Source organism: Manis pentadactyla, chromosome 4, assembly GCF_030020395.1.
Source record: "Manis pentadactyla isolate mManPen7 chromosome 4, mManPen7.hap1, whole genome shotgun sequence".
Taxonomy (NCBI): domain Eukaryota; kingdom Metazoa; phylum Chordata; class Mammalia; order Pholidota; family Manidae; genus Manis; species Manis pentadactyla.
This window is the reverse complement of record NC_080022.1, coordinates 73,928,444-74,216,801: the sequence shown is the minus strand read 5'-3', so window position 1 is coordinate 74,216,801 and position 288,358 is coordinate 73,928,444. Positions and strand designations below refer to the sequence as shown.

General features: G+C 38.0%; 2 protein-coding genes and 1 pseudogene across 4 annotated transcripts; 2 read left to right on the top strand and 1 right to left on the bottom strand.

Annotated features, from left to right (window-relative positions):
- Positions 1–63,176: 63,176 nt before the first annotated feature.
- Positions 63,177–229,871, bottom strand: HS2ST1 (heparan sulfate 2-O-sulfotransferase 1). 3 transcript variants are annotated; one of them, XM_036890156.2, is made up of 7 exons: positions 229,369–229,871; positions 96,885–97,123; positions 88,738–88,823; positions 79,573–79,711; positions 71,679–71,776; positions 69,333–69,490; positions 63,177–68,375 (listed from the first exon to the last, which is right to left on the bottom strand). In XM_036890156.2, the coding sequence occupies exons 1-7, from the start codon at positions 229,490–229,492 to the stop codon at positions 68,146–68,148; spliced, it is 1,074 nt and encodes a 357-aa protein (XP_036746051.1). In that variant the 5' UTR covers positions 229,493–229,871; the 3' UTR covers positions 63,177–68,145. The 3 variants fall into 3 exon arrangements, with proteins under 3 accessions (XP_036746051.1, XP_036746052.1, XP_057356378.1); XM_036890157.2 differs by having other exon boundaries at positions 63,177–68,372; positions 229,369–229,867; XM_057500395.1 differs by lacking the exon at positions 63,177–68,375 and adding an exon at positions 68,962–68,998.
- A 505-nt stretch (positions 229,872–230,376) lies between these two features.
- On the top strand, positions 230,377–275,206 carry SELENOF (selenoprotein F). Its single transcript, XM_036890159.2, has 5 exons — positions 230,377–230,531; positions 238,031–238,198; positions 260,414–260,477; positions 271,537–271,586; positions 274,338–275,206. Exons 1-5 carry the CDS (start codon positions 230,445–230,447, stop codon positions 274,467–274,469), a joined length of 501 nt encoding a protein of 166 aa, XP_036746054.2. The 5' UTR covers positions 230,377–230,444; the 3' UTR covers positions 274,470–275,206.
- A 12,581-nt stretch (positions 275,207–287,787) lies between these two features.
- LOC118914851 (S-adenosylmethionine decarboxylase proenzyme-like) overlaps positions 287,788–288,358 on the top strand; it is a 1,814-nt pseudogene continuing 1,243 nt past the window's right edge.

Sequence of the window (288,358 nt, the reverse complement as noted above, 5' to 3'; positions counted from 1 at the left end):
CCTGAGACCACCCTTTAACCCCTTCCAGATGCTGCTCTGTCATCCTGGGGCACTACTGTCTGCTTCAGTGGGAAGAGGTATAGAGGAACTGAGGCAGAAATAGAAACTCTTCCTTTGCTTTACTCCATGTGCAAGTGAGTGGCACAGGCTAGTAATAGAATCCCCCTTTGCTCTAAGTATGGACCATACTTCCTCCCAAACAGCTTTTAGCTGCTCCACCTGCCTAAGTTACTGCACATATTCCCTGGGGCCTCAGGAGAGATGCCCCCAAGAGACTGGAAAGGCAGACTGAAGATTACTTAGTGGAAATCAAACTACTCAATTTTGCCAGTTGAAGGGCATATGAATGATCTACCTTCATACAGTTATATTTACTGACTTATTAAGCCATTATTTAAGTGTTCCATAACTTAAAAAACTTCCTTACTTTGAAAAATGGTAAGAATTTCCAGTTAAAGACAATCACTATAATCCCAACACCCACTCTGCTCCTGATTAGCCCTGTAATTAAATTACCAATTAACAAGAACTGAGAAAACTCTTCACTGGATAAAGTAAAATGTCCTTAATTATGCTGTTGTATCCTCAATGAACAGAAGAAGAAATATATATACACACACAATCACACACGAGAAATTAAATATACATGCACCCATCTATAAATGTCATCTTTTCATAGACCTTTCCACACTAGAGCTTCACACTCAAGCTGCACACCAAAGTTGTGAATCTCCTTGGTTTTTTTAAGAGCACAGGTTGAGAGAAGAGGGACAAAGCAAGACAACTTTATTGGCTTAAAGTTGCCTCAGGAAAATAATGATACTGATCAGATTTATAGGACTTTATTCAAAAGGGAAAAATTATTCAAGCTACTTCCAAATGAGAGCAATATAATTTTTTTTTTTAAAAAAGCACATATGTTGTAATGTTACCATCTGAAGAGCTAACTTTTACCCCACTTTCTTCACACAAAGGCAGTCAGGATGGTCGGTAAGATATAAGGCTGATTTAGCAGAGTCCATGAGTATTATGCCTTAGTGGGATTCAAGGGCTGGGCTCCAGAAAGCTTCATGTGGCTTTCTCATTTCCCTGATACACAGTACTCACAAGAGAGGGAATAAAAACTACTCTGAACAAGAAGGAAAGAAAACTTTCTTTTTCTTTCTGTAGTTATGTCTTACAAAATTAACCATTTTTTCCTTAGGGTGCAGAATCACTAGTGTGTTAATTAAGTTCTCAACTGCACATACTAAGTCAGGAAATAACAACAAAAAGCTTCTTGCTGCAAAACTGAATGCTGGAGTTGCCCGTGGCATATAATGAAGTTATACACTGCCCTACTGTTCAAGCATTCCAAATCCTGAACCTGCCAAGTAAATCACTCCTTAATTATTGGGGAGTTTAATTCATTCCCCCAACTCCCCATTGCCTCCCCACTGCCCACTGTCTCTCCCAAGTGGTCCCACATATTTGTGCATTTCAGTGTATCACTTCTTAAGTCTTGAAGCTAAATTTTGTGTTGTGTACTTCAATCAGGGGGAAGGAATTTAGCACAAACGTTCCTAACGAAATTCTAGTAGGGCAATGAAACTCAGTGTGGAAATTCTTTTCTCAAAGAGGACATGGGTTTGGGAAAGTTCTTACTGAGCAGCAATTTTCCATGCACTAAAACTGAACTCCTGTCACTGCTACTATAAGAATAGTAAGAGCCACATTTGTAAATATCCCATGTATACCCATGCATTTATAACTTTGAATGAATCTAGAAATGGAATCCTAAAATATACTGGGCCCTTGCTACTTTAAGGTGTATGCATACCATGACAAAGTACAAATTATTGTCCTTCTTCCTTAAAAAGAAAACAAAACAAAACAGCTTCTGGCTATGTTTTGGCATTTTGCTCATGAAAACTCTGAAAAACCCAAAAAGAATGTAGAAGAACAATGCATCCCTAGTTTGTAGGTGAAGCTCAGACACAGTTTCTAGTGGGCAGCACTTTCCTCTTCTCAGTTCTTAGAAATGATGGAGGATTGTGGCTTCCATTTTACAAATGAGGAACCTGAAACTATCAGCAGCTTCCATAAACAGTCACAGAAAATGATGGGCTGTCAGGCTACACCCGAAGATAAGAGCAAAACCAAGATCTAAACCTCCAAACCTGATCATCCTGACTCAGAGATGCTTTAAACCTACGAGAGCATTTCAAACAGAGTTTGTTCAAGTTTCAGAAAGTCAGCCTCTCATCACATGGAAGAGATGGTACAGCTCCGAAAGCATACGATGTTTCTGTTTTTGGCTGACGAAGCTGCACCCTATATCACACGGCTCTGCGGCAGGACCTCTTCCCACTAAACACACTCGCTTCCCATGTGAGCTGCCATATGTCTTACCCTTCAGAGGAAGTTGGGTGTGAATCCATTTTTATTTTAGCAAGGACTCTGATTCTGTTCGTCATTAATCTTCCCCCTTTGTCTCAACCCTCATCTCTTGCCAAGTGACTTTTCAAGTACTCACTGAACTTATTTTAAAGGACAAAGCATTTCTATACTGACTCTGAGAAGAAATGCCATGGGCAGGAAGAAAATGGTTGGAGGACTTTTTTTGTTTAATGAAGGATTTGTGGACAGGCTTTCACATTTTGGTAAATGCCTTTCACTAAAGGGAACCCATTAAAGAAACTCAGTGAAATTTGCTCTAGTGGTCTCCAAGTAGACCCCAGTACAGTAATTCTCAAACTTGAGCATCCTTATAGAATCTTGGGCCCCATCCCTCTCCAGCCCAGTAATTCCTAAGCCCAGGAAACTGTATTTTTGAAAGCCCTCCAGATAACCCTGATGTAGATGGTCCCCAGACCACACCTTGAAAAACACTGACCCAGTGGATGTTTATCCACATCTCAAAGATAATTTGCAGCCTTGGCTCAGGCAGGGCCTGGCTTCAGGATATTGGAATGTTAAGAGGTCAGGGCCAAAGGGCTTGGGCTGAGACAAGGGGCCTGAGATGTCAAAGGTCACCGGCCCACTTCTTTGCTGAGTCGAAGAGTAACTTAGGTTTTCTTGTTTCCCTGAGTTCCAAACTCACCCATTAGCAAAATAAAGAACAGCCTGTTCACATTCTTCCTGTGAATCTTCCCTGGGTTCCTTAGGAGCAAAAGGCCTGTGTTCTCCCAGGAGTTGGCTTTGCTTTTTGTATAGCTGTTTTCTTCTTCCACTCAACCATTAGTACTGAGCCTATACAAAGTGGTTTTCTTGTTCTGAATCTCATTTTTCATGTGTACCATAACTAATCTGGACTTTGAAAATCAAAATGGGAAGCATTTTGTGATCTGAATGTGATTTTCTTTTTTCAATAAGTGGAGCTTTTAGCATTTAGTTTTACTTAACAACCTAAGACATGAATCCACAAGGCTCACTATTTCTGCCCCATTCAATTCACACCACAGAGAGGAATTCACATAACCTGGCTTTAATTTTTTTCATAAAATAATCAATTCTACGTTTAAAAACACGTTAAGATGTTTTATTTCTTAATCAGCTAATTTGAGTGGGAAACAAAGATGCCTTTTATTCACATTTTCTTTGAGTCGTGTTACTGTAGTAAAAGTTCCCCACAAGATTTGGCCTTCGCTCACAAGTTTCACGGCTGCCAATTAGTTTCCAGAGTCTCTATTTTACAAAAATGCTTCTCACTTTTTAAAAATGTAATTGAATGTCTGTTCATCACAGAGTTTCTTGTGTTCAAGCCCAGGGTGTTAAACATTTTTCTGGTTGACTTGGGTCAGCTTTGAAAAATTTCAGACAGTGAAACTTGAGAAGGGACTGTATACTATAGTGTGTTCCTCACATCCTGTTAAGTATTAAGTGGATATTTAAATGGACTTGTTATACCTTGAGTCCGCCTTAAAGTGAACCATATAGTTCATAAGACTATTAATTAAAAAGAGGATTGCATGGGATGAACATGTATTTTCATAATCATTCACACTGGCCCAGAGCTGCCCTTGAATTTTCAGACTAATTAAAGTAACACATTGAACTGCAAAGGGTGGATGGCCGCATTTCTGTGTAGATGCTAGCTAGCACTGTTGAAAGTAGAATGGTGAATTTTTCTTTTTTAAAGGAAGGCAAAGCAGTGGGAGAAGAAAGAATCCGCCTCAGTAGACCTGACTCCATTCCTTTCATGGCTCCCTATTTGTTCCACTCCTGGATCAAGTTTTTAATTTAACAAGACTGCATTTGGGGGGAGTTGTCAACCCCATCTGTTTAGGGCCAGAGTGTGCCCCACCTGGTGGTGCAACTGATTTTTGAATTAGCTGAGCTTTATTTCAGTACAATAGAGTGATTGTTTAGTTGCTTTTAAGCACTAGGATTCTTGGAATCTGATGGGCAAAAAAATAAATCAGACTGCAGCGTGCAGCAATCTGGGCTGCTAATTGCATTTGACCCATTATCCTCCACCGCCATGGTCCAAACTTTGATATGGCTGACTTTGGAGTCTGAAATGGAAATGGAAGCACTGCTGTAGCAGGTTATCATATTGTGAAAAGTCTGTCCCTGATACACTCTCTGAGGCCTGGAAAAGAGAAGAAACCAATATGAGATATTATCCCAGGATGGTGCCACTACTGGCGTTTGGGACAGACAGGCAGATGCAGCCCTGGGCCCCTTCTTTTTGCACACCAGCAGGGCAGGGAGCCGGGCTGCCCAAGAGAGCCGCAGCAGAGCCGCCAAGTGGCCCTGTGTTCATCACACCCTAAGGGACAGGGCCGAAGGGGACTGCTCCACCTGCCTCCCGCACCCCACCCTTAGAAAGCACATTGCATTGGCCCACAGTTAACAACTCTTCCTCTGTCCCTCCCACTTTATCCTCACCACAGTGGCTGTGCCTTGCCACCCGGAAAGCCTCTTTGAAAATAGCACAGCGTTCATGAAGCTTCTCTCTCTTTACAAAGAAAAGTGCCTCTGCTCCTGGGAAGCTCATCCAAAAGCAATAGCTTGCCACTCCCCAGACTGGGTCTAAGTCAGGGTGTGTGCTCACCGCCAGTTTCGCACGCCTGGAACCTGAACCGCAGCTCTGTCCCTGAGCGAGACCCTGCAGTGACTTTAAAATCAGGGCAGGGCCAGTGCTTCTGAGGGATAGCATTGGGCTCTGAGAGGAGAGAAGGGAGAAGAATGGGGAGGGCCAGTGGGGGAAAGGGTGATTTCCAAGTCAGGGGGGGTGCTCTGGAGACTCAGAGATCATTGCAGCTGGGAAGAGGAATTGGACCCCAGCCCAGCTCTCCAGGCTGGACGGAAAACTGGTCCTGGAAAGGAAGGGAGTGGAGGGCGCCTGGGAGCAAGGCTGCTGACATCAAAGAAGCACCTGAGCAATGCTGAGTCTGTGGTAGCACAGAGAGCTGCACCGAGGCTTCATTCCATGCAACAGCCAGGTTCAAGCCCCAGCTTTGCCACCTACTAGCTGAGTGGCCTTGGCCAAGGGACATAACCCTTCCACCTCAGTTCGCCACATATCCAATGCGGCAGTAATAAATAAACTATGCAATAGTATTGCCATGAGGAATTCAGTGTAAAGACTGGTATATAGGAAGTGTTTTTGATAAGTTCCAAGCAATATGATCATTAGAACCAAGGTCAGGCCTCACCTCATTTGCTGAGGAAATCTCAGGGTCTCTCCAGGAAGAACACAAGTTCAATCTACAGCGTCAACTCAGCACACTTCTAAGGAGGCCTGGCTTCTAGCAGGCTGCATTCCTGGCTTGACAGAGCTTACTTACCCACCCCCCAGGAATGAGACAGAGGCAGCCTTACCTGTAAAAGAACAGAGGCGCTGGCATACCAGGCTCCTCAAAGCCCCACTGGCCTTCTTCCGGTGCAGCCTTGCAGAGCTCTCCACACTGCCTCTGCTCAGCACCTCTGCTTGGGGCCCAGGCAACCTCCAGACCAGGTTGGAGAGGGTTCCTGGGAGAGAGACTGGGAGTCCAACCTAATCTTGCTATTTTCTGGATATAACCCTAGTTACTTTTCTCAGTGGGAAATCAAATGGTGCTTTTCTGAGAATTTAATTATAGCTCCTGCGTGTAGTAAAGGCGTGTAAGGCTCCAGACCTCGGCAGTACCTCAAGAGTCATCCCACCCATGTTCTCAGCTCCAAGATAGAGAGATGTACTATGTTTGGGGCCAGGTCTATGCTGCACCTGGATCCCTATGTTTGCCAGCAAATAGAAGCACATGGAGTTATTAATTAGCATTTATGAGCTCATTAGCATTCATAAGTAATGTCAACACAAGATGATGAACTAAGCTGGATTGTTTGGGAAGAGGTGACAAGGGAGAAAACTTCTCTCTCTACTTGGATTCATATGAATGTTACTTCCCGAGAATCAACCCCCACCTAGAAGTCAGCAGAAATAAACACAAATAAACAGAGCAAGACAGCAAATTCCCGGTATATGAGGGTGGCCTTTTCAGAGTTTCTGGTTCCCATTACTAATCTACTTCATATTGAATGGATTTGAGACTCAGTTTAAAGAAAACATACAGTAGCGATATTACCATCCAGCGTGGCCATATGTGATTCTTTTTCATGAAACTTTCAAGCTGAAGGGAAACACAGAGATCATTGCATCATCCCAGCATGCTTCAGGTAAGGAAACCCAAGTCCCAGTGTTGAGCTCAGAGCTGGGTCTAGACACTACATATCTCTACCTCTTTTTCTGTAACTCAAAAATGGATGACATGGATCTAGCAGATTTGGGGCTAAGAAGTCCATCTGGATCCAGTGTTAATGCTTTGCTGAAACTGTCCTCTCCACCAGGAAGGTATGCTTCTTTCATCCTAATGTGTTTTGGGAGCCAAGTAGCATAGCCTTCCCCTCTTGGTCAGTATTTCAGTCCAGCTCAACAAGAATCAATGTCAGCTAATGGCTGTGCTTCAGTTGCTTATAAGCAGGGCAACCAAGTGAATCGCTGTAGGAACCTCTCCCCACACCCCAGCTTCTAATAGAAACAGGATGGAAATTATACTGTGCTTAAAGAATACAATTTACTAGAGACTGAAAGGGATTTTTGCAGGGGAGAGAGCAGCCACTGGGTGAAGGAGGGAACAGAGACATGGTTAGAAATCTAGAGACAGCTAGAGGACTTTCAACTCTCAATTCTTCCAGCCATTTGGAAATCTGACCATTTTTATGCAGAGCTACAACATTTGAATTACATTTAAGAGCAGTTTTAATAGACTGAAGAGGAGCCATTTTTCAAAGCTTCTCCCATGCTCTATTTATACCAGGTGTGTGTGTTGCTCACAAAAAGCTACTCACGAAAGGATGATCGGTCCCACAGTTTTGGTTACCTTTTGTTTTTGTCTTATACAGGCTTAGCCACAGTAGACTTCTATCTAATTTCTAAAGAGTAATCTGTATATCTCTGATTTCAAACCTGATTTTCAGTAGCAGACCATCACAGTCATTCAGTTCTGAGTCTCTGTGTGTGGGATATAGGTTGATACCTTGGGCGATGTTGGAACAAATTAGGCATTAGATCTAGGTGGACTAGATGGGAAATGAGGGAAGACCAAGTGCTAACCCAGGATACAAGCTATTCAGTTCTTAAAGGTTTTTGTGGATTCCTAATTTGAAACAGCTGGCCCAAGTGGCACATCCTGGTGACATAATTTTTCAATAATACCACGCTTCTGCAAACAACCAGCATTCCTGTGCTGGGAGACTGGCTATAGCTCTTAATCTCAGTGCTGATTATTCCAATCCATCATCCTGTGTTCTGTGCGGTCAGCCAAAGGCAGCCTCTATCTCATATTTGAGTTCATCTGCATAGAACATTGGATTCTACCTGCAATTCAGTGCTGCCTTTTAACTTGGTCAGCAGCTTCTTGCCAGTGTTGTTTCCTTATACACGATGGTCTTTCTTGCCTTTTTTTCCTTCTTCAGCTGTCAGGTCGTCACTGGATACAATATTGTCTGATAACTAGAGCTCTTTGCCTTCTATAAGCTCCCTTGGGATGCTGACATCTTGGGTTTTGTGACTAGGATTGGGGGTTAGTCTCATGTGTATTCTCTGTCTTCAGAATGATCATCAGTGAGTTTTACTGACTCAGCTGAGCCACCCACGCCAGACAAGCCCTTTCCAAGCATCAACAAGGTGCAGGAGCTTCTGGATGGCTGTCTCGAAGAACCAGGATTCTCCTGGAGTTCTGGGCCATAATCAATACCAACTCCCTGCTATGGCTTTGGGCATTGCTATTTTAAATCATTTGGGAAAATGGGGCAATTTTCCACAATATAGGAAAGGTAAAAAGGCATCAGCAACTCCAATGTTACAGACCTTACCAACAATGAGTGGCCTCCAGGATATCTTTCTAGCAGCCAGACTTGCTAGTATCTGCCACAGCTGAGATCTGCTGTTGGCGTAGCATGTAAGGGTATCATGGACAGTGACCAAAAAAAAAAAAACCTCAAGCAGCTGCATTTCAGGAAACTATTAGAAGCAGCTACAAGCAGGAGACTGAAGAGAAAAGATGGAGTACACATTAGAACCCATTCCCCATTGAAACCCTGTCGATAGCTCCACAGTATCCATGGGATAAAGTTGATTTGATACCCTTCAAAATAAAATGTAAGAACCTTCATTTTTTTACTCCTGCTTTCCCTGATCTTGTCTTCTGTGTCCAGCCACATCTAGCCATGCAATTTTTCACCCTGGATCTTTGTTCTGCCTAGAATATCCTTCTGCATCCTGATCTTCCCTTTCTTACTCTAGAAGACTAAGTAAGCTCAGACATCAACTCCTCCTGGCAGCTTTGCATTATTCATTATTGTCCTTCCCCTCTGACCACCAAATAAGATAAGGCATCTTTCCTCTGGGTCCATCTCTACCACTCCGTTCACCATAGTATTTATAATAGTTTGGTTAAGAATGTGTCCTCCACCCAACTATGTGTTTCTTAAGGGCAAAAGTTCTGTCTTATTTCCCTTATTCATTTTTTATTTCCTGTACCAGGAACAAAGCCTAAGACATGGAAATGTAATAAATGTTTAATGGATGAACAATAGGCCTCAAATATTGTGAAACAGCTAAAGAGAGGCTGCCATCCAACAGCCTAACCTGGTGTATCAGAAATGGAAGCACTAATTTTGAGCCAAACAGTCAAGCAACCTGAAAGACAAAGACCGTGAGCCCCTACAAGTGGTAGTATCTACCCCCTTCAGCACCAGCCCTGCACACACAGTCCCTGCTACTGTAGCTAAGGCAGACTGTATCTGCAGCTGGGCCGGGATCTGTCACTGTTCCATCTACCCCCAGAGATGGGGTCTTCATTACAAGTGGCTAGCAGGTGACCAAGCTCCGGGATACCTTCTCAGCTTCATCTTTCTCAGACCACTCTGGTACCAACTCTTTGGGCTGGATTTTCTGAGAATCAAACTTTAAATCAAAGATTTATGTGCAAAAAAATTTCTTAGTGTGTGCTCTTGGGCATCATCGTTTGTAGAAGGGAGTGCAAAGCAAAGGAAAGAAGATTGGGTCAAAGGGGAAGTTGGGCTACAACATAGCCACAACAAAGGCCTCAGTCAATCTCATGGGCAGCTCTGAAGCTGGTTTGCACTAGGAGTTTTAGGAGTTGTCGAAGTTGGAGTGAGGTAGACCTTTATACCCCCTGAAAACAAGTCTTTGGATGCAGGGGTGTGACACAGAGTGAAGAGGTTAGCTTAAGCAGAAGCAATTAGCTGCCAGGGCTGACAGTCAGCAGCACTCCCAACAGCAAGTCCTTCAGTGCTGAGGGGCATCTGAGTGGTAGACCATAGTGACTACTACAGATCCTCGTTCTGCGTCTTATTAACTGCAGGCCCTTGGATAAATCAGTCACAGCTCTCTGGGCCTTAGTTTCCTGGTCTGTAAAACAGAAATGATAATAATGCCTATGTCATAGGATTGTCATAAGGATTAAAGGAGGTAATAGTGTGATTCACCTTAATACAGAGCCTGGCACTTAATAAGCATGGTAACTTCTCACAGCTATGAGGAGCTTAGGGTTTGGGGGAAGCCAAGACTAAACTATAGGCTACAACTGAAGAAGTTGCTAAGCTGCAGGCAGTAGAAGCTTAGAAGAGGCGAAGATCAAGGAAAACAAAGAACAGTTTCAAAGAGGAGATGTCAATGATACATAGAGCTTAGAAAGGTGCAACAGGAAGAGACAGCTTCCAGGTAAGATATTAACAAGAACAAAGGCCCAAGAAAGGCATTTGCAGGGTGACAAGGAAGTCATCCTGGCTGCTACTGTGCTTCCTGCCCAGAAGGAGGCTAGGTGGAGTGTGGGTTATGGAAACTTAGAAATCCAGACAGAAACAACTGCTCGGAACACCCCAACAGACCATAGTTCAGTTGAGCTCTGAAGTGGTATAAGGGGCATTGCTGAGGAATAAAGTATCTTGGCAGGAGAGGGAGAAGGAGGATGGAGGGAGGGAAGGACAGGTGAGACACACATTAAGGAGAGAGACATGCCCAGGAGATGGGCGGAGAACAAATTGGGATTAAAAGCCAATCCAGAGAGTGAAAGAGAAAATCAGAAATGAAGAAGAAATGTAGACTAGAGCTTGAAGAAATGATGGTCTTTTGATTTCAAAAGCTCTAATTCTAAGAATTAATGTTATGGGAAAAAGTAATAATAATAATAATTTAGGGCTAGGCCAGCTGTGTTACTTCCTTGAAAAATAATACAAATACACTTATTACACTTATTAAGAAGCCCAGTGTTTGCTATCTTATAAATAGTTCTGAATTATTGTCCCTTCCCAAAAGCTTACTCTCTCCAACAAGTGCAGTATGATACCATCTGCCTGACAAAAGAGTTTAAATGTCACTAATTTCATAAGAAAATGCAATTGGCTATTTAGGACCCTAGTTTATTATGATGATATTTAATAATTTGTACTTACATGGCATTTAGGGTCAATGTCATGTAAATTGAGTTATAATGCCAAAATTGAGTTATAAATGTTAACTCACTAACTTACACAATAACTTGTTAGAAAGACAGGAAACATGGCACTCCCCTTTTTCAGATCCATTCATTCAACAACCATTTATTGGGTTCCTACATGCTAGACATTTTAATGATGCAGAGATGTGGCTATGTGGAGATGGGTTCATGCTGTTTGACTGCCTGCTCCCCCAGCAGAATAAGGAGCCTTCCAAGAACAGGGACCATGAATTTTCCTCTCTGAAGTCCTAAGGCCCAACACTGCACCTGGAATAGGGGAGTCATTCCATGAATGTATGTAATTTTTTAAAAATTAAATACATGGAATGAGCTATAAGTCTATGCTACTGTTATTAAAAACATAAACCTAGAAACTCTTGACCTCTAAGCCATTGCTAGCCACTGGACCTTACTTCCTGTAGAAACTCCTCATCTAACACTCTCCTGCTCTTTTAGATAGTAAAAATTCACTCATTCTGTGAACATTGAAATACGCAATTTCTGTAGCCCTTTGCACTTACTGGAGACAATATCAAGGCTAAGGCTGGGCCCCACACTAAGCTTTGCTTTGTTCAAAGATTTTGGCTTTTATGAAGATTATTATACTTAACAGCAAAAGAGAATTCTGATTCTAGAAACCACTCCAAGTTAATATTCTATTGTTAGTCTGGGTTGGGTGTGGGAAAGTTCCATTTGGCAGTACTGACTAATAATGAGGTCCTGACTGATATCAAATGGCCAGCAGAAAAAAGGAATAAATTGGACTCTGGACTTCTCTCTGACTCAGGCCTCAGGTTCTCACCGTGTCTGGGAGACCACACTTCAGGTAGATTCTTTGTAGGTGTCTGCTCATTTAATCCCCTCTCACAAGGTCCAAAACAAACCTACCGTGCATGCACCATACCCAAATCCTGGTGAATGGGAGAAAGAGATAAAGTCACAAGTTCATGCCCAAACCTTGCCCCTTCTCCCCCTCCAGCACCCCAATGTGGATACTTTTTAGGAAACTAGATTACTAATATCAGGAAGGTATCTTCTGTTCTCAGAAGTAAGGCAATGGTGTCGCCTGGCCCAGATCATGAAAGCAGAATGTCTCCAAGCCTGAGGAGCGAACTGGCACCAAAAGGTCCAGGTGTTCCACCCCAGGCCTGGAGCTATTGCCCTGGGGACGTCACAGCAGAAAGTCCATTTTCACAAACGTGAGAATTCAGGCCCCGGACACTCACTAGGCCAGAACAAACCCTATATAAGTTGCTGGCCATTTCAAAAGCACAGGTTACCATTTCTCTTTACATTATGTTCCCTAATTCTGCTCGGTGAATGTCATGTAAACCTACTGCTAGCTACAGACCTCCAAATTGTTATATGTCAACGGTGCCATCTGAAGAGGGCCAGAGAAGCCCAAAGAGGGTTTGGCTTCCTTCATTCTTTGAAAAATATATCCTATATCATTTGAATGAAATTTACAGGTGAAAAAAAAAAATCTCAGAGTTTCTTTCTTCTGCTTTTCAGGGGACGACAGTGGCACAGTCTGTCTATGGCTGAGCCCACAGTTGTACATGAAAGTTAATATTTCCAGGGCCCTGTGTGGGCTACCTTTCCCAGGATTCATGTTCGCAATGGGAAACTGAAATAGCGCATGAGAGTTACCCTAAGTAGATTTAAATAATTAAATTCAAAAATTCTCAAACCACTTGCTGTTTCAAATTTATTTCTTTAATAACAACTCAGACTCAGCAACAGACTGGATTAAGATTTCATTTATTCGAAATTTAAGGTATATCCAGCCTTGGGTGTTGTTTTTGAGTATTTAAGGGGAAATTTGTGCATGGTAAAAAGTGAAGAGACTGCAGCATTAGAAATTCATTTCCTCTATTAGAAGCAGGGCCACGCCTGCACTCTGCAGCTGTTCAAGGAGGCGGTGCCAGTGGGCTGGAGGGTGCACCGCGGGAGCAGACGACTCTTTGTTTCCCCATGAGGGGAGAGCTGGACAGCCCCACACCCTGAACAAGAACTATTTCCTCGGTGGCGCCAGGCAATTGGGCCAGATCATCTGGGGTGGTTTCCATGTGGCAAAGGAAAGCATCCTCTGGGAACTGCAGGGCAACTTCCAAGGATCCATTTTCATCCATGACCTCAAATCATGTCTTTTACCAGAGCCCAAAGATGGGAGGCCACCGCGGCCTGAGCGGAGTTCACTAACCTCTGAAATAACCCATCCAGATACCTTCCACAAAGCGGAGAGCAGCTCCGAAAACAGGTGTTACATTGCAGGTAACAGCCCCACGGTACTTACTATTCATGCTAACAGTTTTACAAACAAGTGAGTTTCTTATACATTCATCGCCACCCCCAGGCATTCATATTCTTTTTAAGTACAGAAACCTTAATTAGATTTTGACCACAGACCCGGATTTGACTTACCCTGACAGGGTTTCCATTAGTGTAATCTGTAGGGGAATTCACTGTTTTAACATCTGTGTGCCTGAGGCCTATCTCACATTTACTGCAAAACTCTGAAAAGCCTCCCTTGTACGGCTGTATGTTTCCTCATGCTCCCAATTTCACAGAAGTCATTTCAGCACCAAACGGTAATTAGCAAAGGGATGGGCCTCAGCTGACATGAATGCAATTTATTGTTTTCCACCAGGCCCTGAACCAAGCAAACAAAGAACACAGTCTAGCTGTCTGGCATTTTATTAACTTGTATTGTGCAGTGCACCTTACTGGAGGGAGATCTTCAAGAGAAATTCAGCAGTTTGTGTGTGGCAACATGCAGACTTTGGAAGAATATTAATTTCAGTTCAATTAGGCAAGTTTTGTGGTACCTCAGCCTGTAATAGGGGACAGCCACTTTTATAATTATCTTCCATATTAACTTTATCATCACCAGATTTTTGCATAAATGCAACCTTTCATCTTTAAAATGCCAACACTTCTTCAATTTTGGCAACCGTACAGCACTGCTAATTATTTGCTCATTATGTGTGGTTAACTGATGAATCATTAATAAATGAATGAATGGCTAATATATTTTTATGGTAATTGGAGATATAACTGATTGCAGACTTCCTTAGCTTCTCAAAACAGCACTGAATGAGCAGTGGCTGCCTAATTGTTTACAGATGCTATTCATGCCCTCACCCAGTGTTTCCCACAGTTGTGGTTTATCACTGGCATATTCTCATCAGTCCAGGGTGGCAGCTTGCCGAGGCCTAGTCTCTTTAGAGGGAGTGGGCAGCACGACCATGCTTCCTCTCTTGTGTCTCTGTCACCTCATTTGTTTTCAGCTTAGCTGACACGCAACCGTGTATGGGCCTCATGGCCATTTGCTACCAATTCGAAGACTCCTCCCAGACATGATTTGCCTACACATTGGCAGAGCCACAGCTAGAGTGCTGCTGCGGTTACCCTTAGTCAAAAACATATAAAGAATCAGATGCTGTCAAGCAAACACTCCTGCCATCCAGTTGCCACTTGTCTCACCTGGCACACCCGAAGGAACAGTGGCCGATGGCCACCCAGCCTGGTGTCTCTGTGGTCAAGGCGCTAAAGGAGACCCTTTGCAAAGTTTGGGTAGAAGCCTGGAGTTCAGTTTGCACAGAAGTCCAGAAAATAGAATCAACCAAGCATCCTGAACTCCACTCACTGACTCACCATTCTGCAGCTGGTTAATGGGCTTGAAGATAACCACTGCATTACAAAAATTACATCTGTCACCCTGCAAATCAGTCACCACCTCTAAGTTAAAAACAAAGAGTCCGTCATTGTTGACGATTCTTGTGAAAATGAAAGACAGAACCCTGGCCAAGTAAGGCTTGTTTAGCTTCCTACAAACAGACGGAAGATCAAGTTAAAAATGCAAAGGAGATTACCAATTCTTAATTATAATTATTTAACCAGGTGGGTAGTTTCTCCTAATGAACATTTCCATGAAAACAGAATAACTAATGACAGTCTTAAAGAAGCCTTTGTCTTTCCATGTACTAATGATCACATTTATAAATATGCAGCAAGGCCCCCGTGTACATTGCTAATGATAAGTAATTAAGTACCAGGCGTGGGAAGCCAGTGAAAAGGGTCATGTTAATGCAGGAGAGGAAATTAAAAATGCAATAAAATAAGTTGCCTAGAAAAGATTAAATAAACTTCTGCTTCTCCTCCTTCCAGAAGGAAAAGAATGGTTTCCCCATTCTCTCAGTAAAGCCCTGTCAAGCCATTCAACAGCTGGGTATAAAGTCAGAGAGTACACGTGATCAGCCTGTTCTCTGCCCCATCCTCATTTCACCCTGTTGGTTTGCAGACAGAAGGCGTGGCTTCCATGGGCACTTAGGGATGTTGGGTGAGAAGAAGGACCACTAGAAAAAGAAAACAGTTGGTCTGCAAGGATGGATTCTCCGCCACTGGGAAATTAAACTGGATTTTTTTTGTTATTGCTGACGCACCATTATTTGTTTATTAAACCATGTGGGCTAACCTGGAGTTTTTCTCATTTTCTAGATGAAAAAGAGAGGACAAGATGGGTGCCTTTTCCAATACAGCAAAATAACTTCTGTCTCTCTTCATACTGCCTACTTCCCCACCAGACTGCAAGCTCCTGGAAGGTGACACCACGATTCTGAGTTGCTGGACACTGCATCCTTCATATCGAGCACTGCCCCAGATACAGTGAGTACTTCACAAATGCTGGTTCCGTAAGTGAAGAGGTGAATGTTCCAAACAGATCATCTCTAAGCCAAGTAGCAGCTCATCAGAGCCCTTTAACATCACTCCCAGTCCTGCTATCCAAACACTTGGTCCCAGTCAAAAGTCATGAGGCATTTCACTCTCCTTCAGGTCCTGAAAAAGGCACGAGTTCTTCAATGTGCCATCACCAAAAGGAAGAGAAAAGTCAGGCTTTAACAAAAAATCTGTCTTTGAAAAAAATTATACAGTTGGCTGTAAGGCTCCCATGTGGGGAATGAATAGGAATCCCAGCATGTCCATTAAGCATTAAAGACACATAGAATGAATAAGTGGCCTTCTTGGCGAAAGAAAAGGGACTTGTATTTGGATCTCCAGAACTCTTAACGAAGGTCAATTTTTATGCTTTTTTTAAAGTATCTTATGAAGCTCTTAAACCACTGAAGATTTTTTCTTTCAAACATTACAAACTCATTGATCTCAAATCTCTCAAGGCTTCCACCATTCCCTAACTCTTCTGGACCGTTAATCCGTCAGTGAGGGGAATCTCATTTTCTGCGGCTGCAGTCTATGGGTTGTCAAGAAGACAAGCCTGATCTGAAGAAAACAGCCGCAACAAACAAAAACTAAACCTTGGTTAGGTATTTTGCATAGTTTTTCCCTTTCGTTGAATGTCTTTCTCTCCTCTTTTCCCTTAAACAAGTCCTAAGAAACAAGTCATCAGGCAGAAAGATCCAAGGCTTGGATCTTTCTGCCTTGTTTTAATATACCTTCTGAATGTAAATGAATCATTTCCTTTTACGTAAAATCTTCAGCAAGGCCACACTTCTTTTGGTGTAAGAGTGTTGTCATCGGGAAGCCTGCCTGACTCTCAAAAAGGCAGCTCAGTACCTGAAGCCCAGCAAAGTGTGTGCGGGCCACGGTTTGCCTTACAAACAAGGGCTGCCCAGGGGGCCTCCAGGGAGGCCGGCGGGGCTCCCGGACACCTTACGTGCACCTTCCAGCAACTTCCCAGGCAGGCCTTTGGTTTCTTGGGGCGTGTCCGACTTCCCTCCGGAGAAAGCTCGCCGGCGCAGAGGCACTCTGCGAGCTTAGCCTGACCCCCAGTGGCCGGCCCTGTCATCGGCCCCGCGCCCGTTCCCACTCCGCACCGCCCCTAGGTTACCTAGATCCCAGGGCCGAGGCACCCTTCGCTTTAATTGACAATTAAAACCAACTTCAGTTCTCACAAGAAATCAACAGAGTGAAATTTCGCAACTGCCAAGTTTCACAATTCAATTCCCTTGAAGCAAAACCAACAGTTTCCCTGAGGTTTTACTCTGCACCTCTCCATTTGTTGTTTAACTTCCCCCTCAGGTTTCTCTTCCCACACACAGTTTTATTTTAGAGTCAGTCATGGAAACCGTCTCATGGTGCTTCTGGGGGTCCCGCTAGGTGCCCGGCCTGGGGGTTGAGTCAGCCCTGGCGCGAACCCCCGCCTGGAAACAGCGCGTCCGGGACCTGCCGGAGGTCAGCCGCTGAAAATCAAACCTGAAATAAGGCTTCTCTGGCCGTGAATAGAAAGAATGGGGTCAGCAAACACGTCTGACCCTGGTGGCAGGGTTACCGGGTTTAGCAAGCGAAAATACAGGGCACCATGGGACATAGGTATACTGAAAAATGCTCTGCTCTGCCTAGTAACTACCCTCCGTGAAGAAGGAGAGTTCTGCTTTACGGTTTTACAGATCAACTTCTGACCCAAGTCTTGGGTAGTCCAGGGGGCCTGGGTGCCCCCTAGGAGTTAGGAGGATATTGTTTTTAAACGATAAGAAAACAGAAAGAACCCAGTTTCTGGTGGCCTCTCTGGAGGCTCAGGCCTCCTTAGGCTCTGGGCCACCTCTCAGACTAGCACCTCTCCTCTGCCCCCTCCCTCTGCTCCAGAGCAGAGGCAGGCCCCTGTCCTGAAGCGGCCCTTTCCCACAGTCAGCCTTCTGGAATCTGCCAAGGGTGTCTTTGCCCACAGATGTGGAAACAAAAGTCACAACCAAGGTAACTGTTTTCCGGGGGTGATAGAATAAACTGCAGCTGCGTCTTCCATGGATGGAAGTGAATACATTCTGACCTGTGGTTTGTGCCCATGAAATGTAAAAAAGTTTAAAAAAAAAAAAAGAAAGAAAAAGTTTTGCATTACTGTTATCTTCCTTTAAAAAAATATGAAGACTATAGCCTTGGGAATACTGTACATATCTGTTACCGACAACTCTGAAACCACCTCAGCAAACTTGTCAGTTAAACCAAATGTTAAATGGAAAATATTTGGCGGGATTTAAAATTAGACCCGCACACATTACTTACAGATGTCTCCATGAAAAACACTTGAAACTGAACCACACCAAGTAATAAACCCCACAATGGTGTATTTTTTATACCCCGAGTTAATATTTATTATATAAGTAGCCATATGAAGAAGGTATTGCATACTGCTTAAATTAAATAGGGAGGAATGAAATCAGCAGTATCCCTTTACAGCATATGGCCCAGCAAATCAAATTACAAAGCTTTCCACATCTCATTAACTGCAATGAGTACAGTGAGTTTTCTAATAAGTCACATCTTTTTCATGTGAGTGGTGAGCAGTGACTTATTGTAAGAACTCACAGGATGACCCTTGTGCTGAAATTAAGAACTAATCTAAAATGGGCAGGGTCATCTGGTCAACACTGATCATAACATTTCCTCATTATTGTTTTAGTTGGCATTGAAGCATATGTTTTCCTGGTGCCCCAGCTGAAAAATGCCTTTGATAATTTCACTGACAGCAAATAACCCACACACTGCCATTTAATGAGTTCGGCAAGATTAGCTGACAATAAAGAATATAGTATAAATGTTTTTATTAGAACTGATTTATTTTTTAGCTGCAAAGAAAAAAAAGTCACATAGAAATGCTGAACTGACTTCTCCCCTCCTGATAGCTCTGGCAGAGATGCAGGTGAAAGGCAGGAGGCGCTTGGAGCCCAGGGTTGGCCACAACAGTGCCTTTGGACTGCAAATGGTGAAAGGCAAATACCAGCTGGAACCCACCCTCAGATGTTGGGTTCCTCCTTTGCACAACAAGGGGAAAAATACTTGTACAATTGCTCATCATGTGGCCTTTGGTTGAGATGAATTACCAATTTACAACCTCTTGTGTTTGGAGAGAAGCAAACTGTGCTCTTTTGAGGCCAGAATCAGGAACCGAAAATCGTTCAAGCCTTCTTGTTTATAAGGCCAGAGTGAGGTCAAAAGTCCGTTTCCCTCTGCTCAAAGCCCTTTCAATGACGAGTTTCTTGCCATCTGCACTAATAAATATGGTCTGGTGTGTGTGTAACCATACACTGAGGAGATGGGAAGAGTGAAAGGTTTTTAAATGGTTGCAAATTGCTCTCCTGCTGAGATAACAGCAGGTTGCATGTGAGCCTCAGTTGTTACACATTAAGAATGGGCATTTGGCTTCTTTTCACACAGCTGTGAGAGAAGGGGTAGGTTTCTACTGGAGAGGAAAGGGGTCTGTATTCTTAGGGAGACAGGCTTTGCTAGTGGCATCTTGCCCAGAAGCTCTTTCTTCACAGCTCCAACCGTGGAGACTAGGGACAGGATAAGCAGACCTTTGTGCTGGGGGCAGAGGCATCACTGGGACTGGGGGGTGCGGGGCAGCCCTGAGACTGAGGCCATAAATCCCAAAGCTTGGCCAAGTCCAAAGGAATCAAAAATGGAGGCAAGGCCAGATGATGTAGGCCAGCGTGGAAGAAAGTTATCCTTGAAGTCAGGGAGAGTTGCTGGGAGGGTCTAGAGGCCTAAGAGTGGCCCTTAGGCACAAGTGGTCTTGGGGAAATCTGACCATGCAAATAAACTGCATTAGGAAGGTCATGGTGGTGAGCAGGGCCCAGCAGTGAGTATAGCATAGGAAAAGCACCTTCGGGCTAACTGAGACTCAGAGGTTTCCTCCCTGACAGACAGAAAGCTTTCTGTTTTCAGCAAAATGTAATATGCAACTGTGGGAGCTTCAAAGAGACTGCCCAGTGAACTGTGGACAAGTCATGGGAACAGAAGAGCAGCCACTGGAGGAGTGCCTGGTGCAGCAGAAAGCACACTCTAGTGATGTTAAGGAGCATGAGAAGACCCTTCAGTCTGAACACTTCCAAATACAGCCTGCAACGGACTGCTGCCCCCTGCCCCCCAGATGGGACTGTGGAGCCCAAGTCAGCTACTCCTCCTCTCAGATGATGGAAACATGCAGGGAACGTGCCTAGGAAGCTAGGGAGACTCTGAGGCCTCTGGTCAAAGGAGGAGATGGAGAGAGAGAACTGAAACCAAACAGGGTCAGCCACTGAGCCCAGGCTGACGGTGGGACCAGGTCTGGAAGACAGAGGCCAGAAAGGCACTGAAGAGGGGAGACTCATAAGAAGCACCTCTGGCTGAGCCCATGGGAGGAGAAGGAGCTGGTAAGGGTGCCAAACCTTCAGGAAGACCCAAGACAAAATGCTGGGGGTGGGGGATTAAATACAATCCCTAGTATTAATACATCTCACCCAATTCCTGATGAGAAGGAATTAGTAGTTACCACCCAAAGCAAGTGTTCAGGAAAATTGTACATGGCTCCCCTGTAGTGTTCTTGGTCTCCAAAACATAACCCCTATTAGAGCCTTCATCATCTAATTTCATCCTTCAGCTGTAATTGAACCTGCCAAGCCTTCAGTTACACAGACCCTGGCTACGCGACTGGAACCTAGACAAGGACAATCCTGAGTATTGCTAGGTAACAATAACAAACTAATTTGCCCTTCATTACTATGCTGCGAAGAAAGCAACTTAGCCATAGCTAAGAAGTAAAGGAGCCGATCTCAGACCTAAGTCTGTGGATTCCAAGCCCAACATAATTTTTATTAAGCAAGTAGCTTTAATGTACTATTCAGATAACACAAAAATGCTCTGGCAGTCTGAGGAAATATCAGTGTTCTACTTCTAAGAGAATGTATTCAGGGGGTGAGGAAGTCCTCCTTTTCCTCAAAGAAAAAAGAGGCCCCCTTCTGAACCTCCCTCAGACTCTGTCTGTATCTAAAGTGTGTGTGATGGGCCTTCTGCCTTTACTCCTCACTGGTACAGACAGAGCAGTGTTGCCAAGTTGAGATTCTTAAGACAAATGACGTCTAAGAAACCCCACACCCCACCCCATGCCCTCACCCCCGGTAGCCACTTACTGACCGTGTTTGGAATCGGAGCCATGGTTGCTTCTGCAGCAAAAAAAGAACGTGAGGAAAAAAGTCATGTACAGACTTGAACAACAGACAAAAGGGCCATAATAAATGAGCCAGCACAGCTTTTAAAGCAGCCTCAGCCAGGAGCAGCTAGCCCAAAGGCACGGGAGCCACCAGGTGGTGCCCTCCACATGCACCTTTGCCTGCCTTACCCCATTTCTATTTTCCATCTCCACACTTGATGATGCTCAGGATACAGTCACTGTTTAAAAAGGAAACAGGAAGCTTTTCCTTATCTCTGCATTCTTGCCCCCAACTCTAACGGGTGACCATACACCAAAAGGGGTCTTGTTGAAGAAATACAGGCTCCAGATGAAATGTTAAAGATCGGCTGTGCATGTAGATTATAAAAATTGTGCTCCCTGCAGGAGGCTTTGCAGCCTTGTGCTCTGCAGTGGTTTCCGCATCTATTTACCCAAAGCAGCCAAGCATGGTGCAGAGAACCCAAGGCATACTTATGCAGATAATTGCCGTAAGGCATGAGTTTTATGTTGTTGAGTAAGAAAAAGGTGTAAACCTAAGAAAACACACCTCCTGCTCTTCCTCCTCTTCTTGGTCAAACCTCCCATTTGGCCCTCCACCATTTCCTGCAGCCCTCCTTCATTCTAGCCAACAAGGGCTTCTGACAGTCCACCCATTTTCCTTCGTGTCACCTCCAAGCTCCTGCCTAAGATACCCCACACCGCTGGGAGCATCCCCTTCCTATTTCCTGTGCTGCTTTCCAGTCTTCCTTTGAAGTTTCTCTCACAGACTCTAGGAAGACTTCCAGGTAGTATAGTCCCAAATCCACAGATCTCCAAAGCTCATGACTTGTACTTTATTTACATATCAAAAAATTCAGCAATCATTTACAAGTTAAGAGTCATACAATCTTAAGGACCCTAAAATCACAGAATTTGTCAGTTTTCAAGCATTTCAAACATTTCTGTAGCTCCTGACAAGTTTCATCTGCAAAATGAAGGTTCTGGGCCTTCATTTCTAAAGTTCTACAACTCTGCAGCTTGCTTAAAGTCACACCGCTAGAGTGCACTAAAAACTGGGCTGGAGGTGCGGCTTCCTCCCTTCTTAAGGCCACACTCTTCATTTCATCACACTGTGTGTGCACTACAAGCATGAGCCCCTCCTTGCTTCCACTCCTGTTAGAATGTTAACCAGTGCGAGACCAGGGATATCTTTTATACCCTGAAATACTTAATACAGTATTAGCTACAGAACTATATCTTAATTGCAAACACTCTCTGTATCCATCTCTGTGTCCACCCACCACCCACAACCAACCACCACTCCCTCCCTTTATATTTTGCAGATGGCAGATACCTGATAAATGCCTTTGGACGATTCAGTGAGTGCAGGACCTCCCATTTTGGGTTATCTCAGTGAGTACTACTCACCAGTTGATTGAAACAGGACTCCTAATTTCCAGGCTAGGTTTATCCTCTAGATGTGTCCTCCAACCGTCTGGGCTCCACCATTAAATAGCTGTGTCACAATGAGCAATTACACAAACTAGCTGCACCCTCATTTCCTCTCTGTAAAATGGGGATAAAATAGGATTTACCTCACAGGATTACTGTCAGGATTAAATGAGAGGATCTGTAAGCAGCACTGAGAATAGTGCTTAGCAGTACACAGCAAAATGTTCAATAACTGTTAGCTATTGTTACTTTATATGTCATCTGGCCTACTCCTCATCACACATCACTGTGATTTCTTATTTAATTTGTTGACTTCCCAGAAAGGCTGTTAAGTTAGTCTGTCTTGATTTTATCCCCAGCATGGTGGTCTGGCAGGTGGTAGGCAGTTAATAAATGTCTGGATGTATCCGGACAAGGATGGGGAGACCTTAAGGCTGACACAAGTTTCCTCAACCTTTGGACACAATAAGTGAGCGTTTTGACTCATGCTCCTACTGTTAAAGGAGCAGATGGTGGGAGCTCCTGCAGAGTTAAGAGCACAGATGGCAAACCCAGAAAGAATGGATTTGAATCCTGGTTCCACCACTTACTAGAAGGTGAACTTACTTAACTTCTATGCCTCTATTTCCTCATCTGTAAAATGGTGGTAATAATAATAATAATAACCGAACCTAGCACAGAGGGTTTCTGTGGGGATTAAATGAGTTGATGTCTGAAAAGTCCTTAGCATTATGTTGTGGAAGTCCTTGGCTGCTGTCTCCATCATCATCACCGTCACTTGTGAGGCCATGACACAAAGGAGAGCTGGGAGTGAAAACAGACTATGTCATTGTGCTTGTAGGAAAGTGTTTTCCTGCAAATACAGAGAATCTATAGGACAGCTAAAAGGTTGTACTCAGAATACAAGGATGCTGCGCCGTGACAATTTAGCTGTAATTAATATGCTGCTGGAATATTTTAGGTTCATACAACCAAGGCCACAGTTGAGGGTAGGGAGTTATGAGAGGAGGGTTTTCAGAAGAGTGTCTGATTTGCAAACGGCAAACACTGCCTTGCCCACCAGCTCCCACCACAAGTCTTGCTCTCCAGTTAGGTGGAGACACATCTGTGGCCCAGCACCACTCCTCACATCCTGCTGTGGCTGGAACCTCTCGTTCTCTCCCTGCCAGCTCCTCCCAACATGGGTTTCCTCATCACACTCCAGTTCAAGGACCCTCCAGAAACCGAGGGCAGCCTTCTCTTCCTCACTGCTCTGTCTCCAAAGCTGTGGGGCCTCAGAAAAGCCCAGGTGCGCAGACAACAACTGCCCCTTCACTGGGTCTTACTGTGCACTGGACCCCAGGTCACCAGGGATATCCAAGGGGCAGAAACCAGGCCTCTCCCAGCTTTCCCACTCGTCCACTGCAGGACACAGGGGAGCAGCTCACCCACTGAGCAAGGCAGGGGACAGGACTCTGCTCTGGGAAGATGTGGGACACTCCGTTGCTCCAGGAAACTTCAAGAAAAGGAATCTTAGGTCTCAGAGCAATTAAAGAGCAGGAGTGGGATTAGAGGAAGGAATGCAGAGAGCTTTGCACTTTCTGTTTTTCACTCTATTTCACCACAATGGCTTCCCCTACCCCTGCAGCCCAAAGCAGGAAGGTGATTTGAAGCTCACCACATTTAGCCACAGACTGACTTTTAAATTACTCATGATTAGCCACCTCACCACTATCTACCTACCTCAAGATTAGATGCTGCCTCTAATTTTACCATTCTCTTATAAGGGACTGAAGTCAAAATCTCTTCATGAATTATTCCATCAGTTATGAATATGCACTGTGGTTTACGTGGTTATCATAGAATTCTTTATTCCAGTGTTTGCTTAATCTACCTACCTAGTTTATCATGTACATGAGCTTTTATATTGCAAACCCTATGTTAGGTCCAGCAAGAAAATCACAACAGACCCTGTCACCTGTCATGGTTCGATTACAACCCAATGCCTTATCTGTTGCATCTATTGCATATCATGACCTTTTGATGTTTCATACCCAACTCCCACCCTTACTCATACACACAAACTAAAATGAGTCTCTGAAGATACATCACAAATGGATCAGATTTGCTCAAGAATTCATGACAAATTCATTGTTCTTACATAACGCTTTTATTAAAAACGGATGTGCCTATTTAAGTAATTTTAACAAGATGTTAATAAATAAATATTATTTCCTTGGGATGGCCAGACTATTACATCATGTTTGCAACATGAATGCAGGCACAGGTGCCTGGTTGCTGACAGAAGTTACAGAGCTTGATATCAGAAAGGATCTCAGAAAGGATCCGGAGCACAGAAAAAGCTTCACTCAAGTCATTGACCTGACCCTGGTGGGCAGATTTCATCTGTGCAACAGACAATTTAAAAAAGTTTTTTTAAGGGGATGATGCCCCTCTTTAAATTGGCCATGCAGTTATATACAAACTGAAGTCAAAATTCATTGCAGCCTTCCCATGAGCTGCTCCTGCTCTTGGAGCAAGAGGCAGGGCAAGGGCAGAGATACGCGTGCCGGAATGTGCCAGGCTGTGGTGGAGCTCCTCTGGAATACAAGACAGGCACAAACCTCTTTAGCCGGTTGGAGTCCAAGGTAAGCTGCTTCACAAACACTCAGCCAATAATAAAATGTTTTGAAAAGCACTTAAGCTTAATGGGTTGAGGTGTTAACTCGTGGAAGCTTCTGTTACTATGGAGAAGGCCTGTGTAAGAACAGAGCAATGCCACAGGGCTGGAAAGGGAAGGCCATCGGGAGGAGGCACGCCTCACACAGCAAACAGCAAACACGCAACAAGGAGGCCCCCTGTGCATGATGGGCAGCCACACCTGGCTCCATGTGAGTGTTGGGTGCCCCAGGGAGCCCAGTTAGTGCCAGGATGGTGCTCGCACCTCTTGGTGCCTCTCAGTTCCTATCAGGCTCCTTGACTACATACCAATCCTTGTAGAACCAACCCCTATACTTATCTTCCAACCCTTTTTTGGCCATTAGCTCAGAAGCCAAGGACCATGCTGAGATAACCTGGGGTATGGAGGTGGGTTTGTGCCTATGGTATCACAGGTTGTCATAATACATTCCCCCAGAGTCTCTGACACAGGCCAGGCCACAGACGCATCATCAGGCCCAGGAAGTCCTTCCACAAGAATTATGATTTTAGTTCTCCACAACTACTCACTCGGTGGTTAGTCTTTTTATAATGTTTCCAATCAAATAAAGCATTGACTTCAAAAGGATTTCAGCCTCAAACTTGCTGTAATTGCATCATCCCCTGAATGCTCATGTTCTAGCACTCCTGCCATCTGGCAGAGATTCTAGTTCAGGGGCTGTGCACTAAGGGAGAAGCTGGTTCATCCCAACACCATTTACACATACCTTCCTGACAGGCTTCTAGGGTACAAGACATTGGGAGGGGCTGAGTCACCAGTCAGCTAAGTACCTTTCTGACCCACACTGTTGAGTCATCTGAACAGTATTCAGAACCGTTGCTGTTGGCTCAGCAACAATTTATACTTTGAAACTTATCCTTCATCAGGAGTATCAAGTCTCCTAGCCCTAGATTTATAACATTCTTTGAAATGGATAATATATTTTTGTAATGAAAGAACCAAACAACACCATTATTCACCTACGGAACGGACAGACCTCTGCCAACCCAGGGGGAGATGATGAGCCTAGGGTTTGGTTTGGCTAATGACACACAGCTTTAGGATAGGGGTGGTCGAAAGGATACTTTACTCCTGTCCCTGTAGTTATGATTGTTCTGTTGCAGCTACTCAAACTTGAATTCATTAGAAACTGGGACAAGAAACAAAGAGAAAAATAAATGATGGTTTCCACCAGCCCTTAAAGCCCTATGGGAATCTCTGATTAAATCTGGCACCTGGGCTCTGCTAGAATGTGCCTCCATGAGAGTGAAGGCCTTGTCAGGCTTGTTTACCAATGTATCTCCAGCACCTAGATGAGCACCTGGCACACTGTGGTCCTTTAATAAGTATTTGCTCAGTGAAGTGATGAATGAATGAGTGAATGAACAAACAAGGCCAGAGCCATCCTGAGCAGCAGACAGGCCAAAAGTCAGAGTGGATAGAATATGTAATTGAAATCCAATGCCTTGGATTGGATCCTAAACCTTCTGACTGGATGAACTTGGGTAAATTCCCTCACTTCTCTGTGCTATTTCTCCACCATAAAATGGAAGTAACAAAAATATTTATTCCACAGGACTGTTCTGTGAACTGTATGATAAATTTGTGTGAAAGCATAGTGTTGCAGAAAGTACTGGTTGCCCACACTCAAAATCTGGAAGTTACCGTATATTTCTCTGGCCCACTCACCCCCATTCTCTCCTACTTAATCTCTCTCATCTCTACTTCCTCTGTTCCCATCACCACTGCCTTAGCTGCAGTTCTCATGACTCATCCCCAGATAGCTCTAGTCCCTTCCTAATGAACTGCCTGCTTTGAGCCTGGTTTCCCTACAGCCCCCTGCTGCCAATGAGCTTCAAATGTTAGTGGCCACTGCAGCTGCCCAGGGCCCCATGCTCAGGAGGGCTCCATACTTGAGGTTTAATGCTCTGTGGTTGCCATCTTGAATTTTCTAATTATTTAGTGTTTTGGAAGTGACATGGGACAATGGGCCATGGGCTGGGGGCTCAGGTCTTGGCTCATATGTGCCATGCCTTCTGCTACTGCCCACCTCCTGAGATGGGTTCTCAGCCACCCACTTACCCATGCCAAAGGCTCTGCTCTGTCCCTTCCCCCTAACCTATCCCAGTGACCATTGTCAGCCCCACCACCAGCAGGGGCCTGAACACAGACCTGGGGAGGGCCAGGGTTGGACAAGCATGTTTCACAGTGTCTATGGGTGGGCTTGATGGAAGCTATGTCCACCCCAGGTTGACATTTTCGAGTGTGGGCAACCAGTGCATTTGACAGGCAACTTGGTGCAAGCTAGCCTTGCAGCTACCTTGGAACCAGATACCTAATGCATCCTGACACAGACACTGCAATACTCTTAGGGGCCACCTATCTGCAAAATTTCGGGGCACCTGGCCGCTGGGTAGTGAAGATTCCTGGCTCCACTTTCCCACTGCTAGCTGCGGCACAGCCCATAGTCCAGCAGCTACTGGGAGCTATTAGTCCAGCAGCCAGTGGGTCACATATTTCCTAAGCCACAGAGTAGGACCCCAGGCTCTTCTGGGGGGTCTGTACTTGCCCCAGAGTATCCCTGCGCCTAGGAGAGATGGCACTAAATAACAAATAAAAATAAACAACATGACAGATCTGATACAGGGTTGACATCCAAAATATATAAAGAGCTCACGCACCTCAACAAACAAAAAGCAAATAATACAATTTAAAAATGGGCAGAGGAGCTGAACAGACAGTTCTCCAAAGAAGAAATTCATGTGCCAACAGACACATGAAAAGATGCTCCACATCCCTAGTCATCAGAGAAATGCAAATTAAAACCACAATGAGATATCACCTCACACCAGTAAGGATCGCCACCATCCAAAAGACAAACAACAACAAATGCTGGTGAGGATGTGGAGAAAGGGGAACCCTCCTACACAGCTGGTGGGAATGTAAATTAGTTCAACCATGGAAAGCAATATGGAGGTTCCTCAAAAAACTCAAAATAGACATACCATTTGACCCAGGAATTCCACTTCTAGGAATTTACCCTGAGAATGCCGCAGCCCAGTTTGAAAAAGACAGATGCACCCCTATGTTTATCGCAGCACTCTTTATAATAGCCAAGAAATGGAAGCAACCTAAGTGTCCATCAGGAGATGAATGAATAAAGAAGCTGTGGTACATATACACAATGGAATATTATTCAGCTATAAAAAGAAAACAAATCCTACCATTTGCAACAACTTGGATGGAGCTAGAGGGTATTATGCTCAGTGAAATAAGCCAGGCAGAGAAAGGCAAGTACCAAATGATTTCACTCATATGTGGAGTAAAAGAACAAAGAAAAACTGAAGGAACACAACAGCTGCAGAATCACAGAACCCAAGAATGGACTAACAGTTACCAAAGGGAAAGGAACTATGGAGGATGAGTGGGAAGGGAGGGATAATGGTGGGGAAAAAGAAAGGGGGCATTACGATTAGCATGTATAATATAGGGGGGGCATGGGGAGGGCTGCACAACACAGTGAAGACAAGTAGTGATTCTACAGCACCTTACTACGCTGATGGACAGTGACTGTAATGGGGTGGAGGGGGGGACTTGGTGAAGGGGGGAGCCTAGTAAACATAATGTTCTTCATGTAATTGTAGATTAATGATAATAAATAAATAAATAAATAAATAACCAACATGACAGATTGAGAGACTGCCAAATAAAGGAAAAAGCTCTATATTTTAGTAGCTGTTCAAGGTACAGTTTTTGAATAGGAGGCCCCACTTTTCATTTTGCACTGGGCCTCAATAGCTGGTCCCGGCTCCCAATATGACTCTTCTAGAGCTTGCCCCTGACATGTCACTCACCTGTGAGACTCTCTCAGCTTTCCCACCATCTGAAACCTCAAGTTGTCAAAGCTTCCTGGCTAGGCCCCCAGACCTTTCCTCACTTGGCACCCATGGATTTCCTCAGCCCTATCCCCTTCCACTAGCCCACCCTCACCCTTCTCCTTGGCTGTCCTGAAATATGAGCAGCTTCCTGAAAGCACCTTGTTGCTTCGTGTCCCTTGTCCTCATTAGCCTTCCCCTACCCCCACTTTTATCTGCCCATGTCCACTTGAGCCTCGCTTCCTTCCATGGCCATCTCCAATTGCCTCCCACCCCAAGGCTGAGCTGGGTGCCCCTCCACTGTGTTCTTCCCTCAGGAGAATCCTGTCAGGGCCCTCACCACTCTGTCCTGCAAGCACTATGCTCCTATGTGGCTTCTCCACCAGACTTGTGCAACCCAGTCCTGGTCACAGGGACCATGTCTTATGTGACCTTCAATTTCCAGCACCAAGCATAGTGTCTGGCACTTTTTGGGGGAACTGGATTCTATATGAAGGCAGACATCCTGTCTCCCTCTGCCTATTCCCTTCACTGCCTGCATGGTGAGATGATCTGAATAAAACAGATTGGTCACATCAGCCACTTTCTCCTGAGAGAGGGGCCTCTTCAGGAACAAAGATGGGAAGGCACCACTTGAAGCTTATTTTCTGGGCCTCCCGCCACCTGACCATGCTGTTTTCCATGATCCCTTGGGTTGCAGCCCTTGCTTATCACCAAATCTCAGCCACAGAGACTGGAGATAGAAAACATGGGACACATTTTCTTAAGAGAATGCATCATTTTTTTCTCTTCAGCAAGTTCATAAAGCTCTAACAACTCAACCCCAGTCAGTACTCGGCCTTTCCCTCCATCACTTCTCTGTGGAGATCAGTGCCCCTTAGAACAGAATTCGTGATCTTGGACCCAGAATCTCAGCATAAGCTGTCTGACCCTCTGGTCCTCACCTTACAGCTGCAGGAGGCCAAGCAGCTGCCCCTGATTCCAACCTCAAGCCCAGGCTTCTTCCACTGCTCCATCTGGGTGCTCGGGAACTGGGAGTATGGTTCACTGGCTTTTCCTTTAACCCTTTACCCATCTCTGTTTGAAGACGCAAAGTTCTGGGTTTCTCTTTCCCAGGATCTCTAGACACGATGTTAGCCCATCAGTGGTCTAATAACTCAACACCTACCAGCCAATACTGACTGAACACATGCAGGAATCTGCCATTCTATCTCGTCATTGCTCACCAGGGCTTTTTTTTCCCCTGAATGTCCATCAGGTGCTTTCGTGAATATTGGAAAGGGCATGGATGAGACTATTGATAGCCCGCACTGATGGGACAATACAGTTCACTTCACTAGAGCTTGGGGGAGCTGACAGTGAGGAAATGGTGCTTGTTGACATGCAATACTGACACAGCAGCCACCCAAACCACACTCACTCTCTCTCTAAACCTGCTGTCCATTTGCTTTTGGGGGCAGTATAATTTCTGCCACCACGATTTCATGAGCAATCCCCTCCTTATTCCACCACCATTAATGGATTCGTTAAGAAGCTAGCAGGTTTCTGTTCCAGGCAGAGAGCAATCTGCAAATCAGCTTTCCAACTAGAATGGAAATGGATGCTCTTATTATACACATCCCCTGTCACCTTGCTAACAGCCCTCAGATTTCAGAAATGTCATTAAATATTCCTTTTGAGAAACACATGAACTCCACAGTGTGGCCGGCCTCCCTCCTCCCCACCCTCCACCCGCCACACCGTTCATCCTTCAGGCACACTCTCAACTTACAGAAATGTGGCCAGGAGAGAGTCAGACTATTTAGTGTGGTGCAATACAGCCTGCTCAACTTTTGCATAGCAATTCAGCAAACACAGTTTTAAGCATTCAATTCTACTTCTACAGCTTCTTAAAATTCCCTGCAATATAATTATACTGATGGGAATGCAGAAAGATAATTGCTTTTAGAGGAAAGTTTCTCCTTTGTTCCATGTTCATCTGGCTTCCAGAAATGGAACAAGAGCCCTTGAACAGCAGAAATACACATCCATGTGTCTCTACTTATCATTTATTTACAAAGATAGACCTTGACAAATGTAATTTGTTCAATAAAATTAAAAGGATGCACGATAATTCACTTAGACAAAGAGACTTGAAAGGGGACGTCATCGGCAGCAGCGCCGTCCATCATTCCAAATGATCAGCTGACTCTGAAGAAGTGGCAGGTGTCCCCCTTTTGGAATGCAGCATTGAAATAGTATTTAGAAGGGGGAAAAAAGAAAGAGCTAGGAATTGGAGCAATTCTTTATTCAGGCAATAATTATACAAATTAGATCTATGAAAGCCAGAGAATGACTGTGCCTTGAACCCTGTCTGTGTGCATAGAACAATGGGGAAATTAATAATTAAATCTATTACATACGCTCATAATTCAATACAAAAGATACCTCAGTAGTTCAAACACTCCTGTATTTTCATTTGAATAAGGCTTTCACACATTCTCCTCATTATATATGTATTATATTTTAAATTTAACAGCTTATTTTGTTGCCTTTATGTTTGAATTAATAAGGGCACACTTTAATGCACTAATGGGGAAATGCATTAGCTGGCTTTGCAGACATAACTTTGAAAAATCTCCAGTTTCCCAAGGGTGAAATCAATTTGTCCCATAACATGTTGTCTCACAGACACATCTGGAATCTTTGGAAGAATAGCTCCCCTCTATAAGCTTCTGATTTGGGCCTCTGTATCTGAAAGAGGACCCCCAGGATAGAAAACTTGGCTAAATAGAACAGACCCATCAAGATCTTTTTCTGGATTTTGCAACCTCTCAGCCAGCTAACATGGTTTCAGTGCCTGGCCCATGTTATTTTTTCCAGAGAGCAAAAATCATTTTCCTATGAAAAAGTAAAGGTTTATTTTGAATTCAATAATTCATTTTCTCGCTTTTTGCCTTCTCACTCCCTCTCTCCCTCTGGTTCCCTTCATAGCCCTATTTTTAACTCTTCATAGCAAGAATTTTTTCCTGAGCCAGAGAGAATGGCAACAGAATGGAAGTCAGAGAAGAAACAAGAGAAAGGAAAGTATACCTTATGGTGGGTAATGGTGGCGGCCCCCACATTTGCTGAGGTGCCAATGAACAGCTCCAGACTTAATGAGGTTTGGGATTGGAAGAAATATGGAGCTGGACCGCTAAAATCCAAGAGGGGAAAATGAGTTCACAGAAATGAGGACCCCAATTCCCTAGAAACCAGAGTGAACCATTAGGTTGAATGCTAAGGATATAAGCAATGGAAGAAAAGTCCACCCCTTTGCAACCCAGAAAAGAGACAAAGAAGTCAGTTGCTGAGAGAGAGGAAGAGAGGAAGCCTAACCAAATGTTTGTATTTTGGTGCAAAGTGGCTGCCAACACAGCCAGGGCGGCCCAGGCGTGTGGAGGAGTTTACCGCGGCTGCCACTGCGGGATGACAAGGAGTTTTGTGCCTTCGGAGGAGCGCCAAGTCCAGTGATGTTAATTGTATTGCAGATTTCTGGTATCATTAGCAATTCTTAAAATTACATTTGCCCTGCTTAAGTTCTCCCTTTCCAGCTTGGTAGATGGCGGGGGCCGGTCTCTGAAGGGGATATAGGTTACAGAGAAATTCAATTGGGCGCGTTGGGCTCAGGTATGCAGGTGGAGGCTGGCCGGCAGGGATTCACAGACCAGGAAAAATGCTTATTTGTCTTATTTTAAATGCCGATTGCCGGGAGAATAAACAAAACCCACAGCTAAATGGGCCTTAAAGGAACGCTGAGAATTTGGGAAAGAAGGAAAGCCTTACCAGACAACAGCTGGAACTAGCCCTGTGGGTCCCATGGCGACAAGCACCATCCAGACACCCGGAGTGATGGAGTAACTCGCATTTGAAATAGTTGGTGCAGAAATAACCACTTCACTCCTCTCTTTTTGTTTGTTTGTATTTAAAACAAATGAATAAAATCCAGATGAATCGGTGTTTTTGCTTTGTTTGTTTGTTTCCTTGAAGAGAACATATTTGCTCATTAGGAAAGCTCACAGCCAGCTCCGAAAACAAAAGCCTGAAGCCCCTGTCTCCTTTGGCAATGATGCTTCCCCCCAACATTCCCCAGCTCCACCACCGAGTACTGTTAGGGCGGGTAAGGGACGTCCCCAGAGGAGCATAGGTGGCTGCTGGCCTGCTACACTGAGGCAGGGCAGCTGGGGCTTCCACTGTAAAGCCACTGAGAAACCGCCAACGCTGCTCCCTCACAGGGTGGCCTCTACTCTGAATCTGGCAGAAGAAACAGAGTCAACTTCTGGACATCTTTCCCAACAATTTATACCAGGTAATTAAATTGCTAAATATATATCTATATAAATACACACACACACACACACACACACACACACACTTAGAAATATATATATATATATATATATATATATATATATATATATATATATAAACACAAACATAGAAGGTATCTATAGCTTTTAATTGGGCTGTCTTTTAAAAATAATTATGCCAGTTTTAATGAAATACTGTTTAAGGCTGCTGGCAAGCAAAGGAGCCATCCTTTGCAGAGCATTAATAAACAGAGTCATTCGCACTAGAGGATGGCTAGCTGTATCAGTCAATTTCTGGTATTTATTAATAAACGAGCTCAGTTCTCTGCTAAAGGCTGAGGACCACAAGGTTGGGAGCATCGAGTCAAGAGCAGGGAGCGCAGGGCTTTCCTGTCCACTTCCACAGACCGTTCTCAGAGCTTCAGTGTGGTTCACAGTCCTGAAACAGAAGAAGGGTTTGCCTCCTCCCAGGCAGGACCACATCAGGAACCCAAGTCCATTTGCTCTGCTTGTGGATTGACAAGGTGACTGGCCACTGGGGCTGATGGGACCTTCAGAGCTCGCTTTATCATCTGTGAGTGTGCTGGGCCAGGCTGGGGAATGAAGTAGACAGGTGATCAAAGTTTTCCTTTGTGGATCCCAGTTTCCTCATCTACAGAGTGAAAGATATGAGCTTGTCAACCCCCATAGCATCAATAAGATAAAAACAGGATTATTCAAATGTGAAGTGCTGACAGTGTTAATAAACTCTTAAAACGAGGGTAGTCCACTTTAATACACTGTAATATGTCAATCATATCTCAATACAACAGGGGAAAACTGGGTAGCCATTCTCTCACAACATATGACATCTCTACAGGACAACAGTAGGCATTTAGGTCAGACTTCCCTTATATTTTTGGTAGAAAGAGGTATTTAGAAGCAAAGGAATGTCTGGTTCGGTTTTTTAGTCACAAGGATGATTTACACAGTCTCATACTGGGAAATCTTTACAAGCTCTATTGATGCTTACCAAAGGCAAAGAGACAGACTAGCCACCACATGCAGGTCCAATCCAGTGAGATGGCACAGCCATACCTGGTGTCCCAGAACATTTCTTGAAAGGAAGAGTCCCATATGAAATCTCCACTGTGCTCTGTTCTCCTAACCCCAAACACGGTGAGAATAGCAGGTGCTTCTGGATCTCTGTAAAACCAGTCTGGGAAAGACTAGAGCAGCAGCTTGAATATGACCATGCTAACAACGGTCACATACCAGCCTTCCTTTTTTGTTATTAGCCTATGCTACTCATAAACATATAGCTCCTAATCCCACCACAACCCTCTGAGGTAGGTGGTAGTGTTCCTACAGAACCGGACCCTGAGGCTCGAGACGTTAAGCAGTTTACCCACAGTCCCAGGGCTCTCAGATGGCAGAGGCAGGGTCCGGACTGACCACAGGCTGCAAACACGGGCACCCTGGTTCCTGTACCCCTCCCAGTCCTGCCTCTTCTTCTTCTACCAACTCTTTAAGTTCTGTACAGGGTCTCTTTGGCCTCACAGCTGAGGTTACTGTAGTTGAAATTTCCATCAACTTCAGGCCTGCACTCCTTGGACATTGTACTTAGGGAAAAAAAGGCACTTTCTGGGCAGAAAAAGAAAGTGCTGTTGTTCACACATCATTTCCAGATCTGCCAGCCCTGGTAAACCAGAAAAAATACCTGACGTGTACCCTGAGCACTAAGAAGGAGGCAGAGACCAGATTTGGGAAAGGGCGAGCGGCGGAAGCCTTGGGGTGGGGAGGCACCAAGCTGGGCCTGCCGGGTCAAGGCCGCGAGGCCCTGGGGGAAGAAGAGGGCGGCCAGGGCGCGCAGCCACACGAGAACCCAGAGGCCGAGAAGCCAGGTGTCTGGATGGGGCAGAGGAAACCGGCCGGAGTAAAGGGTGGTACAGACGGGGACGTGAGGGCACAGCGGTTGGCTCTGGGGTGGACACACGTAATTGCGATCTGAGAGGCAATGGGGAATCTCTGCAGGACACCAAACAGGAGACGGAGAAGTGGCTCGCCGGCCCGCCTCCAGGGGGCGCCCGGGCGGCAGGGCCGGAGGAAAAGGCTGCGCGGGACACGCGGCTGAAGAGCATCGTGACGACGCCGCAGGCCCTTAAATGCCTTCCGCTCCAGCGCTCCCGTCCCCACGGCACCCGCTCTAAGCCAACTCGGAGGCGCCCACCTTGCAGGCACGTGCACCACGTTCTGCAGCCTTTTAAAAACAGAAAAGTAGGGAGGTATGTTAGCGCATACCTCAAAGCAAATGAATCGTTAATACCACGGGGGCGGGGGGCAGCGACTGATGAGGAACCAACACGCTTAGTCTTTTGGGGTTTAAAAGGCTGGACTGGAGAATCCTAACACCGAATGGGGCCCGACTCCCATCGCCGAGCAGGAACTGGCCCCGGAGAGGAGCGGTGCTTTTGATGCGAGGATACGGTGGCGAGAGGCGGCCAGCGGCGACCCTGACCCTGCGTGGAAAGCCCGAGAATTCCGCCCCGCCCCGGCGAGTCCTCCGAATCCTACCCGTCCTCCCTGGCTGCGACCGCACCTCGCATGCGAGGATGTTCCTGTGGCGCCACCTAGTGTCCCAGGCGCAGATAACGTCCTGGCGAGGGCTTCAAGGACAGGCTGAGACCAGTCCTGGGACCACAGACTCAGGCCTGGACCTTGGAATGGCCTGGCATGCTGTGGACCAGTAGCACCCTTCGGCTGGGCAAAAAGCCTTCCAAGACCCTTATTCCTGCTGCCACCAAACCTAAATAGAAAATTCGCCAGAATGAGTGGAATAAATGACGCTTGCTCCATTTCAATGAGACATCCATGAGGTGATGTCTGGTTTTTCCTAAATACAATGGCAAGTCGCTTATTAATTCAGCCAGAAAAAATATAGATGTTGTCATCATATAAACATGAGTCCAGAGCAGTACTGAACCTTAGACCATCTGGACGGGCCTCATCTGAGAAACACTGGACTAGAACTTTGGGTGGGACAAAAAAAAATCTTTACTCTTTTTACTTAATGGCAAATTGATGACATCCACAGAAGATTCTGCAGTGTAATGGAAAGACTAGAGATTTGGGAGCCAGGACAGTGGGGTCTAGCATTGGTTATGCACCCCATTATCTGTGAGAACTTGACCAGGAGCTGTTTTTTCTTCTCACAACAATTCTGTGAGGGTGGGATTATTATCTCCACATGATAGATGAGGAAACAGGTGCTCCAGGAGGATACCCAAGGTCAGACAGTAGGTCAGTGTCAAAGCCAAGCTTCCAACCCACGTCTGCCCACCTCTAAAGAACATGTTCCCTTCACGGGCTATTGAGTCCCTCGGTGCTTTGGCTTCTTCAATGCCACGTGGCCACTTGGCCCCTTCCAGATACAGCGAAGTCTGATCTGAGGCCTCTTTGGTCCCTTAAAACCCATGTTAGTGCTCACAAACCATGTGGCGATAACAAAAGGGCCTTTTAAAAGGATTTATGCACCTATAAAAACCACTGGATTTTTATTTTCAGCTATGGGCAAAAGAACACCAAAACAGACGTGTTGGAACATCAAACCTCTTTTAAAATTTAAGACGGTGGGGAAAGGAGAAAATCTGATGGGACGGGGGTGGAGTGACAACTTACAGAAGCATGGCAGAAACCAGACCCGTAGGGCACTGCTTATCTCTTGAACCACTGGCCTCCCAGGGGATAATTGCCTGCTGATAATTGTTTAGACTTGATAAATACATGAAATCAGGCAGCCAACAGTTTATCTGGCTACCAGTTCAGATCGGGACAGAACTAGATTAAAGAGTCAGGCACATTTGCAATAACCTAAAAGATAAACCCTTCCTATCTGAGGCAGTTTATCTGCCTCAAGGACCACGCTGTCCAGTAACTGCCACCTCCCAAAGAAGGAAGGGAGAGACACACCAAAGGGCTCTGAATTGGCCTTGAAACCTCTCTTCCTGCTAAGCTTCACAGGTCACCAGCTCGAGCACCATGGGGTGATTCTCTGCCCCTGTCTGGAAAGCGTGGGGAGGTATTTTGGCAAGTGGGAGCTGGGCGATTAGACTCCAAGACCAAGGTCCCCTGACTTCAGGGTCAATGCTGTCCTCATGGGCTCCTTCTCTGCCTCAGAGGGGCCAGCCGAAGGAACTTCAAACGTCTGCGGAAAAGATAAGACCAGGAACTGCAGTCAGATCTTGAACCCTGCTGGGCCACACACCCACCATGTGACCACAGGCAAGTCAGAACTTCTCTGGATCTCAGTTTCCTCAGCTCTAAACTCAGGGCATGAAGCTAAATAATCTCTAAGACTCCACTGAACCATTTCACGGACCTGAATCAAACCAACAGGCAGCCTTTTCAGGTTTCAGAGAGGCCGCAGGTTTCACTGTAGCACGATTGCCCTCACTTACACCCTTCCCTGTTCCCTTCCCGACCTCAGACGGCTCTCGTCCCCAGGCACCCCGCCTCACATTCCCTGGTCACACCCCTCCACCCTCAGACACCTGCTGACCCTTAGCTGCTGGGAGCCCTGAAAGAGCATTGCCTCACAGACCACCCTCACTGGGAGGGGCCAGGACACTCTCCCTGAGTCGGGGACACACTTATTTTCCATCTGTTATCAAGAAATGAGGCCATTTATTGTCGTTCCCTCCTCCCACTTTACGCTCGCACCAGCAGACCGCGGGCTTCCATAGTATTCTGCTGGGGGACAGTAGGAGTCTTCCTCAAACAAGATCGCTTGGGGCCAGATCCCGAGCCGGTCCCCTCCCTGCCCCCACCCCCGCCCCCACCCCAGCGCCCCTCTGGAGCAGGGCCTCCCTTTAGGAGGGCGATGGGCTCGGCAGGGCGGCAACCGGAAGTCCTCTTCAACTGCCCTAAAGGCCTGGAAGACACCATCTCTCTCCTTTTTTGTTTAAAACCCTTCCGGGGACTCTTGAGGTCCCATAATTGACCTATATTCCAGGAAAGAATTTTTAAAAGAAAATAATAAAGCATTGTTTCTCCAAGAGCCATTTCTCCCTCAAGGAACTCAAAGTAAACCAAGAATCTTGTTCCTTATTTTCCCTTTGGTTGTAGAAGAGTGCAAGGAAAGAAAATACTGCCTTTTTCTAGAAAGAGAAGCCCAGAAATTTGAGATAGTTCCTTTGTGCTGACTAAATGGTCTACTTTCAGAGCTCGCTCCCCCACTGAGCTGGCCTCACAATAAGCATTTATTAGATGCTGGTTAATTAAGTGTATGCAGGGTTCTGATGGACTTACTCATAGACTGGGTTACAGAACTAGATGCCAGCAAAGGCCAGCCATTCCAGCTCCATCCTTCAGACCAGCGCACAGCCCTCCACTTCCCTCTTTGCCTAGCCTCACCCCAGAGCAACTGGAAGGAAGCTGAGATACACCCTCTCTGGAAGCCGCTCTCTGGAACCCCAGCCAGCGTGCTGTCCCTGGGTGCCCCTGTTCTCCGCCTTCCCTCCAGCCATGATTCATGGTAGGTATTAGGGAGGAAACTGCCTCCTTCAGTTCTTTCTACCATTTCTCTTATCTTTACAGTGTTCTTATTAAGCAGTATCTTCAAACTTATTTATGTGTTGTCATGCTACAAAGCCGTGTTTGTCAATATGCCACTTCCCATGAGCACTGACTTCAATATAAATAAAAGTCAAATAAATGCCACATTGTCTCCATGCAGAATCTTCTCTAGGCAGGACTGGAAGTCTGGATATCCCCAGAGAGAGGTGGTGAACCCCTAAAGAGGATCAGACCATGGCAGCTTTTGCTTAGGGGGCAGTCGAGCCCTCCTATCTCTCCACGTCTGGAGTGATTCATCCGGCAGGCCAGCCTGCTGCTGGAGCACAACCTTAATGTACTCTTAGAAACCAAGTCTGAAGTGGAGATACCAAATCATGGGGGGCTGGCTGCCCATTGCCAAAGAGCCAAACCATTACCCTTCACTTCATGTTTTTGTTAGTTCCTTCTGGAGTGTTGTAAAAGGCACAGAGATCTTGTCTTTTGTCCCTGTTGTCATGCTGACAAAGAGTGGGAAGGAGGAAGTGGGGAAGGGGAGGAACCTGGCCTTGGAGCAGGAGGGCCAAGCACTGTGCCAGGAACTTGTTCGGCCTAAGCCCTCTAGGACTCGCCAGGGGGGAAGGGGAAAGGGCTCGCCTCTTGCTTCGTGTTTTAGTAAATACCCACGTTTGAAAATGCCTTCGCCTGCCTCCACCTGTGGTGGAGAGCCCAGGATCCTCTTCTCTGAGAGCATCTCTTCTTCTTCCAGCTTTGATCATACAATCCCCTTTGCCTGTAGTGCCTTCTCACTCTCTGCCCCCTCGTTCCCCACCTGCTTCTGCTTTGCAAGACAGCATCCTCAAGAAGGCTGCCCTTGTGCTGTATTATGTCCACTGTGTTGTAATTCCCTGCTTGTTTACCTGCCTCACAAGGCACTGTAAGCTCTTTGAAGACAGGGTCTCATTCATTTTTGCATCTCCACACCTGTTGGTTGAATTCTAGGCCACCACTTGCCCAGACAACTCCTCTGTATTCTAAGAAAAGAATGCCCCTTCTGGAAGAATGCAGGCTCCTCCCTCCTACACACCTAGTACATCAACTATCGGTCTCCAAGCAATGCTTGACCAGCATATGACTTCCTTGTTCAGGTATGAAAAAGACGCCCCTTCCTCCTGGTGGACACAGTCCTACAACAAGGAGCAAGGCTCAGCAAGGGGTATGTGAGCTGAATTTCTGTGCCCACTTGCCGTTGCCTCCAGGCATCATGCCAGTTGTATTTGGTGGCTCTGGCTGAGTCAGTCACTCAGTCATGAGCATAGTGACCCACTTCTCCTGACCTCTGGCTCAGCTTCCAAGATACCAGGCTGCCTTTGTACTCTGCTTCCTCCCATTCCCCACCTAACCACAGCTGCTTAAGGAGCCTATAGCCTGTGTGTCTCCAGAGTCACAATGGCCCCTGACACCCTGACACAGAACCCGGGAGAGAGGCGGAAGAGCTCCTATTTCTTCCAGGCCCAGCACCAGCCTCCATTCCAGGATGGCCCAAGGGCTTGTTTGCATGGCTGGTTTGGACCCTTTGACACATGAAAATGCTCAACTAGTTTTATATGTGTTGCTCATCGTTAAACTTCCCCTTCAGGGTTTCTCGCCACCTTTGGCTTGTATCTCAATCTGGAGCAAATTTAAGCGAAGGTTTAGGCCTCTGTGTTTGCTTGGTTTAATTAATAATTCATAATAAAAATTTAATCAAAGCATAAGCTTTTGTGGAAGGTTATAAAACACTTTTATTTGCCCTGGAGATCAGAATGACCACTTTCTAAATCTGTGAAATGACTTTTTTTCCCCAAATGAGGAAATTTTACTCTCAACTGTAAATTTCAGCTGTTTGCCATATGTAACCACAGAGAATCTGTTTATTGACTTAGTATATTAGAAGTAGTTAGGCAGGAAGAAAAATAAACCCAAACTCCAGACAGGAGAAAGTGTGGGGAAGGAATAGAGCTGGAGTTAGGGTCTAGCAAAACTCTAGCCTCAGAGAATAGCAAGGAGAGAAATGACTGAACCCACCTCCCAAAGGAGAGGACGCGGATAGTAACCAGATGGGCAGGCAAAGAAATCGACGGGATGGTAATCACAAGCCAGCAGCATCTTTGCAGAAATAAGCTAGAATGCAACTGGAGAAATGGAGCAGAAAGGATCTCAGACATTGAAAGGGCTTCCCAGGGAGGTAGGGCACCCTGCTTGTGAAATTCTGTACACAGGACAGGTTTCCCCCACCTGGACTAGCAGAAAGGAGTTCTTGCCTACTGGCAGGGAGAGGGTCTAGGCAGGCATAACTCCAGCCCCCATCCAGGGACATAGCCAAATGCTAGGAGAGCAACCTGAAGATACAGATTCCTCAGCATCCACTTTAAATGCCTCTTAGAGCTCTGCAAGTGACTGATTTGCAGCCAGGCTTGGAAACCAGTGGTCCGGATGACCTTCCAGGATCAGCATTCACTCTCTTCAATGTTAACAAACTGGGTCAAGAGGAGAAGACAAAGCTGGTGGAGAAGAGCTGAGCACCATCTGTGAATTCAGAGGATAATGTATTAATAATAGGTGGTTCTCTGTAAGACTTGCTGTAGTAAAACACATTATTATGTGTGTGGTTACCCCTTATTCTGACAATGATCCAGAAAGAAGGGGGTTACAGGGGAGGAGATGGAGTTGCAGAGAGGTGAAGTCACCGGTCCAAAGCCACACTGCTCGTGAGTGATAAGCAGAGGTTTAGGGGTCTCCTGGCTGCAGGCACCATCCTCAACACTCAGAGTGTGTGTGGACTCATCCTACTTGGAGCCTGCTGGAGCCCCCCGCCCTTGAAGTTAGACGAGCTGTGATGCGGGACCTGGAGGGTGATTGAGGTGGTGAGGGAGAAGACCTGCAGGACGTGGCTGGCACTGGTTCCGGCCTGTGGGGACAGCCAGAATGAGCAACAAGAAAGGGACTCCACAGGGTCACTGACAGTTCTCTCAGGTGAAAAAAATAACTCCGAGAAAAATAATACAGATCCTGCTTACCAAGCTTGAAGTAAGAAGTCTGGGCCTCTCCTGATTCAACCCATTATCCCTCACACCCACCCCCAGCCTCAGGCCCAGTCTTAACCCCCAGACTTCCTGTGCACCCCAGTCAGAGTAACTATCCCATACGGGCATGAAAAGCACTTTGGAGAGAAAATGCTAAGTGGGCTCCCTAAAGAACCTAGGTCTTGCAAGAGTTGGTACATCTGGTTAAAAGACCTACCTTCTAGGCCATGGCTGAAGTGCTTTGGCCTCAGAGTGGAGAGAATAAGAGATGAGCAGGGTTCTGACAGCTCCCTGAGCCTAGGGCATGACATGCGGCCAGCAGCAAGGACGGGCCCAGTCACTGGGTGAGTATCATGCCAGCTTGCAGATACCTTCTCCCCGAGTGCAAAGCCCAGTTCCCTAAGTCCCTCCATCACCCACTTGTTGATATTTTTAAATGTATATTCTTCCTTGTTGCACAGAGGACTGGAGACACCCTACAGAAATGTCCAGATGACCGACTATAGGTAGACTAGAAATAAAAATAACACACAAGCCTATAGAAAATGGAATAAAAGGTGCAGATGCAACAAAAATTTCAACCAAATATGCTTATTTGGGGTCAGGCATATGTCAGGCTTTCTTTCCTCACTGCCACAACCAAACAGAAAGGGGGAGGGGAAGGTCCCTGAGGAGGCAGACTCGTAACACAGAAGTGGAATGCTGCCTGCAGGCCTGAGCTGCAGGGGCCAGAGGGGGCTCATGCCTAAGGGTGCAGGATTTAGTTTGGGAAGATGGAAAGAGCTCAGGAGGTGGACGGAGCTGATGGTTGCACAACATGGTAAAGATACCTAATGTCACTGAACCACACATCTCAAAATGGCTAAGATAGTACATTTTTTGTTATGTGTATTGTACCACAATTTAAAAATTTCGTAAGATACAAATGAAAAAAAAGCAAACAAAAAAACACAAGCTGGCCCTCAGGAGAAACTGAACTACTGATGCTAAAATCAGAAAGAAGTTTCTTCTTAGAGCACCAGCGGCAGGAGACTTGGTGAGGCTGCAGATTAGGGATTCACAACCTGCTCACAGCAGATGCATTTCCCAGCCCTCCGTGCAGGTGGATGGCTTGGCACCAAAATGCTGCTCAGTGGAACCATGCCATGGGAGGGCGTGTATCACGTGGTCTAGGTGAGCCCACGATGGATCAGGGAGGCAGCACAAGCATCTGCTCACATGGCTGTGGGCAGCAGCTGCCTGTGCCCCCGCTTGGCCCCTATATGGGGGCCTGAAGAGGCACTGCCAGTTTGGGCTTCACGTATTGCCATTTGACCACCCACCAGAGTGAACACTGATGTGGGGCAGGAGTCCCCGAGTTCTCCAGGCTTCAAGGTTAAATGCTCCTCCAACTCAGCCCTCATGCCAGGAGACTTCAGGAATGCCAATTTCAGTGTGTCCATCCCATTCCAGGCGCTTCTGAGAAACGCCGAGGAACGTGTCCATGTGCCACGGGTCAGGCCTATTTGTCACTTGTCCACTGTTCCACTCCCTTGAGTCTCCTTGAGCTCCTGCCGGTGGCTTGTTCCCCCGTAGCATAGACACAGGCCCCTCTCCTACTCCCCCAGAACATAATCAAGACCAACCGATAATCCTGATCGAGATTTTCTGGAAGTGTAACGATAGCAGAAGGGAATTACAAAACAGAAACAAAAAGCTTCAACCATGGAGACATGGAGGCTGAGATATTTTTGTCCTTAGTTCCTACCTTGCCCCACATTTTGGGGGGCCAGCCAGCCTACTTTCCTCCAGTTAAGTGCTTTTTACTAGAAGCTAGGTTGCCCAGTACCTTTCCGGGTCCAACAAGAAATGGAAACATCTCAGGCTGGCTTTCAAGTCAATGCAATAATAACCTCAGAGATGCCATTCTGCATACACAGAAGACATCCCGCCTCATTATTTTACAGTTACCTAGCTCCTCCTGTCTCAAATAGCTACATTCCAAATAGGCTTTACTTGAACATGACCGAATTCCCAATAAAGTGCTTCCTCCAAAATAAAGTGCCATTTCCCTCAACCATGAATCATAAAGTTGCAGTGAGTATGTCTCCATTTCTAGCTATCTTGTTTCCAGAACTGTGGGGCACCATCCAAGGTCCAAGCCCGCTGTGATCCCACCCCGCTGCAGCAGAGCGGAAGCGGACCAGGCTTCCGCCCAGCATACTCCTTCTGGCAATAGGTGAGATTTCTTTAAAAGGTTACAGTTTGCTAATTTTTGGACTAATTTGCAAAGCAAATGCAGGCTATCTAAAATCAAGGTTCAGTGATGTGGGGCACTGGCTGAGGATTTCTTTTGTTTGTTTTGCTTTAAAACCACAGTTGTTCTACCAGATTGTTATCCCTGATCTAGCAAGAGGGATCATTTATTTATTCACTGTGTGAAGCTTATTCTGCTCCTCCTGATGAAGCTTGGGCGAATGCCTCCTGATGGAAGGGACCATCAAGGTAGGGTGGCTGCCTGCTGGCAGCTGAGTTCCAGTGCCATTTAGGGACAAGGCCAGCCCATAAAGTTGGCCTAGCCTGGGGGGCTGGTCTCCATCTCCAGCTGGGGTCTCTGGGCACTGATTCCTCTTGATGAAATGTGGCAGTGTAGAGTATCTGGTCAATTCCAAAGCCCCATGCAACTCCTCAGATCTTTATTTCAGACTCAATCCAAATCTGATCTGAATGTACGGGACAGGGGTGGAGAAGGGGGTGCTGTGTTCAATTTAGTTTACTCTTGGCAAAACAGATCTTCCCGAGTCTCAGGGGAGAAAAAAGCAGCTTAGACAGATGTAAACAGACTCTGGAGGCCCTTTGGACATCAAATAACACTAGCAAAACAATGTTTAGATGAGTTAAGTGTAAATCAATCAGAAACATATGGACTCCATTTCCCTGAAAATACACAGGGGTTTACAAATTACAGGCACAGGGGTTTGGCAAAATGCAATTCAGGTTTTGCCAAAGCTAAAATGTTTGGAGAAGATTTAAAGAAAGTAGATCGACCCCAAATGCCTTCAACTCTGCCCATCCCTGACACTGATAATATCCCACACAACCACAAGCATTTAAGTGCATGGGTTTTAAGAGATTTATATGTTGAATAAACTTAACTACTCACAACAAGCTGAGAGTCTTTTCCAGACAAACATTCACAGAGAGCTTAAGCTGCCAAGTGGCTGCACTCAGAAAAGGGAGGAGACGTCTACCTTTTGAGTTGTGCCAAGAGATATACCTACACGTTTAAAGTTGCAACAAGATGGCATATTCTAAGCTTTGAAGTGTGTAATCACACAGTCGTGGAGCCCAGGCTCCACTCTTCCCCAGCAGGGGTCTGTCCTTGCAGGACTCGTGGTGTGGGTCTGTCTGTGATGTGTGGGGACGATACACTGATAAATTCACAAGTGTCTCTGTTGCACGGTGACTCTGCACATGTGGCAGTGGGCCACGAGGCATTTTGGTCTCAAAGGCAGGTTGTCTCAGCGACCCTAGGATACCCAAGACCTAAATGTTTAAGTTCTGAGACTCCATAGTGAAGACATAAAAGATTCGGGGACCTCAAATGGACATGAGATCAAGTGCCCAGCCTGGCTTAGAGACCATGAGAGCAGAAGGAAAATACAAAGAGTCTGAGTGGGGCCCGTGAGAAAGCCCTGCCTCTGCTTCTGCCTCCCTCACCACACTGCCCCTTGTAGGAGGGAGGGGATGAGGCAATGACCGAAGAGTCTGGGGGTCAAAGAACGAGGAACACCTCTGCCCTTCTTTCCTGTGCCGCAAGGGCAGCAAATCCACAGAGGAAGTGGGCCCCAGCAGGGGTGGGTGGGAGCCGCAGAGCAGAAATGACTCCAGCATGCCCAGATGGAAAGGCTGCAAGAGCTGCACAGGGTTTCCACAGCCCAGGAGCAGTGTGGGAGAATCCCCTCCAAGCTCCCCTCGGAAGGGGCGTGGAAATGGTTAGGGACGTCCCACATGGACAGGCCTCGCTATGCGAGAGTGGCCGCAAACCTACGTGGGTCAGTGACCAAGGGTGGATGGGATGATACCTCTGGGATGCTGGCAGGACAGAGTCCCCCTCTCTTCACCACCACCTCTACCTTCCACGCCTCTAGGGCAGTAATGAGCCTTCCAGAATGGGACACGATCTCCAGGCATAGACAGACCATCCAGGGGAAACTCAAACTGTCAGCCATCACACAGAATGGGGATTTGACACGGCAACAACCTCTATTTAGAAAAAAATAATTGTTCCTGCACACTTGGCCTGTGGTCTGAGAGCCTTGCCTCCTCCTCACGTGTGGGAGGTTGCAGAGTGTTCAGGGATAGCATGTTCTTTACCTGTTCTGGACAAACCCAACCTCGAGGAGGCAAAGCTTCCCCTCACCTCATTCCATGCCAAGGAAGGGAGGAAACCTGACCTGAGTCTTCTGGGGTGAGCTGTAGTGGTGGGAGGGGTGGAGAGCCTCCAGATTTCAGCTGGAGAAACAAAGGGGTCATGAATGGAACTGAAGAGTGAACAATTCCTTTTCATTTTCTCTCCTCACGGAACCTCAAACCTCACTGGGACTGATGTAGGGAAGCAAGTTGGAAGATAGCCTCCCTCTGGGCTCTGCTCGCTAGAGGAGGTCTGGAAGCCCCAGGGGACACTCCACATTAGAGCAGGTGTGGAGGGAGGCTTAGGCAGGGATGAACTCGTCTCGCTGAGAAACTGGGCCTCTCTTGTTTTGTCATTTCCTGGGGCTGGAATCTTCTTCCTGCCTTCACAGGCCTTAGAATATAAGGCTGGGCAGGGGCGCAGGACCAAGAGGCAAGAAAGCCAGGCAGCTGCCTCCAGAAGGGAAAATGGTGCCTGGCATTTCACTGAACAGGGCAGTAGCTTGGTTTCTTGGCAGAGAAAATGCAAATAATGGCAATAAAAATTACCGAGGATATACATTTTTTTCTCACTTAAAAAATTCTTGCTCTTACAGTGGGCTCTCTGAAATGGGGTTTTGATAGTTCTGCATGTTAGCGGGTGACAGTAGGGACAAACTGGTCACTGGACAGAAAAACAGCTTCCTCTGTCCCTCAGGGAAGAAGCTGGAGCTTGCCTTGGGGCAGAGGCTTTCTGCCTCCAGGGCTTCCCTTTAACGACTCTCTGGGCCACATGGATACCTAGGGCCCCCTCTGGTCCTGACCTTGGCGATGCTTTCCACGTGCAAAGAATGTAGTTTAGAATAGGGTGTTAGGAGCATGAAGTCTTTGTTACTTAATAATTTTGGCACAGGCACATAATAAGAAACTACTTAAGAAAAACAATTTTGTAGTAAATGGAAGGGGGAAAAGGTTTGATTGGGGCTTGAACTTGAAAAATAAAATTCAAAATTATGAAAATAAGTTTTAAAAAACTTACGATGCAATTTAAATTATAATCACAAATATACATTAATTCTTACTGAACAAAAAAAATGATTCATTTATCTGGAAACATTTTTCAAAATATTTTTGCAAGAGCACTAAATCCTTTCTTCGGTTTATATCTTGCTTTTACAGTCAATCACACAAAGAGACTTTCTTACAAAAGTATGCAAGAGCTTTATGAATTTTCCCAAATGACTCTCATGATTGTTTGATACGTATATTTTTCTCTTTGAACTACGTCAGTTGTCACTCTCTCTGCCCATCTTTTGTTTTTCCCATCATTACCTGGCCTACCTCCAGCATGCCCTTATTTTTAATAGCTTGCTATGACTTAGGCAATTCTCCAACTTCTTTCTCCTTCATGCCATGAAACCCTCCATCTTTTGCGAGATTTGAAATTGACTTTGAAATAGCTTTGCATAGCTCACATTGTCCTAGCGACGTTTATAACACCCCAGTCCTCAGGAGACTGGTCCAAGAAAGGCTTCATTAGGTGGACGGGACAGAGTAGATGGTGGATGTTCATGAGCAAATTTTTTTTGTGTCATTAAGACTTTCGTTTCCACATGCAACCTTGTAACTATGGGACTCCAAAAATGAATTATTTGGAAAACCTCTATAATTCTGCTTATTAAAATGGGAAGAAGCAGCACATCCCGACAGGAAGGGTGGTTGTCTTATGAGCTTTTTATTTTTTAACTCTCCCTTTTCCTCTATCCTTTCCCTCTCAGCCTCTTCGAGGAGGACATCCAGCAACTTTAGCCTCTAGTCTAGGCCATAAATTTGAGTTCAGGATAATTCCCAGAGGTTTGCATGAGGACCATGCAGAGGAGGAGGCTGAGGGTCAACTCCTTAGTTAGAAACTGTTCATTTGCCTGGGTTTCCATGGAGCCAAAAATACAAAATTGTGAGGATAATGAGAGTAATAATATAATCAGTGTCTTTACAAAGTAAGAAATAAAGGGTGTCCTCAGAAAATACTTCTGTTCCACCCTCACTGCCCATTCAAGCCGACCTTGAGGGCTAGTGTTCCCCCTGCCACCCTGCGAGATCTCAGGTCACCCTAGAACCTATCCTTTCCTCTGAGATAATTACATTTTCTGGTTACTTCTAGTCACAGGGACAGTCAGTTCTGGAACTAACACATCCAGTTCCACATAATAATGGAAAACGCCCACTCACTTCTCCCGTCCTGCAGGCGGAAGGCTCCAGGGGTAAAGGCTGGAAGCAGAGAGGAGGCGAGTTGGCTTTGCAGTGTCTGGGACAGACATTTCCACCCCGCCCCAGCCCTCAGGAGGCAAGCTGTCCAGGGCTCTTTGAGAGTGAATGAGGAGGGGAGGAGGGGCACAGGATGGCCTCTGGGTTGGGCGCGGCTGCCTCTGGCCCCAGTCCAGGGTGATTCTGTAAATTCTTGTCCAAGAAGACCCACTTTTGAGAGTGAGAGTAGGTGTGCTTTATAATTACAGCAGGACAACCAATACCAACCAGGACTGCCCTGGGCACACAGAACATGTAGTCACCCTGTTTGAAGCTGACTTTTTCCAGCTCTGCTTGGACCTTCCAGCCCAGGTTCTGTCATCTAAGTTCTGCTAACCCAGGGGGTGCGTCCTCATCTGCCCAGAGGCTTACACCCCACCTAAACCGTGGATTTTGCAGACCATTCCTCCACAGATTCCCTTCTGGGGAATAATCGGGGTCCAGGGGGTGCTGTTGAGGTTTTGGTGTGGCATGAAAACCAAAGAAAGTAGTGGGAGTCGACATGGAGGGTGCTCAAAGAGGCCGCTTTATTCTGCATAAAGCTGCACTTCTTATACTGCTATAGTGCTAATTCACGGTTGTGTAAGTGTTGAAGACATGCACGTGTGTGGCCTTCATGGCCAGGTGCCTGGCCTTCAGGGCCCTTATCTAGCTCCTTACTGATGGGTACAACATGCTGTTTTTTCAGGTTTCTCAAGGCCAGATATATCCAGCTCCATACAAGACCAGACATATTTGGGATAAAGCAGTGGACACCTGTCCTCATAGAACAGTAGGAGAAGTGGATGGGGAATGGCCTTCCCTACAGGAACGTCCTTCCAGAGGGTCCTCTGAGATTTGGAAGGCAATCCCAGGCCACCCTCCCATGGGGCCCCTCAGGGTCACTCCCCTGCCCTCAAAGGAGAGGGGTGTCACAGAACACAAACATTTCTTTAAAGAAGTTTTCTATCCAGTATCTGCCACTCCTGTTCATCTTCTGATCATCAGTTCATCATTGGAAAACCAATTCTGGGCTGCCTGCACTGCACATCCTGCTTTTGTGGACAGCACCTCCCAATGAAAAATGGAAGAAATTGTACTCACTCTCTTAAGGACTTCAGCTGAAACCACAACAGAAGGGGTCCATTTGGCTATCCTTTCATAACAACAGAAATAATGATAACAACAGAGCATGTCCCCCCTTCCTGGTGCCATAAAACAGTGGCTGTGCTAAGGGCTAAACATGTCATCTCACTGAACCCTCACAGCAACCTGGTACTGTTATTATCTATATCTGAGAGATGAAGAAATTGAGGTTTGGGGAAGTTAGTTTGCTGCAAATCACCGTGGGTAAAGAGCAGAGATTCACACTCATATTTCTGTCACCATGGAAGATTTTGATATTGAGAACTGTGACTCTGTCAGGAGATTACTCATGATGACTGTTGAGGCCAATTAATTTTGCCCTCTGCCTCAAGGTATGGAACCAGCTGAGGAATCAAAACATCAGCTCAGGTGCTGGGAAAAGCTGGGTTTGGGAGTGTAACTGAACTCACAAGCAAACAAGGTTCTTGCTCTTTCTTCTCTGAGTTGACCTTGCTCCCCCCCAAACCACCCAACACACACACACCAGTCAGATGCCCGCTGTAGGACTGGAACCTGCCCGGCTGCCGTTGCCACGGGGCAGCAGGCATAGAATCCAGAGCTTGCAGCCCTCTCCGGGGCCAGGCTGAGCTCAACAGCAGGACGGGGCTCCAGCCATCCTCTGATAGAATCCACGTTCCGGACAACAGGCCAGTCAGCCACATCCACCTGTTCTGGGGGGACAAAGGGAGAGCCGAGGGCCATGAGGAGTTCCGCGATGGCTGCTGTGCTGGCACCGGGGTTCTGCTCAGAAAGGAAGATGCTGATGTTAGAGGGGGTCCTGGAGCACCGCCCCTCTGGGGGAGGGAGAGCCCTGGAACTGTTCGTGTATGAGCCGTTGGCTTTGAGGGGCTGGTCCAGGACTGAAAGACAGGAGTCATCCTCAGCAAAGGAAATTCTAGGTCTTTTCCTGGTTTGGGCAGCACTGAGAATGGTTCAAGGGCCAGCCCACAGTGTTCTATTTGCCTCTGCATCTCACCTCTTGCTTAGAATGTAGTACCAGGCATCGGAACTAAAATCCAGGTGTTATCAGAACTGGATTCTCATCTCGAATCCGTTTTCTCACCTTTTTCATCTTCTGAGGGGGCTCGTGTTCTTTGGCTCACGGCACCTTCCATCCTCAAAGCTGGCAGTGATGGCATTGCCGTGCCTGACGCTGACTCTTCTTCCCCTCCCACCTTCTAAGGGCCCTGTGAGGACGGTGGGCCCACCTGGATGATCCAGGATGATCTCTCTATTTTAAGGTCAGTCGATAAGGTGACTTAGTTCTATCTGCCACCCTCACTCTCTGAACATTTTCACAGGTTCTGGGGATTAAGACATGGACATCTCTGGGAAGAATTTGTGCTGTTCTGATTAGCATACTTCCTCAACGCTGCCAAGCACTGGCGCCCGCGCGCGCGCGCACACACACACACCTAAATGCTATCAAAGAGGAAATTTGAACAATGAGCTCACTCATACCTAGTGCTTTCTGCATCAATTATATATGGTCCCTCTCCTAAATAAGGCTGGCTTTACTTTTGCAGACATCAGAGATTCGCTGCTTGCTGATTTTTAATCTTATATTAAAGTTGGAAATGCTTTAACCCAATTAGGAACAGCATGGTGCATTCAGATGTGATCTCAAGCCAGCCATTGATTTATTTCAGTGGGGCGTCCGCTGAGCAGAGCCCTTTAATGCCCGCCCCACCCCCGCAAGCGTGCTCAGGAGTGCTCAGCCTGGCCTCCCCACAACATCTGCACGTACTCGGAGCTGCGTCCCAGCAGTGTAAGTGTTAAATGCGTGATTAAAGATCATGAGAAGAAAGAAATATTTCATATTTTTAAAACCTCACAGTTATCAATCTTTATTATAAAAAACATATGTGCCTCCCCTTCTGTAGTAGCCGTGTTCCTGAGTGTATGTAAATCAAATTCGTTATAAATTGAGTCATATTTTCAATGCACCAGGGGAGCCGGCTATTTAAAAGGATCCTGCTGTGAATCTTTTTGTCAAGCCAAGAGGCTGTTTGTGATGCTAATTTTCACCCCTTACTTTGTCTGTTTTGTAGGTGATTTTCAAAAAATCCCCCAAATTCACAAACCAAAGCAAGGCACACCTGTATCTGATATTTCATGGGTATCTTTTTCATAAGAGCTCAAAATGCTGTCAGGTGGATTGTCTCATTTATCCTCCTAAGATTCTTCCTGAAGGAGTTTGGGGCAGTCATTACATCCTCAGAGGACGTGTAACTGTCTCCCAGGCAGCCACTGCGCTGCAGGGGGCGCCATGAGAGGCGAGGCATGCTCAGCTGAGAACTGTTTATTTTCCAATCAACAATAGGCCCTGTCCTGAGAGCAGGGCTTGGGGAGGTTTTCTTTAGAGCCCCGAATGTTCTGTTTTTGCTACTCTTTGTCACCACTGTCCAGAGAGAGAAACTGAGGAACAGAGAAATTCAGTGTTTACAAATGTTTTCGGTGTTTACTGAATGCCCACTATGCACAAGACGTGGGGCTGGGGTTGGGGGAGGGGGTAAATGTCAAGATGGCTGGCACAACCCTGACCTAGAGCTTGGCACCTGGTAGGGGAGATGGACACTGGACGATACGAAGAATGCAACATGAGGAAACACTGACATCTTCAGCTCACGCAGTTTTCTTTTCCCAAGGATTTTATAGGTATGACTTCATCCAATCCTCACGATGCTGTAAGGCTAGCTTTGGTTTTACTTTTTGTAGCATGAAGATGCTTTGAGGTTAGTGATTTTCCCAAAGTCAAATGACAGGTAAGTGACAGAGCCAAGACTTAAATTCAAGTCAGTCTCATTCCGAGCACATGTGCCTCATACGTCATTATCATTGAACATAGGCACAAGCAATGGGCTTTGTAGGTATAGTGGCAGAAACAATAGATTCTGACTCTCAGGATCAAGGAAACAGCCGGAGAGATGCTGTTTGGACCAGGCCTTGAGTGTGAGAAGGATTTCCATAGAGAACTAAAAAAAAAAATGGGCAAAGGCATGAAGGTATGTATAAGTGGTCTGGTGTGCCCTGCTTATGACAGCTGCAGTGGTAAACAAGGCCACATGGGAGTTAGGGACACACCCTAGAAGGTCTTGAATGCTTCATCAAAGGAGCTGAACCTCCTTCCCAAAGTGCTTGGTGGGAAGCCACTGAGACTTTCTGAGGAAGGAAGCAAATTCTCTCTGGAGGACAATTCTGTCATCAATGTGAAGAATGAGTTTGAGCCAGAAGATCGAATCTTGATACTTAAAAGTTAACCTGGAGTCTCTCCTCCAACAGAAAGAAAACCAAACCTTGTGGACACTACTGAACTGCTGAGAAGGGGCAGTCAGAACTGAAGCTATGCTGCCTGACTCCAAGTCTTCCTCCTTCCTTCTTATCAAGCAAAATGGCTGGACCTTTGAATAAAAGAAAAAGCGACAAGGTGGGTCCTGGCTAAAGCCACCACTAGCTTGTGAGCCTGCTCTCTGCACCCAGCAGTGCCAGGCACAGGATGGGCTGTGGGCTGTATTTCTCTTCACCCTGAGATCTTCACGGGTGCTAGGGATGGGGAGATGTGTGGCCAGAATCTAGCTCTTGCCTTTTAAGCTGACTCAATCCTTCAGGGCATTGCTGTAAGTCATCCTTTTGTCTGTCCCAAACCATGCAACAGTGAGCTAGGCTCTGCAAGCACCTCTGGGGGTGTAAGAGGCAAATGTAATCATACTGAACTTTATCTCCTCTTCTAAGACACAAGCTTATTCAAATCACCTAAATGCAGTTCCAAGGTCTTGGAGCTGCAAAGCCAGAGAAAGAGAACATGGTGAAAGCTGGTGGGGTCTGAGGCAGTAAGAAGTCGTCCATACCCATCTACCAGAGGTGATAAATCTTCATATCCACCTTTCGAAGCAACTATGAAGGCCATGAAGGAGGAGTAGAATTGGGATAAGGTGTATATTTCCCCTGTTTATTTTTTGGCCTTCAGCATAATTCTTGTTATTTGTTAAAGACCACGGGGCTCTTGGAAGAGGGAAATTTGAGTATGAAAGCCATTATAATTGCACAGCCATTAGCAGGAGTGGGTTTGGCATGAGGCCGGGGCCACCCAGACTCCAGAGGCCTAAGTGACTGAATGGGAGGCTCAGTCTGACTCTGATGGGTCTGATCTGTCAGCCAGGGAGGTGCTGGGAAACCGCCCCTAAACACAGAGGGAATGTTGGGGAGGTGAGTCATACAGGGGATAGGGAGAGGCAGTAACAGGGTATAACCAGATGCAGCGGTTTCTGGAGGGTTCAGAGCAGGTGCCACTTATAAGGCAAAATTTCTGGAGGTGGGAAGTCCTTCTACTGACTTGCCACTGTGCTGTGCCAGCCCTCCCTGCTCAAGGATGCCGGACTCCCACAGGCAGAGGTTTTAATCTTTTGGCTTCAGGCCTTGTATACACTGTAAATTTTCAGTTCTGCCCTCCTACCCTGGAAATGTTAGACTGACTAGTCATGGGTATATCCAAACCCCTCTTTGTGGAAAGGCCTTGGGTATGTAAAGAGAAAGGGTGTGAACAGTGAGCCAGAGAGGGCAATGAGGTGATGGCTGGGAGCAGGCAGGGACACTGGGAGACAACTAGACCTTGCTGGGTCCCCACATTGACCCAGGCCATGTCTGCTCCACACAGTGCCTGGAAGGAGGTTTAGCACCCTCCTCCTCCCTAGAGCAGCCTGGACAACTTCCTGCTGTTGTGGCTGTTGGACAAAGGCGAGGTTTGCACCTCGGGACCCTGCTAGAAACAGAGATCCCCAGGAGAATTCATAAGATGCCCAGGATGGCCCAGGAAACGAAGGACTTGGACATGGCTGGCACTCACTCCCAGGCACATGGAAAAACAGATGCAAGGCTCCCACAGCGCTTTCCCAGATATTGTATGTGGGATCTTGCCACTCCCTTGACAGTGGCTAACCATTTACTGACCCCAGGATGACACATGAAGTAAGAAATACAGACTGGGAGGACCCATTTCAGAATATGAGATGGCCTGAGCATGACCCTGCCAACTCCCAGGTGTAGGCTTTCCCGTTGGAGGCCTTTGCTGAGTTACAACCACAGCAGTAGCCCGCAGATGAGCACCAGAGCTCCAGGCTCCCACTTTTCCTGTTGCCAAGCCCTGTGGGGCTGTAGGAAAGAAGCTGAAATACACATGTGATGAGACTTTCAAAACAAACCCCCTCCCCTGCCTGTTAACTGTCAGAGCCTATGTCACAGTGGTTAACAGCTGGAATTTTGCAGTTGGACCTGGATTTGAATCCTCCCTCCACCACTTCCTGTGTAATTGAGGGAAGGTATCTGGACCTCTGAGAGCCTCATTTTCCTCATCTGTAAAGTGGGGGTAATAGCACCTCCTTCAGAACATAAGAGGATGAAATGGGGTAACAAGTGCCAGGCACCTTATTAGTATAGTGCCAGCATGAAGGAAGTGCTCTGTGCACAGGCAACAGTTTTCTTCAGAATTAATGTGTTGAGAATGCATGGGACCAGAAGTCTCAGGCTGCTCCTTTGCTGATCTCTAGAGTCTGTGGAAGGAAGACCTTGCCATGTAGGAAGAGGATGAATTCTGGAAGCTCTTTGAGCTGTGGAATAAGCCTTGGTTTGGATCCCTGCTTCAAGGAGAAAAATATGCAGATGAAATTCATGAGAAATCGGTGGGCACTTTTGTGTAAGCCACATACCTGGAAGAGTCTATGAATCTCTGCTGGGAAAGTACTGCCAATGAGGATAACACCAGGGATTTCCACATTGTCCTGACCCCCTAGTTCCACAGACACTGCAAGGCAGGGAGCAAGGAGTCCCCTTGCCACAGAGTCTCTCTCAGTAAGTTATCAGGAGTGAACTCGAAGACCTGGCCTAGAAAGGCCCAGGCTAAATGGGCTTTCTCTGGGAGCCGTTGTGGACCTTCGGCTATATTCCTGGATTTCCTGGCCTCGGGCATCGGTCCCTTCCCAGTGTTCAGCTCAGTCCAAGGCAGAAACTCATTAGTGGGGCAGAACTTGTGCCTTACTCCAAAACAACACACCCAGAGACCTTTTCTTCTTACTGACCTCTGCCATCTCCCCCAGAGGGTGTTTCAGAGAGGAATTCACCAAAATGGAAAATCTAAGACAGGCTTTAGAGAGGAGCCCAGCTGTAGTAAACAGAAGTAGCTGGAGCCAGACAGACCTGGGTTCAAATCCTGCCTCACAATTTACTTCTTATGAGAGGCCTTAGACATGTCACTTCACCTGGCTGAGCCTGTCATCTCATCAGTAGACCACTGCTCTGGTCCTGTGTTCTGGAACTTCATTCTGTGTCAGAAGCACCTGGAAGGCTTGTTAACACACAGATTGCTGCCCCTACTGAAGTCTGGGGCTGAAGAATTTGCCTTTCAACAAGCTCCCCAGCAATATTGATGCTATCAGTCCAGACTCACCTTGCTCCCTCAGAGACAGGACATAGCGGGGAGGACATCGAGTTTGGTGGGGCAGGGATCATGAGGCTTAGCCCATCTTCCTTTTACTAGCTCTGCTAGTGTCTGCAGTTGTAAAATGAGGACAGTGATGTCCATGACTCAGGTGAGTATGTAATGAGAAGATAAATATGAAAGTGCCTTGCAAAGTATAACATTCTACACAACTGTAAAGGGTTAAATACGAGTCCACTGTTAAAGTTCATAGTGCATAGAGAGGTCTGCAGTGCAGTTCCTGGCACATAGTGGGGTTCAGTAAATATTAACTCAATAGAAAAAAATCCAATAACTAAAAAATAGCCACTGACTCCATGCCAGAGATTTTGGTCTCTATCATACATTTTTTAAAAAATGGTAATACAGTTACAACTCATGAAATCCATATTCCAGTTGTGGGTGGCAGAGACCTCCTTCTTGGCTTCTGATCCAATTCATTATTCAAATCCTTTTACCAGAGTGCTCCATTGCTTAATGTGGAGCCCACTGTGGATCTTGATAAGAGAAAAAGCCTGGGCTCTGTTTTCACTGTGCTCTTGGCCACCCTCAGGCTTCCAGTATAACTTTCTCATAAAATGAATAGTGTTGGCTCCCAGAGAGACCAATCTAATCTCATCTTGTCCACTCAGAAGATCCGTATCGAACATTACAGACTGTCTGACTGCAGGAAGGAGAATCTAATTCCATCTGGATTTGGATCAGTGTTTGAATGATCAAGTAGGGAGCCATTACCATGGCAGAAACAGAGAAGCAAAACATAACTGGCTCGCTTTTTAAACATTGTTCTTGTCTAAGGTTTTATTCGAAAAGCCATGAGACAAAGACAGAAACAGAGCACGAGTGAGAAAGAGTAAGAAGGGAGTTTAAAGTCCAAACTTCCTTTAAAACACATTATGAATGAATCAATATCCTACATTTTCACTGTTTATGGGCAGGACAGTCTGATCAGATAACCATGCTATGCCAAGAGACCTAATTACCAATCCTTTGAAGAATTTAAATTATTTTTAAAGGAAAAAAAGATAAGTCTTTGGTTACTCTTGGTTGAATAAAATGTCACTAATTTCCAGTCAGCTATTTTCAGAAAGGCTCTGCCCACTGCAAATGAAGTTACTGGTGAGCTCCGTTACCCAGAAAAGTACTTTAGGCAGTCAGTTTTGAGAGATGCTTGAAGACATCAGTTTCTAGCATATAAAACTTTAAAAACTCTCTATGTTGTGTTTTACATCTTAACCTGGCTGTGTGAAGGGGGCACCCAGAGTCAGTAAAATGGATACCAATTAAATGTTATTGCCACACTAAATACATCTCTAGAGGTGCTACATGAAATAACCCCGATTTAGGTCGAAATGGTTCACATTTGTTAAAGAAAACCAAAGTTCTGGAGCCAGATCGCTTGGGGACTAACTCTACCTTTGCCAGGTTTTAACTCAGTGAAAGCTTTCATTTGGTACCTTAAGAAGGCACAATCTGTTTAAAAATCACAAATTGGTGTTAAAGTGCCAGAGTTTCTTTAACATCGTTTCTACTAAGAGATTGAATTATTTAAATGGGAAGGAAGAGAGAAAGAAAACAGTGATTTTAGAATCCCAGGACAATCACTCTTAGATCTGCCTGACTCCCAGCCTCTCAGGACTGCCTGTCTAGAGGACTGTCCAGGGAGAGGAATTTCTTAACATTCTTACAGGTCAAAATACTTGTCATTATGTCGCCTTGTTGATGGGGAGGGTGGGGCATGTGGGAGTATTTAGTGACAAAACTTGGACAGAGGGTCAGTTACTGCACTACTCAGTGCTCGTCCTGTTCTTTTTCCAGCATCACTGAGAGGCTAACAGCTCTAGTAATCTGGTTGCCTAGACCTTTACTGAAAATGAAAATTGATCCAATTATGTTTTCTCTATTTCCCCGTGCACTCCCTCAGTGCTAATGATGTGAAACATTTCCAGGCATGACTCAACTTTGAAGCTTCAGCTTTGGGGCCATCACAGAGATGAGGTAGACGGCTGAAGCGGATTGGTTGTTTCACTAGATCAACCAACCATCAAACCACCGGGCAGTAGGGAAAGTTTTGGGGGAGTTCTTTGCCAAACCCAGGTCACAAAATCTGAATGAGCAAAAAGAGGCATGGGAGGCAAACATTTGATAGTGAGACACTGAATTCTGTCTTTGTGATCCAGGGTTCTTCAGGCAAACACTAGCCTGTTTTATAAGCTTTCACTTGGAAAATAACCATCATTGCATAACTGGAGCACAGACACCGGATGTTGAACATTTGTACAGATGCAGTGCTTGGCAAACCTAAATATTGCCTCCATTCTCCAGTTACTGATTACATTCCATCTCTCACCTAATGTTGGGGTCTGGCTCCGAGATCCATCTACTTCTCCTCAACCTCATCACCACTTCTCTTGGTAACTTGAGGAACCTCTCAGTTTTCATCTTCCCAGCTCTCAGCTTGAGAGCTCATTCTTACATGACTGCAACCGTCTTTCAGAAACTGGGTCTAGTTCCTCCTCTGCTTACCCCACCTGTGGGTAAAATTGTGACATTTCCAGAATATCTTGCATGGCTTTAGTGCATTTGCATATCCTCAGTGATGGAGAGAAATTCATCTCTGTATCAATGGGTAATTACCTGGGCAACCGGGGGTGTGTCTGAACCTGGGAGGTTAAGGGGAGGGGGCTGGCTTGCTGGCTTCTTCCAGAGCAGAGGAGAGAGATGGCCCTGGACTGCGGTTTGTAAGTGAGGGGAAGGGTTGTTTTTGCTTCTGCTGGAGCAGGAAAGAGAGAAGGCCCAGGACTGCAGTTTGTAAGCAATAAACGGATTTTAAACTTTATTTTTCCCTTTGACTGATTTTGGTCATGATGATGCCAGGCAGGGTTCTTGTTTGCGGAGTCGAAGAATGAACTTAGCAAACAGTCAAGGTAGGAGAGCCAAGGGGAGGCTTTTATTTAGAGATAAAGTGAAAGGAAAGAGCTCCTGGCTCACACTAGGAGGGGACAAGAGAGCCCAGAGTGGTGCGTAGTCTAGGGGATTTTAGGCAGTTGAGGACTTTTAGGAATTGAGGGCTTAGGGTGTGGACTTGTACCACCTGCCCTGCCCTCAAGGTGGGCTGGGTTGTTGTCTGTTTGCTAGGGCTGTTTACAGTGAAGTCACGGGTTATGGTGAGATACCCTTGCGGAACATCCAAAACATTCCAGGCCAAGTTGCTCCTGGCCTTTTGACCTTTACACTGAAGATGTCTATATTCCTAGTCTAGTATCTTTACTCTAGAGAATTAGTGTGACCTTGACTTTGCATAATGCTGAACACAGTTTCAGTAGGGACTTTACATTGTTACATTGCTTTGACTGTAAATATCTTGCCTTGTTTTTTCTGGAGGCCCTCACCCTACTTTGTCTAAGTCCATGGTCCCTGTCTCATTTAGAGGTATTTTGCTCTGGGATTTCCTCTCCCCAGATTTACACCATCCCCCCCCCATCACCAACAGGTTAAAATAGAACCTACCTACCTACCATTAGGATTCAAGACTGAAAAATGTAAAAAACTCAGTAAGCCCCAGGAGGGACACAGCCCTTCGGTATAAATGAAGGCATATACCCATTTTCTATACCCAACTTTTCTAAGTTGGGCCCACATGGATAACATTGATTCTACATGGATTTCAAGAACTAGTTTATAAGGAATTCTCCATTTATAAGATTGGGACTAGGTGTATTGCTTTGTTTTTCTTACTGTTTAAAATGACTTTGGAAGTGAAGTAGAGGATCACATCTGAATGTCAACAATTCCTCTCATCAGTAAATCCTTATCATTGTAATCTGAGTCCAATTAGGTGTCTAGAGAAGTGGGAAGAGAGATTCATTTGTCATGAAATTAAGCCTATCACATGGAGGTTGACATTTGAGAGCAAACTAGTAGGTACTGGGTGTTTATAACTTAATTACTGGGCCAGGTTGGTACCTCTACTGTTTCAAGGTTAGAACTAAGGATGAAGCTGTTAAGTATGTAAAATTAGAAGGTCCAGGGGTGTTTATGAATCCTTAACAACGAAAGAGGTGTTTTATTCATAAGGCAAGAGATTTTTGCACAGTGCTTTGTTTTTCTCCTGTACTTCCTCTCAATAAACAGAAACTATGCCTCTTTTGTTCCTCTTCAATATTCCTTCAAGCCTGGCACAGGTTTGAGTGAGTGGATATATGCTTCAACCCTATGTCCAAACAGCTGATTCAGTTTTTTCTATTCATCATAGAAGATAATGTTAGCACTTATTTAGTGATACGTAGCAGATACTAAGTTAAATTTACACATACATTCTCACTAAATCCTCAAACTGTTGTTAGTATTATCCCCACTTTACAATGAGGAAACTCAGCCATCGGGAGGTTCATTTGTTCAAGATCACATAGCTAGTAAGTAGTGGCACTCCAGAGCCCATATCCTGACTACCACACACACTGCTTCCTCTTCATGACCCACCACAGATGTCCCTATGCCTCGCGATCACATCTTCCAAGACTGTCAGCTGTCCAGCTATGTGAGTCTCCAGAGGCAGTATGTATGTGGTGAAGGGCTGTAGGTGGAAAGGGAGGCAAGTACCGAATTGTATGAGGATGACAGATCAAATGAAGTTTCAGACCTCAGCTTTCAAGGTGAAAAGCAAGGATATCAAGTTTTTCAAGAGTATGGTGATCTCACCAAGCTGGTCATCTGGCTTTGAATACTTAGGGATTATCTGTTCAGGAATTCAAAATCATTGTTTTCAAAACCAAAAATAATCCATTGCAGTGACTTTATTCTTTCATAGAATGAAGCAGATGAAAAGCAAAAAAACAAAAACCCAAACAACAAAAATCTTACATTTTTATTGTTGTCTCTCACAAGTCTGAAGTACTAAATATGTCATCTATAAGTCCATTATACCTTAAATAGGCCCTTAACATATTTTTTAACTTTCTTGTCTGTTTAGTCTCATGCTACTAAAAGAAATGTGGCAAACCACTAAGAGAATAGTGGCTTTATAACATTTTTCCTTGTTTGCATCACTGGTTGTTCCTGAAGTAGGAAGGGGAAAAACTTGCATTTTAAGTCAATTTCATTGTCGGCACTATTATTTATTTTGTTGCATGGTGCCTGTGCTTTGTGCTAACAAAGGTGAGACAAGGTGTAATGAATACAAGGTAAAATAACAGGGGGCCGGGGGTCCTTCAGGGAAAAAAAAAGTGGGCAATGATTTGGAATTTATATCTCTGCTTGTTACTAGTGGAAGAAAATCCAGAAAGTTCAACTACTGCTTTAAAAAATAGCTAGTGATCATAAAGAAGTCCAGCAAAAAATATGCAGGGCCAGGCAACAATCATTGCACACTGAATTTATTTTTCAGATAACCTAAAAAACTGAATTCTAGTATGAACCACTACAAATCTTAGGCAAGTATCTTTTTTTCTTACAGAGTATGAAAAGTTTCCTTTCTGTTCTGAGTGTGCAAATCATTTGACTCCAGCTATCCTGAGTTTTATATGTGTGTTACTTGGCAGTCCACATGGCTCAAGTATGGTAATGTGGGCACAGGCACTTCTGGAATAAGCAAATCCAGTCTCCTTTAGAACAATCAGCGCTTACTACCTTTTCTCATATGAAATTTGTAGATGGGAATAGCAGGTAGCAGAACCAAGAGTATCTATGCTTTAGGCACACAAGTAAGGAGGCATTAGTTTCAGGAAAAAGGAAAAATCAGTGGCATTCAGAAGTATTTTGAAAAACATCTTCTATAAAGTGACAAAAGTAGTATTCTTCAGGGTCAGAAGGGCTGGTCAGCCTCCAAACAATATTCCAAGAGCATAAAAAAGCCATCGGCTCTCCTCACTGCAGCCACACTGCCAAACGCAGTCCCTCTGACTCCTGAATTCATTTTTCTCTGTTCTGCCCCTGTAAATATTCAGGGACAAAATGATTCAGACCAAATTCCCTACTTAGAAAATTTGTCAATGAATTGGTATTTTCAAACCAATATCATATGAAAAGAATCAACTACTCTTGAGAACAAGTCAGAGGCTGGGAATTGAAAACTATGTAGCTGAGAGTTTCTCCTGTAAGGGTGGAAAAAACGTGATCATTAGAAACGGTATTCTGTGGGCATGTTTCAACTGGGTAAAAAATGTTAACTTTCTTTCAAGTATCCTCTTATAATAAGTTGACAGCCCTTTTGAGACAGGGACCGTGGGTGTAGTCAGAGTAGGGTGAGGGCCTCCAGGAAAAGCAGGGCAGAGTATTTAGAGTCAGAGCAATGTAACAATGGGCAAAGAAGTCCCTGCTGAAACTCTGTTAAGCATTATGCAAAGTCAAGGTCACACTGATTCTCTAGGGAAAGATACCAGACTAAGAATATAGACATCTTCAGTGAGATCAGTTAAAGGTCAAAAGGCCAGGAGCAACTTGGCCTGGAATGTTTGAGTGTTCTGCAAGGGTATCTCAGCATAACCCGTGACTTCACTGTAAAGATCCCTAGCAGGCAAGACAAAAGCCCAGCCCACCTTGAGGACAGGGCAGGTGATGCAAGTCCACACCCCTGTTTTTTTTCATGTTCTCGAAAAATCCTCAGCTGCCTATAAAACCCCCTAGACAACGCACCACTAGGGGCTCTCTTGTCCCCTCCTGGTGTGAGCCAGGAGCTCTGTCCTCTCACTGTATCTCTCAATAAAAGCCTCTGCCCTGACTCTCCTACCTTGACTGTTTGCTAAATTCATTCTTCGACTTCGCAGACAAGAACCCCGGTATCACTTTCCTTATTTCCTCTTTTATTGAGTGTATATTCCAGGTATAACTTGTACATTTTCTACCTGAAATTTCTATAACAATGAAGAACTATAAAGCAAAGAGCAGCAGAGGCACGTCAGTCTGCAGCTCACAAACAAGCCAGAAAACTTTTGCAGACCAGCGACGATGCACGCCTCTCCGGTGGCAGCGGTATCTGGGGGTTAAGCTGATGACACCCAACACTGAGTCCTCTTGGAGAATGTCTGCAAGTATCGAGGCTACAGGAGAAAATATTAAAACAGGACACCAAACCATTTTTCCCCTTCCCACTGAGTGTTTATTTTATAGCTTTTGCATCAGGTAATCAACCAAAACACTTCCAACAACAGAAAGCTGGCAGAATGTTAAGGAAAAGGAGTGATTCTCTCTCCAACAGATGTGACAAAATGGTTTTAAGTTGGAAACAGTGTTGCATAAATGAATCCGCTGAAGCGGGTGGAGGGGGAGGAGAGAAGAGAGAAAATGGAGATGGAGGAAGGAGGGAGCATCCTCCAACACGGATTGTGAGGAAAGAAAGGCACTGTTTAGCTGTGTATTTAAAAATAAAAGTCAAGATATACAATCCATGTTTCTCAAAATTAGAGCCAACACTGCTTTAGAGACGCTCACATACCTGACCCTCAAGAGGAAGCTGTGGAAGCTAAAAAGCCAGACAGCACCAGTGTGTCTAAACGACAGGCTTACCAGGGATGTGTTTTAAAGACATCATCACCATCAGGGTCCTTTTATAAATAGTACTGCAAAGGTCACAAAGTTGCATGAACTTAAATTACAGGATAAATCCGACTGATCACCTATTTCAATCTCTAAAATTCCCACTCCAGGAAATCGTTAAGTCGACTCTGCTCCAGAAGAGCTGAACTGGCAGTGTGTTTGTTGCAACAGGAGCAAGGTTGCCTGAACAGCCATTCAGCTGGCGTCATTCAGCAACGCTGCATTGGGTAAATGGATGCAAAAATTAACAATCGCCCTGCTTTCTCTCAAAGTAAATAGCACTAATTTATGAAGAGGCAACATTTCAAATTGTAAAGTAGAAGCACCTGGACCTCTTAAAGACAAAATTCATAAAATGCTACAGTACAGAGTGCTTTTCATAATAAAGGATTCCAGGACCATAGGTGTGTTTGAGAATGATCAATGGGAAAACTGAGATAGATAAATGGCTTACACAGATGTTCTCTATGTAGAATGTGAATATAAATTAAAAAACCAACTATGTATTTGAGAACCAGCCTTTGAGTTCTCTAGTGCTTCTAGAATTTTTATTTCATTTTATTAGAAAAAGAGAGAATCATCGTCTACAAACTATTTTCTTTCTAACTAAGCAAATACAATGAGCAAATCATCTGCAATATCAAAATACTGTTTGTAAATCACTGGTGGCACGAACAATTTCAAGAATTTCCATTAGGACATATATTGAGAAAGAACAAACAGATTTCAAATTCTGGCATTAACTGAATTTTAAGAATAAGAAATAAAATTTAAAGCAAAAAAGACAACAAGTTTAAGTTCTCTGATTTTCAATAATTTAAATCCAATCATCAGGAATACAGAAGCACCCAATATGTTAAAAGTTGCACAATTGCATATGGATGATAGAAAAGTAATCCCCGTGCAATACTCTAAGTGTTGCTATCAGATATATTTAAGTGATATTTTACAGATTAAAGCTGGGTAAAATCAAAATACATCCTCCCCATTACATTTTAAAACAGTCACAATAATTTAACAACAGTTGCCATTTCACAGGAATTAGAAAATAGGAGTTGATACAAGTTGAACAAAAAGTACTTTTTCCTCTTTTTGGAAATAAACATATATAGATACACACACACGTAACATTATCTTTTAAAATTCAAAGTGGTTAATTTGTTTTTGTATTATAAAAAAAAAATCTCCCTATGATCAAAATACTGAAAAAGCACAAAGGCTGAAAAAAGAAAACCACATTTGCCACTTTAAAAAAATACACTATTGTCTCAGTGGTTCCATTTATTTGATTATAAAGTTAGGTATTACAAGGACTCTGTGCTTGTCAGATTCCTAGGACTGTATTGAACCAGATGGAATTAAATCTAACCCACTCTCAGTCTCCTGGAAGGAGACTACTAACCCACCCTAAAATAGAATAAATGACCCTATTCTGAACTGTTAAACTAGGAAAGAAAACATGCCCACCTGGAAAGAATCAAGTCATAAAAGTGTATGACTCTGTGGGGGAGACCTCCTGAATTAGAAAGCTATTCTTTGGATATAAGTTAGGAGCTTTTGGAAGTATATAAACTCTTCTAGGCAACAAGAATACAGATTCAAAAATGATTTCTCCATAATGATCTGTTATAGAGATTGGTAAACTACAACCCATGGTCCATATCTGGCATGCCACCTGTTTTGTATAATAAAGTTTAATTGGAACATAGCCATGTTCACTCATTTATGTACTGTCTATGCTCCTTTTGGGTTAAAACAGCAGGGTTGAGTAGTTGTGACAGAAACACTATGGTCGGCAAAGCTTAAAATATTTACTCTGGATCTTTTTAGAAAAAGCTTTCTGACCCCTATCTAGTGCATGTATTACTTTAGTTATCTGAATGAGTTAATGCACCTCAAGATTTTAGCATGTACTCCAAGAATAACCTGCATACTGGGGTTCCTCAGCAGATAAACATCAAATGCTCCACCATGAAGTGGTGCTTTACTTTTGGGCAAGGAAATAATTTGTGTATATTTTCAACAAATACATGTAAAAGCTAATAAATACATACACACACAAAAAAAAGCCCAGTAGGAAAGGTATGCCTATCAATGTTCTCAGATTTTTCCTATTATAGGGGAGAAAGGGTCTAAAATGATTTTCTGTCAACTTTCTGTAGCTTTAAATGTATTTTTAAATGTTTTTTGATAAGTAGTTGTGGGGAAATGGAAGTTCCTCTGGCCAGGATCCTCACCTCACCCTAAATTACTTAATGATGTAACTGGCCTGTTGATAGTCTACTGCTTCCACACCCATAGGCAATAAACTGTTACTGACTGAGTCACTATATAAAGAGCTCTGCCCAGTGCTCTGGGTGGAGGCAGAGAAGAAGGAGGATTACACACGTAATTCTAGTGCTCCACATATGGCAGGGAGAATAAAGCCTGGTATAAAATCCATTTATCCCAAGAACGTTCCATTGTCATTCCTCAGTCTCACTGAATCCACAGTGAACTTGCCCTGGGCTGAAACCCTCAGGCAAGACAGTAGTGCTCCCTCCTCACCTCCCAAACAGTTAATAACCTTTAAAGCAACCTGCCTACAATGCTTACATAGTTTGGTGAGGCCTTGTTCAGGAATATTTATTTAAACATATTAAAGATTAGTCTTTTAGAAAATGTTTCTACAATTCTCTGTTACTCCAAGGGGAGGAAGGTAAAGAATGCACAAGGAAATTAAACTCTGCAAAATATACCTAAAAAAACAGATATATAAAATAGTTACCATTTCTGAATGGTAATGTAAAATCAAAACAGAAAAATCTTCCCAATTTCAAGAGCACATTTTTGCCCTGCCCTGAGTCAGTAATGAAGTCTTTTTCAAACAGGGACCCTCCTGAACTCAAGCAGCTGCTCATGAATCTTTAAGAGTTCACAGGTGCTTCGTATTTGAATTGCTGTTGAAACAGGGAGGATAAAACACCGAGAAGACATTTATAAAACAAATTTATATCAATCAATATTAACTTTTTTCAACTGGTTTATAAGTGGACTTCTCCCTTTCTTTGTTAAAAAATTAATGGTATGAAACTATATTTAAAGATGTTTCCATAATACCTTACATTTATATAGTGTGTTTTCAAAGTGCTTTCACATGCCATCTCATTTAATCCTCACAACATCCCTGTGAGGTAGGTACAGCAGGTATAGTATCCCCATTTCAAGATGAGGAAATTGAGGCAAAGAGAGGGTAAGTGACTTGCCCAAGGTCACACAGCTGATAAGTGGCAGAGCCAGGACCAGAAATCAAGTTTTCTGACTCCTTGTCCAGTACTCTTTCCATTATAATTACTGCCCCCAGTTATGAAAAGTGTACTGTATATCAAAATTGAAAGGTTACTGAAGTTCACTTCAGTGATGTCTTAACAGTAAAGTTAAACAAGAAATACAAGACCGGTAGATCTGATGGTTTTACTTGACATAATAAAATTGGTGCAAAACCACTTTTTTCTAATTGCTTACAACCTTTTGGTCCAAATACATAAAATATGCAATATTTACAGCATTTTCTTTTTCTTTTTTTGTAAATGCAATGCTTTAAAACACATTATAAAGCACCTTAGTAAAAATAGTCTACAAGTAAAAGTACAGAAGAAGTAGGAAAATCCTACCCATACCACAGCTCACTCCGTATTACCACAGGTGTAATATGGAGTCAATGATATCTCAGTTTACAGCTTTACAAATAACACAGGGAGAAACACATATTAAACTTATTTTTTTGATATTAATGTGTGGAAGCTTTAATTAATAATTTAGGCAATGTCAACATTCTTTGAAGTATCTCCCCAATCTTAGATATTGGGAAGACGGGAATGAGAAATACTGCTTTGATTCTTTTTACAGTATTAGTAATGGTTTAAATTTGGTTTTTAACACTAATGATTTTTTTTTAAAGAATATTAAAATGACTTACATAAAGATGTGCAATTCCAACTACAGGAGAAACACTCTTAGCAAACATGATCAAACATTCCAATAAATTTCATGAGATGTGATCTGAAAAAAACAAAACACACACAACCCAACAGGTAATAACACTATTCAGTAAAGGTGTATAACCTAAACCTCCAGGTAAAGGTAGAAGTAGTATAAGTGGATTCATCTTCATTCATGGTTACCTGAAGAAATGCTTTATCAAAAACAGTATAACTTTTTCTGAAATTGTATTTAGCCTTTGATTGGACCTCCTATGTGTTTATTTTAGGTGATATCTAGGTTCCAGGCAGGAGGTTGTAACTCCCACCAAAATTTAACTAGATAAAAAAAAAAAGGCTGTAACTTAAACTTTTTAGATTTCTGACACAGCCAGTATCTACCTCCTTGACATTATTGTCAGTTTCCTTACCTGGCTCAATACAAATTGTCTTATACACCTATCAGCGATCCAAGGTGCAGAGCTAAGAACCTAGGTGTAGAGAGGGCCAAAGGTTTAGTTCAAGAATCTAATAGTCACACCTTGTACTCAGTTCGATTTCGGGTAAATCTTTTCATAGAAAAAGTTTTGTGCGAGGATGTAGAGGTCTCCATCTTTTTCTCGTACAGCATGGGCTCTGATGAATTGGAACTGCTCTAGTGCAAATTCATAGAACTCATTCTCCATTTTCCAAATGTCAGATTGCTGTAGTTTTGCAATGGTTTGTTTAGTGGGGAGTTTCTTCTCTGTGGTTTTCCTAAGATGAGATTTCTTTCCTACTTACAAAGGAAAAAAAGAAAAGGTAAATAATTCTGAGGACACGCCAAGGACCAATGCCTACTTGAAGAGATGACGTAAGTTAATGTGACACACTGAAGGACAACTGACATGACTGTTTTGCATTAATATCATTCAGGCAAAATGGTGCCTTAATCATACCAGAACTATCATTGATTTCTTTATAATGTAAATCCTTGACCTGTTAAAGACTTAACGAGATGCCAAATAATGCCAAGTAAGGATGGCCACTCAGTAAAGTGTACTCTGTCACATTCCATGTGGTATTCTCAGATCCTTGGTTCTGACTAGTTTATTTTTTGAAATACAAAATATGTTCAACTTTAATACTAATTTCTCATAATTTATATTCTCTTCTAACTATGTGTTAGAAGGTAGGACATATGCATACTCTAGGAAAAGAGATCCTATGATTGTGTCTTACCAAAGAGCAGAAAAAAGAAATCAGATTTAGACTGGACAAGCACGGTCACTCTGAGGTGTGTAATGCTGTCCGGGCCGCTGCAGCACCCTTTTAGGAGTACTAGACATAGCACATGATGATCATTATTAATGTGCTCAGGCTCACCTTCTCACCCGCTATTCTCAATGGCATTAGGCAGATCTAAGGATGGAATACAGAGTCATATGTTTGGTATCCAGCATTACAAAGTATTATACATTTCTAAGACTGGTTCTGTAGTTAGTATCCTTCCAGTATTCCTACAGTGCTCGCTAATGATCATCTAATGCTTATTCATTCAAAAAAATATTTAATCAATGCCCTCTGTGTGGGGGACATTGTTCTGTGTTAAAAATGGTGAGGAAAAGCAGACAATATACCTGCCTTTCTGGAGCTGTTTCTGTTGCTTTACTCAAAAAGCTTCCAATCAAACCTATTTCTCAAGTTTCAAACAAAGCTACGGATGGCTCTGAAAAGGACCCCGTCCTTTACATACCTGTGCGATAGAGTTCTGTAGCACCCCTGAAGAACCGGGGCAAAGCTGCCTCCAATAACATGATGAAATCTTCAAGCTCTTCAGTAACTCCCACCAGAAAGTATTCATTAATTAGGTTATACTTGGCCTGATCCATAGCCCACCTGCTTCCCACATTCCTGAAACCAAAGGAATTAAAACATAGTTGTAAAATCTGCTAAGTAATTTTGATGCCTTTGACACTGTATATTATGGAGAAAATAGATAAGCACATATCCATACAAAGCCTTAATGCCTTTTTATTAGTAGCCATTGGGAGGCACACCTGTTTTTAATTTCCTTTGCCTCTACAAGTTTCTGCTCAACTATGCAATGCTAAGTAGGACTTTACTCGGGGGTACTTTTCAGTTTGAGGGCAGTTAAAAAAACACAGACATATAAAACATATATTCCTCCCATTGGATCTAGTGCGAGAGCATAATTTTTTTTAACTACTCTAAACTTTGTTCATTTTAAGAGCTCTCTAGTAATAAGGTGTGGATAAAGTGAAGGTTCCTGTGGCCAGGATTCTCACCTGGCCCTGTTTGGCTTGCTCACTACACACGTGTGGGCAATACGTTGTTGTTGACTCTATATAAAGAGCTCTGCACAGGGCTCTGAGCTGCTGCATGGTTGCAAGGCTGCAGGAGAGCAGACACTGGAGTGGTGGCAGTGCCAGGACAGAGAGGCCCAGAGGCAGAGACCCACTTGCTGCATGCAGACTTGCTCTTAGTGGATAGGGTTCTAGGGATTGACCTGCCATGGTGGGAATACAGTTGGGTATAAACCCTTTCATCCCAAGAACATCCCACTGTCATTTTTTGGTCTCACTGAATCCATAGTGGACTTGTCTGGGGCTGAAACCCACTGGCAAGACATAAGGTCTAAGCAGTTTGTGTGTAGTGCTTAATTTAATTTGTGACCTTAGGTTTTTCTGAAATTTCTGAGGAATAGAAATAAATGGCTCTGTTAAGAGTGTTTTATTTTTATCTTTCACACTGTCAGCAAAATGGCCGTTAATAGAGATTTGGCCCTAAATAAACTACACTTTTGGGTTCTTTTTAGCACTGACATTCCCTAATCCTAATTCCAGCTCTGCCTTTGAGCTGGTGACTTCAACATTTTTTGTTTTCTCAGCCATTAAAAAGCAGGGGGTCGGGCAGAGAAGGGAGGAGTCAATCAGTTGATTTTCAAGTTCTCTCCCAGTTTTCTATTAATCTATGAAACATACTGAAGATGTTCAATTAAAATCTCCTCAATAACGCCTAATAAAGCAATACTTTTTATTGTTCTGAGGCCAAGGTTGGCAAACATTGTCTATAAGGGGCTAGAGAGTAAGTATCTTAGGCTCTGGTGGCCATATGGTCTTGGTCACAATTACTTAATTCTGCTCTTGAAACATTGTATCTTTGAAAACAGCCATAGACAATAAGTAAATAAATGGATGCAGCTGTGTTCCAATAAAACTTTATTTAAAAACAGGTGATGGGCCAAATTTGGTCTCCAGGTTGTAAACTGTTAATTCCTGTTCTAAGAAGATGATTAAAAATTAAGAAGACATACTTGCTATGCTTCCAATTATTCTTATGCTATTGTTATGTTTTGATATAGTCTGAGTAGGACCTTAAAGTAATCCAATAACATATCTCAAATTATGAAGATCAAAGGGCATTTGTTGTATTTCTCATTATGGTTTCACAGGAGATACTAACTTTGAATGTGTTCTTGCATTTTTCTACTCTTCCCATTAATATGATTGATTAGAACATATAAATATGTACATTATTTTTAAAAACAAACTCAGCACATTCTGGGGAAATACACTCCTTGATTAAAGATAAAATATCTTTATTTTCCACCTCACAATTATTAGCAGACTACACCACAATTATAACCTTGGCTTTCTCTCAAAGTCAAATCAGCTTAACAGTAAAACCAGGTGAATAAATTTACCCACTAAACCTTCTCTTGATCTAAAATGAATAGCTAAAACAATAAGCTTAGGAGAAAATGAAGTTCATGAAATGACCCTTGATCTCTAATTAACAGCCCTGCTGGAATACAGCAAAATATGTCTAAGATCAAAAACAAACAAAAATTAAAAAACCAGCATCTGAGAAAACACTGTAAGGATAATATGTGAAGATTCTTCTCAATGCACTTAAAGGTAACTGGAAAACTAGATATTACTTAATTGTATGTTATTTTTAGTCTAATCTTTCATTAATTTCCTCATACCTAGCCCTTGACTAATACATTCACACGTGTGAAATACAGATTAGAGAGATAATAAGGAATTATCAATTTAAGCTAACTTCATCTCCCTACCAGCACTCTGAGCTGTGGCCACAGAAGAATGGGATTTGAAGCCAGAGCTTCTCTGGAGCACAGTCTGAACCGCCCTCAGCTACACATTCATCAAAGGTCTGGAACAAAAAGAAAGCAGCACATGTGAGCCATAAACCAAGTCTCCCCTATCAAATATCTTAATGTGATAAATCATTAAATAAATGGGCAGCTGTGGGTACAATGAGACAGTGGATTAAAGGGATAGGCACATTATGAAAACAGACTTGAGATACTGAGGAAAGCTTTTAAACATGGATTTTTCTCATGTTTTTATTTTATGCCAATGTTTATAAAAGTTCTTTTGCTACATGAATAGAAATTCCCCCCACCCAACTAATAAATTGTCCTTGAAAGTAAGTACTGGTTTATATTGAATTTATGTATCTGTATCTTCTACCCCTTAGTAAAGGATATTAAGAAACAAGGTTAAAGATACTATTTGTAAAATAATCATTTGAATATAAGAAGTAGGAGTACACATAAGTCCCTTCTCCTTTTCTCATTAAAACGTAAAACACATTTAAAAATCACTGTACAAAGCAGAAATGACCTCAGATACTCTTGATCAGCATGCTCTCCTCTCCAAATGCATCTGACTGAATTAAAAGGAAAGAGACTCACAGGTTATGTACCTAAAGTCAGTCAACTTCACTTTCTTGAATACTTAATATCTTAATGTCACAGGCCCTCTAACAGCAGCATTACCTATTGTAAATGACACTGAGACACTAGAGAACAAACCAGGGAGCTTTGGTTGTTGCAGAGACACCTACAAACACCGCCTGTTATTCCCGAGAAGGGCAAGTAGGAAAGAGAAGAAAGAAAGAGCACTTGTTCTGAGTTAAGGCTCCCGAGTTTCGAGACCAGGACAGACCAGGTCATACAAATACACACACATATACACATACATATCTTCACCTAAAGAATTTGCTTCATTTTTTGGGGGTGTTCATGGTCTTTCTCAACTACAGTGAACATTTACTGGAGGGGTCATGCAGTACACATCTGTGCCCTCCACTGCACGCAATACACTGCTATGCAAATCATTTGCACAATCAGTATTTGTAAAAGGTTGGGAAGACAGTACTTTGAGGATTTACATGAGTACAAAAGGCACGGTTCTAGTGGAGATGAAGAAAAACTTTCTCATGAAGCATTTTGACAGTCCCTTAGAGTTCTCTCAAATTCTTAACATCTCTCTCCCTCTCTCTCTACATATGTGAATGTGTATATATAAATAAATAGAATAAATACATACAAATAAATAAATATTTTAAGTGAAAGCATCTCAGTTTACACTGAAGACTTAATAAAGCCCATTTCAATGGCCATTATATTATTTCTGAATTTTACTAGATGGTCTGACAGATATGCTGGCCTAAGTCACTTTCTATAAAGTAGTTTTATTATCACTTATGCCAATTTGCAGCTGATAAAAATAAAATAACCTATACATCTATCTCTACCATGTCCCAATTTCCAAGAAATCTTTGGCTCAATGAACCAAGTGATCGTTTATCAGAAGGTTTGACTCCATGCCTATCCAATTTCAAACAGATCCTGGATCATAGTATGGTGCCTCTGAAGCTCAGAAGAGGTACTATGCTTCTTTGCACCTCTATCTGATGAGAGAACACAAGATAAAAAAGAAATTAATTACTAAGGTGATTGTGGGTGAAATCATAATCTTTACCACCATTTCGTGTACATACGTGTGTGTGTGTGTGTGTGTGTGTATGTGTGTAAAATTAAAAAGATTTTGCTTAAATATAAGAAACCAGGATGTTAAAAGAGGTTATAGTCTTAAAAGTTTCCACAGTTACTACGTGGACAACTTTGGGAATTTCAATATTCACTACTGGAATTAGAACTGATTAATAAACAAGGATGCTATTTCAAACAAGGATGCAGGATGCAGGATGGCTATTTTACCCCAAATTCTCTAGTTAGCCAACTCCTAGTCCCTGTGCTCCTGAAGTATTTTAGTATTTCAAGCAAAGAAAGTCTGTAGATAATCCTCAAGTACAGTTTTGGCCAGTAGCTTTAAATCTGCTAGCCACATGGTAGTATTAAGAGTCACCTCCAAAATTCATTCCTCCCTTCTTCCACAGTCATAGTGTTTTGGCTTCACTTGCAGTTAGGTATGGCTACGTGGCTAAGTTCTTGCCAGCAAACTGAAGGCAGAAGTAATGTGACCAAGTTCTGGTCACTTGGTTGGTTAAAAGGAAACTGCTTGCCCTCCACTTTCCTGCCTCCCACAGCCTGGAAGGCAGACGTAGTGTGACCAAATTCAACCAAGCACTAAGGACAGCCCCCTGAAGAACGGCAGAGTAACAGTACGGAAGGAAACAAAGTCCCTGAATGACAATGTGCAGCAGAGCTGCTCTAAGAGTCAGGGCCCTTATCTTTAGGCTTTTATGTATGATATAGAAATAATCTTATGCAAACTATTGAGTTTCTTTGTTTTAGAAGTTTAGCATCTACTATAATTCACCTACCTAATGTTTTATTAGACAATGTAAAAAGAAAAATAGTTTGCGTTTTGTCTCCTGTTTGGTTCCTTTTTAACATTTGGGGAAGTGTTTCACTCCTGTCAACTATAAGAAAAAGCCAAAGATAGCCAGTAGCAAGGAAGATGTGGAGGAAAAAAACAAAAAGAAACTATGAATAATCAAAACTTGACAAACATGTATGACTGTGCTAGATCTTAGCATATACGAGAAATTCTCTCATTTTTATATAAATATTTGATGAATAAAGTAAACCAAGTATTCTTTAGTGAGAGAAACCACATTAAGACAATTCAGTACCACTTTTACTACATACAACTTGATGAATCAGTACATTTAAGTCTTAAGATTAACTACTGCAGTGAATCCAATAGTGACATCAACACATGGGTTTCTCTACTTATACCATAGAAGATGACTGTTACTCAAAGGCCTAGTCACCAAAATTTTCTGTTTATTTGCTAACTTTTTTTAGCCATCTCCTAAACATTTTGGTCTCACAGTTTATAAATAGGATTTTCTATAAGTAAATATTTTTTCTCATAAAAACCCAAGTCCTTAAAATAAAAGGCAACACAAACAAATGAAATGAAAGTTCCAGACTGTTCCTCTCCCACAAAACCCAGTTCAGCACACCACAGAAACAAAATTATGATTAGCTTTTTCATTTGAAAACCATCTAATGCTGAGATAGGACAATTCTTTGTGAACTACATACAAATGTTTTTAAAAGCACAGAATTATCATAATAGTCATTAGGCTATTTAGATTATAGTTTAAATATTTAACTCCTAAAATTGAAGGTTAAAAAATTAAACAAAATTTGGTGCTCATTGAGTTGTGATGGCAATTATATTTACATTCAAATCCTCTTCTGCAAATGATCTTACTTCATGTATCATATAGAAAACTGAAGCTAAGAGTGAGCTCCCTTGACTTCCTGCTTATATAAAAGCTTATCTATATCTGTAGCCCCCTAACTGCCCTCATCTTCAAAGAGGTATTTCCTTATATCTTTGAATACCATTCTTACCCCATTAGGAGAATCTGCTCCATCAATTTTTCTCCAGTTTCTTCTATCATCACTCCTTGTTCTCTTCAATGTTAATAATGCCCAAGTGTGTATCATCTTAACCATAAAAGCCAAACTTTTATCTGAAAAGTAATCTTTCCTCTCAGTCTTAACCTCATCCCTCTGTATCTCCTCAGCTCTTTGGATTCCACTTTAACTCCTTTCTCTGACATCCCTAATGACCTCTCCATTGATGAATCTAAGGTATACTTTTAAGTCTTCAATTCACTAGCTTCTTTGCAATTGCAATTATTTTCCCATCCATTTCAAGAACATGCCAGGTCTTCTACTCTGACCTCAGTCTCCTCTGCCTAGTCCTTGAATGTTGGCATTCCCCAGAACTACATATCTGCAACCTTTCCTTTTCTTCTTTTTTTATTTGGTCCTCTCTTCATATTCTGTAAATCTTTCAAGTGCAATTTCATTCAATCCCTTGTTTCAACTCCCACCTGATGCTGATGACTCCCAAATCTATGATTAGTTCACATCTATTTCTTAAGATAAAAACACAATCTCTAGGGGATACCTCCACCTACTTATACATGACTAAAAATAGTATTTAATTTGAACTTATCACCTTTCTTCAACTTTATTACAAGTGATTCTTCCTTTTATTTTTTTCTCTTTTGGTGAAAGGAACTAACTATGGTCCAATCAGAAATCTGAGAAGAAGACAAGTCAAGGCTGACTCTTGGTTGCACATTTTACTGAGAGAAAACTAGTTATCAAACCTTTAAAATATGAACTGCAATAATATTATACAGCTTTCCTGTGCTGTTTTTAACATATAAAATATTTCCTAAGCAAACAAGTTCTCAAATGCCTCGGTGTCAAGTTTTAGTGTAGTATTAAAGAATATCCACAGTTTTCTAAAAGGCTACTAAAATCCTCCCTTTTGCATTTATATATCTGTGTAAAGCTGGATTTTCTTTATACACTTCAACCAAAAGAATATATTAAGCAGACTGATTCAACAGCATATATGAAAATCCAGTTATCTACATTAATCCAGATATTTTAAAAAATTATAAAACAAAATGCCACTCTTTATATTTTCTGTGAGAACGGTTATTTGCATTGAAATATATCATTTATGTCACCATATGAAGAGTTTCCTACTGTTATTGTTAATTAATATTTTGAAATGTCTCAGTAAATTGGTAAATTTATTGATATTGGCAAATATCAGTAGATAGAACCCACAAAAATAAAAACTCTGGGGGGGCGTTCCTCAATAATTAAGAGTAAAAGGAGTTCTTAGACTAAAAAGTTTGAGAACCACTGATTTATCCATATAGTTCTTCAATGCTAACCTCTGGATTATTTAATATCCCTGCTTTCCAGGTACTAGGCAGAGATTAAGTAAAACTCTAGTTATAAAATAGGAAAAATAGAGTATTTGAAATCCCCCAAACAAATCTTGTGCTCCTCACGAGATCAACTGAAAGCTATCATAGGTATACATATGCATAAATGTGTTTGAAATCACTGTGTAACCAGAAAGCAGTTTAGATTACAGAGTACTGCCGTTTAAAGCATAATAGTTGCCGTGAGTACTGAACTGAATATTGTCTAATATGCTTCAACATATCACTTGAGGTGTAAACAATATACAATTTCATGGAAGTGAAGCCATTGCCAGTATTTCCAACCTTTGCCTTTGCAAGGTACCTCCTACATCATCATAGCCACCCTTTAGTTCCCCATTATCTTCAAATACCCTGCCATTTTCAAAAATATTACATTCCATGCACATATCCCCCTTACAAATGTTTATTAATGAAAACGTTTGCCAGTTAAAGATATTAAGGAGTTACTAAACATCATTTAATTCATTAGATCCCAGAATGTTACCAAATTTGTGTCATGAGAAACAAGCCAAATTATTTAAAATGTGTGTTTCAATATGTTTTAAGACTGAGAAGGTCCATTTTGCCTATTTAAACCAAGGGAGGATTTGTAGATGGCCCTGTTCTCATGAGAACTAAGGTAATACAATAGTATTTTGCTGATTTTACTAATATTACATCTAAATATATAGGTGTATTAATATATATTTTGTAATGATAACGAAAAACAAAAAACAACCCCTAATACCATTTGGATGCAGAATGGTTAAATCTCCAGGCTTGAGAGAGCATATCTACCTAAAACTTTCAAAAATGAAATGTAAGTAATATTAAAATATTTGCCTGTATTTTTTTGTGAGGACTGAATAAACACCTTTGAAATATCTCTCACATTAAAAAATGTTGAGTAATAATTTACTTTCTCTCTGTTCTTTGAAAAGGGCATAGAGGGATTAAGACTGTGAGCCCTGGGATTAATGTGCTTGGGTTTAAATTCCAACTCTACCATTCACTGGCAGTGTAACACCGGGCAAGGTACTCTCTGTGCCTCAGTTTCCATATCTGTAAAATGGAGACAATAACAGCAACTACTCCACAGAATTGTTGTACAGGCTACCTGAGAAAATAGATGTATTATATATAACTTAAAACAGTGCTTCATACACAATAAGATGTGAGCTATTGTTATTATATTATCATTAGGTATTATTATTATTAGGTAATTCTATAAACTACACAGGCTAGCAACCACAAGCCTATGGCATCCAGAGCTGACAGTGACAAATGGTGAATGTACGAATCTACATGACTGCAAATCTTTTCCCTACCAACATTAATAGTCCTTTGGCCAAAGGGATGGATACTAAACTTTATTGAGTAAGAGCTAGTGTAAAAGATAGGGCTAAAAAAGGAAGGGAAGGAAGGATGAGAAAGGAAGAAAGAGAGAAAGAAAGAGAGAGGAGATGAAGGAAAGAAGGAAGGAAGAGAAAGAAGTTAAGCACTGAAGTGAATTTAGAAATAACTATCAAAATATTCTAAAGTACTAGGTCACCACATAGTTACACTACTGGATTTTATAAAATTTGGCAGAATCTCCATAATAACAGCACATACATTTTTAGAAGATTAAATAATGCTAAGAGATCAGTGGGCACAAAAAAGAAAAAAAGGTTTGGTCAGTTATTTGTATTTGGATCAGTACATTCTGCCTAACACTCTGAAATTAGAGAAGGAAATAGCAGTATCTAGAAAACACAAAAAAGTAAATAAAAGAAAAACCATTGCTTCCTCATGTGACACAGAAGGCAAAAATCAATTGTTGGATGTTAATTATTATAATATATCAATTATCTAGCATCACTACTATGTAACACTTCAAGTTTACCAGGTGTGTAATTAGTTCGTTCATCCACTTGCTAGGTGCTTACAGATTTGCTAAACAGTGGGGCAAGAAAGATGAGTGAAATATAGTCCCTGTTTCAGAAAGTTCATATCCTTTTGGACAAGAGATATGTGTAAACAAATAATTCAAATATCACAAAATAAATGCTTAAAAAATGGAGATTGAATGGAGTGCTCTGGGAACTTTGAAAGGACATGACCAAGGGCCTGGGGGCACCAGAAAATACTTTATAGAAAAGGTAACATTTGAACTGAATCTTGAAGGAGGACAGTGTTTTACAGAGTGAAGGAGAAACATTCTAAACACAGGGAACGAAATGTGTGCAGAAAGTAGATGAAGCAGTAAGAAGTTTGGAGGACAGTGACGTGTCATGTGGCTAGAGCACTGGGTGCCTGAGGGAAAATGAAGCAGGAGAGGTAGGTCTCAGATTATGTCAGATTGTGACTTCTGTACTGTGGGCAATCCTGCCAGCAATGAGGTCCCAGTAAAGGTGTCCCACCAGAGAAGTGACACATCGTTACAGTTTCTCAGAAAAACAACTCTGGTGCTTATCTGGAGGATGCACTTAAATTGAAAGCAGCCCAAAGCTGAACCTGCTAAGAACGAACTCTGTTAAGCTATTATTCTTGTTTTACCTGAAAAAATACTGACGTCAGCAAAAGTGTCCCTAAACTGAGATCACAAATTAATATCAACTGCCATCATCAAGACTAAGAGAAACAAAGTAAGTACACAAATATATATTAATGAATAATTACAATGGTCTCAAAGAAAATTGTTAATAGGACTATGAAAAAACAAATATTCAGCCCTGAAACAGAAGTAAAATATTTTTTAAATAATAAAAAATTATATATACTCCAAAATATCAACCATAAAAATAGTTTTACTTATGCTTCTTTATAGTTTTGGGTTCTTTTCAAATTTCCCACAATAAGCAAGTAGTACATTTATAATCAGTAATAAATTTTAGAAGCATACAGTTTATTGCAGCTCATAAACAATCATCTGTATAAAAATCTTAACAGTAAAATAGTACCTTCTTGTCTCCTTGTTTTCGTCTTCTTAATCCTGGTCTATAATCATCTCCAAATCTCAGAAAATAATAGTAGGAAACTAGCCGCTCAATAGGATCCCTTATAACATTAATGTAAATTGGTTTCTTCTTCACACCAAATCTAAAATAGAACAAAATTTCAAAGGTGAAATTGACATTATCATTCTGTTTAGGGGTTTCCTGAAATTATAAATTTGAGGTACTAATTCCTTATGGGAGAATTTAAATAGAATATGTGGAGATTACAAAACATCTTATGATTATGTTACAACAAAGTAAACAAGAAGTAAGAATTTAAAAATTACAGATGATGATAAAGTGCAGAAAATAAAGCTGAAAACTGAATTTAAAATTATTTAAAATTTTACTGGCAAGAATTACATAAAAAATTTTAATTTTATGTAGCAATGATTTCTCATTTCTGGTCTACCAAACTAGATAAACATCAATGGATTCAGTGTGAGCATTTGAGTATACCTTCTACTAATGCTAATTTTAAAGAAAAGACAGATGTGAAAGACATTAAGTTTTCAGCATTATCTCCACAGGGAATGATAAGAGTTGAAGGAACACAGAGGCTTTTATTTTAGCAACTCTTGCAGACTCTAGAATTGAGCAACTGGCTCCCTGTTCTCATATCCTCACTTGTCTCAGTCTTGAAACCTTCGTGTTACCTCGACTCTCCACACTCCTTTATTCTTCACTTAGTACAGCTACCAAGTCCTTCTGATTTTTTTCTTTTATAGGCTTTCTCTCAGATTTGACCTGTCCTCATCATTTCCTTTCTCTTCACCACTGCCTTCTTCCTAGGCTTCATGCTTAGATTACTGCAATAACCTAGTTGATTTTCTTGCATTCAGTCTCTCTCCCTTTCAATCTACCTTCCATACCAATTCTCAACTGATATTCCTGAAACAACTTCTATTAGATCACCTTCTTAGGAATCTGAAATACCTCTATTGTTTATGTTGACATCAAACCTAATCTCCTTCGCCTGATTGTTAATGTCTGCTTGCCTTGTCCTAGGTACCACCTTATTGATCTAACTTTATTTTCAACTCTCCTCAAATAAGAAACCATTTATCTTCTACAGTTAGGTCTACCTCTTCCACCCCATATACTTAATCCTATTTCTACTTACATGTCTTTGGTCATTCTGTCTTCCTTAACTAGAATGCCATGCTCATTTTTCTATCCTTTCTTTCTATTACATTAATTCATTAAAAAATTATTTTTTGTGTACCCAATATATGCTAGGTACTATACTAATAATAGGAATACAGCAGTGAAAAGAAATGCAAACCTCCTTGTCCTTTTGGAGCTTACATCTTATTTGGAGGAGACAGGATATAAATAAATAAGTAAATAGGCCAGATGGTAAAAAGTACTAGGGAGAAAAATGATGCAGTGAAAGGGAACAGGGAGTGCCAGGAGACATGGGGAAAATATAATTCAAAGTAAGGTTGTTCAGGAAGCCTTCACTAGTATTATGTGATGAGCATGGAGCCATGTAGATATCTGGGCAAAGTGTCCCAGGAACATGAGACTTTCAAATAGAAAAGGCTGAAGCAAAGATGTGGCACATATACACAATGGAATATTATTCAGCCATAAGAAGAAAACAAATCCTACCATTTGCAACAACATGGATGGAGCTAGAGGGTATTATACACAGTGAAATAAGCCAGGCAGAGAAAGACAAGTAGCAAATGATTTCCCTCATTTGTGGAGTATAAGAACAAAGGAAAACTGAAGGAACAAAACAGCAGCAGAATCACAGAACCCAAGAATGGACTAACAGTTACCAAAGGGAAAGGGACTGGGGAGGATGGGTGGGAAGGGAGGGATAAGGGTGGGGAAAAAGAAAGGGGACATTACGATTAGCATGTATAATGTGGAGGAGGGGGCATGGGGAGGGCTGTACAACAGAGAAGACAAGTAGTGATTCTACAACATCTTACCACGCTGATGGACAGTGACTGTAATGGGGTTTGTGGGGGGGACTTGGTGAAGGGGGGAGCCTAGTAAACATAATGTTCTTCATGTAATTGCAGATTAATGATACCAAAAGAAAAAAAGGAAAAAAAAGAAAAAAAAGGAAAAGGCTAAAGCAGCTAAGTGCCAGGTGTTCTTGAGAAATAGCAAGGTCAATCTGGCTCTGGCAGAATCAGAAAGAGGATAATACCAGGAAATGAGCAAAGAGTTGGGCATGGAGTGGAGAACTGCAGACCACTAAAGGCATCAGGAGGGTGGCCTGACACAATACAGCAATGTCACGATACAGGACCAAATGTATAGTGTGGTGACTACAGTTAAGAGTACTGTATTGTATACATGAAAGTTGCTGTGAGAGTAGATATTAAATGTTTTCACCATAACAACAGCAATAACAAGAACATGGTAATTATGTGAAGGATATGTTAACTTGCCTCACTGTGGTAAACATTTCACAATGTATATGTGTACCAAATCACTACATTGTACACCTTAAACTTACAGGATGTTGTATATCAATCCTATCTCAATAAAGCCCAGTGCCTGCTGTTTTGGAAGAAACCCTAGAGGGGCAATAATGACATCTTGTGAAGTCCAGAAAGTCTTCTTGATGACTCAGTGTACAGTGCTGTGTGACTTTAACACCTGCATCTAGGAGCTATTGCTATCAGGCAACTCTACTCTTAATGTATCCTATCAGCATTTTCTCTTGTAACTGTTTTCTCCGTAGTAGCACTACAAGCCACTTCTGGGTAGGCACAGTACTTTACACTTCTTTTATATATTTCATAGGGCTTAGTATACATAAATACTTGCTTACTGATTAGTACTATTTTGAAAATCAGAAAAATATTGGCAATCTCTCTTAAAATGGGAATCACAATGAGAAATGAGAGTGAAACCTAAGTTGTATAACTCTGAATAAGAGACAGTGAAATTGCTTCTTCTTTTATATCCACTCTTGATACATACACTCATCCGTCTATAGAGACCCTCAATTTAGCTCATAGTTTATAACTTAAAACTTAACAAGCTATTAGCTCATAACTTAAATTTCTCCTTCTTAAAATCATCTTCCAGAGGCACTAAAAAGCATATAGTGAAATTAATCAATTTCACATTTTCCCCTTCTGCCTATTACAATCAATATCATACACACAGTAGGCATAAGTGTTTTACATTAAATTCTTAAGGAAATGAGTAGTGGAGACTTCAGTAAAGAAAAAGCAAGGTGCCCACATAATTCAGTTCTTCTAGCCTCTGAATAGTTGAAAATTAATAGAACACGAAGTTCCTAACTTACAAATTTTCTATACAAACTACTTTGTGTGTAGAAAAGAATCAGCTTTCTTGAATTCTAGTCCTTCTTTCAACACTAAGTAACTCTAAGTCACTAAAACTACAGAGAATCCTTGTAACATCTTACTATGCTGATGGACAGTGACCACACTGGAGTGGGTGAGGACTTGATAATACATGGAAGGTTGAACCACCATGCTGTGTATCTGAAACCAACATAAGGTTATATATCAATGATACTTTTAAAAAAAACAACTAGAGAATCCTTTTGTAAACCATTATTATAATAATCAAGTTGTGAGTTGGCTGATCAGAACTTCGGATGCATTTTTCATCAAACAGTCAAATATTGTAAAAGTATTGTTGCAAATAGATAGCACTGTCACATTAGGCGATGGAGCAGAAGCTCCATGAGTGCAGGGACTATTTCTTTCTTGTTCGTGGCTTTATCACTATAATTCATCATGTAAAAGGAAGCTACAAGGAAGGGAAAACACCGGACCATGGGTAATTCCATTCTTAAGGCTGTGGGATTCCCTGGGATTTCCCTTTATCATCTCCATTATTAGCCATTGACCACCCTGAGCCTGTTCCCTTCAGAATTACCTTCTTCCAGAAGAACATCTCCCACCAATGCTTCCTCTTTTCCCCTTTTTCCTAGTCCCTAACATGAGGAACAGACAGCAATTCTTACCAAGTGGCAGTGAAAGGGGGATTTGGCACTTTACAAAACTCTTCTTGCTGTCCAGGAAATGACTTTCTGGGGCATGACTTGGGGTGACATTCACATGTATGAAGTTTGATTTTAATGAGGTGTCATGTGTGAACTCATCTGAAAACAGATAATCATTATTTGTAAGCTAGGGTATGGTTATATAGACATGGAGGAAAGGGACTGAAACAATAGGCATGATAAAAATAGCATCTGGACTATTCATCTCAGCTGGTTAGGAAACAAGCATCCTTTTAAGCTTGTAAGTTTTGTCAACCAGGTCATTTTGTACAGGGGGACAGATTATTTCCTATGGTTGCAGACTACACCTTTATACCTGGCCTGTCATCTGAGCTCTTCCTCAGGAGGGCTCAGGTGGAAAAGTAGAAAACCCATCTTCACACCAGGGAAATAAACAATTCTTGGCCAGTTAGAATATGATCTTTCTAGGAAAATAAGAGCATATTTGGTAGAATGGTATCTGTGGTATTATCTAGGATCAAAGGGAAAAAATATAATTTGAGCAGTAGGTTGGTAGGAAGACAGATTAGGGATCTTATTCTTGCCATATGTCACACAACAAAAGCAAGGAAAACAAATGAAGCTCATTTCCTTACAACTATACTCTACATAGTGAGGATGTATGACTGAATATCAAGAATAGTTAAAGGAACATGTGCATATTCAGAACACTTGAAGGGAACATTGTCAACTGGCCAGACAAAGCCTACATAGAAGATACGAAGCTGAAAGTGGGCTGAAGAGTCTTTAGGAAGCATTTTACTCTGAGATTTCTGCTTCGTACTAGATTTAACATCTCTAGTTGGGCAGCAGTCTGCTGGAGACACTGACATCTTTTGTATATTTATTCTGGACTGTCTTCGCCCTAAACTTACAAATTCTAGTGGCAAGTTCTCATTGTCTTATTTCAAATAGTGAATGACCTTTGGTATTTATTGGTCCCATTGATAATTTCATGTGAGTAATTTTTAAAAAGGGCATTCATCTACTATGCATCTATTAGCATGGCCAAATTGGAAAAAAAAAGCTCTACCAATGCCAAATCCTGGGGAGGATACACAGCAACTGGAACTCTCATACACTGCTGGTGAGATTGCAAAATAATACAGACAAGCTGGGTGGGGAAACAGTTTGGCAGTGTCTTACGAAGTCGCCATACAACCCATTTCTAGGTTTTACCCAAGAGAAATGAAGACATATGTCTAAACAAAACCTGTATGAAAATATTTTGGCAGCTTTACTCATAATTACTGAAAGTTCAATACAACCCCAAGTATCCAGAAGCTGGTGAATGGACAAACTGTGGTGCATCCATACAATGGTACACTACATAGTAAGATGCTAACCATTGATACAAGCATGAGCTTTGGTGAATGTCAAAAGCATTATGCTAAATGAAAGAAGCCTGACTAAAAAGACTTGGTAACTGATTAGATGCATGTAATGAAGAAAAGTATTGTCCAAGACAACTCTATAGTTTCCTGCTCAGATGTCTTAAGTAAAAATGGGTAAACGTCCCCAAACCGAAAGATGGCAGCAAAGACACAGTCGAGCACTGCCTTATTAAGAGTTGGGCATAAGGGGCCAGTAAGCTTCAGACAGGGAATAGAAGAAAACACCAGTAAGACAACATGAGAACTGAAAGAAGACAGAAATTTAAAAAAACATAATACTGCTCTGTGTGAGACACAGAACTAAGTGCTTTACACTCTCATATTTAATCTTCATAATTACCCATGAAGTAGTTTCTTTAATTATCCAAAGTTTACATATGGAGACACTGAAGATCTGAAGTGATCTTATCAGCAGAGAAAGCAGAGCTGATAAGGAACTAAGGGGTATTTACTGCAGATCTGTCTGGCTTCAGAGATTGCTCCATAGCAGTCTACAGATCAGTGCAGCAGAAAGCTAGTAGGTAGTCAATGAAAAGGCCACTCTAGCACACTCCTGTAATGACTGAAATAATTAGGAAAATGTTTCTACAGTGTTATGCCATATTTGTTGAGAGCTGCAGAAAATGGTGCAAACTTCAACCAGTTCAGTAGAGAAGTACAAGATAAAAGGAAAAACCACACGTGAAGTTATATACTAGGCCTAAAATATCATCACTTTATTACTCTTTAGGATACTTCAGACCTAGTGAAGCATTTAGTTATTATTTCTTGTCCTGACATATCTGCTTCTTTACTGATTCACCTCAACTCTTCTGAAAAAGACAACAGGGTGATGTGGAGAAACCAAAGGGCACAATTAAATCCATACTCCCTGCTGGGGCCGCCCACACAGGCACACACCTGATGTGTGCCTGAATGGAACTGACTGGTGCACCACAAATAATTTCCAAATATCTTTCTAAGAAAGATATTGAAATGTGACCCTTAGGTAAAAAAATCTCAGCATAGTCTGATGGAAACCAGCATTAAAACAATTTTTTTTAGCTGAACATTATTCATTATAAAGAAAAATGTCACTGAAAGAGGTTATTGAAAGAGATGTTCCAATGTTCTTCTTTTGTAAAATTTGAAGAAAATCAGAGTGTGGGTAATAAATGCTGCTGATAAATGACTAGAATGAATTAAAAGTGGGTAATTTGTGATATTGTCACTGTTTATAATAAAACACTGAACTGATAAATTATAGAAAAAATGGGGTTTCAGTGAACTCACTGAGGACAAGAACAAGAACTGCAACTTATTCCACTTTATATTGCCTGCATTCCTGGACATTTTGAAAATGTCCAACCTATATAATTATTTTAAAGCTGGAAAATTTCTAACTTTATGACACGAATGATCATGTCTACAGTATTTTTAAATTGTGTCATTGTCCATCAACTGAAAACAAAACAGTAATTGAACACAAAAGGGAAAATTAGAAAGGATAACTAGGAAATATGCTTAAAAAAGTTAAGAGGATTAGGACAAAAAGAGCAAGACAGGATAGGAATGCAAATATGTAACAAGAAGATACTTTTGTTATTATTCTAAAGTTCTAAATAAACCCAGATAAATTTAACTAAAACATGGCTTTAGCAGACACAGGCTTGCAAATAAAATGTGTGCTTCTTAGTGGTCAGTCTAACTAGAAAGGGCTTTTCACTTTTCATTTCTCTGTCTTATTTTCTGGGTTTCCTGAGTTTACACTCTCTTTCGTGTTCCTGCTAAGGCAATTGAAAAGCTATGCGATTAAATATTTATTTCACCAGGTTTCACTATTTTTTCCTGTAGGCAAGTATTTTAAAAGGTTCCACACAGTACTAGACCAGTCAAGAATATGTTTTGAAGAATAAAAAGTTTTTAAAATTTCGTAAGGTGATATTTCTTTCCTCTTTTATGATCATTCATGCTGAGCATGGCTTTCAAATGAAAAATTATTTTAAAAGATATTAGTTATATCGACAATAGTTCTTGACTATATGCATCAAAATATATTCCCTCTAGTTGACTTGTTTAAGTAGTTGATTAAAATGTTGGATATGTTTATTAAAAATTTTCACAACACTTTTCACTTCCAATAACATGAGACTCATTATGAAAATAGTCAAACCCTTTAACGTTCATGTTAGTATTTAATAAATGAGATTAATCTTTTCAAGAAGCTTTATACTTTTTTAACTGCAAGAACCCTAGCATATAGAGCTTCTTTCTAAGTAAAAGACTTTTGCCAAGAGTAAAAGCACTCAATATGTTATTTTAATAATGAAAACCTCAAGTATTAGAAACCAAGTTGTATGTGGAAAAGGAAATCATTTAGGTGAGAAGGTAACAAACACTCAGTTGAAGGAAAATGCAGACCAGAGGGAAAATATGCATATGAATTAAGGTTTCAAAATTGGTTTCAATGCCTAGCAAAGAAAAATAATTCATTTATTTTAAAGCTGCCTATAAAATGTTTTCAATATTGCAGTATTAATTATTTATAGAAAAATGTACATCTAACTTTAAAGCTACCATTTTACTGAAAGATCTTGAGTCCTGTGGAAGGAACTAGAAATAAAAATATATTGTTTTCTGTATATAGTTTTTGGGACCTTTTTGATTACATGGTTTTCAAAAAAATTAAGATTATTAATCTGGAATCAGTAGTATTTCATTCAACTTTTTAAATTTAAGAAGTTAAAGTGACAGTGGGGTATCAGTTTAATTTTCAAATTTTACACAGAATGCTCTTTAAAGTTGACAAATATATGAAAGTATTAATTTGAAATTATGACTGCTACTTATGACTGAGTGTACATGCCTAGGCTTAAATAATTTCAAAAATAATTTTTAAATGTTTTTGAAATTAGTGTAGAACCTTATTTAGGGAAAAGAGTTGGATTTGAGATTTTCTATAATAGTACTCTATGTGCTACAAAAAATATTCAGATAGATTCACAAGCCACATTTCTTTAAAATGCTCCTTTTGATTAGTTTTCTGATTAGTACCCTAATGTGGCACAGACTCTAAGGGTTTGCTTGTAGTTTCATCAACTTTTCTTGGGAGAATTATGATAGAAAAACCCTGACCCCACTTTCCCCCTCAAAATATAGAAAATAGGAGTGATTTATACCCAGTGTCTGACAAATCACTATATTTTTTTTAAAGTCTCTTTTGACTATATCACACTTTTAAACCTAAAACAAGGTAGCCCAAGGGGAAGTACACAGCTTACTGTGTCTTGGCTGAGAAGCAGATGTACTGGGACACCAAGAACTGAGGGAGAGCTGCTTTGCTTTCTCAGTTCTCAGTCAGTGACATGGTAGGCCATAATCTGATTGGCCTCTAGGTTAAAACTTGGGGCTTTCCTTAAATAGTGTCATTTGGTTGTACAAGAAACCTAAATGTAATAACGACAAGTAACTTTAAAGAGTATTACCTGAATTTAATCTACATTGAATTTCAAAAATTAATGACAATTATCAATTTATGAACACTAGAGGGCAGTAAAATACTAGAGGTATATTTAAATTACATATCTAAAAGTGGCAAGCCAATACATATGTACATACACAATACATATGTACATACATACATACATACATACATACATCAAAATGATAACAATTTAATGAATTTATCCCTTTTTAAGTTGCTAAAGTACAAGCATTCTTTAGTGTATCATTTTGGTCATAACTTACTTTGCAAAATCCAAGTAAGAAACGTGTCCATGATAAAACCCTGGTTTCATCTCTTTCCAGTAAGTTATATTCTTTACAAAGCGCACCTAAAAAGGGAGAACACACTCATTACTTAAGAATAATTTAAAGAAAATGAAATTTGATGATAGCAAAATATTTTCCATTTAGGCATAAAGCCAACCCTATCTGACAATTACAGAGCTAGAAACAGGTTTCAATTAAGGAAAGCATAGTGTGATCTGTAATTACTAATTCAGCACACAGAGAGCTACTATCACCACACTCTGAAATGGGTGAAAAGAGGATCCTGAAAAGAAGTTCACACAATGCAATCATTTACAATGCTATTTAGTGAGCACATTTACATGGGACAAGGGGATACCAACACATGTGCTGAAAAGCCGGCACTTCAGTATAGCAATATTCTGCGCAAATGTTTTCTTTTCAGACTTGTTATTTATAAAAATGCCTATTTATTAATGACTCAACAAATAACACAAATATTAATCCTTAAGCCAAAATCATTAAAGATGATTATCAAAGACTTTAGAGAGACAAGAGCAGATATCATAAGTTTGTTGATAAAAAGATTAATAGAATTAGAGATGTGGTAAGTAAATTTTAAAAACTGAATATATAAATATTACTATTTTAATGTACTGGAATTGAAAGTATACAAAAGATAAGTTAATATGAAGAATCCTTTAAGTATAAATATATTTTTTAAATGTTAAGAACTGGTTAATACAGAACTTGATAAACCCAAGTATTACCAGCTGCAAAGCAGTGACATGCAATTTCTCAAAGGAAAATGGCATTTATTTTTGATAAGCAAATCTCTGCATGAAAAACAGCAAGCAGGTAAGAATTCCTTCTGGAGAATAAATACGGTATGGAGGTGGGCAAGGGGGTGGGATGAAATGAGGGGTTGCGGGACCCACCACCCTGTACTGCACTGAAAGCGTCCGCAAGCTGTGACCTCAGCCTCGAAAGCACAGGACTGCCCACTGCATACCTCTGACAATTTATCAATCTTTCATTTACATTTTAAAGAGTTAGGCACACAGAGATACTGTGGAGCGTTTCTTACCAGAATAATCAATAAATTAATAGCAATGAATGATGACGGCTGTCTCCTGGATAAAGCTTATTCGAAGCCCAGACTAAGGATACAGGGCAGAAGCAGCCATGACAAGAGGATGTGGAACAGTGAAAAACAAAGTTCTGGGAGTAGAATGTATTTTTTTAAGAGAAGCATTAATAACTTATATACTAAGAAAAATAACATAGTTTAGTTTTTAGAAGGGAAGTGAATGAATATTATCTTACACACACAAACCTTAAAATATCTTAAAATTGAGTGTAGCTAACAAAATTAGGTTGCATTAGAAAGTACACAATGAACCTGCCTACTGGCCCCTCCCAGCCCCCCACAGTGATGCCTGAAGCACAGGGGGGCCAAAGCATCCCAAGCAGCACAGTTTAAAAACTAATGAAATAAGAAAAAGGGCTGTGCCACCAAGTGGACCCAGCGAAGAGCTTGGCGAAGGCAAAGAGAACAAGGCATGACGGTGCCGACTGCAAACTCTCTCAGTATCTCATCAGCATTTTGGCGGGGAAGGGACCTAGCATATGCTGTACTCTTTATAGATAAAGAAACTAAAGAACACATACTTTAACCTCGTTGACATCATTTGTCAGTAAGAACTGAAGAACAAGAACCACATATTTTAGATTCGGGTTCAATCACCCTTCCATACCACAAGCGAATTTCGTTATTGTCAAATTTAAACAAGGGGGATAAACAGAAAGGCATGAAAGGGCAGTAGTACAGCAGACATCATAATTCTGACTCACAAACTTTGACATTGAGAATTTCAGGCTTATCCACTGCTAAGTAAACCCCTCAGAACCAGGCACTCAAAACTCCTCGACCTCTAAGATCTCGAAGCTCTGTTGCTGTATCCCTCAGCTTATTTTCCTCATTGCACTCATCATAATCTCACCTTCCAATCCACCATGTTCACTAATCTCATACCAGAAAACCATTTTTCAGCAATGACCACTGATCTATTCTTGTTTACTGTCTTGGAGATTGCTGAACACTGCTGGTCAAAACTCAGAGGCCTAGACTAAATGTCTATGTAGGACTTTGAATTTCATTTTCTAAATTCATTCTGAGGTAAATTCAGATGCATTATTACTGCTTTTAAATTCTCTATATTCTATTATTGTTAAAGTCTCCAAAACACACAGAATCTGTAATTCCAGCTATGAGAATAAAGTTCCATGCTTTATATGCATATGTATTTTTTAATTAAATCTCATCAACCTTTAATGAAGGCAATATGTTAAAGTCTCATTAATAAAGCTGTGATTTACAATTTGCAATAAATCAAAAGATTTACAATTTGCAATAAATCAAAAGATGCTGAGCTGAGATTTACCTTCCCTTCATAGGGAAGTGAAAAGTGCTAAGCAAATAAATGCTGTCAATAAGGTTAATGTGGGGTTCAGAGAGCCTGGAGAAGAGTCTAAGCACAGAAGTGTCATTTACATACTACTAAAGTCCTGTATTTGTCTTCAGATGTGATCTCCAATCTAATTACGGCCCTTTGAACAACCTTTGGTTTTAAAACATTTTCTTTTCCAAGTATTAATTTAGTCATGTTTAGTATGTGTCCTCCGTTCTCCAGAACTGGCCCTGCCTCTCCTCTCTTCATCTGCACTTCTCCCTCTCGTCAGCCTAGTCCTAGCTCCTGCTCTCTCATTTCCTGCCTTCTCACTTCTCTTGCACCACTTGCCTCATTTTTCAGTTTGTTTTCTTCTGGCTTCCCTCTACAGCAGGCATTCTGTGCAAGACCTTGAGAAAAGGCTCCGGGATATAAAGGAGTAAAATGGAGGTTATTTGGTGAGCAAGCTTCTACTCAGTTCATTTTATGGATTCTTACTGATGATACTTGGCACTGAAAAAAAGGAAAGTGATTGGCAAAAAGAGGCAAAACTAATAGCATCAAGTGAAGTTAAGGAGACGGGACAACTGCAGCTTGGGGAGAAAATCAGTAACCATAGTAACTTCATTCAAAGACAATTTCCATACTTTGATTGAAATAGGCTATCAAGAAGGATGTTTCAGAAGTAGTTGTTATATATAGTACATGAAAAGAGATGTTTTTGTGGCTATCCTGGAGCAGATCCTAAACTGATTTTTGTCAGATTTTGTAACTCAAAGCAGATTTTGTAACTACAAGCTATCAAGTAAACAGAAGAGACCTTCAGGGAAAACATAAGCAGTGCAGGGAGTGGTGTTGTGATTTACTTGTTCACTGAATCAGACCTGAACCACTGTTATAGTAAGAAAGTACCATCTCACCAACAGTGTATCTAAACCTACACTCTTAATAAGATTAATCTTAACATTATGATTATCTGTGATCACAGAAGAGCTTGCTTTCACTATCTGCAAGGAGGAATGTCATCCTGTACATCCTGGCCACATTCCAACTCTGTAATTACTATCTATTGAATGACTACTACTATTAGCTTGGGTAATTACTATATACCAAACTCCTACTCATGCATATACTCACTCACAGTAGAGCCATGGGTAATTTTATGAGATTGGAGAGGAAGTCGTCTTCACAGAGAGGAAAACTGAGTAATAGTTGTATAAAATGTAAGAAATATTCAGCCGTAATAGAACATAGTATCTTCACTAAAGTTCAGAATTGTGTTTTCAGCCCTTTTTTGTGGAGGTCGAGTATGTGTCCCAAATCACCTGAGGTAATGGTTGATCATATTCTCTTCAATCAGAAGGACTCATTCTGAGAGTAATTATTATCACAGTACTACGCTTAGCCATGAACTTTGAGAATCCATGTTGGTTCATTTATTCATTCATTCAACAACAAAAAAATCTATGGAGAATCTACTGTCTCTGGCACTGTTGTAAGCTCTGGGCACACAGTGGTGAACAAGACCAACAAGGCTCCTGCCCTTAAGGAGCCTGTATTGTAACAGAGGGACCATCAGTAAACAAATTCATAAGTAACAGGAAAGATTCAGAAAGACTTAGAGTACACAGTAACTTGGAAGAGGTATTTAATGTATGTATGATGGCTAGTAAGGTTCTTCTAAGAAGATATCACTTAAGCTGAAACTTTAAATGGGTGACATGAAGCCAATCTTAAGAAGCTAGAAGTGCACTCACTCTAAGAGGAAATGGAAGTGCAGAGGTCTTAAAGTGGGAAAGGTGTAGTAAACTCAATGAACCAAAATGCCAGAGTGGCTAGAATATTGGAGCAATGGACAAGGGCTAGATTAAAACGGCCTGGTGGCTTAGATAAGTACTTTGGGTTTTGCTGGGGAGTCGGGAATATGAATTTAAAGACAACCACTTCATTATCACAAGATTATAGAATGCATCTTCCCATAATCCCACTGACAATTACATTCTAGATCTTTGCTACTCAAACTGTAGTTCAATCAGAAGCATCCATTTTGGCAACAAGTAGAAGCTTTTTAGAACATCAGAATATCAGGCTCCATCTTAGTCCTTCTGAATTGGAATCTGCCTTTTAAGTGGTGATTACACCTCACAGGTTCAGAAGCATTCCTCTAATGTGTTTCTCTGAAAAATCAGGATCTGTAACTAACATCAAGCCAAGGGCTCTTGATGCCAATGACCAGAAGTTGGCTTAACAGTAAATTACAAGAAAAAAAAAAAACGATGTCCTACAGAGATTGCAAATTCTGGATATTTCCAATGCGTAGAAAGGGGTTAAATACAATCACAGACCTAAAGAGATGAGAGTAGAAAAGAATTAAGGTCATAAAAGATGCTGCCACTTACACATCTAATGTAGAGCTATTATCATGAGAGCAGAGTAAACTTCATTTTCCAACTAGAAGAGCTGACTGTTTCCACCAATACCTATCTACTGAGTGAAGCCCATCTCAAAAATATAACTCTTCTGAATGAGTTAATCTCATTCTTGTCTTCTCATGTTTCTATTCTCAAATGTTTCTTTTAATTGTCCTAACTTTTTCTCTTATTTTATCCCATTTTCTTAATTATGAAAAAATTCTTAAACTACAGAAAAGCTGAAAGAAGTCAGCATCTGTATATTTGTCACCAAGATTCACTGTTAACATTTTGTAAACATTTTCTTTATCTCTTTCTCTTTTTCTATGCACACACACAGACACACTTTTTCTGAACCATTTGCAAGTAGCAGACATTTTTGATCAAGTATCCAATCACAGATCACACATCACATTTGGTTTTCATGTCTCTTTAGTCTTCTCTGTTCTAACGAAGACTGTCCCACCCACTCCAACCCTGTCTTTTTATGATTTTTATCAAATTGACACTTTAGAAGAGTGCTAGACGATTTTTCTAGAGAATGTTCTACAATACAGATTTGTCCAGGTTGGTGAGAATACCATAAATTGATGCTTTCTTTTAAAGTTCTCACAGTTTCCGTGTCTATGTTCTACATTCCCCATTAGAAATAAACTCCTTGAAAAGATGTGGCCTTGCTTTTTATTTCTTTGGCATTTCCCCAAGGAATGTAGCACAATCTCTCTGTATACTATGGACTCAATAAATAAAACTTGAAAGTAGAGTTGACAACTGTTTCTAAGGATGGCAGATATGCATAGCTATAACACATTGAATGGTTTTATGCCAAACTAAAAATATTTTGGCTTTGCCTCTATAATTTTTGGGAGAAATAATAAGCATGTAAACAGTTTAGCACAGTGCCTAGTGCAGTACGTACAAAATGTGTCTAGGAAAGAGCTGGGGCTGCAGGCAGACATGAAGCAGACTGCACTGCTGAGGCTGGAAAACATGGGAATAAAAAGTGTGTTCACCTATTATAACCCAAAGCATTTCTGTGAGTTAACTGGGCTTTAAGTGGAAGATTGGGATGAAAGTAGATTTAATAAAAATCTCATCTAAGTCTCACTTGAGTCAGTATCTGATTAGAAACTGTTTCTCAGGGAAGAAAGTAGAGCAAAATCAGTCATTTAATTCCCATTTAAATAATAAGGCAATGAGAACAATACCCAAAGACAACAAAAATATGATATTAAAATCACAGTATGTTATACAAGATGGGGTTCAATGGGGGGAATATTTTAAAAATTATTTTCAAGGCATCTAGTATAATTTAGAAATCTACATTTAGATAAAGCTTATGAAATTGAAGTGAAATAAAAACATTCTCTAATATGTCATGCAAAGCAAAGGGAAGCAGTAATTATGATTTATTTGAAGAACTGTTTATATAGAACAAGAGATTAGTAAACAATTTAGATACTGTGTATTAGAAAATATTTGGTATATAAGCCATTCCTAATTAAGACCATGTTTTAAACTACCAGCTGATATTCTGAAGTATGTCAGCTAATGATTAAGACTATTCCTGTACTCTGCCCCAAACAAATATATTTTAAGTATTATTCAGTATGTAATCCAATTGTTTTTAAGATAGTGTTTATGCTTCTCTTTTGATTTTTTTCCTATATGTAACTAACAAGCTATTTAAAGAAAAGCAGTAGCTCTATCTCATTCAAATGTAACTGGGAAAATGTACCACTACACGATGTTTATAAATATCATTATGTGATAAACATCTATAGTCTTATATTTCATTAAAAAAATGGTCAGTATCATTGTCAGACATCTTGTAGCTGCCATACAACTTTGTAATATTGGACACAACTCTACAAATTGATCAAGCAAGGTAGCTTTATTTTTCTAAAAAATACTACTGAAGAAATAAAAAATTATGTAAAATTATGTTAGCATTAAGCGACGTGCCTTTTAAACTAAGATATATTCTAAAAAGCAATCATGCAAATAGATTTAAAATCTACGACACAGTGTGTAAAAATGATTATTTAGGTTACCTGCCCTTGAGATACATAGTATTACATAATGAACAGTTTTTATGACCCACTTAACTAAATAAGCTCATGTTTCTTCTCATTTACAGAAGAGTTATATGGTTTAGCTGATGGATGTAGATTTTTGCTTCTATGAAAAAGAATGATTGAGGATATGCAGAGAGCCAAGAATTATATGGGCAGATGATATGCCACATGCTATTAGCTTTTATAAGTAGCTCTCTAGCAAGAAAATGAAACTTAATCTTGTGAATCAATGGTATTCCCTTGCTTCAGTGTAGGGATTATCGGTATACAAAATAGTGGGATCAACAGTCAGTTCTACAACAATAAAGTTCAGCAGTTTTCAAACAGATAAATACATTCTAACTATATGACTATTACAAATACCTTTCTAATAAGGCTACCCCAATTTGGTATTTGATGCTAGACAGTATTTTCAAATATTATCTTTTCTTCTTATGGGAGCCAATTCTCATTCTCTTCAATATTAGAGAGAACTTTATTTATGATCTGAGCCAGAACTCCAGATATGGGGAAAATACGTGCTACCACTGCTAAGGCATGAGTAAATTTCACTTCATGAGAAAATTTCCTCTATTTTTCTTTAAAAAATTTCTTAAAATTATCTATCCATTTATATAAAGTTTCTTGATAACTTAAAAGCAAGATTATGTTAAAAATATATGCCACAATCTCTGTTCTCCAGGAGTTTAAAGCTAATATTCATATAAATTAATAGTAAAGATGAAATTCAGGAGGCTAATCACAAAATTGAGCCATATAGAATACAGGTACTCATCAAATAAAGATTTCTCTATCTTAAGCTGAGAAAACATAATGATTTTTATTGCAGGGCATCTTGCTAAAAATATTTCATATTTTTAAAAGGATAACATACTAAAGAGTATCCATATTTATAGAGTATCCATATTTTAAGTATAAATACTTAAATCCATATTTAAGTATACCATATTTAAAGAGTATCTCTTTAAAAATTCAAGCTATTAATTAATGCATTTATTTCACAAACATCTGAATACATACTATATGCAAAGAAACATACCAAATACTATGAAGAATGTAAAATTATAGAAAAGTTTGGTTGGTCCCTTCCCCCAAGAGACTTATAATTCATTGGGATCGGTACATATATTCCTTCAAATATTTTGTCCTAAAATTTGAATGTGAAGTGTCAGAAAACATTAATTTATTCCCCAAGTAGTGTTTACCTGATCTTGCAGTGACATCACTGGATTATTTTTGGTAGTATTAATGTGAAGAACATGGTATTTATTCTTTGCACACAGGTCATAGGCAATATTGGTAAAAGAGGTGCTCGCAGTTTTGGGGACTCTGTTATAAATGATCACCATGTCCTCTTCCTCATCTAAAACTGCGTCTTGCCGAGGGCCATCCATTGTATGTCGTTGCTCAATTTCTCGGACTTCATGTCTTGCAATAGCCCTTTCTGTAAAGAAAAACAGGTAAGAACTCAGTTTTTAAAGACCCTATAAGGAAGATATAAAACACTGAAAATAATATCCTATTCCTGGAACATAATTTTACTATTCAAGAAACAGGTAAGAGCAGTTTGAAGAAATGTTTTGAGGACCAAAATTTCAGAACTGCTTTTGAAGGATAATACATGTGCATATAAAAAACAAAAGAATAAACAGAGTTATCAAGGTTAGAATACCACAGACCAGTGAGTTCTTCAGTGTAGTTCAAAAATCACTTTACATTCTAATAGAATTTCTACAGCCTGAATTAATTCTCAAACAAAGGCACATTGCATGGCATACTAAACTTCACAGTAAACAATGCACTTAGAAAATAAATCACTTTAAATTTAGGCAAAGATTTTGAAACTTACTACTTAGGATTTACTTACTTCCTGGTTTATAATTGTAAATGCTGTTGTGGTTTTAGATAATAAGAGTAGAAGCAGCACCAAAGAGGAAAAGGTTTGTGGATGTTGCATTATAGGTTAGGTCCTGGCTATATTTGTTCCTTAAAACTTGTGGTTCCTCTAATCCAAATTATTGTCTACAACGAAGTTTGAAAAACAATTACATTTTGCTTTCTATTACTGTCTATTTAATATAAACTTCAGCTTGAAATTTTTTTTAGAATAAGGAAGCAAAAAAGGGGTAAGGAAAAAATGAGGGGGAAAAAATTTGTACAAGACTGCAAATTACTTGACACAGAGACCGCTGCTCACACATAGCGTGTACCCTCCCCACCACCAGAACTTGGTGTAAGCTATTGCACGTGCCCTGAACACTCCTCCATTCTCCCTCTGTACCAACCCCCTTGATGAACAACTCAGTCTTTACATGGAATTTATCATTACTTGAAAGGGAAAATTTATCTGATCTAACTGGGTCAAATCACACAATGTACGTATATACTTTATGCTATATATATCTTGTACTTATCATAATTACAATTTTACATTATTTGTGTTATCATGTGCCAATGACTTAATAAAGGACATGAAAAAGCAACGTGGTATAACTGCAATAACATATTCAGGCTTCAAATATTGTCAGACCCTACATCTTAAATTTTGGTTAAGAAAATATAGTCTTTACATTATAGAGAGTACATTCTGAGCTGAGGGCTCACATTCACAGGACTTGAACAAAAATTCCAAGTCTGCTATTTATTAGTAATGGGCTTTCCAAACAGGAGAAGCACACACACTCTTTATGTATTTGCACATATGTGTGTCCATATTCTATATGGATATGCATATGTATTCCTTTTTTTTTCCTTGGGAGAGTTGATTGGAAATGTGAGGTGAAAGAGATAAGCTTAATGTTGAACATGCTGTTGGATTGCCTAGGACATCTATGAGATGTTACATAGAGAATTGGGTAGATAAGTTGAAAGTTGATAATGAACGTTCAAGTAGAAGAAAGACATCTGGGAAAACCATGGGAGTAGATACAACTGCAAGAATAATCCAGAATATGTAGCATGGAAAGAGACCCTAGAACAGAATCTTAAGAAATACCAATTTTTAAGGGGCAAGTAAAAAGACAATCCAAAGGAGGCTAAGAAGAAATACAAAGAAAGAGGAACCAGGACACTTTTAAGAAGTACATTCCACATGATAGGAATATTTTTCAAATTGACAGTGTTTTCCAAATGAACATATAAATCAAGGTAATGTACAATTCTATAAGCATCTACACTGGATTTGAAAGTTGCCTCAGATTCGGTTCTATGAGTATTTATTAAGAGTCCACATACATGATCATATTCAATAATTTTAAGGGAATCTCATCTTTCAAACAACCTCAAATGGTCATCATAGTCCAAAACTATTATGGTATTGTTATGTTCACACACCCTCCTTTTTCTACTAAGGGAAATAAAACAGTGTTGCCTGTCAGTCAAGTGCTGACAGAAGTGTGTGAGATTTCCTGCAGCAGCAGACATGTGTGAAATTGCCTCCACAAGGTTCGCCTACAATACACAATGCTGAATTTGCTTTTATGAGTTACTTTGAAAAGAAACAGATTCGATGTATGTGTTATTTCATAAGTGGGTACCCATTTTACTGTAGAAAACACTGATGAAAGAAAATTTGAAATATTAATATTTTTGTAATTGTTTCATCTACTTACAAAATTTTACATGTCCAATAGTTGCTTTCGAAAATTAGCTAATTACAGCATTTTTAAAAGACTAATATTATTAAGTCTGTGAATATTTTTATTTTTTAAGATGCTAAAACTAACATGTTTTCAAAATTAACCACTGTTCCTCGTTAATTATGTGTATTAAATTATATGAGTCATATATTTCACCCAATTTAAAAAATTTTCTTTAATTATGAAAAGGTGCAAATAATGGAGTCACTACTTTCCTCATTTAAATAATATATTTATATGCATTCTCTATTCTTAAGTATTTTTACTTTTCTTAAACAAGTAGGGTAATTATTAACAGTGTTATGCCTAGAACTACATATAAAGATAAAAATAGTGTGAGAAATTAAGAAAAAATTTTGTAGTAATATTTGTTCATAAAATCTAAGCCATTTAATTGAATAGCAACAGTAAATACTGTTGATGGTAAATGACTATCCCTTCTCTCTTGTAACAGTATTTAAAACCAGTTTGGGTTTTGGAATACAGCCATAGTCTTTACTTATTTAGTATTAGGTCCAATTCTTTTTTATCCAAGATGCTCTCCATCTAGTTAGTATAGCTTCTTTTGAGATTCTCTTAAATCAATGCAGAAGCCTTATTAGTTACAGCACATCTGTAGTGCACTTAAAGAATCTAGGCAGTAGATTTAAAATACTTAAGATGCATTATGAAGTAATGTTTTTTTTTCTGTTTGAGTAATGAATTATAGAGAATCTGCTGTGCAAGCTATTTCAGAACCATCACAAAATGTAACATGGGGAGCAATCTGAGAGTCATAAAATTATAAGCAGGCTGGGCACAATTGGCACTAATGTGCCCAACACTTAACTCTATGGCAATTCTAGTTCTTCTAGGCTACTGTTGAAGGCAGCACATTGCTCAGCTCAGTGAACCTTGGAAGAATGTCAATAATCTCAAGTCTTTCAAAAGATCATCCTAACAGCAATAATTACCTATTTCTGCACTGACAGGGCATTAAAGGCTTTATATACTGAAATAATATAGTGATCGAGCTAAGCAAAAAACATTGCATTAAATACACCAACCTAAATTCTACACATTAAAGTCACAAATATGTATATACAGAAAAACTGAAAAAAATATTTGAAAAAAAAAATCACAATGTATGTTTCATAACTTTTTTAACATTAAGATTGTTGTTTTTTTGAACACCTTTTCTCTTTGTTTAAATGTTCAATGTATTTATTAAACAATTTAATCAATATATTTATAGAGAAAAAGAAATTTTAGAGAAATAAGCTTTATGTTCCATATAAATTAAAGGATGCATGAATATAACCCCTTCCTCTTGCCAAAGCTCAATTTTGCAGTGGTTTCAGCAAAAAAACAAAAACCACAATTCACAAGTGTTAAACTGTGTAGTATTTCTGTATTGTGGACAACAGTCTAGGACAAGAAGGTTAAAAGTAACAACTAAAAGATAGAGCAATAAATTGCCTTGTGTTCAAATGCTGAAACTTCTGCATGTCAAAGACGAAATATATACATAGTTAGGTAACTAAATAATTAAGTAAAAAGTAAAGCACACACACAAAAAGTCAAATTTTAATATCTTCAATTATAGGAAAAGTATCTAAAAATTGGCAATAATAATAATAAGCCTTCAGTAGATAATAACATAAGGTGGCTTGTAAGAGATTTAAACTATATATACACAATGGAACAAAGCAAAAATACGTATTAGTGGCTCATAATGATTTTTTGGGTCATGTACTACTTTGAGAATATGATGAAAACTATGTACCCTCTCTCCAGAAAGGCTGACATATGCATTTCAGGGCTTCCTTTTAGAGCCCAACCATGAGAAGACGGGTTGGCGGGAGGGGACTATGACCCCCACATTAACTATTACTATAAAAAAATGACTCCTAAGACAGCAAGCCTGACAGTAAACTGCCTTAAGGCACTAGTATGTATACAAATAAAAGAGGTTACACAAGGAAGGTTTGTAGGCAAGGAGAAATCACAGAGGAAACAGGCAGTGTCTAAGAAATGTCTATGAGTGAGGGTGCCTGGGCACAAAGCTGGACCTGTTACAACTCCCTGGCAAGTGTGCCTACTGCAGAGCTACATAAGATGCATTCTAAGAGCTCAATGCCATCAAATGTCTGAAATAAAGTCGATCTTTAGTATTCTCTATGGTAAATCCTGAATTGTGTAAATCCCCAAATACTATTCTAAATTATAATTTATTCTCCATTGAATGTGAACACTTTAAGAAGCAGGAAGCAACAAAATTATACCAAAAGAAAGCTATTATGAGGCTATTTAAGCAATCCTTTCTTCAGCACCACTTACTATGAATGTACTGTCCAGCCAGACACTATATAACCTTCAGAAATAATATTTTGTAATCATTATGAATTAATTGGTTGTCTGATTGTATACTTCATCTTCTTATGAATATTTTTAGCCTGAATCACTCACCTTGAACTCAAACACCATAGGGACTGACAAAATTAATCTCTATATGTAAGGCTGAAGGCTGGACTCAACACTGCGAAATGCTTATTTGTGTGGTTTCCAGGCAGTCAGCAAGGGATGCATGTGTCATCATTAAAAAACTTAAAAGGATATTTATGTGGATCATCCTATAAAAAAGAGCTGACAGCACATTCTACTTCGAGGAAGATGGAATAGACCCATGTTTTGCTCTTCTTCCTGCTAAGTCCAACTAAAAACCCCAGATATTATGTATAAGACAAGTATAAGACTCTAGACGGTAGAGAAAAGGAACACGAATTAGGGCTATTGGGTCCTGAGGAGTGATGCAGTAATGTGCTCTGTTTTTGTTCAGCATCAGATATCCTAGACTTGCAGCAGTAGAAGCTGGTAACCCAGAAACAACCTAGAAATAGGGACACATAAACATAACCTCAACAACAGCCCCTGCCCTCTCTGCCAGAAAACCAGAACAGGGCAGCACTGTAAGACAGAAAACTTTTAGACAATAACTGCTCTACTTTAGTCATGCTCCACAGAAGAAACTATGACCTCCAGCCTCAGAGGCCAAGTAGAGTGCCTAAACCTCCTCCCTCACAAGGTTGTAATGAGGTGCTCAGTATCTCTAATTGGCTGGTGTCAGAGAAGGCCAACTAGGGAGTTAGGACTTTCATCCCGAGTGGTAGGTATCAAGGCACCTTTGCAGTGTCAGTGCCACCATGCAAGGAGCCTGGAAGTCCACCTCCACAAGCCAGTAATAAGAGGCCCCTTCCAAACATCCCTTGGTGGTGACAGGGGATCTACTGCAGTGTCAGGATTTCCACCATCATCTAGTGTAACAAGGTCACTCCCACCCCTGCCAAGAGTAACAGGTGCTGACAGAGGACAAGTGGGGAAATTGGCCCTCTGTCTCCACTTGGCAGTAACAAAGGAACACTCTTTCTCTTGCCAGAGCAGTGTCAGAAAAAGTCACCTGAAACAGAAGGTTTAAATAACATCCAGCAACTAACAACATAATACAAAAATTGCCAGACTGCAATAAAATATTACTCAATATACCAAGAACCAGGAAGATCTCAAACTTAATGAACAGACACAATCAAGAAATGACAACACCAACATAGAAGAAATGTTAGAATTATCAAATATTTAAAGCAACCACCACACAAATGATCTCATGAACAATTATGAACAAGTCTGAGCCAAAGTAAAAAACAGAAAGCCTCAGGAAATAGGCTCAGTAATGAAACAGAATATATAAAGAACTAAATGTAAATCTTAGAACTTAAAAATAATCAAAATAAAAAGCTCAGTTAATAGGCTCATAGGCGAGTGGAAAGTCAGGAGGAAAGTTTAGTGAACTGGAAGACAGAACAGAAGAAATTATTCAATCAGAATAACAGTGAAAAAGCATACTGGAAAAAACAACAGTGCCATAACAAAAGACCTAACACTGGTGCCACAGAGTCTTAGAAGAGGAGAAAGAAGGCAGGGCTGAAAGACCACTGAAAGGAATTATGGCTGAAGCCCTGACATATTTGGCAAGAGATACAGAGATTCAAGATGCTGAACAAACTCTAAACAAGATAAGCCAAAGATATCCATAACAAGACATATAATAATTAAACTTCTGAAAACTAAAGACTAAGGAAAATCATCTTGAAAGCAGCCAGAAAAAATACTTACCTATAGGAGAAAACCAGAATAACAGCAGTTTTCTCAAGAGAAATCATGGAGTCAGAAGGGAGTGGAATGTTTTGCAATGTGTTTCAAGGACTCTTTCAAAAGAATTCTGTGCCTCACTTTATTCCTGTGCCTAATCTTTAGGAATAAAGAGGAAAATATGTTTCCACATGAAAGAAAATTATGACAGTTTATTGGCAGCAGATCTACCCTAAAATATTGCCTAAGGGAAGTTCTCTAAACAAAAGAAAAGGATAAAAGAAGGAACCATGAAACACCAGAAAAAAAAGAAAACAGAAAGAGTTAAAAAAAAAAAGTGTGGGTGGGGGGGAAGAATACAATGAATTTTTCTTCTCCTGAGTTTTCAAAAATATGTTTCAGAGATATAACAAAAATGGTAACACTGTAATGATATGGTTCTAAATATATGCAGAGGAAAACAATTATTGTAAATGGTAAATAGTAAAGGGTTGTAAACGGAGGTAAGATTTCTATACTTGGAATCGGTAAAAACATGATAACAGCACCAGCATTACTTTAATACCAAAACTAGGCAAAGACGCTACAAAAAAGGAACTTATAGACAAATATACCTGATGAACATAGATGCAAAAATTCATAAAAAATATTAGCAAACCAAATTCAAAAATACATCAAAAGGATCATCCATCATGAACAAGTGGGATTTATTCCAGGAATGCAAGGACGGTATAATATTCATAAATCAGTCAATATCGTACACCACATTAACAAAAAGGATAAAAAACATACATCATCTCAATAGATGCTGAAAAAGCATTTGAAAAAATTCAATATTCATTCATGATAGAAATGATCAACAAAATGGGTATAGACGGTATGTATCTCAACATAATAAAAGCCATATACAAAAAACCTACATCCAACATCATACTTAATAGCAAAAAGCTGAAAGCTTTTTTCTCTAAGATCAAGAACAAGACAAGGATGTACACTCTCAACACTTTCATTCAATGTAGTACTGGGGTCAGTATGGCAATCAGACAAGATAGAGAGATAAAAGGCATCCAAACTGGTAAGGAAGAAGTTACATTATCACTAATTGCAGATGACTTGATATTATACATAGAAAACCCTAAAGACTCCAGCAAAAAACTCTTAGAACTAATAACTGGATTCAGCAAAGTTGCAGGGTATAAAATTAATACACTGAAATCTGTTGAATTCCTATATACTAACAATGAACTAGTAGAAAGAGAAATCAGGAGAACTCCATTTACAATTGTATCAAAAAGAATAACCTACCTAGGAATAAACCTAACCAAGGAGGTGAAACATATGTATTTTGAAAATTATAAGATACTCATGAAGAAATTAAAGAAAATACAGTAAGTGGAAATCTATCCTGTGCTCATGGCTAGGAAGAATTAACATTGTCAAAATGGTCTTCCTGCCCAAAGCAATTTACAGATTCAATGAAATCAAAATACCAATAGCACTTTTCAATGAACTAGAACAAATAGTTTTAAAACAAATAGTTTTAAAATATAGAACCAAAAAAGACCCCCGAATAGCCAAAGTAATCCTGAGACAGAATAATAAAATGGGGATTATACTGACTTCAAGCTACACTATAAAGCTACAATAATCAAAACAGTATGCTACTGGCACAAGAACAGACCCACAAACCAATGGAACAGAACAGAGAGCCCAGATATAAACCCATGTATATATGGTCAATTAATATACAATAAAGTAACCATGAATATACAATGGGGAAAAGACAGCCTCTTCAATAACTGGTGTTGGGAAAACTGAACACCTATGTGAAATACAACAATACAGGATTACTGTCTAACTCCATACACAAAAATAAACTTGAAATGGAACAAAGACCTGAATGTAAGATATGAAACCATAAAACTCTTAGAAGAAAACATAGCAAAGATCTATTGAACGTAAGTATAAGCAATTTTTTCCTGGATACATCTTGTAGGACAACGGAAACTAGATGAACAAGTGGGACTATATCGAACAAAAAAGCTTCTGTACAGCAAAGGACACCATCAGCAGAACAAAAGGCAACCTACAATATGGGAGAATATATTCATAAACATTTATCCAATAAGGGGTTAACATCCAATATATATAAAAAACTCATTAGCCTCAACACCAATAAAACCAATAACCCAATTAAAAAATGGGTGGAGGACTTGAATAGACATTTCTCAAAAAAAGAAATACAGATGGCCAATAGGCACATGAAAAAACGCTCCACATCACTAATCATCAGGGAAACAAAAATCAAAACTACCATGAGATACTATATCGCACCACTCAAAATGGCCAATACCCAAAAAATGAGAAATAATTCTTGGCAAGGACAAAGAAATGGGAACTCTTCTACACTGTTGATGGGAATGTAAATTAGTACAACTGCTGTGAAAAAGAGTATGCAATTTCGTAAAAAAACAGAAAATAGAGATACCAATTGACCCAGTAATTCCACATCTGGGAATTTACCCAAAGAAAACAAAATCCCTGATTTGAAAGATATATGCACCCTTTTGTTTACTGCCACATTATTTACAATAGCCAAGCTATGGAAGCAACCTAAGTGTCCATCAATAGGTGAATGGATAAAGATGTGGTACTCATATACAATGGAATATTATTCAGCTATAAAAAAATAGTAAAAGAAATCCTGCCATTTGCAAAAACATGGATGGATCTAGAGGTTATTATACTCAGTGAAATAAGCTAGATGGCAAATGACAAATACAATATGATTTCACTTATTTGCAGAATATACAAACAAAACAAAACAAAACAGAATGAACAAAACAGCAGTAGACTCAAAGACACTGAGAAGTGACTGGTGGTTACCATGGGGAAGGGGTTGTGGTAGGCGGATGAAGGGGCACAAAAATTCTCAATCATAATATACGTTGGTCATAGTGATAGCAGTACAGCACAGAGAATATACTCAATTATTCTGTGACATCTTTCTATGCATCTACAGATAGTAACTGCACTAGAAGGGACGAAGATTTAATAATATGGTTGAACTATTGTGTTGTATATTTGAAATCACCATATGATTGTATATCAACAATACTTCAACTAAAAAAAGAAAAAAATGATACCAGTAGACTGTGAGAAGTGATATTTATATAAAAGTAATATATAAAGCAACCATGAGCTAAGTTATTAAACTCAAAAATATTAGGTAAATCAAAATATAATTCAAAAAATATATAAAAGTAACCCATAGGAATGGAGAAAAAAGAAAACAAAAACAAACAAAAAACCAGACAGAACAAACATAAAACCAAAAATAGTAGTAGTATCTAGGGAAACAAAAAAAAAAACATTGAAGTGAATGAAACTGAAATTAAATTTGTGCGATACAGCACCATGTGCATACATCAGAAAGGAAGAATAGTCTTAATTAATAATCTAAGGTCCCACCAATTCAAGATCATAGAAAAAGATGGCAGCATGAGAGGTGAGACAGAGAACTCCTCATAAAACACATATAGTATGAAAATATAGTTAATACAACTAACTCTAAAACAACAACAGGAAAGAAGGCTGCACCAGACTGCATACACCTGGTGAACAGAGCAGACCTCAGTAAAAAGGGTAACATACCAAAGCCTTTATCCTGCAGGGCCCAAACCCTTCCCCCACCCAAGCTCACCCGCAGGAGGAAGACAAATGGATTGGGGAGGGGGTGGAAGCCTAGAACTGCTGCTGAACACCCAACCCTGGAGATCTGCTTTGGAACACAAACCTACATTGTGTGGTGCTCTAGAGGTTGGTGGGGTTGAGGAGCTGGGACAGGCGGAGTGCTTGAGAGACTGAGATTCCGGACATTTGTGGAGGACAGGGATCCATATCTGGCCACTCTGGAACAAAGGAAAGGCGGGTGGTCTGAGAGACTTCCTAGCAGCAAGAGGGCTGCTGAAGGGGCAGGGTTTGCACGGAGATTGCTGTGCAGGAAAAGGGATAGGTGGACAAGGTTGTCTGGGCATACTCTGCCCAACAGGTTGGAAACTTTGAGGAGCTTCAGGTGCTCCACACCCCTGGATGGCTACTCAGCACTGAGGCCCCCCACTGTGACACACAGCCTTCCTCCTGGCCTGCCAGGACTGGATTGTAAACCGGCAGTCATTGAGATGGCATCAGGCCAGCCAGAGGGAGGCCCCACCTACAACAGCTAGAGACACAAGGTACAGAGGCTTCCACATGTGTGATAAGCCCACTGTCTCTGACACTGGAGATAGGCACTACAGCCGGGAATCAGGAAACAGCTCTTTCTTCCCCTAAGGCACCAGCACCACTCCCCTGTGACCCCCAATATCACTCCAGGGGCTGAGCAGCTCCAGAGACTAGAGCTTCTGGGCACTAGAGGGCACCACATACAAATATGAAACATCAGAAGAACCTAGTTGACCAAAATTTCACAAACCCCAGAAAAAGGGCCAAATGAGAATGAACTCACCAATCTTCTTGAAAGAAGGTTCAAAATAAAAATCATAAACATGCTCATGGAGGCACAAAAAAATTTTCAAGAACTCGGGAACAAATTTAAGACAGAGATTCAATCATTAAGAAATTCCATAACTGAAATAAAACATACAATGGAGGGATTTAAAAACATATTAGATGCAGTAGAAGAGACAATAAATTGAATAGAAATTAGAGAAGAGGAATAGAAAGAAGCTGAGACACAGAGAAAAAAGGATCTCTAAGAATGAAAGAATATTGAGAGAACTGTGTGACGAATCCAAATGGAACAAAATTCGAATTATAGGGGTACCAGAAGAAGAGAGAGAAAAAGGGATAAAAAGTGTCACTGAGCAGGTAATTGCTGAAAACTTCCCCAATCTGGGGAAGAAGACAGTCTCTCGGGCCATGGAGGTGCACAGATCTCCCAACGCAAGGGACCCAAGAAAGACAACATCAAGACATATAATAATTAAAATGGCAAAGATCAAAGGTAAAGACAGACTTTTAAAAGCAGCTAGAGAGAGAGAAAAGATCACATACAAAGGAAAATCTATCAGGCTATCATGATTTCTCAACAGAAACCTTACAGGCCAGAAGGGAGTGGCATGATGTATTAAATGCAATGAAGCAGAAGGGCCTTGAACCAAGAATACTCTACCCAGCAAGGTTATCATTTAAATTTGAAGAAGGGATTAAACAATTTTCAGATATGCAAAAGCTGAGAGAATTTACCTCTCACAAACTACATCTACAGTGCATTTTGGAGGGACTGCTATAGATGGAAGTATTCCTACGGCTAAATAGCTGTCACAAGGGAAATAAAACCACCGCAAAGTAGAATAATTAATTACTAAGCAGATGCAAAACCAAATCAACTACCCTCAAAGTCAAACAAAGGATAGACAAAGAGTACAGAATATGATACCTAAAATATAAAGAATGGAGGAGGAAGAAAAAGGAGGAGAAAAAGTAAAAAATCCTTTAGATTGTGTTTGTAATAGCATACTAAGTGAGTTAAATTAGACTGTTAGATAGTAAGGGAATTACCCTTGAACCTTTGGTAACCACGAATCAAAAGCCTGTAATGGCAATAAGTACACACCTATCAATAATCACCCTAAATTTAAATGGTCTGCATGCACCAAACAAAAGATATAGAGTCACTGAATGGATAAAAAAACAAGACCCAATTATATGCTGCCTACAAGAGACTCACTTCAAACCCAAAGACATACACAGACTGAAAGTAAAGGGATGGAAAAAGATATTTCATGCAACTAATAGGGATAAAAAAGCAAGAGTTGCAGTACTTGTATCAGACAAAATAGACTTCAAAACAAAGAAAGTAACAAAAGACAAAGAAGGACATTACATAATGATAAAAGAGTCAGTCCAAGAAGAGGATATAACTATTATAAAATATCTTTGCACCCAACACAGGATCACCTACATATGTGAAACAAATACTAACAGAATTAAAAGGGGGAAATAGAATGCAATACATTCATTTTAGAAGACTTCAACAAAGCACTCACTCCAAAGGACAGATCAAGCAGACAGAAAATAAGTAAAGAAACAGAGGCACTGAATAACATATTAGAACAGATGGACCTAACGGACATCTACAGAACACTCCATCCAAAAGCAACAAGATACACATTCTTCTCAAGTGCACATGGAACATTTTCAAGAATAGATCATATACTAGGCCACAAAAAGAGCCTCAGTAAATTCAAAAAGATTGAAATTGTACCAACCAGCTTCTCAGATCACAAAAGTATGAATTTAGAAATAAATTACACAAAGAAAATGCAAAAGCCCACAAACACATGGAGGCTTAGTAACATGCTCCTAAATGATCAATGGATCAATGACCAAATAAAAACAGAGATCAAGCAATATACGGAGACAAATGACAACAATAATGAAGGAAAGGCTGTGCTAAGAGGGAAGTATGTTGCAATACAGGCCTACCTCAGGAAAGAAGAACAATCCCATATAAGCAGTCTAAACTCACAATGAATGAAAATAGAAAAAGAACAGATGAGGCGCAAAGTCAGTAGAAGGAGGGACATAATAAAGATTAGAGCAGAAATAACTAAATTTGAGAAGAATAAAACAATAGAAAAAATCAATGAAACCAGGAGCTGGTTCTTTGAGAAAATATAAACAAAATAGGCAAACCCCTAGCCAGACTTATTGAGAAAAAAAAGAAAGTCTACATACATAAACAGAATCAGAAATGAGAAAGGAAAAATCACTACAGGCACCACAGAAACACAAATAATCATGAGAGAATACTATGAAAAATTATACGCTAACAAACTAGATAACCAAGAAGAAATGGACAACTTTCTAGAAAAATACAACCTTCCAAGGCCCATGAAGCAGCAGAAAATCTAAATAGACCAATTACCAGCAAGGAAATTAAACAGGTTATCAAAAAACTACCTAAGAACAAAAATTTCTGACCCAGATGCTTTCACTGCTGAATTTTACCAAACATTTAGTGAAGACCTAATACCCAACCTCCTTAAAGTTTTCTAAAAAGTAGAAGAGGAGAGAATACTCCCAATTCATTCTAAGAGGCCAACATCACTCTAATACCAAAACCAGGCAAAGACTCCACAAAAAAATATAATTACAGACCAATATCCCTGATGAACACAGATGCAAAAATACTCAACAAAATATTAGCAAACCAAATTAAAAAATACATCAAAAAGATCATCCATCATGATCACATGGGATGCAAGGACGATACAACATTTGAAAATCTGTCAACATCATCCACCACATTAACAAAAAGGATAAAAACTACATGATCATCTCCATAGCTGAAAACGCATTTGACAAAATTCAACATCCATTCATGATAAAAACTCTCAACAAAATGGGTATACAGGGCAAGTACCTCAACATAATAAAGGCAATATATGGCAAACCCACTGCCAACATCATATTTAACAGTGAGAAGCTGAAAGCTTTTCCTTTAAGACCAGGAACAAGACAAGGATGCCCACTCTCCCCACTTTTATTCAACATAGTTCTGGGGTCCTAGCCATGGCAATCAGATAACACAAAGAAATAAAAGGTATCCAGATTGTCAAGGAAGAAGTCAAACTGTCCCTGTTTGCAGATGACATGATATTGTAAATAAAACCCCCCTAAAGAATCCACTCCAAAACTACTAGGTCTAATATCTGAATTCAGCAAAGTTGTGGGATACAAAATTAATACACAGAAATCTGTTGCATTCCTATACACTAACGAACTAGCAGAATGAGAAATCAGGAAAACAATTCCATTCACAATTGCATCAAAAAGAATAAAATACCTAGGAATAAACCTAACCAAGGAAGTGAAAGACCTATACTCTGAAAACTACAAGACATTCAGGAGAGAAATTAAAGAAGACACCAATTAATGGAAACACATTCCATGCTCATGGATAGGAAGAATTAATATTGTCAAATGGCCATCCTGCCTAAAGCAATCTACAGATTCAGTGCAATTCCTGTCAAAATACCAACAGCATTCATCAATGAACTATAGCAAATAGTTCTAAAATTCACATGGAACCTCAAAAGACCATGAATAGCCAAAGCAATCCTGAGAAGGAAGAATAAAGAGGGGGGAATTACACTCACTGACTTCAAGCTCTACTACAAAGCCACAGTAATCAAGACAATTTGGTTGTGGCATAAGAGCAGGCCCACAGACCAATTGAATAGACTCTAGAGCCCAGATATAAACCCAAGCATATATGGTCAATTAATATATGATAAAGGAGCCATGGACATGCAATGGGGAAATGACAGTCTCTTCAACAGCTGGTGTTGGCAAAACTGGACAGTTACATGCAAGAAAATCAAACTGGATTATTGCCTAACCCCATGCACAACAGTAAACTCAAAATGGATCTAAGACCTGAATGTAAGTCATGAAATGATAAAACTCTTAGAAGAAAATGTAGGCAAAAATCTCTTGAATATAAACATGAGCAACTTTTTCCTGAATGCATCTCCTCAGGCAAGGGAAACAAACTAAAAAATGAACAAATGGGACTACATCTAGTTAAAAAGCTTGTGTACAGCAAAGGACACTATCAGCAGAACAAAAGGCATCCCCCAGTATGGGAGAATATATTTGTAAATGGCAAATCTCACAAGGGGTTAACATCCAAATACATAAAGAACTCACAAGCCTCAACACCCAAAAAGCAAATAACCCGATTAAAAAATGTGTGGAGGATATGAACAGATACTTCTTTAAAGAAGAAATTCAGATGGCCAACAGGCACATGAAAAGATGCTCCACATTGCTATTTATCAGGAAAATGCAAATTAAAACCACAATGAGGTATCACCTCACACCAGTTAGGATGGCTATCATCAAAAAGACTAGGAACAACAAATGCTGGTGAGGATGTGGTGAAAGGGGAACCCTCCTACACTGCAGGTGGGAATGTAAACTAGTTCAACCATTGTGGAAAGCAATATGGAGGTTCCTCAAAAAACTAAAAATAGAAATACCATTTGACCCAGGAATTACAGTCCTAGAAATTTACCCAAAGAATACAGGTTCTCAAATTCAAAAAGACATATGCACCCCAATGTTTACCGCAGCACAGCATATTTACAGTAGCCAAGATATGGAAGCAACCTAAGTGTCCATCAGTAGATGAATGGATAAAGAAGAAGTGGTACAATATACACAATGGAATACTATTCAGCCATAAGAAACAAACAAATTCTACCATTTGCAACAACATGGTAGACCTGGAGGATATTATGCTTAGTGAAATAAGCCAGGCGGAGAAAGTGCAAAATGATTTCCCTCATTTGTGGAGTATAACAATGAAGCAAAACTAAAGGAACAAAACAGCAGCAGACTTACAGACTCCAAGAAGGGACTAGTGGTTACCAAAGGGGAGGGCTATGGGAGGGCGGGTGGGGAGGGAGGGAGAAGGGGATTGAGCGGTATTATGTTTAGTACACATGGTGTGGGGGGGATCATAGGGAAGACAGTGTAGCACAGAGAAGGCAAATAGTGAATCTGTAGCATCTTACTACACTGATGGACAGTGACTGCAAAGGGGTATGGAGACGGATTTGATAATATGGGTGAATGTAGTAACCCTTTGTTTTTCATGTGAAACCTTTATAAGAGTGTATATCAATGATACCTTAATTAAAAAGAAAAAAGAAAACATTTGGGAAGGTTTGCTTCTCGTCTAAACTAAGGATAGCAAGGTATTTCACCCAGGAATAGAACACTGGGGCAAATTTTATTTTGTTACCTTTGTATACAATAGCCTCTGATTTCAGTAGAGATTTTTAAAAATTATACTTCTCTGAGGGAACTTATTTTTCAGTATAAAAAAAAGAATGGTGGCAGTAAACTTTAGAAATGACATCTTTCCTGTTTTTATACTAGTTTTCTTTTCAACCATCCAGTCTAAAAATGAGGGTACTGTTTACCTAAAAATAAGAGTACCCTTAGCCCTGGGGAAAGAATGACAGTATCTCAGTCATAGGCTATTTTACCCAAACAGAGTACCTGCTCTTTAGAAATTTTGTCATTCTCCTAAAGTTACAGTCTGTGTGTGTTGTGTGTAAATATCTATGTATCCAATATATATCTACTGTTAAAATATCCCAAATGAGAGGTTTTAATTCAGTTTCTAACTTTCCCCCAATTTATTTAAAGGATGGTAAGTCAAACAATGACATCAGTTTCATGCAGACTGAAAGCTCTTTAGAAAAATAAAATTTCCTAAACTGAGTATGCCAATCTTAAAAGGAGAAACAGTGTTATTTGTGGGAATGTTCCTCAATGGTTATCCAAATTATTTTTTTTTAAAGACAATGGAATTATTTCCTTCCCCTAGTAACATCTTCTGCAAATAACTGACTTAAAAAAACAAGCAAACAGAAAAATATGGAAGCACTTTAATTTGAAGGGTGACTCAACGCCCAGTGTATCTGGTCTGCTGTCTATTGGGTCTTATTCTGGCTCTTAGAATTGTTCTTGAGGTACCTTTTTTGCCTCTGGGGTCCCCTAGTGTACTGTTTAGCAATTACTGCCCACATTTACCTCAGTTGGAAGTTTCAATATGGAGTTCTTGTGACATAAAAATCACCTGACCAGTAGAGATATCTAAAGGATCTACTTGAAGTAATTATTCTCTACTGTTACCCACTATTGTTAAGCCCTTAAAAGGAATCTTATTAGACCTGGGAGAAATGGGAGGGAGGTAACAGTTAATGGCAGAAAACATCCAGACAAATTTAAGGCAGTATTTCTAAACATTTAAAAAACTTATGTCCTATTCTGCTAAACATAATTTTGCCCCCTTTCTCAGTTGAGGATTTGTAAACTCTCCTTATCACCAGTTATTAAACTTTACTCCCATGGATTGTATTATAAAACAGAATCTTTTAACTTTTCTAGTAGAAAATTATGCTACCATGTTAAATCACTTTTTCAAACCAATCACTACCTATTTTGATCTACCTCTAAGGTGTGATTCTACTTTGAGAAAGAATGATTTAAGATCTATATACTGAATTCTCATTCCGGTTTCTAAAATCATGCTTTTTTCCTGTAATTTTTAAACATGTTGTCTACTGCATGCCTCCCTCCCATTGATCAGTAGTAAGATAATTTAAATATAGTGCTTATCTTACAAATCTCAAAGAAATTAAGGGTATAAAACCACAATAATTTAATTACATGATTCTCTTTCTTTGATAAAAGAAAGTGGACACTAAATAGAGGGTGTGGAAGCAGCTTATAAGAACACCCCTAAGAAGAAAGGGTTAACAAAGGGAACTGTACAATGTTTGAAAACTGGCACTAGCATTCCAGTGCTATTCTGTAACCAAAAATCTCCACTGCTATCAACTAGTGTTAAGTAACTGACCTTCCTCACCATCATGGATGGTAAAAATATGAATAAAAATGTTTCAATACAGGCTTCAGTCTGTTTCAGACTATTACCAACATACATAAAGTTGTGGAAGGTTCCTTATGATTAATATAAATCAGAAAAACAAGTTGACATTAAATGTCACTATTAAAATCAACATATGAGTGGCTCCTAATAAATATTTAGGATATTTTAATCAAGAATTTTCTGATCTTCATACCCAGTATCTTTTTTTAAACTGATAATTGAAGACCCAAGTTTTCTGTTACCATTAATTCAAAGGTTATAGCGCAGACTTCATACATCTAAAGCTGCCAAATATCCCCTAAACTTCACCCCTGAAATACCATTAAAGTTAGTGCATGTATAACTCAAACCTCATAATGGGTGACATGAAAGGATACTTCAAAAAGAATTTTGGGGAAACTTTGCCAAAATGTTTTGTTTTTATTTAATAAGATATTCCTTATTTGACAAAATTGCAACCAAACTATAATTTGAATAATTTTATAAAATGCTTAGAATATTTGTTTTAATAATGTAAAGCCTTATCTCCTCAAGTAAAGGTATTAAGGTATTTTAAGGTTTTAAGACTATTTACTAACATTTACTTCACTTCTACAAATTGCCACACAGTGCAATTCACATAATTCACCCAATGCCTTCCCTCAGGCAAAAAAGGTGCTTTAAAAGTATGGTCCTACACATTTTTACAAAGACTGCATGTTAAACATGCCTTCATGGTAAATACAAGTATTCTTCATTAGAAGACCAGAACATAGCTCAGTGAAAGCAAGGGTCAATAAACAACTGTGGCTTCAGTGGGAACTCTGTAACTGAAATTTAATGGACATTAATAATGTCCGAAATTGAATGGCCTAGTTGTAACAGAGCTGTATGTCGTAATTATGTCAATACATCTGCTATGGATACCAGTATCTGGGAAAAAAACTACTTTCTTCAAAAATACCAAACAATTCTTTATTAAAAAATGTAACTGCAATCTATTGGCTCACTTTTGTCAAGGAGGATAAGAATATCTCTTAAATCATAAAGATAACCTTCTATCTCTACAAGTCCACCCTGCTCTAACCTCAAGAAACAAAAAAACCCATACTAGTAATTTACTCGAATGATAAATCTGTGATTGCAAAAATGAAGTCATATTTCAGGTTGTAATTTTTAATTCATATTAGATCCTACAGGTCTTAATTCCTGGAAGAATGACATACACCAGAGAAGAGGAAGGTTTTCCAGAGGCTCATGAAACTTTAGATCAAATTTTTAACAGAATTGAGGGGGGAGTAAATTGTATGGAATTCTTAGTGAACTTAGTCATCTTTTCTTCAAAGAACACATCTTAAATCATTTATGGAAAATGTATGTATAGCTAAGTCCCTTTCAGAGAGAAAAGGATTTCAAAAATGCAAGTTTACAACATGAGAAAAATAAAAGTGGTATTAAAAATATGATAATACAAAGAGGTCTCTAGACATGCTTAAACTACTGTTTCTTAATTCCAAATTTACCCTTCTATACTCTGCTTTGTGATCCTGGGGGTAGGCATCTGTAAACAAACTACTTTTGTTTATTCAACCTTCTAACACCTGTGTAACCAATTCCCTATATTAAATTTCTCTGCTGAAATGCATAGTGAATTTCTGTTTTAGTGACTGAACCCTGGTTGGTACAGTCCCTAATATGACATTCATAGCTATTTAACCTTAGGTAATCACCTTAACTGCAAAACATATCTTTTAATTATTAAAATATATTAGGCATGATTAGTGCACTCTGGGGGCATTTACTAAATAATTTCTCACAATTCAAAATTATATTTTTATTATGGTAATTCAATCACAAATACAAATGTATACTTAATATGTAAAATAAAATGTTAGTTTTAGAATGGACCTTAGGTTTAGATTTTTATTAGCTTTAGAATGGTTTCCAAACAGTTGCCATTTATTGAAAGCATACTATAACATGCTGCTGGATACTTCCCCTTTTCTTAATCCTTATAGTAATCCTATGAGATACATTTTATTATGCTCATTTCATAGTTACAAAAATTTTTTTTTAAATTCTTGTCCAAGGTCATAATAGTTCCTAAGTGACACAGCATTCAAACCCAGATCTGCTGGATTCTAAAAAGAGAACTACGAATCCCTCCATTTCACCACTAATTCTGACAGGGATCTCTGTACAAAGAATTGCTACCCAAACCCTTTATGACAACACACTTTCAATTGTTAATAACTATAAGCATGCTCTTACATTAGGCTGAAATCTATCTCCCTGTATATTCTATATACAGTAGGCCTTTATTTGTCCTTTGGAGAAACACAGAACTAACTTACGTAATGTCGCCCAGTGACAGCTCTTCAAATAATGACTTAACATGTCTGCCCTTTGTTCTGTTTTTTCGCCCTCTCCCATTTCTTCAATGGCTCTTCATCATTTAGTTTCCCTATGATGGATATAGTCTAGGAGCACTGTTATAGTATGTAGATAGCCATACATGACCAGAGAAGGGGACTGGGGACTTCAGCTGGTATTTACATTTACCTAGATGCTTGTTTACATTCTAAACATTGCACATAAACTGTTTTCCCAGGATGTGGGGAGGGAGGGTATAGATAACAGACCTGCAAAAACTGACTGGTTCCATCATGGAGGAGAAGTTGACCCTGACTTCACCTCAAAATACATTAGTACACTTGTTAGCATACTAAAAACACACCACCTGGCACCATGACAGTTTTGAGGCAAACCATCTAAGGACAAAAAAAGAGCGACCCATATTTCCAGGAAATCCCCTATTCCAAGAAAACCCCATCTATCCTGATGCATATTTCACCCCCTGCTTAAATTCCAGCTATAAGACCAGCCAAACCCATTCTGCTCAACTCTGGAGCATGCTTGCACTCCCTCCGTAAGAGTGTCCTTTTGCTTTATTAAACTGCTCTTTGCTTGTACCTCCTTAAACTGCTCGTGATTTTCTTTCTCCATCAGAATCAGGAAACCTTTCCTGGGTTGAGGTCTCACTGAGCACACAGGAAATCTCCCCAGATTGTACTGCCTGATAACAGCATGACCCCAAAAGATACATTTAAATCAAAATCTTGAAAACAGAATGAAGTTCCAAAAAAGCTCAATGCTTGGAAAAAAAAACAACAGTAACATGAATACATGAGTGATTTAATCATCCTCTCCATATTACATTTGGAATTTTATCAAATTTTCTTACAGTCATGAATGTTAAGAGACACATTCATTTACCCAAATCAACATATTTTACTGTACACCTAACAAGAACTAGGTACTATGCAACCTGTAGAGGAGAGAGATATAAATAAGACAAAATTCTTGTCCTTACAGAACAGTCTGGCATTATCAAGATGTGCCTCAGTTTTACTATGTTCATATGCACATTTTTTATGCAAGTGATAGTGTATTATCCATACAGTTTTAAACCCTGGTATTAAAACAAATCTTGAAAAACATTACACATCGGTTTGTGTAACTAGTTGTCCTTAATGGCAGCACAGTATTCCTCAGAATGCATGTATAACTTATTTAACCGTATTTATTAACATTTAAGATTTTATAATCTTATTATAAACAACTGCTACAGTGAATATCCTTAGAAATACATTATTTTGCATAAGTATTTATTATCTCTAGGTTAACTAGAATTTGTGGGTAAAAGGGTATAAATTTCATTTAAATTTTGCTATATATTTGATGTTACAAGTTTCCATCCCATTTCAAATAACCTTCCCTCAACCACTTCAGTTAATTCACAAGGTTCAGCACTTTCAACACTTCCACAAGCAAACTTCAGGTCTTTTTCAAGTTAAAGTGCCATATTTATTACAGTTTAACTACTTAACATGTATAACATTGTTAAACTTTAACAGATTCTTTTATGTTCTATGTGTGTGACACTGATGTTTTTGAGTTGTACCCCTAACTTCATTTTTCCTTGCAAGCCCGTTTTTTTGATTGAATGATTTTGCCTAGTACAGTGATTTTTAGAAACACATGTCAAATTATGGCAAAACTGTACTTTCTCATTTTAATCATATTTTTAATATGAAGAAAAACTATCTAAAAAATGAAAATATCAACTTTTCCACAATAAAACTAGTCAACTATATGTCAAATTAAAACAATCTCTGTCAAAGTAAACCTACTGAAGACTTCAGCCATCCTACTACTTTTCCTTTGTAATCTCTCAAAAGGATTTTGGGAATCTGTGCTAAAACAACATACTGTTACTGAGTGAGATGCTGTTTTTCCCAGGATTGTGGCTTTTAATGAGGAGTGAAAAGAGAAGAGTTCCTGCTAATCAGGAAGGGCTCCAAAGGGAGGAGGCCATTCGGGCTGTAGTGTCTTGGGCATTTTAAGTACTGGAAAGGAGGAAGTCCACCTGGCTGCCTACAACTTGGTGCTAGCGCTGAGCTGGAATCAGAAACCCCCCTTGTTTCTCAGGCTGGCTGTTCTAGGGAGTGGCTTCTTATGCGTCCTGCTTGGCCAGCTGACCACAATACCTACACGATACCTACCACAATACCTAAGTCAGCATTCTGCTTGGCCGATCTCCACCAAGGCAAAATGTCCTGTTCTACCCACCCCACCAGCTACCTCAATACCTGCTACCTCCCGACATATAAATTACCTCAAAGTACAAAACTCTGTTAACCTCCATACTGTTCTGTGATCTAAAACATCAAATTATAGGAAGCAGGACATCACTTTCTAATTGGTATAAAATAAATTAGAAACCTTTACATTTAAATACACAGAGTTGATAGATCTGAGATACTGTTTATACAAAATACTACTGTCAACTACCAACTATCAGATAAGGCTTAATTTTTATTTGAAAAATATGAATTTGGCAAGCAAGCTGAATACCTTGGCTTTAAAGGCTACAATTCTTCATTATCTCATGAAGGGGTTCATTGAAGATGAAATCTTTGTAGGGAATGCAATTATTGGCTGAAAGGAGGAATCAATACCATGTGGTCTCTGAACAAGGCCTAAATTCTTGCAAACTCAAAACAACTATGCTGGTGGAAAGGGTGTATCTGGAGGGCTGGTAGAATGGGCCTGCAGGGGATCTATTTGTATAGAATGAAAGAACATGATACTAAAAACAAATCAGTGGAAACCTTTAAATAAACACTCTCTAGTGAATTCTTTAAACTACCCCTTAACTAATTTCCCAGACATTAGATAGGGGTAAAGGTCTTCCTAAATGGGAGAAGTGCAACAAGGATACAAAGGAATTTGTTATTAAAGGGAGGGGAGAGGACTCTTGGGTGTATCTTTATAGAATGATGCTCCAGACTGTTCACGGTCATGCTCCATTTTAACTTTGTCTTCCCTGTGATAATATGATGTAATACATATATATTTGGTTTCCATCCAAGGTCCTAGGCAGAGCTCCTAAAAACCTTGTTACTTCCTACAGCAAAAAAAATGAAAGGAGCAGCTTTTATTATAATATTTGGTCTTTTGTTCTGTTTCTGAAAGAGCTCCAAAGCCATAAAGGTGAAAAGCCTTTCTTATGTTATCCAGAAACAAGCCCCTTTTAACATCTGAGTTGATGTTAATGAGGTGACTTTTGGGAAGCCCCTACATAATCCCAGGAGCTGGGGGTTGGCTGTCAGGGAAACCAAACATGTGACTAGAGGGTTGGAAATTGAGCTCACTATTAGTGGACAATGATTTTATTAATCATGCCTACATAATGAAGCCTCCATAAAAGAGAAATAAACAAAAACCCTAATCAAAGAGGTTTTGGAGAACTGCTGGATGGCTGAACACAAGGAGGTGCTGGAAGGGTCACATGCCCAGAGAGGGCATAGATGCTCCACACCCTTTTCCCCATACCTTGTCCTATGACTCTTCCATCTGGCTGCTCCTGAACTGCACCTTTTTATGATAAACCAGTAATCTAGTAAGTAAAGTTCTTCTGAGTTTTATGAGACATTTTAGCAAATTATCAAACCTAAGGAAGGGGATGTGGGAACCTCCAGTTCATAGCAGGTTGGTCAGAAGCACAGGTGACAACATGAACTTGTGAGTGCCATCTGGGGTAGAGTGGGGCAGACTTATAGGACTGAGCCCTTAACCTGTAGGATCTGAGGCTAACTCTAAATAACTAGTGTCATAATTGAAATTTACAATACTCAGTTGGTGTCTGGAGGTTAGAAAATTGGCTGATGTGGAAAAGCTTCCATGTCTGGTATCAGTAGTATAGTAGGGTACAGCAGGCAGAAGTCACCCCGTTACATCCCTCAAATTCATATACTGAACTCCTACTCTCCATTACCTTAGAATGTGACTCATTTGGGGATAAGGTCTTTAAAGAGGTCATCAAAGTAAAATGAGGTCATTTGGGTGGGGCCTAATCCAAGTTCACTGGTGCCTTTATTAAAAGAGATTGGGCCAGAGACCCTACTAGTGAAAACAGAGAGAGAAGACAACTATAAACCAAGGAGAGAGGTCTCAGAAAAAAATCAACTCTGCCAACACCTTGGTCTCAAACTTATATCTTAAAGAACTGTAAGAAAATTAATTATTGTTTAAACCACCTAATCGGCAGTAATTTGTTATGGCCACCCTAACAAACTAACAGACCCAGAGAAAAGGAACAACAGAAACAACTAATCGAATTAAGAACTGCATCTAAAATCTGTTCAAAACTCAGGAAGCAGTGCTCCTTCCTGTGTGATGCAGAGTGCAGCAGCACATTGCTGGAGGGAAATCTAGTTTGCCTTACTCACCCTATCTACTGCAGAAGAAAACATAAGTAAATGACCAGTGCTGAGCAGACCTGAAAATGAGACACACATCTGTAAGGCAACCACTGTGGGAACTAAAAACCTTGGAAATACTCAACACCTACTGATGCTCCAAGGACCATCATTTTTATCTCCTTTCTTCTACCCCTCCACTGTACAACCACGGAGATGTGAAATGGCTAGAGTTCCATGTGATAAGGGAAACTGTTTTTACTTAGTAAATGTGAACATATTCCCAGAATAAAATTAAGCAAAAATTATATTGTTACATAGTTTAAAAAATCAAAACACTCTCCCTATCCCACTCCCATACTTAAACCACACAAAATAATGGAAGATACTCTCCATGGTAATAGAAAAAGAAAGTTTAAGGATATTCAAATTGACTTATACAATCTTCCTGCCTGCCTGGCTTCCATTATTAGTACACATATGAGCAAACTGATCAATTTCTATGGGAGTCAGAAAAAGTTTTTATTGTTGAGAGCACAAACACATTCTATAGAGCAGATGCTGTCATCAAATTGTAGTATTCAGTTACTCTGCTTTGAAATTAAGTGAAGGACTTGTTTAAAAATGTTTTCTCATTAGAATATACAATGATCATTTTAAATTCTATCTGCTATAATAGGAAATTTCTATCACACTACAATCTGGACTATGCCATAAACACTATTGTACTTGAACAGATGGAAATCATAAAGTGATATTTAGCTACAGATTTCCTGTCATGTAGTTTTGCAAACTTAAAAAGGAGAAATTAACATTTACAATCAACTAAAAACAAAATACTATCTAGTAAGCTGAAGTGATACTAATGTGACACAGGAATATAAATGCCTTCAATTTAATATACTGTGGCTTTCAGGAAAAAGAAAAAATTAAAATGATACCACACTCAGACTGTGAAGTGTGAGGACAGGGCTGAGGGTAGGGGTGATATGTAAGACATCTATGATACACATGTGTAGCATTCAGCATAATAGTTTTTACTGATCAAGTGATATATGTTCTAGTGAACTTACCATGTGATGATTATACCCTTTGAACTTAAGAGTCTCAATTTTTTACAGAAACTGGAGTTATAATACTTGGAACCTACTTCATAAAATTACTAAGGAAATTAATAAATTTATGTAGAGTGCTACATACTGCAAAGTGATTTTAATTCCAGAGAGTTTTTTTTTTAAACTCATTAGTAGATGGATGTCTAATCTATTAACCATATGACATAAGGTCAAATTGCTGATGCATGTATTTAAAATTCTGAGTTCTGACTTACAATTTGAAGAAATCAATATAATCATCAAAACTAACACTATGGTGAAATATATTTCACACTCATGTGCGCAAGAAGAGCAATCTACAGAAAAATCTCAATTAGAAATTTATATGTAATAGACTAGACTGTATACATTTCATAAACATATAGTGTTTCAGTCAAGGTTCAGTCAGGAATTAGAAATCACCCAGCAATTGAACAAGGCAAGTTTAATATAAAGAATTATTAGCTAAACAGAGTACTGGAGTGATGAGAGATTGGGTACTGAGAAATAAAGAGAACTCTAAAGAATATAAAAATAGCAGATATAAGGGTCAACCTCTACCTCAGGACTGAAAATAGTGTGACCAAATGACCAAGAAAGAACGCCATATCCCATGCTTGACTAGGGTCCCAGTATTGTTGGAAAGCTCACAGCTATGGCTCACTGGGTGGTAGAGAAGCTGCTGTGGTGCCTCATCAGCAGAACTGATGGAAACCTATTCTCTAAGGCATTAACAAAAGCCCTTCACAGGGAGATTTTGTCCTGGAATCTCCATTATGAAGCCACCCAGAAACACTGCAGAAGCTGGACCCTGCGTAGCACTAGGGCAGCAGAGGGTCTCTGCTACAAAACTATCCAATGGGGTTGGTACAGTGCACAGGAACAAGCTACTGGTTGCTGGGTGTTGCTGAGCATTGTACACTGCCAGAGCCAGGGAAGCTGCAAGCACTCCAGAGTCACGAAAGGTTTCTTCCTCCTTTGATGGGACTGTGCCAGCACCCTCAACTGAAAAACTTGACATTGTGTTAACTGGCAAAGGAAAAACATTTAAAGGGTTTAACCTTAGTTTTTTCAGAGAAGCCAATTGAGGGTGAAGATGGAGTTGAGAAGTAATAAACCAGTGAGTGGAACACTCAGCTAGAATTCTAAACTGCCATATATTTTACCTTGAAAATGAGAAATAAAAAGATGTAAGTTAATGAGTCAAGGACAGGAAAACCTTAGGTAAACTCATTCCTTACCAGAAACCAGTTTCATTAATTTAATAATGAAGGTTGCTCATACTTAAGACTCATTTGAAGGAGATAGATTAATAAAATACAAAATTTGAAGACTCTGATTGGGGCCTATTTCCCCTCTGAAACTTAGGCTAAGCCAAGGGAAAGGACACATCTGTAGGAGAACAAAAAATAAAAAACAAAAATAATGCACCTTAAATCTAGTTACTATGCAAGTAACTGTTCTTAGCAAATCTACTCTTGTTGAAACCTGAGATCTAATGACTGTCTTCCATTCCCTTTTACTAACATGTCTGCCAAGCATTAATAAGCATAAGTAGGTAACATTTAGAATTATTTCTCCTTGCCAACTAGGTATAACATATAACAGTTATAATGGTTAAACTATAACATATGGTAAAAGTGAAGGAAATGGTAATTTTTTAAATAGAGAAAAAGAGAGGCCGCTCAATGCAAATTTTGTTCTTGGTTCCCTTCACTCTGAATTTTTGAGCCTTGGCTAAGAAAGATTTTTCACTCCTATGCTGATGACCATAAACTTCATCTCCAAGCTAACTTCTTCCATAAATTTCAGACCCTTAGACTTTACATACAACATACCACATGAAAAAACCATGTGCCTAGAAAAATATGTGGTAAAAATGGACCTCCACTCCAAAGAAAACCCAATAAAACAAATAAGCTTGAAAGAAACTAAACTAGTGGTCAAAAATCTCCACCATCTTTGCACCAGCACATACCCTGTCCCAAAAGGCATCAGATCCAGATTGCTAACCAGTGAATTTTACCAACTCTGCTTTAAAAAGAATCAAATTTTAGGAGGAGGAAGAATACTTTATGAGGCATTTAACATCTCATACCAATAAATATAAGTTTTAATAAAAAAAACTGGGCACATATAATACAATAAAAGCATGTATAGGACAATATACCTTTGAGCATAGATGTAAAAACCCTAAGTATTAGCAAATTAAGCATGTTATTAATAATAATGATAATACATCAAGATAAAGAAAGGTTACAATAGCCAACAATCTAATACAAACAACCTAAATGCCCATTAATGGATACATGGATAAAGGACATGTGGCATACATATACTTATAATGGAATACTATTCAGCCATAAAAATGAGGAAATCCTGCCATTGCCAGACCAAGGACAGACATGGAGGGCATTATGCTTAGTGAAATGAGTCAGACAGAGAAAGACAAACACTTTATGATCTCAGATAAGTAATCTAAAACACCAAACTCATAGAAACTGAGATAGATTAGAGATTGTCAGATGTGTGTTGGTGAGGGAAGTGGGGTGGTGAGTCAGTGAAGGAGTATGGAGTGAGGAAATGGGTGAAGGGCGTCAAAAGGTACACATTTCCAGTTATAAGATAATAAATTCTGGGGATATACAGCATGATGATTATAGTTAACAACATTGTATTGTACATTTGAAAATTGCTAAGAGTAAATTTTAAAAGTTCTCATCACAAGAAAAAAAATTATAACTAGTTAGGTCATGAATGTTAACTAAACTTACTATAGTGATCATTTTGCAATATACACATAACAAAACATGACATATCTTAAACTAATACAATGTTATATGTCAATTATATCTCAAAAAAACTGGAAAAAAAACTAAGAAGGTTTATCCTATGAATGGGATGATTCATTAACGAAAAAATTTCTCAGTGTAACTTATTAACAGATTAAAATAAAATTACCACCATTTCTTACAAATTAAAACCACAATGAGATATCACCTCACACCAGGAAGGATGGCCAACATCCAAAAGACAACCAACAACAAATATTGGCAAGGAGTGCAGAAAGGGGAACCCTTCTACACTGCTGGTGGGAATGTAAACTAGTTCAACCATTGTGGAAAGCAGTATGGAGGTTCCTTGAAAAACTAAAAATTGAAATACCTTTTGACCCAGGAATTCCACTCCTAGGAATTTACCCTAAGAAAACAGGATCACAGATTCAAAAAAACATATGCACCCCTATGTTTATCGCAGCACTATTTGCATTAGCCATGGTGAAGATATGGAAGCAACCTAAGTGTCCATCAGTAGATGAATGGATAAAGAAGATGGGGTACATATACACAATGGAATATTATTCAGCCATAAGAAGAAAACAAATCCTACCATTTGCAACAACATGAATGGAGCTACAGGGTATTATGCTCAGTGAAATAAGCCAGGCAGAGAAACACAAGTACCAAATGATTTTACTAATCTGTGCAGTATAACAATAAAGCAAAAACCTAAGGAACAAAACAGCAGCAGACTCAAAGAACCCAAGAATGGACTAGCGGTTACCAAAGGGAAAGGGGTTGGGGAGGGTGTGTGAGAAGGGAGGGATAAGGGATTAAGGGGTATTACGATTAGCACACATAATATAGGGGGCACGGGGAAGGAAATATAGCACAGAGAAGACAAGGAGTGACTCTACAGCATCTTACTACGCTGATAGACAGTGACTGAAATGGGGTATGGGATGGGACATGGTAATGGGGGGGGGGAATCTAGTAACCACAGTGTTGCTCATGTGAAACCTGAGCATAAGATTGTATATCAATGATACCTTAACAAAAAAATTACCATTTCAATACATATCAAGGCTTTATTTTTCTAAAACCAAATTTAATAGCTCCATCTTCAGTTTTATTCTTCTTCCTGTGTTTTAGGTAATCAGATATATACATATGAACTTTTACATAGTTCTTCCTGAACTTTTCCCCATTCTTCACTTTTCTCTCATCCAATCCTCCTGATCATAGCTGCAGAGTGCCTTGTTACTAGAGTAGAAATACAACTCTCTACTTGATACCTTGTCCTCAAACAGATCCTTGTCATCTCATGCCCAGATTATTAAAGTCTAATGAGTCTCTCTGCCACCAGCACTTTTAGCTATTAAATGTTTTATATACATCTTCTCTTCCCACAGAGAAAGTTTATTTTATGCAGACATCTGCAAAAAGATTCATAGAAGGAATAAGGAGAAAAAATTCAAATGAGTTGAGAAAAAGAAAGCAAATATGTCAACCTTAAGGGTCAGCATACCTCATAATTCTGAAGTTTCCAAGCACCTAAGGCATTTTCCTGAAAGATGGAGATTATCCCCAAAATAAACTTGATTAGAAACTTTTTATATGTGAGCAATTATATATATATATATAACACAATTATGTAATACAGTGAACATTGTCTTCAACAACAGTTTTCCAGTAAATAAAGAGAATTCACAAAGCTGGTTCTTCTAAAGGCTTTCAAAAAAGTAGAAACTATAAAATGGAGGTACACCTCAGTTACTTTACAGAATAACAGGATAACTTGGTCCAAGTACATTTTCTCCCAGTAACCCAAATGGATCTAAGGAGAGGATTTAAGAGTTCCTAGGAGGATGGGTTGCCCGTTGTTTAGAAAAAATGTTTCTAAATTATACTCTTCAAAGCCTGAGGAGTTTCACCCAGAATGCTAAAAAGAGTAGGTGGGTATAGGGGAAAAAGGGAGAGGACAAGGTGGGATTCTAATGCCCTTTGTAAATCAGAGCTACTCTATGTCTACGTTTATATACAGACATTTAAACTATATGGTGAGTTCCTAGAAAAAAGCCTTGTGTTCTGCTAAGTCACAAACTATAAATAATTGGCCTTGGGAAGAAAAACAGGGTTAGGATAACTGACTCAAAATCTATGCAATTTGAATCAGAGAACAGATATAGTAACAACACTACTAAAAAGACATGTTATGTTTCTAATAATTACTATGGTAAATACAGAGCATTATTTTTAAATAGAAGAGAGCATGACATAAGGGAATTAAGAAACAGATGAGTTATGAGAAAAAAAGGGCAAACAGATGAAAATTGTAGAGAACAGAGAATAATATATACTGCTAAGATACAGCATTTAGCCAACAGCCAAAAGGGAGAATATGGGGGTGAATGGGTTGCAGACAGTCAGTTTCAACATTGTTTCGTCTGTTTTGCATTCAACTGCTACAACTTGGTGGTGCTGGGAAATAACACTTTAGACCAACTCTATTTCCAAATTACACTGACATCATTCCCTTATTTACCAATTATGTATAAGCTAAACTGTTCTCTTGAAGGAACAATGGAATAGAATACATTGTGCTGTGTTTCTGTAACATTTTAAATGGAGGTAAGGGAGGAACAGCAGAGGAGGAGAGAGAGAAGAAGGGAGGAAGAGAGGAAAGTAGGAAAAGAGAAAGAGTCGAAGGAATTAAAATAATTAAGTGGCTGACTGATGACTCTAGAAAACCGTTGCATTAGACTGTCTTCCCTAAAAACTGACTTTTCCCATTCAGGTTTCTAATGGGAGGCAAAGAAGTAATGACCTCAAGATTAAATGTCACCGATGATAAGCTAAGATTTCCAGAAGTTATAACATTCTGTTTTTAACTGGGTCTATCCAAAGTGGGTTGGCACATTTGGCTTGAAATGCTGAGTTAAATGAAGATATGTAAGTACTAGAAAATCCTTCACTCTCATTGAGAAAAAAAAATCTAAGTTACTCTGCATTGGCTTTAGCTTTCAACTCTATGATAGAAATTCAAAACTGTATTATTCCAAACCAGGAAGTTTAACTCAAGAGTAAGATGGGATATGTTAAGACATTTCTTTCTAAATGTCCTACGTGTTCTAGAAAACACCTAACAACAAAAACAACAAAAAATGATACCAAAGGGAGAGACTGCTGAGTAAAGTCATGTTATACAGCTCTTCCAAAACTTCATTTTGTGAAATGAATGCTGACAGTGAAGGAATCTATCATTTGGATACAAGTGACAGCAAAAAGACGAAACACTGATTGGGAAGAAATTCTCAAGTGAAGAAAAAAAATGTGATAAACTTCTAAGCATTTTTGGCAGTTTCTATTCTCTGTTAACATTGCAAGACAATATTGCGAAGAGGTGTGAATCAATTAGTTACGACTAAATACATTGTACATGAACTGAAGAAAGACTTTGATAATTCTGTTACTACACAGATTCAAAAAATGAATTGAGCAAGAACTCAAGTTGACCCTCCCTAGTCATTTAACAAATAAATTTGTATGTCCTAGGTATGTCACTTGCATTTCTAAAATCATGTATAAAAAATAAAATAATAGTTCCTCAAAGTACACCCCTGAGACCTAAATCCATCATTTTGACAAACTACCTTTGGCTTTGGACTCTCCTGCTACCAAATAAGAAGTCTTGTCTGTCCTTAGAGGTGCTCAATATGAAATCAAGGTTTACATTATGCTGACGTTGCTAGATAAGACAGATGGTTGTCCTATAAAATAAAAATACACAATGCCCTAACTCTATTACTGATGAGTGAATTTAGGAATAAAAGAGAACATGTTTATAGAATTAAACCTTTCAAATGGTATTATGAATACTGGAGATACAAGTTTGGTAAAAAGTAAACAGTAATAACCACTGAACAAAACATAGTGGAATTGGTGTCCTATTGACTTGAGAGAAACAAAGTTCAGGATTTCTATTTTATGTTCAGAATGATTTGCTGTTAATTAATAAGAATATTTTCCTGTAACATATTTGAAGAAGCCTTAAAAAACACAGAATATAGGACTCTCACTATTCCTACATACCCTTATGCAAAGTAATTTTTTTAAATTTCACTAGGTCAGCACCAGGACACTATCTTGCCTAAAAATTTCCTCAAAACCCTTAACAACAATGCTACAAGGCAGTTACTATTCTTAAAGATGAGGAAATTGTACCATAGAGAGGTTTAAGAACTTGTTCAAGATGAAAAAGCTGGTAAGGAACAGAGCTAAGATTTCAGCCTAGTAAGTAAGATAAAAGAAATGTTTCTGGCCTCTATCTCATTTTCTTGTGTGATTAACAACAATGGCAGTTAGTTTTCTGGATGAGTTGATATTGTTAGTTAAATGCCAATTTCCATAGGAAAACAAATTCTGAATTATAACCAAACAATAATACAGAACAAAATCTTTTTTTGTAATTTAGGAACTCTTTCTGCTGTCTTGGATGCAGTAATACTGAAAGTAAAGCATGGGTAGATGTATCACAGCAACTTTAATTAGTAGAGCCAGGCAGCATGGCATTACAGTATAACAAATGCTTTTGAGCTTAGCAGGCACATAATTCAATTCAGTTTGATTCAAATACTTACTAATTCACAGTTCACTTAGTTCTTTTTTTTTTTTTTCGTTTTTAAGACTACAAAACTTGAGAATTAAAGCAACAAAAATTTGAGTTTTTTCTCTCTGATATCTTAAAGTCTCCATTTCTTACTCTGTTGATTTCTGATCCTTACTTCCTGCCTCTAGTAGTCTCCTATGGCCCTACAGGGTACCTTTTTAATCTGTCCTGCTTCTAGTTTCATTTGGATATTAACTATTGGCTTCATCCCAGAATTGTCAAATCCTATCTTTCCATCTACAGGCCATTTTTTCATCTCTAATTTAGATGTTGCAACTGGTTCCCCTAAATGTAATTGTTAATTGTTGCTCATGTTCCATAAGGGAGATAGAACTTTTCAACAGGAAGGAGGAATGGAAGTGATTACTTCATCCTCTTTTTTAAAAAACACTCAATGCCACAAATCCAAACTCCATAAATTGGTAGTAACCAAGCCTGAAACAACCATTTCTGGTTTATCCATCCCAACTTCCTTCTCCTTGGTGGATTTCTCCCTATTCCCTGTTTAACACATTCTTGTACAGTTTCCCTTGCTCTAACTACTGTTCCTTCTTTCTAGAATGCCCTCCAAAACTCCTACTCAATCTTCAAGGTATAGCTCAAATTCCACATTTCTCAAAGACATCCTTCCTCTAGTTACAATAATTTGTTTCCACCTAGATGATAGCAGAACACATTTTACAGTTATTTGCTATTTTTATGTCTGTCTTCCAAACCAGAGGAGATCCTAAAGGATAGTCTCATCTTTATAACCCAAATTTCTAATCCAGAGCCTGACATATAATAAGTACTTGGTTAGTATTCACTGCTTACAAGATTGAGAGAAGTTGGAGTGACATTAGCAAGATGGTAGAATAAGTTTCAGCCCTTGTTTCCCCATGGAAAATGACAATTTAAGAACATAAGGACCAAAACACCTTTATAAGATTTCCAGATTCCAGTTAAGGAGCTGCAGTGCCTCAGGCAAGCACAAAAACAGCCACACTGAAATTGGTAAGAAGAAAATGTCACTGTATCAGCATCAGTCTCTCACCAAGCCAGGGCAGATCAGTGGCAGGAAATCACCCTGGTTTGGAAACTTGAGGGTTAGGGTGGGGGTGGAGTAGAACACGCATCCAAAATTCTGCTTTTCTGGAAGGAACACCAAAGGAACACCTGCCTAACTCTTAACCAAGGAGTCAAAAGACTTGTACATTTAAAACTATAAAACACTGTTGAAAGAAACCAAAGACATGAATAAATAGAAAGATATCCCATGTTCATAGATTAGAAGACTTAATACTGTTAAATGTCCATACTACCCAAAGTGGCCTATAGATTCAATGAAATCCCTATCAAAATCCCAATGTCATTTTTTATAGGAGTACTAAAAAATCCTAAAATTCATAAGGGAAAAATAAACAACCCCAAATAGACAAAACAATCTTTAAGAAGAATAAAGCTGGAGACCTCACACTTTCTGATTTCAAAACATGACAAAATTAGAACAGTATGGTATTGGCACAAAGACAGACATAAAAAAATTTTAAAAATGGAACAGAAGAGAGAGCCCAGAAATAAACCATTCAAATAGTCAAATGATCTTTAACAACAGTGCCAGCACTACACAACGGGGAAAAGGTAGTGTCTTTAACAAATTATGCTGAAAAAATTGGATATCCACATGCAAAAGAATGAAACTGGATCCTTATCTTATACCATGCACCAAAATCAATGTAAAATGGTGCAGGCACTATGGACAAGAGTATGGAGGTTCCTCAGAAAATTAAATACAGAACTACCATATGATCTAGCAATCCTATTTCTGGGTATTCATCCAAAAGAACTGGAATCAGAATCTCAAAGAGGTATTTATACTCCTATGGTCACTACAACATGACTGACGATAGCCAAGAGGTGGAAACAAATGTCCATCCACAGATGAATAAAGGAAATGTGGTATACACATACAATGGAGTAATTTAGCCTTAAAAAGAAAATCCTGTCATATGCCACAACATGGATAAGCCTGGTAGATATTATGCTAAATGAAATTAGCCAGCCACAGGACAAAAACTGCCTGATCCCACTAACACGAGGTATCTAAAATAGTCAAACTGAGAGCAGAATGGTGATTTGCCAGGGGCTGGGGGAGGGGGAAATGGGGAGTTGCTGTTCAACTAGGTATAGTTTCAGTTATACAAGTTCAAGAAGTTCTAGAGATCTACTATGCAACATTGTGCTTACAGTTACAAGTATTATACACCTACAAATCTGTTGAGAGCACCTGTCATGTGTTTTTTAGCACACATAACATGCACACACACAAAACTACAATGTTGATGTGTTTGTTGAAGTATCTACAGTTTATCTAGGGAAAAGGCAAAAAGCATGTTATAGGTCCACCCTTAACAGGTGGTTCAGGTGGCTGGGACTTAAATGTATGATTTTACTAATGAGAAAAATTTTAAGCAGGTACAATTTCCAGAGTGGGAATACTAACCAGAATGAAGACTGCATCAAGTTACTACTAAGGATAAGTTAGGGTATGTACAAGGAAGCATATTAAAATTTAAGCAGAGAGGAATTGGGAAGGAAAATCTATTCTGATAGGGATGTACACTTGAGTGGAGCTTAAGGCACATTTCTGCTGTGCAAAGCTACAAATAAATAAACCATAAATAAAGCAGGGATGAGGGGAGGGTGGGAAGCAGGAAATAGGAACTGATATCCCAGATTCTGGATGGTATTTAAGTGAGAAAAGTAAAAGTCCTCTGTGGAATTCTTAGAAACAAACATTACTTCAGTACTGAAACCAAGAATTACTGAGGAATTTGATTTATTGAGAACAGTGTAACCTATCAACAAGCTTGAGGATATCAACTCGTAGGCACTGGCGTTCATTCTCTCATTAAGAGAGAAATAAGAAACTTGGGACCATACACAAACTATCAAATTCTACCATAAATCAAACATTCTCTTAAATAAAACAATGAATATAAATATTTACTGTAAATTATAAGATCAGATAGAAGTTATTTTTAGTTATCTAGGTTTATATGGTTATATGTGTTACTAGTTTAGTAATATTCATATAGCAATATTCGTGTCTTGCTAATTCTAGTGTTATCTGTGAATTCCACTATTTTATGACATGGATAACCTCAGCCATCTGGATAGCTTTTGAATGCATATAAAATTATTGCTATTTTCTGTTTAATTTATAGTAAATGTGAAACTTACCAGTCTTACATTATGCTGTAGTTGAACTAACATTTATCTAGTATTTCATTATTTTTTTCATACATAGCACCAATCTTCTATACCAATTTTCCCCACATACATAGCTAACATAACAGAAGATAGACACTAAGAAAAAAATCTTGTGATTACCTCATAACCAAAGTCCATTGCATTCACTAGGCAATAAATGTTTGTGAATGTTTGTAATTCTAAGCAGAAAATCCAGCACTGTTAATAACATAGTACATCCTTATATTAATAAAAAGGCCTTTAAAAAATTTCTAGATCCTTTTATTTTCTTAAAAACTATCTAAATAATGTGGCCTTTATGGTTTACATATACATTCAGTCATTTTCCTTCATCTTTATCTCTTACTCTACTATTTTTTTCTAGGCTAGATTGCCTATTTTCCCCTGGTGAATTGCCTCAAATTCTTTGTGTATTCAGAGAAGTTATAAATAACTGTTTAAAAATAACATTTAAAGAGTAAAACTAAATATAATTATCCAAAAATTTTTATATTTCCACATATATTTTGGATTAACTGGATGATGTTCAGCAGTAGTGCAAAAAGAGAGCAAGAATTTCGTGATTTAATTTTAGAGAGATATCTGCTCAAGTAAACTAATAATTCTGTTTCAATTACTCTAGCAACTAAATACAGCATTTATTGTAACAATCAAAACATTTGAAATGTGTTAACAACTTTTTAATTGAAACCATAGAGGATTTGAAGAAAAAAAGGGAAAAAAGCTATCTATTTAAAATATGGTTTATTCTTACTACCCCAACTTAGTTTTCCATCTCTATACCTAATATCTTATGACTAATTTTCTTCTCTAATCTTAGGAAACTGGCTGAAAGACTAATTAAGAAGTATAAACACTGTTGTTATCTATTTGTTTTAATGAAAGATGGGCAGAAAAGAATCTGGAAAATCTGAAACACATCAATACCAAATCTCAGTCACTACATATGGAAGGCGTACCCTTCAGAGTTTGCTGGACTTTCTTCAAAAGGGATATCAACCCAACAATCCATTTATCTATACAGATAAGAGAAGCACTTTTTCCATTTACAGTAGGGAGGGAATTGTATTGGAAACTTGTATATGAGAATACTGTTTCAGATCTGGTGGTGTTTAAGTTCTTAATGAGTTAGTCTCTAAGAAGTGGGTCTGTGGGTAAAATTGCATTATTTCTAGAGTCTCTTGCCTGGCCTTAGTGCATCTCCTATCAACAGGTGTTTCCAAGGGGTGGAGAGAAGTAGTGCATCTCCATATCAATAGGTGATTACATGGGGAAGCAAGGGCTGCCCGGCAGAGGTTGGGTCCCTTTTTGCAGCCAGGTCTTGAAAGACACGGGGGAACAGAAGTGAATAACTGCTTGTAGGCAATTAACAGGTTTCTCCCACTCTGTTTCTCCCATTGACTGATTTCGGCTTCAAAGGTAATTTGCAAGAAGCCCACATAGAAGCGTAAGACCATTATAATGTTACTAAATCCCAAAAAAGTTGAGTAAATGAAACGGAACCTGGCTTTATAATACATAAAATTAGTAATACAAACCTCCATTATAATATTTACACTGTATATTTATTATCAGTCTTTCTCAGGAGAACAACCCAGGACCTAAAAAAGATTGTAATCTGTCAACAGTCTGAATGAATGAATGGTTTTGCTTCTTCAAGCACTTATGAGAGTCTACCTTCCAAAATGTATTAGCTGGTCTTAAACCAAATAAATGCAAACCAAGACAATTAAAAAATAATGTTTTTAATTATATATAAATACAAGGTATCCAAACCAGATGCAGGAAATCAAGAAACAAAGAATGCAAAGAATTATTCTGGTATGCTAAATAACAAAACTTCACAACCTACAACTGAAGTTGGAACCAAAATATATTAAGATATATACCACAAAGTATGTTTTTTTTAAAGGACAGTAGGACTTAAATTAACCTTGTCAATTTCCAGGGTACAGTGATTTGTATTTTAAGCAGTTGGGTGCTAAATTTGTGAGACAGACACATGTGCCCACTAAAATCACAGTACTGACCTTTGACAAACACTAACAACAAATGCTTGAATATGTTAATACACCCCCTTTCTGATCGGGACCAGGCAGAATATTCATTAAGATATGCACACAATACACTGAAGTCAGCTCACATTACCACAATAACATTTCTACAGTAGTAACTAGGTATTAAGCAGAATGCAGGTTGCTTATGGAGGGCAATATAAAAACAAATACCTAATAGTAAAAATAAGAAAATGTGTACTACTTCTGTCAAAGTAAAAGCATAGAAGCCTATCCTGATTTTAAAGTGCTTTTACTACATTTTAAATAATAAATAAGACACCTTACTTTAAAAGCTTTGGCACTTCAAAATATTTCAAATTTATATCTATGTGAATATAAGAAGGGAACATCTATTTTTAGTCTACTTATGAAAATATATAACATGATATAAAAATGTATAATACAAAGTAATTTGTTAAATGTATTGGTTCCTTAACCCCCTGAAAGGCACTCCATTAAGAGGAAAAGATAATTTATTTTTCCTACACTACTGTCAACTTTCTTTTTGTAGTAACTCAGAAGAGGTCACGAATATGGATATGACATGGTATGTTCTGTAAACTAATCTCTCTATAGTCACCCATGTCATTAATTGTACTATTATTTCCTAATTCCTATTGTATTTGGATGTAGTAATTTTTAAAAAATCTAGAATCACACAAAAGCTAAAAAAAAATCCTGTACTTCTCTATTATAAACAGAAGAGGTAGGACACTGGTTGGTGACTGGGGAGACAGAATTGTTAGTGCCTATTAAGATTTTATTATTGTCCTAATATTGGCTACCCCTCCTTTACTGGGCATATTCCTAGAGGAGAGTTATACTGCGTTTCCTGCTTCCATTTGACCTGCTTCTACCCATGAAATGTGAAAGTGACAGGGACAATTGCAATCAGACGCTTTAAGAGATATCATACAAGTTCCATCGCTCTTTTCCCCTCTCCTTTAGCTTAGGTCTCAGAATGAAGAGAGCATGGGAGCAGTGCCACAGCAGATCCAAAAAGTTCACAACATGAGAATAAGTAACTCACTGAGCTTTTGGAATTGTTTGCTATCACAATTCAGCAAAAACTAAAGCACTCTATCTATGGCAAGCAAGAGAGGTGACCAATATTATAAATCCAGACATTAAATAGTTAGATGGCACAGATCCATGGCTACTGTTCAAAATAGAGCCCATTTCTGTGTCTGCAAGTACTAGCCTAGGTGAATGTCAGGAGAATAAGGCAACAAGGCCAACTGCTCCCATTTTCTTGGATGTCCCTGATGCCTGTGATTGAATTTACCTGGAACCTGCTTACCTCTTCTTTCTAAAACTTTCCAAAGATTACAGAAGGTCAATAATCACACTTACTATTTATACTCAGAATAAGGGGAGGAGGAAAGGTAAACACTTAATACATCTTGTACACAAAACAAAGGCACTAGCAGCCAGGTGGCCATTAGCAATATTGGACACAGTAATTTTCTCATCTCAAACTCCTTCTGAATTTTCATTTGGGTAAATGCAGTATCAGCACCTAGATTTTAATAGTAGCTAAGAGGGATTTTTAATATAATGGGGCTAGCCAAACTTTAAGATATACCCAGCCAAATAAAAGTAGTCATTATACCTATTCAAAAATCTTTTTAATTTTACTCTGCACTGTCTCCTAATAAAATTCACGTACTTGCCATTTTAAAAGGCTTGTCAAAACGTTAATTTATGCATGGAGCTAAAAGGTTACTTACTGCTAAATTTATAAAGTTCACGTAAGAACTGTGTTGAAGCTTTCCTATAACTACCGTGGAATAAATGCAATTAAATAAGGCACTCGCATGTCATTTTTGCTCAGCAATTACATTGCAAAATATTACAGTGTATCAATGCTTTGTCAAAACATGGCATAAGCAATCAGTCTTCATTTTTGCTTAAGTGCCAGATATAATTTAATTATCACATTTCAAATATGAGTCATTAACTAATGGTCTATGTCCTTCAATATGTCATACATTATTTTGCCCTAAGAAATGAGATGTGAGAAGAAAAATAACAAGAACAATTTTCATGTAAGACTTACTGAATTTGTCTTACTATTTATTAGTCACTGCATATATGTTCATTCTATCTAGGGAAGAAAGACACTCAATTTAAACCACTTGCAAGGAATACTAGATCTAAAGGACTGCCCAAGAATACCTGATTTAAGAAACTTTTTTCTGAGGCAATATTTCTATTATCCACAATTCAGAATCTAAGTACGTTTGTTAGGTGTTTATATGCTACAACTTAAAGAAGCAATTTTTACTTTTAGACTAATTTTGAAAATAAGGTTAGAATGTATAATGACTTGTACCATTTTATTCTACTAAAAAGAAAGGTAACATAGCTGAGATTGTTGACAGTTTTAAAAATGGATGCACAGGAGTACACAAAAAATCCTAAATACAGCATTTAAAGGATAGAATTCTAGGCTATGTTTAAGAAAGAGAAGCAAGGACATGGGAACTGAGAAAGTAATGGTATTATGCATTAGCAGTGTGCATAAATGATACACTATGTCACACTGTAACACACTGCTTAATACTGGAAAACCATGTATTGTGGAGTAGGCTTACAATGGAAAAAATATTGTATAAGCTATGTGTCATTGGAGATGCCAGAGGGATGCCAAGTATTTGCAGTTGAAAAAAATTCTGAATGGAAAATAATGGGTGAGAAGTTAAAGAGAAGAGGTTATTTCTTCCATCACACTTAAACCATTCTTGTACAATGATAGTGAATAGGTACTACTTAATCTCTCTAGTGTTTGAGTTCATGTCCTTCGTTGTATTTTCTGTAACACCCAGAGGTTAAGTAAAATTAATTGGGCAGAGGCATTAGTTTGCCTCTGATGTTTTCCTAGCCTTCTCAATCATAAATTATACAACAGGAGTAAGATAACTATTTTAAAAAATACTCTTCCATTTTAAGTCATTACTTGCTGGATATGTATTTAGATTGCTTTTGTGGCATGTTTAAGATATTCTTTTTTAAATAGAAGAACTGAGAAGCTCCTAAAACATTGTGTGATGAAAGACATCACATGCCAGTCTTTGTTTCCTTCTAATCACAAAATGTAGTGTATTTGGAAGAATTCTCCTCTAGTGAAGTAACTTTTCAATACAATTTTTAGAATGGGTCAATTGTGGGAAGTGTGGATTTTTATTAGCAATTTTGTAAGCAGTGAAAGATTACATTGCTTTGTCTCTACTTCCATGTAAAGAAAACATCTTCATTACAGTTTTAATTGTGAAGAAAAGTATGTAATTCAAGGGCTGTATTATTTTGGTAAAAGAAAAAAGGAATTTTCATAGTATTTAAAATACTATGTAGGCAGGAGAAATTGTCTAATTTGTCATGAAAATAAAATTTTAGATAAAATATTTTTGTGAAATTCTTGAAATAGGCTGGCAAGTTTTGTTAATAGGCTACTTAGTATCCTAGTGAGATTTGGGAAATGCTTACTGCTTTCCTTATAATAGTTTCTGTAACCTTCAAATACTCCACTAATGTCTTGGGATAGTAATGAATTAATGAAAAATTTTAACATTGACATAACCCACTCAGCTTGTTTTTTGCTGCCAAAATACCCAGGAGAAGACACTTAGTAATACCATGAGTCACAGGAGTTGCTGAGCAGTCACTGTTACAGCCTACCCAAATATGCAGGGGATCCTTAATAAAGGGCATCAAAGAAAACAATACATACAGAGCACTTAGTAGTCAGCGGGGGCTTGTTTGCATATATAGGCAGTGCCTGCCTACTGACTGAAGAGGTCTTTTAACAGGAGATTGTATTTATTAAAGGCAACAATTCAGTGATTCTGTGCACAATGATTAATAGCCAAATGATATAGATTTTAGTTAATTAGAATGGTCAAGATGAAAATTCTGAGTGAAACACACTGAGTCATTTCATTATATTGACTCATTCTACTGAAATTATTAAAGCTTAAGATTGCTACTTAAGGTTAAGTCATGCTATGATTTTCTAAGTAAAGTTTGCAGATTTTAGTCAATTCTAATTAGCATATTATGATTAATCGGAACTGAATCTTCAAATATTTGATAACATAAGATACTAGCTTAATCCCTTTATTAGCAATAATTTTGTTCACTAGCTGTTGCTGAGTTAGAGTTAAAAAGGCATTATTAACATTATGCTATAAAATTTTTCTAGTCCGTTATTATGTGGTTACTGGTATTCTTTAACTTATTTTTTACTCTGCTGTGTAGACTAAAAGAAATAGCAATCTTATAAAAGAAAAGCATTTTAAAGTGGTGCTTTTCCACCAAGTAAGTAATGCTGTCCATTGCAAGAGGAAGAAAGGTCAAATTCTCTTCAAACAATAACATAATAGCTTGTCGGTCAACAAATTCTGTATGGATTGTACCTAAATACCTCTTAACCTTTAAGCCTCAGCCCCATGGTCATACCAGAAACTGATAGAAGTCACTCAACAAACTTTATGAGACTATTTGTTCTAGCTTAAAAAAAGAAAAGCCATACTCTAGAATACACTTTCATATATTACTCTCATATATATACATTCATACATTCACATAAAATACTGGGACACATAAATATGTATGCGCATCTTTCTATCTACTATAATTTTGTGATACTTGACTTCTAGCTGGTACATGAATAAAAAGATTGAACAAACATTTAATTTGTAGATTGTGCCGAGATTCCCACAACGACTGTAAAAAAATTCTAATGAAAAGTTATTTCACTAGAACAGAGTTCTTTCAAACACACTACATTTTGTGATTAGAAGGAAACAAAGACTGGTGGCATGTGACATCTTTCACTAATTGTATTTTAGGAGCTTCTCAGTTCTTCCAGTAAAAAAGAGTATCTTAAACATGCCACAAAGGCAACCTAAATACATATCCAACAAGTAATGACTTATAATGGAAGAGTATTAAAAAGTTACCTCACTCCTGTTGTTATCATCTATGATGGAGTAGGCTAGAAAAAACATCAGAGGCAAATGCACAGAACTTTACCATTAATGCCTCTGCCCAAATAATTTTACTTTATTTTCCTTAAGATTCTTCTCTGTATAGCTACTTAGCTTCTTCCTATGATCTTCTTTCTCTCCAGTTTTCTCCACTCCTGGAGGCTAACAAAAACATATGCATTTAATCTTTAAGTACTGAATCCAGGACTGCTAAAGAGAGACCATATATACAGTGTTATTATTTTGACAGTTGGTATAAATCAGTGACATCTACTTAAACCCAGAACTATTAATATCACTTAATTTTGGCTTTTATTGTAGTTAACTTTCAAAAAACTGTACCTTAAAATAAAATACCTAGGAATAAACCTAACCAAGGAAGTGAAAGACCTATACCCTGAAAACTACAAGACACTCTTGAGAGAAATTAAAGAAGATACCAATACATGGAAACACATCCTATGCTCATAGATAGGAAGAATTAATATTGTCAAAATGGCCATCCTGCCTAAAGCAATACACAGATTCAATACAATCCCTATCAAAAACCAACAGCATGCTCTCTCTCTCTCTCTCCTCTCATTCTTCCTCTCACTCGCTCCCTCTGGCTGTCACTTCTTCTCACTCACCTTCTCCCGACCTTCCAAGCAACAATAAAGAACTGAAGTGAAAAAAAAAAAAAAAAACCAAAACCAACAGCATTCTTCAACAAACTAGAACACAGAGTTCTAAAATTCATATGGAACCACAAAAGATCCCGAATAGCCAAAAGAATCCTGAGGAGGAAGAATAAAGTTGGGGGTATTATTCTCCAGCTTTATACTCCACAAATGGGAAATCATTTGGTATTTGTCTGTCTCTGCCTGACTTATTTCACTGAGCATAATACCCTCTAGCTCCATCCATGTTGTTGCAAATGGTAAGATTTGTTTCTTTCTTATGGCTGAATAGTATTCCATTGTGTATATGTACCACTTCTTTATCCATTCATCTACTAATGGACACTTAAGTTGCTTCCATATCTTGGCTATTGTAAATAGTGCTGTGATAAACATAGGGGTGCATATGTCTTTTGAATCTGAGAAGTTGTTTTTCTTTGGGTAAATTCCTAGGAGTGGAGTTCTGGGTCAAATGGTATTTCTAATTTTAGTTTTTTGAGGGACCTCCATATTGCTTTCCACAAAGGCTGAACTAGTTTACATTCCCACCAGCAGTGTAGGAAGGTTCCCCTTTCTCCACATCATTGCCATCATTTGTTGTTCCTAGTCTTTTCTATGTTGGCCATCCTAACAAGTGTGAGGTGATATCTTATTGTGGTTTTAATTTGCATTTCCCTGATAATTAGCAATGTGGAGCATCTTTTCATGTGCCTGTTGGCAATCTGAATTTCTTCTTTGGAGAAGTATCTTTTCATATCCTCCACCCATTTTTTAATTAGATTTTTGCTTTTTGGGTGTTAAGGCACTGAGTTCTTTATATACTTTCAATGACATACCCTTGTCGGATATGTCATTTACAAATATATTCTCCCATACTGTACGATGTCTCTTTGTTCTGCTAATGGTGTCCTTTGCTGTACAGATGCTTTTTAGCTTGATTTAGTCCCATTTGTTCATTTTCTATTTTGTTTCCCTTGCCTGAGGAGATGTGTTCAGGAAAAAGTTGCTCATGTTTATATTCAAGCGATTTCTGCCGATGTTTTCTTCTAGAAGTTTTATGGTTTCATGACTTACATTGAGGTCTTTTATCCATTTTGAGCTTACTTTTGTGTTTTGGGTTAGACAATAATGCAGTTTCATTCTCTTGCATGTAACTGTCTAGTTTTTCCAACACTAGCTGCTGAAGAGGCTGTCATTTCTCCATTGTATATCCATGGCTCCTTTATTGTATATTAATTGACCATATATGTTTGGGTTTATATCTGGGCTCTCTAGTCTGTTCCATTGGTCTATGGGTCTGTTCTTTGGCCAGTACCAAATTGTCTTTATTACTGTGGCTTTGTAGAAGAGCTTCAAGTCGGGGAGTGTAATCCCCCCAGCTTTATTCTTCCTTATCAGGATTCCTTTGGCTATTAAGGGTCTTTTGTGGTTACATATGAATTTAAGAACTCTGTGTTCTAGTTTGTTGAAGAATGCTGTTGGTATTTTGACAGGGATTGTACTGAATCTGTGGACTGCTTTAGGCAGTATGGCCATTTTGACAATATTAATTCTTCCTATCTATGAGCATAGGATGTGTTTCCATGTATTCGTATCTTCTTTAATTTCTCTCATGAGGAACAAAATAGCAGCAGACTCACAGACTCTAAGAAGGGACTAGTGGTTACCAAAGGGGAGGGGCTGGGGAAGGGATTGTTGGGTATCATGATTGATGCACATGGTGTGTGTGGGGTCACGGAGAAGACAGTGTAGCTCTGTGGCATCTTACTACACTGATGGACAGTGACTGCAATGGGGTATCGGCGGGGGGACTCTGTAATAAGGGTGAATGCAATAACCATTGTTTTTCTTGTGAAACCTTCGTAACTGTATATCAATGATACCTTAATTAAAAAAAAAAAAGAATTCTGCCTCTAAGAGGTCAAAAGGAAATTCATAGATAATAAATGACCCTTCTAAATTTGAGTTTTTTAACAAAACACATACACAAGGTATTAAAAAAAAAAAGCTTACTGGAGGAACATAACTATCTTTAAACACGTCAACTGACATGTGGAAGGCCAGATTAGATCAGGCTCAAAATGTTAACTCTAAAGGTCAAAACTGAGACCACAGAATGATAAATAACAGGTACCTTCAGTTCAACTAACAAAGAATTTTCCAATAATGAGTTACTTAACAATAAAATTGATGGTCCTTCACTAATGTTGCTGTTTCTAGAAATTTTAAGTAGATAAGTGATACTGACCTATCAAAAACAATACAGAGTAGATTTTTATATTGGCTGAAAGGGTGAAGTATGTAGCTTCTAACTCTAAATATTCTTTGAAAAACCTGAAGCTCTATAGTACCTCAGTGTTCCCCATCAATCAATCCACTGAGGATAATTCTAGAAAGGATATTTTTCTTTTATATTCTCATATTAATTAGTCCAGGAAACACTCAAATTGGTGAATAAAATTGTATTCTGTCATTTTTCAGATTACAGTGACTCTCATTTACAGAAGTAAATATTCCTTTTATAAAAGCTTATAAATATTTGCTGCACGATGCACTCCTCTAACAGAGAAACACATTAGTAAACAGCGACGGATAATTATAACTCAGGTCCTAAAGTTAAATGTTTGAGATGTATGGCTGGCATTCAATAAATATTTTTTGAATCAACAAGTGAACCACAAAAAGTATTTAGAAACTATGGTGGCATAAGCAAACATTTTTCTTAGCCACATACTAAGAATTGTATTACTAAAAAACACAAAAGGCTACACTAAGCTGCTGACTGAAAAACAGTTACATGTCTGACAGTGCCTATGAATGCCATATCAAGCAAAATTCAAGACAAAGCATCAAGCAAAAAGAAATTATAAAAATTGACTATTTTTATTCTAACACAAATCCAGAATATGCACCCCAAAGCATATTTGATTAATAGGTCAGTGGTAATGTAAGCACTTAAGTTTATGATGCTATTTCATTAAAAGAGAATAAAAAACCTTAAGTTTCTTATTCATGAACATTGTATGTATTGCAAACATTTTTTTTAACTTTGTGTAACTGCATATAAACCCCATCTAGTATGATTACTAACGGTAAGTTTCTATCCAATTTCAAGACTGTATAAACATTGTTTTTTCCTCCTGAACTTCAGCTTCAACTAACTTCATACCTGATTCAAAACAGATGTAAATCATCAACAGCTTTTGATTTAATCCAATGCAAAATTCAAGACAAAGCATCAAGCAAAAAGAAATCATAACTTTACCTTTTTAATTAATCTTTTCTGAATCTTTTTAAATTATAACTTATTTTTAAAGTTTATTCTAAGTTCTAAAGTTCTAAAATGCTCTTTCTCTTAATTTTCCGAGCATTAACTATTTTGGATTTTTAAAAACCATTTCTAAAGCTCTGAAATGCTCTTTCTCTTAATTTTCAGAGCATTAACTACTTTGGATTTTTAAAAGCCATTTAAGAGTCAGTAAAGTTACATTAAATTTGGATTTCAAATTTTCTCCTTTACAGATAGCCCATCCAGAAAAGGATAGGGCAAGAAAGATTTGTAAAACAACCACTAAAACAGACTTCTTTGTCAAAAGGAAATGAAGATTTGAATTTCATAATGACAAAATTTAATCCAGAGATTATATGGAGATGTTTGGAGGCAAGAACTTAATTCAAAAGATAACAGATTACGAGAAATAGTCTATGTACAGTAAATCCAAAGGTATTCAGATCCAGCATCTCTCTTCTCCTCATTATCCCTACCAAACATTTTAGCATTTTAGGAAAATTAGCTTAAAGAAAACATTTTTGATCTAGCTTTTCATCTATTTTTCCTATTCCCAAATTAATATAGTGAGATTATCAGGATTATGCTCATGTGAATTAAAACAAAATATTTTCCCTGTTATACTGGAGATTGGACTTCTGGGTCTGTACTCACTGGGTGGGCATCCCTCACTGCCTGGCCTTCCATAGCCTTGGAGGCAGGGTGGGGATGGCCTGAGTGACACTGCTGAGCAGGAGTTCTGTGACCTGGGCTGTTTTTATCTGGCTCATGTCAGCATGCCCCAGCTAAGGGTGAGGCTTCTTTCCTCTTCAGTGTCCCAGGCTCATGTGGGAACACTCCAACCCACCCATTCACTCACTCACCAAATGACTGACTTACCTGTCAAAAAAAAAAAAAAAAAAAAAAGATAAACTCTAAAAACTAATGTTTCACAGCCATTAATTTTGATTCTGAGTGACTAGTGTCTTAAATATCTTTAAAATGGTAGGATTATTTGGCTATTCTTCAACAAAAACAACTAAGAATAAAATCGTTGAAATTGTTTCAGTAGTTAAAACCCAGAAAACAGGGGAGTATTTTCCCAAGTGCAAAATTGAGTACATTTCCACTGTGCTATACAGCTGAAGCATACAAAAGCTATAAAAGGTAAAATGCCATGCCTCCTAAAGAAATAGTTGAAAAAATGCACAGAGTGAAACAGCAATATCTTACATACTTTTAAACATGCAATTCTAAATGTCCCCAACAATCCATTAACCCACAAACTACCAAGTACATCCTAATCTTTGCATCATTTTTTAGAACATGAAATCTTTTGTATTTGAACTACTCACGTTCACAGTCTGATGCCAAATGTCATTTAATACAAGTGCCAGCCTTTTGTATCAAATTGGAAATGAATATAATTTGGATATTGTACAATTTCAAGCTTCTGTATTTTAGACTAAAAATCGAAAGCTGAGATGTGCTCTGCATATTATTCTGTCATGAAATAGAAACAGTTCATTGCTATCTCAGTTTCCTTTACTATAAAATAAGGCAATTGTGATCTTCGACGTTCTTCATTCTAAAACTGTTTTTAAGGTTACTATTCATTAGTTTCCACTTGTATAATCTAATTCAGTCTTAAGAAATAACTACCTGTCCATTTTATGCTAAGTAAATGAAAGTAATGTTAATTCCTCTTCTTACGAACCTAAGGATGAGGGTGCTAATTATTTGCTTTATAATACCCATTGTATTGTTAGGGTTTTAAATTTAGTTTTTTTGATGAGTCAAAATTTTTTAAAAGTTGGTTACTAAATATCCGGGACACAGACTCCAAGAAGGGACTAGCAGTTACCAAAGGGGAGGGGCGGGGAAGAGGGAGGGAGAAGGGGATTGTGGGGTATCATGATTGGTGCACATGATGTGTGTGGGGTCACGGGGAAGACAGTGTAGCACAGAGAAGACAAGTGGGGACTCTGTGGCATCTTACTACACTGATGGACAGTGACTGCAATGGGGCATTGGGGGACTCGATCTTATGAAACTTTCATAGGAGTGTATGTCAATGATACTTTAATAAAAAAATGACAATAAAAAATTGCCTATTAATAAGTTAAAAAAATAGGAAAAACAGATAAATAAATAACATGGAAACCTTCTTAACCGTAAAACACAGAAACTTAAAAATTGATATTCACAATTCCCCAACTGGCAAGGTGTACTTATGACATACTATTTTCAACTTAATGATTTAGAGATTTTTAAAGATGCATTTCAAAGACCACTTTCTTTCATACTCTTTATAGAATTATGGAAATAAGGAATAATGTTGAAGACATGAATTCTACCTCCAGTTCTTACAGAAGGAATAAAAGGGATTACAGGAATAAAGGAGAAATCACTGCATACAAGAAAAGTTGTGAAAAGACTCAGAGTTATGACTTCACTGGGCCTAAAACAGAGATAATTAAAGGAAGTTGGGAAAGAAAGCATAGTTTGAAAAGGATGATGATACATTCTACTTGGGGCACAAGGAATGTCAGAGATATTAAAGCCCAGGTGAAGAAGTTAAGGGCTGATATTGGTTTAAAAAGTCTACAGCAAAGAGTCAAAGCTAAAGATGTGAGACTGGATTAGATAAGCAAAAAGAAAGGGAAAGGGATTAACAAATGACATGGAAAACTACTAGTAGCAAAATAAATATTTTCTAAAAAGTCCAGATTATATCAGCCTCTGAGATATTCCCTGAAAGCTTTTAAAATACCTTGGTCTTTGATTGTGCTTTGTGTATTTTCTGAAATGTAAAGCTCTTTCCCTTTGAGGGTTAGGTGGATTAAATATAAGCACTAGCACACAGGCTTTTAAATCTCCTCAAACTTTAATGTGCTTAGGAATCACTTGAGTTTATTAAAATGTAGATTATGAGTCAGTAACTATGGGGTGGGGTCCAAGATTCTGCATTTCTAATAAGCTTCTAGGTGATAGCCATGACTGCTATTCCAAGGACCACAGTTTGAGTGGTAAGGTTTTAGGTAAATTTCTAAATGCCAGCCAGGAGATTAGATTTTGGGAAAGAAGTTAAGAAAATAATATGCTTAGGGAATTTCACTGAAAACATCAATATAAGATGCTTGAAATATAGCAAAATAAAGATAAATTCTGATGGAAGGAACACTTTCTAAAAAGCCGTATTGAGAGAGAGAGAGAGAGAGAGAGAGAGAGAGAGAGAGAGAGAGAGAGAGAGAGTGTGTGTGTGTGTGTGTGCGTAAACAGAAACCTAAGAAAATTCAAGGTCTTAAGACCTAATAAAATCAATCTCATAAAAAAATCCAACAAATTAGTAACTCCCACTAAGATGAAAACAGGAATGACTTTTGTAGTGTAATTATTGTAAACAGTAAGTGAAACAAACATGATGTCACTTGACAGAGCACTTTGTTTACTGTTTTGCTTTAGGTACTGCCTGGAAACTTTCTAGTGCAACAGACTTACTGATTTAGACAAGCATACTTAAGAAGGTACTTTAAAAATAATTATCAGGAACAGCGCTGTAGAAAATTCACTGACCTATTAAAAACACGCTCCTGAGTGCTGTATGTTCCTGTGGATGCTGAATGCATTTGGTCATACATAACTGTGTTGGTCAACCCTGAGGACATTTTCATACTTAAAGCAAATTTCCCCAAGCGTTTAAAAGCTGGTTGTATATGAAAGCAAAGATAAATTGGAGACTTATAGCTAGACAAAAGCAATGCAATGACGTAAGAATGATCTACAGACCAACACAAGGATATCCTCCACCTCTGAGTACTTCTTACCTCCTACAACAAATGAAGAGTTAGAAAAATGTATTATTTTCATTGTTTAATTGGTAAAAAATCAAGCAATATTTGCATTTGGGACATGGCCTAACTTCTCTATATTTTATAACATAAAAGATCACAGCATCTGACCTAATATTGTATTTCTTTAAATAGATTCTCTTTCATCCTTAGCTCTTAAAAATGGCTTAAGTTTGCCACTTAACTAGTGTTTGATGGAGGTTAATCTGTGTCCCCCAAAGTTGCTGAAATTTCTGCTCAACTCTGGCCTCAAAGTTAACGTTATCCACATCCACAATGTGGAGTCTTGCTTTGGACTTGATAGTTACTAAATTATCAAACTTGAAGGAGAGTTTATATGGAGATATTATATGCAGAATATCAATTCTCTGTAGTCCCCTGGCTGCTGAGCTTTGACTTCACCTCCCAGCTTCGTTGAACACTTAGCCCAGAAAACTGCAGCTTTCTGATTGAGCTCTATCCAGGAGTGAGAACTGGAAGATTCCCTTAAGAAAAAAAATCAGAATAAATATGGATATCATTTCCTGAGCTTTCCTTTTCTTCATAACTACCCTTCTAGTTCGGGTTACATTAGTTGCTCTCCAAGACCTTCAACTAGTTGTTTTATGTACATGGCTTCTTTGATACAAACTAACAAACACAGCCTGAATTAGAAGACTTACCTCCTTAATCCATTTTCAGTTCTAAAAATTTAGTTTGGTTCTCTTTCAAATGTGTAATGTTGCTTTTACTTTTTTTGAAGCATCACTGATATACAATCTTACAAAGGTTTCACATGAACAACACTGTGCTTACAACATTCATCCATATTATGGAGTCCTCACCCACCCCCACCCCCAACTGCACAGTCACTGTCTATCAGTGTAGTAACTCCCCCAATAACCTACCAATATTGTGATTGCCAATTACAGTGGCCCTCAATCCCTTCTCAAACCCCTTCCCTTTGAAAACCACTAGTCCTTTCTCAGTCTGAGAGACAGCTGCTATTTTGTTCCTTCAGTTTTGCTTTGTTTTTATCCTCCACAAATGAGTGAAATCAATTGGTATTTGTCTTTCCCCACCTAGCATATTTCACTGAGCATAATACCCACTAGCTCAATCCAAACCATTGCAAATAGTAGGATTTTTCTTTTTATGGCTGAATAAAATTGCAGTGTGTGTATGTACCACTTTATCCATTCATCTACTGATGGACACTTAAGTATGCTTCCATATCTTGGCTACTGTAAATAATGCTGTGATAAACATAGGGCTGCATATGTCCTTTTGTTTTCTTCTGGGAAATTCCTAGGAATGGAATTACTGGGTCAAAAAGTATTTCTATTTTTAGTTTTTTGTGGAACCTCCATATTGCTTTCCACAATGGTTGAACTAATTTACATTCCCAACTGGCCTCTGGGCTTTGAACGAAGCTGGACATTCAAATATTGTAGGAGGGTTTCAAACAGTGCAGGAGAATTGCTTTATCAGCAAATTCACCAGCATTTGTTGTTTCTTGTCTGTTGGGTGTTGGCCATCCTAACTGGTGTGAGGTGATATCTCATTGTGATTTTAATTTGCATTTCCCTGATGATTAGCGATGTGGAGCATCTATTCATGTGCCTGTTGGCCATTCGAATTTCTTCATTGGAGAAGTGACTGTTCAGATCCTCTGCTCATTTTTTAATCGAGTTATTTGGTTTTTGAGTGTTGAGAAGTGTGGGCTCTTTATATATTTTGGATGTTAGCCCCTTATTGGATGAATCATTTATGAATATATTTTCCCGTACTATAGGATGCCTTTTTGTTCTGCTGATGGTGTCCTTTGCTGTTTTTAGATTGATAAGTCCCATTTGTTCATCTTTGCTTTTGTTTCCCTTGCCTGAGGAGATGTATTCAGGAAAAAGTTACTCATGTTTATACTAAAGAGATTTTTGCCTATGTTTTCTTCTGAGTTTTAGGGTTTCTTGACTTACATTCATGTCTGTAATCCCTTTCGAGTTTACTTTTGTGTACAGAGTTAGACAATCACCAAGTTTCATTTTCTTACATTAGCTGTCCAGTTTCCCCAACATCATTTGCTGGAGAGACTGTCTTTTCTGAATTGTATATCCAAGGCTCCTTTATCATATACTAAGTGGTTATGTGTGTGGGTTTATATTTGGGTTCTCTATTCTATTCCATTGATCTAGGTCAGTTCCTGTGCCAGTACAAAACTGTTTTGATTACTGTGGCTTTGTAATAGAGCTTGAAGTTAGGGAGCATAATCCCCCCAGCTTTGTTCTTCCTTCTCAGGATGGCTTTGGCTATTCAGGGTCTTTTGTGGTTCCATATGAATTTTAGAACTATTTGTTCTACTTCACTGAATAATACTGTTGGTATTTTGATAGGGACTGCATTGAATCTGTAGATTGCTTTAGGAAGGATGGCCATTTTGACAATATTCCTCTCCATGAGGCATGGGTTGTATTTCCATTTACTGGTGCCTTCTTTAATTTCTCTCATCAGTGTCTTGTAGTTTTCAGGGTACGGGTCTTTCACTTCCTTGGTTAGGTTTATTCCTAGATCATTTATTCTTTTTGATGCAATTGTAAATGGAATTGTTTTCCTGATTTCTCTGTCTCCTAGTTCATCATTAGTATATAGAAATGCAACAGATTTCTGTGTATTAATTTTATATCCTGCAACATTGCTGAATTCAGTTATTAGTTCGATTTTGGTGGAATTTTTAGTTTTCTATGTACAATATCATATCATCCACAAACAGTGACTGTTTAACTTCTTCCTTACCAATCTGGATGCCTTTTATCTCTTTGTGTTGTCTGATTGCCATGGCTAAGTCCTCCAGTACTATCTTGAATAAAAGTGAGGAGAGTGGGCATCCTTGTGTTGTTCATGACCTTAGAGGAAACGATTTCAGTTTTTCACTGTTAAATATGATGTTGGCCCTGGGTTTGTTGCATATGGCCTTTATTATGTTGAGGTGCTTGCCCTCTATACCCATTTTGTTGAGTGAGAGTTTTTATCATAGACCAATGTTGAATTTTGTCAAATGCTTTTTCAGCATCTATTGAGATGATCATGAGGTTTTTGTCCTTCTTTTTGTTGATGTGGTGTATGATGTTGATGGATTTTCAAATACTGTACCATCCTTACATCCCTGGAATAAATCCTAGTTGATCATGATGGATGACATGATGTATTTTTTAATTCAATTTGATAATCTAATATTTTGTTGAGTATTTTTGCACCTATGTTCATCAGGGATCTAGGTCTATAATTTTTTTTGTGGTATCTTTATGGTTCTGGTATTAGAATGATGCTGGCCTCATAGAATGAGTTTTTAAGTATTCTTTCCTCTTCTACTTTTTGGCATACTTTAAGGAGGATGGGTATTAGCTCTTCTTTAAATGTTTGACGAAATTCAACGGTGAGGGCATCTGGGACAGAGGTTTTGTTCTTAGGTAGTTTTTTGATTACCAATTCAATTTCATTGCTGGTAATTGGTCTGTTCAGATTTTATGTCTCTTCCTGGGTCAGTCCTAGAAGGTTGTATTTTTCTAGAAAGTTGTACATTTCTTCTAGGCTACCCAGTTTGTTGGCACATAATCTTTCATAGTATTCTCTAATAATTCTTTTTATTTCTATGGTGTTCATAGTTATTTTTCCTTTTTCATTTCTACGTCTGTTTATGTGTGTACACTCTCTTTTGTTCTTGGTAAGTCTGGCTAGAGGTTTATCTACTTTTTTTTCTCTAATAACAAGCTCCTGGTATCATTGATTCTACTGTATCCCACAGGTTTGGGGTTGTTGAATTGTTTTTTCATTTGTCTCCATATATTGTTGGCTCTGTTTTTATTTGGTCATTGAACCATCAATTACTTAGGAACATGTTGTTAAGCCTCCATGTGTTTGGGGGCTTTTTTGTTTCCTTTACATAATTTATTTCTAGTTCCATGCCTTTGTGGCCTGAGAAGCTGGTTTGTACAATTTCAATCTTTTTAAATTTATTGAGGCTATTTATCTTGCCTCGTATGTGATCTATTCTGGAGAACATTCCATGTGCACTTGAGAAGAATGTGTATCCTGCTGCTTTTGGGTAGAGTCTTCTGTAGTTGTCTATTAGGTTCATCTGTTCTACTGTGGTTTTCAGTGCCTCTGTCTCCTTACTTATTTTGTCTCTGGTTAATCTTTTGGGATGACTGGTGTGTTTAAGCCTCCTAAGATGAATGCATTGCATTCTATTTCCCCCTTTAATTCTGTTAGCATTTGTTTCACATATTGAGGTGCTCCTATATTGAGTGCATGGATATTTATAATGGTTATACCCTCTCTTTGGACTGACCCCTTTATCATTATGTAATGTTATTTTTTGTCCTTTACTTTCTTTGTTTTGAGATCTATTTTGTCTGTTATAAGTACTGCTCCTCCCACTTTTTTCTCCTGATTATTTTCATGAAATATCTTTTTCCTTCCCTTTATTTTTAGTCTGTGTATGTCTTTGGGTTTGAAATGAGTTTCTTATAGGCAGCATTTAGATGGGGCTTGTTTTTTTAATCCATTCTTAAACTCTATGTCTTTTGATTGGTTTATTCTGTCCATTTATATTTGGGGTGATTATCAATAGATACATAGTTATTGCCATTGTAGGTTTTAGATTTGTGGCTACCAAAGGCTCTAGGATACTTCTTACAATCTAACAGTCTATCTTAAATCACTTATTTCTCTATTTCAAACACAATCTAAAAGGTTTTTCCCCCCTCCCTCCTTCTTCCTTTCCCCCCATTCCTTATATATTAGGTATCATATTCTGTATTTTGTGTATCTCTTGACTAACTTTGTGAGTAGCTGACTTAATTTTTTATTTGCTTAGCAATTCATTGGACTACTACTTTTACTGTGGCTTTATTTTCTCTGGTGACAGCTATTTAGCCCTACGATCCTTTCCATCTAGAGTAATCCCTTTAAAATATCTTTTAGAGATGACTTGGTATTCATGACTTCAGTCAACATTTGCTTATCTGGAAATTGTTTAATCCCTGCTTCAAATATAAATGTAATCTTGCCACTTATTCTTGGCTGGAGGCCCTTCTGTTTCATTGCATTAAATACATCATGCCACTCCCTTCTGGCCTTTAAGGTTTCTGATGAGAAGTCTGATGATAGCCTGATGGGCTTTCCTTTGTAAGTGATCTTTTTTCTGTCTCTGGCTGCTTTCAATACTCTTTCCTTGTTCTTGATCTTTGCCATTTTAATTATTATATGTCTTGCTGTTGTTTTCCTAGGGTTCCTTCTGTTGGAAGATCTTTGCATTTCCATGACCTGAGAGACTATTTCCTTCCCCAGATTGGGGAACTTTTCAACAATGATTTCCTCAAAGAGACTTCTATCCCTTTTTCTCTCCTTCTTCTGGTACCCCTATAATGCAAATATTGTTCCATTTGGATAGGTTGCACAGCTCTCTTATTATCTTTTATTCCTAGATCCTTTTGTCTCTCTTTGTCTCAGCTTCTGTTTTCCTGTTCTCTAATTTCTATTTCATTTACCATCTCCTCTCTCATCTACTTTTAAATCCCTCCACTGTATGTTTCATTTCAGATAGTATATTTTTCAAAGTTTCTATCTTTCTTGAAGTCCTCCCTGAGATCCTGAATATTTTTGTACAGCTCAGCATTCATTCAAACAGTCCTCTCTTCAGACCTTATCTAGTTACAGGCTGTTATGCAAAAAGTAGCTATCTTTTCACCACTTAAACACAAAGTATTTTAAAATATATTTTATCTAGTATATTTAATATCCATGAAAAAGTTCATCCAAATAATTTTGCTTACCCATCTTAGGAAATCAGACACCATTTACCTTCTCATCATCTTAATTACCACCTTTTCAGAGGGACCTTCCATAAACACTGAATCTAAAATAGCTTCCCCATCACTCTGTATCACTCTATACTCTTATTGTTTCCTTCCTAGCACTTATTACTCTATGACATTATCTTGTTTACCTATTTTCTTTTGCTATCCCTGAAAAGAATGTAAGGTCCAGTGAAGCAAGAAGCTTATCTATCCTGTTTAAGAGTGCATCCCCAGAATTTATCTAGTAGTTATTGATGCAGTATGGTTGTTCAAATATGTATTAAAGGAATATGTTAAACAAATAAACTAGACTACAAACCTGAGATTCCAAATTAATTAGTAACCCCTAGGGAGGAAGAAAGACCATTCATTCAATTTCTCTCAAGACAAACCTCCAATTTCTAACTACTCAGTCCCAAGTGGCAAAATCTAATCACCTCTTACACTTCATGTCATCTCTACATTGCCAAAGAACTGCTAAATACAAGGAGAAATAAATTCAATATTGGTGTTTTTAAAAGCTTTCAAGTATCAGACCATGAAAATGACTACAGATCATATCCTGGTAAATAGATTAATATTCATCACAACTCTTAAACACCAAGGTAATTATATATGCAATTAAGAGTAGCTATTTTTCATGGAGATGTTAATGCTTAGGGTAAATAGGTTACAGTGGTTTACAACAGATTTAAATTGTTCTATTTAAATGTATATTTTTTAAAACAAACAGGTCAATTGTAAAATCAACTGCAAATTTTTGTTTTAATTTCCCAAGTAAGAAACAAGAAATCTGACAGTTAATACACATACAGGTGGGACTCTTTCATCACAAAGAGCATTATGACAGTTGGGAAAGGAGAAAAACTTCCCACAATTTTATCAAGCTAAAACTGTTTATTTTTAATACATGTAGCACCATTTATGTTAAAATATTTTTAAGCAAGCAATATCTTTGTTTATTCTGAATTAGTATGGTTAACACTACAAAGAAAGTTTTGTCAAAATGATTAGAAATTTGAGATATTCACATTCCTACTGTAAGTTCCCTTACTCAGTTATATTCTAAGTACTGTCTTGCCAAAACAGTTTCAGCCGGGGCAAGTTCACTTTGGATTCAATGATACCAAAGAAATGACAGTAGAACATTCCTGCGGTGAAAGGGTTTATACCCAACTGTATTTCCATGGTAGCAGGTCAATCACTAGAATCCCATCCACTTAAAGCGAGTCTGCCTGCAGCAAGCCAGTCTCTGCCTCTGGGTCTCTCTACACCCACAGCCATCTCAGTCTCTGTCCTTGGTGCTGCCATGACTCCAGCCTTTGCTCTGCTCTCCTGCAGCTGTGCAGCCCTACAGCCATGCCATCATGTCACCCAGAGCACTGAGCAGAGCTCTTTGTATAGAGTCAATAACAACATTTTGACCACATTTTGTGTAGTGAGCTAGCCAACCAAGAATCTTGGCCACAAGAACCTTCACTTTACCTATAGTACCCTTACTCAGTTAACAGAATCCTGTTAAACTTCGTTATTTACCAAAAATAAGTCCTTCCTGTTATTTGAAGATATGTGGACAAAATACTACAAGTCAGTGTAAAGCAATAAGCACGCACTTTCAGTTTATTAATTACTCAACAAACAACAGAACTCCCATTTCATAATAAAAGACAGAGCCTAAAACATTAGCCTTACATGTCCAGCATTCCAGCATTAGGTTTAATCATCACAACCCCACTACAAAGTCTTATATCTCACAAAGACTACAGTATACTTTCCTTCTAAAACAACCATTAAAATTGTTTTAAAGAAACTGTAAAAGGGAGGGGGGCATCTTTTGTTGAAAATGTCAATCTCCCATTACAGCTCTTATCACGGGTACTTTTGTGCTCTAGAATTAGCCAATAGTCAACTTGGAGCTGCTTTTTCACTATGGGACTGTGGGGAAAACTGAAGTTCCTATGGCCAGGATCCTTGTATGAACCTAAGCTACTTGATGATGTAACTGGCCTACTGCTCTGCTACTGCTCCATCACCCACTGGCAATGAGCTATTACTGACTGAGTCACTATATAAAGAGCTCTACCCAGTGCTCTGGGCGGAGGCAGAGACAAGGAGGATTACAGACCTGCAGACTGAGGCAGACTTAATTCTAGTGTTGGACCTATTACTGGGAGGACATAGCTGGGTAATAAACCCTTTTACCCCAAGGAAGTTTCATTGTCATTCCTCGGTCTAACTGAATCCATAGTGAACTTGCCCAGGGCTGAAACCCATTGGCAAGACAGGGACCTAGGAAGTGGTAGCAAAGCAAAGGAATTCTGTTGCCCATAATGAGGTTAAGAGAAAATATGCACCTCATCCACGTTCTCTGTACACCACATATATACACCCATTGAAGAGCACTGAAAAACTAAAGGTATAAAACTGCATATTATATGGAACACTGCTTTGTATTATACAAACACCAGTTTACCAAACTGCATCAAGAGAAAACACAATCATATTGAATAGATTACATTATGAAATTATTATATTAAACTAAATTTCCCTTGGTGTAATTTGGCAAATGTGAATTTATGTAAATGTGAAATGATGTTTTATAGGCAATATAAGTCACACAGAAATGGGACCATGGTCCTTTAACATACTTCTTAAACCATATATTTATAAACTGTAAGTATCAATATAGTTGTGTGGGTAAGCACTGTTTAGATACAAAGACATGACCCATTCAGAATCTAGATGAGTCAAATAGTAAGTATATATATATCCTTGTGGTTAAAAGTGCATTTATAAGGCCCTAGGAAGAGAGTATGTAACCAACTTTCAAATGATGCAGAAATAAAGACAACAAAACTTTAAAACAGCATGTTCCAGCAGACATGTAAACAGGAGGAAAAAAATATATCACTGCTGTATTTTTGCAAAGGGAAAACAATTTTGATCTAAATTCTAGATATGCACATACAGTAGATATAGGGGCAATTCCCCCCACCCCTCAAATCCTCATCAGTTTATAGATTTCCAAGTATGGTTGCATAAATTACCAAGAGGACTAAAAAGTTTTGAAATGAAAGCCAACACATATAAAGGAACAGAAAATTAAAGTATTATAGAACTCCAAGTAACTTTCAGAGTATGTCAAAATAGGGAAGTTTTTCAGATAGCTAAAATTAAATCTCTTTGAGATTCAAAATATATTTAATAACTTTGGTTACTAAAAATGTATCTTCTTTCTCAAAAGTATTTATCTTCTTGATCCTGAAGGGTGGCAGAATATGCCACCCCAAAACATGTAGTAGTTCAGGACATGCCACCCTAAAAATATGCTGTTTTGGCTATTATCTTGAGCTGTAGGCACTTGAAAAACAGCAAATGCAGGGAGAGGCTTTCTCTAAACTTCCATTAACTGCTTGAAGACAGAACTCAATTGACTTAAATCCCATCCTAGGGAGTTTCATTAACCAAAGAGGATTGACTCTTAGTAAAAGAACTAAGACTATAAATCACCACCACCCCCAGACCAACTTTGTCACAGATTATCATACCTCCCATCTATCTATTCTTCCAACAGCTCATTCATCTTTCTAAAAACCATTTACTCTCCCCTAAGAGGCCAACACCACCCTCTCTCCTCTCCCTATTATGATGGTATTTAAGTCAGAATTCTAAACCACTTAAGGGAGTTACTCATTTTTCCCTGGGTATCTCTCCTGTACACAAGAGGCATACATATTAATAAATGTCTGTTTGGTTTTCTCTTGTTAATCTGTCTTTTATTACATGGGTCTCAGCTAAGAACTCAGAAGGACAGAGGAAATATTATTTTTCCTCCCCTATAATACATTAATATGGGTAACAAAGGACCAAACTATGCTGGGTATATTTATATATTTTCTTACTTAATAAAATATAACAACTACTATGAAGTAGGTCTTATCATTTCCATTTTGCATTTGCAGATAAGAAAACAATCTTGGAAAGGTTATTTTTTACCAAAGGGTGTGGCACACTTTATATTTACACTAAGCATGTTTAATTCCAAATACAAGCACTCTTTAAAATAAGTTGTTCACCCAGATTAAAAACAAAACAAAACCTATTACCATGGTTTTTATCTGACAATCATATAACACAGAGCTTAAATAACAGAGGTAGGCCCACTATATGCTAAAAGTCAAAATCTTGAAAGAAGTGGAAGACAGAGGTTGTGGTACACTCCAGTGTTTCTTTACATATTTTAGTGTAAACAAAAGGTAAGATGTATTTGTGACACAAACTTAAGGTGTCTTTATGATGATGGACTCACGTCTTCTGAATCCCTCACCCCAAGAAAATTGTGATTTATTTGTTAATTGGATTAAAGGACTAAATAAAAAATAGAGACCAATTCATGTCTAGGAAGATGGGTGAAGAGAAGAGGGTGTAACAAAGAATGAGAAAAAAAAAAGGGTAAAAAAAAAATCAAAAGTTAGCAAAATGAATATATTTCTTTAAAAAGAGACTTTTTTGTGGGCTAAAAAACATAAGAAGGGGAGCCTCTTATTTGAGCAAAAAAATACCTAGTGGTTAAGGCAAAAACAGATACTATAGAGGAAATAAAGTACAGAGAGGAAAGCAGAGTCTAAACACTCATGGAGATTTGCTGGCAGTTCTCATTCTGGCCTTTTGAAATGCTGCTTGGGAGTTGACCTGCATTTCCTTTTCCCACAGTAGGTAAGTATGGCAGGAAAATGTCCTGAACAATAGCCACAATGACATCTCCTACCAATCCTGCCACTATCCATATCACCTTTCCTTCTAATCACAGTCACTTGAAAATTTAGACTACTTTTTAAAATCTTACTTCCCAACTTCTTGATGTGTCCTCAGAAGGAAAGCCTTTGATCCCTGTCTTGCCAATCAATGGGTTTCAGCCCCAAGCAAGTTAACCAGGGATTCAGAGACCAAGGAATGACAAAGGAATGTTCCTGGGGTAAAAGGGTTTATTACCCAGCTTTGTCCTCCCAGTAATAGGTCCAGCACTAGAATTAAGTCTGCATCCAACAGTCTGCAGGTCTGTAATCTTCCTTGTCTGCCTTCACCCAGAGCACTTGGCAGAGCTCTTTATATAGTGACTGAGTAACAGCTCACTGCCAACAGGTTTTGGAACAGTAGCCTAGCAGTAGGCCGAGTACATCATTGAATAGTTAAGGTTCTGGTGAGGATGCTGGCCATAGGAACTTCACTTTTTCCCACAATCCCCTCTCAGACTTTCATCCCCACTGCAAATGAAGCTGAAGTGAGAGAGACTAGCACCTCCTATTTTGAACAGCATCAGAAGTCTCTCATTCTGGAAATCTCAGTTGTAATAGGGGAAAAAAACAAAAAAGACAACCCAGTGGCCACAGACCTAAAAGGCATAAAGGAAGATGGCAGAGTTAGGAAAAGGGGGAGCACTGTTATAAATTTGAAGGAAGTGTGGGGAGGGGAGCATGTGCTTAGCTGAATGATCAAGTGACTTCTCTAAATGGATTATTTGTTACTAGGTAGCCACTATATGTATATATTCTTGAGCACAATCTTAAGACTTGGTAGCAACAAATTCTGAGTAGCATGAAAATATTCCAGGGATAAACGAGGTCTCAAAAGAGAAGAGGACAGATGCCAACAGGTATACTTCAATGTTAAGCATAAACAACATCTGTTCTTAAAAAAATAGCAACAGTTGTTCTGTGGAATTTCTCAGAGTTCTGTTTGAAAATGTCTGGAAAAATAAAGGAGAGCAAGGTGTAGTATGAACTGCAAGTATGAAGTAGGTCTATTAATTCTGAATATTTGAATCATGCCTGAGATCCATAATGATCTCTTACAGGTACCCTGATGAAGTCAATCATGGTCCAAGCTTTCCTAATAATATATCCACCATCAGCCATATTTATTAAGGAAATAATCTTGAGATTAATATTATCTAGCCTTGGAAACAGTGATGGGAACAAGGGAAAGAAGTTGGTGCTCTTTTCTTTTCTGACTAGAATGGGAAATAAATAGTTCTTGATATTGACTGCTTAATGATTTGGCCCATGTGGGTACTTTAGGGAGATCTGGAATAAACTTGTTCCCTGATTTATACAGATCAAAATCACTTACAGGGCAAACAACATTTAGCACAACATAGGATAAAAGCAGAGTACTCCGTCTACTAGAGAATACATAAGGGCAAATTTTATTATGGAATTAAGGAGAGAGCACAGCAAGGATTTCTAGCAACCATAAGAGTACAATATAATTGAAAAACTGAAATACACAGGTAAACAGAACCCTCTAATTTTGACCCTTACCTTCTAATCTAGCAATCACAAACCTCAGTTGCTAAGAAGTTGTAAGACTGATTTAAGTTTTACTACCACTCTCTGTTAACCTTTGAAATGCTAGCAAACACATAAAGACCGGTAATCAGAGTAAGACAGAGAAGTTACGTTTTAAAAAAAATTTCACAATTTGGGTAATCAGTCTTTGAATAAACAATGAATTCACTTCATATGTCTACTATGAAATGATTGTATCATTTATTTTTTCTTCCAGGGTAAGCAAACAATTTTTACAAATTTCACATCAAATAATAATGGTTCCTCTGAATGTTCTGAAATTCACGTTCAATTGCTCTACCATATTTTTTGGACAAATCCTGTCACTAAAGATTCCTACTCTACTGAAAATGAATAAGAATTTATATAATATTAGTGAAGAGCTGTGAGCAAAGATTGAGAAGTGACCCATATTTTGTGAAATTGAAAGATTTAGATGTGCATGGTAAATGCACATGGCAGTAAATACAATAAAGAAATGTGAAAGTAATTCCTCCAACTCAAAAGAACACTCTAGTAAGCTATTTATATTTGACAATAATAGTCATTTAATCTAGAGTTTATATGATTATTAAAGTCACATTCACTGGAAGTCTTATTTAGAATCAAAGAATCTCAAGAGACTAAACAGGACATAATGGGTCATACAATCTTTCTAATTTTTGGAAAACCAAAGAAAGCACTTTCAGGAATGTGTACTCCATAATGTTTTAGCACTATTATGGGCACTAGAGATACATTAAGAAAAATAATAGCTCTTGTGAAATAAGACAGATGATTTTTTAAAAAATCCAAATGAGTAAATTTCATAGTATATTAAAAAGTGATAAATATTAAGGAGAAAAATAAAGCTAAAAGGCCTGGATGTACTCAGATGAATTAGGATTGCAATTTCAAACAGGATAGGCAGAGAAGGTCCTAGTACATACAATAGTATTATTTAACCAAAAAGTTAAAGGTGAGGAAGTAAATCATCCAGGTATCTGAAGAAAGGGTTTGATGTGTTTAATAAAGAAGACAATATTTGGCAAATACATCAGAAACAATAATTACTGATTATATGAAATTAGAGCAATCCTGAAAAATCTAGGAGGATTTATTTTTGGAGAAATAAAGCCAACCTCATTAATTCATTCAAACAGGTAAGCAACACCTTGGCATGCCGGGCAAAGACTGTAAACTTAAGATGATTTTATAAAAGAATAATTTGTATTAGTTTCTAAAAAAACAGGTGTCAACTCCTACCTTCTAGGTGACTAGAAATAATTGAGGACTTTGTATGATTGCTTTAGATCAAAATTATCAAGTGGGAGGTAGGTAAAATGGGTATAGCCTAAAGGTACAAAGTTTCAGTTGATTAAGTCCTGGGGATGTAATGCATAGCATGGTGACTATAATTAATAATACTGTATTGTGTATTTGAAAGTTGATAAGAGAGTAGATCTTAAAAGTTATCACAAGAAAAAAAATGTGTAACTGTATGTGGTGATGGATGTTTAAAAAAATTATTATTATGAATTAAGGTAGAAGGGGGAACAAGCACGCAGTAATATAACATAAAAGGTTTAGAAGCTTTGGCCCTTGAGGGTATGTTTTCCTTATAGATACAACCTCCCAAAGCTAATGAGACTAAGAATGTCAGATATATTGCCAAGTAACCAATTTAAGCATGTTATACTTTGTTTTTTGAGAAGATCTAACCTCAAACACACTCAAAAAATCCATTGTAAATGTAGACCAAGAATGGAATTATTCTGTTAAAAATGTATATACTTTTAGAAACTATCTGACCAGATTGTTTAGAAACAAATACCAGAAGCAACACTGCAGAATACGTTTAAAATAACAAATGTCAACACTATTATCTAAAGAGCACTGGAGCAAAAACAAAATTAACCAGGAAGGCTTTACACAGATTTATAAACAACTTTGAGGAACTAACTCACATTAAACAAGCACAGAGGTCCTTGATTTATAAATCAGAAGGCCAATTTACAGTATTAATTAGTTGCCAAAGCTAAGACAGAGGAGTTTTTATCCTTATCTTTCAGTGACCATTTCAATAAGCATCTCCATACAAAAAGAAATACAGCTAAAATGTATTTAACTGGTAATTAATGGACACTAGTAATTAAAGAATAAGACAGAATGAATGGATATTAGCATCTAAAGAAGTTTTATACATCTTTTAATTTTCTGCAAATGCTAACAGGAAACAACTTACTGTATTTAATTAGAATAAACTATTATCTCTTAGAAATAGTATAAAATATTTCTTTTAAATATTTAACTCAAATGAAGCCCCTAAAATCTCATAAGAAAATAGGATTGAGCAAAGTATATCTTAAATGTCTCATTTGCCTTCCTTTTCAAGCCTTAATTACCTTACCTTACCTCCATTTCCTCTAATTTCAGTAGGGGAGGGGACAGGAACAACATTAGGGAACAATGACTTTTGAGAAAAGCTTCCTCTAAAGAGAATTAAGATGACAAAATGATTTCAAAGCTAGATATCATAATAGATTATTATGGAGTTACTAATTTCTAATAACGAGAATCATATGAAAATATACATTTCTAGGCCTTACTGGAAATTTTACCTTAAATTTCTTAGTAACTATTTTTTAAAAATTGAAACATGTAATATTAACTTGTGACTTTGGAAAAAATGAGTAACACCGCCAGGTCCCAGTTTTCTCTCTCAAATACCTACTTTTACAAGGTTAGAGACACTGTTAAATGCCAAATGCAATGCCTAATAAACATCAGATGTATAGTAAATGGTTATTACTTAGTTAAAACTGTATTTTTTTTAGAAGGGGCATTTTCTGTACTGGTCAGGAAAAACTGAGGTAAAGGGGCTCTCTAGCAATAGTGGCCTTCAATAGTCAGAATGCCGGAGTTCAGGATGAAAGGGAGTGAGAAGGCAAAGGTCAAGACTAACTAACTAGCTGGCTCTCTTCCTTTCTTCCTTCAAAATCCTTCCACAGCTTCAATCCCTGCTCCAATACAGCAACGCCCTGCTCCCTTCTCAGAGTTTAATCCTGAAGCATTATTCTATTACTAGGTGATACATTATACCTGTTAGGCTTCAAATCAGAATGTGACATCAATCCAGAATAGGATTAGTCAAAATTCAGTAATATCTTATGGTCCTATATATTACTACTGCATTTTTTTTTTAGCCTGAAAGAACTATAGTGAACTTTCCATTATTTTTCTTCTTGACAAAAATGACAAATTTCCATTAATAAAAATTAAGATGTTTTAAAAATGGTACTTGTTATTTTGACTCAGATATTCTGATAATGCTGGATGGAAATGACCAAAAATAAAAATGACTTTCAAAGAGCTAAAATTAACCATCTTCTTTCATCACAATAAATTTTGGATTTATTTGACATAAATTCAAGGCAGACAAAATGTTCACTAATACTCAGCATTTCTGGTCACCACTGGCAACATAAGAGAAAGCAGAATTAAACAGCACCCCTAAATTTCTCTCCTTTATTATTTATGTAATTATTTGCAATTTCTAAAGTAATATATACACACTGCAGAAATGTGAGGAAATTGAGAAAAAGAAAAAACATCAATGAAGTGCCTCATCATCCTAGAACCACTGTTACCATTTTTTGATATTATCTAACAGCCTCTTTACACAAGCATTTTTTTAAATAAGGCTAAAGTTGATGTACATATTTTGATATTTATGCTTTACTAATATTTTTAACCATTTTCCCTGAATATTTATATACACTGTCTTTAAAGCCACAATGTTTTACAGATAAACTCCATGACAGCTATTGTATTTTATTTGTGTATTAGCTTGTCTCTCCAATTAGACTGTAATCACCTCAGAGCAGGGGCCACGATTATCTATTTATAAATGCATACTAACTAGTGAAGTATAGTGCCAACCATTGAGTAGGCAGATGTTCAACACATATTTCTGAATAAATGAATGAGTTAAGGAACTTATCTGGTCTTTCTCCTATTGTTAAGAGATAATTCTTTTTCCTTAAAGCAATGATATATTAGAGTTTTCATGGTACAGCTTATACAATGTAGTTGCCTTTGACACTGAGCAAGATTTTCTAGGAAAACATAGTAAATCCAGTGAAGAGAAGGATAATCTTAAGCAGAAGTAAAAACATGTAAGATACATCTCACACTCATTAGGATGGTTATTATAAAAACAACAAAAGCAGAAAACAAGTGTTAGCAAGGCTGCAGAGAAACTGTACTTCACTAATGGGAATGTAAGATGGTGCAACTGCTGTGGAAACAGTACAGTAATTCCTCAAAAGTTAAACCTAGCATTACCTCTGCTTCAGCAGTTTTACCTCTCAGTATATTCTCAAAAGAAGTGAAAGCAGGCACTCAAAGAGATATTTGTACATCATGATCCTAGTAGCATTATACATCATGGCCAAAAGATGAATACAACCCAAGTGTGCACTGTTGATGAATAGATAAAATGGTATATACATACAATGAAATATTATTCAGCCTTAAAAAAACAATGAAATTCTTCCATATGTTACAGGTATGAACCTTAAAATCAATAGGTTAAGTGAAATAAGTCAGGAACAAAAAGACAAATACTGTATGATTCCACTTATATGATACCTGTAATAGTCAAATTCAGAAAGACAGAAGTAGAATAGTGGTTACTGGGGACCAGAGAAAGGAAGAAATGGAGAATCACTGTTTAATGGGTAGAGAGTTGCAGTTGGGATGATGAAAAATTCTGGCATAGATAGTGGTGATTGCTGCATACAATGTGAATGTAATTAATGCAACTGAATTGTATACTTAAAAATGGTCAAAATGGTACATTTTATCACAATGAAAAGTAAAATAAAATATAAAAACAAGTAAGGATAAAGACTACAGTAAGGAAACCCCTAGGAATCAGTTCCGATGAAAAGATTTCACCTTTTAGGTAAAGCACTGTCAAAGTGGTAGGGACTTAGTTCCACACTGTGCACTGGATGCCAGGTGACAGGGGCATTAGGAGTTGGCAAGGGATTATGCCTTATGCCAAGCAGCAGTTCAATGAGCTTCCCTTTCCTCCCTCTATTTTTCCTTCCTCACTGCTTTATTCAAGTAAACCTGCCTGTGCCTATCTTGACTCTAGCCCACTTCCCCCTTGGAGGGTAATCAAATAAACCTGCCTTTACCTACCTTGACTCTAGCCCACTCTTCCTTTAGGGTGTATTCAAATAAAACGTTTGCTCCACTTCACTACTATGTCTCTGCCTTTCAATTCTTTGTTGTGGCTGGGACAAGAATGGAGGAAAATAAACTCAACCCCACAAACAAAAGGAACTGAGCTACAATTCAATATCTGTTTTACCACTATATGTTACATGCTCAAAAATAATTCCATCTCTATTATTATGCACATATAATTATTCAGTTAGGAATGTAATTATAAAGATATATATTCCCCATGTTCAGATCTGCAAAATGCCAATTACACGATCAGAGATAAACATTCAATGACAGCATCACCTGATAATTCAGATGCTAGTCTATTCAAATACCATTAAGGCAGACTCTGGGCCATATATGGATATAGGATTCAAGGAAAAGAACATTTCTCAAGAATTTCAAAATTGACATTCTAGACCTAAAAAACAGAAAACTTCCTTTCAGAGTAAATCATATCTAATGCAGATACATTTGATTTTGCTCTACCTTTTGACACCACCTGAGATTTATTGCTTAAAAGATGCAAGGCACATAACAGCTGATAAGTTCTTAAAATTCTCTAAAATTGTAAAAAGATTTAGAGCTCTCTTGTATTTTATTACCTTTTACATGTGCATTAACACAGAAATCAATGTTCTGAACTTTTTCCCAGCTTCTTTTTAATTTCTAATGTACAACTATACATTTCTGCATGTATAAAAAAGAGAAAGTGTTACCTTCAGCTAATATATTCATTCTCTCAAGTAATTAGCCTTAAAAACATTACCAAATAGTCAAAAGAGGCAAGACTTGATAAATTGATGACACTGCAGACACTGCTTTACTTTCTCCTGGGTTTGAGATTATAGGCCTTTCCTGTTTGAAAAGTTGTCTAAGTTTTAAGTGAGTATCCTCATTTAAATATAAGACTTTTAATATGTTATTAGATGGTCTTTAATATGCTCAGATGACCACAAATCATAATTCTGTCTCAGTAAATGTCAACAGTATAGCTGCATATGTCAGGACATGACATGACAAATGTATAGTGTGTCTTAACGCTGCCCAGCCAATATGATACAAAATACCTCAAAATAATCAGACATATCCTTTAGCCTTACAATATACTCAGATACTGCACATAAATCAATGTGTATCTTAGGAATCAAAAATCACACAGATTGGGTAATAGCAATTAGCAAATAGTCATTTGCCAAGAAAGGCCTCCCAAACAAAAGAATGTGACATTTAGAGGTGCACATGAGAAGATTTTCTCCAGTATTTCCACATCGCCTAATGACAAAAACAAGTAAAGAAAGAAACCAGGTTTTAGTATGGGGTTAATATCCACATAATTATTAGTCTGGCAAGAACTGATTTACTATTCTTCCTATATAAGAAATAAATAAATGTAAAACAAAATATTCAATTAGTCTTCCAAAATCACTTATACCAACCAAATTATGATGCCATGGTTTTCAAAAGAATAAGTGAAAAAATGAGGGGCTGTGGATGGCAAGAGGCACTAGGTATGTTACTTTCTTTAAAAAATATAGATACACCATTTTATAAGGAAAATACCAATTTACACATTGCATCATGCTCTAGAAATAATGCTCAGTCAAGTAAAAGGAAATGGTTTTCATAACATTAAATTTGGATAAATTATTCACTGAATGAGTCAAAACCAGTGTTAAATTAGGCTCAGATTTTTCTTTAAAAACATTCTAGCTTTGGGGCTCTCTTGGTCCCTCCTGGCGTGAGCCGGGAGCTCTGTCCTCTCACTTTATCTCTAAAAAAGAGCCTATACCTTGCTCTCCTAAAAAAAAAAAAAAAAAAAAAAAAAAATTCTAGCTTTATCTTGCCTGTTTTTAATTGAGAACAATCAGTTCTTAATTATACCTAACTAAAGCCAATGGTTTTCAAAAGCTTTAGCCTCTTTGACTTACATCCCATTAGGAAGTATTCAGCATGGTCCTAATGAATGCTTTCCCTAACAGAACAGTTCATCCTTCCCACTCATGGGAATAAGCAGCCAGACAGATCACTTCAATGGCAAAGATAAAAGATGAGATAATAAGTTACTTTGCCATGGCAACAACTTTTAAAATTCTAACAGATCACTCTCTCCTATTTAAATATAAATGTAGTCTAAAACAGCTGCTTCAATGACTGACAAGTTCTCAATCAAAATTTATTACCAAGAGGGTTTCCCACTTTGAATTTGTAACATCCTCTATGAACAGAAAAAGAATCTTGAAATCTATCACTCCAAACTGTTTCAGCTACAGATATCCAAATTGCAGTATTCCAGTCTAATCTTAACCATGTGTTTAATAAAAGTGCACTCTGGTTTTTTATTCTATAGAATTAGGACAAAAATATATCGGTTTGTAAAGCTGGATCTCATGATAGCTATTTAAATCCTCCAAATTATTTGGTCAAAATGTATAGTTAGTAGAAAGATGGTATTCTTAGTTTTTAGCCCTTGTACCCCACCCTAAAGTAGGTTCCCACAGGAATATAATCTAAGAACAATTTGGAAGGTTTTTCTATCAATAACGCTTTTAAATACATACATACATATATATACTTTTTTTTTTTACTAAATGCCATCAGTTACATTTATAAGAATAACATATTTGGCAGAAGGTATAAAATGTATAGTACATTAAAATGAACCTAAATCTGAGTTAAGAATCCAATCCTCATTTTTTCACTTCAGATTGTATTTGTACTTATACCAGCAAATTCAAGGTCATCTTGATATCATCAACAAAATTTTACTTAACACCAATTACTTGTGAGTCAAAACGTCTAACCTTGCCATTAAGTAGTCTACATTTAGTAGCTTATCTACTGACTGAGAATTTCTATTTAACTATGTTACTAACCAAAAAACTATCTGCACTTACCCTTTCAGCCTTTGATCTTTCTAGGAGGAGAGCTACCTTCTTCAATCAGAGAAAAACAAAATTAAGCTGCCGTTTATATGCTGCCACCTAGTACTATGAACACTACAAATCCCAAGGACACTCCTTCCTTTGCCTATCATCAAAATAAGAAAAGCCAGAATTATAAACTACTGATCTCCTTTCCACAGAATAGGGCTTAGAATAGTAAGAAGACTTTAAAATACATATGTAAAAACTATTTCTCTACTGGAGTCCCTAAGTAATCTGAGAGAACAAATTCAGTGTGAGCTCACATATATATATACATACCATGGGTTCGCCAACAAAGTCAATGTTAAAAAGTACAAATTTCCAATTTTCAGGAGCTTGTCAGGATCCAGCCAGTCTAGAGTTGCAAAGGGAGGGATAAAATTCTATACTGAGTCCCAAGAAGTTCACTTCAGTCAACTTGACCCCTAGATAATCAACCCCCTGTGCCTAGAGAATTTAAAAAGTTCTAAGAAATCCAAAGGCTTTGGGTTCTACAGAGATCAGAAGATCTTAAGGGTTTGGAATACACTTAAGAAAGAGTCTCAGACCTTGCACATGCTAAAATGGGGAAACTACAGACCTGAACTCTAAGACTGCTCTGCAAATGTTGTCATAAGCCTCCTCTGAACCAAGGGAGAACTAGATGATTCCCAAACCCAAAGACTTTTATGAATGCCAAGTAATCATATTTTGCATCATTAAATGGAATATCTAAGCTGAGATAAAACCCCACTCCAGGTCTGATTTATGTTAGTTGTAAGCTCTTTTGGTTTGAAACAAATTGAAGAAATTAAAATAAGAGTGGGACGAAGTCAGTCTGCTTTACTGGAAAGACTGGAAGATACTAGGGTAGCTCACAGAACTAAAGAAAGAACTTAATCATTAGGATTTAGGATGGCAAATGTACTTAGGGGCTTTCCCTCCTAGATGTGACTCTGTGTCAAGCCACAGTTTAATTGTCTCAGGAGGGCAGGAACTTGGTCTTTTCTACCACTGTATCCCTAGCAATTAAAACAATTTCTACCATATTAAAGGTCCTCAATAAACATTTGCTGATTGAATGAACTAATAAAATTAGTTAAAGTAATTCCTGGGTAAAAAAATGCATTTGGTCCAGTTTATTTCGGGAATCCACCCCTTGATCAATCTAGGGTCAGGTGAACTCATTTTAAGATGTTTTCCATAGAAGAGAAACTTGCCAATGATGCCAATTGACACCTATAGATACACAAATATTTAAATATTTGACCTGTAAATAATTCTATCACATCAAAGAAAAGCATATTTTAAGGCCTCTAGATTTGCATATTTGTATCACACCTTAAATTACTTCTATAATTTTCCTATGTTTTTCCTCATAAATAATAGGTAAAAGCTATGTGTGAACCAAAAAACTTTAAACATGGACTATAACTGCTGCCATCACTGGCAAACTGAATAAAAAGAATAAATGCTAAAATTAGACTTAAAATCTTTTAATTTGGATTTCATTAAAGCAGATCCATTCAGGTTTTTATTCATAAATGACCTATATTTCTTTCAGATTCTTCCCAGTATTGTTAGATTGCTTGCACTGGAAATTATCTTAATCATGTTCATTTGCATTAATACATTATCAATTGTAAAGAGTGCACTGGTAGAATAAATAAGCTAAACAAGATTTATTCATTGTTATGAAATATTAAAGTCTCTTTAACTACTTTTAACTTAAAAGATTTTATATAACTTAGTCTTGCCAGTAAACAAGTTTAATCTAATTGTTACAGCTAAAAATTGAAAGTCAACTAAACAGAGCAATTTATCAAATTGTGTTTATAAATTTATAAAATTAGTTCTTCTAACTTTATATGATCATACTTCAAAATTTTGGTAATACCTATACACCTATTTGTTAATAATATGTGTTTTAAAATATAACATTATAAAAGCTTTTAGAAAAGAAAACTGTTAAATCATTTCAACCTTCAAACTGAGAAGAATTATATGAAATTAGCTGAAAAGGAATGACTTGCAGTTGCAAACCGCTCCCCCCCCAACAACCTGTGTATCTTTATACACAAGAACAACTGTTCATAAAGCTACTTCAGAGAGTTAGAATTAGAGAGATGGGCTCCACTAGGCAAATTAAGACATTTCCCTAGAAAGAAAAGACAGAGAAGGAAAATGTACGCTTAAATCCCAATTGAGGTTTCAGAAGAACCTAACAAGATATTTGTAACTGAGTGTAGAATTATTAAATGAAAATTTAAACCTGAAAAGCAATTTTAAGTATGAAAGATTAATGTAACTTTATTTATTATGAACAGGCTTTTAAAAGAGAACCTCTGTAGGTAGATCAAAGTAAAATTGTTTTAAGCAAGAAAGCTGTCCTGTTATAGTTAGGATTTAGGAGCACAAAATGTCAAATCAAATTCCCTTCAGGACCTGGTTGACCTTGTACCACCTGTATAACCTAGAGTAAATTTAACTTTTCTATATCTCAATTTCCTTATCTGTAAATACCTCATAGGTCTGCTGTAAATATTAATATAATAATACAAGCAAAAGGCTTGGAACTGTGTTTGGCATAGAGTCCTCAATGCAAGATAGGGTTTTTTTAAATTAGTAGATAAAGACGTTGTGGCATTTTTCTAGGGACCAAACCAGAGCTCAAACCTGGATTAATAATAACCACACCAACCTTAAAAAATAATACTCATAGGATGGGTTCTAAGAAGCTCCTTTTAATACTCCCAACCTTAATTTTTTCAAGTAAGATTGGTGAAATAATAATACTACTTCTAGGAATTGAAGAGATTTATAAATTTCATGTAAAGGTTTGTTAATCATAACCTTACTTTTAATATTAAAGAACTGGAAATGATTATGTGTAATATAGAGGCCTGGTTAAAATAGTAATCAGTACTAATGAATATCACTACCACTACCAATACCAATACCACTACCATTGTAATTATCATGGCTAACAATTTCACATGCTTACTAAGTTCCAGGTACTGTTCTAAGTGCTTTACATATATTAATTCATTTAATCCACAACTCTATAAGGAGATCATTTTATTTTCTCCATTTTAGAGATGGAATGGTAAAATACCTTGTCTTAAATCAAATGGGCTAGAGTGTGAAAGAACCAAGATTTGAGCCCATATGGTTCTAGGACCAATGAACTTAATCATTAAGCTATGCAAAAAACAGTGCAAAAATTAGGTTACTGTCTTGATGAAATTGGGCTATATCTTCTGTTTTTGTTTTGTTTTTAGCCTTTGCTTGCAAAATCTATTCCAAATGTCCACTCAAAACAAAGAAAGATAGTATACAGATGTTTTCCATAGAACTTTGATGTGACTAATAAAGGTTAAAACAATCTTTAAGTCAATGGTCCTTAATCTTGACCGAATATTAAAAACCATCTGGAAAGCCTTTAAAACCTACCAAAGTTCCAACCCCAAAGTTCTAGTACCCAGGCCTCAACCCCAAAAGTTCCAGTTTAAAAGCCATCCTTACCCTAGTCCAATTAAATCAGAATCTCTGATCATGGGTAATTCCTCAGGTAATTCTAAGTGGAAAAGGGTAAAGAATGAAAACTTCAAATAGTGATGGTCTGGGGGAGAAGATAATTTACAAGAGTTTCCAGTAGTTCCTATTAGCAACGAAGAACCCTGTTAGCGAGAATATATTCATAAATGACATATCCAATAAAGGGGCTGACATCCAAAATATACAAAGAGCTCGTGCACCTCAACAAACAAAAAGCAAATAACCCAACTAAAAAAATGGGCAGAGGATCTGAACAGATACTTCTCCAAAGAAGAAACTCAGATGACCAATAGGCACATGAAAAGATGCTCCACATCCCTAATCATCAGATAAATGCAAATTAAAATTACAATGAGATACCACCTCACACCAGTTAGGATGGCCAACATCTAAAAGACAAACAACAACAAATGTTGGCGAGGATATGGAGAAAGGGGAACCCTCCTACACTGCTGGTAGGAATGTGAATTAGTTTAGCCATGTGGAAAGCAGTATGGAGGTTCCTCAAAAAACTAAAAATAGAAATACCATTTGACCCAGGAATTCCACTCCTAGGAATTTACCCTAAGAATGCAGGAGCCCAGTTTGAAAAAGATATATGTACCCCTATGTTTATCACAGCACTACTTACAATAGCGAAGAAATGGAAGCAACCTAAGTGTCCATCAGTAGGTGAATGGATAAAGAAAATGAGGTACATATACACAATGGAATATTATTCAGCCATAAGAAGAAAACAAATCCTATCATTTGCAACAACATGGATGGAGCTAGAGGGTATTATGCTCAGTGAAATAATCCAGGTGGAGAAAGACAAGTACCAAATTATTTCACTTATCTGTGGAGTGTAAGAACAAAGAAAAAACTGAAGGAACAAAACAGCAGCAGACTCACAGAACTCAAGAATGGGCTGACAGTTACCAAAGGTAAACAGACTGGTGGGAAGGGAGGGATACGGGGAAAAAGGAGCATTACGATTAGCACACATTATGCAGGGGGGAGCACAGGAAGGCAGTATAGCACAGAAAAGACAAGTAGTGATTCTATAGCATCTTACTATGCTGATGGACAGTGACTGTAATGGGGTATGTGGTGGGGACTTGATAATGGGGGGAATCTAGTAACCACAACGTTGTTCATGTAAGTATATATTAATTATATATAAAAATTAATTAATTAAGTGATTAATTTTAAAAAAAAGAACCCTATTAGCAAACAGATGAGAGGAATGGTGGCAAAAAAAGACTCTGGAAAAAGTATCAGGAGCAACAAAGGAGTAAAAGCAGTATGGAGGTAAGGTCCATGAAGCAGTTACATCCAGGGTCAAGGATCAGAGCTCTACCCTTTGAATAAGATCAAGCTGAGATGCCAAGGTTCCTTTTGGGATACTAGTCGATTATTGGTAGGAATATACAAGTCGACTTTCCCTTAACTTCAGGAAAACTTAAATTATGTGAAAGAGAACTTCAGAAAAGAGGACCAGTGCTTAGGCCTGAGACTCCCAAAGATCTGAGGAGTAACAGGTGATCAAAAAACCACCTTTGTATCAACTGCAGCAGCCTGGCTTTAAGTCATCTACATAGCCTAGAAAATCTCAAGTCCCCAAACTGAAAGTGATTCTGATTGCTAGTACGTCCAAGATGCCTGACCTGGGGAAGCATAGGAAAACTCTCCCTGGAGGAAAACAACAGTGTCCAAGGCTTCAAATTATCTCTATCAATAATTTCTTAAATACAAAGTCCAACATATAGTCAAAGGAGACAAGACTACCTAACAAGAACCAATGGAGTGTAGAAGATACACCAAAACAAAAATAGTCTATCTACCAGGACTCTAGGTAACTGAATTGTCTGTCATTGACTGTAAGCCAACTATGCTTGTGTTCAAGGAGTTGTTTCGGTTTTTTAAAATAATTTTAATTTGGCAGAGAACTAGAAAATGCTAAAAAAAAAACTAAGCAGATTTGAAAAAGAACCAATCAGAAATTCTACCATGAAAAAACAGAATAAGTAAAGAATTCAATGGATGAACTGAACCACAAATTAGATATATTGAAAGAGAGCTACTGAACTAAAAGGTCAAAAGAAACTATGCATAGAGAAGCAGAGAGAGAGAAAAACAACAGAAATTACAGAAAAGGTACAGAGAAAATAATGAGAAATTCTAACATACATTTAAGAAGTTCAGAAGAATAAAAAGAGAATATGAAGCAGAGGTAGTATTTCCAGAGAAAATTAGTAGGTATTTTCCAAAAGTAGTAAGACTTTGGTAAATCAGTCCACAAATTCCAGTAAACCAATAAATAGAAAGCAAGATAAAGGCCCATATTTATGAAAAAAAAATAAAGGATTTCTTTAGGGAAAAGAGAGAATATCCCAGAAGTGGCAGAAGTGGCAATGTAAAGCTCAATAAAAATGGACAGTATTGGGGCACCTATGGAATGAAAAGAAATCAGGCTGGGCATATGAATGCAGACAAGGAAGCAAGGAAGGGAAGAGAAAGGAGGAGAGAAGAGGCAGGGATGAGAAATTGGTAATATTTCCAGAACTGAAAATAATCTTCAAAATCCCATCATCTTGGTTCAAGACAACTACATAGAAAAGATCAAAGAATTAAAAATCCCAAATTAAACTAAACCCCAAAGGCACACATGATATGGCATAGGATCCATGGTCCATCTCTCTCCACCCTCAACCCTGGCACCACACTATTTTTAATAAAAACCTGAAAACAAACATAACCTTCAAAGAAATATTTTAAAAGCTCATCTGTACACTTGCTATTTCAGATCTTGAACCACATTTTACCAAATAAGTGAAGTTACAAATGGTGGATATATCAGATTCCCAAGCAACTCTATAAAAACATATTTCACCTGAGAATTATACATTGCAGTAACAAGATGTAATACTGTTTGTTTGTTTGTTTTTAAGTCTAAGGGAAAATGTCTTAGAGGTTAAACGTCAGGAAACCTTTTCTCAGTTGCTTAGGTACCAAGAAAATATCTTTTTCCTTTCCCTTATCTCACATCTTTCTCTAACATCAGAAATAAGGAATGGGAGTAGGATATTTAAGTACTTACAGTATCTACAAAGTGTTTGCCCTGCTTTTGGAGTAAGATACAGCTAAGTGATTGGAGGAGAGAAGTCTATAATAATGAAGGGGAGTACAATGATGAGGTCAAGTGGTAAATAAGGAAGAAAAGGAGAAAAAGTAAGTTATGCAGTTTTTCCAAAAAGAAATGAGAAATAGATGCTCCTGCCTAAGGGAAACATGTATGTCAACAAATCATATACTTGGAACAACTTCACTTACATGGAATTGGTACAAAGAAGAATTTGATAAAAACCATTCCATTCCTTCAGCAAAAAATCCACTTTTCTACACTACCCAGCTGAATGATACTAATGATTTCATGTTCATGTCTCTACATAAAGACAGAATAAAATTAGTTTACAACACTATTTTTTAGAGGATTGAAATTTAATATCCAATATATGATATCTTAGCTCATATATCTAGAAGCATGAAGTTTTGTTTTGTGAAGCAAACCAAAGACATTTAAACAGTCCACAGAAATAGATTAGAGGAACCACTTAACGTTTCTAACACCGGAACAATAGGTAAGCCAAAGATGACCTAAGCCAAAACCAGACAAACACCCATTATGTTTTTGCCAAGACTTCAAGAACTCTGCTATTTATCTATTATGCTTTGGCTATCATGCAAAGCGTACATGTGAATAAATCCCACATCAAAAGAAAAATAGAGAAATGATCACGTATTAGTGAACTAGTTCATAAGCACTTAAAAAAACTAAAAGTCCTCAAACTAGTTCAAGGACTGAAGAACTATAATGATATTCATAAACTAAGCAAGTGTCTCAAGTGTTAGCTGCTTTAGTATTGTATTCCCAAGATCCCTAATAGTTTAAAAAACAAAATCAAGAGAATCAACTAGATAAAGTTTCGGTAATGGGCTTTAACAAGGTGATATAATTTATTGTAATCTCCTTTCAAAAAGAAAATAGAACTCCTTGTTCAAATAACTCCCTTGTATACTAGAGTTCTAATCCTAAATTCCTAAAGAATAGAATACATGCTATTATTTTTTAAAACATTCCAAATTAAAGTTTAGTAAAAGAAATCTATACCATGGATTAAACTAACAATAAAAGCAGTTAACAATAGTATTTGTTACAAAATAATTAGTGGAGAAGAAGTATTATTAAAAAGATAATAACTACAAATGTTATTTAACAAATTTTATTTAGTTAAGTTCATGATAAAGATATATTTCCCATCAGGTTTCCAATCCAACTAAGAAATAATACTAGTTTTAGTGTTTTCTCTATACTCATGAGTATATCCCACTCGCCAAATCTAGGAAGAAGCCTATGGGCTCAGTCCATGAGATAGAAAATCGAGAAATGAATCTAAAAGCAAATAAGCAAATGATAACACAGAGTACACCCAAAACTCTCTTATAGTATGAATATATATTATACAGATCTTTCATTTTATCATTTATCATACCACATCCCCGTCTAAACTATACTTTTCCTGAAAAGGGTGGAAATAGTCCTATATTCCTCACCTTAACACTATTTTTTTAAATTATGATATCTAAAAATGTGAGAACTCTAAGTAGTTCAAGCCCTACAGGACTCTAATAAGAGTCATCTATCCCAGTGGTAAGATTTTAATCACTGGCTAAAGATATTAATCACCTAAGGAGTTTAACACACACACACACACACACCAATGCTCAACACCTTCACACACACACACACACACCACACACCAATGCTCAGGCACTGGTAGTTCTTTTGGTAAACTTCCCAAAGTTTCTAATATGCAGCTAAACTTGAAAACCACTGCTCTATCCAACACTGCTATAATTCTAAGGACTGGAAACTAAAATATGCTCAATGACTCCATATCACAGCCAGAAGAGGGCAGCAAGGAACTGTTCTGGAAAGCCACATATGGAAAAATAAGGTACTGAGGAGCTGTCCCCAGGGAAACACCCAACAGAATTCCAGCGTTCTGAGAGAAATGTCATGCTTAAGTGAGAACTAATGAATGGTAAGGAACCAAGCAGAGATAAGCCAGCACAGTGAGCTGAAGGAACTAGAGAGCCAAGAAATGTCAAAGTAGTACTTATTACAAAAAAAGACCAGTCAGTGCATTAAGAGGCTAAGAGTCTAGTCACTAGCAAGCAGAAAGTAATTCTACAAAATAAGAAGGCAGAAGTTAGAACAGTTTCCTGAAGCCTCAATCTTCAACAATAACAATCTCAGCTGAGCTAGAAAAATAGTGTGAATCTTGAGAGGTGGTTTTGGAATTCACAAAAATAATTTTAGCATAAAAAAGGTAGCTTAAAAAAATCTTGGGCAGTGTAATATAAAGAACTAATATGAAAAGTCAGTGATTCACAATCAAGACTTTATTCTCATTTTAAAATCAAAATTACAGAATTTATTACCTTTAGTAAGGGGTGTGACTTCATATCTCTCTTCAATTCATTTTTGTGTATTTAAATACTATCCTTAGAACCATTTATCTTCCTTGTGCTTGTTTCCCAGTCATTATGATTTCCTTAGCTATTTACCTTACTGTAGCACTGAAAAATGCATAAATTCCTTTTTGAAATGAAGCTGAGATTAAGAAAGTCAATTAAAATATGACCCAGACGCAACTAACCTTTGCTACTGGATCACTTGGTATTTTATAAGTACTATCAGTAATACTACAAGGATGTGTTGTTCAAAAGGGGTCTAGTGTGAATTTACCAGTGCAAATCCAGCATGACTGCTAGAAAAGCAGTCAGCCCCAAGCACATATGAAGTTTTATGTTTTTTATATATGAAGACAATATATTACTACTAATATCCCTGCTACTAACCCTATCACAATACAAACAATAAACTGAACTCAATAATTACACCTTTAACATTCAGACTAACAATGAACCATCACTTGTACATTCGTTTTTAAAAATACAGAAGATATACAGAGGGCCAATAGACATATGAAAAGATGCTCAACATCGTTAATCACCAAGGAACTAGAATTCAAAACGCCAATGAGATTATTACCTCACACCACTTAGAATGGCTAGTATCAAAAAGACAAGAAATAACAAGTGTTAGAGAGGACGTGGAAAAAGGAAACCCTTGTGCACTGCTGGTGGGACTATAAATTGGTGAAGCCACTATGGAAAACAGTATGGAGACTCCTCAAAATTAAAAATAGAAATACCATACGATCCAGTCATTTTACTTCTGGGTATTTATCTGAAGAAAACAAAAACATTAATTCAAAGAGGTATGTGCATCCTTATGTTTACTGCACTATTTAAAATAGCCAAGATATGGCAGCAACCTAAGCATCCATTAATAGATTAGATAAATGGATAAAGATGATGTGGTGTATATACACAATGGAATATTACTCAGCCATAAAAAAGAATTGCCATTTATGACAACACTGATGGACCTAGAGGGTATAATGCTAAGTGAAATAAGTCAGACAAATACTATATGATTTCACTCACATGTAGACAAAACAAATAAACAAACAAAAAGAAATGGAAAAGATTTATAAATACAGAGAATAAACTGGTGGTTGCCCCAGGGGAGAAGGACAGAGGAAGAGGTTAAAATAGGTAAATGGGTTGATGATGTACAAGCATCTGATTATAAAATAAACAAGTCATAAGGATGAAAAGTACAGCATAGGGAATATAGTCAATAATATAGTAATAATTTTGTATGGTGACATATGATAACTTACTGTAGTGAACATTCTGTAATGTATATATTGTAAAATCACTACGTTGTACACCTGTAACTAATATACCTTATATCAGCTATACTTCAATTAAAAATAAAAGTAAATTTTAAAAATTAAAAAATAGAATCATTTAAGAATATTTTGAAAGAGTTTAACATTACGATTTAATAAACACAATTTTTCCAACTTTTCAACAGAAAAGAAATACAGAAAGGTATAAAAAATTCCTCAGGATTTTTTTGTTTTCAGCTCACAATTTTGCCACTACCCTTTTGTTTATGCAAAAGTAAATGCAGCAAAGCCATTCTTCTGTATACTACCACCTTTTCCTAAGGGTTGCAAAGTAGAGAAGAATCACAACCTTGAGAGAGAAGAAAACATTTATCAGCAATTTTCATTTGTAATTCACTTGTAATCATAAATGATTAGCTGACTATAGCATCCCAGTGAGCTTAATATCCTAACCAATCATCTGTGTGCAAATTTCATATTTTACTATCATATTAACTCAATATGTATTACCTTAAAATTATTTCATGGGGAACCTCAGCTCCATGTTGTAGCTCTTTGAAATGTACACAGTTAGCCTATTTTTTAATTCCACAATAAAATTCCACATGCTGAATTAAGTCAAACTTAGGGGGAGTAAGGACAATGCTTAATTCAGCTTTTTATCTCTCAATATTCAATATAAAGCCATTGGTAATAGTACACATGGTCCCAATGAGATCTTTTCATTGTGATATGTATCATATGTACATTCAGTACATAAAACTAAGTGTACAGGATGGTACAGAACTGTTTAAATTCCCAAAAGTTGGAAACCCAGATGTTCCTCAATGGATAGATAACTGTTGCAATTACACATAATGGAATAGTATTCAGCTATAAAAAGGAATAAAGTGCTCATACATGCCACAAACTTGGATTAATCTTGAAAACATGTTAAGTCAGACAGAAAAGGTCACATTTTATATTACTCCTTTTATATGATATAGTCAGAATGGGCAAATACAGAAACAAAAATCAGGTTTGAGGTTACAAGAGGATTGGGGGAAGGAAGAGGGATAATGAGTGATCACCTAATGGATATGGGGTATTTTAACAGGGTCACAAAATTTTGAAACTAGAGAGAGCTGTTGGGAGCACATTATGAATACACTAAATGGCAAGGAATTGTATACTTTAAATGATTAATTGTATGTATACGAATTTCACCTGATTAAGAAATATGTATTTCAAGAAAAACCGTAAGTATAGAGTTATAAAATTAACACCTGTATAACCCAAAAACAAAATGGAAAACAGAATTCCTCCAGTATCTCTGAAATCTCAAGTTGTTCTTTCTTGATCTTCCCTTCTCTAGAGATAAAAACTGTTCTGCTTTTATTACCAGTTCTGAGCTTTTCTTTAACGATTCACATACCCATCCTTAAACAAAATACAATCTCATCATAATGTATAAATTCTTTTGCCCCGTTTCTTTTACACATTATATTCCTAACACTCATTCACAGTTAGATGTACTCACAGTTCATTTTAGTGCTTGTATAGTCCAGGGAGATTTTTTTAAATTAAAATTTTTAATTCATTTAAGGTTTCTCCATGCCTTTGAATGTCTTTTGATAGCTCATTTCTTTTTATTGCTGAGTAATAATATTCTATTGAATAGGGTAACACAGTTTATCCATTCACCTGTTAAACATCTTGGTTGCTTCCAAATTTTGGCAATTACGAATAAATTTGTTCAAAATACGCGCAGGTTTTTGTGTGGACATATGTTTTCAACTCATTTTGGTAAATACCAAAGAGTGCAACTGCTGGATCACATAGTAAGAGTATATTTAGTTGTAAGAAACTGCGAAAGCATCCTTCAAAACGACTGTACCATTTTGTAGTCCCATCAGCAATGAATGAGAGCCCATTGCCCCAGATCCTCGCCAGCATTTGGTGTTATCACAATTCTGAATTTTCACTGTTGTAATAAGTGTACAGTCACGGAGGCGGAGCCAACATGGCGGCATGAGTAGTACAGTGGGAATCTCCTCCCAAAAACATATATACTTTTGAAAATACAACAAACACAACTAGCCCTAAAAGAGAGACCAGAAGACGCAGGACAGTGGCCAGACTGCAGCTACACCAGCGAGAACCCAGCGACTGGTGAAAGGGGTAAGATATAAGCCCCGGCCCGGCGGACCCGAGCGCCCCTCCCCCCAGCTCCCGGCGGGAGAAGAGCAGGCAGAGCGGGAGGGAGATGGAGCCCAGGACGGCCGAGCACCCAGCCCCAGCCATCCGGGCCAGAGCGCAGACACAGTACATGCCCAGGGGGCCCTGGATACTGGGGGAACAGGGAGTAAGACCTCTGAGCGGGTGCCGAAGCTGATGCCCCTGTGACAAAGAAAAGCGGGGGCTTTTTGAAAGTCTTAAAGGGACAGGGACTTAACAGCTTGACGGAAATAGCCCAGGTCACAGTACAGCAGCTGGAAATTACAGGGAAAACCGGGTGCACTAACCCCCTGGGCAACAGCTCTGAGACACCTCACGGAGGCAAACAGTCAAGCAGCCCCCCCATCCATTACCCCTCCGGGCGCTGCGAAAGCAGAGAAGCAGCCTGAGACAAACTCTGCCCACAGAAAGGGAAATTTCTCCCTTCCGGCCAGGCAAGACACAAAGACCCACTCTACACGCAATTACTGAACACAGGCCACTAGGGGTCGCAGTTGTCCCAGTAAAGAAAGGCCAGTAGCAAGTGAAAAGTTTGGCCCTCCCAGCTGACAGTCAATAGCACCTGTCAACATGAAAAGGCAAAAAAATATGATCCAGACAAGACTAACCCAGATAGCTTCGGCATCTGCTACATCTTCCCCTGAGAAGGAATCTGGGGAGATAGATTTAGCCAGTCTTCCTGAAAAAGAATTCAAAACAAAAGTAATAACCATGCTGATGGACTTGCAGAGAAATATGCAAGAACTAAGGAAGGAGAATTCAGAAATAAAACAAGCTCTGGAAGGACTTCAAAACAGAATGGACGAGATGCAAGAGACCATTAATGGACTAGAAAACAGAGAACAGGAACGCAGAGAAGCTGATGCAGAGAGAGATAAAAGGATATCCAGGAACGAAAGAATTTTAAGAGAGCTGAGTGACCAATGAAAAAGGAATAATTTAAGAATTATAGGTATTCCAGAAGAAGTAGAGAGAGAAAAGGGGATAGAAAATGTCTTTGAAGAAATAATTGCTGAAAACTTCCCCAAACTAGGGGAAGAAATGGCCTCTCAGACCACAGAGGTACACAGAACTCCCATGACAAGGGATCCAAGGAGGGCATCACCAAGACACATAATAATTAAAATGGCAAAGATCAAAGACAAGGACAAAGTATTACAGGCAGCCAGAGAGAAAAAAAAGGTTACCTACAAAGGAAAACCCATCAGGCTATCATCAGACTTCTCAACAGAAACCCTACAGGCCAGAAGAGAATGGCATGATATACTTAATGCAATGAAACAGAAGGGCCTCGAACCAAGACTACTGTATCCAGCACGAATATCATTTAAATATGAAGGAGGGATTAAACAATTCCCAGACAAGCAAAAGTTGAGGGAATTTGCCTCCCACAAACCACCTCTACAGGGCATCCTACAGGGACTGCTCTAGATGGGAGCACTCCTAAAAAGAGCACACAACAAAACACCCAACATATGAAGAAGGGAGGAGGAGGAATAAGAAGGGAGAGAAATAAAGAATCATCAGACTGTGTTTATAATAGCTCAACAAGCGAGTTAAGTTAGACAGTAAGATAGTAAAGAAGCTAACCCTAAACCTTTGGTAACCACAAACTTAAAGCCTGCAACGGCAATAAATTCATACCTTTCAATATCACCCTAAATGTAAATGGACTGAATGCACCAATCAAAAGACACAGAGTAATAGAATGGATAAAAAAGCAAGATCCATCCATATGCTGCTTACAAGAGACTCACCTCAAACCCAAAGACGCGCACAGACTTAAAGTCAAGGGATGGAAAAAGATATTTCAAGCAAACAACAGAGAGAAGAAAGCAGGTGTTGCAATTCTGGTATCAGACAAAACAGACTTCAAAATAAAGAAAGTAACAAAAGACAAAGAAGGACATTACATAATGATAAAGGGCTCAGTCCATCAAGAGGATATAACCATTATAAATATATATGCACCCAATACAGGAGCACCAACATACCGGAAACAAATATTAATAGAACTAAAGGAGGAAATAGAATGCAATGCATTCATTCTAGGAGACTTCAACACACCACTCACTCCAAAGGACAGATCCACCAGACAGAAAATAAGTAAGGACACAGAGGCACTGAACAACACACTAGAACAGATGGACCTAATAGACATCTACAGAACTCTACATCCAAAAGCAACAGGATACACATTCTTCTCAAGTGCACATGGAACATTCTCCAGAATAGACCACATACTAGGACACAAAGAGAGCCTCAGTAAATTCCAAAAGATTGAAACCCTACCAACCAACTTTTCAGACCACAAAGGCATTAAACTAGAAATAAACTGTTCAAAGAAAGCAAAAAGGCTCACAAACACATGGAGGCTAAACAACACGCTCCTAAATAATCAATGGATCAATGACCAAATCAAAATGGAGATCCAGCAATATATGGAAACAAATGACAACAACAACACTAAGCCCCAACTTCTGTGGGACACAGCAAAAGCAGTCTTAAGAGGAAAGTATATAGCAATCCAAGCACATTTAAAAAAGGAAGAGCAATCCCAAATGAACGGTCTAATGTCACAACTATCGAAACTGGAAAAAGAAGAACAAATGACGCCTAAGGTCAGCAGAAGGAGGGACATAATAAAGATCAGAGAAGAAATAAATAAAATTGAGAAGAATAAAACAATAGCAAAAATCAATGAAACCAAGAGCTGGTTCTTCGAGAAAATAAACAAAATAGACAAGCCTCTAGCCAGACTTATTAAGAGGAAAAGAGAGTCAACACAAATCAACAGTATCAGAAACGAGAAAGGAAAAATCACGACGGACCCCGCAGAAATACAAAGAATTATTAGAGACTACTATGAAAACCTATATGCTAACAAGCTGGGAAACCTAGGAGAAATGGACAACTTCCTAGAAAAATACAACCTTCCAAGACTGACCCAAAAAGAAACAGAAAATCTAAACAGACCAATTACCAGCAACGAAATTGAAGCGGTAATCAAAAAACTACCAAAGAACAAAACCCCCGGGCCAGATGGATTTACCTCGGAATTTTATCAGACATACAGGGAAGACATAATACCCATTCTCCTTAAAGTTTTCCAAGAAATAGAAGAGGAGGGGATCCTCCCAAACTCATTCTATGAAGCTAACATCACCCTAATACCAAAACCAGGCAAAGACACCACCAAAAAAGAAAACTACAGACCAATATCCCTGATGAACGTAGACGCAAAAATACTCAACAAAATTTTAGCAAACCGAATTCAAAAATACATCAAAACCATCATACACCATGACCAAGTGGGATTCATCCCAGGGATGCAAGGATGGCACAACATTCGAAAGTCCATCAATATCATCCCCCACATCAACAAAAAGAAAGACAAAAACCACATGATCATTTCCATAGATGCTGAAAAAGCATTTGACAAAGTTCAACATCCATTCATGATAAAAACTCTCAGCAAAATGGGAATAGAGGGCAAGTACCTCAACATAATAAAGGCCATCTATGAAAAACCCAAGCCAACATTATATTGAACAGCGAGAAGCTGAAAGCATTTCCTCTGAGATCGGGGACTAGACAGGGATGCCCACTCTCCCCACTGTTATTTAACATAGTACTGGAGGTCCTAGCCACGGCAATCAGACAAAACAAAAAAATACAAGGAATCCAGATTGGCAAAGAAGAAGTTAAACTGTCACTATTTGCAGACGACATGATACTGTACATAAAAAACCCTAAAGACTCCACCCCAGAACTACTAGAACTGATATCGGAATACAGCAAAGTTGCAGGATACAAAATCAACACACAGAAATCTGTGGCTTTCCTATATACCAACAATGAACCAACAGAAAGAGAAATCAGGAAAACAACTCCATTCACAATTGCATCAAAAAAAATAAAATAGGAATAAACCTAACCAAAGAAGTGAAAGACTTATATTCTGAAAAGTACAAGTCACTCTTAAAAGAAATTAAAGGGGACACTAACAGATGGAAACGCATCCCATGCTCATGGCTAGGAAGAATTAATATCATCAAAATGGCCATCCTGCCCAAAGCAATATACAGATTTGATGCAATCCCTATGAAACTACCAGCCACATTCTTCAATAAGTGTACAGTGATATCTTGTTGTTTTACTTTGCAACTCCCTAATGACATAATGTTGCACACCTTTTTCATATGCTTATTTGCCATCTGTATATCTTCTCTGGTAAGGTATCCATTCCGATATTTTGCTTATTTTTTAACTGGATTGTTTTACTATTGAGTTTTAAGAGTTTTTTGTATGCTTTGAATATTGGTCCTTTTAAGAGTTTTTGGTATACTTTGAATATCGGTCCTTTAACATATATATATATGATTTACAAAGACTTTTCCAGTCTGTGGCTTGTCTGTTTGTTTTTTTAACAGTGTCTTCCAAAGAGCATTACATTTTCATTTAAATGAATTAATATTTATCAATGTTTTTCTTTCATAGGTTGCCCTTTTGATGTTGTTTCTAAAAAGTCACCTCCAAACCCATGTCTAGATTTTCTCCTACATTATCTTCTAGGAGTTTTATAGTTTTGTGTTAAACATTTAGGTCTATGACCTACTCTGAGGTAATTTTTGTGAAAGATACAAGATGTACATCTAGATTTCTTTTTTGGATGAGGACGTCCTGTTGCTCTAGCACCATTTGTTGCAAAGACTACCTTTTTTCCCCACTGAACTGCTTCAGCTCCTTTGTCAAAGATCAGTTAACTGTATTTGTGAGGGTCTATTTCTGAGCTGCTTTGTTTCATTGAGCTATTTATCTATTTTTCCACCAATACCAAACCGTCTTGATTACTGTAGCTTTACAGTATGTCTGAAGTCCAATACTGTCAGTCCTCCAACTTTGTTCTCCTTCAGAACTGTGTTGGCTATTTTGGGTCATTTGCCTCTAAATACAAACTTAGAATTAGTTTGTCAGTATCCACAAAATAACTTCCTGGGACTTAAACTGGGATTACATTGAATCTATAGATCAAATTAGGAAGAAATGACACCTTAACCGTATTGAGTTTTCTTACCCATGAACATGAAATATTTTGTTTCTTTAGATCTTTGATTTTTTCATTAGAATTTGGCATTTTTCTCAAATAGACCTTGTGTACAGTTTGTTAGATTTACACAAAGGACTTCTCATTTTTTGTTGCTAATGTAAATGTTCACCTTTTAATTTCAAAGTTGAATTACTAGATTTACAGGTATGCATATTTTTTATGCTAATGTAAATATCATTGTTTTTAATAGCAAATTTCAATCATTCACTTCCACTATAAAAGAAAGCAATGGACTTTCATATATTAATCTTGCTATAATTGCTTATTAGTTCCAAAAGATTTTTTGATTCCTCTAAATTTTCTACACAGACTATCATGTCATCTGTAAACAAAGGCTTATTTACTCCTTACCCCCAATCTGTATCTTTTATTTCCTTTTCTTGTCTTACTGCATTAGAACTGGAAGTCAGGACTTCTAGGGTGATGCTGAATAGGAGTAATACAAGGGACATCATTGTGTTTTTTCCTTATCTTAACAGGAAAGCATCTACTTTCCCACCACTAAGTACAATGTCAGCTGTAGGTTTTTTTGCAGATGTTATTTATCAAGGTTTTATCAACATTTCCCTTATTCTTAGTTTGCTGAAAGTTTTTAACATAAGTGGGTATTGGATTTTGTCAAATGCTCTTACTGCATCTTCTAAAAGGATATCATTTTTCTTACTTAGCCTGTTAACAATGATGGATTACATTAATTGCTTTTAAATGCTGAACCAACCTTGCATACCTGGAATAAACGCCAGGGGTCATTCTTTACATACATACGTACATACGTATGTACATATGTACATACGTACGTGTGTGTGTGTGTGTGTTTATTTTTTATTGCATTTGCTAATATTCTGTTGAAGATTTCTAAATCTGTATTAGTAGAATTATTGGTCTGTGGTTTTCCTTTCATATAATGTCTTTGGTTTTTGATATTAGGGCAATGCTAGCCTTACAGAATAAGTAAGCAAGTAGTGCCCCTGCCTCTGCTTCTGCTCCCTGGAAGTGACTGCAGACAACTGGTATAGTTTTCTCCTTAAATGTTTAGTGAAATCAAGATTTTAAAAATAAAACATTTAGCTTTTCAGATAGAAATGTGAGGCAATAACAGTTATAACTTTTAAACCCTAATATCCTCCAGGCAATGGTTCTAGTATTTTAAAAACAGTATTGTGATCTTTTCAACAAATCTATGAGTTATTAACCTCTTTATTAGCCCCTTATTACAATTATTTTTAGGTGAGCGCAAATAAATACCTCAACCTATGGTCACATACAGCTAGTATACAGATGCTCGGTGTTTTAACCAAGTATATTTACCTTATCTATTTTCCCTAGATTATTATTAAAATGAGAAAATTAGGGTTCAGAATATTGTTTGTTCTACACACTTTGAGATGTTAAAAGTAAGTTTGCCCAGATTTACCTCTTCATTACATCACTTGCTAAATGGCCATTTATCCTACGGAAACCATGTTCCTTCTCTGGAAAATGGAGGGATTAATTACTTACCTTTATAAGGTTTTTTAAGGTTTTTCTAAGAATTATCAAATTAAATAATCTAATTCATGTAAAGAACTTAAATAAGAGGAAGTTATTCTTTAATAATTTGCCATTACTTTTTAAGATGACAAAACTTATTCAGAAATCCTAGGCTTTGAATGTTCAGATATTTGCTCATTGCCTAAAAATTCATTTTGCACATACTGACAATTTGTACTCCACAACTCACTACTAAATTAGGTTAATACTTTCTTAACATATGGAGCAAAATGTAGCATATCTTTTCATGGTGTTGCCATCTGTAAATAACAAAATCATACATGATTTCAATGTTAAATACTCTGCATTTTTACTGTCCAAAGAGAGTTCTATTTTAGCTTCTAAATACATGCCCTAATTCCTTAAATTCAACTAGCAAGATCTGTGTTTAACAAGATGTGACTCAAAGACTAAATAGGAGAAAATTATGTAGCAACATAAACCTTCTTAAATGCAGGATAATCTACAATGGAGATGTACTGAGTACTGTAAAGTAAGGTGGTATTTCTTCTTAGTGGCATCCTAAAAGAAGCCAAACCTTTTTGCCTGAACTATAGGCTTTCCTTTAAAAAAATCACAAGTCAAGAGAGCAAAATGGTAAGTCAGATCATAGAAACTGACCAGAAGTAAAGGCATTAACAGAATGTAATCTGAAAGAATAAAGTTCCTTTTGGGCAGGTTTATACTGTCCAAAACCAGATTTTCATGGGAGCAGTATTAATATTTTTCTACAGTCAGGGTGGCCAACTAGGAATATTTGTTTGAATCTTCTGGCAAGAAGTATCTAAGCCATGCTATGCTTCAAAGAACATTTGAGGACTTCACTGATTCCTTTCCAACACTGAACCAGACAGTACTGCTCTTTGAGAAAAATCCTGGCTTTACCTACAGGTTCTCTATTGGCCTACTTTTCTTTGAATGTAGGACAACCTTGGATTCAAAAGGAAATTTTTTTTTACCCTGAATTTTCACAAAAGGAAATTGTGAGATAATACAGAATATATATTGGTTGGTCCCAGTCCCAGTCCCTGGTTCCTGGCACAGAGCTCCTAAAAACATTGCAATTTCCTAAGTGATAAGAACACTAGTTCTAATATTCTCTAGTTCCAATATTGGTCTTTGACCTGTGTTCCTAACACAGAGTTCCTGAAACCCTTGTAATTTCCTGGGTGAAAGGAGTACCTGTATTCTAATGAGGTAATTCTGGTTAGGCTCTGGGGTGGCTCCTGGTTGAGGGCTGGTCACAAGTCAAGTCAGCATTAGAAGCTTGAAATTTTCATGGGAGCAAGATCTAGCATATCTTTTCATGGTGTTGCCTGAAAGAGACTCTGCTTCTGCTCCCTGGAAGAGACTGCAGACAACTGGTATAGTTTTCTCCTTAAATGTTTAGTGAAATCAAGATTTTAAAAATAAAACAATTAGGTTTTTAGAGAATGAACCGTTCTCTTCAGAAGGGCTGAAAACAGAGTTAGTGATCATTCATGCCTACAACATGATGAAGCCCCCATAAAATCCCAAAAGGATGGGGTTTGGAAAGATTCTGCGTTGAACGTGTGGAGGGGTTGGGAGAGTGGTACACCCAGAGAGGGCATGGAAGCCCCATGCCCCTCATGCCTTGCCGCACACATCTCTTCCTTCTGTATCCTCTATCATATCCTTTTATAATAAACTGGTATACGTAAGTAAATGTTTTCCTCAGTTCTGTGAGCCACTCTAGCAAATAAATGAGCCCCAAAGAGGCGGTCACTGAAAATTATGACCCACAGCCAGTCGGTCAGAAGCACAACTGATAACATGGGGCTCATGACTTGCGTCTAAAGTGGGGGAGGGGGTCTTGCGGGACTGAGCCCTGAGCAGCTGATTTTGTCTCTCTAGTATTAGACAGTGTTAGAACTGAGTTAAATTTTAAGACATCCACTGGTGTCAAAGAGAATTCCTTGATATGGGGGGAAAAAAACCTCCATACATTTGGTGACCAGAGGTGTCAGAAGTGAAGTGTTGTGTGTGAACAGTACAGGAGACCCACAGAAAAGAAAGACATAGTAGGGAAGAACTGGGTTTTCCCTACACAGAAGGTGGAAAAGTGAGTTTTTCTTTTATAGAAATTATCACTTGCATATTTATTCCTTAAAGCAACAGATCCCCTCCTAGATGATAACCCAAAATTATTGTTGCTCAAGCCCTTTCCTTGCCCAATTCTTACAAAGAAATTTAAAGAAATTATGTATATGCATATATATAATTTAATATATACACAGACAATAGTATACATAAGTATGTATACATGTATTTATACATTTATAAATTATAAATATGTGTCTATCATTGAGAAAGAGAGAGAGAACTTTTATTTGAAGAATAGGCAGATCAACTATTTCTTGATATACTCTAGTTTTTCTGTTTGGATAAATATTACTTATTTAGCTCTCTACCCTTCACACCCAGTAAAAATTACACCTCAGTAACACAACCTCAGCTTTCACTTAGTATACTGTGAGAAAACAGCTTTGTGAAGCATACTAAGGTAGAGCAGGGACATGGAACAAGCATAATTAATTTTTCCTGCCTATGATGAAAAATGCCAAGATTTAAATAGTATAGTAACAGGAGGGACCCCATCTTAAGGCTAAGATCCCATTTTAAAAACCAGGGCATTAGGACGTAAGATTCCTAACATGGTTTATGGTGTTAACCACCGACCAACCATCTTAAGGCAGGGCAAGCTGTCCTAAATGGTACATTCCCACTGCCTGAGGGTGACCACTATCTGGGAGAACAAGACCAATAAATTCCTTGTGTTAAGTCGATCTTACTGACTATGGATGGTGCCATAATGTCTCTTAGGAGACAGACATCACGAGACCACATGTCAAACCTATTCTCCCTTGACACTTATCCCATTCTTGAAATCTTTAAAAACCCAAATCCTAAATCTTTTAAGTGTGCCTCCTCACTAAGGTCGTCTGCACTCCCACACTCTTGTCTGAGTATATACTGTCTTATCAAATAAACTTTCTTGTTACATAAGCCTACTGTACGTATCTCTGAACTCTTTTCCATGATAAAGACAAGAATTCACCAACCTCCACCTCTGGTGGTTTAATGTCTTTGTCACTTTGCTATTTCATTCAATTTTCTAGTCTTAAGCACAAGTCTTCTCTCTTTCTGTTCTACTTCACACAAATAGGGAAGGGCTACTGAGATCTCTCATTTGGGCTTGCAAGTTCCTGTCACCTGGCTAACCAGGACAGGACTGGGGCTGGACGATCACGTTCTTTGGCAGCCTGCCCAAAAAATCTCCTTTCTTCGCTTTGGAAAGTTCTCAAAACATCTCACTCCATCCAGTGCTCTTTGGTGGCAGCGACTTAACCACATAGTACAGATTCAAGCAGACACTGGACCCTGGCTTCAGAAGTCGGCAAGAATCTGCCCTGTGCCAAGCAGGAGTTCAGTGAACTTTCCTTCCCTCCATTCTTCCTTGCTCTCTACTGTCTGCATGGCTGCTGCCATTTGCTACTACTCTCACTTTAATGAATTCTTTCTCTACCTGTACTGTGCACAAATTCTTTCTCAATCAGAGTCAAGAGTCCTCTCCCAGGCTGAGGTCTCACCTAGTGTGCAGGGAGATATCCCTAACTGGATTGCCTGACAACACAACTAAGTCATTTCACACTCCTTATATGAGGCCCCATTCAAGAACTTTCTTCCAGAAATATACACTAGGAAAAGCTTTACCCTCCAAGGAAATAGTGTGTTTTATTTTTGGCTTTAGACAGAAGGAAACTCTCAGAACTAAATTCCCAGTTCAGATGCATCAAGCTGCACACTTGAACATTTTACTGTAGATAAATTGTAACTCAGTAAAAAAAAATTTTTTTTCGACTCAACCTTAATAAATGATTAAGGACTCAAAGACAGCATATGTGTTCTACTGTTTCTGAAGTCTTGACTTTGTAATTCATACTGTACCCTGATCCTAAAATTTTATTCCTTTTTCATTTCTTATTTTCCACTGAGAAACAGAGAAAACCTGGGAAAGCCCTGCAACATACATGAGAAATAAGCAGAACTAAATACACTGGGGCTTCAACATAGCCAATCATGATCAGTAAATTATTATCAATTTCATAGAGAGGAGGAATAAAATTCAAACTGAGTGCTTATTGTGTATATAGGGTATTTATAATTAGTTGAATAATATGTAATTAAACAATTTGATAAGCTTATTAACAATGTATATGTACTGTGCGTGGAGACATTATTCTCAAATGTCTTTTTACCTTAAAATTCCAATTCAAGAATCTTAACCAGATTATTTGTAACAAATAATTTGAGTTTAGGTGGTCCCTAAAATGTTAAAAAGTTAGAAACGGGCAATACCTGAGTCTACCTGAGATATTAAGCACAGGTGTGTAGGTGTGTGTCGGTAGAAAATGCTTCTAGGAGATTGACATGTCACTATTTCTTATATGCACTCCAATTTGCCATAAAAGGAAAGAACAAATCTGATTCTTCACTGCAAACAAATTCTGACTGAAACATATGAACTATTCCAATGCCTTTACTTATGTTGTTTCTTTGCCTGAAATGCCCATCTTCCTACTAGTTGTTTGGTCCTTACAAGAGGTTCAGCTCAGTACCACCTTCTTCTGAAAGGGCTGTAGGAACAACAGACCCATCGCACTGAGATCATAACGAGGAAAGATGAAGGGCCGTTTCCTAGAACTGTCTGCTAAGCAGACAAAATAAGAAGCCATTTCTTTTATTACAACTTTTTATTTCAAACCTAAAAAACAATTGCAAGAAATTACAATGAAAACCCTTATATCCTTCATCTAGGTCATTCAGTTTCAATGCAAGCAAAATTGACCCTAAGGAGCAAAACTGGTTCTTGGGGATAGATGTATTTGAAAAAAATCTTAGACATTCCAAAAAGGTTGAGAAATCTAGACTGACCAATTCTTAACAATTTGCCACATTGTTTTTCTCTCTTTGTGAGTGCGAGAGGGCGTGCACGCACGCGCGCACACACACACACGCGCACACACACACTTTGGTTTCGGTTGAACCATTTGAAAGTTACTTGCAGCATCATGACATCTCACTCCTAAATGTCAACATGTACTCCCCAAAGAGCATGGATTTTTTTCCTCTATGCTTACAAATACAGTTACCACATTCAGAAAATCTCTTTTCATTATTATTATTATATACTATCCAGTCTCAAATTTCTCCAATCATTCCAATTATGTCCTTTATATCCATTTTACCTTCCAATCCAAGCCCCAGTGAAAGACCCAGCACACAACACAGTTAATTGCCATGTCTCTTTAGGCTCCTTTAACCTCCCTATTTATTTAGTCTTTCACGATACCAGTATTTTTGAAGGGTCTAAACCAATTGTTTTGTAGAAGATTTCCTATTTGGATTTGTTTGTTTTTTCATTAAATTGCTTTTTTTTTTCTGCAGTACCACATTAGTGATAATTGTTTTCTTGGTGCACCCCATCAAGAAACACAAAATATTAGTTTATCCCATGATGTTACATTTGACCATTTGTATGAACTAGTAAGATATCTCCATATTCTGTCCCCAAAAATCTTTCACCCAGTGGTTTCAGCATCTTACCTCAATCAAACTATTTCTGTGGTGCTTATTCTATTTACAGATTGTTACATTTCTGCAATTCTTTCTACATTTGTTAGTTGATAAAAAGGAGAGCAAATAGGCCAGTTTCCAACTATGACCCTGAAGGTCCAGTGCTCTGAAGGCCAAAAGGTGATTCAGTGGAGTGATTCTTGAGTCTCCTGAAGGGCATCTCTGTATCTTACTACCTTTTATATAGGATTCTGTTTAAAATTTCTTACAGTGAGTACTAATTGGGGAAGGAAATATTGAAAACCACTAGCTTAGAACAGCACTGTCCAATACAACTCTCTGCAAAATGAAAATCTACACTACCAACAACGGCAACTAGCCACATGGAGCTATCAAGCACTTGAAATTTTTCTAGTAGGACAAGGAACAGAATTTTAATGAAATTTAAATTTAAATAACCACATGTGGCTACTTGTATCAGCCAGTATAGGCTTAGAAAATCTCCACTTGAAATATTTTTATCATTTTTTGGAACAGTTTGCCACTTAAGTGCAAATACATATAATACAAACTTAATCAGCTGTTCAAAGTAACAATATGGTAAGAAGACTAGTAACTATCATCTGAGAACTTTCTAAATGCAAGTTTTATATCAAGTGCATTACATATATACTCCTTTAAACCTCACTACGACTGTCTAATCAAGAACACACCTTTTTGAGAAATGTTTCATAATGAAATCATAGCAGAGTTCTCTTAAACACATTTAGAAAAGCCGGGGTTAAAATGTTAATTAAACCTATATTTTAATATGCTAGAATTTTTAATACCAGAGTAAAAGAATTAGTTGGAAAAAACCAATAGCTAATGAAAACCTCTAAACAGCTAGACTTTTTTTTTTAATTAGCAGGACCTTTATTATTCTGATTAAAAATAAATGGCACAGAGGAAACTCTACTTAATTTCTGATGTCACTTGACAGCTTAAGAATATGGACCATATTATGCCTGAATCAAGTGATAAGTTTTTCAAATGAAAAATAAAAACACAATTTTGGTCAACAGGCAAATATTGGTCTAGTTAAATAAAGCTATTTTGAAAATTTCATTACTGATATGTAGCTCTACAGGAATTAAAACTATGCTTTAAATAGCAAACTCGTACGCAGTCTCCTCCAAAAACTGATACCTTTCATACTACAGCATTCTGTCAATAAAAGATATATAGTGAAATATTTCTCCCTTTCCTCTTTCTTCCCCACTCAACCCCCCAAAATGACTTGAAACGTCTGCATACAAGGTTTCATATATGGTAAGCACAACCATTGAGAGCCATAAAAGTAGAACTTCACTCCCTGATAGAGTACAACCTACAAAAACCTCAACAGTTTAAATGTGAAATTTTAGTTCAAAAACCAGGCTAATATCAGTATCATGAATACTCACAATTCTACCTTCTTCACATATATTACTCTTCTTGGATACACTTTGCTGCCTATCCCCCATCTTTTTCATACTCTTTGTATAGGCTGTTAACTCCCCCAGAAACACTTTTTTACCTTTAGCCTACTCTGTTTCATTCCCTCAAACGGCAAATGATCGATATGAGGATTAAAAAAATTAAAATGTCCAGCATATAACAACTCTGAATAAAGGGCACACAATCATTCATACCTATATACCCAGCTAGCATAGTTACCTGCTTCATGACAGGTACACTCAAGCACTTGATGAAGTAAAAACACAGGGGAAAAATGTTTTGAGGTTAAAAAAAAAAAAGTGGGTGTGTGTGGGAAGAAACAGGGTGTGTTCCTTCAGCATAAAGGAATTTGAATATTTTAAAAGAAAATCCAGTTAAGCAGAATAACCTACATCAAAACTAAGCAAGTTAACTTTCATGTTACTAGGCAAGTCAATATGCAAACAAGGGTGGTTTTTTTCAAAATAAAAACAAAGTGCACAGAGGTCACACTCCTGACAGGTGTTTATTTTTTTTAACATATATCACTTAGACTGAGAATAGACAATGACCTTGTTTGTCTAATATAATACCTGCAGGGAGAGACTTCTCCATTGGTCTCACATTTTTGCATGCTCTGTGAGCAGACACACTGACTGCTCTTTGCTTCAGAATAACTTTATAGTATCCATCTGCAATGCAATCATTAATTAGATTAGTAAACTACCTGTTTCTAGACCTACTTTCAAAACACAAGAATATTTTAGATGTTTTCTAGCCACAGAGCCTATGCTTACTGATTAAAAGATGCTCTTGATATGCTGGGTTCTTTAGCAAAGTGGTTTTCAAAGAGAGGTCAGTATATGTATTTTGTGAAAGATTCCCAGGAAATTCTGATATACAACCAACCACCTATATCTCACCCAGCTAACCCTATTGCTCTAGGAATCCAACCTCATAACCAGTAGGAGGCTCCTACTATAGCAGTGGTGATCATCTACATACACCCTCTTAGAAACACTGGAAGTTTGGTAAACACTGCAGTTTGGTAAAAAGAATGTTCTAGTCCTAGTTTCAACAGCCTCTTATAAACAATGCAGTTGAGTAAAAAGAGCTCTAGTTCTAGTTTCAACAGCCTTAAATGAATAAGTAACTATATCCCAATTATTTAATTCCATGTTTCATTTGCCTTACCTGTACAAGAAGATTTCACTGGACAATTACTAAGATCCCTTCAACTCTAAAAGCTTTTCATTCACATGCTACCTGTTAGTAAACTAACATTCACCTACTACAAAAATACTTCTGAGTTTGGCATTCCTTTAAGATACAAACAATACCACTTCTGGGTTAGAAAAAAATTAAACCAAGCACATATAAATCAGCTTGTAAATCCAAGGAGCCAAAATGTAAGGTAGCCATATTACTAGTAAAACCAGATGCCTTTTGATCCAGACCTGAACTGTTAAATACTTATGGATATCTACACCTAAATATTAGAGTAATGAGGTCTCCTTGAACACTTACCTTTGAGCATTTAGTCCCAGAGACTTTCTATTTTTTTAAAGAGCTTCAGATAATCGAGATTATTTTGTTATCCAAAATAAACGTAGTCTTCTTTTTTGGACCATCAGTTCATGATCCTGTCATAGCTGACTGACATTTGATGTTCTTCTGAAACTTGGCACAATAATAATCATAGCCTTTCCTCTCAGTCTAATGTAATAGTAATCACCTAAGTCTATGAAACAAGTTCGTTGCAAATTTCTTGTACACAATCTAAAAGTCACTACAAAAAAAAGCAACCTTTAATTAGCTACAGAGGCCTCTATTGACAGTGTTTTTTAAGAGAGAGATGGCTTAAATCTACTAGATCTTTGATTCTTAGCAACCTATCCAACCTCCCTAAGCCCCAATTTCTTCACAGGATATTCTCTGCCACACAGGTCTGTTGTTTGTAAGGATTAGATTATTTCATTGAGGGCCTAACAGAGACTTGGACACATAAGTGTTCAATAAGTGACAGGTAATATTACTAAATGACCTGTAACTCATTGAGATCCATGATGTTTGCTCTGTCTTCCCAATGGTACACCCCTACTATATCCTACCAACACTACACATTTTCACCACACCACAGCACATCTTCTATGCTGATTATATCTTGCACCTCCATATTCATATTTTTGATCATGCCTTACTCTAAATTTTCCATCAAATTCTTAATCCATTCTCAAAATCCTTGATCAAATTCTATTCTACTTCAAGAGAATTTCAAATGCCTACTTGTTTCAGATAGTCAGAAGCCTGGTTCTTGCAGCTGGTGATCAAAGGGAAACTAATTATTAACCCACAAGAAAATTTAGAAGGCTGTAAGAGTTAACAGGTGAGGGCTTTGCAGAAAATAGAAACTAGCACCTTGAATATGAGAAATAGGCCAAAGGAATAAATCTTCATTTTGAAGCTAAACTTACAATAAAAGCAGAGCAAAGATAGTTTACACAGTATGTGGTATACACAGGAGTTGCTTCCTGACTATTTAAGTTAATGAATATAAGTATAAAAGCCTGGGAAATTCAAAAACATTATTTTTCCAATAATATTATATTTCAGTTCTGTGCAGATTCAGGATATAGGATAGCTATGATAGTGAAAAAGATTTACTACAGCCTTTACAGACTTCAAGCCAATATGTTTTCCACCATTAAAAAAAAATCCTAAATATCAAGATACCATTTAGAAAAACATGTCCATTTTTACCAATGATTCATTTTTTTAATCACTAGGTCAAATATATTTAACGTGTCATTCAGGCACTTAACGTTTTCTGATTTATATACTTAAATTTACCTCCCACACTACCTCAAAAGTTAAATCCTCAAAACCTACCTGTTTATACTTCCTATCCAATCTCCCAGACATCTCCAACTATCAAAATTCTTATTTTATAGTATTTGCATAAGACCAACCTAAAAAGTCTATTTTCATAATTTATGATCCCCATAGGAAATGACTCATAGACATTAAATCTTTAAAAGTGACTTCTGAAATCCCATGTAGGTTTCAGAAATGAAAATTTTAAATTAAAATTTTTATCTTTGGAGACCAGATTTCTCCCGATGTCAGTAGCTAGAAGGTCCTACTTGCCAAGATGCTAGTTATTAAAATATACAGTAAATTCTCTCTTCTTTCTTCAAATACAAACTCAAAGTTCTTCTTCAGAAAAAGTTAGATGTAAAGCTCATTACCAAACCCTTAAACCATATTAATAAATATTCAATGATTCCTATATAATATTGATTCTATGACTTCACACTAAGGACAAAGTTCTCAATATCTTCTGAATTTTTAGGATCCTTTCAGAGGAATCTGATCTAAAAATCAGTATTTTTGTTCAAAATTTATTATTAATATTCTTTCAAACAAGCCATTACACTACATTCCAACATTTAATTTTAATCTTAAAGATCACCATAGCACTTTAAAGCAGGAAGAAGCCTTGAACATCTCTGCAATGAAACGTAAGCCTAGGAGAGACAAAGCAGTAGAATCCAGAACATTTGTTGACTATATTCAAGGGAGACAATGCCAAGGATGATGCCTACTTTTCAAGCCTAAGAGGTACTGAAATATCTAGGAATCACTAACCAAAGCAGAGTTCAGAAGGAAACTAACTAGGGAGGCAGGACAAGTGGATTACAAGAGAGGTTGTTTTTGTGGTTTTATATAAACTTGACTATGACACTAACCCCACCTTATTAATAAAGAAAAGCTTATTTTTTATGAGAATGATGGCTGGGGGAGAGGTACAGAAGTGGTCTCCACTTGGATCCTTGTTCATTTCCCACAAATAGCTAAATTAGTACCTCAGAAAGAGACATCCAAAAAGCTGATTTTCTTAAAATAATAAAGTATTTTCATTATTTCTAAAATAATTTTTACTTTTTTTTTTTTTTTTTTTTTTTTGTTGGGATTTACCTGCAACTACGTGGCAACATCAGAGATTTTTTACTTATTTTTTAACTCTAAAAAGGTTTATAACCTTTGTTCCCCATTCTTCAGAATTACTTCAGCCCTTTTCATGTGAATCAAATAGTAAAAAAGAACCAAGAATATCTAATCAATTATAACCTATTTTACCTGTGCATTGCAAATTAAAGTCTAAATGAATTCTATTCATTATCTAAAATTTAAAGGGATTGATCTTTTATTTGACAGAGTATTTACTAAAGATAAAAGAGCTGGGTGGTTTCACTGTTAATTTTCCTGCCAACAACCTAGTCCCATAAACACTGAATTCTGTTCATCCAATGATTTCTTGTCAACAAGCCATAATCACATTCTGACACAAATTAATAGATTTTTCACAAAGTAGAATTAATCCTTTGGGTCCCCTTACAGCCTAGGTCCACAAGCTTTTATTACTTTTTAACAGGAAAGTCTTTAAACAGTCAGTACTGAATATTCACATACAGGATAAAAAAAAATCTAGGTGCCAAATTGGTTTATCACTATTAATAGCCTCTAAGTGGAGCACCAGATTTCTGTTCATAAACATTTCCCTCCCAAATTTCACTAATTTTGATTTATGACTTAAAAGATTGATTTGTTTCATGAAAATATTTCTGAAAAAAGATAAACTCTATGTACCACTTAGGCAGAGGAAGGGAGGGAAACAGGCTCAATGAGAAGTACCAGAGGCCTTAACATATCTGTAATGCTTTTTATTATAAATGTGGAAATGAAGCCAAGTGGTGGGTACACAAACTATACAGTTTAAGTATATCATTGGGGAAAAAGCAGATTAAGTTGCTTTGCCTGTCTCTCAACCTGCCACCCCCACTCTCACCTCTAATGAAAATTCTGTGGCTAAGAGAAATTCTGGTCAGGGGGAGAGAAGACATAGTTTGGGATTACCCATTTCATAGGAAGACAAATTCAGGTAGTTTATAGAAGGTAAATGAGAGGAACAGTGTCACAGCGCTAGAGACAGAGTAGGAGAGATTCCAGAAAACAGGCAAGCACCAAATACAAACTATGATATAATTTTGCCAAGTATCAGCCTGGATAAGTAAATGTTCATAAAAGTGCTTCTAAAATTATCCTTAATATCATTTTTTTCCAGTTCCACAGCAGATTACAGATGTTTCAGCCACACACCTTTGATTAGTGTGTGAGCAGTTTATCTACTTTCCTGTGTATTTTTAACAGTCATCATTTCCCAAAGTCATAGGAGAATTATGTTGTAATTAACTTTTCCATACCCAAATATGTGTATTTTTTCCCCTTTCCCCCAGTGACATCAACTACTCTAATAGAACACTAAATATCAGTTAAAAGTCTAACAAATTTGAAAATAACATGTGAAGTCACCTAAAGAACCTCTTAGCATGTAGGCAGTAAAAATGATGAATCTGTTTCAATAACATTTGCACAGCAACTTTAAAAATCTCTGTTCCAATTGTGAATGAGAGAAAAAGGACTACAATGAGCATGGTGGATTTACAAAACACCTTGTGAAAAAATATTGCTAGCAGGAAATGGACTAACTGGGATTTCATTCATCCCCCAGAACTATGTTACAGAGCTAACCAAGAAAACAAGATTTCTCTATCTTGTTATTTCGTATATATTTTTAAATTTTTTTTATCAAAGTATAGTTGACATACTTACCTCTTACATTTTGAAGGAAATAACAGCTCATTATTAAAGGCAGTTAATTGTTAAATTTTTTTAGTCTTGTGACCAAATCTAGTAAACAACTTTCGAAATACAGGTACATTAACAATGCTCATTTTAAGGTGACCACGGTAAAAAAAAGTAATTTAAAATATTCATGATATATTAGTCTTGTAACTATGACAAGAAGTTTTAGGAGCTAATAAGATGTGTTACTGTGTGTTCAAACTGAGTAGGTTCAGTCCGAGTCTCTAAAACAGAGGCTTTTCACTTTGACTGCACATTGAGAATTACCTGTTAATTTAGGCCCCAGGCCTCACTCCAAACCAATCAAATCAATATTTGGAGGGTGGGACCCAGGCACCACCATTTTTGAAAGCTTCCAAGGTGATTCTAACAAGTAACTACAGTTGAAAAACACTGCTCTAAGATCCTAACAGTATAAACCTAATTCAGTACTCCATAAAGAGAAAGCACAAATAAACAGATGATCTGGAGTAAAAATAATTAAGTAGTCTGCTTTTTTTGTGGGACAATATATAGCAACTTTTTTCTAAGTAATCCTGACATATTTCAGCTCAAACAAATTAATTCTCCCACCACAAAAACAAACAGCAAATCAATCAAAGAGATAAGCCACAGAACTGGGAGGAACGGAAACACCTTCTTACAATATTGTACATAGCTGCAACTAATCTGGACCCTGAAATAAGTGTGAGATCCAACATCTATTTTTCCAAAGGACTTATATTTAACTCTTGACCTTAATAAAAATAAAAGTCCAAATGGTCATGATGAAAATGATGAAATCCCTATCAATGAGAAAACACCTAGTCTGAAAGCAAACCACAAGAAGCTCTCCTACACATTGTATATGGCAAGAAATGTAAATTGTATCTATTTGCATAAATCACAACTACATTTTTTAAAAAGCACTTCAGTTTTATGTATGTTCAAGTACTAATTAGTATTCAGAAAGAAAGATGGCAAAGAAACTCAAATCCAGTCTCTCCCTTAAAGGGAGATTCTTCCACCCATTTTATTACTTAAAGCAGCTCTTACTTTATCACAATAGTAGTTTGCATTCATACTGCTTTGACATTTCCTAGGCTTTCTAAGAATCAATTAATCCATCCAACACCTCTGTGAGGTGGATACTAATCAGACACCCACACATTATTCTCAAGTCCTTCTTTCTTGGGCTGTGAAAAACTTACTCATAAGCAGTTACTAAACTGAGCCAAGGTGAATGAGACAAAAAAGAAATATCTGAACATTTGCCAGCATTCACAGGGTTTTTTGTTTTGTTTGTTTTGACTAATCCATCCTACCCCAGCCAATAAAAGGAAGTTATAACGTGTGAACATTTACCCCACTGGTTTTCATAACTGAGCTGTCACAAAAGCCATGTAGGGAGTCCTGGCCTTTCCCCCACCCCTGAAAAAGAAAATGCTGTCAAAAGAGAGCAAGCATAAAGAACTCAATTGGGAAAAGAATGAAAAGCTGCAGAGAAATGGACAGGAGAATTATTTACAGCAACTTAATTGAAAGTGATAGATATTTTATTTATTGGGAAAGATTCTCATTAAAACATTTAAGCAACAGTGCTTTAATCAAATCTAGAAAATACCTCAATTCCAATACAGAAGTCAATACACTTTAATTTCAAATTTTCAAGTTGTTTACCTCTGCAAGAAAATAAACTCACCCAACTTCTCATTAACTTAGCACAGAACTTGTGAGAAAAAAATGTCTATACATACAGTCCACTTTCAAACATCAAATGAAATATACTTTATACACTGTTCTACCAATGCACTTTTCCTTTGACCAGAAGAAATCAATATAACCTTACCTTTCCTTAGAGGATTTCAGAGTATCAATGTTATTATAACAGCTCACTGCAAGATATGCAGGCTAAAAACATTTAGCAAGTGATCAAGTTAGATATTAGAGAATGGTTTTTATTTGAATACACATGTAACAAAGGTCAATGACAAAATAAAGTGCATTTTAGTGTATTTATTACACAGTTAAGATCTATAAGCACAAGTGTGGTTTTACAACTTTTACCTAATTAAGCTACTGAAATAAGTAGAAGACAGGTAGAAGAGAAGGTACCAATACAGAAGATAAAGGTACCTAAAGAAAACAATGTAGCTATGCTAAGTACATAGCTACACTAAAATGGATTGGTTCAGATTTGGAAGTGACACAAGAGAGAAGGAAAGGCAATCTGACAAGAATATAAGGGTGACACAAAATTAAGAAAATTGTGACTAACTTCAACTAGGAATAAAAATTAACCCTTACACCAAGACACATGCTAAAAAATGTCAGAAGGGGAAGTATTCCTACTTTGGGAAGGAAGCTAAGTAAAATGTCCTTCAAAGCTTCTTCCAAATAAAAGATTCTATTGTTTTATAATTCCTTCATGCTAATAAGTCACAGTAAAACTTTGATGTAAGTCTTCAGAAATAAGAATGCATACCAAACTTAAACTGCAGAGGAGTTAATATTTGATGTTCCTCAAAACAATAACTGTACATTGTTCTTAAGTATTAAAATGTTAATTTATGTGTAATCCCACACTTAATTCCATATCCATCTGTCTTGCCAATGGGTTTCAGCTCTGGGCAAGTTCACTATGGATTCCATGAGACCAAAGAAAGACAATGGAACATTCTTGGGATGAAAGTGTTATAACCAACTTTATTCCCATGGTGACAGGTCAGTACTAGAATCCCGTTCACTCAGAGTGAGTCTGCAATGCAGCAAACCAGTCTGTGCCTCTGAGCCTTTTTGCCCCTGCATCCATCTCAGTCTCTGTCCTCAGCGCTGCCACCACTCCAGCCTCTGCTCTCCCACAGCCTTGCAGCCCAGAGCACTGGGTGGAGCTCTTTATATAGAGTCAATAACAACACATTGCCCAAACGTGTGTAGTGAGCTAGCCAACCAGGGCCAGGTGAGAATGCTGGCCATAGAAACCTTCACTTTATCCACACCATCTAAGTAAAACAATCTTGGCATATGTAAATAGTTAGTTGATAGTGGCTTTACCTCCCAACAAATACCTAATGGATGAAGGGTGGGAGAGTGGAGCAGCTTAACTACTACCATTTTTTAAAAAACTAACATACATTTTTTATACTTACACACTGAATACTTGTTTGCAAAAAGTGTTTAACCTGAATTTTATGAAATTAATTTACTCAATTCTAGAATACCACTTACATGGAATAAATGCACTCCCTAGAATGAAATTCATCTGAGAAGCTTAAAATTCACCTTTTCAACTGATATAGGAGATAGTATGTTTTTAAATAGTTAAATGCAAAATGAATGAAAAATTTTAAACTTGGGCTTGAGCTACCTCCTAAGCTATGTGACCTTATTAAGTAAATTTTTTAACCTAAGCCAATTTATTACTCATCTGTAAGCAGTAGTAATATTGACACCTGTCTTAGGAGGCTGTATAAATGAATTCTATTAAAGTGACTAGAATTCCTGCAACCTGGTAAAAGCACTCACATATATCAATTATAAATTTTATTACCAGATTACAGAAATCAACTAATAATATACATTTGTAGCTAATTTTCCTCTTAAATGTGAAGCCCAAGGACAATTATGTAAAAATCAGGCACAAAGTATAATTGAGAAACCTAGCCAATGCATTATGACATGCTATAGAAAGAAACAAAAACAATATTATTAGTAAATGAGATGTTTATTTTCCTTAACAATTCAGTAAGAGCAAATGAAAAACTTTTAGAATTCAAAATCTATTAGTAAAGCAGCTTCCTGAAAATTAACAGCATTCCCACTTGCCAGCAGACAGTGACAGACTGAGACCTAATTGTAGGATTATAGAATGCTTCCTCTCCCTTTACATCTTACCTACTATCAATAAGGCGCCTATAATAACAGGGTATACCTGAAGAAATGACAAGCCTCAGGAGTTACTAAGGAAGCTCAAAGACAGCAAGGAACTAGAGGAAATTTTAACCTTGACACTACAATTAGAGCAATCAGCAAACACAGCCTAACTCCTAGCCAGATAACATAAAACTCATACTCAAGGCCTATTTACCTGAGCTCTCTTTGCTCAATACATTATGCTAGCTATCAAAAAAATAACTAAAAGGCATCCTACAAGGCAAAAAAACATCTAAGGGGACAATGGAATCAAACCAGTCCCAGCTACAACAGAGATGTTTAGAATTACCACACTGGGAATTTAATATCTATGATTAATGTAAAGATTTAGTAGAAAAAGACACCATGCAAGAACAGGTACATAATGTAAGCAGGCAGCAGAAAACACAAAAATCCTAAGAAAGAATCAAAAGGAAATTACAAAAATCAGTAACACTGTAACAAAAATGAAGATTGCCTCTGATGGGTTCCTCAGTAGACTGGACACAGCCAAGAAAGAATCAGTGAGCTTGAAGAGGTGTCAATAGAAACTTTCCAAACTGAAAAAACTAAGACAGAGGAAAAGAGAATAAAAACACAAAACAAAAACAAAATATACAAGAACTGTGGCATAATTACAAAAGGTTTAACATATGCATTATGGGAATATCAGAGAAGAAAGATAAAAAAAGAAAATATTTAAAGCAATAATGGCTCAGAATTTTCCAAAATCAGTGAAAGATACCAATCGACAGATCCACTAAGCAGAGAGATGATAAAGCAGGATGAATACTGAAAAATCTACACTTAAACATAGAATAGTCAAACTGTAGAAAACCAAAGAGAAAATGTTGAAAGAGGTCAGAGGGAAAAACACCTTTCCTAAGAGAAACATTAAGAATTACATCAGAATTCTCTTCAGAAGTCATGCAAGCAAGAAGACATTGAAGTGAAATATTTAAAGGGTTGGAAGGAAAATATATAACCATCTTAGAATTCTGTATGAAGCATAATGATCCCTCCAAGGTGAAGGACAAATCAAGATTTTCTCAGAGAAACAAAAATGTAGGGTATGTACTAGCAGAACTGCACTACAAGAAAAATGGTAAAATAAGTGCTTCAGAGACATAAAATGGTATGTCAAAAACTAGATTTATATAAAGAGCCTTAGAGAAAGAATAATTAAAAATGGTAAAACAAAATACAAACATACATTTTTTTATACTTAAACACTGAAATACTTGTAAAATAATAATGGTAAAATAAAATACCATTAAGCACATACACATTTAGGTAAAGTTGTATATTTATTACTTTATTCAAATAAATATATAACCAAAGGCACAAAAACTGCAAAGGATGAATGACTTTGACTACATCAAAATCAAAATCTACTGCATACATAAAAATACCATGAACCAAAATGAAAAGCCAACTACTATCTAGGGGGAATTATGACAATAGTCTTAATACATTTTTTTTTTTTAAAGCACCCACAGTGTGGGGAGGAAGAAAGTAAAGGACTGACCACTCTGACTCGTGATTGGGAGATGGACCTAGGCATGCTTTGTCTGATGTCTCACAGGTTCTTCCTCATTTACAGCCAGTCTCATCTGCAGATGCACAAATTTTCTCTGCTATAGGCTTAAGGGACCACATTCTGGCCCTGTAAAGAGGAATGCAGTTGTCTAGTGCAGTAATTGGCTGGATAAATCTTAAACAGAGATGAAGTATGGGGAAGGCCACTGTGACAACACATATAAGCCAAATTTTCCAATCTGGCCTTATTCAACCAAATTCTGATCTCTGATTCCCTTGTATATTCACTTAATTGGTAGAGAATCGGGGTTGGGGCAGGGAAGGGTATTGATTATCTGGTTCCAGCCAAGCAGTTATCCTGCCATGTTTTATAAATTCACCTAAATGTTTCATAAACCAAGTCATTCACTATCAAAAGAGCTAGGGTATAGATAATTTGTTTTAAAGAAAAAAGAACAAATCTATAGCACACCAGAGAGCATGCTTCTTCTTGGACTTTAAGTATCATGAGGCATCAGGATGAAAGCACAGGTGTATGTATACTACAAAGCTAATAAAGTTGAAACTTTAGAGCCGAACAATTGGCACTGGCCCCTTCCATAACTCATAGACATGATTTTACATTCATGATTTTGAACTCTTTTTCTTAAGGAGGACCCCTAAAATTGCAAAAGCTTAAGGCCTCACAAAACCGAAATCAGCTCTGCATGAAACACAGAAGGGAAAGCAGAGCAAAGCCAACGGCATTCTGGATTGGGAGCTTTGATGTTAGTCCAACTAAAAAGACTCTGAAATTCACATATAATTATAAGTATTCTACAATATTACAACTAAACGAAACAAAATCAGTCTAACTGGTTACTTTATCATTCACCATAATAAAAAGCTGAAACCCTATTTAAAGGAAAAACTCACATTTCTCCTCCTCATAAAAGGGGCTTATTATTCCACTGTTATATTAGTGATTATGGTAGCAACCTAGGAAAATGTATATTATCTGATGTTAAATGAAAAGATAACATAATCACTTCTATCTAAGGAATCTATACGAAAGAACTTTGCAAAGAATAATGGGTTTTCTGTATGTAAAATAGTTAAGAATTACCTTTTCTTTCCTTTTTCCAAAAATTCTATTAGATTTATAAAATTTAAATTGTGATTTCAAATTATGGCTGTAAAGAAATAAAAATAATCTTGTAGAACTTTAAAGGTTCTGAAATGATTTCCCGAGTCCCAAACATTTTGAGCAACTATATTTTTTTAATATGTAACTTGCTCAAGGTGACTTTGAAAAATGTTATTTTTTGTCCCATTACTTTATGAGCGACACCATAATTATTTTACCTTCTTCAGAACTGTGCTCAGAAGCTTTCAAAGACAAATCCACCATACTAACTTTTCCTGTCTTCTTCTGTCTCCTCCCTTGAAAAGGGCTCCCCCTTCTTAAGTCTGTCCACATGAAGGTGCCTATAGTAACTATCCTACTTACCTATTACTAATGCTGTTCTAATATACAAAAACTGAATGTATTATTTAGTAAATCAGCACTTCATAAATCGTAAGTTTAATATCTTTGATAACAAGCCTAGCCTAAAATGAATGTTATATGACTTTTGTGCACCACTTTATTCAGGAATGTTTTTATCCCCAAGCGAGATTTAGGTTTCTGTTGCTTTGACCAAAAATAACTGGATACATTACATCAACTACATAAAATTTTATGTTTATCCCATGAACAACCAGAAGAATGGTTAAAAAAAAAAAAAACAAATTTTAAAAAGGCAACAGCTCTCCTCAAAACTATCTTTAATTTAAGCTTTGGCAGTTCCATTTTACCTATAATGTTAATCCTTAAATCATATTTATAAACTATAGTTTAGAAATGTCAACTTAATCCATATTTTTCTTAATTTATTTATGTAGTCATAACAGCTATTTCATCAGATTTTCTTAAAAACCACCAAGGAAAAAAGATTATGTACATATCATAAATTACTTTCTGAATAGCCAACAATATGGTCTTTAATTCTTTGTTGAAATGTAGTAATTAATATATAAAGCTCCACTACCTCGATTTTACATTAAAAACAATCTTAAGTCACTATCAGAGCCTCCTGTATCCTAGCAAGAATAGCACTATCACATATTTATGCTACAATATCCTTACCTCAATTTTTATGATTACATGCCTGATCTTCCCAAACTACCTTTGTTACTACTAAATTAATAAGACTTTCCCACTTCACTTTTATTCTGTGACCAAAATGTAAGTATAGAATGTGATCTCCCTGGCTGGGTAAGTAAAAGGCAGCAAATATGCTATCACTTCAAAAGTGACCTCAGAATCTGAAGTAAGGGTTATATTTCATTGTAGTTGAAAAGACAATTTATAGAAATCCTTTTGGTATTTTAAAACCTCTATGCCCACCAAAAGAAAAGTGAACTAACACAATTTAAATAACAGTTATTTAATATTTACACAAATAATACATACTCTTCCTATCTCATTCTGCCTTTTTCACGCATTCTGCATTACATGTACAGCTGTAAATCTCAAAAATTTTTTCAGGACAAGATAGGAGTAAAATGAATAATAAGTGTGAAAAAAATTATAATTCAAAATAGAAAGCCAACTGCAAACTTTTAACTAAACTCAACACCATTCAAGTACAAAAGAATCTCAAAACCTGCTATAATAGACATCACATACAACTCTATTTATGTGAGACTGTAACCAAAATAACCTATTCTTACTTGGTAACTTTTTTAACTACCTCTCATCTCAAAGAACATTATTTTTAGTCACAGGAATTTTATTTTCCCCATTAGCTATTTGTTCATTTCTAAAAAGTATTCATTCAATGTACTACAAATGTTTCAAATTCACTTTTACTACTTAAAGTTTGAGAAGAATCCCTTCCTTACCTCTCTGCCTATCTCTCTTCCATTTCTCTCATAAGAACCAATACTATTATTATAAGTATCTAAGGAGACAGAAAACTCAATTCTTGGTGCTTAGGAGATTGTTAATTCATATAAAAGTTACACAAAACCTTGGTTAGGCAGGCAAGTGAAAGTTTTCAAATTAAGCTGGTAATTCAAGATAGAGAAGAGTGGGGAAAGAGGTCCTAAGACACTGCTTAAGAAGAAAACAAAAGGAAAAACCCCACTCTTCCAAAGCAATTATAGATTCAGGATTAAATCTACTTAAAATATAGAGTCCTTGATATTTTTATTCTAGAAGGTAATTCTCCAAAGCCCAGACAAACATATGCTTAAGTTTTTGGAATGTTTGGAACACAAATTAAAATTAAGACATAGTTTCTACTTATGGGATTGTAGGATACACTTCATATAATCAGGGAAGGTTAGTTGAAGTACAAAAGGTTCACAGAGTTCTTCAATTCTGTTAACCTCAATTCTGGAGTGGTAAACTCACTAAGGAATATATTAAGTTAAGTCTTAAAAGTACAGCTAAAATGCAGGTAAATAGAACTACCAACAAATCCAGTATGTCTTTCAAAATGTTTTCATTGCTAATTAGGAAAACCAAGTTACCCATAAACACAAAAAGTTAGTATAATATGCAAATTGAACATAAAAAGTTAGTATAATACACAAATTAAATCACCACTCTCTTCATGAAATTGTGTATATCAACTATATGTTAAACTTTCAGCCAAGTTGACCAGTACTTAAGAATAATGCTATAATGCTGGAGAAAAAAAGTAGCAATAATATATGGGAAAGAGGTGATCACACAGTTTATCTCACATACTCTCTTTCTGGCCTACCAAAGTTTAAAAGCCTTTGGAGCTGTAAAAGGTTCAAGAATTCTGCTTTTTTCGAATTCTCACAATCCCAGCAATAAATCTAAAAGTACAACCTATGCTGTTCTAACACAAGTGAAAAAATAAGAAAAAGTTAAAATTACTAAATTAAAGGATACAGAACACATTTTTTCCCCTCCGTGAGAATATGACGATGAATCACTGTCAGAGTATTGATGACAAAGGAACTATAACATAAACCTTTTTCCATAGTGGAGAAATAGCTTTGGGTTCTTTCTTCCTTCACTAATTTGACTACTACTAATATTATTTAGAAGCTAAGGAGTTATTTTATACATATATGCGCTCACATAAACAGAAATTCCCATTACAATTCAAATCGAACTTTCATCTTATTAAAAAAAAAAATCTTACACTGCCAAATTGGCAAAGATTAATCTGAATGCAAAATCTGTAACTCATGTAACATCACTTGATTTACCTCAACACTTAGATCCTGTGAGATGAGGCACTGGGTAATGCCTACACAGCAAGAAATGCAAACTCTAAACTACATTAAACCACAAAGACAGGAACAGCAAAAAGAAAGATATATTATTATCACTACTAATAACAACTTAAAATTGTAGTTTGCAGTTTTTACAGTGTATAAACATTTTCACATTATTTGAAGATCATCTGACCTTCCCAACTAACTCTGAAAGCAGCAGAATAAGCACCATTTATATTGAGTTATACATATGAAAACACTTAAAATATGACTAATACACAGTAAGTATTCAACAATTTTTAGTTTTTGTCTGTTACAGATGAAGGTTCAGAGGTCATGATGGCCTGCCATTATTGGTGGGAAAAGCAGAAAAATATTTAAGAAAATGGTAAAGAAGAGATTCCAAACATGCTAAAAAAATCAAAGGGAAGTCAGACTTGTCATGAGGAAGTCACAGACTCAATTAGTCAGAGTTCCAATCAAGGACAAAAGAAAAAGGGCAAACAATGGCATCTCATCAATCAGGCATTCCCAGACAGGCTCACCCCAAGTCAGACACTATCACTAATAATTCCCAGGTTCAGGAGCAAGTCACACATACCCCTAATTTTCCTCACTGAAAAACCTATTTTTGAGACTCTAAAATACCATAAGAAGTTCTTTTGTTTCTTATGTTTTAATCTTCAAAACATGAAAGGGAAGAAATTAATGCTCTAGGTAACGGTGAATGGCTTTTATTCTACCCTATTTAGCAAAATGAAGAAGCTGTCTATTAAAATATACCATAAGTTAATGTAAAGCCAGTCTTTCAAATCAGCTCTTTTATGGAAGAAACAGCTGAGTTAAGTGTGCTTTCTGCCTATGGTGTATAACACATTGGGAACATGCAACACTTTATTATAGAGTTGGGTGTGTTTTCCTAAAAAGCAATAAAATAATGGTGAAATAAAAGGGTGCCGGCAATTGGAGGCAGCTTCTTAACATCCAAATACAAAAAAAAATCACAAATTCCTCAGTCATACTAGATCAAGAATCTTAGTGTCAAAACTGACTAGTGTCAAAAGCTGAACTAGTTTCAGTGTGACATGGACAACGCTTAAATAATTAATTCAAATGCAAGGCTGAGGGAGGATTTTACTGATTTATTTTAATCCAACAACTCTTCTCAAATCTCCAACACTCCTCCCTGTACTCAAAATATTGTATTCCTTATCACTGAATACTTAAGATACTGTCCTTCTACATCACACCTTAAAACTGAAAGAACCACAAGAGGACTAATTAATTACTAAGCTCTTTTAAAAGGATGAAAACAGAGTATAGAACTTGCAACTCTCTTTATTGAAGACCAAGTAAAAATTCATTTTTGCAGGATTTTAGATACAATGTTTATACTGTGCAGCTAGACTTTTTTTTTAAGTTACCACTAACTAAAATAAGAGGCATACTGTAACAAGCCATTATTCTAAAAGCACAATAGTAATAGAGAACTTAATACAGAACTGTCTACAGAAAAGTATGGAGACTCAGATAAATGCTGACTTATTTACCAGAAAAAAACTAGATTGATCAGCCCATTTCCTATACTGTTTTGCTTCAAAGCATTAAGAGAATACACACTAGGAATATGTTATCAATGAAACAACAGCATCTCTAAGTTACATTCATTAAGCTTAACTCTAACATAATTTATAATTAGAAAAATGCCAAGTGCTAGTCTGCACCTGCATAGCTACTAAGCCTCAAATCCATACCCATACTGTAAGGTACATTCCAAGAGGAACTTCTTTCCAACCCAAAAAACATCCAATAGTCTCTAAACTTATTTCTGTGAACTTAACTGTACAAATCACTTCTTTCTGGTTATGTCAAAACTTAGAAATAAATGACTGAAAAATATGAAGTGATACTAAGGGATGATTCCAAAATTCTACTGGAATTTAGGAAAATGGGCATTACTTTCCTTCTAAATCCAGTTTTAAATTACTACTTAAATACCAAATCAACTTTCAGAGCTTCAAATCAACTACCTTCCAAAAGGAGAATCCAGCAATTTCAATTAAAAGGGTTTATCCCTGATACTTTATAGTACCCATAGTTTCACTACAAACTAAATCCTAGCAAGAATTAAATCATACAATTTTGAAGATCTGGTAACTATAAGAATAATGCTCACCTTAAAGTAAACAAGGTGTGACTACTACTGGCACCATAATCCCTTAAGACTCCCTTCTTCACTACTTAGCTTGGAATAGGGGTATTACAGAAGGAATAGGAAAAAGCCTCTGAAGAGGACTATCCATCCACTCACACCCAGCAAGAGCAATACTAACAGGAAAAGCAGAAACCTCTTCTGGAGCCAGATACTTCATTGGGAAGTCTGAAAGAGACTCCATCTTAGCCACAGCTACATCTAAGGAGATTAAATAAGGACTGGTTCCTTCATGTAAGAATAAAATTTATAATATGCAAAAAAATTTTAATTAACTGAAGTCCACTTGAAACTTCCAGGAGGAAAGAAAGAAGTGGGGCCATCATGGATATGACTTGCCTCTCTCAGTAAACAATTTACTAAGGGCCTATGTTCAATACCAGCCTGAGACTGTATAAAACATGGTTATCTCCTTGAGTTGACATTATTATTTTAACTGTGAATTACAAATCAAATTATCCAACTTCAGTACCTTTTCCTAAGTCAACCTGGAGACACACATAGATAACCAGGCTACTAGGCTTCCACTTCCCAGCCAAGAGGGAATAAGGGATTCATCTTCCCACCCAAAGAAACTGAAAAAAAAAAATAGATAAAATGTATAACAGTGTTTTCAGACACTAGACATTAGACAGGAAATCAGTTCAGAATGGTGATCCCTGACAGAGAGAAAGGAAATTAAGTCAGTCATATGATGGCCTGAAGAGTTTCTAGGCTATAGCACAGAGAGGATGAAGTCAGACAGAACCCAACAGTCTTCCTGAATTAAGGAGCCATAATTGGGAGTTCAGGGAAACCAAGAAAGCTGAGTTTGCTGGGCAGAGTACAAAGAGAACAAAGCTGCAAAAAGAATTTTCAGCAGAGATCAGTGCATACTTGTGTAAAAACTGAGGCCACCCCAAAAGGACAGATGGAACAATCTGTGAGGTTCACTCTACCACCATTCCCACCAACCAGACTGGAAAAAAACTTGTAATACACAGAGCAGTGGGTAGAAAACTCTGAAAGGAACTGCAAGGGTACTTCCTCAGGAATGGAGCAAAATTAATCCCAGACTAAAGGCTATTCTAGTCCCCAATAACAAACTTAAAAGCAAACCTTAAAGGGATCAAATTGTCTCTAGGTACTTGAACGTGCTCTAAAACAAAGCTTAAGTATATTTATAAGATAGGAAAATACACAGCACCCAAATTAAAAATTACCAGGCATGTAAGGAAGCAGGAAAATATACATCATAATGAAGAGAAAAGCAACCCAGAAATGAAAGAATTAGTAGACAAGGACATCAAAAGTTATAACAATATCCTATTTGTTGAAGAAAATAAAGCAAAAGTAAGATTATGTTAAGGGAAGAAATGGAAGTTTTTTAAAATACCCAAAATGAACTTCTAGCAATGGGAACAAAATGCCTGAGATGAAAAGTACACTGAATGAAATTAAAATGAGAGTATACACTACAGAGGAAAAGACTAGTGAATTGAAAACACAGCAATAAAACTATCTTAAACAATAAAAAAAGAAAAAAGACAGGAGAAAATTAACAAAACATTACTGAACTGTGAGACAACTTATACAGTGACTATTTGTGTAATCTGAGTTCCCCCAAAGAGAGAAGGTTTCATAAAACTTAACTGAAGAAATAATGGCCAAAATTTTCAAATTTAATGAACACTATAAACCCCCAAGTCCAAAAAACTCAACCAACCCCAAGCACAAGAAACATGAAGAAAACTACAGCAAGGTCCATTTTAATTAAATTACTTAAAACCCAGTGAAAATTTTAAAAGGAGTCAAAGGGGAAAAAAAAACCCATTATGTACAGCTGAACAAAGATAAGAACAATGGCAGCCTTCTCATCAGAACTCAAGTCAAAAGACAATGAAGCAACATCTTTAAAGTATTGTAAGAAAAACTTTCAACCTAGAATTGTATACCCAGCAAAAATATCTTTCAACCACTAAGGCAAATACTTTTTAAGACATACAAAAGTAAAAAAGAATTAATCACCAGCAGACTTTCAGAATAAATAATTTTAAAAGAAATCCTAAGGATGAAGGAAAAGGGTACCAGATGGAAATCTGCATCTATACAACAAAATAAAGAGCATTGGGAATGGAAAATGTATGAACAAATATAAAACACTTAAAAGAAAAAAAACTTAATCTCTTTAAAAGATAACTGATTGCTTAAAACAAGAGTAACAGAGTAATAAACAATGTACTGTAGGACTTATATGTAGAAATAGAATGTATAACTACAGTAATAAAATGTTAGGAGAAAGGATATGATAGTGTAACGATTAAGGTCCTTATACATGGAGTAGTATAATGTATACCATAAACCCTAAAGCAACCACTAAAAACACACATGAAAGAACACAGCTAGCAAGTCATCAAAGGAGATGAAATGGGGTTAAAAAAAAACTCAGCTAATCCTGAAGGCAGAGAAAAGAAAAAAGGGGGAATACGGAACAGACAGAACAAGTAAAAACAAGCAGTAATTCAGAGATTTAAACCCAACCATGTAGATAATTGCATTAAAAGTAAATGTTCTAATCACCCCTATTTATTTCTGAGGGACATTGTGAAAACTGGATGCAAACCCCAACTACAAGAAATCCACTTTAAATAAGAAGACACAAACAAGTTAGTACTGAGTGGGAAAACATACAAGGCTGACACTAATCAAAAGAAAACTAAAGTAGCTATATTACTATTAGAGCAAGTAGGTTTCAGAGCAGAGTTATCACCAAGGGCAGCATACTCCACTCTGTAACAACAGAATACACATTTTTGACTTTCACACAGAATGTTTACCAAGACAGTTTATTCTGAGTCATAAAATGTCTAAATAAATTTTAGGATTTATTCAAAAATTTCAAATATACACTCTGCCCTTACACAGTCTGCAGCTGTAACTGGTAAGTGACTGCCAGCTAAACCCCATTTCCCAGCCTCCCCTTACATATATATATAGATGGCGACCAGTGCTCATCAATAAACTGAGGGTAAATGAGGCCAAAGAAGTTAAGAAGTGAAGATACACTCACTCTTCCTTGCCTCTTTCCCAGGCTAACAGCAGAGCACTCCAAAGCCTGGGCAGATGGCAGAACTACAGGACAGAAGGTTACCCAAGACCCTGAGTCATCCATGTACAGGAAAACCATCCACCAACATGATAACCTACAACATGAATGGGTAAAAATTTAAAAATTCATTTATTGTGGTCAGACAATAAAATTGTGGACTTTTATTTTAAAAGCAGCTAGCATTATTCTAATTCAGAAAACTTGTAAAGAGTTTTATGCAGAGGAGTGACATGATTTGATTTACATTTTAAAAGGTTATATTAAGAATAGTCTGTAGGAAAGGCATCCTACAGTATGGGAGAATATATTTGTAAATGACATATCCAACAAGGGGTTAACATAAAAAATATATAAAGGACTTACACACCTCAACACCCAAAAAGCAAATAACCCAATTAACAAATGGGCAGAGGATATGAAGAGACAGTTCTCCAAAGAAGAAATTCCGATGGCCAACAGACACATGAAAAGATGCTCCACATCACTAATCATCAGGGAAATGCAAACTAAAACCAGAATGAGATATCACCTCATACCAGTAAGGATGGCCAGCATTGAAAAGACTTAGAACAACAAATGCTGGTAAGGATGCGGAGAAAGGGGAACCCTCCTACACTGCTGGTGGGAATGTAAACTAGTTCAACCATTATGGAAAGTAATATGGAGGTTGCTCAAAAAACTAAAAATAGAAATATCATTTGACCTGGGAATTCCACTCCTTGGAATTTACCCCAAGAATACAACTTCTCAGATTCAAAAAGACATATGCACCCCTATGTTTATCACAGCACTTTTTACAATAGCCAAGATATGGAAGCAACCTAAGTGTCCATCAGTAGATGAATGGATAAAGAAGATGTGGTACATATATACAATGGAATACTATTCAGCCATAAGAAACAAATCCTTCCATTTGCAACAACATGGATGGAGCTGGAGGACATTATGCTCAGTGAAATAAGCCAGGCAGAGAATGACAAATGCCAAATTATTTCCCTCATTTGTGGAGTATAACAATGCAGCAAAACTGAAGGAACAAAATAGCAGCAGAATGAGAGACTCCAAGAATGAACTAGTGGTTACCAAAGGGGAGGTGTGTGGGAGGGCGGGTGAGGAGGGAGGGAGAAGGGGATTGAGGGGTATTCTGTTTAGTACACACAGTGTGGGGGATCACGGGGAGAACAGTGTAGCACAGAGAAGGCACATAGTGGATCTGTGGCATCTTACTACACTGGTGGACAGTGACTGCATTGGGGTATGGGTGGGGACTTCATAATATGGGTAAATGTAGAAACCACATTTTTTTTTCATGTGAAACCTTCATAAGAGTGTATATTCAATCATACGTTAATAAAAAATTAAAAAAGAAAAAAAGAATAGTCTGTAGGGAGACAAGTGTGGAAGCAAAAAGCCTAGTTAAGACACAGCAGTAATCCAGAGAAAAGATGATGGTATCTTGAATTACAGTGGTTAACTGTGAAAGTGTTAATAATCATATTCTAGAAATATTTTGGAGGTAAAGCTAAAAAGATTTTTCTGACAGATTAGATGGAAAGGGTGAGAAAAAGGAAAGTCAAGTAAAACCTAGCAACTGGAAGGATGGAGCTGCCATAAAATGGGAATAGGAAGGTTGGAGACAAAGGGGGTGGAGTGGGGTGCAGCAGTGGACAGAGATAACAGAAGACCTGTTTTGGACATGTTTAGTTTGAGAAGTTATTCAAAAAAAAATTTCAAGTGGCAGTCAAATTACATGAATCTAATTTTAGGAAATAGGTCTAAATTAAAACTATAGGGAAGTTGTTAGCACATAAATCACCAACTGAAAGAGAGGAAATAAAGAAGAGTTCCAAGAATTGAGCCCTGGGATATTCTTAGGTTAAAAGGTTGAAGAGAAAAGGAGTATCTAACACAGGAGAAAGAGAAATGACCAGTGAGATGGGAGGAACACCAAGAGCATGGTATTTTGGAGGCTAAGTAAAGAAAGTCTAAAAGAGGAAGTGATCAATTGTGTCAAATTCTGCAGGTAGGTCAAGTAAAATAAAGACCAAAAACTGACCACAGAGTTCAGATCAGATACTGGTGACTTTGGCAACTAGAGAATAGGTGTAATTTTTTTAGGGTTTTACTGCAAAGGGAAGTCAATAAATGGGACAGAGGTTGGCTGAGAAAGGGGGGAATCAAAACAAAGTGTTGTTTTTGGTTGGGAGAAATAGTATGGTCGTATGCTAATGAGTATAATTTAGCAGAAAGGGAAAAAATCATCATAGGATAATGAGGGAAAACTTCTGGAAGAGGATCAAGTGCACAAGTGGCCCAACAGGTATTTTAGTTAATCTATACTTATCAGGCAAAAAGGGAGAGAACGTAACCAGTTACTAGCAGATGAGTAGATAATTGTAAATACTTAGGCTACAGTGAACCATGATTATAAAGTTCATCTATACATACATCCCTCAAAAGTGGTCTTTCCAGTGTTTGAATATTCATTATTATTTCAGTTTCCCTAAGGGCCAAAAAGTCTTCCTCTGTTAGAAGACTTAACAAAGTGATGGACATGCTGGGATTACCTTAATGGAGATCAACTGTTTTGGGTAACTACTCTATGGTACTAGATAGCCTATCTAGGAATCATTGAGTGAGGCACCAGTTAGCAATTCTAGAATAACTGTATTCCAATTAATACAAAATCCTCTCTAAACAGTAGCTACTGTGAGGTTTTCAAATCATCTCAGAAGTAGAGAAATCTACCAAGATTTCTTTCCAAGAAATCTTCTTGGGAGCATTTTACAAGTATTATTATACAGTTTCAGGCACTTGTAAAAACTACCAAATTTTAAACAGCAGTCTCAGCCTTAGCTCCGGAGTTGCTTCGTTTAAGAAAGTTTTAAGAACATAGGGAGTAACACAATTTTCACCAATGAAGATGGCTACATAATCCATTCTGAGTTACTGTTCTTATTTAAAAGATTATGTCCTAATGCATCCAGAAACTTCTGTAGTGCTGACAGGAGCATATGAACAACAAATACTACTTTAAATGCTTATTCCCTATAAAAATAAATTATGGGGGATCACAGGAAGATGGCGGCGTGAGTAGTTCAGAGGAAATCTCCACCCCCAAAAAAATATATTTATGAAAATACAATAAATACAACTATTCCTAAAAGAGACACCAGTGGATGCAGTACAACAGCCAGGATACATCTACATCTGCGAGAACTCGGCATCACACAAAGTGGGTAAGATATAAGCCTCAGCCAGGCTGGACCCGAATGCTCCCCCACCCCAAAACCCGGCGGGAAGAAAGAAGCTGGAATGGGGAGGGAGGGAAAGCCCAGGACTGCTAAACAACCAGCTCTAGAAATCCACACCCGGAACGCAGACACAAGGTGCACGGGGTGCTGGATATTAGAGAAACGGAAAAGCAAAACCTGTGGGCAGGTCCCTGCAACTGGCGCCCCTGAGACCAAAGAAAAGCGAGTGCTTTCTGCAAGTCTTAAAGAGACAAGGATCCCATTGCTGGACGAAGTTGTCCCGGCAGCTGGGAATACCGGGGAAACTTAGGCGCCCTAAACGGAGGCAGTGGAGCTCTGAAGCCCCTCACAGGACTAGGCAGCCTGCCACTCATTCCTCCAACTGGCGCAGACCCTAACACACGGGCCCAGTAGCAGGAGAGTGGGAGCGCGCACCGGGGGCAGAAGCGCTAGAAGGAACCGAGAGCAAATCGGTGCGCCGCAGGGCTAGACCGCAGTGGTGCAACCAAACAGCCCGGGTGCAGTTCGCGCGCACCGGCGGCAGTGAAGCCAGAGCCCGGTAGAAGCCTGCGCGGAAAAGCCCCGCGCGCACCAGCAGCGAAGCCAGAGGGAGCAGGCGCACTCCCAGGAGCCGACCGGAATCCCAGCTGCCGACCGGAATCCAAGCCCAATGCACAGCCGCCTGGGCAAGACCCAAAGGCCACTGCTGTCACACAGCTGCCTGGCAGGGTCGCCGCTAGCACGGAGGAGCATACCTGGCGTGCCTGCCACTCCCCGCAGGGCTCTGCGCTGCTCTGACGGACACCCCGCCCACAGCAGCTCAGGAGATTAGCCCGGTGGCTGCTCCAGGAGTGCAGGTAGCCGTCACAGGCAGCGGAGAAGGGCAAGGCATCCAGCAAGCAGGAAAGGACTTTCTTCTTCCAGCTGACACACCCACAACCTGCCTACAGCCACTGCAATCACCATGAAAAGGCAAAAATATCTGGTCCAGACCAAGATAGTTACACCTGAGAAAGGATCTGTAGAGGCAGACTTAACAAGTCTCCCTGAAAAAGAATTCAAAATAAAAATCATAAACATGCTGAAAGAGCTGCAGAGAAATATGCAACAGCTTAGGGATGAAGTCCGGAGGGAGATCACAGATGTCCGGAGGAAGATTACAGAAGTGAAACAAACTCTGGAAGGATTTATAAGCAGAATGGAAAAGATGCAAGAGGCCATTGATAGAATAGAAACCAGAGAACAGGAATGCAAAGAAGCTGATGCAGAGAGAGATAAAAGGATCTCCAGGAATGAAACAATATTAAGAGAACTGTGTGACCAATCCAAAAGGAACAATATCCGCATTACAGGGGTACGAGAGGAAGAAGAGAGAGAAAAAGGGATAGAAAGTGTCTTTGAAGAAATAATTGCTGAGAACTTCCCCATACTGGGGGAGGAAATAGTGGCTCAGACTACAGAGGCAAACAAAACTCCCGAGAGACGGGATCCAAAGAGGTCAAGACCAAGACACATAATAATTAAAATGGCAAAGATCAAGGACAGGGACAGAGTATTAAAGGCAGCCAGAGAGAATAAAAAGGTCACCTACAAAGGAAAACCCATCAGGATATCATCAGACTTCTCAACAGAAACCTTACAGGCCAGAAGAGAATGGCATGATATATTTAATGCAATGAAACAGAAGGGCCTTGAACCAAGGATACTGTATCCAGCACGATTATCATTTAAATATGAAGGAGGGATTAAACAATTCCCAGACAAGCAAAAGTTGAGAGAATTTGCCTCCCACAAACCACCTTTGCAGGGTATCTTAGAGGGACTGCTCTAGATGGGAACATTCCTAAAAAGAGCACAGAACAAAACACCCAACATATGAAGAATGGAGGAGGAGGAAAAAGAAGGGAAAGAAATAATCATCAGACTGTGTTTATAACAGCTCAATAAGCGAGTGAGGTCAGACAGTAAGGTAGTAAACAAGCTAACCTTGAACCTTTGGTAACCACAAATCTAAAGCCTGCAATGGCAATAAGTACATATCTTTCAATAATCACCCTAAATGTAAATGGACTGAATGCACCAGTCAAAAGACACAGAGTAATAGAATGGATAAAAAAGCAAGATCCATCTAAATGCTGCTTACAAGAGACTCACCTCAAACCCAAATACATGCAGATTAAAAGTCAAGGGTTGCAGAAAGATATTTCATGCAAACAACAGAGAGAAAAAACCAGGTGTTGCAATACTAGTATCAGACAAAATAGACCTCAAAATAAAGTAACAAGAGATAAAGAAGGACATTACATAATGATAAAGGGCTCAGTCCAACAAGAGGATATAACCATTATAAACATATATGCACCCAATACAGGAGCACCAATATATTTGAAACAAATACTAACAGAATTAAAGGAGGAAATAGAATGCAATGCATTCATTTTGGGAGACTTTAACACACCACTCACCCCGAAGGACAGATCCACCAGACAGAAAATAAGTAAGGACACAGAGGCACTGAACAACACACTAGAACAGATGGACCTAATAGACATCTATAGAACTCTACATCCAAAAGCAACAGGATACACATTCTTCTCAAGTGAACATGGAACATTCTCCAGAACAGACCACATACTAGGCCACAAAAAGAACCTCAGTAAATTCCAAAAGACTGAAATCCTACCAGCCAACTTTTCAGACCACAAAGGTATAAAACTAGAAATAAATTGTACAAAGAAAGCAAAAATGCTCACAAACACAAGGAGGCTTAACAACATGCTCCTAAATAATTAATGGATCAATGACCAAATTAAAATGGAGATCCAGCAATATATGGAAACAAATGACAACAATAACACAAAGCCCCAACTTCTGTGGGACGCAGCAAAAGCAGTCTTAAGAGGAAAGTATACAGCAATCCAGGCATATTTAAAGAAGGAAGAACAATCCCAAATGAATAGTCTAATGTCACAATTATCGAAATTGGAAAAGGAAGAACAAATGAGGTGTAAGGTCAGCAGAGGAAAGGACATAATAAAGATCAGAGAAGAAATAAATAAAATTGAGAAGAATAAAACAACAGCAAAAATCAATGAAACCAAGAGCTGGTTCTTTGAGAAAATAAACAAAATAGATAAGCCTCTAGCCAGACTTATTAAGAGGAAAAGAGAGTCAACACAAATCAACAGAATTAGAAACGAGAAAGGAAAAATCACGACGGACCCCGCAGAAATACAAAGAATTATTAGAGACTACTATGAAAACCTATATGCTAACAAGCTGGAAAACCTAGGAGAAATGGACTTCTTAGAAAAATACAACCTTCCAAGACTGACCCAGAAAGAAACAGAAAATCTAAACAGACCAATTACCAGCAACGAAATTGAAGCGGTAATCAAAAAACTACCAAAGAACAAAACCCCGGGCCAGAAGGATTTACCTCAGAATTTTATCAGACATACAGAGAAGACATAATACCCAATCTCCTTAAAGTTTTCCAAAAAATAGAAGAGGAGGGAATACTCCCAAACTCATTCTATGAAGCCAAGATCACCCTAATACCAAAATCAAGCAAAGACCCCACCAAAAAAGAAAATTACAGACCAATATCCCTGATGAATGTAGATGCAGAAATACTCAATAAAACATTAGCAAACCGAATTCAAAAATACATCAAGAGGATCATACACCATGACCAAGTGGGATTCATCCCAGGGATGCAAGGATGGTACAACATTTGAAAATCCATCAACATCATCCACCACATCAACAAAAAAGACAAACAGCACATGATCATCTCCATAGATGCTGAAAAAGCATTCGACAAAATTCAACATTCATTCATGATAAAAACTCTCAACAAAATGGGCATAGAGGGCAAGTACCTCAACTTAATAAAGGCCATCTATGATAAACCCACAGCTAACATCATACTGAACAGCAAGAGGCTGAAAGCTTTTCCTCTGAGATCAGGAACAAGACAGGAATGTCCACTCTCCACACTGTTATTCAACGTGGTACTGGAGGTCCTAGCCATGGCAATCAGACAAAACAAAGAAATACAAGGAATCCAGATTGGTAAAGAAGAAGTCAAACTGTCACTATTTGCAGATGACATGATATTGTACATTAAAAAACCCTAAAGACTCCACTGCAAAACTACTAGAACTAATATCGAAATTCAGCAAAGTTGCAGGATACAAAATTAACACACAGAAATCTGTAGCTTTCCTTTACACTAACAATGAACTAATAGAAAGAGAAATCAGGAAAACAATTCCATTCACAATAGCATCAATAAGAATAAAATACCTAGGAATAAACCTAACCAAGGAAGTGAAAGACCTATATCCTGAAAACTACAAGACAATCTTAAAAGAAATTAAAGAGGTCACTAACAAATGGAAACTCATCCTATGCTCCTGGCTAGGAAGAATTAATATCATCAAAATGGCTATCCTACCCAAAGCAATATACAAATTCGATGCAATCCCTATCAAATTACCAATAGCATTCTTCAATGAACTGGAATAAATAGTTCAAAAATTCATATGGAACCGTCAAAGACCCTGAATAGCCAACGCAATCCTGAGAAGGAAGAATAAAGTGGGGGGGATCTTGCTCCCCAACTTCAAGCTCTACTACAAAGCCACAGTGATCAAGACAATTTGGTACTGGCACAAGAACAGAGCCACAGACCAGTGGAACAGATTAGAGACTCCAGACATTAACCCAAACATATATGGTCAATCAATATTTGATAAAAGAGCCATGGACATACAATGGGGAAATGACAGTCTCTTCAACAGATGGTGCTGGCAAAACTGGACAGCTACATGTAAGAGAATGAAACTGGATCACTGTGTAACCCCATACACAAAAGTAAACTCCAAATGGATCAAAGACCTGAATGTAAGTCATGAAACCATAAAACTCTTAGAAAAAAACATAGGCAAAAATCTCATGGACATAAACATGAGTGACTTCTTCATGAACATATCTCCCCAGGCAAGGGAAACAAAGGCAAAAATGAACAAGTGAGACTATATCAAGCTAAAAAGCTTCTGTACAGCAAAGGACACCATCAATAGAACAAAAAGGTATCCTACAGTATGGGAGAACATATTCATAAATGACAGATCCGATAAAGGACTGACATCCAAAATATATAAAGAGCTCATATGCCTCAACAAACAAAAAGCAAATAATCCAATTAAAAAATGGGCAGAGGAGCTGAATAGACAGTTCTCTAGAGAAGAAATCCAGATGGCCAACAGGCACATGAAAAGATGCTCCACATCGCTAATCATCAGAGAAATGCAAATTAAAACCACAATGAGATATCACCTCACACCTGTAAGGATCGCCATCATCCAAAAGACAAACAACAACAAATGTTGGCGAGGTTGTGGAGAAAGGGGAACCCTCCTACACTGCTGGTGGGAATGTAAATTAGTTCAACCATTGTGGAAAGCAGTATGGAGGTTCCTCAGAATGCTCAAAATAGAAATACCATTTGACCCAGGAATTCCACTTCTAGGAATTTACCCTAAGAATGCAGCACTCCAGTTTGAAAAAGACAGATGCACCCCTATGTTTATCGCTGCACTATTTACAATAGCCAAGATATGGAAGCAACCTAAATGTCCATCAGTAGATGAATGGATAAAGAAGATATGGTAAATATACACAATGGAATATTACGCAGCCATAAGAAAAAAACAGATCCTACCATTCGCAATAACATGGATGGAGCTAGAGAGTATTATGCTCAGTGAAATAAGCTTAGCGGAGAAGGACAAGTACCAAATGATTTCACTCATATGTGGAGTATAAGAACAAAGGAAAACTCAAGGAGCAAAACAGCAGCAGAATCGCAGAACCCAAGAATGGACTAATAGTTACCAAAGGGAAAGGGACTGGGAACGATGGGTGGGAAGGGAGGGGTAAGGGCGGGAAAAAGAAAGAGGGCATTACAATTAGCATGTATAGTGCATGGGGGACACGGGGAGGGCTGCACAACACAGAGAAGACAAGTAGTGATTTTACAGCATCTTACTACGCAGATGGACAGTGACTGTGAAGGGGTATGTGGGGAGGACTTGGTGAAGGGGGGAACCTAGTAAACATAATGTTCTTTCTGTAATTGTAGATTAATGATACCAAAATAAAAATAAAATAAATAAATAAAGTGTGAAGCACATAATTCTAAGATTTATGTAAGAATTCATTCATTGTACTCTTAGTCAGCTTTAGCAACAGGTTGTTCTTGCCATTCAAAAAAAAGAGCCCTGTAAAAGCAACAAGCTCGGCCACACACAGTTCTAAGTGAACAGCTAAGTAAGCAGTAAACAGTCTTCACTGACTCCATATCATCTTCCATATCTAATTAGAAAAATTAACTATGCTTTTAGTAAAATGAAGCATTTTCAACATAATACCAAAGAGAAAATTTGTCATAACATGTTTGTATCCTAAATGCAACTCACAAGCCGCATGTTATGGTATGTTAATACTAAAAACAAACAAAAACAACACACTCCATTAAGTACACCATCTACTAGAAGTCAGTGATTCTTACTATTATGGGGATCACACACTCTTTTGCAAATCTGATAAAAGCTATTCATATAATATTCAGGACTTCATGGTGCCTTGAAGCCTATATATAGGTCCCTGAGATTTAAGGAATCTCTGATTAGTAGAAGAACAGAGTACAAAATCAATCCAAGAACATATAAATAAAAGAAGAATTGTAATATTTAGTGGGGAAAAATGGATTTATTAACATTTTCCATAAGTGGCTATTTGCTGAAATCACGTAACTCTCTATAAAGGTACAAATGTCTCAAAGAGCTAAACGTAAGAAAAATTACAAAATACTGTAACAAAATATAGAAAATGTACATCATCTTGGTTGGAGGAAGTCTTCTTAAGAAGCATAAGATAAGAAACCTACTTGCCTTAACAGATTTGACTCGTTAAATTTTATATCTTTTGTATTAGCAAATATACTATAAAGTCAAGGGACAAATACAAACTTGAAGAAAAACAGATATAAGACATATGACAGATAAAGGATTAGTAATTCATATAAATAGATGGATAAACACACACACACATATTTTTTAAACTAAAAATTAAGATAAACTACCCAATAGACAAATGAAAATGAACTAATAGTAAATGATGTTCAAACTGAGTAGAAGTTAAGGAAATGTTAATCAACACAACAATGTATCATTTCACAGCTTCAGACTGGCAAAAATTAAAAGCTGATAGCATTCAGCGTTTTTGAGTGTGTGCTGGCAGTGCAGGCAACTGTAATATTTTGGAATTAATTTTTCTGGAAAATAACAGATTTTAAAATCTGCTAAATTGTAAAATACATATATCCTTTCTCTTAACAGTCACACATAAAACTTTATCCTAGTAAAAAATGATACCAACACAGAAGGAATTGAAAGGATATAAAAGGATGTTTCTCATAACATTGCTTGTAATACCAAGAAAAGAAATGGCAAAAAAAAAAAAAAGGTGTCTGCACAGGGGGACAGGGAACAAATGTCCATTATTGGCATAATCACTTAATAATTTATGATACATGGATACTACAGAATATTATACAGCTATTACAATGAGTAAGTCAAATTTACATGTATTGAACAGGAAAAATGTCTATGATATTAAATGAAAAAAAGCAAAATATAGAGTAACGTGTACCATGAACCCACATTAGTTTTTAAAAAAGATAAAAGAAAACTCTATTAGGTGATATTGGACTTTTTAGGGATTCCTATTTAAATACATAATTTCTCAAGTGGTCAATGGATACACCTAAGTTTTGAATACATCTATTGATTGATTAGAAATCTATCAAAATACTCTAAAATCAAGGTGCAAAACAACAGAAAAGATAAACAACAAAAACCACTTTTAAGAACAAAACATTTAACAGTTTCAGTAACAAAATTAAAATGCTTTTTAATGTTGCAGTTTTACACTTACAGAAAACCACCAGTTTTTCCTATAATAGAATCAAGCTATTTCACATATTTCTTTGGGTAATGTAATTACACTCATTATACAGATATAAACAAGGGCAGACATTACACTAAACCAATTCCTTTGTGTCAGAAATTAGATTTTCTTGGAATGGTATTCATTCTCAGCAATAAATGCAATTAAACATTGGTACTGCAGTTTAAAAATTCTATTCAAACTGCTAAATCTTAGAATGTTAATACAAAGTCTGAAGTAGCCAAGTATATTTAAAGGAGCACTTGATTTAGAATCAGACATACCTGCGTTCTAATCCTGGCTCTGCCACCTACTAGCTATGTATGTGGTCAAGTTATATAACCATTGAACCTGTTCCTGCATCTGTAAAAATGGCTTTCTATGGTGGTCTTGCAAGATTAAATAATATCACATATGAAGGCATACTAGAGTGAGTCTGTCAAATTATGCCTTCTTCTGTCTTCCTTGTCTAAGATTACTAACTGGCAACATTTGTTTTAGTACTGCCAGTAAGACTACAAATCCAAAAGACTGTTGATACTAAGTTTTACACTTTATTTGCCATGTTTTTAATCTCCAGAGATTAGTTCAAGTGTTTTGAATTTGAGACTCCTTTTCTTGTCTCATTTTTGAGAATTAGTTGGATCCATATCTAGTATTTCTGATGGAATTTAAAGGTTTCTTGTAACAACAAAAATCACACACAAAAAAAGACATTTTCTACCTGTGGCTTTCTACATATCCAGATAACTCTTTTTGAACTCATTCAGGTGTGTCTACAGAAACTACTTCCAGGTATTATGAAAAAAATGTTAGGCAAGGAAGGAAAACCAAAAGTTGAAGTTATGCTAATCGAGGACAATGTGTCTAAGATATCTACCTAGCGATACAACAAAGAATAAATTAAAATGTTAATTTTAATATCACTTTAAAATTCCTCCAAAGGGAGTCTTTTTTTCTATAAAGCTGGATCATTAATGAGGCCAGAATATGATACTGAACGCTGCTAAATGGATCCAAACGAAAAGAAAAATCATATTGGCCAACCTTCAATATTTAAAGTGAATATTTTTCCACCATACAATACATATTAAATAAGTTTTATCTTAGTGTTAAGGTATATCCTAGAACTATCTTTTCCCCTCTTCAATTTTAGTTGCACTTCAGTTAGACTTATTTGATGTTCTTTTATATGCTGCTCTTTAAAATGTCTCCAAGGCTTTTTGCAAAGTCTACCCAAATGCAAATAGCTACTATTTGTAATGTTATAATTATTTTATTTTTTTCCTAATTATTAATCATCACCCATAACAGCATCTAGATGTTACTTCGAAGTCTGAATTGTACTGCCGCAGGTATTTCATCGATTGCTTCTCAGTCTTTAAACGACGCTGAGGTGAAAGTGTATGCATCAAAACACTTCACATTACTTTTCCTTATTCAAATTACAGCCTCTTAGCGGATTTTTAAGTGCCCTGTACATTTTTAAGTCAAAATGTGTCACTGACATTCTTTTACCACTCCCTCCCCATCCTGAGCTCTTGCCAAATTCCAAAGTTACCTACTAACCCAAAATCTGTGCATTTTCAGGTCTTTCACAACTTCACTCCAACTTTTTGTACTTCCTATCTCTTCTTCCATTAAAGTTACACTTCTTAACTCCTTAAGGTACTTATCCATAAGGTTAACTTCTTGCATATACTTTTCCTTCCATAAACTTAAATCTTCTGTAATTCCCCTTCAGCCCTCCCTCCTCTTCTAAATTCATTACATCAACATTGCTGCAAAGCAATACATATATACATCCCTATACTTAAGCCCAAAATATAAATCAGTTTAGCGCCACTAAGAAAAAACTAAAAAGCCTGGACGCATTTCTGTACCCCGCTGAAGCTAATTTGCTTTCCTGTCCTACCTGGAGAGCCTATTTCTCCCGTCAGTTGTGTGGTCCCTTGCTGCCCCCAGCACAAGAGTGCAACTCACTACAGTGTATTTCTTTCACTCTCAATCATTCCCAGTACCTCCCTCCATTTCTGCACATCTAATCCTTCGTGAACCGCCCCATCGCCAAAAGATTTCGTATCCAGGTGACCACATTTCAAATTAGAATACCCCTCTGCTGACAGTACGAGAGCTTTCTAAACGACTTCTAAGAGCACAACGCAAGGCTGAGCGTTTTTGTCTCCTCCAGCAGGACCTGCTCCCCACCGAGTTCAGGCTCCTCTAGCTCTGTTCCCGGGGCATGCCTACTTCGGTGTAACCCTTTGGCTTGGGAAACTCCAAACTTGCAACCTCTGCCCCGCAACCTCGCGAGCCCAGCACGCTACTCAAGCTTAATCCACACCATTCTTGAGCTCTCCTTGCCCCCAGTCCCACCAGATCTCTTTGCATCCTTTTTCAGCTCTGGGCCCCTGAGCCAGCCCCTAGGTTAAGAACGCCCACTTGCTCTGGTTGCAATGCCTCCCTGGCCCGGCCCCTTCCACACCACTCATCCCCGAGTGGCTCTGCTCCTCACCTAGCTTCGACCGGGACTCCTCCAGTTTCTGGATTTGGTTCTCCAAGAAGAGCATCGCTACCGCGAAGGCCACCACTGCCAGCAGCTGCAACTTGGGCGGCATCATAATCCTGAGGAGCCCCATGAAACCCGTTGCTCGGGATCAAGACATACCGCGGGGGGCGGGGAGCGGGGCCCCGAAGGCGAAAGAGACGCCGAGAAGAGCCCACCGAGCCGGAGAAAGGCAAGGAGAGCGCGACAGCGAGAGAACCACCGCAGCAGCCCCCCTTCTAGCCTCCCCAATCCCCCGCCCCCAGGCGCAAGCACCAACGCCACCGGTGCCCGCTTCTCCTCGGCCGCCCCAACGGTCGCCCCCTCCAACAGCCCGCGCAGCAAATAGCGCGAAGTGGCTGCCGGGCTCTCGCCTGCTTCCACTGCCTCAGTCCCCGACCCCCGTGCCCGCCCGGCTGCCCGCTTCCCTCTCTTCCTTCCTTCCCTCCCTCTGCTGCTCGCGGCCGCGCGCTCCTCCGCCAGCGCTGCGGCTGCGGCTGCGCCGCCCTCGGCCCCGCCCCCGCCCATCCCCCGCCTCCACCACGCGCACGCATCCACGTACGCTGCTCGGCAACCAGAGGCTCCACCCTCGGCTCCCTTTCGGTTGTGCCTATTGGACTGAAGAATCCCAGGGCTTCGCTCTCTGCTCGTGTTACGGTTGGTTTCCTTTGTCATAGATGTCAACGAAACTAACATTCGATTGGGTAAACTTGGAGGAGGGGGCTGGCCGAAACTTCCGGGGGCGGAGCTTCTTGGCTTCTTAACGAATTGCCGTGAACGAAAGGAAGGAGCCCAGAGAAAACACAAATTTTGGGAGTTTAGGAATGTGCCTGATACGGGTTCTCGAAAGGACCGAGCAACTTAGTATTTACATGAAATATAAAGATAGTTGATAACCTTTAAGCTTCCATATGCCCTTAGGTAATACTTGTCTCTGCAGAATAAGAGACATGGTGGCAACGGCCTTAGCAGCCTGCTTTGGGTCAGGCTCTGGACTGGACGCCCCTAGATGCGGGGGCCTCTGGGCAGTTGGAGACCCACGGAAGATGGTAGCGATGGCGGCTGAGCCTGGCAGATGGCGGCTCAGGCAGGCGTTAGGGCTGCGTTTGCTATTGGCCACTGTGCTTCAAGCGGTGAGTGGAGATCCCTCTGCTGCAGCCCCAGAGCCAGTGGGAGGGATTGCGCTGAAGAAGATGGAAAATTCGGTAACGCTTGGGAGCCACACACTGGGCTTCCTTAGTGACTGCCGTGGCTGAAATGCTACGTGGCTTAGTCCCTCGCCCGATGCTAATTCTTCCCCGCCCCGGTTTCTAGCGGTCCTTTCTCCTGACTTCAGACTATCTTGATTAAGTATCTTCTCTTGCAGAGCTGCAGCAAAGAAAAAAATGTAAATCACACAGTGAAGCAAAAGGAGGGAGGTTGGGCAATCAATCTTGGAAAGAAATGAATATTTTTAAGTCGCGGAAATGCAAGGGCCTACCGTTACTCCCAAGTCTTAGAGGAAATCAGCTGTTTGGTCTAGGGTATACTTACTGTTTACTTTTTTCTCAATTATTAGTGGTCTGATTCGCTATTAAGACATTCTCGTACCGCTGGGTGCAGTTCATACTTCGTGGTTTTAAACAACGTTGCAATAAAAGGAGGTACTCTAAGCATAGTTTATCTTTGAAACATTATCTAAAATGACAGCCTTCATTTCGTTTAATATTAAGTATTAACCAAGTTTTTTATTTAGTATTTCTCCATTAGCAGAACATACATGTTAATCTTTGAATGGAGAAAGGCTACTCTCGACTTACATTCACTCATGAACAACTTAGTAGTGGTTAATTCCTCCTAAGAAGTTTAGCAATCCATGTTTTGCTATGTGAATAATAAAACTTTTTATAGGCACCGTGCTGGGAGCTTCTACATGCTTATCAGCTTGATTCTTCAGCTATTCTCTATACGAGCCTGTTGAAAAGTTTTTTCCTAAGAGACTTGGTTTGATTTATCCAAGGCTTGGGGGAGTGAGGGCCTATATGGAAGATTTCCATAAACACCTCTTTTCTTACATCCAGGAGTTTGAAAATCTATTTGCTTTTGCAACCATATCTAAAAGGTGGATTATTTCTCTAATTAGCATTACAGTACTCCATTATTCAGGCATTTATTTGGTGTCTTAGAAATTCTTAGAAGACTCCCTCTCTAAACTTTCTACTGTAGATTTTTTTTGCCAGTCTTAGGTAATTTGAGTTCATCACCATGCCAAGATAAAAAGAAATAACATTTTAAGCTGCCTCCTCCTGATTTCCCTATTTCTTTGACTGATTCACTCTTCAGTTATGTAACCACCCCCAAACTTAGTGGCTTAAAATAACAAGGATTTCTCATAATTCTGTGGGTCTGCTGAGCAGTACGTCTGTTGATTTCCTCTGGCCTCATTCATGCAGCTATGTTAGCTAGTAGGTCAGCTGGACTGAACGGTCCAACATAGCTTCATTCTTAGTTGGTGCTGTTTGCCAGAGCAACTTGGTTCTTCTCTGTGACCTCTCATCCTCCAGTAGGCGAGACCAACTTCTTTCATGACAGTCTCAGTGTAGCATGCAAAAGAGCAAAAGCTTCAATACTTAAAAAGCCTAGCCTTGGAAGTCGCTTTTATTACTTCTACTTCATAGTATTTGTCAAAGCAAATCACAAGACCATTCTAGATTTCAGGGGTGGGGACAGACTCCATCTCTGTATGAAGAGTGACACAGCCACATTCAAAGAAGTGCACATACCAGGAGAGGACTGTATGGCCAGTAAACAACTTACCACAGTGACCATCCACAAAATTCAAGCCAGAAACTTGGGTGTCATCTCTGACTCCTTCCTCTCCTTGCATACCTTATGTCCAGGCAAATAACCAAGTCTTGTTGATTTTACTTCCTAATATCTTGCATTCATCAACTTACTGTTAATCCATCATTCAAGCCACAGTATCTCTCTCCTTAGAAATAACAGTCTCCCTTTGAATTATCAGAACCTAAATGGTTGGCTCTGCCAGCTTCCCAACTGCTCTAGCCAGAGATTAGTCATTTTAAATTCTTCTATTTCCTTTCACTCTGAATCCAATTAGTCATTAAGTTTTTAAAAATCTCCACATCAATCCACTTAATTCTGTCTCCATAGGTACTACTTAGATTCAGGGCACCATCTTTGCTTGCCTGGAATTACAACAGCTTCCTTTTTTGGTCTCCCCATCTCATTTTCTCCCTTTCTAGTTCTGTCTCTATGATGCATCTGAAGTCATCTTTCTAAATCTTAAATCTGCTGTTATTAAAACTTTTCAGTGGTTTTTAAGGTGAAGTCTATACTTAATGTTTCTACAAGACCTGTTTGACCTGATAATCGTTTTGTCTATTCAGGCTTAATAGAAAATAGAAAGGGAGTCCTGAGTAATTCACCCTTGTTGAACTATTTGAACTTCCCTAAAGTTTATTCCTGTCTCTTTCAACCTTAATGACTAGGATTTTTAAGAAAGGCAATAAAACCCTTGAAAATGTAAAAGCAAGTGTAGAGGATTGTTTGAAAACCACTAAGTTAGGAAAACTGCATCTTACAGTTAGTCTGAAGGGGGAAAAGGCCAGGTGAAATAAATACTTGGCAGTAGTAAAAATAAGCCAAATCTTTGGAACCTGAAAGGTGAACAAAAAGGGGATGAGGAAAGAATTTCTTGGCACCTTGAGGTTGAGCTATTGGTATGGGTAGAGGACTTAGCTCCTACTTTGTTAATTCATACCTAAGAGTCCTTAGATTAGACAAGTTGAGTTTTTATCCTGTGCCTCTGAATCGCTTTACTCTGAACTTAATAGCAATGCATAGTTATCAGCATTCCAATAAGATGACAACTGGGAAGATATAAAGTGATTTAATCTGAAAATACTATTTTGAGTATGCTTAGGCATTAGAAAAATAGTATTTTAGTATGGCCTACGGGAGCACCCCAAAACTAAGTGGTATTCAACTCTTCATTCAGCTTGTACATAATATTTCTTCATTCAGAAAAGCACTCTACTGATAGCAGTATAGAATGATATTGTTTATCATTTATTCTAAGACACAGCACCTCACCTCACATCCCCCTTTTTCTTCACAGGTTAACATTTGGATTGGTCATGTTTCATTGGGTGGCACAATTATAATTGTCAGTGTTTTTGTTGTTATTCTAGTGGTACATACAATAATAGTGCATCATGGATTCTGTGAAATGTACTTAACAGTGGTTGAGGGTTTTGAGGACCAGCCAGGATTCGAATCTTGATACTACCACCTATCGTTTGCTGTGCTGTCTTAGAAAAACTTATTGCCTAAAGGTGTGGAAGCGGTAGCCTAGCAAAAGGCCAGTTGCATCATCAGGTGGCCTAAGTTCAGTGAGGATCCTGGCCATAGGAACCCCAACTTCCCCACAGTAAGATTAAATGGAATAATGATGTAAAGTGCTTAGCAAAATATCTGGTGCTTTGTAAGAGCTTACTAAGATGGCCATGTTTCTGGTATTAATTTTAATGGGGTTCATCTGTAAACCCATCTCTTTGCTTTTGTCCCAGATTTGAAATCTGTTCAAAATTACCTGAGAAACCTGAGTTTTCTGAGAGTAAAGACCAGTTAAGAGACAACTTATTATGTACAAGTATAATAAAATGTATAGCTATACCAGACTTTGCCTGAAAAGATACTGTTATCATATAATCCAGTTTATTTGCGTACAACTCTCCTCTACAAGGAACTCAGTGCCAGAAAAATTAATTAATGAATAATGCACAGAGGAGAGAATGGAGTCTGTTAGCTTGTCAGTCCTACTTTGAATTGGGGAAAGTTAAACTATTAAATGTTATCCCACCCTGTCCTTAGAAGCCTTTCTTACAAATGTGGCTAATTATTTTAAAATTTAATATTTGTCTTTTAAAGTGCACATTTAAATGCTATTCAATTACTTTTTAGTAATAAAAAGATGCGTAAGCAATATATATAATTTTGAACTCCTATATTATGTAAAGTGGTATTTATTTATCTGTGAAGTGCTTAAAAAATTTTTCATGTCCTTAGATTCAAAGCCCTGAATCTGCAAAACTTTTCTAGAAGAGCTAGAAAAAACTAGTTCACTCATGAAACTCGAGACACCTTGTATCTTCCCTACACTTATTCTCTGTCCCATATAAAATACAATGAGACACCTCATATCTCCTCTACACTTATTCTCTGTTCCATATATAATACAATGATAAAGAAAGACAAGGAGTGTTTTGTAGTTTTAAGAGTGTGCTTTCACAGTGGAAGGTGGGAATAATGCTAACATTTATTAAATACCCACTGTGTACTGGGTAGGATACTAGGTGCTTTCTGTACTTTTTTTCCCTTTAATCCTCAAATTTCTGTAAGTGGTAATTATTCCTGGTCAGAAGTTCCAAAGTAAGGTTGCTTTGCGCTTGTATTTGGATCACAATGCCATGAGACTCCAAAATACATTATTTGCATATTCAAGCCACCTCTCAGTAGGTGCTCAATAAATGATGAATAAAGCAAAGTGATACCATGATTATTAAATTGATTCTTGTTTTGTAAAACATGCTTTGGTGACAATTTCTTAAATTTATTAAGCAGTTCACAGTTTCAATGTGATCTCACTTTTAATGACTATTTTCACTACCATGACTGCAAAACAAATCACCCTAAAGTTTAGTGGTGTAAAGTAATTGTTTATTTTGCTTTAGAGTCTCTGGATCAGCTAGAGCACAGCAGGGTGTTTTGTGTGTTCCCCCCAGTCTCAGACTTCACCTGAAAGACTGGTGCCTGAAATGGGAAGGCTCTCCATTCATATGTTTAGTAGTTGATACCGGTTGTCATCTGGGGGCCTTAGTTTCTCTCTACATGGGCCTCTACAAGTTGTCTCCAGTTTACGCTGTCTTACAGCATGGTGGCCAAATTCTAAAGCTGTGTATTCTGAGACAGAGACAGAGAACACATGGGAGCACTAGCCAGTCAGAGGCCTTTTCCTTTTTTATACCTACCCTCAGAAAATCCAGTGTCACTTCCTTTACACTCTCTTAGTCTAGTCACAAGCTTCTGCCTGGATTCAAGGGAAGGGAACATGATTCCCACTTCTCTGTGGAGGACTACCAGTCACGTTGTAAAAAGAACATGTGGGATGATGTGTATATATTGGTACAGCCGTCTTTGGAAAATACAAATTAGCCTGTGAAATAGAGTAAGCTGATGACTGTACTAATAGGGAAATTACTCAGATTACTAGTACAGTAGCAGTTGTTTTAGATCCCTCCCACTAGATGGTCATACTTGATCTATTTTTAAGATTATATACATTCCACATTATTACTAAGATAAAAAGTATGTGAGGTATCACATTAGGGTGTTGACTAATATAAAGACCAAAGGAATGATCAGCATTTTAGAGGAGTCTGCCAGTAATACTTAAATTTTTTACATTGGAAAATGCCATTGGGTTTTTAATCTGCCTGATTGGAAGGTCCTAGTGGACCAAATCCAGCCAGCCCTGTTTTTGTAAATAAAGAATACAGACACCCATTCATTTACTATTGTCTGTGAATGCTTTTGTGCTTCAGTGGCTGAGTGGAATAGTTGCAAAAGAAACCATATAACCACCAAAACCTAGCATAATTACTTTCTGGCCCTTAAAGTTTGCAGACCCTTGATGTAGAAGATCAACCAATTGCAGTCAATTTGAAATTCCTCCTACTTGAGGCTGTGCTTCTGAACAATTCATTTGTTCAGGACACGGAAGAACCTAGCACAAGTGCTAGAAATACAGAGAACCGAGTTCTTACGGTCAAAGAGTTCACAGTATTGTTGGAGAATCAGTTTCTAGATTTACATAGTACAGTGTCAATGAGTGTTGCTGTTTTACAGCTATGCACAAATTACTTTCTTGAAAAAAGTACTATAGCTATAAAGGTCTGATTTCTTTCAGAATAGGCTTCCTAGAAGACTGATACTGATCAGGTTTTTGGAAATAAGTAGGAGTTAACAAGGTGAAAAAGTGAAAAAAGATTCTTAGACATAGGAAAACTGTGAGCAAATGTATGTTTGAGTAGTTTTGTACAGGTGCTACAGGGATTCATTATAGCTGAAAAGTAAAATGTGATTGAGGAAGTAATGAAAGATAGGACTGGCAGGGACCATTTAAGCCACTGAGTCAGTAAAAGATTTGGGAGCTAAGAAACAGAATTAACAAAACCTGTTCATTAATTGTTTGTAAGAATGGTGATGAGTGTGTGTAGTTGAGGATGACTGACCTGGGCAACTAGATGGTCTGGGAAAATGTTGCATTTTACTAAGATACTGAATACTTTGGAAGGAAGGAATACATTTAAGGAGAAAAGGCAAGTTTCACTGAAGAGATTCTGAATTTGCAGTGCCTGTGCAGCATCCAAATGAGACATCAGGTAGGATGTTGGCTTTGGAAACTTCACACTCAAGTAGAAGACTTGGGAGTTTTCAATAATTGGGTATTTAAAGCATGGAGAAGATGCAGTCATCTACAGAAAATATGTAAAACAAAGAGAGAGCCAAAAATAGAAATGGGAAACATCACTTAAGAAATCACAGAAGAGGAAGAAGGGCAAGCCATGGAAGGAGCGGCTGGAGCAGAACAGTTTTGAATGCCTTTGCATTTAATGATTTTTGGCAAGTGTAGTCAGGTAGTAAGATCAGAAGCCCGACTATAGTAACATTTCAGAAATGACAGAATGTGGGGAGAGCAGTTGGAACCATAAGACTTGAAAACACTAAAGAATTGAGTTTTCAGTGCAATTAAATCCCTGTGGAGATAGTAGAATCCAAAGTACAGGTATAGAGGGATTGACAGATGAAGGTGCACCACATTCACTGAGATGTGCATGAGAGAAGAGTGGGTGAAAGAAAAGAACTAGCACATCTGAAAGCCTTCTTTTCCCAGTCATTCTGGTGGGTACATAAGTCATTTCATTTCATCTTCACTGCAATGTAGTTTATGTAGGAAACTAAAATAGATTTTTTTTTCTTGCTTTCTCGGTGAGGAATTTAAAACTTAGAGAGATTACCTTGCCCAGTGTCACACATCTTGTACATGGTGGAACTAGTACTTAAACCCTAAAGTTTTTTTTGGAAGTGCTTCTGTTCTCCCCCTCTCCAGCCCCATTCACACCCTTCCCCTGATAAATGTGAATGAAGATAAGTCTGTAGGGTATAATATTACTCCATAGACCCAGATGAACAAGTGCTAAGTTCTTAAAATGAAATAGAAATTTGTTTTTTTCCTAAGGTAATTCCTTTAAAAATATTGAATGTTTAATAAAAGGTATTATATGTAAAACACCTATAAAGAAATAATATGTAACATCATCTGTTAATCCATATTTTAGCTAAGCTTGAAAGATGGCAAATTTTAAGAAAAAAAAATTGTTGGGGACATGGGAAGAACCAAAGACTCATAAAGTTATAGAGTTTAAAAATAATTAAAATTTATCTCCAAATGAGGCATTTCAGTAATTCATCTCCAGTGTGTTAGACTTTGACATCCTATTTACTCCTTTTTTGGAAGCTTTATAATATAAAATGCAATTATGTTTTATTTCTCTTTTTTTGTTTTCAGGTGTCTGCATTGGGGGCAGAGTTTTCATCAGAGGCTTGCAGAGAATTAGGCTTCTCCAGCAACTTGCTGTGCAGTTCTTGTGATCTTCTTGGACAGTTCAACCTGCTTCAGCTGGATCCTGACTGTAGAGGATGCTGTCAGGAAGAAGCACAATTTGAAACCAAAAAGGTATTATTTTCTAGTATCTCTTTTCCATTAGATGAGATGGTTTAGTTGAGATAAAGTAAAATAATAAATTGCTTAACTTAAATATAAAGAAGTCTCTAGTTTTTATATTTTGTAGTTTTAGAAACTGATTTCTTGCCTGGCCCATTAAGGGATCAAATTAAGGCAAATAGGAAGGAAAAATATGATTATATATAGGACCCCATTCTAGCATGATTGCCTAGCAGAGGGGAAGCAAAATTACTATAACATGATTGGATCCCAAAACTCTACAGTCTTCCTAAGTTCTGGTCACATGAAGCTAGAGAATAATTAATTAGGTATGTTTATTAATTTCTAATGATCCAGTCTTATAATGAAACTTGAGATAAAGGTAAAGCACCCAGAAACTGTCACATAATTGTAGATAATAAATTATAACCTCTAATCTGTTAACAAAGAATAAGGTCTTAATTTACACAGCTGTTACTAGTATTTACAGATACCTAACCTTACGTTTAAAACCCGAAAGTAGCCAAAGATAGGCAGTGCTAACTGTCCATTAAAATCTTCTCTGTTCTGATCCACTGCTCAAATTAATAGTAAACTTGCTCAATTTTGTTAGAACCCTTAGACTTCTTTAAATTATAAAGTAGCCTGAAAGATTATTTATATAAAATAAAACTGAATTAGTGAGACTGTGTTTTGGGTGAGAAAAATGCTAGCATGTGTCTCTGTCCTTTTAGTACTCTTTCACTCTTACTGAATTATTTGAATGGTTAACGGTTTATAAAGCTTTCAGACAGTAATTGTGTCTTCTCATTATCAAGTAGTTAAGCATTTTTTCTAATACGAAGTACAGTTTTATAGTTCTGAAAGAAAAACAAGCAGACAGGCTTTATAAAAGTCAGTATTCAACCAAAATTGAATACTTGATTTTTCAGTTGCTAATCTGAAATTCCTAGTGTCCCCGAAATGGCTTCTAAGTCCTCTCTGTTTTTTATTTTCTTGGTTCACATGTACCAGTAATATATTTTAATGTTTAGAAAATTTCCATACATATTATTCTTTATTGCATGTCAATAAAATGTAAAGTTTTAAAAACTTTATTTTAAATAGATTTAAGACAGGAGTTTAGTGAACCCTTCCCCCTGTTTTTCGTGTTTTTTTGTTTGTTTCTTGGTGAGATATTCACATGGAACAAAGTGCTAAAGGAATCTGCATGAGTTAGCCTCACCAAACTTAACAAGGATTGAATAGCAGGGGTGTTTTATAATAAATATCTTTATCACACACACACCCTTGTAATTAAAGATAAATTGAAAGGTTCTACTCTTTCTTATCAAACACACTAAACTATAAACCAAGTGCATATAAAACTATATGTATTGCCTTTTTTCAATAATCGTTCATAATACACCAGTTTTGTGGCATATTTTTAGTGGAACCAAACTTAGATCACACATTTCTAAATTATATTCCTATTCAATTTTCATTATTAATTATGTGTGGTGTCTTCACACCTTTGGTCAGTTACAGCTCAGCAATAACAGTAAACAAATAGTCTACCAATGAACATATGCCTAACTTATAACAAGCCAAAATGATTGTTGTATCTAAGTATGGTGATCCTGTATCCATTGTTTTTTCATTACTCCTAGCCCTTTAGGTCTAAGATGTTCTTCTTTCTCATTAAGCATTTCCTAGCACACTGTTGCGTAAAATCAGTGAATGGTTTTAATAGGCCTAGTGGAACCAAAGCATAGCAAAACTTGTAGAAATATTACAGGAAATATAAAAGTATGGTGTGTTGGACAAGCCTGCATTTGGACGCTGTAACTCCAGGGGAAAATCCCAAGGCAAAGTACCTTGAAACTGAAATCATTCAAAGGGAGAAATAAAGTTAAGAAACCCATTTATTTCTTATAAGCAGTCGTCCTGTTTCTCTCTTGACCAGGCTGCAGAAGCTCCACCCAGCCTCTCCAGTTTAGATAAACCCTCCCACACCCTTGTCATTACCTATTGATATGTAGATGGGCTAATCCTCTTGACCCCTTGGGAACACCTATTGATATGCAGATGCACTAAAGCCAGGGGAGAGATTCTGGAAATACTGCAGTTTTACCCACAGTCCACCCCTCCAGAAATCTTGCCTCACAATCAACACTTTCCTCATTTTCCACAATGCCCCCAATGTGAGAAAACTGGAGCATTGTAATCAGGCTAATAACATAAAATAGCAACAGCAATAAAGCCATGCTAATCCTCAAGCTGAAGGCTTCAGCTAGGTTCAGAGTCCTAGGCAGATTAAGTCCACAGCTCGCCCATTCCAAAAGCAGTCAGTAGCTGAATAGGTAGGGAGTTTAGAGCAATCATCACATGGCAGCTGTGGCCAAGGGGTGCATCCAGGCCGCAAGGACTGAAGAAAAAAATAATCTTAAAGGCAATAAGATACATGTTTTAATGACACCAACATAGGCAAATCTTGTCCATCAGGTAGGATACATGCAAGAGAGTGGTCCTCAATAGGACAGTTGCAGGAATGGGATCTTGTCCTGGTCTAGTAAACCAGACTTTCACCTCCCTCCCTGTTGGAGTTACAGATGGGTTAATATATAGGGCTATGAGAGATACATGCACTGGCCATAAAGATAAAACAAAACCTCCCCGTAAGATGCTCTTACCTCCTGGACGTTTTGTGTACACTACCACAATCTTTGGGGGCCACTCTGCTGTTACTAGGAATACACATGAGGCAAGCTTCCAGGTCTTTTTCCCAGCATGCCAGAAGGTTAGCCATCGCTGGTCCATGTGTTGGAATGTCCAGGGCCACATCCATTCAACATTGTCTCCAGCGTTTAATGCAGTAGGGGCTGGCAGCAGGATGCTGCTCTGCTGGCCATATCCTGGCTTCAGTAACTCCTCTTTTGTTTCCACATATAGTTGCACATACAGTATAGGAGAGGCAGCAATGTGTGTTAGCATATCCACAGGGCTCAAGGCTCCTTTCCAGGGCTTCTCATTCAAACGCCATAGCACTGTCCATAAGCGACTGACCAGCCCTGTAGACTATTGATGTCTGACTTCAGGCCAGACTTCAACAAACCATTGTACCTCTCTTATCATTCCTGCCCCAGTAGGATTATATGGTACATGAAAATTCCACTTTATTCCTAATTGCTGCACCCATTCTTGTAATGCATGTCCAGTAAAGTGGGTGCCTCAATCCCTCTCAATCACCTGTAGCCGGTCATAGGCTGCAAAGAGATGCTCTAGGCCCCCTCTTGGTGGCTTGCTGATCTGCAAAACATGCAGGAAAAGCAATCAATAGGCCAGTAGCTGTATCCATGCAAGTCATGGCATACTGATATCCTGATATGGGCAGAGGCCCAATATGGTCTATCTGCCACCTGACAAGTGTTATTATGGCCCCTTTACTATTGTCCCATGTTGCTGTGGGACTCGGTGTAAGGTTTCTCTTAAAGCATACAAGGCACCCCCCTCTGGGCTCTGCTGACTTCTTCAAAGGTCAACGGCAAGCCCCACCAACAGGCTACAGCCCACATTGTCTTTTCACTGCATGCAGCAAACACTGATGTAACCATTGGGCTACATCAGAGACAGGCTTTCCTTCTAGTTACCCGATCCGAGCCAGGATGTCTGCTTCATCATTCCCTGGGAATGGCCAAAGGCAAATGGCCAGTCACATGATATATAGAAACAGTCTTAGTCTGACCAGAGGCCCATAGGTCTTGCCACAACTCCTGCCTCAAAGAGGCTGGTGACCAACCATCCAGTTGGCATGGTACCATGTCGGTAGCCATAGGGTCAAGTCCCGAAAGACAGCCCGGCTGTCAGTGTACACAACTATAGAGGAGGGCTTCTGGGTGATCATGAGCCATACTGCCAGCAACTCAGCCCTTTGGCTGCTCTTCCCCTCTCCATCCTTCAGCCATATTGTCTCAGGATGGAAAGCCACAGCCCTCCACTTACGGGGCTGCCCATGACTGGAGCTGTCTGTGTACCAAGCATCTTCGGGTTAGGAGCTTTTCCCTCCTGATAAAGACTCTCAGATACCAATGGCTCAAAAGCAAGTTCTTCCTGGTATAGGTCACTGGCCCCAATAAGCATTGGAGTTCTCCACCTAAGTAGTTAATAGAAAGGCTGCACTGTTGCTGTAAATATGCGCCCCTTTTGGCCAGTGTAGGTGTCTGTGCCAAGCCACTCCATGGCCTTTGGATCCAGTCTCACATCCACCCCACGATGGGGTAGGTGGTTAGTACCTTGGTTGGACCTGTTCCAGCAATAGGCTCTGTAGCCAGCAAGGTATGGTACACAACAGCCAGTTGCTTCTCTGTCAAGGTGTACCAGACCTCTGCTCCTTACCATAGTTGTAACCAGAATCCAATATGTTGGCATGTTTGTTCAAGCCACTGCCAAAGACCCCATCCTTAACCATCTTCGGTTACGTGAACATCTAGTTCACAGGGCCTTCATGAGTCCATTACACTCAAGGCCTGTACGGCCTTGACTATCCGCTTGGCAGCATTAAAAGCAGCTACACATGTCTCATCCCAGTTCCACCTAATGCCCTTTCATACCAACCAGTATAAGGGCTTCAGAATTTGTGCCAAATGCAGTATAAACGCTCTCCAGTAGCCCAAAAGACCCAAAAACTCTTGTAATACTGCCACAGTGGTAGGGGTGGGGAAAGCCTGAACCTTGTCTATAACTGCTTCAGGAACAACTTTAGTTTTACCAGGACAGACAACTCCCAAGAATTTTACAGACAAACCAGGTCCCTGAACCTTGGTGCTGTTCACAGCCCATCTTTTTTCCTGTAGATGTTGCAACACTCTAGGAACTGCCTCTCCTAAATCTGAAAGAGAATCAGATGTGAGCCTATCAGTGAAGTGATACAACTGCACCATTTGCAGTTTCTTCCATGTGGCCAAGACCTGGGCTACAAGCCCATGACAGACGGTGGGACTGTGGAGGTGTCCCTGTGGAAGGACAGTGAATGTCCACTGCCGACCTTCCCACGTGAAGGCAAACTGTTCCTGGCTTTCTTGTGCTATGTCAATGGAGAGGAAAGCATTAGCAAGGTCTACTACATGATGATATATTCCAAGTTCATGGCTAAGGATGTCTAGAATGTCTGCAGTAGAGGGGATAGTAGCATGCAAAGGGGGTGTGACATTATTCAATTCCCTGTAGTCCGCAATCATCCCCCATGAGCCATCTGGCATTTTCATTGGCCACACTGGGGAATTAAAAGAACTATGAGTGGGCTTTATGATGCCAACCTTCTCCAACTCCTGTAGAGCTTCTCCAATTCCTTGTGCCTCCCAGGCAATTTTTACTGCTTAGTATTTGTCACCCACTGAGGTACAGGTGAGGCAGAGCTATAGGTGGGTGCTTAGCATGTCCCGTCAGAACTGCCTTTACCTTATGTACCCTCAGTCTGAACTCACCTGCAATAGTCTGTAACCACAGGCCCTGCAGGATATCTACCCCCAAAATATATTCAGGGATAGGAGAAATGTACATGGTATACTCCTTTGAGGGTAAATGCCCTATCCCCAATGACATTTGGGTTTTCTTTACTTTAACTGCCTTACCCCGATAGCCATCTATCACAGCAGGGGTCCTAGGAAAATGCTCCGGGTTGCCATAAAGCAAAGAACATTTAGCTCCTGTGTCCACCAGCGCCAGAGCATGTACAGGGGACCAATGAATGGCTAATTCTACATGTGCTGGTCCCCACCATGTCCCCCAAAGTAGGAGCCTTGACCCTTCCCTCAGTCGAACCATGACACCCAATCATCATCCTGTCGGGGTGAGGGCCTGTGGAGGTGTCCCTGTGGAAGGACAGTGAATACTCTCCCCCTGAGTACTCAGCCTGAGTACTCTCCCCCAGGAAGTCTTGCAGGGACACAGGCCAGACATAGGGCTTTGCCTCCAGCTTCCATGTTCTGGACCTCAGTGGCTGGAACTGCTACTCTGGCTTTAATTCATGCCACAGTTCTAATAAGATCCTATTGGGCTGCCCATCAAGTTTTTCTTCCACTACCCCAGCTTTTATCAAATCAACCCACATCTGGTTCCTCTAGGTGCCTTTTGCACCTCTCCTTTCAGTCATAGCCCATACTTCCTCTGGGCTCTTACTGTTTCCACCTCTCCCAGATCTGCTAAAATATAAGTAGCCTCACTTATAGGTTGCCCTATGCGGGGGGCAAGAATAGTCAATAGGGACCCAAAGAGAGATGGGGAAACTGTATGGAGCACCAGATTTCTGATTCCTATGGAGAACAACTCCTCATCGGGGCCCATATTATAGATGGTATTTTTCATGCTCAATTCCCACAACACCTGTTGGAGCTCTGCATACTTTCCAGCTAGTGGGTGAGTATGGTAAATCACCCTGATTAGGCCACACTGCCCTGATGGCTGCTGTCAGCCAATCCAGAAGCACACGATTCCCTGAGGTGTGACGGGCACTTTGCAACCACTACCAGAGAGAAGGGTGAGTCGTCAGGGGAGCCAGTCTACTCATTTCAGAACCCGACATTACAATGTTTTCCACCCTCATATCCCAGAGATGGAAAAGCCTTGTAGGCAGAGGCTCTGGTGGCTTGTGCCGATACCGAACGCTCATGTCCACCAGCTCATCCTGGGTATAGGGACAGAGCACGGAGTACTCTGCAAACTGGGGAGGGGATGGCTCTTCCCCCTCAGGAGCCCATGGTTGTTGTGTTTTTACTTTCTTAGTTACAACTGGGCAAGCCTTTAATACAGGGGAGGCTGTTGCCTCAGGAGGTGCCTTCGGCCCCACCCCCTCATACTCTCCCAACATCTCCTCCACCATCTCCAGAGCTGTAGGCACCACTCTTTTCCTCCCCCTCCCCTACAACCTTCTGCAGTGAGGACTCCCCTGCTGCCTCCCTGACTCACTGCTGCTAAGGAATTTTCCAGGAGCACGACCTGTCCTTTCAATAACTCTCTCTCTTCCTTAAGGGCATCCTGTAGGTCATCACCCAGCTCCTCCAAGTGATGCCAAATTGTGTCTCTTTCCTGTCAAAGTCTGTCTCTCTCCTGAATAACCCTCTCTTTCTCCTTGATAACACTCTCTCTCTCCTGGATAATCCTTTCTCTCTCCTCAATAACCCTTTCCACTATCTGGACGAAATGAGATCCTACAATGCCACCTGCTACATGGCCACGCAGGGCCTCTAAGCAGTCTTCTATCTGACGGAGGACTAATTCTGCAGCTTCCAGAGTCTCCACCCTTCCCTAATTCTAGGGAAGGCCCCACCCCTAAACCCTAGACCAGTTCCCCACTAGGGACTCCCCAGTTGTAAGCCCCACATATAGGGGTTTCCAGAGTGAAGCTGCACCCTCTACCACTACAGCTATTGGGGCCTCCCCATCATTTGTAGAGGCAGCCCGCCCAGGGGTCGCACCCATTTAGACAGATTTCGGGTTCAGAGTACCTGCCAGCTACCTCCAGATGTAACTACGGGGGGAGAATCCCAGGGCGAAATACCTTTGAAACCAAAATCAGTCAAAGGGAGAATACCAATTTATTTCTTAAAAGCAGTCATCCCCCTCTCTCTCTTGACCAGGCTGCAGCCGAAGAGAACTCTACCCAACCTCTCCAGTTCAGATAAACCCTCGCATGCCCTTGTAATTACCTACTGATATGTAAATGGCTAAAACTCTCCACCCCTTGGAGACATCCATTGATATGCAGATGACTAAAGCCAGGTGAGAGATTCTGGAAATACTGCAGTTTTACCCACAGACACAAACCACATTCAAGTATAGTAGTACTTGATTTAATCTTTGCAGCACTGCTCTCTGAATTATTTGTGCATGATCATAGGTGTCACACCAATGGGTTTCAGCCCTGGGCAAGTTCACTCTTGCTTTGGTGAGACCAAAAAATGACAATGGAATGTTCTTGGGGTGAAAGTGTTTATATTCCCCTTTATTCCCATGGTGGCAGGTCAAGCTCAAGTGCTAGAATCCCATCCTCCTCAGGGCAGGTCTGTATGCAGCAAGCCAGCCTCTGCCTCTGGGCTCTCTGCCCCCGTCTTTGTCCTCTGCTTCAGTCTTTGTCCTCCAGGCTGCCACCACTCCAGCCTCTGCTGTCCTGCAGCCTTGAAGCTCAGAGCACTGGGCAGAGCTCTTCATATAGAATCAGTAATATCATATTGCCCACACCTGTGCATTGGGCAAGCAGATCAGTGTCAGGTGAGAATCCTGGCCATAGGGACTTTCATTTTCTCTACAATAGTTAACAATATATATATTTTTTTCTCTCTCACTCAACTCTGGTTAAGGCTTAATTTTTATTTAGCCCTTGTTTAATGAAAGAGCAAAAACTTTTAATATATAGATGAGTGTTTACATAAAAAACATTAAAAATACTAAACATAGCTGTGTGTGCATGTAAATCATTGTAAATATAAATTCTTCAGAAGAGAAAAATTGTAGCTTAGGAACAGGAATGTTTTAGCAATTTAAATATAATAAAGAAATGTACCAGAACACTGGTTTTGGCTCTTGCTTAGTTGCATGCTTTATTGGTCTGAGGCTAACCATTTTTAGGAATGCCTATTTATTTAACAGACTGAATTTAGCCTTTGATAGCCAGAAACACAAAATTTGCTTTAAAAGAAATACACTTACTTGCAATAAAGGGAGAAAATGTCTTTGAAATCCCTTACGATTTTGCAAATAGATGTTTCATTATTCTGTTACTTGGATTTGTCCCCTAACCCTGCCCCCCATTTTGATCACAAAGGATCTACTAAGCATCACAAATACTAGCTAGAATGAGATTTTTTTGGTATTTTACTACTGTTTTAAGTAGTTTTGCTCATAACTATCTACATGGCACAGAAGTATGTTGACTTAATTATGAAGAGCATGAAAATTTGTAGCTTGAAGTACAAATGTAAACTAATGGAAGAAAAAGTATTTAAATCTTGGTGCTATTTTTATACAGTTACTAAATATCATGAGTGACTTCAGCTTAACATAAAGAATTTTAATATAGCAAGGAAAGGACCATTCTTTTTCACTCCTGTTCCTTTTTTCTTGTGGGAAAACAAAGTAACTGCCCGTTCCGATCTTTTAGCTTTCCCCACCAGAAAAACACTAACTCTTTCTCATTTATACTTTGAAACTATTTTAGACAAGGATTGTCTAAGTAAATATTGTCTAAAATAAAGAATATTATTGGCTAGGATATAAAATAATGGGAGACCTATTAGCTGCCACAGTAGCTATGTGGAATATTGCACTGGGGAGCAGACTGATGAAGCAGTTCTCATGTAAAGAGCAGGGTAAGTGCTAGGTAAATAATCCCGTAGAAAACTTGTATTTTTTTCCCCTCAATTATTGGAGTAAACCACTTCTGCTTTGTCTGCATGTTGGCAGTTATCCATTAGTAACAATTACAGCTGTCATTATAAAATTATAATTGTTCATCTAAGTATAAATACCGATCTCTCATGTCTGTAATTTCTAAGGATATCATAAACATCCAAATCTGTCTAAAAAGGGATATTTTAATTATTTAGCACAAATTTTTAGTGATTCCAGTCTGACCACTAACCTTTGTAGATGATTTTTCGAAGAGTACATGACCATCAGATTAAAAGAGGTTCCTGGGATTTTCCCAGGGGTAAACATAAATAGATTTTTTCTGTTAAGAGTTTTTTAACTTCTGTTTTCTAAGATTTATGAGATTAAATAAAGTATTTAAATAGATTTTTTTATCATTTTTATATTCTTTCCAGTTATGTGAATGTGAACTTGATTATGGCAGCTACTTTCCTGTCTCCTCAGTCATTTAATGTTTTCATATCTTAATGACAATGATTGCAGCTTCTTGCAGATATTATTTTAGACTCTTATTTCTCTTTAATTATATGACCTTAGTTACTGTATTTCTTCTTAATTATATTCCTTTGCTAGTACCTGTTCTTTTTAAGATCTTCATTCACCAGGATCCTTATAGTCCCACTACTTTCTTCTTCTTTCAATATTTTTATTTAATTAGTTTTTAGTACTTCCTTTTCTTTTGGATTTACACCTGCCTTCCCTCTGAACTACTATTCTAAAGGTTTTGCTGGTTACCAAACTAGAGAACCTTTGGGACAAAAAATTCCACTTAGCTGAATTATTCACATATATGAATCAATAAGCAAATTATTTCAACTGAATGTGCCATTCATTCAGTCCTGATTGTCTCAAGAGGGAGTTTAGAGTAGTAGTTAAGAACATAGGCTCGGAACCAAATTACCTGAGTTCAGATCCTGTGCTTCTTAGCTGATGATCTTGGACAAATTACTTGATCAGTCTGTGTGTGTTTCCTCATTTATAAGTTGTGAATAATAATAGCTCCAATCTCATAGGGTGGTTATATGAGGATTAAATGAGTTAATATATGTTTACTGCTTAGAACAGTGTGTGCCATATAATGAGTACTAGATAAATACGTGGGACTGGTGGTGATGACAGTAGTAGCAGTTGTAGTAGCTGTAGTATCTGATTTGCTGATAAAACAAACAAGAAAGAAATAGAAAATTTGGAGGACTCAGACAAAGCATAATGATTGCTATTGCGGTGAAACAAAATGGAAAGATGTAACATGAATGCTTAGATTTGCCAGCAGTAAAAATTTGGAACAAAATTTTCTTTACTCCACTTCAAAGTTCCTAGATCACTTGAATTAAGAAGAAATATGCTAACAGAATTAGTAGTGTAAAAACATACCATTTGCAGCTACTTGTTTATATGGAACAAAATATAGAAATAAATTATGTCAAACATAACCCTAAATTTCGTATATTTTAGTCCCACTGACTGACACATTCCAATAAGAAAAATACAAATTTTAACTTTGGAGTTGTATACCATTTTGATCATTTAAAAATACTGTATTAAAATTGCATCTGGAGAGAAAAGGTTTTCTACAAACAAAATTTTTCAAGACTATTGATGAAGTGGAGTTCAACTTTATTAGGAGAAACCTATTCCAAAAATTGAATGAAATCCGTACTTTAAAGTCAATTTAGAAAAAAATATATTACTGGTTTTCAGACTTTTTCAGATGACAGATTGGGTAGAAATCATGATATTCTTTAAAACTAGAAATAAAACTATAGCAGAAAGTAAACTGTTAATGTATGTTTGCAATATAAAAATAATGACTTTATGAAACAAAGCAAGCTATAAACTAATCACAAGTATTTCTGTTAGAAATTTTCCTACTAACATTCTTCTGCTACTTATATTTTTAATCTATGACTTGGTAACAGATTTCAGAGGTTTAAAAAATTTATCAAGAGAAAAACTTCAAAGGTGTTTGTTTTTTTAACTATAGAGATTGAGAAGAGATTTCTTTTACTTGACTCTTGGTCTCATTCACAGAATACCAGTAGAAGCGTAGACTACAGATCAAATTATACAATTACTGGTTCTGGAAAATAGCTTAATAGTTCAGGTATTTAATAAAGGGCTTTTATTTTCACTTGAAAGTCTACTTTTCAGATCATATTTTTTAAAAATTTATCTTCAATAATGATTAGAATACAGGTTTGAATAAATGAACCTAAGTAGTGCATTAAATAATTTTAAGAATATAATTAGATCCCCTCCACTTCCTACTTCATTACTAGTTGGTGTTAGACTGATGTTAATTGACCAGATTTATATAGTAGCATTCACATTTTTCTATGTATGTAATACTCTGCCTTCACATTTACATGCACTATAAGCAAGCCAGAGACTCTAGAGATAATATTAATGCATGTATAGCTCATTAGAAGTTTATTCCTCTTTTTTTATAGAAGTTTGAAAGAGTTGAATTTTCATCTCAGCTTCATTCTCTAGACTTTGAGCTAGCAAATTCCTTCAGATCTTCAGTTTTGCTGTATTATTACATTACTCAGCTTTGTTAACCTTCGTTATATGCTGAAGTATTCTACCTACATTATCCATTTAATCCTCATAACAGCTCTATAATAGTAAATACTATCACCCCTATTTAACTGAAGAGGCGTCTAGAGTGTAATCTGCCCAAAGTTACCCAGCAATTAGGTGCCACACCTGGCTTTGTCTCAGGTCTCTGACTCCAGAGCCCCAAGTATTTAAACCTCTAAACTATTTTGCCCCATCTTGAAAATGTTGATAGCAATGCCTGCTTCAGAGTTACTGTAAGAAAGTGAATGAGTTAAGTATAAAACATCAGACTGGCTTTCTGAAGATCCTTTTTGCATTTATAGTTAACAATTTTTAATAACTATACATCACTAGTTTTTATTTTAAATTATTCTTTATTCCTCAGTTTGCCACAGACTTTACTGACTATTAATACTTGGTGTTTTTCAAGACTATTAACAAATTTGGCTTACATAGGGCTCGACCAACTGAACATTTTAAATAAGTCACATGATTTTTCTTCCGCTAAAAGATCATGAAAACATTTGGTTATTTTCAATTTACATGGAAATTTTATAGCCAATTTCAGAGCAATTTGGAAGTCAGCTTAAGCAGCACTCGAGACAGTGGCACATTTTAAGCTTTAGTCTCTCTACTGCTAGAGATGCTACTGGGTATAAAACAGAGAAGGATGAAATGGAGATTAAGCTAACTGCGTGTGAAATTGTAGTCACTAAAGAAATTTTGCAGTTACTTAAAATAGCTTCACTTCTGCAGTGTGTAGCATCAATACATAAACTGATTTCTTCAGAAGGAACTACAAATGTCTTCAACAGATTATTCTAATTAAAAACAGTATTCACAAGGAGCTTTTTTTAAAGATCCAAATAATGTTTGGCAACAGTTCAAACTCAGTGTAAGAGTCACTAACACTCCTGAGTAGGACAGTACTAAATAATGAAACAAATATTTACTTAATAGCCACTAATATTCATTACATTCTTATTATATGAAGGTTCTGTTCTAAGCACTTTATGTGAATTAATTCATATAATCTTCATGACAACTCTGAGGTACCATTATTATCCCCATTTCATAGTTGAGTCTAAGGAATAGAAAACTTCAGACAAGTCATACAGCTAATAAGTGACTACAAACACATGTATCATATATTTGTAAAACGAAAGTTGCAAAGTTTATTTTGTGTAGTTACTGAACAGAAAATATCATTTAAATTTTTTATATTCTCTAAATGTGGCATTTCATCTATCTTGTATGAAAAATGAATTTTTTAGGTATTTACAAATTAGGATCAGTTTCCATCTAAACATTAAAGCATCCTGTCATATTTGCAGATTATAAGATATAAAAAGGAAATAAATCCTTAAAGTAATTCATGATCTATCTGTGGGCTGCCTTACAACTACATTTCCTAGACATCCTATTCAGTCAAAATAGCTTTCGATTTATACACAAAATATTTCTTTGTATAGGCTCTGAGAATGCCAAAGTAAGACAATAGTCATTGTCCTTGAGTAAAAAAATTAGACATGGAAATTGGACTGCTAGAATGCAGTTGGCAGGGTATTCTATTGAGCTTAAATTTAATATCAAGTGTTATGATGTAACCACTAAAAGAATTAGCAATAAAAGTTGGAAAGTGGAAGAGATCAGTAAATCTCTTGAGGTTGTTATATTGAGAACTATAGCTATAACCAACCATATTAATCATGAAAGGGACCACCAAAAGAACAAAAAACAGTTTAAGAGTTTAAGAGTTGCTGATTGAGAGGTGGAAAGCAGAGGAGAAATTTTACTTGTTTTATACCCTTCTGTACAGTTTATTTTTTACTATTATTTCCAGATGCACTGATTTCTCTATAAAGAATTAAGTGAGATGTGTGATGTAAACAAAATACACTCATGTGCTAGGAAAGCACACAGAAGGAAATTTGGCAGATCAGGTAAAGGTAAATATTAGCACTTGCTTTTATACAGAAGCTCATGCTTGTAGTAAATTAGGAAAAAGTAAGAAGGTCATCTCGGTCAGAAGAAAACCTTAATGAAAAGGCAGAGTCATGAGAGAGATGGTCATCAAAGGTAGATCAGATAGCTTGGTCATGATGAGAGGTGATGATGGTTAGGTGAGCCCTGTGTGCCTTGGTAAGAAGTTCAGGTTCTGTAGGCAGGGGACAGAATTAAAGAATTATAATTAATGAACTGGCATCAGATTTGTATTTTAATAACTTTTATTGTTGATGTGAACAATAGTTGATAGGACCAAGGGGAATAGGAAAAGAACTTAGATTGCCATTTTCCAGAGGGCAAAATACAGGGGCTAAGCAAACACATTGATAGTAAAAATAGAGAAAAAGGGACAAATCTGAAACAGATTTAGGCAATAAAGTCTAAAGGATTTATTGACTTGTTTGGAGTGGGAGAAGGATAAGTGAAGATGCTTCCCAGTGTTGTTATTTGAGAAACTGGTAACCCCAACACAAGAAGGCTCAGCTAGTTAACAAGGTACCTTTATGGCAATGGTGGTGGATAGGAGGAGAGGCAGTAATAGAGAATAACTTCTAATAAAGCATATATTTTAGCTACAAACTGCCTTTTCAGTTTTCCTTTTGAGGAAATAAGTGGTAGGAGTTTTAATTTGGAAGTCCATGAATTTTATCTGGGTTCCGTATTCTAATATTGATAGTATGCTTGTCGAAGAGTGGGCAAAAAATAAAAATATGTAAAATGGCCTGGTTTCTTCGGTTCTCATTTCAGATTGGATTAAGCTTTTGGATTATTATACCTTTATTTTTGTATCTGTTCTTAAAATATATTAGGTGATTACTTCCTTTAGTTTTAAAGAGAGAGGCCATAATTTAAATTGTGCTGACCATTTTGTTTTTTATTTCAGATATTTGCAACCTTTCTTAAAGATAATCATATTTGCCCCTTTCTTGTGATGAACAATAATGTTCAGTGTTGGAGTGCCAATAGCCACACTAACACAAAAAATTGAGTTTGCTTGTAAAGCAGCTTTTGCTGACATATTATAGCACCTTTATTTTCAGTGTTTGAGGCCATTGAATGTTAGGATGTTGAACCATATTTTGTCTGGGTCTCAGTTTTTCAAATTAAAAGAAAAATAGGTTGTATTTTTCAAACATTTAGGAGCAAAAAGACTGGATTTTTTATTGTTGAATACTATATACTAAATAGTTTGCCATTTTCTTAAATATTTTTACTTTTACTTATTAATGAAGGGCTACTTGGTTTTATTTAAAAATTACTAAAATATTCGAGCTTTGAGTCATTTTTACTAATTCTTTGGTTTTTTGACCTCAGGAAATACAGTGTGTCAAGTTATTTGCTTCCATCGTATAATATATCCTAAGTAACAGTAGAATTGAATTCATTGTTCCCAGTGATGACCCTGTATAGTCATACTTGTAATGACCATATGGGGGAGTGTATCTCTATCTGTGGACATTATCTGTTTCGAGATGAAAATCTAATTGTTACAGTTTTTTACCTCTTACTGATGAAATTCTTTGTTTTAGGTGCATATACAAATTCTGTTCCTCATTACAGTATTTGCAAGAAACCTTGTTCTTTTATTCCTCAAATTTCATAGTTGGAATGGTCATTTAGGATGTGGTGATGTTGAAGAAGCGATTTCATTTTGTACATTTTCATGGCGCTTTATGAAAAGATGCCCCCAGTGTGTATTCTTACCCTCTTTAAGCCCTAATTTAAATTAAGGTAGACATTACCTTGCTTGTTCTGTAGCTTTTTCAAATCTTAAGGCAGAAACTAAAGATACAAATAAGGAAGAGCACTTTTTAATACTGTAGTAGAATAAGTTATAAATGTAAGAAGCTATCTTAGGTAATGAAGGGCCCCCACCAGTAAGGTGGCGAACTTCCCGCTTCTCTTCCGGGTCCTCAGTTCCCAATGGCGCCACCTGAAGCCCAATCACCTCTCTCCCCACTCCCACTCCCAGCACCTAGCCAATAGCCACCAGCCCCGTAGAAGTAACACCACAATCACCCCATGCCCCTTCCTATATAACCCAGCACCTTTCCCCAATAAAGCGGAATTCTCCGGTGAATTGCTGCTGTGTGTCGCTCCTTTCCTTTCAGGTATAGTCATTGCTTTATATTTTTTCAGAGTTAAGTAGAAAGCTCCTAAAAATGAATAGTGTAATCTCACAGGTATAATACTTAAAAATTATATTTGCCAGCTTGTTTTGCTAGAATGTAAAACTGAATTTATTTCCCTAATCTTCCTATCTGAGAATGTCATGAGTCAGAGTGTGTGTGAAATTGTCAACAGATACATCTTTTGCCTCATACATCTTCTGCTTCAGTGACTTAAACTGAAATCTTGACAAAAGCTTACCACTAGATCAGAAAATTTAGTACCCTAATTGTTTATCCATGTGTAATTGTAACTTGTTTCCAGCACTCCAAGCACTTTTAAAATACCAGAAATTATAGGAATAATTTGATGTTGAATAATGAATTAAAATTTAAACCTCAGCAGATCACTCACTGTTGGTTGAAAATATTTTCCAAGAATTAACTGGCCAGATTTTACTAAAAAAAGCTTCTGCATGATATATTTTTCTACTGTATGAAGAGTAAAGTTGATTTTCAGAAATTACACTAGATACAATTAATGTTTGGAAGAGCGGCTCACATATATTTGAGTGTATCATAATTTTTTTTTAAGATCTTAATAACATAATACCCTGCTTTCATCATATTATAGCCATACTTCCTTATTCTTAAATTCCCACATTTTATTTAAGAGCAAGCCTTCAGCAGATATATAAAATAGTTACTCATCAGCTCTGAAATCTGTTCAGCAGCTAAAATTTCACCTTTTATTCACCTAACATTAGAGCATATTGTTTGTATTGCTACTTAATATTGGGGTTTTTTTTCAGTTTATTCTAATAGTACTATTGAATTTCTTTAATACTGAAGTCTTAACTTTAAATTAAAGAGGGTTTTGAAAATTATATATGGTTGGAAACAATACTTCATAAGGGAAGAAAAGCAGAGTATTGCAGCATTTATCCTGTTTTAGCTAATAGTTACCCAATTTACCTTGTAGAATTAATTTGGTTAGTCTTTGGAGCAAAAACTTACTGTCTGATCATTTTGTAATTTTTGCTTCATTAATAGTGGGATATAGTCCAAGGCAGTGATTCTTATCCCTGGCTGCCTATTACAATAACTTGGGTAGCTTTGAAAGTAGTAATAGTAACTAAAGTATTGATGCCTGGGGCTCATCACCCCCAAATATTCTAGTTTAGTTGGTCTGGAGTGGTTTCAAAGGATAAGTAATTTTCAGAATCTTCCCTGGAAATTCAGGTGTACAGTCGGGGTTGAAAACACTGGTCTAAGGCAATTTGAATTTGAAAGTTTGAGAAATTTTGAAGTGGCCCTTCTATTACAGAGGAACAGTAAGTGGTAGCCCTGAAGAGTCCCTGAAGAGAAATGTCAAGTTTACAAACTATAAAAATGAATTTCAAGTACCCAACTTAACACTTAATAATGTGAAAGTATTGTTATAATAGCTGTTGATACTTATTGAGCATCTGAAGAATCCAGGTTTTTTGCATGTTGTTTGTTTGTTTGTTTGTTTGTTTAACTGTTTTAGCATCTCTGCAAGGTAGGGGAAAATCTCTTTTGTTCAAACAGTAAACTGAAGTTCAGAGACAATGACTTATCCAAGGGGTCATGTTGCTCCTAAGTGGCAGAGCCAGAATTGGACCAGATACACATTTGATTTTATAACTTGATCTTTTCACTACACTGTTAAAAGATAAATGGAGGCATATTAAAAGGCTTAATAGTTTAAGCAAAAATCAATTCGAGTTGAGCAGCACCAATTAGATGTAGCTAGGAGCGCTCCACTGACAGGAGGTAAGGGCAAGACTTTGATAGAGAAGGTGCAGATGCAAAGCAAACAAATTATTAAATAGGTTAAATAGCTTAAACAGTTGCCTTATTTGGGAAAGCCTCTGTAGCAGTTTTTGATTGTCTTTAGGTTTGATTTTTTAACTTTGAGACGTTTATGGGCTTAGGTTTTGATTAGCTTATGTAGGCTGATAGTGCCTTAGAACCACCTCAGTCTAATGGCCTTCTTGTTTAATTAATTTAACAATACCAAGTTGTATGAAAATTTGATATTTAGTTTGACTCGGTTTTAAATAATTAGTGTATTTCAAGGTTTTTGTTGCTGTCATGTTTCTTTAGAACCATGGATATTATCACCAACAAAAATGCATTAAGTGCTTACTATCAGAAAGTAGACTATTTCTTTCTGATTTGGACCACAAAGTTTATAGATTTGTGGCAGTGGTGTTGGTATGATGGCAGTAAAAGTTAACAAATACAACACTTTTTTTTTAATTCAGAAAATTTACATAACTCACAAGTGTCACCTTTATTCAGTGTTATAAATTATCTTATTTTGGAATCTAGTTAGTGTGAAATACCAGTTTTTTTGTTTTGCTGTTAATCTGAACCATTTGGTAGCACTACTTAGACTTTAATGACAACAAAGTTATCAACACAAAATAAAGATTTTTGCCTTCTTCTATAGATATAAAAATCTCAGTATATTACAGGAGATTGGTCAGGTGAATATTAGGGGGGAAAAAAACCATAATCCAACAGTAATTTATCAGGGAAGTCTTTTTACAGTGAGTGGAGTACATTGCCCCAAGATATTAGGAAAATAATATGAAATGTATGGAATCTAAAATTGAGGTATATATATAAAATATTGATAATACTTAAAATATATTTATTTGGGGAAAAAATAAGCTAAGCACCAAGCTGAAATAATAGTCTTAAGAGTAATAAATACAAATCATTTATTTTTAAATAAGTGGGAAGTCAACATACTCAAATCCTGTTACAAATAAGTAAAACAGTTATAGAGTTGAAGGAAGTAGTTAGATATTTCACTTCCCACCGGGAGGACCCTATCAGCAGTTTAGGAAATCCTGACAGTCATAGTAGTATAAGAGTAGTCATAGACTCAAAGGGAAAAAAATACAATTTTGCATAATCATTTTAATATCTTGCCAAAGGTGTCCATATATTTCCATTTATATTATTTGGGCTAGTATAATATGATCCTACTGGAATAGTGACCTACTAGTACTTAGATTGTCTATACTAATAAGACTTTTAGAATTACCTTTAGAAAAGCCACCTACCAATTTGCTATAAAAAAGTAAGCTTGCTGTATAAAAGTTACAAAACTTGCTTCTTAGATTTCTCTTCTACCAATACTTTTCCACAAATGCTGAAGGCCAGTATTTTTGTAAGCCAGTGATGTTACTTGAACAAGAAAAATGCTATTTGTGAAAGTTAAGGAAATCCAAGTTTTAACCTTTTTAATCCTTTCATACTGTATGCCCTAGAGTATTCCTAATAAGTAGCATATTTTTCCTTATATGTGAATTTGTGTTATGCCAAAGATACTTATGATACTTTATAAGGTATTGAAAGTTTATCACAATTTGTAGTTAATTTTTTACCATGAAAAACAAATGTTTTCCTATGAACATTACAAATTCCTAAGTAAAATACCAACTAGCATCACAAATTAATGCTTTTAAAATTTGACTTCAATAATGTTAGGCAGCTTTGAGTTACTTTTTGTGTGTTGTTTACCCTAGATTGGAAGCACATACTGTACAAAGTATGTCAAAGGAACTTAAATATTCCTAAAGTTAACATGTTGAAAAAAGGCATTTAATTCTGTTAAATGAGTAATTCTCTCCATTCAGCACACATACATTGAGCATTTTTGTATCTAGTTCTGAATTATAATAAAGACTTTCCTGTCCACAGTCAAGCTTTAGCATATTAATAGTACATTATGATAAGAACAGAATTCTATGGAAAGTCCCTAACTGAGAGTAGATCAACAAAAGTCTTCCTGGAGAAGGTCACATCTGAGCTGCCTATTCATTAAAGAATATATTTCTAATACTTTTAATTAATCAGTTGGTGTTTTGTGATGCAGAGAAATGCTTTCCATGAATGAGTTACAAGTGTGCAAGGATCCAAGGCCCTTGGGACAACCAAAATGGGGACTGGGGTGAGCAAGGACCCCCAGACTAGTCATCTCCAATTATAAGCCTCCTCCTTTTACCCCAGTGTTCCATTACAATTGGTAACATTTTCCACATGTTATGATATGGAGAATATTGGGAAATAGTGGTATAGAGAAATGCCGTTAATGTGAGGAATTTCTGCTTAGAGTTTCTAAAGGATCACAAACTTGCAAATACAAGATAAATCTAGTAACTCAATTTTAATATGGCCTTTTAAATATTTTCTTAATTCTTGTAAAATATACATAAGAAAATTCACCATTTTAACCATTTTGAAGCTTACTGTTAAGTGACATTAAGTGCCTTCACATTGTTGTGCAAACAACATCACCATCTGTCTCCAGAACTTGTTCATCTTCCCAAACTGAAACTCCATACTCATTAAACACTAACTCCTCAATCTCCTTTCTCTCAGCCCCTGGCAGCCACCACTCTACTCTCTGTCTCTGAATTTGACTGTTCTTAAGTACCTCATAAAAGTAGAAGCAGACAGTATTTATCCTTTTGTGACTGCCTTTTTTAGCATCTTCAGGATTCATCCATGTTATAGCATGTATCATAATTTATTTTGTTTTTTAAGCTGAATGATATTTCATTATTTATATATATTATTTATATATATATTTTTTGTTTATTCATCTGTCATAGACATTTGGTTGCTTCTACCTCTTGGATATTGAATGATAGCGGTATGTAATTATCTGTTCAACTCCCTATTTGCTGTTATCTTGGGTATATACCTCAAAATGAAATTTCTGGATCATAAAATTCTTTTAATTTTTAGGGAACAACCATTCTGTTTAACGTTGCGGTGCCCACTTTACATTCCAACATCTCTACCCCTCACTACCACTTGTTTTGTTTTGTTCTATTTTCTTTGAGAAAAGCCATCCTAGTGCGTGTGAGATGGTATTGTGGTTTTGATTTGCATTTTCCTAACATCAGTGTGTTGATCATGGGTGTGTTGATTCATGAGTTTATTGGTAATATAGTTGGATATTTTTAAAGATAATTTGGGGGCTTGTCAAACCAATGTTAACCAAATCTTATTCAAAAGCAGCTTATATAGAATTAGGTCAACCTAATCTTCAATTTTTCTGCTACAAAGAACCTTCGAGGTCATCAGAATTCTTAATCATTAGTGGTTTCAGAGAGTTCATGAATAGTCTGGATTAAAGCAAATTTCTATCAGATTCTCCTAAGTATCTTTACCTTCAAAAACAAGAATTATTGGTCTAGTCCAGAATCACCAAAATGTTAAAAAGTCATTATCTCTTGTATAGGTAGAATGAAGGTAATGCTTTTCTATATTCTTTAAAGTATCTAAAATATTTATGCATATTGCAAGTGATTTTTATGTTACTTTAGAACTTAAAAGATAAAACTATCTTTAGCTCTTTGACCTACAATAAAAAAACAAGTCTAAAACCTAAGAATAAATAAAATGGATCTAGTATGTTCTTATAACTGCCTGCCTTCTGTTAGTCACAGCATTCCCAAGTCACTACAAAAAAAATGGGCAGGCTGTACAGCTACAAAAAAGTGATTTTTACCACTGAGTCCATTTTAACTGAATTTCCTTAGGGGAAAATAATTTGCATTTAAGTTATTTATAATGAAATATTACTTGTTTTCCTGTAATATCTTTACATAGTACATAGTATTACTTTTTAAAGGTAATGGGTTTTTGTTTTATTTTAATTTTAAAACAATGATTGCTTAATTTTAAAAGCAACCAGAAAGAATTCTCACTAAGTATCTATGTTGGATAGATGGATACATACCTGCATTCAATTTAGCCACCTAAAAAAAATCTGTAGGAAGTTTTAGATTTTATGAAGAACTTCCTAGTAGATCTTACCTGTTCAAATTCATTGTTAGTCTCCATATCTCCTTCAGTCTTTTTTGGCTAGGTTTAAGAATATTCCACATCGGGCTTAAATGCTACCATTTAATAGGCTTAGGCCTCTGCTTCCTCTTCTATTGACGTAGAACTAGATGGTCCTGTCCAACTCTGACATTTATTTAATCTATATATTTGTTCACCCACCTATAATGTTTTTGCTCTGAAATTTTATATTTATTTTTTAACTAGATTTTTTAAGTATACCAGTTTTTAAATCCTGTTTTTCCATTTGCAGTTGTATGCAGGTGCTATTCTCGAAGTCTGTGGATGAAAATTGGGGAGGTTCCCTCAAGTCCAAGGTATTAAAATTAACTCTAGTAAATTCTCAGTTTAATAGGTTAAAATATTTCAGAAGAATATTTTCATTATAATATCTCCAAGGATAAAAATTTTTAGGATTATACTTTTCTCAACAATAAATTAATTACTTCCACATTTGTTTTCATGGAGGTGGAGTTTTTAAGCAAGCATAATATATGAAATTCAGATTTAAATACAACACATGATGAGGTAGTTATTTTCTTAAAAGGAGAGCTTTTTCTTTACCAAGTGTAGATTTTACAAGAGCCTTTCTTTTACCAGAAATAAATGTAATCCCTTTAAATAACATACCCAATTCAGTATATTTTATATGTAAATTGATGTCACATAAAACTCCTAAGAAATAATTGCATTAAGTGAGAATAGACTATACAAAATGACAAATCATCAAGAGGAGAATTAATTACCAAAGAATTTGAAGTGCAGAGGAGAGGAACCCATGTAAGTATATTTTCACAGGAAATTTTAAGGATTAATATGTAAAAAGATGATTGTGAAAGTGAATTCTGTTTTTGGTTGACACTAAATAGTAGTGGAGCTTTGCATCTCCAAACAGACTTGGGCTAATTAAAGCTTTTCTATTCTGTCTTTGCATGTCACTTAAAAATCAGTTTCATGAAACTGAACTTGTTAAAGATAATGAAGTTTTGTTTTTGTTTTGTTTTAACTCAAAAACGTAAGTGCTCTATTTATATGCCTACTCTGTTTTTGTTTCTTCTGATCTTCCCATGATTTATTTCTTTGTTTACTTAATGGCAAGATAATTTTTTGGATTCAGTATTTTATAAAATGGCCTGTGTTAGCACATGACTTATTGCTGACCTAGAATTGTTTATAATAAAATATTAGTCATTTTGATACAGAAATGTAATAGAATAATTTAACTTGGGAATATTTTTTATGAGGCCCAAAACAGATACACATCAAATTGAACAAATTCTTTGTTAAAATAAGCACAAATTCTGATGGAGCACAGAATGTATATCTACTTCTGCTTAGGGAAAAATTTCCTCACTCTGTATGATATTTTTGTCTCAAACATTTAAACTCAGAATTGTACCGTAGTTGTTTGGGTTTTCTTTTATCAGTTCTCTGAGTGGTAGTGTGATCACTCTTATTCCTAGAAATTTTTGGCACTGCTTTTTAATTATATTGACTATTCATAATTACTGACTTATCTTATTAATAATGTTTTGTGAGTTAGATTTTCATGAGGTCAGGAGTAGCTTTGGTACCGCAATTAGCCCTCCTATTTGTGATAACAGATTTTATTATGTCCATGGTAATAATTTCTACAGTTGGTAGGTCAGTCGTTAAAAGCTTATGTTGTTTATCAATCCTTGTAGTATAACTTTTTATATATTTCTTATGTGTAGTTAAATTATCAAACTTTGGGTACGTGGAGTCATACTTTTCCTCTTGAAAACAATTGGATTTTAATTCTGTATAAAAATATCTAATTACTTCAAGCTTAATTTAAATGAAAATAGTTATTTAACTCCATAATGCATAACCATATTTAATATAATTATGTATAATGCCAATATTTTCTGAGCCCATGAGAAGCTGGTATATTTTTAGTATAGCCATTATTCTCACTTTCAGACTCACTATCTTAAAGATATTCTGGAATAGGGCATGAAGGAAAATTGTCACTTTTTACAGTAATCAAAAATAGTGAACTAATTTCTGTGTCACCATTGCTTCTGTCATCAACATCAGGTAGCCTTGGGGATTATCATGATAGCTTTCATTACACTTTAGTTTATAATACATTATAATTCTTTAACTTAATTTAAATTAATTGTATCATAAAACAGAAGAGTAACTTAATGTCAAATTACTCCAGAAGAGAGGATTTAAATTTTCAAATGTTTTATCTACATTAAACCACTCAGTATTTGTAGAAAAGAAACCCCAGATCCCATGTTTTGATTAAGTAGGAAAGACAGTTTGTGTAATAATTTCTCATAGCAGGTTGGACTTAATGTTTTATCACTTGTGGTGACTTCAGAGTAATAATGTAAGTATAGTTTCCTTCTTAAGCCTGAGTCTGACTGTGTAAAGGATATGTCTGTCTCTCAGTAAAAAATGTTAAATTTTCCTGATTTTGTAGGTCTTAGAAAACTTTCTGTAAAAGGCTAGAAAGTAAAAATTTTCAGCTTTACAGGCAACAAGGTCTCTGTTGCAGCTATTCAACTCCACTTTTCTGGAAGCAGCCATAAATAATACTTAAATTAAATTAATACGTGTGGCTGTGTTCCAATAAAACTTCATTTACAAAAGCCAGCAGGCCAGATATAGCCCATGGACCACATTTTTCCAAAACTTGTATTAGAATCATAAACTTTCAGGTGCAGAAAGGAGTTTTAAAATAATGTAGAACTGGGGACAGAGAAAAAAAGATGGCAGTGTAGGAAGGCAAGGCAAAAACCACCTCCCAAAACTACATAGAACATGAAAATACAGCAAATACAACTAGGCCTGAAATTAACGTGAAGACTGCAGAATGGACCACCTACATCTGGGGAAGAAGAGAAGACCCTACAGAAAAGGGTAAAGTGACAAAGCTGTGATCCAGTGGGATCAAGGCCCTCCCCCAACCCTGACCCACAGATGGGAGGAAGAGGAATGGAGTGGGGAGGGAGTAGAAGCCCAGGACCCTGAACACCTGGCCTTGGAGATCTGTTCCGGGAACATGGACCCACATTGCATGGTGCCCTGGTGGTTGGTGGGGCTGGACAACAGAGACAAGCAGAACACCCAGAGAGGCTGAGATCCCAGCCACCTGTGGAGAACAAGCACACTCTGCCTGCCCCCCTGAGAGAGAAAGTGTGGACAGTTTGAAAGACTTCACAGCAATGAGAGGGGCACCAGAGGGGCAAGTATTGCACAGTGCTCTCTGTTTAGGAGAACTGTCAGGTGGACAAAACCTCCACAGCCAACCCTCAGCCCAGCAGGTTGGGAGCCCTTAGGAGCTTCAGACGCTCCATCCTTGTTGCTGGCCACACAGCTGGAGACTTCTCATGTTGGTGCACAGCCTGCCAGCTGGTGGTGAAATAAAACTTCACTCCCAGGTAGGCAGGGGGAGAACCCCCAGCCTGCTCAACCCTATTTTGGGCCAGCCAGGGAGCTGCATGCACAGCCCAGCTGTGGGAGCACTTTCCTCCTGGCAGGTGCCAGTTCTATTCTCTAGCATCACTACCATCACAGCAGGCCAGGTGACGCACAGCTGGAGCACAATATAGGAGCACCTAAATATGTGAAACAAATACTAACAGAACTAAAGGGGGAAATAGAATACAACTCATTCATTTTAGGAGACTTCAACACACCACTCACCCCAAAAGACAGACTAACCAGTCAGTAAATAAGTAAGGAGACAGAGGCACTGAACAATGCATTAGAACAGATGGCACTAACAGACATCTATAGAACTCTACACCCAAAAGCAGGCAGGATACACATTCTTCTCAAGTGCACATGGAATGTTCTCCAGATTAGATCACACACTAGGCCATAAAAAGAGTCTCAATAAATTTTAAAAGATTCAGATTGTGCCAACCAGCTTCTCAGACCACAAAGGTATGAAACTAGAAATAAATTACACAAAGAAAACAAAAAAGCCAACAAACACATGGAGGCTTAACAACATGCTCCTAAATAATCACTGGATCAATGACCAAATTAAAACAGATCAAGCAATATATGGCGACAAATGAACACCTCAAACCCTCAACACCTGAAAACCTGTGGGATGCAGTGAAGGCAGTTCTAACAGGAAAGTGTATAGCATTACAGGCTTACCTCAAGAAACAAGAACAATCCCAAATGAACAGTCTAAACTCACAATTAATGAAACTACAAAAAGAAGAACAAATGAGGCCCAAGGTCAGTAGGAAGGACTTAATAAAGATCAGAGCAGAAATAAATAAAATTGAGAAGAATAAAATAATAGAATCAATGAAACCAGGAGCTGGTTCTTTGAGAAAATAAACAAAATAGATAAACCCCAACCCAGACTTATAAAGGAAAAAAAGAGAGTCTAAACACATAAATAGAATCAGAAATGAAAAAAGGCAAAAAATCACAATGGACACCATGGAAATAAAAGGAATTATTAGAGAATACTACAAAAAATTTCTTGCCAATAAATTGAATAACCTAGAAGAGATGGACAACTCTAGAAAAATCCAACCTTCCAAGACTGACCCAAGAGAAACAAAATCTGAACAGACCAATTACCAGCATTGAAATCGAATCAGTAATCAAAAACTACCTAAGAACAAAACCCCTGGTTCAGATGGCTTCATAGCTGAATTTTATCAAACATTTAGTGAAGACCTAAGACCCATTCTCCTTAAAGTTTTCAAAAAAGTAGAAGAGGAGGGAATACTTCCAAACTCATTCTCTGAGATCAGCATCACTCTAATACCAAAACCAGACAAAGACACCACGAAAAAAATTACTGACCGACCCTGGTGAACACAGATGCAAAAATACTCAACAAAATATTAGCAAACCAAATGCAAAAAAGCATCAAAAAGATCGTCCATCATGACAAGTGGGATTTATTCCAGGGATGCAAGGATGGTACAGTATTTAAAAATCAATCAACCTCATATACCACATCAACAAAAAGGACAAAAATCATATGATCATCTTAATAGGTGCTGAAAAAACATTTGACAAGATTCGACATCCATTCATGATAAAAACTCAACAAAATGGGTGTAGAGGGTATGTACCTCAACACAATGAAGACCATGTATGACAAACCCAGAGCCAACATCATACTTAAAAATGAAAAGCTAAAAGCTTTTCCTCTAAGATCAGGAACAACTCAAGGATGCCCACTCTCATCACTTTTATTCAACAAAGTACTGTAGGCACTATCCACAATAGACAACACAGAGAAATAAAAGGCTTCAAAAGTAGTAAGGAAGAAGTTAAACTGTCACTGTTTGCAAATAACATGGTGTTATAGGTATAGAAAACCCTAAAGGCTCCATCAAAACTCTTTTAGAACTAATAACTGAATTCAGCAGAGTTGCAGGATACAAAATTAATACACATAAATCTGTTGCATTTCTATATACTAACAATGAACTAGCAGAAAGAAAAATCAGGAAAACAACTCCATTTACAATTGAATCAAAAAGAATAAAAAATACCTAAGAATAAATATAACTAGGGAGGTGAAAGACCCATACTCTAAAAACTGTAAGACACTCATGAGAGAAATTAAAGAGAACATCAGTTAAAGGCAATACATCCTGTGCTCATGGCTTCGAAGAATTAATGTTGTCAAATGGCCATTCAGCCTAAAGCAATCTACAGATTCAGAGCAATTCTTATCAAAATACCAACAAGATTCTTCAGTGAACTAGGACAAATAGTTCTAAAATTCATATGGAACCACAGAAGACCCTGAATAGCCAAAGCAATCCTGAGAAGAAAGAACAAAGCTGGGGGGATTATGCTCCCCGACTTCAAGCTCTACTACAAAGCCACAGTAACCAAGACAGTTTGGTACTGGCACAAGAACAGACCCCATAGATCAATGGAACAGAATAGAGAACCCAGAAATAAACCCAAGCATATATAGTCAATTAATATTTGATAAAGGAGCCATGGATATCAATGGGGAAATGGGGAAATAACAGCCAGTTCAGCAACTGGTCTTGGCACAACTGGACAAGCTACATGTCAGAGAGTGAAACTGGATTATTGTGTAACTCCATACACAAAAGTAAACTTGAAATGGATCAAAGACATGAATGTAAGTCATGAAACCATAAAACTCATAGAAGAAAACATAGGCAAAAATCTCTTGAATATAAACATGAACAACTTTTTCCTGAACACATCTCCTCAGGCAAGGGAAACAAAAGCAAAAATGAACAAATGTGACTATATCAAACTAAAAAGCTTCTGTACAACAAAGGACATGGTCAGCAGAACAAAAATGCATCCTACAGTACTGGAGGATATATTTGTAAATAACTTATCCAATAAGAGGTTAACATTCAAAATACATAAATGACTCACATGCCTCAACACCAAAAAAAGAAATAACCTGATTAAAGAATGGGTGGAGGATCAGAACAGACACTTCTCCAAAGAAGAAATTCAGATGACAAACAGGCACATGAAAAGATGCTCCACATCGCTTATCATCAGGGAAATGCAAATTATAACCACAATGGGTATCACCGCACACCAGTTAGGATGGCCAACATCCAAAACATAAGGAACAACAAATGCTGTGAGGATGTTGAGAAAGGGTAACTCTCTTACGCTGTTGGTGGGCATGTAAATTAGTTCAACCGTTGTAGAAAGCAATATGGAGGTTCCTCAAAAACTAAAAACTAAGACTAAAAGCCCATTAATTCCACTCCTAGGAACTTACAAGGCACCTAAGCCAATGACACATGAATCACTTGGAGATCTTGTTAAATGTGGAGTGTAATTCTGTAAATTTGGGGTGGATCCTGAGATTCTGCATTTCTAACAGCCCTGCAGACAGTAGCCCTCATTTTTAAATAGAAAGACCTTAAAACCCAGCATGTCCAAAAACTGAATTCATCCTTTTCTCTGTTAAAACTATACCTTGTTCTTCCTTGTTTCCACAAATTATATCATCAAGCAGAAGCAGAAGCATGAACCTCACAAGAAGCTTTCTTTAATACTTCCTACCCAGTTTGTCACCAAATTACTTCTCCCCTTCCTTCTTAATAACCTTCAAATCATACTCCCTTGGCATCTCTGTGATTTTAATCAAGCCTTTGGCATCTTTATCCAGGATTAGTTACTTGTTATCTGGTCTACCTGTCTCTGGTCCCTTTTATCTATTGCCTCTATTCTAATAAATACCAAAAAGACCTTTTCCATAAGACAGATTTGATAACGTGGCCCCTCCTGCTTCAAATCCTTTATAGCCCCCCATCCACATACAGAATAAATACCAAACTCAATAGCATTGCCATTGACCCATCACAGCATGGTTTCTCTTTTCTAGATTTCTGCCTCTAGTTCACGTGCAGAGCTATTTACAGTTCTCTGAACTCTGACCTTTAAGTCTTTGCACACACTACATTTTCCTCCTGACTTGTACCCCTTCCCAGTTCTTGTGACAAACTCCTGTTCATTCAAAATTTAGCTCAAACATTGTTTTTTTAGGTGGCCTTTGGATGGAAGTTTCACTCTCCCCTTTATGTTCCATAGCAGTTCCCACATAATATTGTAATGTATTTATTTGGCTTACTGGTCTTTTGCCTCTACCAAATTAGGAACTCCTTACAGCCCAGAATTTTTTTTAAATTTTTATCTTTAATATGCCCAGAATCTACCTAATGTTGCTTCTCATATTAAGAGGAATTTATTGAAATAAGTGGCTTTACTAAATTCATCTAATTCAAGTGTGCCCCCACTTTTGACAAATGGGAATCTAGTCAAATGCCTGTGTTTACATTGGTTATATACTTAACAGTGAATTTTTAGTTCTCAAACATTCCTTTTATTCTGAACTGAAAAGTTATGATCATTTTAGACTGGAGTCTCCCCAAACTCTCTTAATTATTTAAATGCTTTTCTCTAAATGTTTTTAAGTGCTTTTAAGTTGTCTTGTCGGGAGGACCCAGACAACTCAGTTTTGCACCTCAGATGGTTTGTATATAATAATAAGTTTTCTTACTTTAGAAATACCTAGTAGCTTTCACTGAGCACATTGAGAATTCAGTTCTGTTTGCTGTTGCTCTTCTCTTTGTATTGTTGTTTCTGGGTATGATATGACATTTTTATTTAAAATATATTCTGATTCATCACATGAAAATATCTAATTATTATTCCATGTAATTTATGTGATCATTCACAAATCTTAATCATATCTGCCATGAGCCCATATAATCAAATTAAATCTTAAAACCAACAACAATACATTGTATGACTACTTGTAATGTGATCATAGGCATATCATTCAATCTAGCCAAGTACATTGTTTCCTTTTTCATTTATATTTTCACTTGTTTGATTCTGAAGAAACATAATTCAAACATTTTTCTTTAACATCAAGGCATATCCTTCCTATTAGCCCTTTATCCCCACTTTTATGCTCTTTTTGGAACAGAGATAAAGATAGGGTTTTTTTATTTTTTAATACTCCTTAAGTTTAACTCTGAAGAGCCTCTGAATTATAAGAGTCCCACAACTTTCCCAGTACATAAAAACTTAGCTCTTACTTCTCCGAGGGGGCTGTACAATGACATGCTGATAAACAATCCCAAGATAAAAGCTGAAACATTTCTTTTGTACATTTGATCACTTTGAAGTGTTATTTACAGAACTGCCTGCATAACTAAAAAATAATTAAATTGGCATAAGAACATCTTCTAGAAATAAAGGACTGGTTTAATGTCTTTAGAAATCTCCAAACTGGTATCACTGAGCAGTTTTTAAAAGAACAGAAAGTAAACTAGAAAATAAGTTGCTATGAGGTCTTTTTGCAAGTCCCTGTGTTCTCATACAGCCTATCTTCATGCCATGTATATATAAGTACACAAATGTCTGTTATGAGGTTGATTCACTGCCTGTGAAATGTGATTTGCTAAGGGCATTGAACAGATATTCCCCTCACTGAAAATTTGACAGCTTATAGATCACAGAGAGCAAAGCAAAGAACTGATTAAATTAGTCAGTCACTGGTTACTTATCTTAATATTCCTTTCAGATTTGCTCACTCACTCCAGCCAGTTAAAAATCTGGTGAATGAATGAAAGTTGTTAAATGTGCTACGTTTGGTTAACAGATACAAAAATATGTGAGTAGTCCTTTTCCCCAGAGAGGTTTCTTAGGTAGTAGGAAACACACTTTTACTGTGTGTTAAATGGCTTTTTGCTCAGGTGTGCCATAAGGCATTTGCCAAAAGATGGTGTAAATTCCAGCAGGATATCTTTTGTGTTTGAGGACTCAGGAGTTTACAGAGTATTTGGACAAATCTAAAAGATAAAGTTAATGAAAAAGATGTTCTAATGAGCCAGAATAATATAATCAAGTTTTCTTTGAACTAAATTTTGTAGGAGTGGTTGAGATGAGATATCTGAGTCTCTTCCAACAAGTCCTCAAAAGCCTTCAGAGAAAGAAAAACCATTTACTAATCCTTGTTTAGTTGTCCCAAATGCAAGTAGATAAAGACTTTAATAATAAAACATGTCTGTATGCTATTCTAGTAAACTCTAAGCTTAAAAAATAAGTTTTCAAAAGTTATGTGTGTTACTATATAATCTAAAAAATGGAGAAGGATGCAGACGGTAACATAGAAGAACTAGTATAACTTATCAATGGGTATTTATTTTAGAAAGAAATATTCTAAATGTTTTAACTTGGATGATTTGACTAATTATTACTAAAAAATGGGTAAAATGTAGACCAATAACAACCCAAAAAGGGGAACATTTATTTATAACTTCCCAAACCCTATGCTCCAGTTGTAACCCCCTATTAAAATAATAATGGTTAACATTTTTTTGAACTGTTAATGTGTATCGTGCTTAACGTTTTATATTTTCTTTTTTAATTTTTTTTTAGGTTTTAATGCTTCTTGGCTTTTTTCCTTTGCAAGTATATATTTATGCATAAATATATAAAAATAATATTTATCCATCTTAACAACAGTAGGAAACAAACTGATCTATTACCTTTTATACATAGTGTGTTTGCTTCTGTATCTCTAAATACAGATTAACATAATTTTAAATGATCAGATGCTTTCGATATTCTAGTCCATGTTCATTTGTTTGACCAGTAGCCTTTTACACATTTATTTACAGATTTCCAGACTTGGTTAGCAGGGCCTTATGTATCTTTTCATTTTTTTGTGTGTAATTATTTCCTCAGAATAAAGAAATTCCTAGAAGGGGACTTACAGGTTTAAAGAGTATGTACATTTTCAGACTCTTGGTTCATTTTGCTAAATAGTGTTCAAGAAGGGTATGTTTGTTTATATTGCTTCCACAGCTGACCTCCAGCAAAATCCTTCTCTCCACCCACTTTCTAACCTTAAATATCCTTTTAATTTTTGTCACTCTGAATGAGGGTAGCTCATTGTTTTATTTGACGTTTCTTTGATTGTTAGTAAGATTGAACGTGTTATTTCAAATGTTTTTTGGCCATTTGTATAGTTGTTCATTAAATGTTCCTGTTCTTAGTCCATTTCCCTACCTGGTATTTATTTTTTCTTAATTTGTAAGAGCTCTTTTATACATTATATGTTAGAGATGATTTTCTCCCAGTGTCATTTCTCCTTCTAATTTTGTTTATAAACTCCCTTCAAGAGCAGGAATCATAACTGTTTTATTGAATACAGTCAAGTATTCAGTAAATATTTGTCGACTGAATTGGAAGTATTCATCCATCTGGAATTTATTGAGATAAAAGACATGATGTAGGCACCTACTCCCCCCAATTCTCACCCCCCACTAAATAGCTTGGTGGTTTTCTTAAAAATATGTATTGAACAATTCACACACACACTCCCCACATACACACAATGTCTCCCTCCCCATCTTCCTCTCTGATTTGATAGTTTGACCATATTAAAAATTTATCCAGATATTTGTCTCTCATATTTCTTAATCTCCTTCTTTGTTTTATCTGTTCTGGTATCAGTATCAAATATTATATTAGTAAACAATTCTGAAAAAATTTTCCACTCATATTTTACTTTTTCTAAACTGCCCTGACTATTCACACACATTTACTCCATTTATAGCTGAGCTTTACTAACATTTTGTCAAGCTCTCAAAATCACTCTGGAATTTGGAATTTTGCTAAACTTGAAACAACATCTTAAAATATTAGTCTTCCCATTGAACAGTATGGTATGCCTTTCCATTCATTTTATTGGTTTGAATTTCCTGTTTTCCCATAAGGGGAACCAATGTTTTATTTATTGCGATTATTTCTACTTTTTGTATTGATCTTTGTAGCTTGCTTGGATTTGGAATTGAACAATTTGAATCTTTTTTCTTTTCTCTTAAGCTTTTGTCAGGAGTGATAAACCCAAACTCTTCAGAGGACTACAGATCAAGGTAAGGTGATTTTAATGCAGTCCCTTTTTTCCAGCATTAATTACTTTCTTCTTTGAATTAAAATAAATATTTGAATAGTTTTTCATAATTAATAGTTTTTTATACAATTTTTTTAAATAAGGTATTATTGATATACACTCCTAGGAAGGTTTCACATGAAAAACAATGTGGTTACTACATTCACGCATACTATCGAGTCCACCCCCATACCCTATTGCAGTCACTGTCCATCAGTGTAGAAAGATGCCACAGAGTCACTGCTTGTAATAGACTTTTTTTAGAGCAGGTTTAGGTTTATAGAAGAGTTGATCCAAAAGTACAGTGTTCCTTATTCCTCCCCGCGTGACACCTAACGACCATCCCCTGTTTCCCTTATTATTAACATCTTGCCTTGATGTGGTACATTTTTTTTAATTGATGAACTAATATTGATACATTATTATTAGCTACATTCCATAGTTTACATTAGGGTTCATTCTTTGTATTGTATAGTTGAAGGAGTTTTGCCAAATGTATAATATCATATATCCACCATTACAGTATCATACAGAGTAATTTCACTGCTCTGAAATCCTCTGTGCTCCACCTGTTCATTCCTCTCCCCCTCCTACCTCACACCCACCAAAGCCTGGCAACCACTGATCTTTTTACTGTCTTTATAGAGTTTTGCCTTTTCCAGAATGTCATACAGTTGGAAACATACAGTATGTTGTCTTTTCAGATCAGCTTCTTTCACTTAGCAAAATGCTTCTCTGTAGCTGGATAGTTCATTTCCTTTTAATACTGATTAATGTGAATAATGTTGTACCATGGCTTGTTTTTCTGTTCATCTATGAAAGGATACCTTAGTCACTTCCAATTTTTGGCAGTTAGGAGTAAAGCTGCTATATATTTTTATGTAACTTTCATGTAGATTTAAGTTTTCAACTTACTTGGATAATTAATTACCTAGGAACACAATGCTGGATTGTATAGTAAAACTTCTTAGCTTTGTAAGAAACTGCCAAACTGTCTTCTGGAGTGGCCGTATCATGGTACATTCCCACTAGTGATAAATGAGAGTTCCTATTGCTCCACATCCACACCAGCATTTAGTATTGTTAGTGTTTGGGATTTTAGCTATTCTAATAAGTGTGTATTGTTATCTTGTTTTAATTTGCAATTCCCTAATTGAGCATTTTCTCATAAACTTTTTTGCCATCCATATATCTTAAGTATGTCTCTTCAGATCTTTTTCCCACTTTTTAAAAAATTTAATTGTGGTAAAAAGTACATATCATTAAATTTGCCATCTTAACTATTTTTAGGTGTACAGTTCAGTAGTGTTAACCATATTTACATTGTTATGCAACAGATCTCTAGAAGTTTTTCTATATTGTAAAACCAGCTACCCATTAAACACAAATCCCCACTTCCTCCTCCCCCTAGGCTTTGGCATCCACCTTTCTTCTTTCTGTTTCTGTGATTTTGGCTACTTTAGATCCTTCATATGAATGGAGTCATACAGTGTGTAGTGTGTGTCCTTTCTTGACTGGCTTATTCCACTTAGCATAATGTCCTCAGGGTTCATCCCTGTTGAAGCTTATGGGACACTTTTTCTTCATCTAATGATATGATCATAAGATTATTCTTATTTAGCCTGTTGGTAGTGATAGATTATATTAATTGATCTTAAAATGGTGCACCAACCTTGCATACCTGGAATAAATCCAACCTGGTCATGGTATATAATTACTTTATATGTTGTTGGATTTGATATACCAGTATTTTTTTGAGGATTCTTGCAACTGTGTTCTATATAATTTCTTTTTTGGGCTAAAATGAGTTTTTGAATAATCATTTTTTAAATATATAGATAGATAGTATATGTAGATAACCTGACCAAAGTTATTTAAGTAGTAATGTTACTGATTCACTAGCTTAGAGGGCCTATATTTTTAAACTCCAAAAATGGGTTGAGAATACCTTAATAATCACATTATAGCTTATCTCTATCTCTAAAGTTCATAGCCCTAGAACCCTGGAAAAACAAGCATAAATTGCTGAAAGATGTTCTAAGAACTGCCTTCATCATCACTGCTGTACCTTTAGTTATGTGGTTCCACTTAAGTTAGCATTGAAGATTGATTTCTTAACAAATGGGGTCCTGTTTATTGTTTGTTTACCCAGAGTTAGGTAGACTTTCTTAGTGCTCTCTGGTGAAATATTGGACCCAACTAGTGGATTTGAAGTTTCAGGATTCCAGCCTAATTATACAGTACTGCCAACAAAATCATAAGATTCTTTAAACCAAAGAAAATTTAAGGGGCCATCGTGGAATTCTGATAATTTGTATGCATAGCCTTTTTTCAACATTGCTTTTATATGTCACTCTCTCATTAATTATTTTGAACTTGTGTGCCTCTTCTGTTAGATGTTAAGCTCATTTGAGAGTTTGAGAGTATCATGTATGCAGTAAGTATTTGTTACATTCAGTAATAAGCTTAAATCCCAAATAAACTGCCTTGATACCAACAGGCATTTTTCTCTTAGAGGTAAAATGTAACTTTTTTTAAATTCTCACTTTTCTGTGAAATCCCATTAAACTCTTTCCTAAAAGATTTCCTTTAAGACCTATTATGGTGTTATATCTAAAAGCTAGTTTTTATTAATTAAATTTCAGTAAGCTGCATTGAATTCACTTGGGCCTTGGTTGAGGCTGAGAGCACTCATCTAAGCATGTGGTCATGATGATACCCCTCTTTTTTGCAGTATGTTCGTGGTTCAGACCCTGTACTCAAGCTTCTAGATGACAGTGGGAACATTGCTGAGGAACTAAGCATCCTCAAATGGAACACAGACAGCGTGGAAGAATTCCTCAGTGAAAAATTGGAACGCATATAAATCTTGCTTAAATTTTGTCCTATCCTTTGGTACCTTGTCAAATGAAATATTATAGCACCTAGAAGATAATTAAGTTATGCTTCCTTCTTTGATCAGTCTTTTACTGTGAGGCACTAAACATCTAATTAAAAGTTGAAGTGCAGCACAGCCCATGGTATCTAAGGAGTTGGCAAGGTTAACAAAACCTATTTTCTTTTATAAATTTCCATCCTCCTCTACTTGTTGATACCACTAACAAATGCTTTATAAAAGACTTGTGGTTAATTATGCAAATGATAGTTTGTGATAATTGGTCCAACTTTATGAACAATAGATTTATAAATTAGGGAGGCTGATAATGGAGATGATTACTATGCCTTCTGTGCTCTGTGCTCTTTGAAAGTGATAACAGAAAACTACAAAGCAAGTAAGGGACACCAAGCCTCAACATATTGCCTACTCCTCCATTTCTCTCATAGTTTTGTATTACTCAGCTTTCCTTTTAATAGAAGTGTTATTGTTTATAATGAATGCATTGCATAAAAATTTTATGGCTTCATTTTTGTGAAACAGATTCAAGTTCTTCAGTAAGAATGAAATATTCACAGAGACTTGCATTAATGAAGACTACACAGAAAACCTTGAGGATTTGTGTGGTTCTGATATTAGCATATTTTTGTGCTTTACATTCTTATAGAAAAGTCAATTTGAAAATGATCATTTGTAACACCAAAATAAAAATAAGTTTCAAAATACTATCTGAATGTGATGTTTTTCTGATTTTTCCTTTTTTGTTTAAAAATGACATGTTTCTCAGTGCATTTTTACTTTATTTTCATATAAGCCCTTTTATCCTTTAAGCTAAAATATTAAAATGGCTATACTGTTTAAAACTTATCATAACTTCTTATTGTGGGTAATACTGCTTTATATTTGTCTAGCAGTTTTTATTTTTCAACGTAATTAGTCTGTGAACACATTTTACTGATATTTTACCCAAGGAGTATCTCTTAAAATACAGAATTCTTATGAGCTATTAATGACTTTTTTTTTTTTTGCTTAATAACTTCTATCTGGTGAAAGCAGCTTCTTCATAAAAGGTAGTTCACTAGGAATAATATTCATCCAGATGACTTTAGGTAATTTAAACCTCTAATTTATCAAATTGGTCTAATAACCTATTATGTCAACTTAATCTCTGGATAAATTCTTATAATCTGGAAACTTTAATATTTTATTTTGCATTAAACTATCTTAACATAGGATATTTGGAAGTCTTTAAAGACAACTGTACCAGAAAATGTTTACATAATATTTATTTTTATAGAGAACAGTTATTAATATTTACTAGCATTTTGTGTCATGTCATTTAAAATTAAGAAGTATATTTTTAAAGCCAGCAAGAGAATGAATAACCCTGGGCAAATTGGTTAATCAAAATAAAATAATTGAGAAGTCCTGGCTTACAGACTATGGTCTGCTTTCAATCAGAGTAATGTAGAGGACCATCTTTTTGATAGTACAAGGCCCTGGATAAGTGGCACTAATCCCTAATGGTGGTTAATACTTCAAAACAAGAGGAAGTGAAGCCAATCATGGACAAAACAGCATGAGTTGCCACCACATACAGAAGAGTGGGATAGAAAGGATGAAACTTCAAACTTCTGGGATTGGCATCAAAAACTAATTGGACTGGTCTCTGGGTAGGAACAGCCAGTTAAATGAATATCTGGCATTGGGAATTAAAAAAAAAAAGCGGTGAGAAACCTCCTAAGAAGTCTATTATATTCAAGCTATTATTAGAGATCAAAAGAGACTGAAGAACTCCCACAGTATCTTAGAAGTTCTTGAGTTGATGAATAAATGTGTATCTACCAAGCTCCACTATTTTAATTGGGAGGTGCGATAATCGGCAAATTCCAACTGTTTCCACCAATTCCAATCAAGGAACAACTAGAAGCTTTTTAAAGAAAGTTCTTGATTACCATGAAAGGGGTGTGAGTACAGATCCTAAAAATATCATTTGTAACCAAATTTTGACATTTGATTAAGCTTATTCAAGTTCACAAATATACATATGTGTAATAGTCAACGTATTCATAAATTTGTTTCCCTTGCCAAAATGATATTACTTAAAACCTAAAACAGTTCATGTATTTCTAAATTCTGAATTTGGCTAAAACTTTTTACAAGAGGCTGTGAGCACGATCTGACACTTCCTGTTTTAAGAGGATTTAGGCTTGAAAGCTAATCAAAAAGTTAATAAAATGCAGGAAATAGTTTTGAAAGGAAACACAGCAAAGCTTCAGAAATTAAAATTGACAGTGGCCAGTATGTGCAAGCATGTCTACAAATACATGTCAAGCAGGAGTACAGATTCCAGGTGTGAGCACAACTAGGGTGGCAAGCATTTATTTTACAATTAAAGTGCCTCTTCATTACATTCTGTGGTGACATAGGACTTTTCCTGGGAGAAGAGGACCTGTACAAGTTGTGATCAAAATCTCAAAATTGACATGCTGATTAAATATAATCATTTTACGTTCAAACTGGCCCTTGGCCCAGGAATTAATAGCATGAAACATGGTTATTTAGTAATACTAAGGGAATATAACCACTGAAACCTCTAAAACTAATCCTTTCCTGTAAGCCACTCTTGAAACATACTTTGTAAATACAGCATTTTGTGCAGCATTATGAAGAGATTGAAATTTAGACCTTGAAATTTAAAACTTTAAAAAAATCATTTGGGTAGAAAAACTACAGTTAATACTTATTTGTAAATTCCATATTTAAAAATTCATCTACTCATTAAAGTTTGATTATAACCCTACAATCACAATACCAAGGTGCTTTAAAGTCATTCACAGAAGTGTACAGAAAAGCAAAAATTTGAGGCACCCATGCACATTCCTAAAGGTCAAAATAACCCTCTGCCTTGTTTCAGTGCTCATGCTATAAACAAGTATGCCTTTCAGTCTTAGTGCCACGGTTGTTGCATTTTTATGCTCCTTGGTGGTGATAGACCTGTTTTAAAATGGCCCCTGAGCATAGTACTGAGGTGCTGCCTAGTGTTCCTAGTAAGCGCTAGGCTGTGAGGTGCCCTATGGAGAAAATACATGTCTTAAGTAAGTTTTGTTAGGCATTAGTTACAGTGCTACTGGCCACGAGTTCAATGTTAATAAATCAACATATATTAAATAAGGTGTCTTTAAATAGAAACACATAAAATGAGATTATGTATTGATTGAGTGACAAAAATGTGACCAGAGGCTTCCAGGACCCTAACTCTGTATTTCCCCTAAGAGCAGTGGTTCGTATTGGCTAATTCAGTGTTTGTAGCAACTTTATGGAACATAATAACTACTGTTGAGTGCTGAGACTCAATTATAACTTTTTTAACATTTTTATTGAAATAAAATTACCCACTTGGATACACAATTCGGTGGCTTTTTAATGAATTCACAGAATTGTACAACCATCACCACAATGTAAATTTAGAACATTTTCATCACCCCAAAAAGGAATCTATACCCATTAGCAGTCACTCCCAAACCCACAGACACCCCAGCCCTCGATTACCACTAAGAGGCTTTATGTCTGTATGGATTTGCCTATCTGGACATTTCGTAAAAAATTGAGTCATAACAATATGGGGGCCTTTGATGTCTGGCTTCTTTCACTTAGCATATCTTTGAGGTCCATCCACACTACAGCAGGTGCCAGTACTGCATTCCTTTTTGTGGCTGAGTAACAATCCTTTTCATGAATCTACCATTTCATCCATTATTTGGTAGACATTTTGGTCATTGCCACTTGTGCTATTAGGAATAATGAAGCCATATACATGCATGTACAAGGTTTTGTGTAGAGATATTTTCATTTATCTTCAATATATACCTAGGAATGGAATTGTTGAGTTATGTTTTACCTGTGTTTAACACTTTATATTACCTGTTAAACTTCTTCAAATTGGCCATGCTATTGTACATTCCCACCAGCAATGTACAAGTGTTTCAGTTTCTGCACATCCTAAATTTCTTGATCTTTCATTAACAGTACTCACTTAGTCTTATCAGGGGCCACTAAGATGTATTAAGCACTTTGCCCTCCACTAAATGGTCATCAGATTGCAATTCTTTTTAAATTATATAGATAATACATTTTATTCACTTAGTTTTACCTGACTCTTCTGCCTTCTGTCACTTTACTGGAATTTAACTCATTTTTTCCCTTCCCCAGCTTTGGTCATGGAAAAAATTATAATGTCCCCACACGTGATAGAGGTCGCATCTATTGGGAGAGGCAACCATTGAATAAAACTACAAACACAATTGCAATTACAGTAAAAGCAATGAATTTACTAGAAGAGAATTACAAGGACACTAATGAGTTTAGGAATCTCTGAAGGATGTGACACAAACTGAGGCCAGAAATATGAACAGAAGCTCTCCAGGAAGAGTGAACTGAAATGCCCTCCAGTCAGAGGGAAGCTCATGTACAAAAATCCTGACTTAGAAAGTCTAGAATTTACACATACGGATAGAAGATCAGTGTGTCAGGAAACTAGCGAGGCAGAGGGAAGAGTAGGCAAGGGGGATCCAGGTCATGCCGCCCTAAGAATTCAGCTGTATTCTAAGTTGCCTTTAGAATACAACCAGAAAAGGAAAAAATCTTAAGCAGAGAAATAACAAAATCCAGTAAGATCAACCAACCCTTAAAGGTCATGAACAATCAACAAATATTTTGGTATGCCTGTGTAGGCACATCAGTGCTTTATCTAGTGCTTTCACTAATGACTAATAGCTTCTTAGGACCTTCTAGTATACCACTTGCTTTTTTAAAACTACTCATCAACTTGTTCTGAGAACAAAAAAGACAAGCCTAAGCACAAATGCAAAATTTCGAAATTCCAATGTTTATTTGTATATATACTAAATGGGCTCAGAATATTAACTAGTTGTGTGAACTAACAGGAAGTGCTGTTCACACCACACATTCCACCTTGCCACATTGAGCTGAGTACTAATCTTGATTCTAATTTCAACAAAAGATCATGGGGCTCCATGATATTTGACTCAATATACATGACAGCCTTTTCTGTCACCACCTTCATTGTAACTTGTACCAGAGTTCTTAGGGCGGGTTGTTACCTCCTCCTACACTCAGGCTTTTGACCTAAGTCTCTAGTAACTGTTGCCTGATCTGCATCATGAATGCCCATGTGACCCAACTTGACCACCCTATTTGCCATTCAGATTTTGAAATCTCTTTTCCTGGCCTGAATTATGTTTCCATTTCTCTTTCCTGGCTTGAACATCTGAATACTGACCTATAGCCCATACTCTGCTCTGATTTCTGTGCTGCCACAGAAGTTGGCTTTTACCTGGTTATGTCCTTGTCATGAAGGGGAAACAAGTAGCCCATGAGTCTTTGCCTTAGAGCAAGTGGTCCACAGGAGACCAGCATACCCATGGAATGACTGCAGGACAAAATTATCTCAGACACTGTCATCTGCAAATACTAAATGACTCCATAAAAGAGTTCTTACTCAGTCCATGTAAAAAATGGGGGTGAGAATGTGTTGTGCAGAGGGGAAAAATGGGAGCTTCAGAAAAGTCAGGCCCAAATGCTCCTGTCAGGGAAATATATGGCCTTTCTCTAAAAAGGACTTTGCTATAAGGAGGATCTCCTGTTTCTTGGATTAGGGCTTCTTGTTCTATCCTTTCTAATTTGTGACAATTACTCAGACTTGCCTGGAATTAAGCTGTCTTATTTGAAAGCTAAAGCCTGCAGTCTTGATCCTCAAAACCTAACTGGTAAATGGAGCTCCTCCAGGCAAGTTGAAGATACTGTTAAGTATCTACTTAAGGACTTTCAGTGTTCTCAGAGCAATAAAATGTTAGGAGTAGCAAAGAACTTAATAACTGCCAACCCCATATTTACCCAAAATTGAAGGGATATCACCAGTGTGGAATATATTAAATGCTAAATTATACAGAGCAAATTGAAATGCCATCCCCATTAGAAGCATGGGACTGTCTTAGTCTGTTTGCACTTGTTACAACGAAGTATCATAGACCAGGTAGCTTAAATTTGTTTTTCACAGTTCTGGAATTTGGAAAGTCAAAGATCAATGCACCAGCAAATTCAGTGTCTGGTGAGAGCTTCTTTCCCTGCTTCATAGGTGGCCATCTTGCTGTGTCCTCCCATGGTGGAGGGTGGGGAGAGAGTTCTCTGGATCCCTTTGATAGGGGCACTAATCCAAAGGCATCACCTTTACATTACCCCAAATACCATTACACTGAGACTTAGGATTTCAACATATGAATTAGGGGCTGGGGGCAAAGTAGGGAACATATGAGCATCCAGTCCATAACAGAGATTAATGTGGACTTGAGAATTTAGTGATGAAGAATGAGGACATTCCAGGTAGAATTCCTGGGACAAAGATCTGGGTCTGTGAATGAAAATCCCATTTACTTTAACTTAAAATACTTTTAAGTATTTATGAAGCACCTCCTTTGTGCCAGACACTGGACTCAGCCCCGGGAATATGATAGTAATAAGAGGAACAGGGTCCCAGTCCTTTTGGCACTTACACTCTAGCGAGGTATGCAGGGGACGCCAGTATAGAGACAGAATTTGTTTGTATCAGTTGCTAGATACAAAGTTGAAGAGACAGGGCTGTCCGGATGAGCTGGAGGTGGATGGAAATGAAGTGAGTGCTTCAAGGAAGGACTTAATGAAGATGCATGGTATGTTAATCTAGGGCACACAGAGGAGACAGAGGTTGGGGAATGGGGGAATGCAGGCCAAGTGAGTGTGGGAGGGTGTTGGGAAGCCTTGTGCTTCTTCCTGTGTCTCTTTTTGTCTGATAGCTTGACAACCTAGGTACGTTTTTATTTTCAACTAAGGGCAGGGACTGTTTCATTTGTTCAGACTCATACAAAGTGAGGCCCAATGGTTCTTGAGCCAAACTGAACTGGCCCTACTGAGGCTGGTGATAACACATCATGGAGAAGCAGCGGTATCTTTTGAGTCTTTGAGCCTGAGAGCGATTCCTCTGTTATCTGTAGCAGCTTCGGCAAACATTAAGACTACTATGTGAGATTAAGCATCATTTCAAGAACTTTCTCAAGAAAATACTTCCCTGTTGTTTTTTAAAATGTCTGCTCTGAGTGTGCAAGGAAAAGCACTTGCAGAGGGAGGGTTCTCATTCAGATTCTTCTTTGAAATAAATGTTCTCATAGAAAATTGAGCTTCAGTGAGAAAGGATGTTAAACAAATCATATTTATGGTGCTTAGCCCAGCAGAATAGAATCTTCCAAATCTTCACAGATAGAACATAAAAAAATCTAAGGTTTCCGGATGAAGTAAAAATCTTCCCTTCTTAGGAACTATGATGTTTGCTCATGAGTTCTGCACCAGTGTCAGATGTAACAGTGGAAGTAAACTCTGGGTGGTGACACAGATGGGAGGAAACCTCAGGATTTTGGAGGTGACACTTCAAAGTTAGAGTAATAGGAAAGGGCCTCTTGGGAAAACTTTCAAGATATAAATGATAACGCCTGTGGATAAAGTGAAGGTTCCTATGGCCAGGATCCTCACTGAACTTAAACTACTTGATGATATAACTGGCCTGCTTCTAGTCTACTGCTTCCACACCCATAGGCAATAAGCTATTATTGACTGAGTCACTATATAAAGAGCTCTACCTAGTGCTCTGGGTGGAGGCAGAGATGAAGGAGGATTACAGACCTGCAGACTGCTGGATGCAGACATAATTCTAGTGCTCTACCTGTCACCAGAAGAACAAACCAGGTAGTAAACCCTTTTACCCCAAAAATGTTCCATTGGCATTCCTTGGTCTCACTGAATCCCTAGTGAACTTGCCTGGGGCTGAAATCAATTGGCAAGACACTGCCTCTTAGTAAATGGTTGTTCGTATTATGTTAAGAACAAATTTAACAGAGCTTCTAGGGAAGACTATTTTACAGATTAAAAGTAAATTTGGGTGACTTACCTAGCTCCCCTGAACTCAAAGTCAGAGACGGTAGTTGCATTATTATGCAGGGGCTAAATGGTACACAAATACCCTATAAATAGGTCCTGTCCTCAGAGTTCTGAACAGGAAGACCCAGATTCTGAGAACAGCTCTGGCACTCAACAACTGAAGAGTCCAACCCAGTCCCTGAAAAAGATCTTGACCACAATAGTGTTTAAAAAGTTCCTCAACTGTGGGTGCCTTTATATGGAATATGCACTTTCTCTTTGCCAGAGTTCTTATCACGCATTAATTATATCTGGCCTGTGCGTTTTCTGCCTGGCCCAGCCCCTGCTGCCATTTGAATTTCTGACTCTTGACAGGTTGAGGAGGCTCAGTGAGGGACAGTCTGCAATACCCGGGGGGTAGGCAGAGGAGAAATCACCAATGAAGGAGAGACAAGAACTGGGAAAAAGTGGTGTGCTGGAAGCAAAAGGTGTTACAAGACAGAAGTAAAATTGGTACAGAAAGTTCAGATAGAATGAAAACAAGGGATAGCAATTAGGAGATCACTTTTCCAGGTGGGAATGAAACCAGATTATAATTGGGTTAAGCGGTGAAAGGAATTGAACTAGGACCAATAGCTAGTGTAGCTTAAACTAAAACAAATCATGATTCAGACTTGGAATCCAACCTTATTACTGATATGTATCAATCATCACCATCTCAAAATATGTTTCTAAAAAAATAAAACTTTCATTGTGGATTTTAGCTACACTGTTTTACTGAATCTGAGGCTGATGGAAGGGCCTTAACTAAGGCCACTGGGGAGTGTGAAAGAGACGCCAAATAGAACACACAATGAAGCATGAAGTCTTCTAGAAGCCACTAATGCATTTTACATGATTGCTTAATCTCAGGAAATCCTGACTCACCACCCCTACAGAGTAAGAAACAAAGGCTGGTCTCATTTTACCATCCTATAAACCAACTCTGAGTAGAGCAGAAATTCTTCTTAGCAGAAATATGTCTGTTTAGTGGCTATTTTAATTTGGAAATGTTTTGGTATGTGTATGTTTTATTTTATTTGAGAAAAAGCAGGCTTTATTTGGGATGTTCTGGAAATAGAGTAAATGAGCAAAGTAACATCTTCCTGGCTTAACTTTTGAATGGCAAGTGGAATATCATCATCAAATCTTTATAATCAGACACCCGAGCCCTCAATAAATGACCCAGGTGGAGCTTGAATAAAGAAAAATGAAAAGTAAGTTAGAAATGGTTTGCTAAACTAGAATGCTAGTGCTGGGTAATGCAAGAACCAGAATGCTACAAATAATGCCACTGAAAATTTAACCATTTTCTTATTTAATCCTCACATAGTGGAATGCTTATAGTAGCTATTATTAACCCTATTTCGCAGATGAGACTAATATGATGAATAATTGGATAATTTAGCCAAACTTACACAGTAGGTTAGTGAAAGTCTAGAGTTAGACTCCAAATAGGAAGATCAGAGCCACAGATTTGTTCTCCACCTACTTCTGTTTCCTTCAGCAACCATCCCAAACCTTCTTTACAAAGCCATTATTCAACGCTTTTTTTTCTCCAACCTCATCCCCTATGAATGACTTCATCCCCTATGTCACTGAGGAAGCTGAGCTGCCTAAGTGTTCCACGATACTGTCCTACCGAGCTGGCTATGCTCTTGCCCATCCTTATCATCTGTCTTCTAGGCCCTCCCTTCTGATTGAAGCCAAGTCTCTCCACACATGAATTTGACACATTGCCTTTCTCCCTCATTTTACTTCTCCTTCTGCACTGGCATCTTCCCGTCTGTTCAAAAACACTCAAGTTTCTCTCAGACTTAGAAAAACAACCAAAGGAACTCCTCCTGTGACTCTCAAATCCAGTCTGACTTTTTTCTGCCTTATTCAAGTTCTTGGGAACAATTGTCTCCACTTCCCCCCTCCCAGTTTCTCTTCAGCTCACTTCTCTCTGCCCCTCCCTGAAATCAGGTTTCTGGCAGTGTGACAGGCTGAATTGTATCCCCACTCCAAAGTCACATGTTGAAATCCTACCTCTCAGAACCTCAGAATGTGAGGCGCGCACAGAGGAAACAAAGCTCTGATACCTCCAGCGATCATGAGAAAACTCAATGTGATGCCCAATATTACAGAGAGTGCAGCAGGGCTCCACTCACAGATGACCAGCACCAGGGAGCGTGAGACTTGAGCAAGCTTCTCAGCTCCCCAAGAGAAGTCACAGGGATGGAAAACAATAAAAGTCACATGCTAATGGAGAAAATGACAGGGAGTGGGAGTCCCCAGTGGCGGGCACCTTCTCCCTCTCTCTTGGCTTCTCACTGCCAAGTACCTGATTCTGGCAAGTCATATCATAATGGAAGCCTAAAGATGCCACTTGCTTTGCTCTGTGTTGACACTGATGTATTGAAAATAACCAAGAACAAAGACTTTCACATTCTCAAAGGTACCCGCTTAAGAACTGAGGTGTTGGATCATAGTTTTTCTAGTTTACAAATAACTGCGTCATGTCATACAGAAAAGGTCTGGCTACATTGAGGGCAGTTTACATCCATCATTTCTTCCTGTTCTAACAGTCCAATAACTCTGTTGAAAAAGAATACTTTAATTTGACAAGAGCTATTTCTCCCAGAGCTATGCCAGTAACTTTTCGTCTTTTGTTTGCAGATCAATTACAAACATATTTTCCCACTGTTGTTCTGCCTTTCAGAAACTTCTGAACCAATTGACATCATTGTTTACACTTAAAAGATGACTTCTTTTTTTTCCACATCTGTTAGGTCTTTTCTTGTAAACAGTGTTAAATGGCTCATTTAACCAATTTTAATGGTATATGCAGTATACAGTCAAACATAAACACAGCCCCATATGTTACTGCTAATAAGGAAAACACCATCACCTTGACAAAGGCACGTTGGCTAGGTGGCTATGAGGAGGAGTCTGTTAAACTTCTGTTAAGACCAAAATACCATCAGTCTGACAATCTCCAAGCATGGATTGTTTATAAAGCCTTTAATAGTCTAGATGTATGTTGATCCTTTTCTTGCAAATCTTTATAAGTGAGAGTTTATCATTAACGCACAGAATATTGCAAGAGGTATATTAGGGTTCTCTAGAGGGACAAAACCAATAGAACCTATTTTATTTATAAAGATTTATATAGATATTTCTATCTATTGTCTATTCTCTATCTGTTTTTCTATTTTGAGGAATTGGCTTATGTGATTGTGCAGTCTGGGAAGTCCAACATCTGTAGTACAGCAGGCTGGAAATTTAGGTAAGAATTGATGTTGCTGTCTTGAGTCTGAAATCTATAGGTAAGGCCAATAGGCTGGAAACTCAGGCAGGGTTTCTGTGTACTCTCTTGAGACATAATTCCTTCTACTTCAGGAAACCTCAGTCTTTGTTGTTAAGGCCATTGACTGATTGCACAAGGCTCACCCACATTATGGGGATAATCTGCTTTATTTGAAATCTGATTATAACTCTTAATCACATCTAAAAAGTACCTTTACAAATAAGGTGACCAGATATACAGAATTATTGACCTGTGCTGGGAGAGTGGGCAGGTGTTCTACATTAGTTCTGCTTTAATTTTGAGAGGATCTTGTGTGAAGCTAACTTAGAGACATTCACATTGCTTTGAAAATTAGCAGTACAAAACTGACAGTTTCTTTGCTCTCATTAGAAGTCTGAAAGACAAGTTTTTGTTCCTAGTTACATCATTAGGAATGCCTGACCAATAGCTAGACCTAGAACCACATGTACCAACTAACACATACCAATTTCTCAAACAGCACTAACAACAAATCAGAAGGGAGAAAGATGCCCCCTAGGGCAGAAGAAAAACACACTAAAAGAAAAATGAAAACAAAGGCAGGCACCCCAATGCACTGGGTACAGATGGAGTAGATAGAGTCCGTCATTGATGGAACAAGATGAAGAAGTAAGATATGTGGATCCCAAGTAGATGAGTAGCCAGGTAAACATAGAAATCAGAGCAGAGTCTGGGCTATAGGTCAGTATCCAGATGTTCAATCCAGGAAGGAGAAATGGAAAAATAATTCAAGCCAGGAAAAGAGATTTCAAAATCTAAATGGCAAATGGGGTGGTCAAGTTGGGTTCCATGGGTATTCACAATGCAGGAGATCAAGCAACAGGAGCTAGAGACTTAGGTCAAAAGTCTGAGTGTAGGAGGTAACTCAGGAAGGAACTCTGGTACAAGTAATAGTGGACGTGGTGACAGAAAAGACTGTCGTATATATTGAGTCAGATATCATGGAGCCCCATGATCTTTTATGGGAGTGAGAATAACCAGTGTGGGTAAAAATTGCAAAATTTCCAGAATCTCTTGCCTGGTTTTAGTAAGCATCTGCATATCAATAGGTGTCTCCAACAGGTGGAGAGAAGTAGGCCATTACATATCACTAGGCAATTACAAGGGTGAGCGAGGGTTTATCTGGACCTGGACCGGAGAGGTTGGGTGGAGCTCTCTTCTACTGCCATTTGGTCAAGAGAGAGACTGGACAGCTGCTTGTAAGAAATAAATGTGTTTCTTAACTTCACTTCTCCCTTTGAATGATTTTGGTTTTAGAGGTATTTTGCCACAGGATTTACCCCCCGGCGTTAAAACCAGTTAAAACCCACTTCTCTGGCAGCAGCACAAGACCCCAAACGCCTAGCAACTGGACAATGGGCTTAGAAATAAAGAGCATTTCCTTTCCCCCGCAAGTTTCCTCTTGATGACAGAAATGACCAGTTTCTCTACCATCAGGCCATCTATGATACACTAGCTTAATTAAGGTCATATTTGATAAAACAGAAGCTCTTATCAGGACTCTTTTCAAGGGAATTTAGTGGCAAATCTAATTGAAAAGTCCCAAAGTTGTCTGGGTTTAGGCATGGCTTAGGGCAGGAGCTTGCAACCTCTAGCCCATTGCTTGTTTTTGCTTTTGAAAGCTACTGAAAAGTTTTCTGTTTTTTGTTTTTTTTTAATCAAATGTACATCACAGTGGGCTTCCACAGTACAGCCAGTGAGCCCTCGCCCTGCACCCTAACCAGGAAACACGGGTCACAAGCCTGAACTGCATCTGCCTCTATTTCCAGCAGACTTGGGTTCAACTTTCCACTTACACAGAAAAAGCCGGGAAGATTTTATTAATCCTTTTTTTAAGTTAATATAAAACTATAGGAGAAAAACGAACCTGAACATTAGTAATCCAACTGGAACAGTTCACAGTGGTTGTAGTGGCAAAGAGATTTAATTTAGCTGATTTTCTGTGATTGTTGGTTGTTTGCTAGTCTCACACTGATGGAAGCTGCACATTTTCTCAAAGGCCTGGAGAAGCTCCTGAGGTCTGGTTCTCCAGGCAACAGCCCGATCTCAAGCCAGAAATGTGTGCGTCCTCGCACCATCCCGAGATCTCAGTGGGATATACTTTTGAAAGATGTGCAATGTTCAATCATAAGTGTGACAAAAACTGACAAGCAGGAAGCTTTGTACTCAGTGAGAGCAGCATGTTTGTCTCCAAGAGATGCTTCATTTTGAAAACGTGTGGTATCACACTCTTGCTGAATGCACTGGTTCTGTTAGGCAGGAAGACAGACAGGAGCTGGATGAGAAGAAGGGGAGGCCCACCGAGAACTCAGGGAGTTAATCAGATCAAGTCAGAGAGCCAGGAAGGACTCACGCCCTTTTGCAGTGTGAGTTCATTCCACAAGCTCTGAATCTGCGCTGACCTTAAGACTTGCTGTAGCTAATGCCAGTGAGAAAGGGCAGAGACCTGAGACAAGCATCATAATTAATTTTCTTAAAAAATGCCAAGAGGAGCATAATAAGAAAAAGAGAGACTTATCTTAAAGCTAAGTTTCCACTTTCAAAA

Excerpts from the sequence above, each read along its gene's own strand:
- HS2ST1 (XM_036890156.2), bottom strand. The coding sequence starts at position 229,492 with ATGGGGCTCCTCAGGATTATGATGCCGCCCAAGTTGCAGCTGCTGGCA. Across the intron at positions 88,824-96,884 it reads TGATGTCACTGCAAGATCAG|GTGCGCTTTGTAAAGAATAT; the intron begins GTAAACACTACT and ends CTCCCTTTTTAG. Across the intron at positions 79,712-88,737 it reads TCTTACTTGGATTTTGCAAA|ATTTGGTGTGAAGAAGAAAC; the intron begins GTAAGTTATGAC and ends GTTCTATTTTAG.